The sequence below is a fragment of the Mustelus asterias genome, chromosome 10, assembly GCF_964213995.1.
Source record: "Mustelus asterias chromosome 10, sMusAst1.hap1.1, whole genome shotgun sequence".
NCBI classification, from domain to species: Eukaryota; Metazoa; Chordata; class Chondrichthyes; order Carcharhiniformes; family Triakidae; genus Mustelus; species Mustelus asterias.
The window spans coordinates 114,869,094-115,157,451 of NC_135810.1; the positions used below are offsets into that span (position 1 = coordinate 114,869,094).

At 46.4% G+C, this 288,358-nt stretch overlaps 2 protein-coding genes and 1 non-coding gene across 15 annotated transcripts; 2 read left to right on the forward strand and 1 right to left on the reverse strand.

Moving 5' to 3' along the window:
• Positions 1-5,465: 5,465 nt before the first annotated feature.
• gyg2 (glycogenin 2) lies at positions 5,466-126,994 on the forward strand. 9 transcript variants are annotated; one of them, XM_078222494.1, is made up of 14 exons: positions 5,523-5,778; positions 49,861-50,005; positions 51,818-51,992; positions 56,751-56,913; positions 61,141-61,267; positions 65,371-65,593; positions 73,450-73,641; positions 81,134-81,241; positions 98,244-98,315; positions 106,182-106,226; positions 116,544-116,588; positions 120,798-120,884; positions 124,031-124,078; positions 126,622-126,988. In XM_078222494.1, the coding sequence occupies exons 1-14, from the start codon at positions 5,769-5,771 to the stop codon at positions 126,781-126,783; spliced, it is 1,602 nt and encodes a 533-aa protein (XP_078078620.1). In that variant the 5' UTR covers positions 5,523-5,768; the 3' UTR covers positions 126,784-126,988. The 9 variants fall into 9 exon arrangements, with proteins under 9 accessions (XP_078078629.1, XP_078078628.1, XP_078078620.1 ...); XM_078222496.1 differs by lacking the exons at positions 106,182-106,226; positions 120,798-120,884 and adding an exon at positions 96,074-96,187 and having other exon boundaries at positions 98,244-98,321; XM_078222497.1 differs by lacking the exons at positions 98,244-98,315; positions 106,182-106,226; positions 120,798-120,884 and adding an exon at positions 96,074-96,187.
• Positions 86,344-86,532, reverse strand: LOC144500133 (U2 spliceosomal RNA). The gene has a single exon (XR_013498928.1). It is a non-coding gene; the product is annotated as a U2 spliceosomal RNA (small nuclear RNA).
• An 8,828-nt stretch (positions 126,995-135,822) lies between the features above and the next one.
• On the forward strand, positions 135,823-176,566 carry LOC144499882 (arylsulfatase H-like). Of its 5 annotated transcripts, none has more exons than XM_078222509.1 (11): positions 135,823-135,842; positions 148,736-148,807; positions 149,968-150,117; positions 154,619-154,740; positions 161,597-161,719; positions 163,214-163,637; positions 165,664-165,800; positions 168,615-168,752; positions 171,937-172,099; positions 173,756-173,877; positions 175,974-176,566. In XM_078222509.1, exons 2-11 carry the CDS (start codon positions 148,785-148,787, stop codon positions 176,354-176,356), a joined length of 1,785 nt encoding a protein of 594 aa, XP_078078635.1. In that variant the 5' UTR covers positions 135,823-135,842; positions 148,736-148,784; the 3' UTR covers positions 176,357-176,566. The 5 variants fall into 5 exon arrangements, with proteins under 5 accessions (XP_078078635.1, XP_078078636.1, XP_078078634.1 ...); XM_078222508.1 differs by lacking the exon at positions 135,823-135,842 and adding an exon at positions 135,892-135,934; XM_078222506.1 differs by lacking the exon at positions 135,823-135,842 and adding an exon at positions 135,947-136,134.
• Positions 176,567-288,358: the final 111,792 nt, after the last annotated feature.

Here is a 288,358-nt window from a genome sequence, read left to right on the forward strand (position 1 = left end):
GGAGGCGATGGCCTGGTGGTATTATTAATCCAGAAACTCGGCTAATGTTCTGGGGACCCGGGTTCGAATCCCGCCATGGCAGATGGTGGAATTTGAATTCAATTTTAAAAATATCTAGAATTAAGAATTTATTGATGACCATGAAAGCATTGCCGATTGTGGGAAAAAACCCAGCTGGTTCACTAATGTCTTTTAGGGAAAGAAATCTGCCGTCCTTACCTGGTCTGGCCTCCATGTGACTCCAGTGCCACAGCAATGTGGTTGACTCTCAACTGCCCTCTGAAAGACCGAGCAAGCCACTCAGTCCAAGGGCAACTAGGGATGGGCAATAAATGCTGGCCCATGTCTCACAAATGAATTTTAAAAATTACTTTTCAATGATATTAATAGAAAATCTGAGATGACAGCACATACAAAATACTGCAGCAAAATCTTTTTGTGATTAAGCATAACTACGTTGGGTGAATGTATTTGTTTGTGACTGGCCAGTATCTAGAGAAACCCTTTGTATTTAATCACTGCCAATTGGTGACAACAGGAGGCTTGTCTTTGATTGCGATATTCCTCCCACTTTTGGCTCAAATGAGGATTCAGCAAACACTCCCTCCTCACCATTTTACTAGTTTCAACTATTAGTTTTCCATTCACAGATAAATCTGGTAAATATTTACTCTGCATCTTGGAACGGAAAGATAATTGGATCTAGGCTGTCTTTTTCTAAGGCCACTATCCCTACTAAGATGGCATTATGCTTTCAAAGAACTCAAACATAACTATTCTTTTGAACACTTTATTTTACTTTTTCCTCCATTTTTCTACTAATGAGAAAAGTTTACTCACGTGAAGTATGTACCTTGTGTCATTAAATAATGATAACAAGGTATACTTTACTACTTGTCCAGAAACAGGAGTTAACCTTTCAGCCCCTCACATCAGTTCAGTTTGGTTATTGGTGTTCTGCATCTTGATTCCATTTGCCATCTTGGTTCCTTGTCTCTTAATTGCCTTGTCCAATCTTTTGATCTCAGTTTCAATTGACCTGGCCACAACAACATTCTGCTGTCTAGATTTCCGCTAGTTCCAGATAATACCTAGTCATAGAGTCATAGGGACAATCTTATCCAATCAAATTCTAAGTGCTGAATGAGTGTGAAAATGGAAGAGAATCACACTCATTTTTTGCGCAAACTCCCAGATGCAATTGTACGGCACTTAGAAAAAAAATGAGGCTAAATGTGATTCTTGCCAGCAGGGGAAGTGGGCAGAGCATATTCATGCCGGGAAGCTGGCTGCTGAGCTGTAGAGGCTCCATTGCGCAGGTGCCCTGATTTCCCAGTGCACTGTGTACAATGTGGACATCACTCCCCACTGATGGCCCCTGGATATCACGCACCCCCCCTTCACTGGGCCTGATCCTCCCCGCCCCCATTCCCCCCCCCCCCCCCCCCGCCGATTTCTGGCCCTGATCTCCCCCCAACATTTCAACACCCTGTGGGGATCCCCGATGCTGAATACTCGCCCCCCTCCATCTAATCTCTGCCCCAGTCGGTCCCCAATGCAGGGTATCCCCCTGCCCACCTTGGAGAGGACCTTGACCGATGAGGTCGTTCGGGCAAGTGAGCCTCAACAACTGCATCTGGGACTTGTTAGTCGTATTAAAATTACCTCATAAATATTTAAATCAGCCTTGCCTGCTTCCCAGGTGTGAGGCTGATTACGCCGGCAGAATGAGGCCGGTAACATCGCGAGAGGCGAGTTTTTCGCCACTTGCCCGGTTGACTGGCATGATGAGCCCGTAGGATTGCCCCCATAGAGTCACACAGCATAGAAAAGGCTCTTTGGCCCATTGAGTCTGTACCGATAATATCTACTAAAGGGTGTGCTAATCCCATTTTCCTGCACTTCTCCCATATCCTTGAATGTTATGATGTTTCAAGAGCTCATCCAAATATTTTTTACTGAGGGGAAAAGTTTCTTCCTATCAACGTCCTTCATAACTTTGTACAACTAAATCAGGTCCCCCCTCAGCCTTCTTATTCATTATTAATGTCAGCAGTAGGCTTACATTAACACTGCAATGAAGTTACTGTGATAATCCCCCAGTCGCCATACTCTGGTGCCTGTTTGGGTACACTGAGGGAGAATTTAGCATGGCCCATCCACCTAACCTGCACATCTTTGGACTGTGGGAGGAAACCAGAGAACACCCACGCAGATACGGGGAGAACATGCAGACTCCGCACGGACAGCGACCCAAGCCGGGAATGAAACCCAGGTCCCTAGTGTTGTGAGGCAGCAGTGCTAACAACTGTACCACCGTGCCGCCCACTCTGCTCCAAGGGGAAACGACCCCCCAGCCTAACCAGCCTCTCTTCATAGTTGAAACGCTGCAGCCCAGGCAACATGTTGGTGAATCTCCTCTGCACCCTGCCTAGTGCAATCACTTCCCTCCTATAGTGTCAGCTTTTGGCGTTGGGCTCAAACCCAGGGTCTTCTCACTCAGATACAAGAGTCATGAGTGGTGATCTAACCTTCTTTACGATGCAGAGTGTATGGTTAAAAGCTCAACTCGAGATTGAATAAGATTAAAGTCTGACTTAACCTGAACTGTTTGAGGCTAGTTGTAACTTAACCCCAGGAATGTGAGGCTAGTTGTAATTTAACCCCAGGAACGTGAGGGTTTGTGTATGTATTTAACACAAGGCATGGTTCTACATTCGGATGATATTAATGCAGATTAATATTGGGCATGGTATAAAATGTGAGGGTCACCCAAAATGCCAATTTCCTGCCCAGGTGGCTACATTGAAATGAATCCTTTCGCAACAGGAATGCAGTCGGCTGTGTGCGTTCGAGTGACTCCATTCCATTGACTATCTCTTCACACATCATGCACTGTCCTGGTGCAGTATATCCAACATGCAGTCCCTGGCTTAAACATTAACCACAACAATTCTCTGGTGCTTTGCTAACTTTATCGGCCATTTTGCTACGATCCTGAATCCTTCTCACCCCATGAGGGTGCTGGGGAGGGGACAGTGAGAGGGAAGATTCAAATAACACAAACAATCCGAGTCACGTTTCCCCCTCACTCATTAAAGGCCAGACTCTGGCAGTACTGAATGAGGGTGATAATGTTTGATTCATTTAGCACAAGAAACCTGAGATTGGGTTAACATAGAGTCAGAGAATCGTAGAACTTTACAGCACAGAAAGAGGCCCTTCGGCCCTTCACGTCTGTGCTGGCCATCGAGCACCTATCTATTCTAATCCCATTTTTCAGCATATGGTCCATATCCTTATGTGCCATGGTGTTTCAAGTGCTCATCTAAATACTTCTTAAACATTGTGAGGGTTTAATTTGATTTATTATTGTCACATGCATTAGTATACAGTGAAACGTATTGTTTCTTATGCGCTATACAGACAAAGCATACCGTTCATAGAGAAGGAGACGAGAGAGTGCAGAATGTAGTGTTACAGTCATAGCTAGAAAAATCAACTTAATGCAAGGTAGATCCATTCAAAAATCTGATGGCAGCAGGGAAGAAGCTGTTCTTGAGTCAGTTGGAATGTGACTTCAGACTTTTGTAACTTTTTCCTGATGGAAGAAGGTGGAAGAGAGTATGGCCGGAGTGCGTGGGGTCCTTAATTATGCTGAGTGCTTTACCAAGGCAGGGGGAAGTGTAGACAGAGTCAATGGATAGGAGGCTGGTTTGCATGATAGATTGGGTTACATTCACGACCTTTTGTAGTTTCTTGCAGTCTTGGGCAGAGCAAGAGCCATTCCAAGCTGTGATACAACCCGAAAGAATGCTTTCCATGGTGCGTCTGTAAAAATTGATGAGAATCGTCGCAGACATGCCAAATTTCCTTAGTCTCCTGAGAAAGTAGCGGCATTGGTGGACTTTCTTAACCTCTATCACCCTTTCAGGCAGTGAGTTCCAGACTCCTACCACCCTCTGGGTGAAAAAGTTTCCCCTCAAATCCCCTCTAAATCCTCCCCCCCCCATCCCCCACTCCTTACCTTAAATCTATGCCCCCTGATTATTGACGCCTCGACTAAGGGAAAAAGCTCCTTCCTATCTAACCTATCTATGTCCTTCATAATTTTGTACACCTCTATCAGGTCCCCTTCAGCTTCTCTGCTCTAAGGATAACTATCCCAGCCTATCCAGCCTCTCTTCATAGCTGAAATGCTCCAGCCCAGGTAACATCCCGGTGAACCTGGAACTCTGACGGAGAGTCATCCAGACTCGAAATGTTGGCTCTCTCCTCTCTCCACAGATGCTGTCAGACCTGCTGGAGATTTTCTACTCTTTTCTGCTTCCGTTTCAGATTCCAGCATCTGCAGTAATTATCTTCTACCCTGGTGAATCTCCACTGCTTCCTCTCTCACGTCACAGCACGGTGGCACATGGTTAGCACTGCTGCCTCACAGCGCAAGGGACCTGGGTTCGATTCCTGGCTTGGGTCACTGTCTGTGCAGAGTCTGCACATTCTCCCCATGTGGGCTTCCTCCGGGTGCTCCAGTTTCCTCAGACCGAAGGACGCGCAGGTTAGGTGCAATTCTCCCTCAGTGTACTTGAACAGGTGTTGGAGTGTGGCGACTAGGAGGTTTTCACAGTAACTTCATTGCAATGTTAATGTAAGCCTTTGTGAAACTGAATAAATAAACTTTAAATATCCTTCCCATGCCCTACGACTTTGTATATGCACTGTGATGAAGATACAAAGTCTGAGGTCATGTACCAACTGACTCAAGAACAGCTTCATCAGACTTTTGAATGGACTTACCTCGCATTAAGTTGATCTTTCTCTACACCCTAGCTATGACTGTAACACTACATTCTGCATTCTCTCGTTTCCTTCTCTATGAACGGTATGTTTTGACTGTATAGCGCGCAAGAAACAATACTTTTCACTGTATGTTAATACATGTGGCAATAATAAATCAAATCAAACTGTTAACTGGATATTTTGATTAATATTGTGCCTGTGATTTTGTTTTCTTGTTGTGCGATCAGGAGTTGTGACTTTGGTCTGGCAGCATGGGCAGAGAGAGGGAGGCTTGCTTAAAAATAAATTAACCTTCTCTTCCAGCCAGACAAATGCCCTTTAACACCTCGACAAGGAAATCTGAGGTGACTCTTTCACTGCCCCTGTCTGACAAATGGCAGCGAAACAACTGTTGCAGCAGTCACAAGACACTATTGGTGAAACTGACGGCAGGTGGGGCTGGTCAGTTTCAGCACTCCGGGTGACATCGTCCAATGTCAGATTGCCGGAGGGGGGAATGGTAAGACAGCAGTGCAGAGTGTATCAGTGTGGACTTAGCTTCCTCCCCGCCCCACAAAACAGAGTGGTTTAGTTAAATCAGTTTGGGGGGGTGAGAGATTGGGAGTGTGTGTGCTTTTAAAATATTTAAATATATTACTGAGTTGCGCTGGAGTTCAGACTGCCCCGGGAGCCTGATTGGATGTTAAGAGGTGTGTGTGTGTGTGAGAGAGAGAGACACACACACACACACAGAGACAGAGACTGGGAGCAGAGGGCTGGGGATGTTGAGCTGGAATTGGCTGTCTCTTTCTCCCCCCTCCAGCCCCAGTCAGACCCCAACAGGGGGGTAAAAGAGCAGAAGAATATCAGCACTGTTTCCAGCCCCCAACCCTTCTGTTCCGGATCAAGCAAAGCCCAGGATATTTATATTGTGAATATATCCTCTTCTCATTCTAAAAGAAGTTTCACCTTCCCAGCACGACTTATTGATGATGTCGGGTGAGTTTTTATCTATTTTTTGACCTATTGCATTAAAGATAGTTCCAGTATCTATGGTGCAGTGGCCAGGGGTTGTACTGACCTGCCCACTGTCCACTCACCCTGTCACAGCCGGCAGTCTCCACAAGACAGTCTCTGCTTCCCCCCGTGTGTCCCCTTGTCCCCAGAGATGCAACAGGTCAGCCCAGGGAGGATAGCAGGAGGGAGTGATGGCAGAGGGAGGGGGTGTGGAAGGGATACAGGTACCAGGAGGGGGTGAGGACAGAGGGAGAGGGTGTGGAGGGGATACAGGTACCAGGAGGGAGTGAGGGCAGAGGGAGGGGGTGTGGAGGGGATACAGGTACCAGGAGGGGGTGAGGACAGAGGGAGAGGGTGTAGAGGGGATACAGGTACCAGGAGGGAGTGAGGGCAGAGGGAGGGGGTGTGGAGGGGATACAGGTACCAGGAGGGAGTGAGGGCAGAGGGAGGGGGTGTGGAGGGGATACAGGTACCAGGAGGGGGTGAGGACAGAGGGAGAGGGTGTGGAGGGGATACAGGTACCAGGAGGGAGTGAGGGCAGAGGGAGGGGGTGTGGAGGGGATACAGGTACCAGGAGGGGGTGAGGACAGAGGGAGAGGGTGTGGAGGGTACCATGAGGGAGAGTAACCCCCGTCCTGGATAGTCCTTTGAACAAACCCCGCAATTGATCTGAGGGATATTCACTTGTGCTTGTGTGTGTTTTTAAACTCTTTATGTTCTATTGGGCTAAGTGTTTGTTACAGTGTTGTGAGTGATTGAATGTCACTCGCTGATAAATCTAGGCAAGGCTTTAAAACATTGCTTATCTTTTGGAGACTCGGTTTTTTTGAAATTGGTCTGGAGTCTCCAGGAATCAAAAATCAATCTCCAGGAACTGCTGAGTGAAACTCTGGAGAAAAATTATTGGGACATTAAAAAAACACAATCCTCTATCTAAAGGATTGTGGGTTATATTTTGTCCTTTTTATTTGAACACACTGAAAATGGAAAAGGGAAGCTATTTGGCTGATAGTCCAGCATCATCCCATTGGGCACGGAGTCTTTTTGCTTTCCAAATGGAGTTTGTCATGATAGACTTCACGGGGACTGGAGGCACAGTTGAGGACTCCTTGGGTCTTTCCTTGCTGATTTTTCAACCAGGAGGCAGCATGTCCCTTTGTCTAGCGCCTAAAAGTTGATGCCAGGTGATCAATCTAGTTTTACTCTTGTTAATATTTGAAGCAACTGCAGTATGGTGGCACAGTGGTTAGCACTGCTGTCTCACAGTACCAGGGACCTGGGTTCAATTCCTGGCTTGGATCACTGTCTGTGCGGCGTCTGCACGTTCTCCCTGTGTCTGCGTGGGTTTCCTCAGGGTGCTCCAGTTTCCTTCCACAGTCCAAAAGACGTGCTGGTTAGGTGCAATGGCCATGCTCAATTCTCCCTCAGTGTACCCCAATAGAGGCCGGAGTGTGGCGACTAGGGGAATTTCACAGTAACTTCATTGCAATGTTAATGTAAGCCTACTTGTGGCGCTAATAAATAAACTTAAACTGAGCCTATGTGGCTTGGTATGCCATTTCAGAGAATAGCTAAGAATCGACTACACTGCTAAGCAGATAGAATCAAAGAATCCCTACAGTGCAGTCGGAAGCCATTTGGCCCATCGAGTCTGCACCGACCACAATCCCATGTATGCCCGATTCCCATAACGCCTCATATTTACCCTGCGAATCCCCCTGATGGGAGGGTCAATTTACCATGGTCAATCAACCTAACCCACATGTCTTTGGACTGTGGGAGGCACCCCACACAGACATGGGGAGAGCGTGCAGACTCTGCACAGGCAGTGACCCGAGGCCGGAATCGAACCCTGGTCCCTGGTGCTGTGAGGCAGCAGTGCTAACCATTGTGCCACCGTGCTGCCCCATCTGGAATCTCGTACATGACCTTACCCTGTCTAGTTTATATTTCCTTCCTCAAAGGACAAAAGTGAAGCAAATATGTTTTATATGACTAGTCAGTAGTTTCTGCTTCACTGTGATTAAGGCACTTTTTTTATTCCTGGTTTTAAATTGATTGAATTTAAATTTCCCAGCTGTCACTGTGCAATTTGAACTAGTCTCTCTGTATTGATGGTTCTGTAACATAACCACTGAGTTACTGTGCCCTTTTTAATACAGGAAAATGTCCTGAGGCTTTTGATGGTTATGAGCAGTGTGACACCATGTCCCATAACCATATGAGGGCAGGCAACACAAAAGCTTAGTCAAAGACTGGGGTTGTATGGATGGAATGTCTTTGACGGTAGAGAGCTCTGGCGAGGGAATTTAAGAGCTCAGGACCTAAGCAGCTGAAGACAGCAATGCTAACAGTGGAGTGATGAAAATGGAATGAGGGCTGTAGGATTAGCACAGTTAACAGAGATGGAGAAGAGTCCATCACTCAAACCTGCCTACCATCCATTGACTCTGTCTACACTTTTTTAAAAAAAAGGGCAGCATGGACAAGTTGGGTCGAGGGGCCTGTTTCGATGCCGTAAACCTCTGTGACTCTATGACTTCCTGTTGCCTTGGAAAAGCAGCCAGCATAATTATGGACCCCACGCACCCTGGACATATTCTCTTCCGCTTTCTTCCGTCGGGAAAAAGATACAGAAGTCTGAGATTACGTACCAACTGACTCAAGAACAGCTTCTTCCCTGCTGCTATCAGATTTTTGAATAGACCTACCTCGCCTTAAGTTGATCTTTCTTGAAACCCTAGCTCTGACTGTAACACGACATTCTGCACTCTCTCCTCTCCTTCTCTATGAACGGTATGCTTTGTCTGTATAGTGCACAAGAAACAATACTTTTCACTATTCTAATACATGTGACAATAATTCAAATCAAAAGATTACAGAGACATTTTAAAACTGGCATGGGAACCTTTCACTCATTTTTGGAAGTCCATTCACCCTCCCCTCTCCTGACTTTCATCTCTGCTCCTCTTCCTTTACCATTCCTTGTGGTTTCATACTTAAGCTTACAGAAGGGACAACAACATTGTTTCTTTATGGATTAAAAAATCGTCTTCCATCTATTACCCATCTCAATGTAATAAGAACAGTCAAGGCTATTCATAGAACCATACAGCGCAGAAGAGGCCTTTGGTCCATCGAGTCCACACCGACACATTAGAAATGCCTGAACTCCCAACTAATCCCATCTGCCAGCACTTGGCCCATAGCCCTGAATGTCACTACCAGAAGGATGTGGAGGCTTTGGAGAGAGTATAGAAAAGGTTTACCAGGATGTTGCCTAGTCTTAGCTATGAGGAGAGATTGAATAAACTGGAATTGTTCTCGCTGGAAAGATGGAGGCTGAGGGGTGACCTGATAGAAGTTTATAAAATTATGAGGGGCATAAATGGGTGAACAGTTGGAAGCTTTTTCCCAGGGTGGAAATGACAATTACAAGGGGGTTCAAGGGAAGGGTTCAGTGGAGATGTGCGGGGGAAATTTTTTACGCAGAGGGTGGTGGGGGCCTGGAATGCACTGCCAAGTGAGGTGGTTGAGGAAGATACGTTAACGACATTGAAGACTTGCCTGGATAGACACATGAACAGGTGGGGAATAGAGGGCGAAAGGTGGTTGGTCTAGACACGACATGATCGGTGCAGGCTTGAAGGGCCGAAGAGCCTGTTGCTGTGCTTTGTTCTTGTTCTTTGTTATGATCTGCATCATCCAGATACTTTTTAAAGGATGTGGGAAAGTACTTTGGAAATTTGGAAGATAAGGAGGACAAGATGATTTTCCATTGTGTGGGGAAAACAGAACCAAATTCACCTAATTGTTAAATTGTGTCATTACACTGGGCGATGACCTGCATTTGTATGAAGTATCTAAGGAATTAAAGAGATAGAAATTTGTTTTGGATTTGGGTGCAGAATGGGTATTTTTTGGATTGGCTGCCTGTTATATGCAGCACCTGGTGTTCAGCTCCATTGTAGTCAGTGAACTTAAATATCGGTGCTGTGTACAATGGGGGCCATTCTGATGTTGCACGTTTTGCACCACCGCCTGCAATGAACTTCTATTTGAAAAGGTCTTCAGAGCACAGGAAAAGTAATAAGTCATTTCTGGCCCTTCACATCTGCTCTGCCATCCAATAAGATCATGGCTGACTTAGTCTTGGCCTCAATTCCACTTGTCTGCTTGACCTGAAGAATCTTTTTGTCTTTATCTGGAATGTATTCAATGACTCCGCTTTGTCACCTCTCTGGGACAGAGAATTCTAGAGATTTGTGACCCTTTTTGGAAGAAGAAATTCCTTCACATTCCATGGATACTAAGTGATCTCTTCATCTGAAACTTTGCCCCTTGGGTCTAGATTCTCCCACAAGGGGAAACATCCTCTCAGCATCTACTGTGTCATATGCCCTTTGAATGTCAATAAATCGCACTTTGTTTAGGACTTGCAGAGTCCATCTGGATCTATTTACTGCAATATCTTTATAAATCATACAGCACGGAAGAGGCCTTCTGGCCATTTGGGTCCATACCAACACATTAGAAACAACTGAACCCCCGTCTAATCCCACCTGCCAGCACTTGGCCCATACTCCTGAATGTTATGATGTGCCAAGTGCCCATCGAGATACTAAATGATCTGGATCTAGGAGCCATGCGCATATTAAGTTTATTTATTAGTGTCACAAGTAGGCTTATATTAACACTGCAATGAAGTTAATGTGAATTTCCCCTAGTCGCCACACTCCGCCGCCTGTTCGAGTACACTGAGGGAGAATTTAGCATGGCCAATGCACCTAACCAGCACGTCTTTCGGACTGTGGGAGGAAACTGGAGCATCCAGGGGGAACCCACGCAGACATGAGGAGAACGTGCAGATTCCGCACAGAGAGTCACCCAAGCCTGGAATCGAACCCGGATCCCTGGTGCTGTGAGGCAGCAGTGCTAACCACTTTGCCACCATGCAGCCTGATTAGTTAAATTTACAGATGATACAAAGCTATTGAAGGTGCTAGACCCCAAATTGAACAATATGAGCTACAGGTTGGTTTGGAAATACTTGGGGATTGGGCAGACAGTTGGTAGGCGAAAGACATCTTTGGCAAACATAAGGATCTTCACCTGGAGCTAGAATCACCAAGGTAACGTTCCTTAAGTGGAAAGTAAATAATATTCATGGAAAATGAATGTAGTTGACAGATTGAAGCTGTCTCGACAGTGTGTGCTTTTGGCAGTGAGTAAAGTAAATTGAATGTTAGGATGTATTATAAGATCAATATTGAGCTGAAATAGTGAGGTTATAGCACCACTTTATAAATCATTAGCACCATTGCACTTAGAATACTGTGTACAGTTCGAGACCCCATTGTACAAAATGAATATTGCATTGGCTGAAAGGATATAGAAGAGCTATATGATTGAGTTAGATGGAGGGGTTTGCATTTATGCGGAACAATGATGTAAACAAGAATATTCTCACTGGGAAAAACATGGACGAGAGATGGTCCGAGTTTTTTTGCTTTAGCTGTATAAAACTTTAGTTAGGCCGCATTTGGAGTGTTGCGTGGAGCTCTGGTCACCACACTACCAGAACAACATGGAAGCTTTGGAGAGAATGCAAAGAAGGTTTACCAGGATGTTGCCTGTTCTGGAGGGTTTGAGATATGAGAGGTTGGATAAACTTGGATTGTTTCACTGGAAAGGCAAAGGCTGAAGGGTGACCCGATAGTTACAGTCACAGCTAGGGTGTAGAGAAAGATCAGCTTAATATCAAGTAAGACCATAAGACATAAGCCGAGTGGCCTAATTCTGCTCCTATTGCGTCTGTTCTGCCATTCAATCATGGCCGATATTTTTCTCATCCCCATTCTCCTGGCTTTTCCCCATTACCCCTGATCCCCTTATTAATCAAGAACCTATCTATCTCTGTCTTAAAGACACTCAATGACCTGGCTTCCACAGCCTTCTGCGGCAATGATTTCCACAGATTCACCACTCTCTGGCTGAAGAAATTCCTCCTCATCTCTGTTTTAAAGGATCGTCCTTTAGCCTGACATTGTGCCCTCTGGTTCTAGTTTTTCCTACTAGTGGAAACATCCTCTCCACGTCCACTCTATCCAGGCCTCACAGTATCCTGTAAGTTTCAATAAGATCCCCCCCTCATCCTTCTAAACTCCAATGAGTACAGACCCAGAGTCCTCAACTGTTCTTCATACGACAAGTTCTTCATCCAGGGATCATTCTTGTGAACCTCCTCTGGACCCTTTCCAAGGCTGCACATCCTTCCTTAGATATGGGGCCCAAAACTGCTCACAATACTCCAAATGGGGTCTGACCAGAGCCTTATACAGCCTCAGAAGTACATCCCTGCTCTTGTATTCTAGCCCTCTCAACATGAATGCTAACATTGCATTTGCCTTCCTAACTGCCGACTGAACCTGCATATTAACCTTAAGAGAACCTTGAACAAGGACTCCCAAGTCCCTTTGTGTTTCTGATTTCTTAAGCATTTTCCCATTTAGAAAGTAGTCTAGGCCTCCATACCTCTTTCCAAAGTGCATAACCTGACACTTTTCCACATTGTATTCCATCTGCCACTTCTTTGTCCACTCTCCTAACCTGTCCCAAGTCCTTCTGCAGCCCCCCTGCTTCCTCAATACTACCTGTAGGTTCATTCAAAAGTCTGATGACAGCAGGGAAGAGGCTGTTCTTGAGTCGGTTGGTACGTGATCCCAGACTTTTGTATCTTTTTCCTGATGGAAAAGGGTGTGTCCGGGATGCGTGGGATCCTTGATTAGATTGATTGCTTTTCCGAGGCAGCAGAAAGTATAGACGGAGTCAATGGATGGGAGGCTGGTTTGCGTGATGGACTGAGCTACGTTCACAACCCTTTGTAGTTTCTTGCAGTCTTGGTCAGAGCAGGAGCCACACCAAGCTGTGATACATCCGGAACGGATGCTTTCTATGGAGCATCTATGGCGGGACCAGGGCAGGTTGTTAGTGATGTGCACACCGTTGGTGTTTTCATTTGAGTAATTCCTATATTGCTATGATGGCAATAGTCTTGGTAAAAGACTGGTACAAAGCAATTGTCTGTAACAAGGGATGGCTCTTCACCACCCCCTCCCCCCACCTTGGTAGCTATTGCTCCCACGTATAGCCTGCAAAATGCCTGCCTACACTGGATTGTCTGGTTCTGCCTGGGCTGTATAAATCAAAGTGCCAGACTGGGTTGAGAGCATGACTGGGTTAGCACTGGAGGAGAATGGGGGAAGGCTGAGAGCAATGCCCAAAGTGGGTGGGGGGGGGGGGGGGGGGGGGGGGTGCACAGAGAGAGAGAGAGAGAGAGACTGAGAATCAGGGCCTGACTGTTGCTTCTGTCCACTTTCACTCTCCACACCCAGGCAAAATGGGGAAATCCAGGGTGGTTGGAGGAGGAGGAATGAATCAGTGAGTGGGATGGGAGGGAATGAGTGAGGGACTGGGATGGGAGCATATACAAGTGTGTGTATGTTAAACTAACCAAGTATGTGTAACGGTTGCCTGTGTTTGCAAGTCTTGCCGGTCTGTTAATTATTGTGTGCAGCTCCAAAGTTCAGAAAGTTTGGCCAGTCCTAGTCTGTAAATACCACAGCGTAGCTACATTAGAAAGAGTTGACTTTTATTTCTGCTATAATTTGTAAACAGTATTACAACCGGGTGATGAGGAGTGAGCTGGCTTCCTTACTCAACCCCCTTGGCTGGTCGAAACAAAGGTTGTTAAAATTTATTTTACCCACCAATGCCTTTTCCAGTCCAATTTATTTACTTTTTAATAAAGGGCCAATCAAACCAGGTTTTCTTGAGACACAGGGTAAGTTTGTTAGTTATAAACCCAAGAAAAAATAGTAATTGGGCGGGGATCCTGGATTCAGGATTCAATCCTGGACCGGGGAGCGGCGCGGGCTTGGAGGGCCGAAGGGCCTGTTCCTGTGCTGTATTGTTCTTTGTTCTTTGTTCTTTGTAAAAGGTGTGACCTTGCACGCACGCACATATCAAGTAAGAAAGTTAGAGCCCAATAAAAAGTAAATTAAGATCATAGAATCCCTACAGTGCAGAAGGAGACTATTCGGCTCATTGAGTCTGCGCCGACCACAATCCCATCCAGGCCCTATCCCCGTCACCTACATATTCACCCCACTAATCCCCCTGACACGAGGGTCAATTTAGCATGGTCAATAAATCTAACCCTCACATCTTTAGACCGTGGGAGGAAACCCGAGCACCCGGAGGAAACCCATGCAGACAAGGGGGAGAACGTGCAAACTCCACACAGACAGTGACCCAAGGCCGGAATTGAACTCTGGTCCCTGGCCCTGTGAGGCAGCAGTGCTAAGCAATGTGCCACCCTGATACAAGTAACTCGATACAATTAAACCTTTGCTCATCTTTGATGCTTGGATCATTGACTATTACGGCCGTTTGAAGTTACTTTATTTCTTGTGGAATTCTGCGGAGTTAACTTGTTTCAGGTCTATACTTTGTTAAAGACTCTTCTAGCTTCAGAAAGAGAGAAATGTTTACTGCTCTGTTCCAGCAGTGTTTGCAGAAGACTGTGGTGTTTCTTCCTCCTCCTCCTCTTGATTCTGCTTGACAGAGCCAGTTTTTAAAACTCCTGTATGTGTATTCCCAGAAAGGAGTCTAACAACACCAGGTTAAAGTCCAACAGGTTTATTTGGTAGCAAACGCCACTAGCTTTCAGAGCGTTGGTCCTTCGTCAGGTGAGTGGGAGATCTGCTCACAAACAGCAAACGGGGCGTATAAAGACACAAACTCAATTTACAGAATAATGATTGGAATGCGAGTCTTTACAGGTAATCAAGTCTTAAAGGTACAGACAATGTGAGTGGAGAGAGCATTAAGCACAGGTTAAAGAGATGTGTATTGTCTCCAGACAGGACAGCCAGTGAGATTTTGCAAGTCCAGGCAACTTGTGGGGGTTACAGATAGTGTGACATGAACCCAATATCCCGGTTGAGGCCGTCCTGATGTGTGCGGAACCTGGCTATCAGTCTCTGCTCAGCGATTCTGCGCTGTCGTGTGTTGTGAAGGCCGCCTTGGAGAACGCTTACCCGAATATCAGAGGCCGAATGCACTTTTCTGTTTTCCAAATGCTATGGGTCTCTGTATCAATTATCAGCCTTTTCTGCCACACAGTGCAAATCCAACATGCAACGCAGGCGAAACTGAAAGTTTCCTTACCTTAGTTTGACGTGATGAGATCCAGCCTCGTCACCAGTTTATTACATTTTTGTTCCTGGTGCCTTTTCAGGATCAGTCAGTACACGAGGAGATGCAGGAGAGGATTAACATTGCAAATGTCCATTATTCATAGAAATCATAGAAACCCTACAGTGCAGAAGGAGGCCATTCGGCCCATCGAGTCCGCACCGACCACAATCCCACCCAGGCCCTACCCCCACATATTTACCCGCTAATCCCACTAACCTACGCATCTCAGGACTCTAAGGGGCAATTTTTAACCTGGCCAATCAACCTAACCCGCACATCTTTGGAATGTGGGAGGAAACCGGAGCACCCGGAGGAAACCCACGCAGACACGAGGAGAATGTGCAAACTCCACACAGACAGTGACCCGAGCCGGGAATAGAACCCGGGACCCTGGAGCTGTGAAGCAGCAGTGCTAACCACTGTGCCACCGTGCCGCAGCAGTCGAACTGATAGGAAAACATGGATCCTGCGATCACGCACGCAATGGGCAGTACGCTGGCATAGTGGTTAGCATTGCTGCCTCACAGAATCAGGGACCTGGGATCAATTCTGGCCTTGGGTGACTGTGTGGAGTTTGCATGTTCTCCCCGTGTCTGCGTGGGTTTCCACTGAGTGCTCCGGTTTCATCCCACACTCCAAAAGCGTTAGGTTGATTGGCCATGTTAAATTGCCCTTTAGTGTCCCAGGATGTGAAGGTTAGGGGGATTAGCAGGGTAAATATTTGGGGTTGCGGGGGTGGGTTGGGTGGGCTGCACTATCAGAGAGTCCGTGCAGACTTGATAGCCGCCTCCTGCACTGTAGGGATTTTATGAATGCAAAGCGTACAATACTTAATAGCAGTGTTCCCATACATCCAACAAAGGGTCATCAACATTGGCTCCATTCTCTCTCCACAGATGCTGTCAGACCTGCTAAGAATTTCCAGCATTTCTCTTTTTTTGTTACAGCATGGCACAGTGGTTAGCACTGCTGTCTCACAGCGCCAGGGACCCGGGTTCAATTCCGGCCTCGGGTGACTGTCTGTGTGGAGTTTGCACGTTCTCCCTGTTGTCTGCGTGGGTTTCCTCCGGGTGCTCCGGTTTCCTCCCACAGTCCAAAAATATGTGGGTTAGGTTAATTGCCCATGTTAAATTGATTCTAATGTCAGGGAGATTAGCAGGGTAAATATGTGGGGTTATGGAAATGGGGCCTGGGTGGGATTATGGTCAGTGCAGACTCGAAGGGCCGAATGGCCTCCTTCTGCACTGTCGGGATTCGATGAGATTCCAGCATCCACAGTATCTTGCTTTTATCTTATACACCCTGTTACTTTTGTACTTTTAGACAGAGAAAGTTGGGTGATTGGGAGATGCTGCTAACAAAGCCTTAGTGAGTTGCTGCAGTGCATCCACAATTGCATAAACATTGCAGCCACAATGCGCCAAAGGTTGAGGGGGTGGAGTGTTTAGGTTTGGTGGAGTACTCACTGCTTTATCCTGGATTGTGTTGGATTGTGAATGAAATTCAGTCGAGGCCTGACCAGTATCTGAAATGATACCGTGACCGTTTTAGCACGGCATAGTTAAGTAGCAAATGTTGACACAAAACTACAACCAAAGCTTGAGAGGAGCAAGTGCGTGCATTGTGTGAGACTTTTAATAATGTGCGTTTTCGAGTATAGCACATCTGTCACACTTTGTATATAACACCAACAAATCACTTCAGAACACCGTTTAGAAATGTGTACACAAAGGGGAGAGCCCCTTATTCTTTTCCGACCTTGAGATAATTCATTGAGGATGCAGCCATTCATCGAACATAGAAGATACAGCACAGTACAGGCCCTTCGGCCCACGATGTTGTGCCGAAGGGCCTGTACTGTGCTGTACTGTTCTATGAATGGCTACATCCTCAATGAATTATCTCAAGGTCGCAACTAATGAATAGCAATGAATAATGAATAGGCTAATGAATAGACCTTTAGATGCTGGTTTGGTTACCGTGGAGAGAATATAGTATATCTATCTAATGTATGTGTGTATGTATGTATTCCATTTCACACGTGTATATTTGTATATAAAATGTGTGAATGTTATACATGTAATGCATGTCCATCTCCATATCTATCTAATGTATGTGTGGGTGTCACAGTGGTTAGCCCTGCTGCCTCACAACAGCAGGGACCCGGGTTCAATTCCCATCTTGGGTCACTGTCTGTGCGGAGTTCTCCCGCTGGGTTTCCTCCCATAGTCCGAAAGACGTGTTGGTTAGGTGCATTGGCCTTGCTAAATTCTCCCTCAGTGTACCCGAACAGGTGCTGGAGTGGTGGCGACGAGGGGATTTTCACAGTAACTTCATTGCAGTGTTAATGTAAGCCTACTTGTGACACTAATAAATAAACCTAACTGCCAAGCTTTTGTTTAAATTCAAACCAGGCAAGTCGATGTTGACCAAAGCATTTTGCAATAAATTTGCAATTGTTGCAAAAGGACTGGATTCTAAATGTAATGATGTGGAGATGCCGGCGTTGGACTGGGGTAAACACAGTAAGAAGTTTAACAACACCAGGTTAAAGTCCAACAGGTTTATTTGGTAGGTTTATTTTGCTACCAAATAAACCTGTTGGACTTTAACCTGGTGTTGTTAAACTTCTTACTGTTCTAAATGTAAAGCAGTGTTGTTACAATTGTATAAAGCGTTGGTGAAACTACACCTGGAGTATTGTGTTCAGTTTTGTTCTCTTTGCTTGAGGAAGGATGTGATGGCACTGAAGGTAATTCAAAGGAGGTTCACCAGATTGATGGAGGGATGAAAGGGTTGACGTACAAGGAGCAGTCAAATAGCTTGGTCTTGGACTTTCTGAAGTTCAGAAGAATGAGGGAGGATCTGATCGAGGTATATAAAATACTAAAGGGGATTGATGAAGTGGATGTTGAACAGATGTTCCCCCTTGTGGGACAGTCTAGAGCAAGAGGTGAGAGATATAGGGGTGGGATTTACGACCCCGCTTGTCCTGAAACTGTAAAGTCCCGCCCGAGGACAACGGACCTTCCCATGTTCCACCTCTCGCCCGTTCGGATTCCTGTGGCGGACAGGGTGGTAAGATTCCGGCCATAGACTGAGAGAAGGTAGGTTCAAAAATAAGATGAGGCAAAATTACTTCCCCGAGGGTTTTGAATCTGTGGAACTCTCTGCCCCAGAGTGCAGTGGAGGCAGAATCAATCAACAGATTCAAGAAAGAGATAGATATGTTTCCAATGGAAAGCAGGATAAAGGGCTATGGGGAGCAGGCAGGAAAGTGGAGTTCAGACCAGGATAAAATCAGCCATGACCATGTTAAATGGTGGAGCGGGTTCGAAGGGCAGAATTGCCGACTCCCGCTCTTAATTCCTATGTTCCACGGGGAATGAATCAGCGAATAGCTGTCCCCCAAGTGTTTATTTAGTAGGAAAAGGTGCAACGTGTGGATGTGTTCCTTCTGCCTGCAAAGGACAAGTATTGTGAATATATGTGGCTTCTAGCACATGCAAGTGTGCCACACTTTGGGCCTGATAATCTTAAATTGATTTTATTATGACTGTCATTCTGACCGTGCGTCTGACACAATACCCAGGGGAGATCAGTGTGAGTCTGAATTCCATTGTATGACTTTATATGGAATGTACAGCACAGAAACAGGTTTGTGTTGATGGTTATGCTCTACGTCTGCCTCCTCCCCCACTTTTCATTTAACCCCATCAGCATTAGCTGTTTAAAAACCATAGAAACCTTCCAGTGCAGAAGGAGACCATTCAGCCCATCGAGTCTGCACCGACAACCATCCCACCTCGGCCCTATCCCCGTAACCCCACAAATTTACCTCGCTAATCCCTCTAACATGTCCCGAGATACTAAGTGGCAATTTAGCATGGCCAATGCACCTAACCCGCACACCTTTGGACTGTGGGAGGAATCCAGAGCACTCGGCGGAAACCTACACAGACATGGAGAGAACATGCAAATTCCACACAGACAGTGGCACATGCTGGGAATCGAACCCAAGTCCCTGGTGCTGTGAGGCAGCAGTGCTAACCACTGTGCCATCCTTGTATCTCGTTCATGTGTTCATCCAGTTCCATTTAAATCGATGCTATTTGACTCCACTACCCCCTCAATACTTGGTAAATGGGTTTATGCTGAATTTCCAATAGGGGTAATGCTAAATCTAAGTTCCAGTGCAATGGTATTGAAGGTGTATGATTCTTAAAGGGACTATTGCTTCACTCAGCCAAAAATGTCACCAGATTAGTGAGCCTCAAGAACCGCTTGTCCTATTGAATATTTATTCTAATTCGTTTAATGGGATGTGGGAGGCAATCGCCTACTGATATTATCATTAGCTGAGTTTCTGGATTAATAGTCTAATGTTCTGGGGACCGCGGTTCAAATCCCGCCATGGCAGATGGTGGAATTTGAATTCAATAAAAATATCTGGAATTAAGAATCTACTGATGACCATGAAACCATTGTCAATTGTCGGAAAAACCCATCTGGTTCACTCATGTCCTTTAGGGAAGGAAATCTGCCATTCTTATCTGGTCTGGCCGACATGTGACTCCAGAGCCACAGCAATGTGGTTGACTCTCAACTGCCCCCTGAAATGGTCCAGCAAGCCACCCAGTTCAAGGGCAACTAGGGATGGGCAATAAATGCTGACCAGCCAGCGATGCCCATGTTCCACGAATGAATAAAGAAAATGTGGGCATCGTTGCCTAGGCTAGCATTTATTACTGATTACCTAACTGCCCTTGAGAAGATGGTGGTGGGCTGCCACCTTCAACCGCTGCAGTGGGCATAGGTACACTCAATGCTGTTAGGGAGGAAGTTCCAGGATCTTGACCTAGTGATAGTGAAGGAAATTGGGATGGTGAGTGGCTTCGGATCATAGAGCCGTACAGCACGGAAACAGACCCTTTGGCCCAACTGGTCCATGCTGACCATGGTGCCCTCCCAGCTAGTCCCAATTGCCCACATTTGGCCCATATCCCACTTATCCTTTCCCATCCATGTACTTATTCCAATGCTTTTTAAATGTTGCTGTTGAACCTTCCTCAACCTCGTTCGCTGGCAGCTCATTCCATATAAACACCATCCTCTGCGTGAAGAAGTTGTCCCTCAGGTCCCTTTTAAATCTTACCCCTCTCACCTTAAACCTATGCCCTCTAGTGTTCAATTCCCTTACCCTGGGAAAAAGATTATGTGCGTTCATCCTATCAATGCCCCTTATGATTTTATACACCCCAATAAGGTCACCCCTCATTCTTCTACGTTCCAAGGAATAAAGTCCTAGCCTGGCCAACCTCTCCCTATAACTCAGGCCCACTAATCCTGGCAACATCCTTGTAAATCATCTTTGCCCTCTTTCCAGTTCATGTCCTTCTAATAACAGGGTGACCAAAATTGTACAGAATACTCCAAGTGCAGCCTCACCAACGACTTATACAACTGTAACATAATGTCTCAACTCCTATACTCAATGTCCAATGTCCTGACTGATGAAGGCCAGTGTGCTAAACACCTTCTTCACCACTCTGTCTACCTCTGATGCTGCTTTAAAGGAACCATGTACTTGTACTCCTAGCTCCCTCTGTTCCTCAACACTCCCCAGGGCCCTACCATTCACTGTATAAGTCCTACCCTGGTTTGACTTTCCAAAATGCAACATCTCACACTTACTTGTACTGAAATCCATTTGCCAATCCTTGGCCCACCTCTCTAACTGATCAAGATCCCCCCTGTAATTTTTGATCGCCTTCTTCACTATCAGCGATATCTCCTAATTTAGTATCATCCGCAAACTTACTAACCATACCTTGTACATTCACATCCAGATCATTTATATAAATAATGAATAACAAGGATCCCAGCACCGACCCCTGAGGCACACCACTAGTCACAGGTCTTCAGTCCAAGAAATAACCTTCGACCATCACCCTCTGCTTCCTGCCATCGAGCCAATTTTGAATCCAATTTGTTAGCTCTCCCTGGATCCCATGCAACCTAATCTTCCAGATAGCCTGCCATGTTAAAGACATTGCTGAAGTCCATATAACAACAACATCTGCCCCAACTCGCATCCATCCTCTTGGTTACCTCTTCGAAAATCTCTAAAAAGAAATTAATCAGACATAACTTTCCATGCACAAAGTCGTGCTGACTATCCCTAATCAAACCTTGACTATCCGAATGTTGATAGATCCTGCCCCTCAGAATCCCCTCTAGTAACTTACCCATCATTGATGTCAGGCTCACTGGCCTGTAATTCCCTGGCTTGTCTTTGCTACCCTTCTTCAACAACGGAACAACATTAGCCACCCTCCAGTCTTCCGGAACTTCACCAGTGGAAAGAGATGAAACAAATGGGTGGGATTTTACATGATGTGGAGATGCCGGCGTTGGACTGGGGTAAACACAGTAAGAAGTTTAACAACATCAGGTTAAAGTCCAACAGGTTTATTTGGTAGCAAGTGCTACCAGTGCTACCAAATAAACCTGTTGGACTTTAACCTGGTGTTGTTAAACTTCTTACTGGGATTTTACAGCCACGCTTGTCCCGAAACTATAAAACCCCACACCAGGTCAACGGGCCTGTTCTCGTTCAGGATCTGTTGTAGAAGTGGCAATAATTTGCTTCTAATTAAGCAACTTTGGGGAGTGGTGCAGAGAAAGGTTACTAGAATGGTTGTAGGGATGAGAGACATAGAGAGAGGAGTTGGGGATGTTAAAGGTAGATGTAACAGAGGTGCTCAAGATGATGGGGGATTTTTGATAGTCAATGGCAAGAAACTATTTCCAATGGCTGAAGTGTCAGTAAGCAGAGGATTAAGGTGATTTATTAAGGAACCAGCGGCAGAGGAGAATTTTACTTCATGCAGTGCATTGCGGTGAGCTGTGTGGCTGTACTGTGCCAATGTATTTGAGCCATGTTCTTGTGCAGGATCTGTCGTAGTGGTTCTATGCACTCTGAGCCGTTCTGTCTACTGGCATCCTGTACTGTTACTGCAGCAGCATAATTGCTTCTAATGTCCAGAAAATTGGTTTTAATCTGAACTAATGCTGCTCTGCTGTTTTCTCCTGGGATTTTGCAGAGTGGGGCTTGATTGGGTTGATTTGCAGGTATGGCCATGTGATGGGGAAAGCTAGGCTTATGCTGAATATTCAAGCTTAAATGCTGCTTTTGGAGTTGAGAGAAAGTAGTGTCTCTTTTTTCCCCCTCTCTGAAGTTGGAGACGTGAATCTGCCAGTTTCTTTCTTGGGGATTCTGCTGTATGAGAGTGGATCTTTCTCTGAGATTTGCTGCTTTGCAAGCTGCAGAGAGAGAGAGGTATTATTTTCTGTCTCGGGTGTCTGGAGACTGGGAGCTGCCGGAGGCTGGGTTTGCTTCTGAGGTTTTGCTGCTTTGAGGGTATATCCTTCTCTGAAGATTGCTGTTGGGATCTCTGCCCAAAAGTGTTGAGGAGCTGAGGGTCTAGCATCATATGGGCACCTTTTGGTTGCTGTGCTGACTGGTTCTACAGAAGGAATTCATGTCTATGGGGATATTGCTTAAATTGGGACAACAGAGATAGCTAGCTGTTAAGGTTTGTATTTTGCCATGTCCAAGAATTTTAATTGGTAAAAGTTATGCTAATTCTTTTTGTCATATTCTAACTGTGTTCTTAAATAAAGTTTATTTCGATAAAAGCTTCCTAGTGAGTCATTGGAATCATACCTGGAGTGAAACACCTTTTGCTCACCAATGCCAAAATCAAATGTAGAGGTTGAGGTCTAAACTAGCTGCATAATATACCTTGAAGTTTCTGGATGGGCCTTATCATCTGAAATTCATTGCCTAAAGGGGCGGTTGAAGCAGTTTCAATGGCAACTTTCAGAAACACAATTGAATATGTACATGAAAAAATTTGCCGGGCTACCAGGGAAGAGCTGGTGTGTAGCACTGATATGGATAGATCTTTCGAAGAGCCAGCAAGATGGCCGAGCAGTCTCCTCACTCAGTGAATATGTAAGCTGTTGACACTTGACGCTGTGATGCAGGCTTGGAGGGCCGAAGGGCCTGATCCTGTGCTGTTTTGCTCTTTGTGCAGGGTCATGCATCTCGAGAGTAGTGTAAATGACCTTGAAGGACTCCTGTGATTAAATGTGATCTGTTAAACAGTTTCACGTAACTTGGGAGTGATGTGAGAGTTGGGCCACCTCCCAAGGATAATGGTAGCAAACTATCCCTGGCCATCGAGGTGCCCATGAAATAAACTGCACCTCCGAATTGTGCTGCAGTATGTGTAGCAGATTAGACACCGCTATCTGTGTGTCCTCTGCAGCCTGCAAAGGGGCCTCAACCTTTAGTGTACCGTGACCAGCCAGCAAGACTCTGATAAATCATTTGTCGTGAGCAGAATTGATTCAAGACGGGGTGTTCATTTCCCGCGCTATTGTACATCATCCAGAAAAGCAAAGTCTCTATTATTTTTGAATGTCTGAAATCTTGGATTGGGGTGAGAATAAAATGCTGTGTTTATTATAACACAGATCATGCCTATTGTGGAAGTCGGATCATAAGACCATTAGACATAGCAGCAGAATTAGGCCATTCAGCCCATTGAGTCTGCTCCGCCATTCAATCATGACGGATATTTTTCTCATCCCCATTCTCCTGCCTTTTACCCATAACCCCTGATCCCCTTATTAATCAAGAACCTATCTATCTCTGTCTTAAAGACACTCAATGACCTGGCCTCCACAGACTTCTGCAGCAAAGGGTTCCACAGATTCACCACACTCTGGCTGAAGAAATTCCTCCTCATCGTTGTTTTAAAGAATCGTCCCTTTAGCCTGAGGTTGTGCTCTCTGGTTCCAGTTTTTCCTACTAGTGGAAACATCCTCTGCACATCCACTCTATCCGGGCCTCACACTATCTTGTAAGTTTCAATAAGATTCCCCCCTCATCCTTCTAAACTCCAATGAGTGCAGAGCCAGAGTCCTCATACGATAAGCTCTTCATTCCAGGGATCATTCTTGTGAACCTCCTCTGGACCCCTTCCAAGGCCAGCACGTTCTTCCGTAGATACGGGGCCCCAAAACTGTTCGCAATACTCCAAGTGGGGTCTGACCAGAGCCTTATACAGCCTCAAAAGTACATCCCTGCTCTTGGAAACCCCTCTCGACATGAATGCGAACATTGCATTTGCCTTCCTAATTATCGACTCAACCTGCACGTTAGATCAGAGTTAGTTACTGCAGTCTCTCTTTGGGCCAGCAGCATGAATTGTGTGAATTTTGCTTGCCGCACCATGGCAACGCTTGACAGCGTAAGAGCAGACTGAGCAACAAGATTAATTTCTTCTGTCAGAGTAATGAGAAATGTCGACACTTCCACCTTTTAGATTGTTATCGTCGGGCATTTTTTTAATTGAGTACATAAAAAAAGGAAAAATTCGTCCTGAGTCTTTCATTGATAGGAAAGGGGAGGCGATGGCCTAGTGATATTGCCACCAGACGATTAATCCAGAGACTCAGCTAATGTTCTGGAGACCTGGGTTCGAATCCTGTCATGGATGTGGTTGACTCTCACCTGCCCTCTGAGCAAAGGCAATTAGGGATGGGCAATAAATGCTGGCCAGCCAGCGACGCCCGTGCCCCATGAATGAATTTTTAAAAAGCACTTTACGATGTCCTGAGATCATAAAAGGTGCTATGTAACCCCTCTAGCCTCTTCCATCATTTAGAATGCTGATTTGATTTGATTTGTTGTTGTCACATGTATTAACATACAGTGAAAAGTATTGTTTCTTGCGCGATAGACAAAGTATACCGTTCATAGAGAAGGAAAGGAGAGAGTGCAGAATGTAGTATTACGTCATAGCTAGTATGTAGAGAAAGGTCAACTTAATGCAAGGTAGGTCCATTCAAAAGTCTGATGGCAGCAGGGAAGAAGCTGTTCTTGAGTCAGTTGGTACGTGACCTCAGACTTTTGCATCTTTTTCCTGATGGAAGAAGGTGGAAGAGAGAATGTCCGGGGTGTGTGGGGTCCGTGATTGTGCTGGCTGCTTTTCCGAGGCAGCAGGAAGTGTAGACAGAGTCGATGGATGGGAGGCTGGTTTGCGTGATGGACTGGGCTTCATTCACAACCCTTTGTAGTTCTTTGCAGTCTTGGGCAGAGCAGGACCAATACTAAGCTGTGATACAACCAGAAAGAATGCTTTCTATGGTGCATCTGTAAAAGCTGGTGAGAGTCGTAACGGACATGCCAAATTTCCTTAGTCTTCTGAGAAAGTAGAGCATTTGAATTCAAATTTGATTCAAATTGTGGCTGATTTGTGAGCGAGCCTCAGGAGCCTTTGTCCCAGATACCTTCTGACTGTTGGTACACATAATCTATCTCAAATTGAAAAAGTTACAATTGATTTGCATCATTGTGGAAGAGAGTTGCAAATTTTTGCCACTCTTTGCATGTTGAGCCTGGTGGTAATTTCACTCTTGAAATGTCTGGCTCTAATTTGTGGACACTGGCCTACTGGTTCTAGACTTCCCCGTCATGTTTCCCCCTCTCTATCCTCTCTGCTCCTGTTGAGATCTTTGAATCATTTCTCTAAACTTCAAAATTTCAGGGAATACAACTTGGCTTGTATAATTTCTCCTAATTTAACCCTTTCATTTTTCAAATGTAGTCATTGTTTGTTTGTTTTGTTTATTTATTAGTCGCAAGTTAAGCTTACATTAACACTGCAATGAAATTACTGTGAAATTTCCCCAGCCGCCACACTCTGGCACCTGTTCGGGTCAATGCACCTAACCAGCACGTCTTTCAGACTGCGGGAGGAAACCGGAGCACCCGGAGGAAACCCACGCAGACACAGAGAGAACGTGCAGACTCTGCAGACGGTGACCCAAGCCGGGAATTGAACCCGGGTCCCCGGCGCTGTGAGGCAGCAATGCTAACCACTGTGCCACCGTAATGTAGGAAACAAGGCAACCAATTTGCGCACAACAAGCTCCCACAATTTTTGCTTAATGTGACCATTGACTACACTTACGGTTGTACATCCTGTGAAAATTCTCTGGTGTGTGCCCACTGAGGGAAACCTTACCAAATAACAGCGATGATGTAATCACCAGATGATCTATTGGTTAAGAGATAAACATTGTCCAAAATGGGACTGAATGGACCTCTGTTTAACACTGCATCTGAAAGATGCCGGGATACTTATTTTAAGTTATTTTCCCTTTCTTGATGTTCCAAAATGGAACAGGCCATCTTGGACTGGGTGTTGTGCAATGAGAGAGGATTAGTTGGCAATCTAGTTGTGAGAGAACCCTTGGGGATGAGTGACCATAATGTGGTAGAATTCTTCTAGGATAAAATAATGATTCCATTATTTGAATGGGTGTAAATGGAGAGAGGTGGATACTCAAGTGAGACCTTGATGTCCTCATACATCAGTGTCTGAAAGTATGAGTAAAGAAAGCAAATTAAATGTTGGCCTTTATAGCGAGAGGATTTGAGTTTAGGAATAGAGATGTTATGTATTCTTGCATTACCTTGCAAGGTTTGTAGTACTTGCAGCTGATTTGTGGAATTTAGCTTGTTTAATAATCACGCAATTGTCATGGACTCTAATTCAATGGAATTCAAACTGATAGAAACATAGAAGAAACATAGAAAAACTACAGCACAAAACAGGCCCTTCGGCCCCACAAGTTGTGCCGAACATATCCCTACCTTTTAAGCCTACCTATAACCCTCCATCCTATTAAGTCCCATGTACTCATCCAGGAGTCTCTTAAAAGACCCTATTGAGTTTGCCTCCACCACCACTGACGGCAGCCGATTCCACTCGTCCACCACCCTCTGTGTGAAAAACTTCCCCCTAACATTTCCCCTGTACCTACCCTCCACAGCACCTTAAACCTGTGTCCTCTCGTAGCAGCCATTTCCACCCTGGGAAAAAGCCTCTGAGAGTCCACCCGATCTATGCCTCTCAACATCTTGTATACCTCTATTAGGTCTCCTCTCATCTTACTTCTCTCCAAGGAGAAAAGACCAAGCTCCCTCAGCCTATCCTCATAAGGCATGCCACTCAATCCAGGCAACATCCTTGTAAATCTCCTCTGCACCCTTTCAATCTTTTCCACATCCTTTCTGTAATGAGGCGACCAGAACTGAGCACAGTTGATGAAGCAATACAATTTGGCGACAGCAAATAAAGTAAGGGAGTACATAATAATTGTAGAATATCAAGGTGTGTAGAGGAGGGAGGCCCTTCCCATTCACTCTGTTTCCTTTAGCAGTGATGTCAATAACCAAGGAGGCATAATTGGCAGAAAGATTAGAGGGGAGTTGAGATTTTCCCCCTTCCCCCAGAACCCTCTACCTGAAAGAATGGTAGAGGCAGAAACCCTCATCACACTTATTAAAAAAACACACTTGGATTGACACTTGAACTGTCCTAACAGACAGGACTATGGAGCTGTAAAGTGGGATGAAGCTCTATATATCTTGCCAGCTTGGATGTGGTACTATGGCCCCTTTAAGGACGATCCTTCATGGGATCAGCTGTTGAAAGCCCGCAGTGCAGAGTTAGAGGGGAGAAGAGAGAGAGTCCAAAGGAGAAAAGACACAGACTCTGTTAACGATGTTGCTGTTTGAGAAATTCAATCCTGAAGTTGAGATTTGTGGGAAGCACGTTGAGAAACTGCATTTTTTTTCTTTGTTTTTGCACAAAAACAGAATAACAGCCAAGGGGAAACAGATGGTGAGATAGAATCATAGAATCACTACAGTGCAGAAGGAGGCCGTTTGGCCCATCAAGTCTGCACCGACCACAATCCCACCCAGGCCCTATCCCCATAACCCCACATATTTACCCCGCTAGTCCCCCTGACACTAATGGTCAATTTAGGATGGCCAATCAACCTAACCCGCACATCTTTGGACTGTGGGAGGAAACCCGAGCACCCGGAGGAAGCCCACGCAGGCACGGGGAGAATGTGCAAACTCCACACACACAGTCACCTGAGGCCGGAATTGAACCCGGGTCCCTGGCACTGTGAAGCAGCAGTGCTAACCACTGTGCCACCGTGCCATAAGTTTGTGACCCATAGACTTACAATCTAGTGAGGAGCTAGATGTCACCCAAAGCTCCAGACACACAAACCTTCGACCAGTTAGTCAACTTAGTTCAGGATCACTCTAACCCCCGATCTTTTGTTATCATGCAGTGGTACAAATTCCACTCTGCTTTTCGGGATCCAGGAGAGATGGTCTCCAGCTTCATGGCCAGATGTCAACATCTGGCAGGGCACTGTGACTGTGGGCCTTCGTTAGGAGACGCGTTGGGGGATCGTTTGGTTTGTGGGGTCAACAGCCTCAAAGTCCAAAACAAACTGCTTGCTGAAACCAAGATTTCACTCGAAAAGCAGTAGAGATGGTCCAAGCTTGAGTTATAAGGAGAGGCTGGATAGACTAGGACTTTTTTCCCCTGGAGCATGGGAGACTTGGGGGTGATCTTATGGAGGTCTATAAAATAATGAGGGGCATAGATCAGCTAGATAGTCAACATCTTTTCCCAAAGGTAGGGGAGTCTAAAACTAGAGGGCATAGGTTTAAGGTGAGAGGGGAGAGATACAAAAAGGGTCCAGAGAGGCAATTTTTCACAGAGTGGTGAGTATCTGGAACAAGCTGTCAGAGGTAGTAGTAGATTTTGTCTTTTAAAAAGCATTTAGACAGTTACATGGGTAAGATTGGTATCGAGGGATATGGGCCAAATGCGGGCAATTGGGACTAGCTTAGTGGTTAAAAAAGGGGTGGCATGGACAAGTTGGGCCGAAGGGCCTGTTTCCATGCTGTAAACCTCTATGACTCTATGCGACATGCGTGCTGAGCAAGGTGTTTGCAAAGTATGCAGAGTGAGGTGAACCAGTTGTGATGGGAAACAGCTCCTGCTGAGAACAGCCTGAGTGAGGGTGCAGCGGGGCCTGAGAGGAGTCATTCAGCACCAGGGTCTGAGGCATATTTTCGGTGTGGAGGAGACCATTCCCAAGAGACATGCCAGTGCAAGAATTTTGCCTGTTTCCGATGAAGAAAGAAAGGTCACCTGCAAGCTAGATCTAGAGTGAAGCAGGCTGCACAGAACGTTCCAGAAAAAACAATGATGAAAACAACCCCTGTGAAAAAGCTGGTGGTGGGACCAAAGGAGAGATCCGAGGCACTCACACACTCAGTAATGTCCAGCATAGCAAATCACCTCCCATTGAGATTGTTTCAATGGCCGCCCCCTGAAAATGGAGGCTGGCACTGCACCCACAGTCAAAAGAGAAAACATGCACAGACATCTCCAGAAGGGACTGCAACCCTCAAGTCTTAGCTAATCTGTGGCTGCTCTGACACTGGAGAGACACTGAAAAATAATGGGGACAATGTCCGTGCCTGTATCCTATGGGAACCAGTCATCTCAGCTCGCCATCATGGTGATTGAAGGACAGGAGCCAGTCTCATGGGATAGGACTGGTTAAAACAAATAAAACCAATCTGTCTGGAAATATTTCATGTCCAGGATGGGGGATTTCAAAAACTCATGTGCAAATATCAGGAGGTATTCCAGAGAGAACTGGATCAGATAAAAAGGGGTTAAAACTAAAATTTACCGAACCCCCTAAGGTTGCACAAAGACAAAGAACAAAGAAGGGTACAGCACAGGAACAGGCTCTTCGGCCCTCCAAGCCTGTGCCGATCACGTTGTCCTATCCAGACCAACCGCTTATATCCCTCTAATCCCGTCGGTGTTTCTGAGCTGGTCCAATGCATTACACCAGAAAGTAGAGGTTGGAAGACCTGGGATCGTCAAGCCTGTGCAGTTTTCCGAATGGGCAACACCCATTGTCCCTGTCCTGAAACCAGACCGCGTTGTGAGGATCTAAGGGGACTAGAAACTACCAATAAACAAAGGAAATATCCATTCCAAGAATATGGGCGGCACGATACACAGTGGTTAGCACTGCTGCTTCACAGCTCCAGGGACCTGGGTTCGATTCCCAGCTTGGATCACTGTCTGTGTGGAGTTCGCACATTCTCCCCGTGTCTGCTCCGGTTTCCTTCCCCACAGTCCAAAGATGTGAGGGTTAGGTTGATTGGCCATGCTAAATTGCCCCTTAGTGTCCTGGGATGTGTAGGTTAGAGGGATTAGCAGGTAAATATGTAGGGATACTGGGATAGGTCCTGGGTGGGATTGTGGTCGGTGCAGACTCGATGGGCCGAATGGCCGCCTCCTGCACTGTAGGGTTTCGATGATTCTATGATAGAGGACTTGATGCTAAGTTAGCAGGGGGCCTCAGATACAACAAGCTAGACCCAAGTTATGCTTACCAATAGCTAGAAGGGGCAAGGAAGTTAGTTATAAATACCACAAGGTGTTGTATCAATAGACCCCCATTGTCGTTTGGAGTTTCTTTAGCCTGCACCATATCTCAGTACACCATGGGGAGCCTGCACCATGGAATCCCCAAAGTAGTGGTACACTTGCACAACCTCTTTGTGACCTCTTCGCATCTCCCAAAGAACATGGTGCCAACCTGGAGGAGGTCCTTGAGGTTAAAAGCAGCTGACGTGCTTAGTGTGTGAAATGTATCTTTCAAGCTGATGAGGTTACATAGCTCAATTTCAAAGTGAATACAAAGGGGTTGCATTCCCTTGAAGATGAGGTGAAAGCTGGTAAAGGAGTGCCTGTGTGTAGGAATGTGACCGAACTGAATTTCTTGCTAGGAATGGTCAATTGTGATGGAAGGTTCCTGCCTAATGTATCAACAATTCTGGCCCCCCTGCACCAGCATTGGAAGTGGGGAGACGTGCAGAAAGAAGCTTTTGCCCAAGTAAAACAGGTTTTACAGTCATCAGTATTGCTCATTCACTTTGACCTGAACAAGTTGTTAGTAGTCACTTGTGACCCCTCACCACTGGAGCAGTGCTATCCCATAGAATGGCAGATGAGGCGTTTGCTTTGAGAGCTTTGTCAGATGCTGAGAAAAGATTCTCACAAATTGACAAAGCCTAGCAGTCATCTACGCTGTGAAGTAATGTCACCAGTGCATCCTTGGGCACCACTTCACCGTCGTGTCAGACCATAAGCCATTGTTGGGGCTTTTTCGTGAGGATATGCCAGAGTCGCCCATTACCTCAGCAGGGTGCGGAGATGGACCTTTCCAGCGTAATACTGACCAGAGGTTACATCCGGTGCCCTGACATTGACCGAGAAATTGGGCAAATGGTTGGGCAGTGTGAAAGTTACCCGAACCAGCAAACATCACTGCCAACAGCAAACGTCACTGCCAACAGTGAACCTGCAGCCCTGGAAGCAGCCGGGCATCTGTGGTCTCGGCTTCACGTAGCTTTTGCTGGGCCTTCTTTGGGCTACATGTTCCTAATCTTGTAGACGCCCATTTCAAGTGGCTGGATGTTTTTAGCGCATGCAATCTACCACAGCCACATCTATTGATAAACGGAGGCAGATCTTCATGATCCACAGTCTTTCCGAATTGTTGGTGTCATACAATGGAATGGTATTCACGGCTGATGAATTTCAGATACTCGTCAAGTCTAATGACATTCGTCATGCCAGGATGGCCCCTACCATCCTGCCTCAAATGAGCTGGCAGAGCGAGCCGTGCAGGCAAAAAAGTGGGCTCATGGGCCATTGCCATTGCAATAGGCAGGTTTTGTGCTGTCCTTCAACACTGCATCACGAGGCTCACACCTGCAGAATTGCGTACCCGTTTAGACTTAATGTTCCTAAATTTGTTGGGGAGGTTAGAGGCTAGGCAAGCCTCTCAGGAAGAGAACCGTGACTCTCAGAAAGGTAGTAGGTCACTTAATGTTGACAACCTCATTTGGCAAGGAGGTTTGGTGGTGGACCTGCCTGGGTGCCAGGGGACGATTGTAGAGAAGACCAGACTGGTCTCGCATGTGGTGAAGGCACAGGACACTCGAGTGAAGAAATATATCGACCACTTGTGTAAGAGGTAGAGGCAGTTCCGTGAGACAAGCAAGTGGTCCCTATATTGGTTTTAATTTTAGTTATAGTCTGCAATAAACGTATTGATGCTTATCTTGTCTTATATCCTTCAGAATCTCTCATTAAAGCTTGAGCTTTCTCTTTCCAAACTTTTCATTATGAGATAATAATGGAGAGGAACTCCGATATGCCTATTTGTTTAGTTGTTCCTGGGACATGAGCGTCTCTGGCTGGCCAGCATTTATTGCCCATCCCTAGTTGCCCTTGAGAAGGTGGTGGTGAGCTGCCTTCTTGAATCACTGCAGTCCAGGAGCTGTGGGTTGACCCACAATGCCGTTAGGGAGGGATCTCCAGGATTTTGACCCAGCGACTGCGAAGCAACGACAATATATTTCCAAGTCAAGATGGTGAGTGGCTTGGAGGGGAACTTGCAGGTGGTGGTGTTCCCATGTATCTGCTGCCCTTGTCCTTCTAGATGGAAGTGGTCATGGGTTTGGGAGGTGCTGTCGAAGGTCCTTTGGTGAATTGCTGCAGTGCATCTTGTAGATAGTACACACTGCTGCTACTGAGCATCGGTGGTGGAGGGAGTGGATGTTTGTGGATGTGGTGTCATTCAAGCGGGCTTCTTTGTCCTGAATGGTGTCAACCGTCTTGAGTGTTGTTGGAGCTGCACCCATCCAGGCAAGTGGGGAGTATTCCATCACACTCCTGATTGTGCCTTGTAGATGATGGCTCCTTCTGCACTGTAGGGATTCTATGTCAGTTATTCACTCATAGAAGCAAGCCTAAACCAAGCCACAGATACTATCAACAGAAGTCCCTGGATACCAGTAGAATTAGGAATATTTGTGAATGCGTATAACCAAGTGGATAAAGTTATCAGTTAAATTAATCATTAAAAAAAATTATTATTCATTCAGAGTATGTAAGCCTTGCTGGCTGGATGAATATTTATTGGCCTTGAGAAGGTGGTGATGAGCAACCACATTGAATTCCGCAGTCCATGTGGTGAAGGTACACACACAGGGAGGGAGTTCCAGGATTTTGACTGAACAACAATAAAAGGTCAGGGATATATTCCCAAGTCAGAATGGTGAGTGGCTTGGAAGGGAACTGTTCCCATGCATCTGGGTCGCAGATTTAGAAAGTGTCACCAAGACCGCCTTGGTGAGTTGCTGCAGTGCATCTTGTTTTAAAACTTAAAGTTTATTTATTAGTGTCATAAGTAGGTTTACATTAACACTGCAATGAAGTTACTGTGAAAATCCCCGAGTCGCCACACTCCGGCGCCTGTTCGGGTTACACTAAGGGAGAATTTAGCATGGCCAATGCACCCTAACCTACGGTCTTTCGGACTGTGGGAGGAAACCGGAGCACCCGGAGGAAACCCACACAGACACAGGGAGAACGTGCAGACTCCGCACAGGCAGTGACCCGAGGCCAGAATTGAACCCGGGTCCCTGCCGCTGTGAGGCAGCAGTGCTAACTTGCTGCTGTGCATTGTTGGTGGAGGGAGCGAACATTTGTGAATGAGGTGTCAGTCAAGCTTTGCCCTGGATGGTGTTTGAGCTTCTTGAGTGTTGTTGGAGCTGTACCCATCCAGGCAAGTGATGAGTATTCCATCACACTCCTGACATGCACCTTGTAGATGGTGGACAGGCTTTTGGGCATCAGTGAGTTACTCGCTGCAAAATTCCTCGCCTCTGACCTCTTGCAGCTAAACAGGAATGGAATCTGGAACTTCCCAATGATACATAATTTCAGATTTATTATTGAAACCACTACTTTTCTATCTTTTCGTTTCCCATCTCACCTCCCATAATCCCACCAGAAGCGATTATTAGCTGAGTTCCTGGGGATTCAAATCCAGCACTGCCCATTTTGCTGGATCGCAGGTGCCTTCAAGCCAACTGATTTGATTTGATTTATTATTAGTATACAGTGAAAAGTATTGTTTCTTGCGCACTATACAGACGAAGCATACCGTTCATAGAGAAGGAAAGGAGAGAGTGCAGAATGCAGTGTTACAGTCATAGCTAGGGTGTAGAGAAAGATCAACTTAATGCGAGGTAGGTCCATTCAAAAGTCTGACAGCAGCAGGGAAGAAGCTGTCCTTGAGTCGGTTGGTACGTGACCTCAGACTTTTGTATCTTTTTCCAGATGGAAGAAGGTGGAAGAGAGAATGTCCAGGAAGTGTGGGTTCTTTAATTATGCTGGCTGCTTTGCCGAGGCAGCAGGAAGTGTAGACAGATCAATGATGGGAGGCTGGTTTGCGTGAGGGACTACATTCAGGACCCTTTTTAGTTCCTTGCAGTTTTGGGCAGAGCAGGAGCCATACCAAGCTGTGATACAACCAGAAAGAATGCTTTCTATGGTGCACCTGGTGAAAGCTGTTGCTTGGGAAAGCAACATTGGCAAGTGTTCCTGCACCCCCCCCCCCCCCAGACTCTGTTCTTGGGAGATGTCTGCCCTTGATACTGCATTCTCTGAGATAAGCAGCGGTGACAGCAGGAGGTGTGATGCCCTGCAGTGTCGCAGACATGCTCAACTCTCTCTCTAAATGCAGCTCAACAGCACTAATGCATAATGAGGCACCCCACAAGCTGTGCAACATTCTGTTTGGTACAAATAGCTAGCAATATATTTGCATCCACAAGAGACCCTGTGTGAATCTCTTTTAATAGATTACCCACTTCCACATCTGACATGGGAGTTTTTAACCTGGTATTTAAAATTCCTGTCCCTTGTGCCTAGATTTTATGTTGGTAAGTTAGTTGCGCTGCGTCCCGCACTGGGTCGTATATTGACAATTTAATTTTTTTTTTGCTGAGGTGTGAACCTTAATTTACTCAGTAAGCCATTGACAGAATTACGTCTTGTACAAGCCATGTAGAATGCGTGATTGTTTGCTGCCCTTGGCAATGGCAACACTTGGTTTGAAATTTCCCAGGATAAGTAAATCCAAAGTTACAAAATTTTCCACATCCTCGGATCATCATGTAGCTCTGAGATCCAGGGCGGAACTTTCCCGTCCCACTCACCATGGGAATCATAGCATGCAGGGGGTGGCACGGTAGCACAGTGGTTAGCACTGCTGCTTCACAGCTCCAGTGACCTGGGTTCGATTCCCCGGCTTGGGTCACTGTCTGTGTGGAGTTTGCACATTCTCCCCACGTCTGCACCGGTTTCCTTCCCCACAGTCCAAAGATGTGAGGGTTAGGTTGATTGGCCATGCTAAATTGCCCTAGTGTCCCGGGATGCGTAGGTTAGAGGGATTAGCAGGTAAATATGTGGGATACAGGGATAGGTCCTGGGTGGGATTGTGGTTGGTGCAGACTCGATGGGCCAAATGGCCTCTTTCTGCACTGTCGGGTTTCAATGATACTATGGAGCGGACCATGCAAAGATCCGTTGATCTCCAGTGGGATATTCCGGTCTTGGCGAGTGCGGCTGACAAATCCTGCCCCAGCCCTGCCAACGAGACTCCAACGATGTACAGGTTAGAGGAGTTAGTGGGGCAAATACGTGGGGTTATGAAGTTGGGGCCTGGGTAAGATTCTGTATTGAAAAGTCAGTGCAGAATCAATGGCCGAATGGCCTGCTTCTGCACTCTTGATTTGATTTATTATTGTCACATGTATTAACAAACAGTGAAAAGTATTGTTTCTTGCGCGCTATACAGACAAAGCATACCGTTCATAGAGAAGGAAACGAGAGAGTGCAGAATGTAGTGTTACAGTCATAGCTAGCTTGTAGAGAAAGATCAACTTAATGTCCATTCAAAAGCCTGATGGCAGCAGGGAAGAAGCTGTTCTTGAGTCGGTTGGTACGTGACTTCAGACTTTTGCATCTTTTTCCCGACAGAAGAAGGTGGAAGAGAGAATGTCCGGGGCGAGTGGGGTCCTTGATTATGCTGGCTGCTTTGCCGACACAGCGGGAAGTGTCAATGGGTGGGAGGCTGGTTTGTATGATGGATTGGGCGACATTCACGACCTTTTGTAGTTCCTTGCAGTCTTGGGCAGAGCAAGGAGCCAGACCAAGCTGTGATACAACCAGAAAGAATGCTTTCTATGGTGCATCTGTAAAAGTTGGTGAGAGTCGTCGCTGACATGCCAAATTTCCTTAGTCTTCAGAGAACGTAGAGGCGTTGGTGGACTTTCTTAACTATAGTGTCAGCATGGGGGGACCAGGACAGGTTGTTGGTGATCTCAGGATTCTATTTGAAGATTTCTTCACGTCAGAGCTTGTGTTCTGTGCATCGCGATGCAATTCCAATTTGTTTGAAACGAAAAGATGGTGTTGCTGGATCGAATTTGTCAATCCAAAGACATTTCTCAAAGCATAACTTTATTTATCCGTGGGATGTGGTTGTCACTGGCTAGGCCAGCATTTATTGCCCATCCCTAACTGCATTTGAGAAGGTGGTGACTGGTTGCCTTCTTGAACCGCTGCACTCCATCAACTGTAGGTACACCCACAGTGGTCTTGAGAAGAGAGTTCTAGGATTTTGACACAGCGGCAATGAAGGAGTGACAATATATTTCCAAGTCAGGATAGTGAGGAACTTCCAGGTGGTGATGTTCCCAGGTATCTGCTGCCCTTGTATTGCAGAGGGGGAGAGAATCATGGGTTTGGAATGTGCTGCCTAAGGAGCCTTGGTGAGTTCCTGCAGTGCATCTTGTAGATGGCACGCACAGCTGCCACTGTGCATTGGTGGTGGAGGGAGTGAATATTTCTGGAAGGGGTGCTAATCAAATGGGTTGCTTTGTCCTGGATGGTGTCTGGATTCATGAGTGTTGTTGGAGCTGCACTCATTCAGGCAAGTGGGGAGTGTTCCATCACACTCCTAACTTGCGCTGTGTTTTGTCGAACCAGGACATGAGTTACGCACCACAGAATTCACAGTCTCTCCTGCTGTTGTAACCACAGTATTTATGTGGCTAGTCCAGTTCTGTTTCTGGTTAATGGTTAACCCCCTCCCCCCACTCCTAGGATGCTAACTAACGTATGAGCTTTGCAGTCGCTTGTTAGTACAGCATGAATACTGCTTGGAAAAAAGTAGAGCTATTGCTGTCAAACCTTTTCAGCGTGCACTCATCAGGTCAGATGCAAGAATGTTGGCCTGAATTCTCCCAAAAAAATTCTAAGTGCTGAATTTGCATAAAAACTGGAGTAACCCCTGCTGGGTTTTTAGTGTGACTTTCAAAATGGATCTTCCCACACACACTCTGCACTGGAGAGTGGGACCTATTCCTGCTGGCAGGATAGCTCTGAGCAGGCTACCGCGCATGTGCCAATCTGTCAGAGGGAAATCGGTGCATGCGCAGTATCCCCGCACTGCTGACCTCCCGATCGCTGGCACAGATACCCCTCCAATCTCCACACCCCCTGATCGCTGGCCTTCCAGACACCCCAGGTATCACAGTCTGAGGATTCGGGGTAGACCATTTAGGACGGAGGTGAGGAGACATTTCTTCACCCAAAGAGTGGTGAGCCTGTGGAATTCATTACCACAGGAAGTAGTTGATGCCAAAACATTGAATGTATTCAAGAGGCGGCTGGATATAGCACTTGCAGTGAATGGGATCAAAGGTTATGGGGGAAAAAGCAGGATTAGGCTATTGAGTTAGATGATCAGCCATGATCATAAGAAATGGTGGAGCAGGCTCGAAGGGCCAAATGGCCTCCTCCTGCACCTATCTTCAATGTTTCTATCTCTGGGCCAGTCCCGATCAGCCCCTTCCCTGATTGACACTGTCTGCACTTCCCACTGCCTCGGAAAAGCAGCCAGCATAATAAGGACCCCGGGCATACTGTCTTCCATTTTCTTCTTTCGGGCAAAAGATACAAATGTCTGAGGTCACACACCAACTTCTTCCCTGCTGCCATCAGACTTTTGAATGGACCTACCATATATTAAGTTCTTGATCTACACCCTAGCTTTGACTGTAACACTACATTTTGCACCCTCTTGTTTCCTTCTCTATGAATGGTATGCTTTGTCTGTATTGCGCGCAAGAAAATACTTTTCACTGTATGTTCATACATGTGACAAGTTTTTAAAAAAGATCACAAATCACTTGCTCTTTCTGGAAGCTGTATATGTTTCTGTGGAACACCTGCCATCTGCATGCAGCCAAAAGGAATATGACCAGGCATTGTACCTTTTTGAATTATGAACTTTGTTCATTTGTATTTATGGTTATTTTTTGTTAATTGGTATCTGGCATTTTTATGGCTTCATATATCCATTTGGTCAGGAACAGCATGGATTTCTCCAGGGAGTGGTTGATGCCAAATACAACTTGAAGTAATGGCTAAATGTTATATTGAGAAGACGGGTTTGGAAAGAGGAGGTCGAATGGGGGTTAATGGCTCTTATGAAGTTGGATAAATATTTAGTTTCTTCAGTCTGTTAAAACTGGTAGACAATTAATATGCAACCACTTCTGAGCAGCATATGCAGTGTTGTACAATGCATCGAATCCAGTAAACTATTCACTGGAGGTAGGGTTCGATGTATTACACTGCAAGGAAAGATGACTTTAAAAGGAGAGTTTTGAATCACGGGATAAGGCCAACTTATTGGATCTGCTGAGAAGTGGTTCCATTGCTGGCCAAAGCTGCAGGATGATTGCTTGACTTTCTCTGTGAAAAGATTACATTTGTGTTTTGGGAATTATAATATTTATTATTATTGGTATGGATACTGTGCTATTTTGATATGTTTAAGGTAGGGCTGCTTTAAGAGGAAGAGTTTTGTTACAGGAATTGATTTTCCTGGTAAACATACAGCAGATGCTAAAAATGCAGGCTAATAATTTTAGCTGGGGATATGTTACTTTGCAGAGTTAATGGACCTTTTGGTTCTCCTGGAATTTTAGACTAAGTATGCAGAGTCATATGAGTTTTGAGTAGGTTGATTGGCAGGAACAGAGTCACTTAATGGGAAGAGCTTAGCTTGAAGGAAAGCCCAGTTTCATTTTCATTTTAAAAATACAAATAGTTACTACCTGGGCTGCCAGAAGAAAACAGTGTCTGTGTGCCTCCTCTCTCTTTCTCCTCAAAGGCTTTCTAAATGCTACAAACCTGGTTACTTAAGTCAAAACAAATATACCTGTGTTTTGCTAACTAATTATAAAGAGAGGTTTGAGTCTACCTCTCTTTAAGGGACACATTGCTTGATTGGAACTGATTGTGATAGGTTAGGATTAAGTATTGTTCAGTTGTTAGAGGTTAAGCCAATTCATGTTGTTAAAGTTTGTTTTGGTGAAAGTTTCCCAGTTTGTCAGGAGAATCGCGCCTGGAGTCCAACAACAAATCCTCTCACTATGTAGAAATAGAAAATTGTTAGGGGTATAGTCTAGCTTCATAATATTCCTTGTGGTTTCTGATCCCGTACCCTCATGATACTAATATTGATAAATGACACTATTACTGTCACTTGTTGCTTCAGAGGGCAATCACTGTTTGGCACATTGAGTGATGATGATAAATCACGGAATATCTAGAGTGCATGTACATAGTCCTGCCCTGACTCCCAGCCTTTGCTTATTCTCACAAGCATATCAGTAATGGTCACCATTGCACCCTCTGCCAGTTTTGTATTTGAACAAGAGCAGATGGAGGTTTTGATACGGTGGTTAACCTGTGGAAACGGCTCTCTGCAATACCCTCTTGTCCATGAGTTTTGTACACCCAATTGCTAACTTCCAATAACTTGATACGATCTATGTCAGCGCAGTCTGTTTGCAGCTTTCAATCCGGTCTAATAGTTTATAGGTGAGATTTGTGATTTACCTTTGGCACCTTTTCAAATACTGCAATAAGCCCATAAGACATAGGAGCAGAATTAGGCCACTCGGCCCATCGAGTCTGCTCCACCATTCAATCATGGCTGATATTTTTCTCATCCTCATTCTGCTGCCTTTTCCCCCTAACCCTTGATCCCCTTATTAATCAAGAACCTATCTATCTCTCTCTCAAAGACACTCAATGACCTGGCCTCCACAGTCTTCTGCGGCAAAGAGTTTCACAGATTCACCACTCTCTGGCTGAAGAAATTCCTCCTCATCTCTGTTTTAAAGGATCGTCTCTTTAGCCTGAGGTTGTGCCCTCTGGTTCTAGTTCAATATTCAAGTCTAACTTCAGGTACAGAATCTAGGCAGGCACTCCAGTGCAGTACTGAGAGAATTCTGCTCTGTCTTTCGAATAACATGCTGACCTAAGGCCTGGTCTGCCCCCTGGGGCAGGATGTAAAAGATTGTGGTACTGTATCGAAGAGGAGGCAGGTATTCTCTGTGTCCTGGCTAAGATGCATCCCTCAACCTGCATCAGACGAACAGATGATCTGGTCATCTTCGTGTTGTTGTGTGTATGCAGAAGCTTGCTTTGTGTAAATTGGCGGATGCATTCCCTACAAGTTCCAAAGTGCTTCATTGGTGCTTTGGACTGCCTGGTGGGCATGAAGACACCAGTCTTCTTTCGATGCTTCCTTTCCATCCATCGTGGTCCTTAGTTTCTTGGCAATTTGTTCACATGTTCTTCTCTTTAATATTTGGGGGCGTTTTACAGCTTAAAATAATGGCTGGAATTCTCTGATGCTGTTTGCCCCGCTGCCGACGAGAATGGAGGATTTGGCGCCTAGCGAGACTGGAGAATCCCAGCCTCCGGGGAGTTCAGAGAATCCCAGCCGATGTTTTGTACAGTACTGAGTCAGTCAATCAGAATTCCCTTTTTGATGTTGAGCCATTCTGTACCTAATTGCCTATTCCACAGGGAGATTAGTTACCTTTCTCTTGTTTTAAACCAGTTCATTTGCTAGTCCGTGCGTGAACAAACAAAGAACAATACAGCACAGCAACAGGCCCTTCGGCCCTCCAAGCCTGCGCCGCTCATGTGCCCAATAAACTTTAAGCTTAATAAACTTTCAAAGGATTATTATGCAGGTGCGTGATGACGCCTCCTGGCATTCCATTGGGAATGACAAACACGCGTTTCAGAAATAGATTAATTGTGATTAAATTCTGACAAAACTTAATTCCTCAACTTTTTTTAAACAAAAACACAAACTTTGGTGCAAATGATCATCTTCAATCTGAATAATTTCCTCAACAATTCTTTTAGTACTAAAAATTGCCCCTCTTTATGTATAGCAAGGATTTGTTTCCAACAGTTGTTTAAGAAGGGTTAGTGGTTAGCACTGCTGCCTCACAGCGCCAGGGATCCGGGTTCAATTCCCGGCTTGGGTCACTGCCTGTGCGGAGTCTGCACGTTCTCCCCGTGTCTGCGTGGGTTTCCTCCGGTTTCCTCCCACAGTCTGAAAGACGTGCTGGTTAGGGTGCATTGAACCAAACCAGCGCCGGAATGTGGCAACTAGGGGAATTTCACAGTAACTTCATTGCTGCGTTAATGTAAAGCTTACTTGTGACTAATAAATAAACTTTAACTTTTAATTTTAAGAAGGCCCGGGATTCTGGATTCTGCAACCATAGAAAAGTTACAATGAAGAAATAGACCACTCAGCCCATTGTGTCTGCGCCGTCTGAAAGAGAGAAAACGAGAAACTTAATCACTCGTTTTAATCGCATTTTCCAGCACCTGGTCTGTAACCTTGGTGATCATAGGACTTCAGAGGCAGATCCAGGTGCCTTTTAAATGAGTTCAGTATTTCACCGTCAACCACTGATTCCGGCAGTGAATTCCATGTGTCCACCACCCTCTGGGAGAAAATGTTTTTCCTCATGTCCCCCTCTAATCCTTCTACTAGTCACGTTGAATCGATGCCTATTGACCACTCAGCGAGGGGGAAACCAGCCTTTCCTGTCTGTCCTCCCTTCCCCCAGATTAATGACTACAAAGCAGCAACTGGACTTGTGCCAAACTAGGGCTGCCGTGTGCGCTGGGTGTTGCTATAGTTCCTTGCACTGTTTGACAACATTTGGCCTCCTGAATGTAAGCTGTATCCACTCGCAACAGTCAGGGACACTCTGGGCTCTGCCCTTCGATGTAGGCCTACAGCTGATTTTTTTCCCCCTCATCCACCCACACACACACACACACACAGGCAGGAAAGGTCCCACACATGATGACTGCGTCTGAGCCTCTCTGATGTTTCTCTAGCATGTTCAAGAAATACTAGCTGTCATGGATTTGACTGGATTCTACGTCACTTATTCAGACTGATTTTTAAAAAAAAAAACAGCAGTCTGTAACTGGCACATTTGTACATCTTGCACAGTGGGGATTTATTAGTGTTGCCAGGGGTGACTGAACTCGGTTACACAGGGAGGCTAGTGAAATTCGGATTGTCCCCGTCAGAGCAGTAAAGGAAACAGGTTAAGGTGACCAACATTGTGAGGGGAGAGTAAATAATGAGGAGCAGGAAGTGACATGGTGGTTCGCACTCCTACCTCACAGCACCAGGGGACCTGGGTTCAATTCCAGTCTTGGTCACTGTCTGTGTGGAGTTTGCACATTGTCCCTGTGTCTGCGTGGGTTTCCTCCGGGTGCTCTGGTTTCCTCCCAAGCGCCAAAGGTGTATGGGTTAGGTTGATTGGCCATGCTAAAATTGACCCTAGTGTCAAGGGGATTAGCGGGGTACATACGTGGGGTTATGGGGATAGGGTCTGGGTGGGATTGTGGTCAGTAGAGACTCGATGGGCTGAATGGCCGTCTCCGGCAATGTAGGGATTCTATTCTAAAGTCTGTAACCCTGTGATCAGAGACTTAATTTGGACATTGCTGAAAAGAAAGACGTTGCTGAAACCTTTTGTCTTGCACGGAGGACTTTGAAGCACCCGGGTAATCCCAAAAAAAAAGGTGCAACTCTTGATCATATTATTTTGTTCGCGGGAGAACAAGTCTCAGCTGTGTGTCACTTCCAGCAAGCATAAAGAAGCAACGATGGCTTGCATGAATTGGCCGAATGGCCTCATTCCTGCAAATGTCAAAGAACAAAGAAAATTACAGCACAGGAACAGGCCCTTCGGCCCTCCAAGCCTGCACCAACCATGCTGCCCGACTGAACGAAAACCCCCTACCCTTCCGGGGACCATATCCCTCTATTCCCATCCTATTCATGTACTTGTCAAGACGCCCCTTAAAAGTCACTACCGTATTCGCTTCCACTACCTCCCCCGGCAACGAGTTCCAGGCACCCACCACTCTCTGTGTAAAAAATCTGCCTCCTACATCTCCTTTAAACCTTGCCCCTCGCATCTTAAACCTATGCCCCCTAGTAATTGACTCTTCCACCCTGGGGGGATAAAGCTTCTGACTATCCACTCTGTCCATGCCTCTCATAATCTTGTAGACTTCTATCAGGTCTCCCCTCAACCTCCGTCGCTCCAGTGAGAACAAACCACGTTTCTTCAACCTCTCCTCATAGCTAATGCCCTCCATACCAGGCAACATCCTGGAAAACCTTTTCTGTGTCAAAGATTCTCAGTAGACCACTTCCTGATGCAGCATTTTAAAAAAAGTTTCTTCTGGGCATCACTGCCTTGGCAGCATTTATTGCCCATCCCTAATTGTTCTTCAAGGGGCATTTAAGAGTCAACCACATTGCTGTGACTCTGGAGTCACATGTAGGCCAGACCGGGTAAGGATGGCAGATTTCCTTCCCCAAAGGACACTAGTGAACCAGGAGGGTTTTTAAAAAAAATTGACAATGCTTTCATTGTTATCATTAGCCTTTTAATTCCAGATTTCTATTCAATTCAGATTTTACCATCTGCCATGGGATTTGAATTTAGGTCCCCAGAGCATTACCCTGGGTCTCTGGATTACTAGTCCAGTGACAGTACCATTACGCCACTGCCTTAGGTTAAAGTTTATATATTAGTCACAGGTAGGCTCACACTAACACTGTAATGAGGTTACTGTGAAAATCCCCCAGTCGTCTCTCGCTGTCTGAGAATTTAGCATAGCCACTGCACCTAACCAGCATGTCTTTCAGACTGTGGGAGGAAACCGGAGCACCCGGAGGAAACCCACGCAGACATGGGGAGAATGTGCCAATTTCACACAGACGGTGACCCAAGCCAGGAATCAAACTTGGGTCCCTGACGCTGTGAAGCAGCAGTGCTAACCACTGTGCCACCGTGATGAGTGTGGAGGATAGTTTTGTGCAGTGGACCCGTGACCAACTCTGAACTGGAGTAAGATTGCACAATCTTTCTTCACAAGGACGCTTACAGTCAACACCACTTGACCACGTGACTATTCCTTGCCAAGCTCCATTGATACCATCTCCCACTACACAAAAGCTTGAAAAAATCCTCTTTAAATCCCTCACTTTTATCCCACCCTTTCAAAAGAAACTTTCAATTACACATTCTTCCGTGTACCTGTTAATCCTATGATTCTAATCTCTTGTAACTTCTCCATCATTGGCATGGTCTTCAGCTGCTCTCTCTCAAACATGTGTATCCATCCATACCAGGATGTGTGCATATGATCTAGGCTAACACTTTGTCGCAGTGTTGTGAAAGAGCTGCACCATCTGAAGTGCCATCATTTGGATGAGACATTATGTAGCTTCTATCTGCCCTCTTGGGTGTATTAAGAGCAAGAAAGCTTTCCTCATGACTTGGTCAACACCACTAAGCTGTTTACCTGGTCATTTATCTCATTGCTCTTTGTCAATCACATCTTGTAAGCAAGTTGGCTTCACTCAGGAGGGTTGTGGGATTCTGGAATGCACATTCTCGGAAGGTCGTGGAGGCTGGAAATATTACAACCTTTGAAAATTTTTTGGATGAGCTTGAAATATCATAATCAATTTGATTTGATTATTGTCCCATGTATTAGTATACAGTGAAAAATATTGATTCTTGGGCGCTATACAGACAAGGCATACCGTTCACAGAGGTAATGGAGAGAGTGCAGAATGTAGTGTTACAGTCATAGCTAAGATGTAGAGAAAGATCAACTTATTGCGAGATAGGTACCATTCTTAGCAGTGTAGAGGATCAGAAGGACCTTGGGGTCCGGGTCCATAGGACTCTTAAATCGGCCTCGCAGGTGGAGGATGCGGTCAAGAAGGCGTACGGCGTACTGGCCTTCATTAATCGAGGGATTGAGTTTAGGAGTCGGGAGATAATGCTGCAGCTTTATAGGACCCTGGTTAGACCCCACTTGGAGTACTGCGCGTAGTTCTGGTCACCTCATTACAGGAAAGATGTTGAAGCCATTGAAAGGGTGCAGAGGAGATTTACAAGGATGTTGCCTGGATTGGGGGGCATGCCTTATGAGGATAGGTTGAGGGAGCTTGGTCTCTTCTCCCTGGAGAGACGAAGGATGAGAGGTGACCTGATAGAGGTTTACAAGATGTTGAGAGGTCTGGATAGGGTAGACTCTCAGAGGCTATTTCCAAGGGCTGAAATGGTTGCTACGAGAGGACACAGGTTTAAGGTGCTGGGGGGTAGGTACAGAGGAGATGTCAGGGGTAAGTTTTTCACTCAGAGGGTGGTGGGTGAGTGGAATCGGCTGACGTCGGTGGTGGTGGAGGCAAACTCGTTGGGGTCTTTTAAGAGACTTCTGGATGAGTACATGGGATTTAATGGGATTGAGGGCTATAGATAGGCCTAGAGGTGGGGATGTGATCGGCGCAACCTGTGGGCCGAAGGGCCTGTTTGTGCTGTGGCTTTCTATGTTCTATGTTCTATGATGGCAGCAGGGAAGAAGCTGTTCTTGAGTCAGTTGTTACGTGACGTCAGATTTTTGTATCTTTTCCCGATGGAAGAGAGAATGTCCGGGGTGCGTGGGGTGCTTAATTATGCTAGCTGCTTTGCCGAGGCAGTGGGAAATGTAGACAGAGTCAACGGATGGGAGGCTGGTTTGCGTGATGGACTGGGCTTCATTCACGACCCTTTGTAGCTTTTTAATTTTTCAATTCAAGGATATGGGACAAGTGCAGGAAAATAGGGTTAGTGTGCCTTTAGTGGTAGGCATTGTTGGTACACACTCAATGGGCTGAAGGACCTTTTCTGCACTGTATAACTCTGCCTCCACTTGGAGATAAGCTAATTTATTGGGTTGTGAAGTATTGTGGGATATGGTGAGGTGATGAAAGATGGTGTAATAACGTTCTTTATCACATTTCGTTTCATCTACAGTTCTACTGCAATAAAACATTCCAAAGTACTTAAAATGTAGTTTGTGGCATTTATATTTGAGAATTTAATCTTTCAAATTTGACTGCCTTCCACCCGAACATAATCTGCACTCAAGGGTTTAGTTATTGAGGACATCAATCCCTCTGTTTGAAGGCATCAGCGGAATGCTCCAGAATTTAAAAGAAGTCTCTGGACTTTAAAGGAATAAAACCTTCAGCCAGCCCAGGAACATTTTTGACTGAGATTGAATTGCTAAGTGTTTGTGATCTTCTGAACCGATTGTATTATCCGTTCTCTTTTATGGCAGTGTGTAGTGGCTTCTACCTCCTGATGCAGCTCTCAATGTTAATCAACATTAATGCAGGATTTAAAATGTGTTAAGCGCTTCTTTGCCAAGCCCAACATTTGTTCCCCATCTCTAGTTGCCTGGAGAAGATGGTGGGAGGTTGCTTCCCTGAACTGCAGATGGCACATTGATGACCATTTCCGAGGACATTCGTTCATGGGATGTGGGTGTCGCTGGCTGGGCCAGCATTTGTTGCCCATCCATGAGGGCATTAAAGAGTCAACCACATTGCTGTGGATCTGGAGTCACAAATATGCCAGACCAGGTCAGGGCAACAGTGAGGTTATGTTGCACTTACAGGTTTGCCATCTGCATGTGTTCAAATGCCAAAACATAGAAATCATAGAAACCCTGCAGTGCAGAAGGAGGCCATTCAAGTCTGCACCGACAACAATCCTACCCAGGCCCTATCCCCAAACCCTACATATTTACCCTGCTGATCCCTCTAACATATACATCCTGGGACACTAAGGGGCAATTTAGCATGGCCAATCAACTTAAACATTAAGTAGCCCAATGAATTTACAGGGAAGCTAGATACATACATGGAGGAATCAAAGGATAAAGGAATGAGTTTCATAGATATAGATTAGTGCACCATAGAAGGAGGCCATTTGGCCCATTGAGTCTGCTGATCTGGCTGTTTCAAAGTGAAAACCAGCCTTTTCTGTTGTTCATTCACCTGGCTATGTATGTTGCTGGCTAGGACAGCATTTATTGCTCTTGCGAAGGTCATGATGAGACATCTTCTTGACCCACTGGAGTCCATGTGGTGTAATGATGTGGAGGTGCCAGCATTGGACTAGGGTAGGCACAGTAAGAAGTCTCACAACACCAGGTTAAAGTCCAACAGGTTTATTTGGTAGCACGAGCTTTCGGAGCGCCGCTCCTTCATCAGGTGAGTGTAAGGTACATGTGGTGTAAGGTACATCCAGAGTCATAGAGTCTTACAGCAGAGAAAGAGGCCCTTCGGCCCATCATGTGGTTGACTCCAGTTTCCTCCCACAGTTCAAAGATGCGCGGGTTCGGTTGATCGGCCATGCTAAATTGATCATTAGAGTCGGGGGGATTAGGAGGATAAATATGTGGGGTTATGGGGATAGGACCTGGGTGGGATTGTTGTTGGCGCAGGCTCGATGGGCCAAATGGCCTCCTTCTGTACTGTAAATTCTATGACTTTTAAATGCCCTCTGAAATGGGAGGGCAGTTAGGAATGAGAAATAAAATCTGACCCAGCCAGTGATGCTCACGTCTCGTAGAATGAATGAATAAAAAGAACATTGGTGTGGAAATGTCTGATGAAGATGAGATAAGAAGCCACAATCATTTGTGTTAGAACCTGGTCATAATCTGAGGAGTTGTTTTATGAGCAATTGTAAGGATGTTACACTTCTGTTGTAAGAAGTTTAACAACACCAGGTTAAAGTCCAACAGGTTTATTTGGTAGTAAAAGCCACACGTGGCTTTTGTGGCTTTTGCTACCAAATAAACCTGTTGGACTTTAACCTGGTGTTGTTAAACTTCTTACTGTGTTTACCCCAGTCCAACGCCGGCATCTCCACATCACACTTCTGTTGTGCAGGGCATTGGTGAGACTGGTCTACTTATTTAAGGAAGGATGTAAATAAATTGGCGATGGTTCAGAGGACGTTTACTAGATTGATATCTGGAATGAGTAGGTTGTCTGATCGAGGCATGTTGGACAGCTCGGGTTGTTGCCGCTGGAGTTTCAAAGAGTGAGGCGTGACTTGATTGAAGAATATAAGATCTTGAATTGACAATGTGGGTATGGAAAAGCATCTTCCCTCCAGTGGGTGAATCCAGAACTAAAGGGAACTGTTTTCAAATTAGGGGTCACTTTATAGGACAGAGATGAGGAGAATTCCACTCTGAGGTTTGTGCAACTTTAGAACTCTCTGTCTCAGAAGGTGGTGGAGACGGGGGCGGGGGGTGGGGGTGGGTCGGGTCACTGAATATTTTTATTGCGGAGGTGAATAGATTCTTGTTGGGCAAGGGAATCCAAGGTTATCGGGATGGGAATGTCAAACTCAAACAAACAGATCAGTCATGATCTTGGTTGAATGGCAGAGCAGACTTGAGAGGCTAAATGGTCTACTTCTCCTGTTGCATATGTTCGTGTGCAGAATTTTTGCATAGTTTCTATCGTAGATGTTAGTAAGTGGTGGCACAGTGGTTAACACTGCTGCGTCACAGCGCCAGGGACCTGGGTTCAATTCCAGCCTTGGGTGATTCTCTCTATGGGTTTCCTCTGGGTGCTCTGGTTTCCTCCCTCAGTCCAAAGATGCGCCGATTAGATGGATTGGCCATGCTAAATTGTCCCTTAGTGTCAGGGGAATTAGCAGGGTAATTATGTGGGGTTACAGGATTGGACCTGGGTGGGATTGTTGTCCTGCAGGCTCAATGGGCCAAATGGCCTCCTTCTGCCCTGTAGGGATTCTATGATTCTAAGTGGTGGAACTGTATTAAAAATGAAAAGAAATGTGGAAAATCCTGGAAATGCTCATCAGCTTTGTCGATGTTTGGGAGGAAAAAAAGGACAGCGGGTTCTTGCGTTAACCTCCCGCTCTGTTTGATAACACAACACTTCATCAGAACTTGAAGTTGGAGTTTCTGTTCCCTCACCACTCATTTCCAACCCTAGACACCGTTATTAAGAACATAAGAACTAGGAGCAGGAGTAGGCCATCTGGCCCCTCGAGCCTGCTCCGCAATTCAATAAGATCATGGCTGATCTTTTCGTGGACTCGGCTCCACTTACCCACCCACTCACCATAACCCTTAATTCCTTTACTATTCAAAAATTTATCCATCCTTGCCTTAAAAACATTTAATGAGGTAGCCTCAACTGCTTCACTGGACAGGGAATTCCACAGATTCACAACCCTTTGGATGGAGAAGTTCCTCCTCAACTCAGTCCTAAATTTGCTTTCCCTTATTTTGAGGCTATGTCCCCTAGTTCTAGTTTCACCTGCCAGTGGAAACAACTTCCCTGCTTCTATCTTATCTATTCCCTTCATAAGCTTATATGTTTCTATAAGATCTCCCCTCATTCTTCTAAATTCCAATGAGTATAGCCCCAGTCTACTCAGTCTCTCTTCATAAGCCAACCCTCTCAACTCCGGAATCAACTTCGTGAATCTCCTCTACACCCCGTCCAGTGCCAGTATATCCTTTCCCAGGTAAGGAGACCAAAACTGTACCCAGTATTCCAGGTGTGGCCTCACCAGCACCTTGTATTAGATGCATCTTGTGAAGGAAAGGTTATTTAACTTTTGTCTTTAAATTGTCTCTATTATAGTTGTAACAGACCAGGCATTTGTGACTCTGGCTACCAATGATGTTTACTGCCGGGGTGCCCTGGTGCTCTGCCAGTCTCTGAGACGTCACAAGACCACCAGACGGATAGTTGCTCTATTTACGCCGCAGGTCTCCATCAATATGAGGTAAGGCTCTGCGTTCATTAGTGTTTAAATATTTGAAAATGCGAACCATTTTCACTCCTCAATCATTTCACCAATGTTGGGTTCAGCGCCCTTGTTGGAGGGTTTGTTTCCTTCCAGGTCAAACTTGTCTTTGTTTTTTGACAGCAGAGTGCCCCCTTGAACTGTTCCTCGTTTCTTTTGCTTGGGTGCGCACAATTGTTTTTTTTAACGTTAAATCTGGTTAGCCAAGAAGGAATTAGTTGGGGACTCTCTCTCTTTAGAAAATGGACTATGACTAAAAACAACTGGAGAACAGTGACCTCTTCTGAAAAATAATTTGTATGCTCTGCTACCACAGAGTGCTCTTGATTTTAATTAATTCTTGGTTCATCATCTTGTTCCAATGATGTCACCAACTCCTACTCTGAAGTTTCTCGCGTGAAACTCAAAAATGAGCAGAAGCTGAAGATTTTGTAAAAGTATAATATCGAAGGCAGATTTTCAGAGGGCACAAGAGGTTATTTGGCCCATCTTCAGTTTGAAGAAAGACGGAGCAACCCCAGAGCAGATTGTTCGGTCTTCACATTGGCTGTATGTTCTAATCTTTATATTTCCTGAAATATTCTCTCAGTGAATCAACATGCTTTCTGACTCATCAAGCGGAGGCAGAGGGGTAGTGGTATTGTCACTGGACGAGTAATCCAGAGACCCAGGGAAATGCTCTGGGGACCCAGGTTCGAATCCCACTGTGGTGAAAAATGAGTTCAATAACAATTAAAAGTCTAAAGATAACCATGAAATATTTGTTGATTGTCTTAAAAACCCATCTGGTTCACTAATGTCCTTTTGGGGAAGGAAATCTTACCTGGTCTGGCCTACATGTGACTCCAGAGCCACAGCAATGTGGTTGACCCTTAAATACCCTCAGGGATGGGCAGTAAATGATGGTCCAGCCAGAGATATCCACATCCCATGAACAAATAGTTAAAAAAAAGTTATGATGAGTAGTAGTTCTGGTATCCAATCCCTTCTATGAAACTGTGGAGACTGATCATGAAAAACTTGAAGGGGAAGAACGGACTGGGCATTTTTAAGCATAGTAAGAAGTCTCTCAAACCAGGTTAAAGTCCAGCGGGTTTATTTGGAATCACGAGCTTTCAGAGCGCTGCTCCTTCATCAGGTGAGCACTTTCATCACTTGATGAAGGAGCAGCGCTCCGAAAGCTCATGATTCCAAATAAACCTGTTGGACTTTAACCTGGTGTTGTGAGATTTCATACTATGCCCCCCCCTCCCCCACCCAGTCCAACGCTGGCATCTCCACATTTTTAAGCATGTCAAGCATGAAAAGAAAATTGAAGTGGACCTGGCAACAGATGCCCCGGGCTGACCCTGATGCTGCTCCAGAGCTGCCAAGAGTTGGCAGCAGCTGAGTAACATTTGTACAATAGATTCACAACACTTCACATTACACACCTCTGATTGGGGGTCCAACCCAGGTTGAAGTGCTTGCTTCCAATGGCATCAAGGTCACTAGAGCAATTCTACTGGTACGAGGAATCCCGTATCACTGGGCCTCTGCGATAGGGCAGACATTCTCTACCACCCAGTCGGAGGGCTCACATTCCCATGGAGATGAAAGAAGGCAGCACTCCATTCTCAACACTCTATCGAAACAATCTACCAAACCTGAATATTAACAAACTGCTTTTAAAGTTATTATCTTTGCGGCCCACCTGCCCCTCTCGTTTGCCCATCCCAATTCCAAATCAATATTTACTTCTGTTGATCCATTGAAATACCTACGTCGACTGACTCCCTTTACTTTTTCCAGGCGTGTCCTTGAATGTCTCTTTGACGAGGCCATCGAAGTTGATGTCCTGGACAGCGGTGACTCTGCCCACCTGGCCCTGTTGACCAGACCAGAACTCGGTGTAACGTTTACCAAAATTCACTGCTGGTGCCTCATTCAGTATTCAAAGTGTGTGTTCATGGATGCTGACACTTTGGTGAGTTCCGGCTTTCTCTTTGTGCGGAGTGAAGCAGCGTGGGGAGAGATGAACTAATGGCGGGGGGGGCGGGGCGGGGGGGGGGGGGGGTTACGGAGTAAAAGAAGTTCAAATTTGCACGATGTGTACTCTGTTGGGGTTGGGGTTAAAAAGCTGGGGGTCAAAGGTAAAGGCCTACATGCAGGATGTTGGCAATGTTAGGGGGAGGTGATGTCCTAGTGGTATCATCGCTAGACTATTATTCCAGAAACTCAGTGAATGTTTTGGGGACCCGGGTTCAAATCCCACCATGGTGGAATTTGAATTCCATTAAAAATAAAGTCTGGAATTAAGAATCTACTGATGACCATGAAACCATTGTCAATTGTCGGAAAAACCCATCTGGTTCACTAATGTCCTTCTAAGGAATGAAATCTGCCGTCCTTGCCTGGTCTGGCCTACATGTGACTCCAGAACCACAGCAATGTGGTTGACTCTCAACTACCCTCAGGCAATGAGGGATGGGCAATAAATGCTGGCCAGCCAGCGACGCCCATGTCTCACGAATGAATATAAAAAACTGTTGATGAGAAGTGGCATCCCAACCACTGCAGTGAGTAGTTGGGTGATAGCAGGCTGAGATTTAGAGCAATGTGGATCATTGAGATAAGCATTAATCCTCTTGTGTTCCTTCCTCTTCCCCATTCCCTCAGGTGCCGTACACTTGAGGTTAGACTCTTGCCGCAGCTCTGGGGGAAATCTATTTATCCGCCAGGTCTATGGGGAATTGAGACTCCAGCACAGCTGCAGCTCTCTGAGATCAGGGCCCTTTGGCAGCTGCTCGAGATTTTTAGCCCTGGTTATTTTGCAAACGTTCTGGAAAGTAAAGTTTATTTATTATTGTCACAAGTAAGGCTTACATTAACACTGCAGTGAAGTTCCCCTAGTCGCCACACTCCGGCGCCTGTTCGGGTCAATACACCTAACCAGCACGTCTTTCAGAATGTGGGAGGAAACTGGAGAACCCGGAGGAAACCCACGCAGACACTGGGAGAATGTGCAAACTCCGCACAGACCCAAGCCGGGAATCGAACCCGGGTCCCTGGCGCTGTGAGGCAGTGGTGCTAACCACTGTGCCACCCAGGTTGCAGAATTTGAGTCGAGGATCTCACTTGGGTCTAATCATAGAATCTCTGCAGTGCACAGACCAATTGGCCCATCGAGTTTGCACCAATAACAATCTCACCCAGGCCCTATCCCCATAATCCCACGTATTTACCCCGCTAATCTCCTAACCTACACATCTGGGAAACCAAGGGGTAATTTACCATGGACAATCCATCTAACCTGTGTATCTTTGGACTGTGGGAGAGGAACAAGAACACCCGGAGGAAACCCACGCAAACCCATGTGCAAACTCCAAGACCCGAATGAACCTGGGTCCCTGGTGCTGTGGGACAGCACAGTGCTGCTGTGCCACCCATATATCTTTGGTGTATCTCAGTCATGGCGCATGTCCCATGGACATACCATAGCTCCCAGATTTGGCTGAAGCATCAAGCAAGCGTCGCTGAAGGAAGTTGGGATGAGGTGGAGGAGTGTCCGGAATGCCCCCCCTCATCTCACTGGAATAGCTATGCTGGGCCAACAGGCACAGGCCCGGCCACGTCCCTTGGGAGAAATCGTAGAAAATGCTGGCAGGATACAATGGGACAGATTCCTGAGGTAGCGGGCTCTGTCCCTTTTTCCTGTATGTGGGAGCCATCAATTTATATTACCGTAGACATGGAACTGTCTGCTTTGGCAAGTTTGACGGGAATGAAGGTCTAAGTAGTAAAATCCTGGGAAAAACAGCAGTGAAGCAGTGTCACCTGACTGTTTATCCAATGTACAGCTAACTTTTCTTAAGCTCTCAAGGGATGAGTTTTAATTGGTTTCATATACACTGTAACCTCTTCCGTGTTCAGAAACATCCATTGTCCGGATATTTTTTGGGCAGACTTGGGTCATTTAAGTAACGGTGCTTTGGGAGCAGTAACATGGAAGATCCAATATTTGGATAAGTGACATGATTTTTAGTGTTGCTTTATATTGTTATCATTCTTTGATGCAGTCTTTTCCAGTTCTCACACTTGTGGTTAGATAGTCTAATGTTTATTTTATAATCCAGAAAATTCCAAAATCCCAAAATGATTTGATTTATTAAGAACAAAGAACAGTACAGCACAGGAACAGGCCTTTTGGCCCTCCAAGCTTGTACTGTTAACGTTTACTTATCTAAACCAAGCGCTTTTATCTATCTGTTCCCCATTTGTTCATATGCCTATCAAGATGAGTCTTAAATGTGGCTAATGTAACTGCCTCAACCACCTCACTTGGCAGTGCATTCCAGACCCCCACCATTCCCTGTTTAAAAAAAAAACTTTCCCCGCACATCTCCACTGAACCTTTCCCCCCTTATCTTGAACTTGTGTCCCCTTGTAATTGTCATTTCTGTCCTGGGAAAAAGCTTCCAACTGTTCACCCTATCTACACCCCTCATAATTTTATAAACTTCTATCAGGTCGCCCCTCAGCCTCTGCCTTCCCAGGGAGAACAATCCCAATTTATTCAATCTCTCCTCATAGCTAATACCCTCCACACCAGGCAACATCCTGGTAAACCTTTTCTGCACTCTCTCCAAAGCCTCCACATCCTTCTGGTGGTGTGGTGACCAGAATTGGACACAGTATTCCAAAAGTGCCCTAACCAACGTTTTACTCAATTGTGACATAATTTGCCAACTTTTATACTCGATGCCCTGTCCAATGAAGGCACGCACGCCATATGCTTTCTTCACCACCTTTTCCACCTGTGCTGCCACTTTTAAGAATCTGTTGACCTGTACTCCCAGATCTCTCTGTGTGTCGATGCTCCTGATGGTTCTGCCATTTATTTTATAGCTCCCACCTGAATTGGATCTACCAAAATGCATCACCTCGCATTTGTCCGGATTAAATTCCATCTGCCATTTCTCCACCCAATTTTCCAGTCTATCTATATCCTGCTGTATTCTCTGCCAATCTTCATCACTATCCGCAACTCCGCCAATCTTAGTATCATCCGCAAACTTGCTAATCAGACCAGCTACGTTTTCTTCCAAGTCATTTTTATATATATATCACAAACAGCAGAGGTCCCAGCACTGATTCCTGCGGAACACCACTAGTTACAGACCTCTATTCAGAAAAACACCATTCCACCACTACCCTCTGTCTTCTATGGCCGAGTAAGAAGTTTAACAACACCAGTTTAAAGTCCCAACAGGTTTATTTGGTAGCAAATGCCACTAGCTTTCGGAGCGCTGCCCCTTTGTCAGGTGAAGTGGAGAAATGCTCACAACCAGGGCATACAGAGACACAAACTCAATTTACAGAATAATGATTGGAATGCAGTCTTTACAGATAATCAAGTCTTAAAGGTACAAACAATGTGAGTGGAGAGAGCATTAAGCACAGGTTAAAGAGATGTGTATTGTCTCCAGACAGGATAGCCAGTGACATTCTGCAAGTCCAGGCAAGCTGTGGGGGTTACAGATAGTGTGACATGGCTGTCCTGTCTGGAGACAATACACATCTCTTTAACCTGGGCTTAATGCTCTCTCCACTCACATTGTTTGTACCTTTAAGACTTGATTATCTGTAAAGACTGCATTCCAATCATTATTCTGTAAATTGAGTTTGTGTCTCTGTATGCCCTGTTTGTGAGCATTTCTCCACTCCACCTGACGAAGGGGCAGTGCTCTGAAAGCTAGTGGCATTTGCTACCAAATAAACCTGTTGGACTTTAACCTGGTGTTGTTAAACTTCGGACTGTGCTTACCCCAGTCCATTGCCGGCATCTCCACATCACTTCTATGGCCAAGCCAGTTCTGAATCCATCTAGCTAGTTCACCCCTGATCCCGTGGGGATTTAATCTTTTGAGCCAGCCTGCCATGGGGGACCTTGTCAAATGCCTTACTGAAGTCCATGTAGACAACATCCACATCCCTTCCCTTGTCGATCATTTATGTCACCTCCTGAAAAAACTCAGTTAAGTTAGTGAGACATGATCTCTCACGTACAAAACCATGCATATTGTCACATGTATTGCGATACAGTGAAAAGTATTGTTTCTTGTGCTCTATACAGACAAAACATACCATTCATAAAGTACATAGGAGAGAATGCAGAATGTAGTGTTACAGCCATAGCTAGGGTGTAGAGAAAGATCAACTTAGTGTGAGGTAGGTCCATTCAAAAGCCTGACAGCAGCAGGGAAGAAGCTGTTCTTGAGTCGGTTGGTACGTGACTTCAGACTTTTGTATCTTTTTCCTGACCGAAGAAGATGGAAGAGAGAATGTCCGGGGTGCGTGAGGTCCTTTAATTATGCTGGCTGCTTTGCCGAGGCAGCGGGAAGTGTGGACAGAGTCAATGGATGGGAGGCTGGTTTGCGTGATGGATTGGGTTACATTCACAACCCTTTGTAGTTTCTTGCGGTCTTGGTCAGAGCAGGAACCATACCAAGCTGTGACACATCTGGAAAGGGTGCTTTCTATGGTGCGTCTGTAGCATAGCGAACATGCCAAATTCCCAAGTATTCTGGACTGGCGAAGTTAGTGTACTTTACTGGGAAGTTTTTAAACCATCAGAGGAATGGCACTGTACGGTTACAAGTTGGGTATTTTTTAAGCATTTAAACTGGAATCTTTACCTCCAAGCCCCTCACTCACTCTCTCTCTTTTTAATGTCACTTTACAGGTATGTAATAACATTGATGACCTCTTTGACAGAGAAGAGTTGTCTGCTGCCCCAGATCCCGGCTGGCCAGACTGCTTTAATACTGGGGTGTTCGTATACAGGCCTTCCATTGAAACCTACAATCAGTTGCTGCAGTTTGCCACAGAGAATGGTAGTTTTGATGGTAGGTCTAATTCCCAACTCATTCAGTCTCGTACATCTGGACTTTAGCACTGTTACAAGGGCATGACATGAAGGGATGACTCTAATCTGGATGATCCAAAGCACTCTTTAAAGTACAGGGTTTAATTTTATCATGAGGATAACAACCAGGCTAATTGCACTTGCTGTTATAACATGGTAAATCGGGCAGTGACCATTGATGTCCATGGAGGTCTGTACTTTGCTGCCAGTGTTGTCTTGTTTGGAGGTTGCAATCCTTGCTTAGAAGATTTGTCCACAAACTAATGCCTCAGTATGAACTTGCTGTACTTGCCTGTTGGTTCCGAACCATGTCTCGTCTCCTCTCTGAGTTGATTGTGGGTTCAAGTCCCATTAGAATCATTAGAATCCCTACAGTTGGAAGCTATTCGGCCCATCAAGCCTGCACCAGCAACAGTCCCACTTGAGCCCTATCCCCATAACCCGGCAAATTTACCCTGCTAATCCCTCTAACCAGCGCATCCTGGAACTCTATGGGACAATTTAGCATGGCCGATCCACCGAACCCGCACATCTTTGAACAATGGGAGGAAACCGGAGCACCCAGAGGAAACCCATGCAGACACGGGGAGAACGTGCAGACTCCGCACAGACAGTGACCCAAGCCGAGAATTGAACCCAGGTCCCTGGTGCTGTGAGGCAGCAGTCCTTATCACTGTGCCACCATGCCACCCATTCCAGGACTTGAGAGCGTCGAGGCCAAGGTTGACACTCCCAGTGCTGCACTGTGGGAGTACTGCACTGCCAGAGGGGTCATCTTTTGGCCCCCTGTTGGCCTCTTAGGTTGACAGAAAAGTATTCACGCCATTATTTTGAAGAAGGGCAGGGGAGTCGATACTGAAGTTCTGGCCAACATTTATCCTTCAGTCAGTACCACACACATCCGATTGTCTGGCCATTATCACATTACTGTTTGCTTTGTGGGAATGAGCTTCTGTTTCTCCTCGTTTTCTGCATATTTAAAAGCACTTCATTGGTTGCCAAGCACTTTGTGAAATCCGGTGGTTCTGAAAGGTGATATTCAAATGCAAATCTGTCTTTCAAGCGATGGCTTGAGAAGATGATGCAGTGCATTCTGGAGCACTGCCAAACACCTGAAAAAATAATTTTACCAATATGGAGCCTGATCCCTGAAAAAAGATAGTGTTGGCGAAAGATTAAACTTTTTTTTACATCTTTCGCTCTCTCGCTCTCTTGCTTTCTCGCCCGTCCCCGTCCCCTCTCCCGTCCCCCCCTCCCCCACCCCCCTCCCGTCCCGCCCCCTCTCCCGTTCTCCCCCCCCCCCCCTCCTTCATTTATCTTTCCCAATCTTTATCACTGTCTGCATATTATTGAAATCTAATTGTTTCCTGCTTTATGTTTCCTGTTTAGACTCGGTGAGGATCTCTGGTTGAAGAGCCTTGCTGTTTCTTTCCCGGTTTTTAGATATTTTGTGCGGAGTGCTGTGCTGAATCTGATACTGATTCGGGCAAAGATTCGCTCCAAAGCTCAGAAAGACACAGTTTAAGTTTTTGATTTATTTTGGCAACAAGTATTGGATGCCGGATGCAGAATAAACTCCCCTTTGTCTGAAAGTGATCATCAGGGGAGATGGTGGTATTTTCACTGGACTAGTAACCCAGAGACTCAGGGTAGAGCTCTGGGGACACATCTTTGTTGCTTCATTCCTGTAGTTGGTGTGTGAATTGTGTGTGGGAGTTCCAATACAGTGGCATTTTATAGCACGTCATTGGTTGTTGAGTGCTTTAGAATGCCTTGAGGCTGCGAAAGATGCTATATAGCTGCAGAACCTCCTTCATTATGTTGTCCTTACGCCGATTTTGTTGTTGTGTACTGGTGGTTTATCATTGTATTGTCTGTTGTAAGTGTTATATCACCAGGGCCTCAACTGTTTACTATTTACATAGATGATCTGGAGGAGGGGACTGAGTGTAGGGTAACAAAGTTTGCTGACGACACGAAAATAAGTGGGAAAGTGAACTGCGTGGGGGAAGCGGAAGGTCTGCAGAGAGATTTGAATAGGATGAGTGAGTGGGCGAGGATCTGGCAGATGGAGTATAACGTTAGCAAATGCGAGGTTATTCACTTTGGAAGAAATAATAGCAAATTGGATTATTATTTAAATGGGAAAAAATTACAACATGCTACTGTGCAAAAGGGACCTGGGGGTCCTTATGCATGAGTTGTAAAAACTCAGTCTGTAAGTACAACAGGTGATCGAGAAGGCAAATGGGATGTTGGCATTTATCGCGAGGGGGATAGAATATAAAAGCAGAGAAGTCTTGCTGCATCTGTACAAGGCATTGGTGAGGCCGCAGCTGGAATACTGTGTGCAGTTTTGGTCCCCTTACTTGCAAAAGGATATATTGGCCTTGGAGGGAGTGCAGAGAAGGTTCTCCAGGTTGATACCGGAGATGAGGGGTGTAGATTATGAGGAGAGATTGAGCAGATTAGGTTTGTACTTGTTGGAGTTTAGAAGGCTGAGGGGTGATCTTATAAAGGCATTTAAGATAATGAAGGGGCTGGATAGGGTAGAAGTGGAGAGATTCTTTCCACTTAGAAAAGAAACCAGAACTAGAGGGCACAGCCTCAAAGTAAAGGGGGGTCAGTTTAGGACAGAGTTGAGGAGGAACTTCTCTCAGAGGGTGGTGAATCTCTGGAATTCTCTGCTCACTGAAGTGGTGGAGGCTACCTCGTTGAATATGTTTAAGTCACGGATAGATGGATTTCTGATCGGTAGGGGAATTAAGGGTTATGGGGAGCAGGCGGGTAAGTGGAACTGATCCACTTCAGATCAGCCATGATCTTATTGAATGGTGGGGCAGGCTCGAGGGGCTAGATAGAACATAGAACATAGAACGTAGAACAGTACAGCACAGAACAGGCCCTTCGGCCCACGATGTTGTGCCGAGCTTTATCTGAAACCAAGATCAAGCTATCCCACTCCCTATCATCCTGGTGTGCTCCATGTGCCTATCCAATAACCGCTTAAATGTTTCTAAAGTGTCTGACTCCACTATCACTGCAGGCAGTCCATTCCACACCCCAACCACTCTCTGCGTAAAGAACCTACCTCTGATATCCGTCCTGTATCTCCCACCACGAACCCTATAGTTATGCCCCCTTGTAATAGCTCCATCCACCCGAGGAAATAGTCTTTGAATGTTCACTCTATCTATCCCCTTCATCATTTTATACACCTCTATTAAGTCTCCCCTCAGCCTCCTCCGCTCCAGAGAGAACAGCCCTAGCTCCCTCAACCTTTCCTCATATGACCTACCCTCCAAACCAGGCAGCATCCTGGTAAATCTCCTCTGCACTCCTTCCAGCGCTTCCACATCCTTCCTATAGTGAGGTGACCAGAACTGCACACAATATTCCAAATGTGGTCTCACCAAGGTCCTGTACAGTTGCAGCATAACCGCACGGCTCTTAAACTCCAACCCCCTGTTAATAAAAGCTAACACACTATAGGCCTTCTTCACAGCTCTATCCACTTGACTGGCAACCTTTAGAGATCTGTGGATATGGACCCCAAGATGGCCTACTCCTGCTCCTATTTCTTATGTTCTTATGTCCTGCCTTGCTCCTGAAATGCACGGTGTGGTATCTTGTCAAGATACCCATGTACACCACATCCAATGCATTTTCCTCCATCCATTCTATTGGTTATTGCTTTACTTGTGATTTGGAACTAGGACAGGTACATGGAATTATGAGATATCGGCTGTGAACTAATTGAATGGCAGAGCTGGGCTGAATGGTGGGACGGAATGTCCGAATATTTCTGAAATGGTGTTGTCTGTAGGTTTAATTCCATTTTTCATCTAACTATTTTAAAAATTGCTTCTTTTAATGATTCCAATTCTTTGATAAGGGAACAGTATAAAAGGGAGGAAAGAAATTCTACCACTGGTCCAATATTGTTCTATTGTTAATAGAGATTCCAGAAATTCATTTGTTTTCAATAGAATCCCTACAGTGCAGAAGGAGGCCATTTCACCCATCGAGTTTGCACCGACCACAATCCCACCCAGGCCCCATTGCTGTAACCCCACACATTTACCCTGCTAATCCCCCTGACACTAGGGTCAATTTAACATGGCCAATCAACTTAACCGGCACATCTTTGGATGATCATTTGCCTGTCTGTTGTTTTCACGTCTTTTTCCTTGTTCTATACATTTAGGTGGAGACCAAGGCTTGTTGAATAGTTTCTTCAGTAACTGGTCTACAAAGGATATCCAGAAACACTTACCGTTCATCTACAACCTCAGTGGCATTGCCATATATAGCTACCTCCCTGCCTTCAAGCAGTGAGTATGGTCTTGTCTATCATTATGTTGAGCAAGGCAAAATCTTTAGCATGGAACCTTTATTTGTCAGCTTAATATGTAATGAACAATCAGGCCTTGGTATCGAACGATATGATCGCTTAAGCTGGCGCTGAAGCAGTAATAGTAAAGTCACCATAGTCCCAGATGACCATAGGGGGAGAGCTGACTGGCGGTGATTTAACCCAAGGATCACCACACCTCAGGCAAGGGGCAAACGTTGAGAAGGTGTGAACTTCACGAATAACCTCAGCCAGTATGGGAAGTGAACCCACACTGTTGGCACCACTCCGCATCACAAACAAACCATCCAGCCAACTGAGCTAACCGATTTTTGATTTATTATTGTCACATGTAGTAGTATACAGTGAGAAGTATTGCTTCGTGCGTGCTATACAGACAAAGCATACCATTCATAGAGAAGGAAAGGAGAGGGTGCAGAATGCAGTGTTACAGTCATAGCTAATGTGCAGAGAAAGATCAACTTAATGCGAGGTAGAACCATTCAAAAGCCTGACAGCAGCATGAAAGAAGCTGTTCTTGAGTCGGTTGGTACCTCACCTCAGACTTTTGTATCTTTCTCCTGATGGAAGGAGATGGAAGAGAGAATGTGTGGCGTCCTTAATTATGCTGGTTGCTTTTCCGAAGCAGCGGGAAGTGTAGACAGAGTCAATGGATCGGAGGCTGGTTTGCGTGATGGACTGGGCTTCGTTCACGACCCTTTGTAGTTTCTTGTGGTCTTGCTTAGTGCAGGAGCCATTCCAAGCTGTGATACAACCAGAAAGAATGCTTTCTATGGTGCATCTGTAGAGGTTGGTGAGCAACTCTTTGTTTTGCTGACTGTACAGATGGAATGAGTAAGGTGAGTCCAGAAATGGGTCTTAAACTGCTTGATTTTACAGAGAGCAAATAGATATAGAGTGAGCTGTTTATATTCTTAATACAACTAGGTTCAAATCTCTAACGCAGAAACTCGAAACAGGAGTAGCTTCGACCATTCATTATGATCATGGCTGATCATCAAATTCAATATCCTGATCCTGCCCTCCTCCACAATATCCCTTCATCCCTTTAGCCCCAAGAGTTTGAAATCCGACAACAATTTGGCCTCAACTACTTTCTGTGGGAGTGAATTCCACACGTTCACCACTCTCTGGATGAAGAAAGAAACAGATAACGTTCTCTGCTCCAGTCCCCCTCAAACAGTATAAAATCCATCACATTGCTCCCTCTCAGAAGAGTCATGTGGACTCAACATCAACTCTGTTTCTCTCTCCACGGACGCTGCCAGACATGATGAGTTTATCCAGCGTTTTCTGTTTTTGTTTCAGATTTCCAGTATCTGTAGTATGAGCATTTTCCAGTCCTTTGACAGTCACCTAACTCCTGTCTGTTGTAGCTTGCTGAGCTGCATTGACTCCCAGCCTGGTTGTCCTTGTTTACAAGTCCCCTCTCTCTGACTCTGCAACCTCCTTCAAAATCTCAGCGCATCTCTGGGCGGTACGGTGGCACAGTGGTTAGCACAGCTGCCTCACAGCTCCAGGGACCCTGGTTCGATTCCGGTTTCGATTGGCTGTCTGTGTGGAGTTTGCACGTTCTCCCAGTGTCTGCGTGGGTTTCCTCCGGGTGCTCCGGTTTCCTCCCACAGTTCAAAGATGCGTGGGTTAGGTTGATTGGCCATGCTAAAATTGACCCTTAGTGTCAGGAAGATTAACGGGGTAAATATGTAGGGATACAGGGATGGGTCTGAGTGGGACTGTTGTCAGTGCAGGCTTGATGGGCTGAATGTCTCCCTTCTGCACTGTAGAGATTCTATGATCTTCATCTTTGGGGTCCAGACCTTAAAGGAGGAAAGCGAGAAGCAGAAAAATGTAAGGAAGGAATTTCAGTGTTTAAGGCAGAGGCAACTTAAAACCTATCTCCCGACCAAGCTTGTCTCTGAAACTTTATTTATATTCCTATGAAGCACCTTGGGACTTTTCATTACCTTTTGAAGGTGCTATATAAATGCAGGCTGTTGCTGCTATAGCCAGTAATTTCTAGTTGCCAGACACATATACTTATATAAAAGGGGGAGGTGATGGCCTCGTGGCCTTATCGCTAGACTATTAATCCAAAAACTCAGCTAATGTTTTGGGAACCCAGGTTCGAATCCCGCCACGGCAGATGGTGGAATTTGAATTCAATAAAAAAAAATCTGCAATTAAGAATCTACTGATGACCATGAAAGCATTGTTTGCTTGTTGGAAAAACCCATCTGGTTCACTAATGTCCTTTTAGGGAAGGAAATCTGCCGTCCTTACCTGGTCTGACCTACGTGTGACTCCAGAGCCACAGCAATGAGGTTGACACTAAAATGCCCTTGGGCAATGAGTAATGGACAATAAATTCTGGCCAGCCAGCGATGCCCATGTCCCACGAATGAATAAAAAAAAGCAGGAAAATATTTTGTAGGATTCTTCTCCACTACTTCCCATCAGCTCATGGTTTTATATTACATTTAAAGACTTGCTTTCTGACCAATGTTTAAATACTGGTACAATGTTTGATTTTATGATGTTTGAGTTAAGGTGAGCAGCATTTCTGATGTTTAAAAGTTGATGCCCTCTCTCATAGAATCATAGAATCCCTACAGTGCAGGAGGAGACCGTTCGGCCCATCGAGCCAGCACTGACAACAATCCCACCCAGGCCTTATTCCTTGTGAAGCTACGTATTTACCCCATTAATTCCCCGACACTAAGAGGCAATTTAGCATGGCCAATCCACATAACCCACTTTTTTTTTTCAAATTTACAACATTGGTTTTGACTTTACAACACCATCTTTGATATTTCTATAAATATGGTCGATAGATTTGATGTTGTGAATGAGCACGAGGAAGTTGTGAAACTTCCCATGCAAACACCGGGCCCCCTACATCCTTCGGTGACCCAGGTTGCTATGGAGAACGGTCGCTGTGAGCCGCTGTCTGACTGAGCTGTCGCCTGGAAACCTGAAAATTGGTCTTGGAAACGGAAATGAGGCTACAACCTGCCAGTTGAAAATCCTGCCTTGGCCTCATTGGCTGATCTCATTAATTTCACTGGGATATTTTGCGCCGGTGATCTAAAACCTTTTGTGCAGCCACTCCAGAGAGCGATAGCTGTATCCCGCTGGCAGATATCTGAGTGCATCAGAACAAGTATCCAAAGCCCATGGGAAACGAGCTTGCAGTTTCCTGGTAAACGTGTTGCCTCGCCCCGCTGACGAAACCAATCCCCATTTTTAACATTGTTCCGACAGGGAAATTGATTCCAACTTAAGGCATTTTTACTTGCATGGTGGTTAGCACTACTACCTCACAGCACCAGGGACCCGGTTCGATTCCCGGCTTGGGTCACTGTCTGTGCGGAGTTTGCACGTTCGCCCCGTGTCTGCGTGGGTTTCCACCGGGTGCTCCGGTTTCCTCCCACAGTGCGACAGACGTGCTGGTTAGGTGCATTGGCCATGCTAAATTCTCCCTCAGTGTACCCAAACAGGTGCCGGGGTGTGGCGACTGGGGGATTTTCACAGCAAATTCATTGCGGCGTTAATAAAGAACAAAGAAAATTACAGCGCAGGAAATGACTCTTCGGCCTTCCAAGCCTGCACCGACCATGCTGCCCGACTGAACTAAAACCCCCTACCCTTCCGGGGACCATATCCCTCTATTCCCATCCTATTCATGTATTTGTCAAGATGACCCTTAAAAGTCACTATCGTATCTGCTTCCACTACCTCATCCGGCAGCGAGTTCCAGGCGCCCACCGCCCTCTGTGTAAAAAAACTGCTCTACTTGTGACACTAATAAACCAACTTCAAAAACTTTGCGATTGGTTCCTGAAAACCGTGTTGTGTCGTAGGTCCCAGGACTGTCTTGATTTGATTATCTACCATTGCAAATATAATCATCCCTTTGGTCACAGATAGCCGCAGTCCTCTGATGCGCTTGTATTTTATCAATTGGAGGTCACTAACTATTTGTGCTTGATGTAAGATGTTTGTTCTTTTTCTAATGGCTGGAACCTCTGTTCACTGTGTTATCATCTCCTCCTCCCCTGGCAGATTTGGTTCGACGGTGAAAGTGGTTCATTTCCTGGGACCAACTAAGCCCTGGCATCACAAGTACGACGCTCAGACAAAGAGTGTTATACAAGAGAACATGTCCCCCTCCGACTCGATGTTCATAGACTTTCTGAACTTGTGGTGGGACATATACACCATGTCCATCTTGCCTTTGCTGGTAGAGCACGAAGTTGTGGGCAAGACGACTGTTGAACAGCAGATGGTAAGCTTGATCCGCAACCATGATCTATCCCAAGGTGCTTTACGACCAGTTACAGCTACAGAACTTTGCACTGTTAGGTACTTTCTGAGGCGTAAGTCAGAGATACCAGTTAGCTCAGGCAACTTGAGCATGTTGTAATGATGGGGCGGCATGGTGGCACAGTGGTTAGCACTGCTGCCTCACAGCGCCAGGGACCTGGGTTCGATTCTAGCCTCGGGTCACTGCCTGTGTAGAGTTTGCACGTTCTCTCCATGTCTGTGTGGGTTTCCTCCGGGTGCTCCGGTTTCCTCCCAAAGATGTGCGGATTAGGGTGGTTGGCCATGCTAAATTGACCCCAGTGTCAGGGGGATTAGCAGGGTAAATATGTGGGGTTACGGGAACAGGGCTTGGGTGGGATTGTGGTCGGTGCCGTCCAGATGGGCCGAATGGCCTCTATGGATTCTATGAGGGATTTGAGCCTGCTTTCCAGTATTTAATTCTGAATGTATCCCAGGATCTTCCACGGCGCTTTACAATGGATTGATGCCCTTCATTCACACTCGTTCTCAATCTTCGTCGCCTCTGCATTTCTATTTTCAAACTTGGCTAAAGCACACATGTAATGATGGGGCGGCACGGTAGCACAGTAGTTAGCACTGCTGCTTCACAGCTCCAGGGACCTGGGTTCGATTCCCGGCTTGGGTCACTGTCTGTGTGGAGTTTGCACATTCTCCTCGTGTCTGCGTGGGTTTCCTCCGGGTGCTCCGGTTTCCTCCCACAGTCCAAAGATGTGCGGGTTAGGTTGGTTGGCCATGCTAAAATTGCCCCTTAGTGTCCTGGGATGCGTAGATTAGAGGGATTAGTGGGTAAAATATGTAGGGATATGAGGGTAGGACCTGGGTGGGATTGTGGTCAGTGCAGACTCGATGGGCCGAATGGCCTCTTTCTGTACTGTAGGGTTTCTATGATTTCACACCATGCTTTCAAACCAAATCTATTCTGTCGGAGCAGTGCACCCAAAAGACAGCAAACACGACAGCTCTGTGCTCCCTCAGATCCGTTGGCAAATGTCACTCTGGATAATGCATGGGGCATGAAGGCTCTAAGCTTCTGACTCCGCTAAAGTGCTTCCATCTGACGCAAGCAGTCACTGGGTTCCTTAATTATTTTATTCCAATGTTATGAGCAAACTATTTATTTCACTTTGACCAACACAATCACATGCTTTTGTACTAATGGGAAGTTTTTTATTCATTCATGGGACATGGGCGGCACTGGCTGGCCAGCATTTATCCCCCATCCCTCGTTGCCCAAGGGCAACGAGAGTCAACCACATCATTGTGGTTCTGGAGTCACATGTAGGCCAGACCAGGTAAGGACGGAGATTTCCTTCTCTGAAGGACATTAGTGAACCAGATGGATTTTTCCGACAATCGACAATGGTTTCACGGTCATCAGTAGATTCTTCATTCCAGATTTTTGTTGAATTCAAATTCCACCATCTGCCGCAGCGGGATTCGAACCCGAGTCCCCAGAACTTTAGCTGACTTTCTAGATTAATAATCGAATGATAAGAACAGTGTTATACCATCACAGTGGATGTTATAAAATAGAGAAATGGGCTACTCTGCCCATCTTGTCTATGTTGGCATGCACCTTCCAGGCAAGCAAATAGCTCTAATCATCATTACCCATCTTGTTTCCATATTTTAAGCTGGGAGTGGGGCAGTGACCTCATGAAATCCAGCCCAGAGCTTCTGCCTCAGTCATTAACTTTGGAACTGAGTTTCATTACAGATTTATTCCAGAGCTCCTACCTTTATGGAACCCCTACAGTGCAGAGGGAGGCCATTCAGCCCATCGAGTCTGCACCAACCACAATCCCACCCAGGCCCTATTCCCGTAACCCTACATAGTTACCCTGCTAATCCCCCTGACGTTAGGGTTAATTTAGCATGGCCAGTCAACCTAATCCGCACATCTTTGGACTGTGAGAGGAAACGGGAGCACCCGGAGGAAACCCACGCAGATATGGGGAGAATGTGCAAAGTCCACACGGACAGTGGAGTGACCCAAGGCTGGAATTGAACCCAGGTCGCTGGCGCTGAGAGGCAGCAGTGCTAACCACAGTGCCACTCCTCCTAACTTGGTGACGATGCTGCTGTTGTGATGGGTTTGAAATTATTGCACTTTGTCTGGCATTTGTGGCGCTTCATTCGGGAACCAAGTTTGGAAATGGTTTGCTTCTACTTATGGCCTCTCATACTATTTAACAAAACAAAAGGAATCCTTATTCTGGGTTGAATCCTAGGAATTCTGTGTTGCATCCTGTTAGAAACTCGATATGCTTCCTATAATATGAGACCGTGCCCAGTATTCTAACTGAGGTTTGTTATACATCTTTAAACACCTTCCAAGCATCCTAGTTTAATGAGATAAACAAGGACAATAATTCAATTATTTCTTTCTTTAACACTTCTAGTACCAACTCAAACATAAACAGTTGCAACTCATTGACTCTTTACTGAACTTTAACGTTTAAACTGCACTTTAACTGAACATCAACTTTAACTATTTAACTGAAAATAGATACTGCCGAGTTTAGGAAAACCTTGGCCAAGAAATATTCTCACTGTAGAATCAATCTTCTTCTCCCTGAAGCATTCTTCAAGTTACAAGCTTTGTTGCGATGGTTGGTCTCTTCCGAGTTATTGCTGTCAAACAAAGGACTTGCGTGTCTTTTATCCACAATTCTCCACTTGCATCCAGAAGATTCTCTGTCATTCAGCCAATTGTGTTACCAGAAACCGATCACATGACTCGACCATCCAGTGAAACTACTTTTAAACGAAGCCATGATGCTTAGTTCATTTTACATGTCCCATACATAGCAGCCATAAAAATCAGGGCCACACACTCTCTCAGTTAATGTAAACAACTTCCCTGATCTGACCAACACAGGGAGCTTCAGATCACAGCTCCCAGAACAGAGCCTCTTACGACCTGCATCTGGTTTTAATCTATAAGTTGACCAAAATTCCCAGCATGCTTAGCTCTCAGTCAGAATAGCCATTTTAAAGCCACCATTGTTGTTAAATCATTGCTGTAGCCGATCTTTCTCTGTCCACATTCCCTCCTCTTGATCCTGGAGCATAGAGTGAAATGGATCACAGACCATGACCAAACTCTTTCCCAATCAGGTGGTATCAAAATCCAGTCAAACTAACTATTAACATGTTACAAATTTTATATTTACGATTAACAAAATTTTTGTTTCATAACATTTCCATATGCAACTGTCGCGTTATTTTTCCCGTTCCCATCTTACAAATTGAACAGTAAGCAGCATCTACTTTAGTAATGTCAGTATCTGGATGCCTAGCTTCCATTGAACAATTCAAATTGCCTTAACCCACAAGGTTAATGTTTGAATGTTAATGTCATGATTTGTAAAATCAACAGTGTTAACCGTGAACACTATACTGCACTATAGCAGTTGCTAAATCATTAATTAACTCCTTCCTCTGGCAATCTTAAACCAGCAAACCATTCTTACTCCCCATTGTCTTGATTTAATAGCTCTGTGTTGAATAAAAAAATATAACTCTCTAAGGTGAGAGAGACACCGATCTGGTAAATGTACTTTCGTGAAATCCAATAAAACTGGTACCCATTCATAGGAAACATTGTCATACAAAACCTTGTTCAAATTTGTTATGACTACACCATTTTAGGTTCAGAGTTAGGCACAGGACAATAATAAATCATTGGTACAGATGAAAAAGAAATAAAGTTTAAATTTAGATTTAGGAGGGTTATGTACCAAAAGTACTGAAGAGATAAGTTTCACTCTCCAACTTATTGGACAGTTAAAAATTATCCAAATTTGCATAATCACTTTTTGTCACAATTACCATTTATAAATTTAACCTTCCACAGTCACAGCTCCAAACCTGTCTCCTACTAGCATACACAATACAGGGCGGCACGGTGGCACAGTGGTTAGCACTGCTGCTTCACAGCTCCAGGGACCTGGGTTCGATTCCCGGCTTGGGTCACTGTCTGTGTGGAGTTTGCACATTCTCCTCGTGTCTGCGTGGGTTTCTTCCGGGTGCTCCGCTTTCCTCCCACAGTCCAAAGATGTGCGGGTTAGGTTGATTGGCCATGCTAAAATTGGCCTTAGTGTCCTGAGATGCGTAGGTTAGAGGGATTAGTGGGTAAAATATCAAGGGGTATGGGGGTAGGGCCTGGGTGGGATTATGGTCGGTGCAGACTCGATGGGCCGAATGGCCTCTTTCTGTGCTGTAGGGTTTCTATGATGCTATGAATAACATTATTGTGTTCTTTTATGACTCAATTAACACAATGTACCCAAAGTCCAAGTAAGAAGTACTGTAATTCAAATGATTTTCTACTGGTTTAACAAATTGTGGAGGAAACGCCTCCATTGTTTCATCTACTTTACCAGTTTTATTTATGAATAACATGATTTGCACAAATGGCTTATTGTTCCTTTTTTTAAAGCATTTTCCACTCCTGCAACCCCAAATAATTAAAATACTAGGGAAAAATCCAGTCATCTGCTGGAATGTTGACAATCTGCAAAGTCCTTAACTTTTCACAGAAAATTGACTCCCAACTTATTAGCATTTAGGTACGTTGAATCAAACACTTTACATGCTCACAATTGCATTACTGTAAATATCATTTGCTCGATATTGGAAACTCACAAAACAGACAGATATTACTTTGTAAAATTAGCCCAGATTCAAATGATAACATCATAAACTGAGAATATGTTTCAATGTATCCCTCTTTGAAACGCAAAACCCATACAGGATCTCTTTCCATTACCCTTTATTTGTCAAAATTAAAACTTCTTTAGCCCTTCAGAATTTAGGTAACTTCCCATTGATATGAGTTGGCTATTTTATGCACTCAATTTATTCAATCAATTAAATATCAGAAACCATAACACTTAATGTATAACCAATCACTTTAATTCAAAAGGCAACAACAGGAGAATCTGAAGAGTTAATCTCTTCAGGTCTCAACTATCACTCGGTTGTGATGAACAGTCTTGAAGCTGCTTGGGTGGCACAGTGGTACGGTGGCACTGTTGCCTCACAGCTCCAGGGACTCGGATTCAATTCCCAGCTTGAATCACTGTGGAGTTTGCACATTCTCCCCGTGTCTGCATGGGTTTTGTCCGGCTGCTCCGGTTTCGTCCCACAGTCCAAAGATGTGCAGGTTAGGTTGACTGGCCATGCTAAATTAACCCTTAGTGTCCCGGGATGTGATGGGTTAGCGGGATTAGCAGGGTAACTAAGCGGGGATAGGGCCTGGAGTGTGATTGGCGTCAGTGCAGACCCGATGGGCCGAATGGCCTCCTTCTGCACTGTAGGAATTCTATGCTAGACTTGTTACTCACGAGCCGTCTATTTAAAGCAAAACACAAAAAGTACATTCGGCTTGGAGCCAAAAGAATTAATTTCGTCTCGAAATCTGTGTCAAATTGAAAACAAAAATAAAATCCAGAATCTCCAATGTATATCAATTCTTAATCACCAAATTAGGAACAGAAGATGGTGAAATCTCTGCCAGTTAAGAAAACACCGAAATAAAACACATTCCAAGGTGATGATGTCACAATCCCTTCCAGACAAAGAGCACATGGTTCCCTCCAAGCTCGACATCCTTTCTTATCACAATTTGAACCCAGGATTATTCAAAATTCAAATTGGTCCTTTCAAACTCCAATTTATGTACTTTGCTTTTAAAATTTCAATTTACTTTCCAAAAAAATTATTTTCAAAGTAACTTCCCATATATATTCTATATGTATTTATATCCTCTCTCTCCTAAGCACAGCCATGGCCAATGATTAGACTCAAGAAGTTAAGGATATCCAAAAGTTTATTTCAGTTTAATCCAATCCAATTTTTATTTAAACTTTGTATCAAACCCGTTATCACAATTAGGAGAAGAACATTAAAACATTAAAGCAAGCAACAACAAAAACATCCACGCAAATACTTTATTACACACACACACACACACACACACACACACACACACACACACACACACACACCCGGGCACACATGGAAGCTTCCAACATTCATTCCATAGCATTGTTGGATCATGGTCTTCTGATTTGCCTGTTCCGCTGTGACCCTAGTGGTTCTTGTACCAGGCACCATATTTAAGCTGCACCTGTGCGCAGTCTTTGCAACATCTCTTGTCCACGACCATCTGAAAGGGCAGCTTGCTGTCACAAAATTTGGTGTCAGCACCTGCTGGGCACTGGAGGCCCCACTGTAATGTCCTCTAAACCTCCCTCATCGTGGCTGGAGGAGGCCCCACTGTAATGTCCTCTAAACCTCCCTCATCGTGGCTGGAGGAGGCCCCACTGTAATGTCCTCTAAACCTCCCTCATCGTGGCTGGAGGAGGCCCTACTGTAATGTCCTCTAAACCTCCCTCATCGTGGCTGGAGGAGGCCCCACTGTAATGTCCTCTAAACCTCCCTCATCGTGGCTGGAGGAGGCCCCACTGTAATGTCCTCTAAACCTCCCTCATCGTGGCTGGAGGAGGCCCCACTGTAATGTCCTCTAAACCTCCCTCATCATGATTGAACGAGGCCCACCAATGCTACCATTCTGGCTTGGGAGGCGGTGCCAGCAGTAGTCAGTATTAACGCAGCACAAAAGTGGTCAGCCATCCAGTGCAGGAGGAAGATGATTTTGATTTGATTTATCATTGTCACATGTATTAACATGCAGTGAAAAGTATTGTTTCTTGCGCGCTGTACAGACAAAACATACCATACATAGAGAAGGAAAGGAGAGAGTGCAGAATGTAGTGTTAACAGTCATAGTGGAGAGAAGGATCAACTTAATTCAAGGTAAGTCCATTCAAAAGTCTGATGGCAGCAGGGAAGAAGCTGTTCTTGAGTCAGTTGGTACGCGATCTCAGACTTTTGTATCTTTTTCCCGGTGGAAGAAGGTGGAAGAGAGAATGTCCGGGGTGCGTGGGGTCCTTAATTATGCTGGCTGCTTTCCGAGGCAGCGGGAAGTGTAGACAGAGTCAATGGATGGGAGGCTGGTTTGTGTGATGGATTGGGCTACATTCACGACTTTTTGTAGCTTCTTGTGATCTTGGGAAGAGCAGGAGCCATACCAAGCTGTGATACAACCAGAAAGAATGCTTTCTATGGTGTATCTGTAAAATTTGGTGAGAGTTGTAGTGGACATGCCAAATTTCCTTAGTCTTTGAAGAAAGTCGAGGTGTTGGTGGACTTTCTTAACTATAGTGTCGGCATGGGGGGATCAGGACAGGCTGTTGGAGATCTAGACACCAAAACACTTGAAGCTCTCGACTCTTTCTACTTCGTCCCCATTGATGTAGACGGGCCTGATCTCCACTACGCTTCTTGAAGTCAATGACTGTCTCCTTTGTTTTGTTGACATTGAGGGAGAGATTATTGTCGCCACACCAGATTCTCTATCTCATTCCTGTACTCTGTCTCGTCATTGGTTGAGATCCGACCCGCTACGGTGATGTCATCAGCAAACTTGGATGTCAATCATGTCCTGGCTCTCGACTCTCTCATTCACATATCCGTCAGGCATTTGCGGGATGACACTCCACAGGAATTTCGCACCATGCCAACTCAAGCGACGTCACCACTATCACTCTCTCACACTCTCTCTTTCTATCTCACGCACTCCTTCACATCTCTATCCAGGCGCCTATCTTGTGTAGCTCATGTCCTCCTCCCGTGCATGCTGCACTCTCCACCCTCGCAAGGCAGGAATCCTTATCCTCAGCCTTGCTATGTGTCCTGTTCACACGCTCTCCATTTGTCTTCTTGCAGGTTCAGCACAAGAAGGCGAGGTCCCCGACCAGGGATGGGGTGGCCGAAATCCAAACCTTCACTCCCTATGAACAGTATGCTGTTGCGCTGGCCAGTGAGGACCAAGGCCGTGGCAATGGCGATGGTGAGGTCAGCAATGCCACACACCCAATGGAAGACCCTGCCCCAGCTCACCCCTCAGGAGACCGCACCGTGAGTCCTCATTGTGGTATCTTCGAGTTGCCTGACATGCACTAATCTACCTTCTTTCGTAGGCCCCTCTGGAAGGCACCTATGAAAGCAGCAAGTCAGGCCCTCGCCTCCAGTCCCAAGGACAGCTCAGATGAGAAAGCAGAAGGTAGCATCATAGAAGACCCATCACAGCGCTCACCCCATGCCCTCCGCCAGTGCAGCTGCATGCACTCTGCTGGGACCTGGTTCCAAAGCAGTCTCAGGGTCACGATCGGATGAGCAGAGCACAGTCCCATGCACAGCAGATGGAGGCAGGGACGTCCGAGGAACATTGTTGGCACTCAGAGGACTGCGGAGTCCGAGTCTGATAACGAGCCTCCGGACTGGACCCTAACTCGGTTTATGGAGCTTCAGCGAAAGTCTGCGGAATATCAAAAAGGGATGGTAGCTACTTCCACAGATTGCAATGGCGGATCCGTCTGCGTTCAGCGTGAAGGTCTTGGCCATGGCATGCCATCGCGCTGAAGTCAACATGGAGACCTTGGTCTAGGATAAATGTATTGGTGCGGGGGCCACATTCCATCACTGCAACCCTTGATGGTCTTAATCAGTGTCAACGTGAGAGGAGGGCAGGGCGACCCGACCTCACTCCAGCTGCGCCTTTTCCTCAAGGAGTCAGCCAGGCATCCGCAGGGAAGAAGACCAGCAGCTGGACACCCCAGGGCCATCTGACCCGGTGACTCTGGGCATGCCCCGCTGACCCCAGTGACCCTCTTCCTGTGACCCCATCACCTCCAGGTCCACAGGCTGAGGAGGGCGAAACTGCTCCACAGCAGGAGACTTGAAGCAGGCCAGGGCCCTCCAGGTCTCTGCCCTCCAAAGGACACCCCCCAAATTTGTCATAGACAGCAGGGCGTGGCAGTCAGAAGTCTACCTCCACCTCTGCTGTGAATGCTGGACGAGCACCAAGAAATGGCAGGAGTGATAAAAATATTCTGGAATGTTAGGGACACGACGGAGGCACGGGTGTTGACAACTTGTATATAATTTTCACCAATGTAAATAGAATCACACCCATTTCATGTGTCTTGTGAATATGTTCTCTTTAGCGGTGTTGTCAATCAATGTGACACCACCAACCCTCCTACCATATTGGTCTATCTTGTCTGCTTCCCATGCCACCACAGTGATGCAGCATCTAAAATAGAAAGTGTGCTGGTGGAAGGCACCTCATTCAGAGGACTGGGTGATCTCCAAATGAATTAAGATGTATGGAATGCCCCATGTTGCCTTGGCCCGGATGGTGACTTTTCCGGATCACCTTTAAGGTGACACAGGATGGGTTGTCCCATTGATGGAGATGGATATCTGAGGAGCTTGGTCAGGCTGAAAGCAGCCAGTCTGCTGAGGATTCTAGAGCAGCTCCTGCCTCTGCTAGGCTGCTGTAGTGAGCGGGACGCTGGCGACGTGCTAGAAGAGGTAGCGCCTTCTAAGCTCCGAGGCCAGGACACCCTTCTCCAAGTAGCACCTCACCTGAGCAAGGACACTCGCTGCTGAGGCTTCTTCATCTTTCATAGGATCAGGACATTGCTTCACCGAATGTGCCAGTATTGAGTCTCAGGCTGAAATGCGAGGTCGCAATGAGTGGGATGGCAGCGCGCATAACCGACAGGATACAAGGTACAAGTCGTATCTTCCTCCTGATACCTGAGCACCAGGAGGGCCTCAGATGTATACCTGCACCATCTGGCTCATGCCAAGGCCCCTTCCCTTGCAGCCTTGGCGTCCTAGACTTTGTTGTCCTCAATCCTTTGAATGTCCTCCTCTTTGGAGGAGTTGTGCAGCTCCTCCATGTCAACATCTGGCAAGCTCGCGCTGCCCCCACTCCGTTCCCCCCTCCGGCAGCGCCAGGTTATGCAGCGCGCAGCAAGCCATGATGATGTGTGAGACCCTTGAGGGAGTATACCGGAGTACTCCGCCAGACCTATCGCGGCATTGGAATTGCATCTTCAAAACCCCAGTGGCGTGTTAGAGTAGTTGGAATGATCATTATATCTTCACTCAGCAGGACCTTATGGACCACTGCACCGGTGTCATCAGCGGGTACCTTTGTCACTGAGGAGGGGAGAGGGGTGGGCCTGGACGGGATGCTCTTTTCGGTGAGTCGGCGCAGACTCGATGGGCTGGATGGCCTCCTCCAGCACTGCGGGGATTTTAGGAGACAACCCTGGACTCGAAACGTCAGCTCTTTTCTCTCCTTACAGATGCTGCCAGACCTGTTGAGATTTTACAGCATTTTCTCGTTTGGTTCCTGGATTCTGTATGGTTCCTCAAAGAAATCCGGGATCTGCAATCTATTCGAGATGTGGGAGTTGTGGGAGCTTCCTGGGAATCTCGCGTACGACTTGTTTCTTGTGGTCACAGAGTGGAAGGAAGTCTGTCCACCTGATGTGGGAGTGCCTGTGGCCAGGGAGCTTTTATAGACAGAAAGGGCCCCAACCTTGAAATTTTAATAGCCATTTCCGACCACGCTGATAAAATTTACTGGCGTCGTTTTGCACGTGACTCACTTGAGCTGCTTATGGGGAGGGAGGGCCAGAAAAATCAGGAAGAAACATGCGCGCTGCGCTGTTAAGAACCACATAGAAACTAGAAGCAGGAGGCTGCCACTTGGCCCTTCGAGCCTGCTCCCCCAAGTCAGGGATTTCTGTCGTTTTGCTGGTTACTATTATCTCTCCTTCAAAATGAATGGTTATTTCATCCTTTAAAGAACAGGATATCCTGCTCCACTGATAATCTATGGACTGCAGCGATTCAAGAAGGCAGCTCCCCACCACCACCTCAAGGGCAACTATGGATGGGCAATAAATGCTGGCCGGCCAGCGATGCCCATGTCCCATGAATGAATAAAAAAAACACCCATCACTAAAAAGTAGTGACACGGGTCAGAAATAGTATTTTTTTTAAAATGCAGACCAAGCACTGGCATTTGTGTCGGGAGGGAAGGAATCGAAACGCAGGAAATGACCGTGTATTAGATTAGTTCATTTATTAAGTGTCACAAGTAGGCTTGCGTTAACACTGCAATGAAGTTACTGTGAAAGTCCCCTAGACATTGCGGCGCCTGTTCAGGTACATTGAGGGAGAATTTTGGGTACACTGAGGGAGAATTTAGCATGGCCAATGCACCTAACCAGCATGTCTTTCGGACTGTGGGAGGAAACTCACGCAGACACTGGGAGAACGTGCAAACTCCACACAGGCAGTGACCCACGCTGGGTATTGAACCCGGGTCCCTGGCGCTGTGAGGCAGCAGTGCTGACCACTGTGCCACTGCATATTAAATTTGAGAGGTTACGCGATGCCGGGTTCTCGTCATATAATCCTTACAGGGCAGAAGGATGCCATTCGGCCCATTGAGTCCGCGCCGATAATCCCACCCAGGCCCCATCCCCGCAACCCCACATATTTACCCTACTAATCCCTTTTATCTACGCATCGCGGGACACACTAAGGGGCAATTTAGCATGGCCAATGCACCTAACCCGCACATCATTGGACTGTGGGAGGAAACCGGAGCGCCCCGAGGAAACCCACGCAGACACTGGGAGAACGTGCAAACTCCACACAGACAGTGACCCAAACCAGGAATCAAGCCCAGGTCCCTCCCTGGCGCTGTGAGGCAGCAGTGCTAACCACTGTGCCACCCTAAAAGTCCAACAGGTTTATTTGAAATCACAAGCTTTCAGAGCGCTGCTCCTTTATCGGGTGAAGTCACCTGTTGGACTATAACCTGGTGTCGTGTGACCCCTCATCTTGCCCACCCCAATCCAACACCGGCATCTCCACATCATGTATATTAAATTTGTATTCGAACGCAATTGGGATACTGAGCAGAGCGCTGGTCTCTAAATTATGGAAATAATAATAGATATATTTTATTTGATTATTCGTCACAAATGCTCTCGGGGTGAGGTGCGGGAGAGGGTTGCTTGGCTTGCTTTAAACAAAATCTCCCTTTTTGTAATCTGTTTGCAAGTTAGCTTGTTGCCGAGATGTCTCCGTGCAGTCAGGATGATGGATACATTGGGAATGGGAGGGACCAGCTGTTCCTCCGGAGGACCAACCTCATTCCTCCGGAGGACCAGCTGCACTCCTCCTGTGCCAAAGAGCGGAGCCCGGAGGAGTTGGTGGAAAACCGCAGTCCGTGATTGTGGGATTTCGTCTGTCCCTCCCTGCTTTCCCCACCCCCCCCCCCCCCCCCCCCCACCCGCCCCAACACCATCCACTGCCGGTTACACGGTCTGCCGCATGCCCCAAGACATCGCCAAGGTAAAGCCGTCTGCCGGTGGGGGCCCCGCTGTAAGGCCGGCTATAAAACCACGGTGCTGGGGGAGGGGAGGTTTAATTTCGAGTTACCCGCGGTTATGAGACAGCCCGGGGTCTCCCAGAGTGGAATTGGGGGGGGGGGGTGCTGGAGGTTTGCTGCGGGTACTAGTAACCAACGCCAGGGCGGAATTGTCCTGTTTTGCCCGTTATCAGAATCCTAGCAGGTGGGACGGAAAGTCCGGCGGACCATGCAAAGGTCCGTTGACCTCGGGTGAGAATTTAGGGGCTTTGGGGCCGTGCTTGGCCGGAAAATCCCGCCCCTAAAGTTCAGAGCAGGTTGGGCAGCGTTTGTAGAGAGGGAAGATGCGGTCCAAAGATGTGTAGGTGAGGTGGATTGGCCGCAGTAAATACGCGGGGTTACGGGGATGGGGCTGGGATAGGGCCAAGGTAAGATGCTCTGTCGGAAAGTCGGTGCAAACTCGATGGGCTGAATGGCCGCCTTCTCCACTGTGGGGATTCTATGAAGAACAGGGTCAAGTTTCCCCAGCTGAGCAGGACTTTTCTTCACAGGCTGCCACGTCTGTAAGGTTTCCCAGTTCCAGCAAATGGTCACCAACCAGGATTTACAATCGTATAATCGCTACAGTGCAAGAGAGGCCATTCAGCCCATCACGCCTGTACTGACCCTCTGAGTAAATATCTTACCAAGGTAAGTATCCTACCCAGGCCCTCTTCTCCCACACCACCCCCCGCCCCATCCCCCCCATCCCCTCCTCATCCCCCCCCTCATCCCCCCCCATCCCTGTAACCCCACACATTTACCATGGCTAATCCACCAAACCTTTTTTAAAGTTTAAAGTTTATTTCTTAGTGTCACAGGCAAGCTGACATTAACACCGCATTGAAGTCACTGTGAAAATCCCCTAGTTGCCACACTCCGGAGCCTGTTTGGGTACACTGAGGGAGAATGTAGCATGGCCAATGCATGTCTTTTGGACTGTGGGAGGAAACCGGAGCACGCGGAGGAAAACCTACGCAGACACGGGGAAAATATGCAGACTCTGCACAGACAGTGACCCAAGCCGGGAATCGAACCCCGGAACATGGTGCTGTGAAGTAGCAGTGCTAGCCACTGTCCCACTGTGCCACTTTACACATCTATGGACACTAAGGGGCAGTTCAGCACGACCAATCCACCTAACCCACACATCTTTGGACTGTAGGAGGAAACTGGAGCACCCGCAGGAAACCCATGTCGACATGGGGAGAATATGCAGACTCTGCTCAGACAGTGACCTGAGGCCGGAATTGAACCCGGGTCCCTGGCGCTGTGAGGCAGCAGTGCTGACCACTGTGCCACCGTACCACACCTTGGCCCAGACCGTCCAGTCAGTGGCAATGCTGAGGATCTCGCCACTGACTGTGGAGGTAACTGCATCCCTGGAGCTGGGCCTGGTGCAGTTGCAGCAGCGCTGATTCAGGGCCGCTAGAGCAGTGAGTGAGTGTGGGGTGGCGGCAGTGCAGAAGGACACGCTCCCTCCCCTCTTACCACATCAGCTGCCCAATTCAGGCAAGTGTTGAAAGCTCTTGGAGGGTTTCTGATGAGTGGGTGAATGAGTGAGTCAGTCGGTTAGTGAGTGGGCTTTGATTGCATGTTTAAGTTTCATTTGAGATTTGCTTTTTGTTTCGGGCAGTATCCCTTTATGGGGCTGCCCCTTTAATTGGTCCGTCTGTTTATTTGATTCAGTTTAATTGATTATTTGATTTATTCAAAATAGGAGTAAGTGGGTGAGCGAGAGGAGAGTGAATGGTTGGGGCTGGGTGGTCAGGCCATGGTGGGGGGTGGGTAGCAGTGGTCTTGTATTCAGGGCAGAAGAGAGCAACTGGATCCTGCAATCCCTACGGTGCAGAAGGAGGCCATTCAGCCCATCGAGTCTACACCAGCAACAATCCCACCCAGGTCCTATCCCTGCAACCCCATGTATTTACCCTAGCTAGTCCCCCGACACTAAGGGACAATAGTATGTCCAATCCACCGAACCCACACATCTTTGGACTGTGGTGAACAATCAGGTTGGGCAGAGTCTGGTCGTGGGGATATCAGGCAGACAGGTCTGTGGACAGGGGGTGAAGGGAATGGGCAGTCAAAGAGAGGTTGGGTAGTCATAAAAGGTGGGGGAGGATGGGGTGAGCTATGCAGTGTCAGCTAGAGAAGAATGCTGTGACGGGGGGGCGGGGGGCGGGCAGGCAGTCGAATTGAGAGTGGCCGTACACTTAGGCGGGTGGGTTGTTGGTTTGGGGGGATGTCAGTGTAGATCAGGCACTTGGATAGGGAAGTTAGTTCAGGGTGGGGGAGAATCCAGTGAGAGGTCAGGTATTTGGCTCAGGCTGGCGGAGTTGTTGTGTGGGTTGGCAGTCGGATTGATGTTCGAGGGGTGTCAAATCGGAGTGTTGGCCCAAACGGGGTTGGTGTGGGGTGGGGGGGTGGGGAGGGGAGAGAAGTGGGATGGTGTTCAGGTCGTGGGAGGAGTGGGCAGTCGGGTCAGGGAGTTTGGATCGTTGAGTCCAGGGCATCAGGTAGTCAGGACGAGGGTGTGATTGGGAGTGGTTGGAGTGGTGGGTTGTGCACTGTAGTTAAACACTGAGTCACACCGGTAAATAAACAGTGGGACAATACTGAGGTAAGTATACAGTAAGGATTGTGTATCTAGCACAAGTTCTCCAGCATGTCTCCGTGGTGAAGACATTTCTGTAGTGTCCTCGGCAACACGAATCAGCCCAGCTTCAGCCCTGGGATGGCATGGTGGCACAGTGGTTAGCACTGCTGTCTCACAACGCCAGGGATTCGGGTTCAATTCCAGCCTTGGGTCACTGTGTGTGTGGAGTTTGCACATTCTCCCCGTGTCTGCGTGGGTTTCCTCCAGGTGCTCCGGTTTCCTCCCACAGTCTGAAAGACATGCTGGTTAGATGCATTGGCCATGCTAAATTCTCCCTCAGTGTACCCGAACAGGCCCTAAAATGCATCAGTGATGGATGTTTTTTATCCTCTTGTCAGTGGAGGCTGTTACCTTCCACTCGAGGGGAGCAGACGCTAGGAACCAGCTGCTGTAAATATATTTGTCCCCTTTTCTTTCTCTTTGCAAATTGAACCATTGACTGATATTTCTTCTCTCTCTCTGTGCAGCATCAAGCAGGAGATCTCCAGGTCAGCATGAGGCGCCAGGAAGAAGCTGTTGCGCATGAGAAACCCATCAAGAGCCTGGAGCCAGAGGTCCCTCCCCCGAGTGTTGAAGTAAGCACATTTATTTATTTTGTTCCATGAACTTTCCCCTCCCACTCGATGAATGAGCTTTACAGGAAAATCAACCAGGCATGACTCTGCGGAGGGTGTGTGGTGATGGAGGAACGGTGGTGAAAGAGTGAGAGAGGGAAGTTGATGATGGTTAAGGCTTTCTTTATGGTCTTCTTTCCCCATGATGTGGAGATGCCGGCGTTGGACTGGGGTGGGCACAGTAAGAAGTCTCACAACACCAGGTTAAAGTCCAACAGGTTTATTTGGTAGCACACGCCACAAGCATTCAAGCTTGTTGAAGGAGCAGCGCTCTGAAAGCTAGTGGCTTGTGCTACCAAATAAACCTGTTGGACTTTAACCTGGTGTTGTGAGACTTCTCACTCTTCTTTCCCCATGCAGGCGCTGTGAAAGTAAAACCGGGCCTTGTCAAAATTGCACATTCTCTTCATTGCCATTCCGATGGAAAGCACTCAAGATTTGAGAGGCCACAGGCTTTGGGATAGAAGTTGAGTGGGTTTATTCAGCCAGTTGGACGAGGGGTGTATGAAGCGAGGCCCTGGTGGGGAACACTCAGCTATGTTTACCTCATGCCACAGTGAGAAACTGGGTAAATCAGCTGGAGTGGCCCCTTTACCATGGGGAGACATGTTGCCGTGAGGATAGGATTGGCTCGCTCTGATATTTGTTGTCCCCCCTGTGTTCGGGCAGCGTGTTAACATACACCACCTCTGCTCAGGTACACACGTTGACCACCTGCTGAGATACTGGAGTATCCTGGCACTGTGGCCATGCCCTTCCCGGTCTTTGTAATCTCCTCGAGCCCCGACACACCTCCAATCTTCCATTGACCACTCCATTCCTGACCACCATGTTTTCAATTGCCTAGGCCCTGAACTCTGGAATTCCCCCCAAAAGTCCCCTCCACTTCGCTACCTCGCTCTGTTCTCTTTTTAAAATGCTCCTTCAACTCTACCTCCTTGACCAAGCTTTTGGTTGTCTACCGTAACATCATTGCAAGGCCCGTTGTAGAGTTCTTTGTTTGAAGTACCTTTTTTGAGATGCTTTATTATGAGAAAGGTGCTATATAAATGCAATTTGCTGCTGTTGTTTGCTCTGGTGTTGGGGTGGGGGGGCAGGGGGAGGAGGAGGAGGAGGAATGTTCTTTTGTTTCGGAAAGTGAAATAATCAATCAAACATCCACTTGAAAAGCTTCAAGAGAAACTCGAATGTGTTTTCAGGGGAGTGTGGGGTTAGGGATCTGGTGAGACATTGATCAGGTGGGATTTGTTAGGGTACAGATTTGTTCTGATCTTGAGACATTTTGAGGTTCAGTTAACAAGCCTTCTGAGTATCGTTTTAAAGTTGCAATAAAGAAAGCCAATGATTGGTCAGTTTATGAATCAATGGGGCGGCACGGTAGCACAGTGGTTAGCACTGCTGCTTCACAGCTCCAGGGACCTGGGTTCGATTCCCGGCTTGGGTCACTGTCTGTGTGGAGTTTGCACATTCTTCCTGTGTCTGCGTGGGTTTCCTCCGGGTGCTCCGGTTTCCTCCCACAGTCCAAAGATGTGCGGGTTAGGTTGATTGGCCATGCTAAATTGCCCCTTAGTGTTCCAGGATCCGTAGGTTAGAGGGATTAGCGGGTAAATATGTGGGGATAGGGCCTGGGTGGGATTGTGGTCGGTGCAGACTCGATGGGCCGAATGGCCTCTTTCTGGACTGTAGGGTTTCTATGAATATTTGGCTTCGTCTGTTGCTGATTTTTTTGTTTATATCCAATTTAATCCAATCAAAGTCCAATTCAAAGTCTCAGCAAGCGAGAGACATTCCAGATCCAAGCTGACAAGCCAGGCTCACCACTTACCTGTCTTGGGTTTGATCGTCATGATGTGGAGATGCCGGCGTTGGACTGGGGTAAACACAGTAAGAAGTTTAACAACACCAGGTTAAAGTCCAACAGGTTTATTTGGTAGCAAAAGCCACACAAGCTTTCGAGGCTCTGAGCCCCTTCTTCAGGTGAGTGGGAATTCTGTTCACAAACAGAACTTATAAGACACAGACTCAATTTACATGAATAATGGTTGGAATGCGAATACTTACAACTAATCCAGTCTTTAAGAAACAAAACAATGGGAGTGGAGAGAGCATCAAGACAGGATAAAAAGATGTGTATTGTCTCCAGACAAGACAGCCAGTGAAACTCTGCAGGTCCACGCAACTGTGGGAGTTACAAATAGTGTGACATAAATTCTGATTCTAGGATCGCATGATAAAGACTCAGGAGGAAAAAAGCAGAAATATTTATGTGAAATAGTGTGACATAAACCCAATATCCCGGTTGAGGCCGTCCTTGTGTGTGCGGAACCTGGCTATCAGTTTCTGCTCCGCGACTCTGCGCTGTCGTGTGTCGCGAAGGCCGCCTTGGAGAACGCTTACCCGAATATCAGAGGCCGAATGCCCGTGACCGCTGAAGTGCTCCCCAACAGGAAGAGAACAGTCTTGCCTGGTGATTGTCGAGCGGTGTTCATTCATCCGTTGTCGCAGCGTCTGCATAGTTTCCCCAATGTACCATGCCTCGGGACATCCTTTCTTGCAGCGTATCAGGTAGACAACGTTGGCCGAGTTGCAAGAGTATGTACCGTGTACCTGGTGGATGGTGTTCTCACGTGAGATGATGGCATCTGTGTCGATGATCCGGCACGTCTTGCAGAGGTTGCTGTGGCAGGGTTGTGTGGTGTCTTGGTCACTGTTCTCCTGAAGGCTGGGTAGTTTGCTGCGGACAATGGTCTGTTTGAGGTTGTGCGGTTGTTTGAAGGCAAGAAGTGGGGGTGTGGGGATGGCCTTGGCGAGATGTTCGTCTTCATCAATGACATGTTGAAGGCTCCGGAGGAGATGCCGTAGCTTCTCCGCTCCGGGGAAGTACTGGACAACGAAGGGTACTCTGTCCACTGTGTCCCGTGTTTGTCTTCTGAGGAGGTCGGTGCGGTTTTTCGCTGTGGCGCGTTGGAACTGTTGATCAATGAGTCTAGCGCCATATCCTGTTCTTATGAGGGCATCTTTCAGCGTCTGGAGGTGTCTGTTGCGATCCTCCTCATCCGAGCAGATCCTGTGTATACGGAGGGCTTGTCCGTAGGGGATGGCTTCTTTAACGTGTTTAGGGTGGAAGCTGGAGAAGTGGAGCATCGTGAGGTTATCCGTGGGCTTGCGGTACAGTGAGGTGCTGAGGTGACCGTCCTTAATGGAGATGCGCGTGTCCAAGAATGCAACCGATTCCGGAGAGTAGTCTATGGTGAGCCTGATGCACACATGGAGCAGTTGAACCAGGAGCGCTCCTCGTCACAATGGATGTCTCAGCACTCTACACCAGCATCCCCCATGACGATGGCATTGCTGCAACGGCCTCAGTGCTCAGCGCCAACAACTGCCAGTTTCCAGATGCAATTTTACATCTCATCCGCTTCATCCTGGACCACAATATCTTCACCTTCAACAACCAGTTCTTCATCCAGACACACGGAACAGCCATGGGGACCAAATTTGCACCTCAATATGCCAACATCTTCATGCACAGGTTCGAACAAGACTTCTTCACCGCACGGGACCTTCAACCGGTGCTATACACTAGATACATCGATGACATTTTCTTCCTTTGGACTCATGGTGAACAATCACTGAAACAACTCTATGATGACATCAACAAGTTCCATCCCACCATCAGGCTCACCATAGACTACTCTCCGGAATCGGTTGCATTCTTGGACACGCGCATCTCCATTAAGGACGGTCACCTCAGCACCTCACTGTACCGCAAGCCCACGGATAACCTCACGATGCTCCACTTCTCCAGCTTCCACCCTAAACACGTTAAAGAAGCCATCCCCTACGGACAAGCCCTCCGTATACACAGGATCTGCTCGGATGAGGAGGATCGCAACAGACACCTCCAGACGCTGAAAGATGCCCTCATAAGAACAGGATATGGCGCTAGACTCATTGATCAACAGTTCCAACGCGCCACAGCGAAAAACCGCACCGACCTCCTCAGAAGACAAACACGGGACACAGTGGACAGAGTACCCTTCGTTGTCCAGTACTTCCCCGGAGCGGAGAAGCTACGGCATCTCCTCCGGAGCCTTCAACATGTCATTGATGAAGACGAACATCTCGCCAAGGCCATCCCCACACCCCCACTTCTTGCCTTCAAACAACCGCACAACCTCAAACAGACCATTGTCCGCAGCAAACTACCCAGCCTTCAGGAGAACAGTGACCAAGACACCACACAACCCTGCCACAGCAACCTCTGCAAGACGTGCCGGATCATCGACACAGATGCCATCATCTCACGTGAGAACACCATCCACCAGGTACACGGTACATACTCTTGCAACTCGGCCAACGTTGTCTACCTGATACGCTGCAAGAAAGGATGTCCCGAGGCATGGTACATTGGGGAAACTATGCAGACGCTGCGACAACGGATGAATGAACACCGCTCGACAATCACCAGGCAAGACTGTTCTCTTCCTGTTGGGGAGCACTTCAGCGGTCACGGGCATTCGGCCTCTGATATTCGGGTAAGCGTTCTCCAAGGCGGCCTTCGCGACACACGACAGCGCAGAGTCGCGGAGCAGAAACTGATAGCCAGGTTCCGCACACACAAGGACGGCCTCAACCGGGATATTGGGTTTATGTCACACTATTTCACATAAATATTTCTGCTTTTTTCCTCCTGAGTCTTTATCATGCGATCCTAGAATCAGAATTTATGTCACACTATTTGTAACTCCCACAGTTGCGTGGACCTGCAGAGTTTCACTGGCTGTCTTGTCTGGAGACAATACACATCTTTTTATCCTGTCTTGATGCTCTCTCCACTCCCATTGTTTTGTTTCTTAAAGACTGGATTAGTTGTAAGTATTCGCATTCCAACCATTATTCATGTAAATTGAGTCTGTGTCTTATAAGTTCTGTTTGTGAACAGAATTCCCACTCACCTGAAGAAGGGGCTCAGAGCCTCGAAAGCTTGTGTGGCTTTTGCTACCAAATAAACCTGTTGGACTTTAACCTGGTGTTGTTAAACTTCTTATTGGGTTTGATCTACATGACCCAAGCTGATTGGAGGCATTGCACCTCCAAGGCTTGATCTCATTTGCATCTTTGCCAAAAGGCCTCGATGCTGCTTTTAAAAAAAATAGCTTCAAATGAAGCCTCCGTGTAACCTCATGATTTCAACCAAGTGCAGGATGCCAAAACTACACTTGATCTTAGCCAAAAGGCCGTGAAGAAACAGTCTTCAACTGTTGCTGTTCCTTTAAGAAAGGTTACTCATGGATGTTTGCTACGACATAGCTTTGAGCTCCGTGGGAGGACGCTGAGCTCTGTGCTCTTCTACACTAGTCTAGGCAATGAAACCACTCCAAAGCTCAGACAAGCACCCAACTCTGTTGCTCGAATCAGCAGCTTGCCTGAGGGTCTCCAGTTGTGCCCCTGCCTTTGGTAGAATGTGGATAAGCATCAGCTGGCACTCCAAGCAGAGCACTGGGGTCCTCTTCGAGACCTAAACAACGCAGTGTCTCTCAATGACGAATTGACAGCAGAGCCAGATATTCCCCGAGTATTCGGTTTGTGCTAAATACACCCAATCCAGTCTCATCCTGATAAATATTTCGGAGAATAATTAGGACAGTCAATACAATGTTAGCTTTCATTGCAAGGAGGATGGAGTATAGAATTAGGATAGCTTAAAGCAAAATACTGCGGATGCTGGAATCTGAAACAAAAACAGAAAATGCTGGAAAATCTCACCATCTGTGGGCAGGGAATAGAGCCAGTGTTTCGAGTCTGGGTGACCCCCTCATTGACACCCAGAAATACACCTGACTTTGGGATGGCTGTCCGCGGCCTGTTGTGTTCCACTGGACTCTAACACAAGCAGATCAGCTGTTAAGTAGAAATGATGTGGTGATGCCAGTGCTGGACTGGGTTGGGCACAGTAAGTAGTCTCACACCAGGTAAAGTCCCAACAGGTTTATTTGGAATGACGAGCTTTCGGAGCGCCACTCACCTGATGAAGGAGCAGCGCTCCAAAAGCTCGTGATTCACCAACTTTTACAGATGAACCATGGAAAGCATTCTTTCTGGTTGTATCACAGCTTGGTATGGCTCCTGCTCTGCCCAGGACCGCAAGGAACTGCAAAATGTCATGAATGTAGCCCAATCCATCACACAAACCAGCCTCCCATCCATTGACTCTGTCTACACTTCCCGCTGCCTCGGCAAAGCAGCCAGCATAATTAAGGACCCCATGCACCCCGGACATTCTCTCTTCCACCTTCTTCCGTCGGGAAAAAGATACAAAAGTCTGAGGTCACGTACCAACCGACTCAAGAACAGCTTCTTCCCTGCTGCTGTCAGACTTTTGAATGGACCTACCTTGCATTAAGTTGATCTTTCTCTACACCCTAGCTATAACTGTAACATTACATTCTGCACTCTCTCCTTTCCTTCTCTACGAACGGTATGCTTTTGTCTGTATAGTGCGCAAGAAACAATACTTACTGTAAATACATGTGACAATAAATCAAATCAACCTGTTGGACTTTAGCCTGGCGTTGTGAGACTTCTTACTTAAGTAGAAAGACAGGCTTTGTCTCTGTATATTGGGTCTAAAATGTGTAAAAGCACAGAGCTGCAAAGTTGAACGTTTGCTGTGCTCCAGGCTGCGATTGCGGGATTCTGAAGTCATTTTTGCCTCTTTTCCTGCAGGAAGTTTTTTGTAGCTGGAACAGAAATGTATAGCAAGGGCTCCCTCTACTGGAGTAATTTATCAGGCAGTAGGAATTGCTCCCCATGCACTTCCCTCGTAACTGAAACTTTGTGGAAACCTTAGTGCCATGTAGGAACTTTCTTTTCCTGTTTGCCAGTCAGAAAGCCTAACATTAAGTTGATTTACGCTGAAACAAGGTTTATTTCTTAAAGTCATAGACTCTGCTTCCGTTACCCTGGTCTTGTGGGCAGACTCCCAGGTCGTTGCTGCTCACTGCTAATATAAAAATCTTCCTCAGAGGGCAGTAGAAAACTGGGAACCGCCTGGAGGTTCCCCTCCAAGTCACTCATCACCCTGACTTGGAAATATGTCGCCGTTCCTTCACTGTCACTGGGTCAAAATCCTGGAATTCCCTCCCTAATAGCACATAGAGTCATAGAGGTTTACAGCATGGAACCAGGCCCTTCGGCCCAACTTGTCCGTGCCGTCCATTTTTTTTAAACCACTAAGTCCCAATTGCCCGCATTTGGCCCATATCCCTCTATACCCATCGTACCCATGTAACTATCTAAATGCTTTTTAAAAGCAAGATTGTACCCGCCTCTGCTACTACCTCTGGCAGCTTGTTCCAGACACTCACCACCCTCTGTGTGAAAGAATTGCCCCTCTGGATCCTTTTGTATCTCTCCCCTCTCAACTTCAACCTATGCCCTCTAGTTATAGACTCCCAGCAACTGCAGCCTGAAGCACAGCAAATGTTTAGACACAGTTTTAGCGCTGTGGGTGTGCCTACACCACATGGCAACTCACCACCACCTTCTGAAATGCAATTGGGGATGGGTAGTAAATGCTGGCCTAGCCAGCGATGCCCACATCCCATAAAATACATCCTCCTGCATCTCTTGCCTAAAACCTCACATCTGTGTTACTTGGTGCTTTTACCATCAGTTAATGGGAAGAGGTTGGAATCTACCTATCAAATCTTCCCTCAATCTCCTTTGCTCCAACTTTATTAGTGTCACAAGTAGGCTGACATTAACACTACAACGAAGTTATTATGAAAATCCCCCAGTCGCCACACTCCGGCGCCTGTTCGGGTACACTGAGGGAGAATATAGCATGGCCAATGCATCTAACCAGCATGTCTTTCGGGCTGTGGGAGGAAACCGGAGCACCCGGGGGAAACTCACGCAGACACGGGGAGAACGTGCAAACTTCACACAGTCAGAGACCCTAGCTGGGAATCAAACACAGGTCTCTGATGCTGTGAGGTAGCAGTGCTAACCACTGTGCCACCCACGTGGCACATCCAAGGAGGACAACCCTAGCTTCTCCAGCCTGTAATCTTGCCACTGACATCCCTCATCCCTGGAACCATTCTGGTAAATCTCCATTTCACACACTCTCAAGGACTCTCACATCTTTTCGAAAGTACGGCGACCAGATGAATACGGGCCGAACCATAGTTTTATAAAGGCTCAGCGTTACTTTCCCTGCTTATGTACTCGATGTCTCTACTTAAGAACTCAAAGATCCCATTTGTTTTGCTAACCGCGCTGTCATAGAAACATAGAAGATAGGAGCAGGAGGAGGCCATTTGGCCCTTCGAGCCTGCTCCGCCATTCATCACGATCATGGCTGATCGTCCAACTCAATAGCCTAATCCTGCTTTCTCCCCATAATCTTTGATCCCATTTGCCCCAAGTGCTATATCCAGCTGCCTCTTGAATACATTCAATGTTTTGGCATCAACTACTTCCTGTGGTAATGAATTCCACAGGCTCACCACTCTTTGGGTGAAGAAATGTCTCCTCATCTCTGTCCTAAATGGGCTACCCCGAATCCTCAGACTGTGACCCCTGGTTCTGGACTCTCCCACCATTGGAAACACCCTCTCAATATATCCTGCTGCCTTCAAGGATCAATGCACAAGCACGCTCAGATCCCTCTGCCCCTGTCCAGCCTCTGGAACAGCACCATTTAAATCTGTATAGGTTCTCCCTACCCCTTCTGCCGAAAGACATCACCTCACACTTCTCTGTATTAAATTCTATCTGCCCATTCTGGCTAGCTTATATCATAGAAATCATAGAAACCCTACAGTGCAGAAGGAGGCCATTCGGCCCATCGAGTCTGCACCGACCACAATCCCACCCAGGCTCTACCCCCACATATTTACCCGCTAATCCCTCTAACCTACGCATCCCGAGACTCTAAGGGGCAATTTTTAACCTGGCCAATCAACCTAACCCGCACGTCTTTGGACTGTGGGAGGAAACCGGAGCACCCGGAGGAAACCCACGCAGACACGAGGAGAATGTGCAAACTCTACACAGACAGTGACCCGAGCCGGGAATCGAACCCGGGACCCTGGAGCTGTGAAGCAGCAGTGCTAACCACTGTGCTACCGTGCCGCCCCTGTGTCCTGTTACCCTTGATTCTGTACATCCTCTCCGTTTGCCACACCCAAGTCTGCTATGATCGGAAAATATTGAAATGCAGCCCTGGGGAACGGGATAGGACTGGGCACAGCCTGAAAAGTAGCCATTGTCCACAACTTGCTGTTTCCTGTCCTTAAGCCAATTATTTTATCCGGATTGACACCTGAGTTGGAATTTTAATTGAGGAAGATCAGAACTCTGAAGGATTTTGGGTGGAATTTAGCCCTGGTGCCACAGAGGAAGACCTGTAACCAGTTTTCTCACATGGCACAACAGAGTGCTGACATCGAGGGTTAGGTGAGGTTTTCCTTTCCCTGCCTTATGTCACCCTCCACTGCCACTGGCATTTACCACAAATAAATTTGTCTCCTTTCTGGAACTTTATCCTCCTTCCCATTGTAGAGTTTCATACAATCTCTACAGCGCAGAAGGAGGCCATTTGGCCCATCGAGCCTGCACTGACCACAATCACACCCGGGTACTATCCCCATAACCCCATGTATTTACCCTACTAATCCCCTGACACTAAGGGGTAATTTAGCGCGACCAATCAACGTAACCCGCACATCTTTGGAGTAGGCCAGACCAGGGAAGGACGGCAGATTTCCTTCCCTAAAGGACATTAGTGAACCAGATGGGTTTTTCCCGACAGTCCAAAATGGTTTAATGGTTATCAGTAGATTCTTAATTTTTTACCGAATTCTAATTCCACCATCTGCCGTGGTGGGATTTGAACCCAGGTCCCCAGAACATTAGTCGGGATTCTGGCGATAATACCATTAGGTGGCTCAAACCTGAGCTGAGCTTATCTTCGTCAGAGGGCGGCACGGTAGCACAGTGGTTAGCACTGCTGCTTCACAGCTCCAGGGTCCCAGGTTCGATTCCCAGCTCGGGTCACTGTCTGTGTGGAGTTTGCACATTCTCCTTGTGTCTGCGTGGGTTTCCTCCGGGTGCTCCGGTTTCCTCCCACAGTCCAAAGATGTGTGGGTTAGGTTGATTGGCCAGGTTAAAAATTGCCCCTTAGAGTCCTGGGATGTGTAGGTTAGAGGGATTAGCGGGTAAATATGTGGGTGTAGGGCCTGGGTGGGATTGTGGTCGGTGCAGACTCGATGGGCCGAATGGCCTCCTTCTGCACTGTAGGGTTTCTATGAGTTCTATGGGCGGAAACCGGAGCTCCCGGAGGAAACCCACGCAGACACGGGGAGAATATGCAAACTCCACCCAAGCCAGGGTTCGAACCCGGGTCACTGGCGCTGTGAGGCAGCAGCGCTGCCCCAGCTGTACCACTTTGCCACCCCCACTGTGCCGTCATGATCTGCCTTTTCTTATCAGGGTTTTGCTGTGTGTCATTTTACCTAATGTGGAGGTGCCGGCGTTGGACTGGGGTGAACACAGTAAGAGTTTTAATAACACCAGGTTAAAGTCCAACAGGTTTATTTGGTAGCAAATACCATTAGCTTTCGGAGCACTGCTCCTTCGTCAGATGGTGTGGATATCCACTCCATCTGATGAAGGAGCAGCGCTCTGAAAGCTAATGGCATTTGCTACCAAATAAACCTGTTGGACTTTAACCTGGTGTTGTTAAAACTCTCATGAGACACAGGCAGAGTCTCCTTGGGCACTGCGTCTCAAAGCCGATGATGTACTTCTGAGCTGCCACCTGAAGAAGTGGACGTCTGATCCTCCCTTGAGCACGTTTACAAGGACCTGGCCTTCTGATTAATGAAGAACAGCTTCCTGTGGGACTGCACACCCACCCACACCTTGGGTCAGTCCCTTAAACCAACCAGTTCATTCTGCCTGGAGTCAACTCTAATGCAGCTCTGTGCTATAGTCCCAGCAGCTCAGGTTTGAGCCGCCTAATGGTATTATCGCTGGGCTATTAATCCAGAATCTCGACTAATGTTCTGGGGACCTGGGTTCAAATCCCACCACGGCAGATGGTGGAATTAGAATTCGGTAAAAAATTAAGAATCTACTGATGACCATGAAACCATTGTGGATTGTCGGAAAAAACCCATCTGGTTCACTAATGTCCTTCAGGGAAGGAAATCTGCCGTCCTTCCCTGGTCTGGCCTACATGTGACTCCAGAGCCACAGCAATGTGGTTGACTCTCAACTGCCCTCCAAGGGTAACTAGGGATGGACAATAAATGTTGGACAATAAACACCCATGTCCCATGAATGAATTAAAAAAGCCACGGTGAGCGGTGGGATATAAAGTGCATTTCAAAGGCAGCACTAAGCTGTGCTGGAATCGGAGGGGTTTCAATTTGTTGAACAGACTTTTTAATGAGCCTGGTTACCTCCCTGCCACAAGCAGGCTGTGTGAGCCCATTGCCCCCTTCCTACCCTCCAATTAATTGTGAGAGAGTTCGTTTAGCTGCTGGCGGACTGATGTGCATCTTCTCCTGTGACTTATACCGCCTGGCTGCCACAGTTAAATACTTTTGATTTGATTTATTATTGTCACATGTATTAGTATACAGTGAAAAGTATTGTTTCTGGCGCGCTACACAGACAAAACATACCGTTCATAGAGAAGGAAACGAGAGAGTGTAGAATGTAGTGTTACAGTCATAGCTAGGGTGTAGAGAAAGATCAACTTAATGCAAGGTAAGTCCATTCAAAAGTCTGATAGCAGCAGGGAAGAAGCTGTTCTTGAGTCGGTTGGTACGTGACCTCAGACTTTTGTATCTTTTTCCCGATGGAAGAAAGTGGAAGAGGGAATGTGGGGTCCTTGATTATGCTGGCTGCTTTGCCGAGACAGCGGGAAGTGTAGACGGAGTCAATGGATGGAAGACTGGTTTGCGTGATGGATTGGGCTACATTCACGACCTTTTGTAGTTTTTTGCGGTCTTGGGCAGAATGGAATTTAATCAAATCCTTGACTAAGTTCCATTCTTTTGTGGCTGCAATTGGTGCCATATACGGTCAACTGCCCAGTAAACCCGTGAGCTCTATCTTTATGCTATCTGCTCCTTAATCTAATTTTTAACCCTAAACAGGCTTGGGAGAGGAGCGAAGGAGTTCCTACTGCTTTACTGGCAGCTTTCCCAGATCCACCTATCTTGCATATTGTTTTGGATGAGATTTCAAAATGGCAACTCCAGTAACCTGACCTCTCCTCTCCACGATGATTTCAGAAAGTATTTGTTTTTGATGCCTGAGTCAGTGCCAGAACATTGGGGGTGGTGGCAGGGCTGTGTGTGGGGGGTCGGGGTTGAGTTGATTCTGCAATGTTCCAGCCATTAACCCCCTGAATGACTCATTCTCCATCTTGATGAGATAGGAAGACATATCTCCATGCCACCACTGTTCTAGCAGACTTTCTATCTCCACTGGAGAGGCGGCCTGATAGAAATGTACATGTCACGGCCAGGAGAACCCTTCAAAGTTGCTATCAATATTGTCAGGTGTGCAAGGCCAGACAGCGACATGGCTGAGATGTATTACACATTGACCAGTTTTTAGGAAGTTCCAGTTGCAATGCCACACACCAGGTCTCGCCGTCCATCATCGACTGGCTTCCAAAATGATTATCCTATTTATAGATGAGCACCTGGAGAAATCTCGCTGCTAAACCACGTTCAGCACTACATCTAGTGGTATTCCTACCATTCTGATTTACAGCTTTTTCGACTTAGCAACGACCAGGTCAAACTGCTCACATGGACTCTGGGTCTGCAGACGTTCCTGTGATGTGTGAGATACAAAGCACCTCGACATTACAACATTGAATGTATTCAAGAGGCGGCTGGATATAGCGCTTGGGGTGAATGGGATCAAAGGTTATGGGGAGAAAGCAGGATTAGGCTAATGAGTTGGATGATCGGCCATGATCGTAATGAATGGTGGAGCAGGCTCGAAGGGCCGAATGACCTCCTCCTGCTCCTATTTTCTATGTTTCTATATTACAGCCCTCCAACATGTTTGAAGGTGGGGTGCTTGTAAAATGCAGCACATTACCTGTTAGCTGCCTACCCGTCAGCCCCGTCTCTGGGGACGATGAAAGCATCAATTGGTCCACTTACCTTAGGCCTTTTGGGGCCCTTAAGTAGCTAGCTAATGGTTACTGAAATATCTCATCCCACCACTACCATTATATTACCCACACCAGGTGGGCAACCAGCAGCTTTTCCTGCCAAGCCAGGGGTAATTTGGAACTACCTTATGCCCAAGGCACCCCCGGTCCGTACAATGTTATATCTCCCCTTTTACCACCCTCCACTCCTGGCCTCTCAAACTGGCACCCCCATCTCCCTAACCCCCTTAGCTAGGGCCTGCTAGCCAGGATTACCGTGGATGCTGGAACCTGAAACCAAAAGAGAAAATACTGGAAAATCTCAGCAGGTCTGGCAGCATCTGTAAGGAGAGAAAAGAGCTGACGTTTCGAGTCCAGGTGACCCTTTGTCAAAGCTAAAAGGCATAGAAAGTGGGAGATATTTATACTGCAGGGTGAGGGAATGAAAGATGAGTCTTAGCCACAGAAACCAGGGGAAAGGCTGCTAATGGCAGCCCATAGAGAGAATAGAAGGTGTGAATGGCCAAACGGCAGAGAAGCTGAAATCAGAGGGTAAGCTGTGACAGATGTAGATGTGGGGGGAGAGAGGTAAAATTTAGAAAAAGGGGGAAAGGGAAGCGAAAGGGGAGATAAAGTGGGGGAGGGGGAAGAAAAATGAAGAAAGACAATAAAGAAATAAAACGTAGAGAATAGTAAAATATTGAATAAAATGTAAACAAAGGGGTCGAGGTGGGGTAGAGCTAATCATCTGAAGTTGTTAAGCCAGGCCTCGCCGATACCCTGGACTTACCTGAAGTCCAGCTTCCATCACCTCTTCCGGGGCTGCCTGTGGTCCCAACAGGGGCCAACACTCAAGATTGGCACTGCTGAGACTACAGAGCTGCTCATCCCACTGTCTCAGAGGGTGGCACGGTGGCGCAGTGGTTAGCACTGCTGCCTCACAGCGCCAGGGACCCGGGTTCGATTCTGACCTCGGGTCACTGTCTGTGTGGAGTTTGCACTTTCTCCCCGTGTCTGCGTGGGTTTCCTCCGGGTGCTCCGGTTTCCTCCCACAGTCCAGAAATGTGCGGGTTAGGTTGATTGACCACGCTAAATTGACCCTAGTGTCAGGGGATTAGCTGGGGTAAATGAGAGTTACGGGAATCGGGCCCGGGTGGGATTGTGGTCGGTGCAGACTCGATGGGTTGAATGGCCTCCTTCTGCACGAGGGAATCTATGATCTTTGGAGTGTGGGAGGAAACCGGAACACCCGGAGGAAACCCACGCAGACACGGAGGGGGGGGGGGGGGGGGGAAACGTGCAGACTGCACACAGTCACCTGAGGCCAGAATTGAATCCAGGTCCCTGGTGCTGAGAGGCAGCAGTGCTAACCACTGCGCCACCGTGCGCTGTTATTTGATGCTTTATACTACAAGGCAAAAGAGAATTTTATTTAACTGCAAAACATTAGCCGAGGTTCCAGCGCCTCGGGAGACCCTATGTCTTTGTTGAACACTGTAGCATCGGTACGGGATGTCTTTATATATTGAGATATTTAGAATTGGCGGTCAGTGTGAATTGGGCTCATACCTGATGTTGTTTTTCCATTTTTCTAACAGCAAGTAACTGTGCGCCGGCACGGATACTTCTATGTGCCTCGACCTGGGCAAATTGCAGAGCCAGTTCCCAAAATATTTATTCAGCTGCCTGACTCGAATCTACCTGTTGAACTGGTATATCACCTTTGTATCAGAGTAGATAAAATCTTAACTATACAACAGTCACTTGGTTTAACTCGATCAGCGTGGTAATTTTAAGGTACAGGTACGGTAGAATAATGGCTGCCTAGCTGGCCTAGTAATTCACAGACTTGGACTGGATTGTCCAGCGAAGGTGAGTTCGAATCCCGCCGTGCTCCCTTTACGGCTTGTGTTCCGTTAATTTAAAAGAGGAAAAAAAAACATTGGTTATCGATAGAAGCGACGAGGAAGCTGTCAGGATTGTTGGGGGAAAATCCGATGGGAATGAGACATGCCAACCCGTCGGTGACGCCGGTGTGGTTAATTCTTTAAAGTAAAGTTTTATTTGTCACAAGTAACGCTTACATTAACACTGCAATGAAGTTACTGTGAAATTCCCCTGGTCGCCACACTCCGGCGCCTGTTCGGGTCAATGCACCTAACCAGCACGTCTTTCAGACTGTGGAGGGACTCTTGTTACCTGGTCGTGTTACAAGGGTGGCTCAGTGGTTAGCACTGCTGCCTCACAGCTCCAGGACCCGGGTTTGATTCCCGGCTTGGGTTACTGTCTGTGTGGAGTTTGCACGTTCTCCCTGTGTCTGCGTGGGTTTCTTCCGGATGCTCCGGTTTCCTCCCACAGCCCAAAGATGTGCGGATTAGGTGCATTGGCCATGCTAAATTGCCCCTTACTGTCCCAGGATGTGTAGGTTAGAGGGATTAGTGCCTCCCCCTCTCCCAATCCCGAGAGCAAAATATTCAAATGATCTTGTGGAGCAGGTTGACGTGCCCCAGTTTGATTTTTGGATAAGGTGTTTTTTTTAAATGTGCTGTTTGGGTGCCTTCAGTCGCAGAAAAGTTAAGCTGATGGGACTGATGTTCTTTGTGTAAAAGACAGTTTTAATCCATGCTTTAATGACTCATTACTCGGTCTAGTGGTTTTATTTGAATCCTGCCAGTTTAGACAGGCAGCAGGAGTACTTGCCCCAGAGAAGAACATCTCTGCTTCCTTTCCATGTGCCGGTAAGACAAAATCCCATCGCGCTAGGGAAACTTTCAATGATCGAGGTGTGTACCATAACTGCAGGACACTTGTAAAGAGTGTTAGAGGAGGGGAGAGAAATTCAAGGAGGTAGGTGTGCCATGAGGCTTCCTAAAAACATAGATTGCCTGAAGCATTATGGAATGGTGTGGGCACAGCAGGAGGCCATTTGGCCCATAAGGCCTGTGCATTTCTGAGCCCCTGAAGAAGGGGCTCAGAGCCTCGAAAGCTTGTGTGGCTTATGCTACCAAATAAACCTGTTGGACTTTAACCTGGTGTTGTTAAACTTCTTACTGCATTTCAGTAGAGCCATCCAGTTAATCCCACTCCCCCCGCTCATTGCCTTGTCAACTTTAACTCATAACTCATCACAGTTGGTGTTGTGGGGCTGCCTTGCACACCAAACTGTCCATCCAGTCTAAACTGTCCCTCCCACTCCCGATCGGGGGAAGGGGGCAGGGCAGGAAAGGAAATCTGCCATCCTTACCTGGTCTGGCCTATATGTGAATCCAGAGCCACAGCCATATGGTTGACTCTCAGCTGCCCTCTGAAATGGAGAGTAGTTAGGAAAGGGCAATAATGCTGACCCAGCCAGTGACACTGTCAACCTGTGAATGAATTTTTAAAAAATGTTTTGAAGTCTTAAGAGCTAAGTTGAAGAACGTCGCTTAGATATTCCCTTCCTCAAGATTAAAAGCCTTACCTTTGGTGTGCTTTTTCTTCCACCCCCACCAAGTTCAGACTCTCTTTGACAAACTGCCAGAACTTCCCCTTGTTGACTCAATTGGTAACATGGTGTTGCACTCGAGTGTAAGTCTGTTCCCTCGCCGATGTCCGAGAAACCATCTGTAGGCCATGGCTTTGCACAAAGTTTGAATGAAACCCAAGTTCTTAGTTTGGCTTTATTAATTATTTAAGAGGAAAATTAGCAATTGTTATTTAACGTAGTCGAGACAAAGGTCGAGTGTGAAGAATTGAGGCTTACGGACCGTTTTTCCTTCTTTTCCACAGCACGAAAGTAAATACATAAAATATCCGCATCTGCCATTATTGGCCAGATCCAGTTTGTCGTCCGTGAAGATGGTACATGTGAATATCAGACTGCAACTAACCTCGTAAATCAATTCTCTCAAATACCCAACCACTTTTTTTTTTAAAGTACTAATTTCCAATTGAATTCTTGGGAATGTTAACCAGCAATGTCTCACTTGGACTGCAATGAATCCTTTTGGGTATTCTCACTTTTTAAAAGGACACAATTGTCTGCAAAAAAGATTGCCCAGTGAACTTTATGTGTACGTTTTAAGATGCCATTGTATCGGTTAAGTATGAGGCATCGTGACGTAGTGTGATCCATGATTTGCTGCCTCCTGTCTCAGCAATCTTCCCATCCACATCTTCAACCTTTGATTCTGATTCTTCCATGGCTTCTCACCTCTTATCTTGATAACATCCTCCAGTCCCATAGCTCTCCTTGAGATATCTGCACTTCTCCCAATTCTGACCTCTTTCCATCTTTAATCCTCCCAACAATTGATGGCTATGCCTTTAGGGCGCTCTGCAATTCACTTTCCTCCTGCTCTCTCTGTTCTCTACCTCTCTTTACTCATTTTAAGATATTTCTTAAAACCTCTGTGGTAAACCACTGTTAGCTTATTGTCTGTGTGTGTGTGACATGCCTGGACACGTCCCTGCCGGGCCTGCCCGGGACTCCTCCTCCCCCCCCCCCCCCCCCCCCGGTCCAATTATAAAGGTGACTGCTCCCCACCCTCCTGCCTCAGTCTCTGGACCAGTTCATTGGCATGGGTGTGCTCCAAGCCTTTGGCTAATAAAAGCCTATTTGTTTTTGCATACAAACTAGTCTTTGCTTGCTTGATAGTGCATCAATCTCCCCCTTTGGCCTGGTTTTCGGTCACCTGCCCAAATATCCCTTTATGTCCACCTTGGGTGACTGTCCATGTCGAGTTGGCGAGCTCTCCCCATGTTTGCGTGGGTTTCCTCCAGGTGCTCCGGTTTCCTCCCACAGTCCAAGGGTGTGTAGGTTAGGTGGATTGGCCATGCTAAATTGTCTCTTAGCATCCAAAGGTCATAGAATCAGAGAATCCCTACAGTTCAGAAGGAGGCCATTCGGCCCATTGAGTCTGCACCAACTACAATCCTACCCAGGCTCTATTCCCGTAACCCCTCATATTTACCCTAGCTAATCCCCCTGACACTAGGGTCAATTTAGCATGGCCAATCAAGCTAACCCGCACATCTTTGGACTGGTGTGTACGTTGGGTGGATTAGCCATGTAAATGTGCAGGGAAACACGGATGAGGTGTAAGGGCGTTATGGGCCTGGGTAAGATACTCTTTTAGAGAGTCGGCACAGACTTGATGGGCCAAATGGCCGCCTTCTGCACTGTAGGGATTCTATTCTACATGCTTGGTGTCAGGTTTTTGTATGATAGCACTCTGACTTGGGATGCTTTAGAACATTAAAGGTTTTTCCCTTTATTCCCAACATGACAGTTTGAGAGCTCAGAAATAGACCACTTGGCTCATTGTCTCTCTGCAGGCTCTTTGGCTGAGGAGGAGCTGAGAAGGATGCTTCATTTGAAGCTTATGGGTTAACTGATTGGGAAAGATGGATTCAGCACTGACCACTGTCAACTGATGGGAAGGGGCTTTCTTTGTCTGCATTATCTAAGCTAGCAGAATTGCGTACACCTCAATCAGATCATCCCTCATTTGCTGCCACAAAAATAATCTTCGCTTCTCCAATCTAACCTCATGGCCAAATTTCCTCACCCCTGGAAACTCTTCGGTAAATCACCCTCTCGAAGACTTCCCCATTCTTCCTAAAGTATACATCATATAATGATAAAACAGTGCAGAAGGAGATCATTTAGCATCATAGAACCATAGAATCTCTACAGTGCAGAAGGAGGCCATTCGGCCCATCGAACCTGCACCGACAACGCTCCCACCCAGGCCCTATCCCCGTAACCCCACCTATTTACCCTGCTAATTGCCCTGACACCAAGGGGCAGTTTAACTTGGCCAGTCAACCTAACTTGCACATCTTTGGAGTGTGGGAGGAAACTGGAGCACCCGGAGGAAACCCACGCAGACACGGGGGCAAACTCTACACAAACAGTCGCCCGAATTGAACTTGGGTCCCTGGCACTGTGAGGCAGCAGTGCTAACCACTGTGTTTCCATGCTGCCCTTAGTCTATCTAAACGAGCAATCTAGTTAGTTCCACTTCCAGTCTCTTCCCAATCACTCTAAATTTTTTTTTAATCCAAGTATTTATCTTCCAAGGTTTATTATTGAATCTGTCTCCAGCAGCCTATCAGCAAGTGCCTTTCAAATGTCACTCGTTGCAGAACTATTTTTCCATGTTATTTACTCTATCTAATTTCATAATTTGTAATACTTCACTCAAACCTCCTCCTGCCCTTCTCTGATCCAGGGAGTATGGCTCCAGTGTACCCGTCATGCTTAACATTTCAAATAATGAGTTTTCAAAAAGACTGTTGCCACTTTCCATTTCCTCTGACACTCCCTCCCTGGGAGGAGGTACGTCCTGAGCTGGAAGGTCCCCGCGAGTGACGGCCTCCGACCATTGCAGATTTTCTGTTCCTGCGGAATCGGAGCGACTTGCTTTTATCTGTAGCTATTCCGGTCTGGGACCCACCCTGGTGCCAAGTTGGGGAAATCTCCCTCCATTCAATGGTATGCCTTCATAAAGGGTTACCATCTTCCCTGTGTCTACCCGTCCAATGCCCACAGTGGCACCGCTCTGTGCCAGTGAGACACTTTTCCATGCTTTACTCAGGAGAAACAATGTGATGATTAGTTCGGGATTTAAGGCAAGTATGGCGAACCTTTTTTTTTTAATGAAGCCAGTTTGGCCTCAACTGTAATATTGTGTCCAGTTTTACAAATGATGTTAAAGCATTAGACACTGATAGCCTTCCGTCATGCAAGACAAATGTTTTGCGCCGTGATGCACATCTGTATGATGGGCGTTGCCAGGTGCAGCTCATTCAGCATGGCAGTGTAAGCTGGCAGTGGCCGGAGAAGATGCAGGAAAGATTCATGGGAATGGGTCCAGGGATGAGCAACCTCAGTTACAAGTATTGGAGAAGCTGGGGTTGTTCTCCTGTAGAGCAGAGAAGACTGAGGGGGGACTGAACATAGAACATTACAGCGCAGTACAGGCCCTTCGGCCCTCGATGTTGCGCCGACCTGTGAAACCAATCTAAAGCCCATCTAACCTACACTATTCCAAAATCATCCATATGTTTATCCAATGACCATTTAAATGCCCTTAATGTTGGCGAGTCCACTACTGTTGCAGGCAGGGCATTCCACGCCCTTACTACTCTCTGAGTAAAGAACCTACCTCTGACATCTGTCCTATATCTATCACCCCTCAATTTAAAGCTATGTCCCCTCGTGCCCGCCATCACCATCTGAGGAAAAAGGCTCTCACCGTCCACCCTATCTAATCCTCTGATCATCTTATATGCCTCTAAAAAGTCACCTCTTAACCTTCTTCTCTCTAACGAAAACAGCCTCCAGTCCCTCAGCCTTTCCTCATAAGACCGTCCCACCATACCAGGCAACATCCTGGTAAATCTCCTCTGCACCCTTTCCAATGCTTCCATATCCTTCCTATAATGCGGCGACCAGAACTGTACGCCATACTCCAAGTGCGGCCGCACCAGAGTTTTGTACAGCTGCAACATGACCTCATGGCTCCGAAACTAAATCCCTCTACCAATACAAGCTAACATACCATACGCCTTCTTAGCAATCCTATCAACCTGGGTGCCAACTTTCAGGCATCTATGCACATGGACACCGAGATCTCTCTGCTCATCCACACTACCAAGTATCTTACCATTAGCCCAGTACTCTGTATTCCTGTTACTCCTTCCAAAGTGAATCACCTCACACTTTCCTGCATTAAACTCCATTTGCCACCTCTCAGCCCAGCTCTGCAACTTATCTATGTCCCTCTGTAACCTGCAACAGCCTCCCGCACTGTCCACAACTCCACCGACTTCCGTGTCATCTGCAAATTTACAAACCCATCCTTCTACTGATCGAGGTGTATCAAATTATCAGGGGCATAGATAGGTTAGATAAGCTTTACCCCTTGGTAGAGGGGTCAGTAACCAGCGGGCACAGATTTAAGATCGGGGCAGACGATTTACAAGTGATTTGAGGAGAATCCTTTTCACCCAGAGGGAATCTGGAACTCACTGCCTGAAAGGGGGGGTAGAGGCAGGAACCCTCCCATCGTCTAAGTATTTAGATGAACATTTGAAACGCCATAGCATACAAGGCTATGGACCAAGTGCTGGAAAATGAAATTAGAAATAGATGGGTGCTTGATGGCCGACGTGGACAGGATGGGCCGAAGGGCCTCCTGTTGTGCTGTAAAATTCTATGGGCGGAATGTTACGGCCGCTCACGCCAGCAGGATTTTCCCATCCTGCTGCAGTGAGCGGAGATTTGACTGGGTGCCAGAATCTCCAATCTCGCTGCAGCAGGAGCATGCCGTGAATGGCCAGTAAGCTTTTGCCCAATGACTTTATGAATTGTAATTGGTCTGGACAGAGTTGACAGATGTTGGCAGATGGGTCATAAGCCAAAGGACACCGATTTTGAGGTGAATGGCGAAAGAACCAATGGATGCTTGAGGAAAGACATTTTTACGTAGTGGCTGGTTAGGGTGGCACAGTGGTTAGCACTGCTGCCTCACAGCTCCAGAGACATGGGTTCAATTCTGGCCTCGGGTCTCTGTGCAAAATCTGCACGTTCTCCCCGTGTCTGCGTGGGTTTTCTCTGGGTGCTCCGGCTTCCTCCCACTCTCCAAAGATGTGCGGGTTAGGTGGATTAGCCATGCTAAATTGCCCCTTAGTGCTAGGGGCATTAGCAGGGTAAATGTGTGGGGTTACGGGGATAGGGCCTGGGTGGTAGCTGCCAGAGGTGGTAGTAGAGGCGGATACAATTTTATCTTTTAAAAAGCATTTAGATAGTTACATAGGTACGATGGGTATAGAGGGATATGGGCCAAATGCGGACAATTGGGATTAGCTTAGGGGTTTAAAAAAATAATAATAATAAGGGTGGCATGGACAAGTTGGGCCGAAGGACCTGTTTCCATGCTGTAAACCTCTATGACTCTATGATATCATGGTCGGTGCAGACTCGATGGGCTGAATGGCCTCCTTCTGCACTATAGGGATTCTATGATCTGGAGTGCGCTGTCTGAGCGTGTGAAGGAGGCAGATTCAATTGTGGCTTCCCAAAAAGGATTGGATCATTATCTGAAAAGAAAATACTTGTAGCAGGAAGGGGAAAGGTGGGAGTGGCTGAACTGCTTTCGCTCAGGGCCAGCAGGGATATGACGGACCGAACAGCCTCATTCTGTGCTGTAACCATTCTGCAATGAGAATTAGGATTAACTTCGTTCCTGTCCAAGTTGTGAGTTGACGCTGCGTTTGAGTAGCGCCCAATAGAAATCTGTTGTGCTTGTGGATGAGAAGAGGGCAAATTGCAATTTCTGCCCTTTGGTGATTAATTGCTAATTCTGTCTTGTGGATGTATTTTGTTAGGCCAGAATCCGACCATATCCCAGATATATTCCCATTCTCCACCATCAGCTGTTTTGATGAGGAGCGGGCAAGGGATTCTTACTGATGGTTGAATGATCATTGTACTGCACGTAAGGGGGGAGGGATTGGCCTAGTGGTATTATCGCTAGACTATTAATCCAACAACTCAGCTAATATTCTGGGGAGCTGGGTTCGAATCCTGCCACGGCAGATGGAATTTGAAGTCGATAAAAAATATCTGGAATTAAGAATCTACTGATGACCATGAAACCAATATCCGGGAATATATCTGGGATATGGTCGGATTCTGGCCTAAAAAAATACATCCACAAGACAGAATTAGCAATTAATCACCAAAGGGCAAAAATTGCAATTTGCCCTCTTCCCATCCACAAGCACAACAGATTTCTATTGGGTGCTACTCAAATGCAGCGTCAACTCCCAACTTGGGCAGGAAAAACTATCTGGTTCACTAATGTCCTTAAGGGAAGGAAATCTACTGTCCTTACCTGGTCTGGCCTTCATGTGACTGCAGAACCACAGCAATGTGGTTGATTCTCAACTGCCCTTGGGCAACTAGGGATGGGCAATAAATGCTGGCCAGCCAGCGATGCCCATGTCCCATGAATTAATAAAAAAAATTAACATTAATTTGAAACAGGGCATGGCGGCCAAAGTCTGGGGAAGATGCATTACGGAAAGCCTGATAACTCCCTGGTGGTTGTACGTACAGAACCCCAGCTTTCTGTAGTGGTTATACTCCTAGACTAATGATCCAGTAGACGGGCGCTATTCAGTTGCCATCATGGCAGTTTGACCATGTCCGTTCCGTTCACGTTAGAAAAAGGAGCCGGAATATAGGAAACCAAAGCCGGAAAAGGGAGGGTGAAACCACCATATTGTCATCAACACTTAACTGGGTGACCTGCAGAACCTGAGTGGCAGTCAGTGAAATGTGTCTTTAATGGACAACACGCGATTAACACTGTTGCCTCACAGCGCCAGGGACCAGGGTTCAATTCCGGCCTCGGGTGACTGTGCGGAGTTTGTACGTTTCCCCCATGTCTGCGTTGGTTTTCTCTGGTTTCCTCCCACAGTCCAAAGGTGTGCGGGTTAGGGTTGATTGGCCATGTTAAATTGCTCCTTAGTGTCACTAATAATAATACATAACTGTTGAGCTGTACATTCATTGTAAAATGATCCTTTAATATACATGATTTGTTAATGCTTGGTCCAAGTCTTATTACAGACGCAGGGCTGACTTGCATTTCCCCATAAGCACACGATTCGGCTGCCTTGTTCTTGTACAGCAAGATGGTGATTAGTTTGATTCACAAACATATTCCAACAAACTCCACCAAATAATACAAGGGAAGCTCAAGATCCAGTAACCCTGGACGGTAGGCTGTTCATTGGTGCACAGTGACATGGGGTTCTGGGGATAGGGCCTGGGTGGGATTGTAGTTGGTGCAGATTCGATGGACCGAATGGCACTGTAGGGATTTTATGATAACTGAACATAGAACAGTACAGCACAGAACAGGCCCTTCGGCCCACGATGTTGCGCTGAGCTTTATCTGAAACCAAGATCAAGCTATCCCACTCCCTATCATCCTGGTGTGCTCCATGTGCCTATCCAATAACCGCTTAAATGTTCCTAAAGTGTCTGACTCCACTATCACTGCAGGCAGTCCATTCCACACCCCAACCACTCTCTGCGTAAAGAACCTACCTCTGATATCCTTCCTGTATCCCCCACCACGAACCCTATAGTTATGCCCCCTTGTAATAGCTCCATCCACCCGAGGAAATAGTCTTTGAATGTTCACTCTATCTATCCCCTTCATCATTTTATAAACCTCTATTAAGTCTCCCCTCAGCCTCCTCCGCTCCAGAGAGAACAGCCCTAGCTCCCTCAACCTTTCCTCATAAGACCTACCCTCCAAACCAGGCAGCATCCTGGTAAATCTCCTCTGCACTCTTTCCAGTGCTTCCACATCCTTCTTATAGTGAGGTGACCAGAACTGCACACAATATTCCAAATGTGGTCTCACCAAGGTCCTGTACAGTTGCAGCATAACCCCACGGCTCTTAAACTCCAACCCCCTGTTAATAAAAGCTAACACACTATAGGCCTGGGTTTTCGATATTAAAGGGGATGGCGTGGAGGGTGGTGGAAGGGAATCTCTCTTGCGGTCCCCGGTTCAGATTCAGAAACCCTACACATTTCCAAATGGATATTGCCTCATTCAATTAGTGTAAAGTTGTGCGCTGCTTTGAAAGCTGGGCCATTAATTGATTTTCATATTTTTGCACTTGTCTTTTATTTAGAGAAAGCAAAAGCTGTTCACCGATCCAATTTTGTCGTTTAAAAAAGTAAGCATACGTCTGGTAGCGAGAAACTGAGCTGCTTTTAGTTTTGAGATGATGGAGATCTGGACGAACTCTGCTGTCCAGTGCTCCTAGCAGGGAGCCAGCCTCCGGCGGGGGGCGGACAGAGAGGTGGGGGGGGGGGGCGGAGGGTGGACAGAGAGGGGGGGGAGGGCGGGGGGGGCAGACAGAGGGGGGTGGGGTGGGGGAGAGAGAGGGAAAGTTGGTTGATTCTGGCCCACTCTACCTTCAGGCCTTCCTGTGAATGCAGAGTAATGGAGCTGTCCCTGCTATGTGGCTAGAATTCTTTAATATTTTCTCGTTTATCTTGTGTATAAATAAGAAAATTCTGAAGCATGTAGATAAATGATGACTGATATTCTCTATTGGCGATGCAAAAGTGAGTTTGCGCTGATGGGGGTCAAGATTAGGAGTTGGGACACTTTTTTAAATTTTTATCTACCTTGTCGCCAAGGACTTGATTTGAAAGGAGGAGGTGGGCATGGATCACTCGAGTTCCATGATCTGTGGGGGGAGGCCCAGGGACTTGGAGATACCCATCTGCTTGAGCTTTCTGGCTGGGCCTTGTTGCATTCAATGTTCCCAAAGTCCTGACCAGAGCCAGGCAGATCTATTGCCCAACTCTCGGGCAGCAATTCAACAGTGGGAGGCTGCAGTCGGAGTCTTTGGGAGCGGTTACCATCAATTAGTAGGGGTGGAGGAGATTGGGGGAGTGTCCAGTATGTGAGGGGTCCAAGGATTCATTGCAAGACCTTTGGCAGAGAGTGGGCGGGGTTATCCTTGGAGCTCTTGCACAAGTCTTTTTTTCAGCACCTGTCCAAGGCTCTGCAAGCCAATCCTCTTCCTCCTCGCTAACGAGTATGATTGTCCAGCTAAGAAACTCTACTGGTCATGGGTTGTGTGGGTCCTTGCCTGGCTGATGAGCCAGATGCTAGAGACATAACTTTGTCCGCACGCTTGGCAGGTGTTTCTGGGAGGTGGGTTCAATCCTTGGACTCTAGCTCACTGGTATTCCTTTCTCAGGCTCCTCTTCCGGGCTGCCGTTGGGTGTCGTTGAAGAATTGTGTCCCTTCAATCAGGAGGTTCCTCCAAGTAGGTCTCTGTTGAGCAGGGGTCTCCCAGATTTTGATGTATAGATGCATCACGTGGTGGTTTGGTTGCTGTGCAGATCTCCCGCTGACATTATAGCACCCAAGGTATCACTGGCTCGTGCCCCTTGCATTTGACCTTGACCCCCCCACCCCCGCCTGCCTGAAGTGCCTTGGCTGACTTCTAAGGAAACAGAAATGAAAGGTCACCAAGCGGGAATGGAGAGACATGAGTCCAGTCTATCGATGGAGCCTAATCTTAACCTCTTTCGCAACTGGTTGTGGGATGGTGGTGGGGGTTGGGCGTGGAGATGTGGTAGTTGGAGCAGCGGGTGGAGGAAGGTTCAAAGGGCTTCAGGTGTCCTTTGCTCGATCCTAGCTCAGATGAGGTTCTACGATACCAATGGAATTCCACTCCCCTCAAACTTTCAAATGCCTCTGTGTCTTCCCCAATTAAAACAGTCTAATAGGTTTGGCTCTCTGATAACCCTTCAGGAACGCAAACAGACGAGTTTGGATTTTAAAAAAAAACCCAGAACCTGGATTCAATTCTGGCCTTGGGTGACTGTGTGGAGATTGCACTCTGTCCCTGTGTCTGCGTGGGTTTCCTCCGAGGGCTCTGGTTTCCTCCCGCAGTCCAAAGGTGTGCAGGCTTAGCCATGCTAAATTGTCCTTTAGTGTGCCCAAAGATGTGTAGGTTAGATGGGTTAGCCATGCTAAACGTGTGGGGTTGCAGGGAAGAGGGCCTGGGTAAGATGCTGTCAGAGAGTCAGTGCAGACTCGATGGGCCAAATAGCCTGCTTCTGCACTTGGTGGTTCCGTGAAATCAGTAACTCCCTGAAAGAGCAAAAATGGATAGAATTTTTGTCAATTCAGATTTAATTCAACCAAAACATTAGCAGAAAATCAATTCTCCCCCCGCTCCCCGCCAATTTGTCAATGTCAAAACAGCAGATTCCAATTGCCAAACTTGCACTATGTAAAGCAGTAAATGTGTGAAAAGGTCAGTTCCATTTGTTCACGCCTTGCCATGACCTCGCCTTGTTAAAGGGCAGAGATTTGCATTAAAAAGTATCAAGAGTTAGCTCCAGAAAAATGGGTGCGACTTATTGTCCATTAAATTTTTCTCAATGTAAAATAGCCCTTGCCATTAATGTGTGATTAACCTGGGAGATACTGGAATTAATTCAGTGTTCCTTAAATAAAGTATGAAATTGTTTGTTTAAAAACAAAAGGCAGGGAATCTCCATTCAAATAGAACCATAGAACCATAGAAACCCTACAGTGCAGAAAGAGGCCATTCGGCCCATCGAGTCTGCACCGACAACAATCCCACCCAGGCCCTATCCCCACATCCCTACATATTTACCCGCTAATCCCTCTAACCCTCATATTTATCCGCTAATCCCTCTAATCTACGCATCCCGGGACACTAAGGGGCAATTGAGTTTGGCCAATCAACCTAACCCGCACATCTTTGGACTGTGGGAGGAAACCGGAGCACCCGGAGGAAACCCACGCAGACACGGGGAGAATGTGCAAACTCCGCACAGACAGTGACCCGAGCCGGGAATCGAACCCAGGTCCCTGGAGCTGTGAAGCAGCAGTGCTAACCACTGTGCTACCGTGCCGCCGCTTTTAAAATCTTTTAGAACGGATGTGAGGAGAAATGTCTTCACCCAGAGGGTGGTGAATGTGTGGAATTCACTGCCACAGAATGTAGTTGAGGCCAAAAAGTTGTCTGATTTCAAGATTTGTCTGTTTTCAAGATTTGTCTGATTTCTGCTTCACAGCTCCAGGGTCCCGGGTTCGTTCCCCGGCTCAGGTCACTGTCTGTGTGGAGTTTGCACATTCTCCTCGTGTCTGCGTGGGTTTCCTCCGGGTGCTCCGGTTTCCTCCCACAGTCCAAAGATGTGCGGGTTAGGTTGATTGGCCAGGTTAAAAATTGTCCCTTAGAGTCCTGAGAAGTGTAGGTTAGAGGGATTAGTGGGTAAATATGTGGGGGTAGGGCCTGGGTGGGATTGTGGTCGGTGCAGACTCGATGGGCCGAATGGCCTCCTTCTGCACTGTAGGGTTTCTATGATTCTATGATTCTAAGAAGAAATTAGATGTAGTTCTAGGGGCTAAAGGGATTAAGGGATATGGGGGCGGGAATTAGGATATTGAATTCAATGATGAGCCATGATCAAAATGAATGGTGGAGCAGGTTCAAAGGGCCGAATGGCCCACTCCTCCTTCTAGTTTCTATGTTTCTATTCAAGCATTGAGGCATAGAGGGGAGTTTCACTGAGTGTTTCTCACGAGCTATAATTCTAAGGAGTCTCCAGGGTTATAGTTGCAGCGAACCCCAGGATTGTGTCAGCATTAGTGGGGGTGGGGGGGCTGTGAGTGTGTCCATGTTGGTAGGGAAGAGGGGGAACCCTGTGGGTGTGTCCATTTGGTAGGGAAGGGGGGTACCCTGCAGGTGTGTCCATGTTGATAGGGGAGGGGGGGGTACCCTGCAGGTGTGTCCATATTGGTAGGGGAGCAGGGGGGGGGGAACCTTGCGAGTGTGTCCATGTTGGTAGAGGAGAGGGGGGGGGATCCCTGTAGGTGTGTCCATGTTGGTAGGGGAGGGGGAGAACGCTGCGAGTGTGTCCATGTTGGTAGGGGAATGGGGGGAGCCCTGCAGGTGTGTCCATTTGATAGGGAAGGGGGGGATTCCTGCGGGTGTGTCCATGTTGGTAGGGGAGGGGGGGGGGAGGGAACCCTGCAAGTGTGTCCATGTTGGTAGGGGAGGGTGGGGGTGCTGGGGGTGTGTCCATGTTGGTAGGGGAGGGGGAACCCTGCGAATGTGTCCATATTGTAAATGTGCACTATTTGTGTTACTTGCCTTGAACAGACAAGTTGCCAATCAGATGTTGCTGGTTATAAATTGTTTTTATTTAGTGAACATTGAACTGTATACAGGGTTACAAGAGAGCTCTGCATACACATGCTATCAGTGGATCGCCACTGCTCCAGTTGCTGTGTCACATGTTCGTCACTTCCTGTGGACGATGTTTTCTAACTATTTACATATTCAGTGATATGCTGATCAGAATCAAGTGGAACATAGCTTGAAGCAGTTTCCCAGTATGCAGCTATGCATACATCATTTGCACATGGTTCCCTGGGATGGCACCAGTGTTTTCAGCAGAGTCCTGGGTTGCATTCCTGTGTTTACATGGGATTCCTGGGAGTGTGTCAATGTTGGCTCAAGTTCCTTGCAATAGCGTACCACCTGGGAATGTGTAGGTCTTTGATGAGTGGTGTATTTGTGAGTGCCGTTACTCACCAGCTCGAGCTTCAGAGTATGAGGCCACCCACTTTGGACCTGAGAGAGACGGATGATTTTCAGTTCAAGAATGTTGCCCACAACAAGGGACTACACAGCTCAGACAGTGGGAAAGGGTATTCCCCCCCCCCTTTGCCCCCAAAAGCTTGGTTCTGCTTTATTGTTTGCCAAATGAGATGTGTACATTTGCTTGGTTAATTGAAAATTTAGTAGTTTGAAAGATGGCATTTATGATCATTTCATGTCGATTTTGGAACTTTCTGCCCAAACATTTTCAATGGTATAAGAAATGGGGCAAGAGAGTGAATGCTATGGCCCCTCAAGCCACCTTCGTCGTTTAGTATGATGGCAGCTGACCTTCTGCCTCAAAGTCACTTTCCCATCCACTCTCCATATCCATTGATTCCCTGAAGCACCGTCTATCCATCTCAGCATCCAAATACTGAGGTAGAGGTAGAGAGTTCCAAAGATTCCCAAGACCATATGACATAGGAGCAGAATTAGGCCCCTCGGCCCATTGGTCTGCTCCACCATTCAATCATGGCTGATATTTTTCTCATCCCCATTCTCCTGCCTTTTCCCCGTAACCCCTGATCCCCTTCATCAAGAACCTAACTATCTCTGTCTTAAAGACACTCAATGACCTGGCCTCCACAGCCTTCTGCGGCAAAGAGTTCCACAAATTCATTACACTCTGGCTGAAGAAATTCCTCCTCATCTCTGTTTTAAAGGATCATCCCTTTAGCCTGAGGTTGTGCCCTCTGGTTCTAGTTTTTCCTACTAGTGGAAACATCCTCTCCACGTCCAGTCTATTCGGGTCTCGCAGTATCCTGTAAGTTTCAATAAGATCCCCCTCATCCTTCTAAACTCCAACGAGTACAGACCCAGAGTCCTCAGCCATTCCTCATACGACAATACCCTCCAAGCGAAGACATTTCTCCTCAACTGATCGATCTTTGTGTGGACACCATGCTGCAATAGTGTGCTAGATTCCCCAACCAGGGGACAATGATCTCTGTTTCTACCCTGTTGAGCCCATTCAGAATCTTTGTCTTTACGCCATGAGGCCTCTCATCCACACTGGCAGTTTGCACCAGGGTGGCAAATTGCTAACACTACCCCTAAGTTGAGCCCTACTTTACTTTGTTCTTAGAGGGGAGGCAATGGTCTAGTAGTATTGTCACTTGACTATTAATTGAGAAACCCAGCTAACATTGGGGACCCGGGTTCAAATCCCACTATGGCAGATGGTGGAATTTGAATTCAATTAAAAAAAAATCGGGAATTAGAAATCTACTGGACGGCACAGTGGTGGTTAGTACTGTTGCCTCTCAGCGCCAGGGATCCAGGTTCGATTCCCAGCCTTGGGTCACTGTCTGTGTGGAGTTTGCACGTTCTCCCCGTGACTGCGTGGGTTTCCTCCGGATGCTCCAGTTTCCTCCCACAGTCCAAAGATGTGCTGGTTAGGTTGATTGGCCATGCTAAATTGACCCTACTGTTAGAGGGATTAGCAAGGTAAATGTGTGGGTTTATGGGGATGGGGTCTGGGTAGGATTGTTGTTGGTGCAGACCCGGTGGACCGAATGGCCTCTTTCTGCACTGTAGGGATTCTGTGATACTGATAACCATGAAACCATTGTTGGAAAAATCCATCTGGTTCACTAACGTCCTTTAGGGAAGGAAATCTGCCGTCCTTACCTGATCTGGCCTACATGTGACTCCAGAGCCACAGCAATGTGGTCAACTCTCAACTGCCCTCGACCAACTAGAGAGGGACAATAAATGCTGGCCAGCCAGCGACACCCTTGTCCCACGAATGAATAAAAAAAACATTGAATTTGGATTACATGGAAAGTTTAGCAGGAATTGTGCTCGAATGAATCTATTATCTTAATTGGGTTTGATTAGTTTCTCAAATATATGACCTTTTGTTGTTATGTACGGTAGCAATAATTATCTGTCAAAGTAATAATAAGTCCAGTGCGAAGAATTGAGGCTGACGGATCATCTTCTCTATTTTCAACAGCATTTATTTGCATATAAACCCAGTGCTAAAGTAACCGCAGTAACTGTTCAACCCCGAAAGTCGGCTCGGAAGACGGTACATGTGACTCTCAGACTACAGCTAGCCTCGTAAATCAATCCTCTCAATTACCCAGCCACGTTTCTCCAAATACAATTAGCTAGCAGCTTCACAGTTCATGAAAGCAAAATACCACGGATGCTGGAAACCTTCGAAATGGAAACAGAAAACGCTGGGAAAACTCGGCGGGCCTGTGGTGAAAGGAACAGAGTTAATGTTTGTCTGTGCGGCTCTTGGGTCGTTCGCACTCAAAACATTAACTCTTCTCTCCCCACAGATGCTGCCAGACATGCTGCGTTTTCTAACACTTTCTGTTTTTGTATCGCACTAGTCCATTTGGGTATATATATTTTTTCAAAATGACACTTTGTATGTTCCTATAAATGGTTGGTTTGTGAAACCTGTGTCTCAATCATGTCATGTCACTGTGCCAGGTAAGAGTGGGTTAACATAACGGAGCAATCCATGACTTGGCCAGATCTGCCTTTACCATCTATCCACCGCCTGTATGTTTCTGACTGATGTCCTGCCTGTTTTGAGAGTGTAACCTCAATGCAACCGGACTGATGATCTTAGTTCTACTAATATCCACAGGCGAAGGCTAGCATCGTTGCTACGTTAATAGGCTGGTAGTCCAGGGCCTTGGCCATAATCCAGACAACGTGAGTTTAAAATGGCACTCTGAGAATTTGAACACCATTTACAGCAATATATATATAAAGATTTTTTTTTTCTCACTGTTATCAGTATTGTTTTTTTTCCTTACAAGAGCTAGTATTAGTAAGTTGGCCATCAAGCAGTTTAATTTGGGGGAGAGGCAGTGGCATAGTGGTATTGTCACTGGGCTTGTAATCCAGAGACCCAGATTAAGATCCGGGGACGTGGGTTCAAATCCCGCCACGGCAGATGGTGAGTTCAATAAAAATCTGGAATTTGGAATTAAGAATTTACCGATGACCATGAAACCATTGTCGATCGTCATAAAAACCCATCTGGTTCACTAATGCCCTTCAGGGAAGGAAATCTGCTATCCTTACCTGGTCTGGCCTACATGTGACTCCAGAGCCACAGCAATGTGGTTGACTCTCAGATGCCCCCTGGAATGGAGGGCAGTTAGGGATGGGCAATAAATGCTGGGCCCAGCCAGCGACACTCCCATCCTGTGAAATGGATAAAAGAAAAGTTGTAACAATCTGACTGGCTCACTGAATATCTTGGGGAATGAAATCTTGGACTAGTCTTTTTGTGACTCCAGTTATTTACCCCGGTCAGGCTGACTGCAACCTGTGGCACTGGAGATACATGTGATTCTTTAGCATCTATTTTTTTTTTCCCCAGTTAGATCAAGTTTGAGCCACTAAATCAAGAAAACAAGAGCAGCGTCTTTTATTGTGGGGATAAAGTGCTAATATAAGCACCTGACTATGTTTATACTGGAACAATTGAGAAAATGATATAAAATAAAATGTTTGAAAAAATAGTTGGGATTAACTTAACTTCATTTTGTTTTTTTTCCATTGATATATAATTCAATACAGGTAGTCTAGTCTATTTAGATGTGCAAATTATACCTTGTACCAGAGAGACGTGGTAATTTGCCTTGTATTTGGTATAGAAATGTCTCATTTTCACCTTGCAGTCCCCAGTAGTTTTGACTGGAGGCAATTTTTTTCTCAAAGGCTCTTCAGGTTAAAATAAAAGGTTTATTTTTCCAGGTGGTTGACTCACAACTCACGTCTGAAGTGGCCTACCAAGCCACTCTAGAATGCTGGAGTTGGTAATAAATGCAGTGTGAAGCTACAATTACTGTGCATGAGGTGTTTGATTGCAAAGGGCTTCAAAGCCATTCCATACCCCAGCCCCCAGAACTTCCTGCTCGATGTCCTTCCAGGGTAGTGAAGAGATTATGTCACTGGACCAGCCTGGAGGCTTGGACTAACGATCCCAAGAATGTGAACGGAAATCTTACTGTGGCTGTTTGTGAATTTAGTTGACGAGAGGGGAGGTGGTGGCACAGTGGTATTGTCACTGGACTTGTAATCCGTAGACCCAGGGTAACGCTCTGGGGATCCAGGTTCAAATCCCATCATGAGTTGAAAGTCTAATAGCATTGTCAATTGTCGGAAAAATCCATCTGGTTTATCAGTGTCCTTTAGGGAAGGAAATCTTGTGTCTTTGCTCAGTCTGACTTACGTGTGGCTGCAGACTCTTAATTGTTCTTGAACTGAGGAGCATCAGGGATGGGCAATAAATGCTGGCCTAACAAAAAATTGGCAAGTCATGTTGCAACTTTATAGAGCGTTAGTTAGACCGCACGTGGAATATAGCGTTCAATTTTGCTTGCCACACTACCAGAAGGATGTAGAAGCTTTGGAGAGGGTACAGAAAATATTTACCAGGATGTTGCTGGCATGGAGGGCATTAGCTATGAGGAGAGGTTGGAGAAACTTGATTTGTTCTCACTGGAATGGCGGAGATTGAGGGGCGACCTAATAAAAGTGTACAAGATTATAAGGGGCAAGGATAGAGTGGATAGTCAGAAGCTTTTTCCCAGGGTGGAAGAGTCAATAACTAGGGGGCCAGAGGTTTAAGGTGCAAGGGGTAAGGTTTAAAGGAGATGTACGAGGCAAGTTTTTTACACAGACGGTGGTGGGTGCCTGGAACTTGCTGCCGGGGGAGGTAGTGGAAGCAGATACGATAGTGACTATTAAGGGACATCTTGACAAATACATGGATAGGATGCGAATAGAGGATCCGAATCAGACCAAAATGACATGGGTTGTGCAGGCTGGCGCTATGGTCCCCGGAAGGGTAGGGGGTTTTGGTTCAGACGGGCAGCATGGTCGGTGCAGGCTTCGAGGGCCGAAGGGCCTGTTCCTGTGCTGTAATTTTCTTTGTTTTAACGAATGACGCCTACGTCCCATGAAAGAAAGAGTAAGAAAAAGTTGGTAACAGTAAAAAGTGACCTGAAGCTATTGGGTAGTTCTACAAAAATTCCAATTTAAACACTAACATCTTTTAGGCTGTGACACTGCTTGCTTAACTGGTCTGACCTACCTGTGATCCCAGTCCCAGACTAACTATGGTGTGCAAGGGTAGGTCAACTCATAAGTCCTCAGGTTAACTAGGAACCCCCAAATCTCTCAATGTTTCTAATGGGAGAAGTTAGATCTGGCATGATGATTGAAGCTGAATGACTTGAGGTTTTAGTGAATTAGGTCAGTATTGACAATATTCTCCATCCTGCCCTCTAGTTACATATGGACAACTTGAGGTTTGGTGGGAAGGCGGTAAACGCATTTTGATATATCCCTTGAAGGATGTGTTTTTGCTTGTGGCTTGATGGTGAATGTAGACGGACTGTTCGGTCTTGGGAAGGAGCACAAATAAGTTAACCTTGTGAAACATTCGCCTGCGGGCTTGCTGGATTAGGATCGGCAACCCTAGAACCCACAATATATATATTTGCCCCTCTCTTGACAGAGGGATGTTCCTTTGCAGCAGCTGAACTTGCAGCAATCAGACCAAAATGACATGGGTTGTGCAGGCTGGCGCTACACAGGCCCAGTGTCTTTACCCACTCGGCCTTTGGTTCTGGGTTAGATTTAGGCCACTCTGCCTGGCGAGCTAGACTGGCGGTAGGTGGAACTTCCCTTCGCTGAGATTTTCGGTTTTCAAGGGGGAAAATGAAGAATGGCGGAAAGTTATGAACCAGTTAAGAATTTGTTTAATTCATTTATTGCAAGTCGTAAGTTACTTTGAAAGCAGGGATATTAATTGAGCTTTTATTGTTGTTTGTACAATTTTCCATTTAGAGAACAGAAAGTATAGAACCTGGCCCGTCTGTGCCGGAAAAACAAGTAAGTATCTGTTTACCAGTGAGAAACTGTACTACTTTTAAAATTCTGTCGTGACTATAAGAGATGGTGCCTTGGGTTAACTCCTGATCCAGTACTGCCCAGTGAGGGGGCTTTGCCCCAAGGATTGTTTCTTATCCACTGTGCCTGCAAGTGTGGGTGATCTGCATTGACTAGCTCTGGCTGGGTGTCCTTTTAAAGCTTAATTATTAGTCACGAGTAAGGCTTACATTAACACTGCAATGAAGTGACTGTGAAATTCCCCTAGTCGCCACAATCCGGCGCCTGTTCGGGCCAATCCACCTAACCAGCACAGTCTTTCAGACTGTGGGAGGAAAACTGAGCACCCAGAGGAAACCCACGCAGACACGGGGAGAACGTGCAAACTCCACACAGACAGTGACCCAAGCTGGGAATCGAACCCGGGTCCCTGGTGCTGTGAGGCAGCAGTGCTAACCACTGTGCCACCGTGCCTCCTGGATGTACCACGTTACCTGGTCTCCTGCCTTGAGCTACCCACCCCCACACGCTGCCTCAATTGGTCCATACTCTTCGCACGGCCTTCCCCACAGCCAATGAGAGAGCGTGCAACTGTTTTGATGCCTGGTTGGATTAACCTGCAGTTTGTGAAACAGCCTGTTCCCCTCCTCCCCGCCCCCCCCACCCCCACACCTTACCTCCAATAGTTTCATAATAAATGATGAAAGAAATTTTTTTTAAAGTTGGCCAAACGCATCGAAGCTTGTTCTCCTGGGTTGCTTAAAGCTGTATCCTGGAGGTTAATCCTCAAGTCTTGAAGACTCCAGGATCCTGAAGGGTTGGCGATCCGCTTGACTGGGAGGACTGAATTGTGGAGTTAACCCTTGCATATTTGTGCCAGTGAGCCGTGACTACCTGAGTGCTGTGTACTAATCCATATTTAAAAATAAATTCTGAAACTGTTTCTCGCAAATATCCTCTGTCGACTGTATAAAAGCCCGGATTTGTGCCGCTTTTAAGATGAAATGTCACACAATTGGAGAACTTATTGTCCACCTTTTATCACAACGTTGCTTGAAGTGTTCTTTGGTCCCACAACCTCAGACCGGCACTCCTGTATGAGACCTACATGATTATGCCCTTCCTGTCGTTTGCCACTTCAGCACACCGCCCTGCTCTCCTGCCCACATGTCCGTCCTTGGCCTGTTGCAATGTTCCAGTGAAGCCCAATGCAAACTGGAGGAACAGCACCTCATCTTCTGATTAGGCACTTTGCAGCCTTCTGGACTGAACATTGAATTCAACAACTTCAGAGCATGAACTCTCCCCTCCACCTCTGCCTCCACCCCATCTCCATTTATTTTATTTTATTTCATTTCTTCTCTTTATCCCATTGCTCCATTTTTTTATTGCTTTACATTCTTATTTTTCCACTTCTAAAATCTCTCTTTCAATTTTGTTCCCCCCCTCCCACCCCCAACTAGGGCCATCTGCCACTTTCCTACACTCCAGGGTGGCACAGTGGTTAGTACTACTGCCTCACAGCGCCAGGGACACGGGTTCGATTCCTGGCTTGGTTCACTGTCTGTGTGGAGTTTGCACATTCTCCCTGTATTTGCGTGGGTTTCCTCCGGGTGCTCCAGTTTCCCACTGTCCAAAAATGTGCAGGTTAGGTGCATTGGCCATGCTAAATTGTCCCTTAGTGTCAGGGGGACTAGCTAGGGTGAATGCATGGGGTTATGGGGATAGGGCCTGGGTGGGATTGTGGTCGGTGCAGACCCGATGGGCCGAATGGCCTCCTTCTGCACTGTATGATTCCATGACTCTGCACTTTTGCTGTTTACACATTCTGATCTCTCAATTGACGCTATTAGCACCATTCCTGGGCTTCATCATCACCATTTACGCTCTCTTTGTTTTTTTGTTTATGCCATCCCTCTCAATCCCCTCACCCTCACAGTATAAATCACATCCTATTTCCCTCGTCTTTAGCTCTGATGAAGGGTCATCCGGACTTGAAAGGTTGACTCTATTCTCTCTCCACAGATGCTTCAGACCTGCTGAGATTTTCCAGCATTTCCTGTTTTTGTTTCAGGTTCCAGAATCCCCAGTATTTTGCCTATATGATTATATCCCTTCTCCTTTGATCCAACTCATGGATATTCCTGCGGCCCCTCGGGTTCAGCGGGTAGATTAATAGGTTTAATGTTGTTGATGTAGAGCTTTGTAGGCAAGAAAATAGAGAGAGCTCTGGTAATACGCTGCAGTGACAACAACAAAGGACAGCATGGTGGCACAGTGGTTAGCACTGCTGCCTCACAGCTCAAGAGAAGTGGGTTCGATTCCTGGCTTGGAGTTTGCACATTCTCCCCTTGTCTGCGTGGGTTTCCTCGGGTGCTCTGGTTTCCTCCCATGGTCCAAAGATGTGCGGGTTAGGTTGATTGGCCATACTAAATTGCCCCTTAGTGTCCCCAGATGCGTACGTGAGAGGGATTAGTAGGGTAAATGTTTTGGGTTGCAGGGATAGGACCTGGATGGGATTGTTGTCAGTGCAGACTCGATGGGCCAAATGGCCTCCTCCTACACTGTGGGGATTCTATGAATGGAAGCCTTGCTGTCCTGTGAGATAATGGTTTGTGCTGCAGTGGTTAAGCATCACCTGCTGTGGCTCAGGAACCCCACTCTGTCCTGGCAGTGTCTGCTGCACTTGCTGCAGAGGACAGTAGACTGAGGAGGTGCAGGATTCGCTGGCCTCTGTTTTCTCGGGGCCCTCTTCTCCACCAGCTGAACTATCTGTTTCTGCTCACCCCTTCTGATGCCCCTCCAAATGGGCAGCCTCCAGGAACCACAGCATCAGCAACTCCTGCCCCCCTCCCGTTGCCAATATCTGCCATCTTCATATCCCAGTTTTCTTGGGACTGGAGGCATGGATGCCCAAGAGGTTGTGACCTAGTGGTCAGTTCACCGTGATTTATTCTGGTTAAAGTGCGAGTTATGCTTTGGAGTTTTGATGGTGTGTTGATTTAGATGTTTCAAGGTACATTGGTGAAGGGCATTGTTTAATTACATGCTTGGAGCATTTATAAAGAGAGACTGCTGGGGCACTGGGTTGAGTTTTTAAGTTTATTTATTAGTGTCACAAGTAGATTTATATTAACAACTGCAACGAAGTTACTGTGAAAGTCCTCTAGTCCCCACACTCCGACGCCTGTTCAGGTACAACTGAGGGAGAATTTAGGCATGGCCAATGCACCTAACTGGCACATCTTTTGGACTGTGGGAGGAAACTGGAGTACCCAGAGGAAACCCACGCAGACAAGGGGAGAACGTGCAGACTCATAGAATCGTAAAAGCCCTGCAGTGCAGAAGGAGGCCATTTGGCCCATCGAGTCTACACCGACCACAAACCCACCTGGGCCCTATTCCCGTAACCTCAACTATATACTCTGCTAATCCCCCTGACACTAGAATCAAGTTACCATGGCTAATGCACCTAACCAGCACATCTTTTAGACTGTGGGAGGAAACCGGAGCACCCGGAGGAAATCCATGCAGAGACAAGGAGAACGTGCAGACTCCACACAGACAGTGACCCAAACCGGAAATCAAACCTGGGTCCCTGGGGTGTTGCGGGTCAGTAGTGCTAACCAATGTGCCACGGTATCGCCCCTATATGCTGAAGGTACCTCACTGCCCCTGTATGTTTAAGGTACATTGGTGAAGGGCATTGTTTAATTACATACTTAGAGCATTTATAAAGAGAGACTGCTGGGGCATAGATTAGGTTAGGAGGCAGACATGTAATGTTGCACTGTACCAATCAAAAAAAGGATTTGCACCAAGGTTCATCCAGCTTGGGGTCCATTTATCATGGAGAAGTTTGAAAGTAGCATTTATTATGACCTTGGGGTAAATTTTTAATTGCCTGCCCAGGCATGGAACTACCAGCTTTTAAGATGGGAAGTTGAGATGCAATGCCAGTTTGGCCCCCAGCTGGTTGATAAACTATCCCTAGGTCAAGACTTGGCATTTTTCTTGTTCCCATCATTGAATTTGGATTGCACAGAAGATTTAGCAGCATCATTGCATCAATCTGTGATAATTGGAGTTCATCCATTGCCTTTTAAGAGGAATATATGCCTTATTGTATACGCCGTAGCAATTAATTTTCACAGAGATTAAGCCGAGTGTGATGAATTGATGTTTACAGATGATTCTCCTTATTTCCAACAGCATTATTTTTCACACAAACGTACAGATAATGTAAGGCATCAGAATGTGTCGTTAGCTGCCGAACCCAGTACGTCGTCTGTGGAGATGGTACATATGAATATCAGACTGCAAATAGCCTCGTAAATCAATCCTCTCAACTATCCAGCCATTTTTTCCAAATAAACTAACTTGCAATCTAACACTTGGGCACGCTAATTAGGGGAGGCGATGGCCTCAAAGAACAAAGAAAATTGCAGCACAGGAACAGGCCCTTCGGCCCTCTAAGCCTACACCGACCATGCTGCCCATCTTAACTAAAAACCCCTATGCTTCCGGGGACCATATCCCTCTATTCCCATCTCATTCATGTACTTGTCAAGATGCCCCTTAAAAGTCACTACCGTATCCGCTTCCACCAACTCCCCCGGCAACGAGTTCCAGGCACCACCAGTCTCTGTGTAAAAAATCTGCCTCGTACATCTCTTTTAAAACTTACCCCTCGCACGTTAAACCTATACCCCCTAGTAATTGACTCTTCCACCCTGGGAAAAAGCTTCTGACTATCCACTCTGTCCATGCCTCTCATAATCTTGTCGACTTCTATCAGGTCTCCCCTCAACCTCCGTCGCTCCAGTGAGAACAGACCAAGTTTTTCCAACCTCTCCTCATAGCTAATGCCCTCCATACTAGGCAACATCCTGGTAAATCTTTTCTGTACCCTCTCCAGAGCCTCCACATCCTTCTGGTAGTGTGGCGACCAGAATTGAACACTATATTCCAAGTGCGGCCTAACTAAGGTTCTATAAAGTGGCAACATGACTTGCCAATTTTTTAACTCGATACCCCGGCCGATGAAGGCAAGCATGCCGTATGCCTTCTTGACTACCTTCTCCACCTGCATTGCCACTTTCAGTGACCTGTGTACCTGTGCACCCAGATCCCTTTGCCTACCAATACTCCTAAGGGTTCTGCCATTTACTGTATATTTCCTATCTGTATTAGACCTTCCAAAATGCATTACCTCACATTTGTCCGGATTAAACTCCATCTGCCATCTCTCCGCCCAAGTCTCCAACCGATCTATATCCTGCTGTATCCTCTGATGGTCCTCATTGCTATCCGCAAATCCACCAACCTTTGTGTCGTCAATATACTTACTAATCAATCCAGTTACATTTTCCTCCAAGTCATTTATATATATATATATTACAAACAGCCATATATGTGTAAAAAGCCTTGGGATTTTCCTTAATCCTGCTGGCCAATGCTTTTTCGTGACTCCTTTTAGCTCCTCTTACTCCTTGCTTAAGTTTCTTTCTACTTTCCTTGTATTCCACACTTGCTTCGTGTGTTCCCAGCCTCCTAGTTTTGACAAATGCTTCCTTTTTCTCTTTGACTAGGCTCACAATATCTCTCGTTATCCAAGGTTCCCAAAACTTGCCAAACTTATCCTTCATCCTTGCAGGAATGTGTCGGTCCTGAATCCCTATCAACTTACACTTGAAAGCCTCCCACATGCCAGATGTTGATTTGCCCTCAAACATCTGCCCCCAATCTACATTCTTCAGTTCCTGTCGAATATTGTTGTAATTAACCTTCCCCCAATAAGGCCTCGTAGTATTATTGCTAGACTGTTAATCCAGACTGTACTGGGTATCCAGGCTGGAATCCTGCCATGTCAGATGGTGGAATTTGAATTCAATAAAAAAAAATCATCTGGAATGAAGAATCTACTGATGACCATGAAACCTTTGTCGACTGTCAAAAAAACCCACCTGGTTCATTAATGTCCTTTAGGGAAGGAAATCTGCCGTTCTTACCTGGTCTGGCCTACATGTGACTCCAGAGCCACCGCAATGTGGTTGGCTCTCAACTGCCCTCTGAAATGGCTCAGCAAGCCACTCAGTTCAAAGACAACTAGGGATGGTCAATAAATGCTGACCCAGCCAGCAACAACCATGAACTATGAATTATTTTTGTTTTGAAAGTCATACTGAAGAGTTTAATAAGAAATCTTTTCAGGTATAATTGCTCTTTCTCTTATAAAAGATGGCTTGGCCAACCTTTGTTTGTGTGAAGTGTGCCACATCCTGCGGATTATCTTGTGCCATGATGACTTGGTCCATCCTGTCTCTGCCCCTTTTGCCACTGCATGTCTGATTCTGACGCAGCATGTGTTTGGCGTGCGGTGAGGAGGGCTAACCGGGCAGCAACTGCTCCTGATGGTCCAAGTCCCACAATGCGGAGTCACAGTCATTGCGTGAATCTGGTGTGGAAGCTGCTGCCTCTTGTCTCTGATGTGTTACTCAAAGCGAGTTGAACAGCTCACAGCATCTCCAGAACCCAGTCCTTTCTTATTTATTTATTTTTTTCCTTGCTCAACTTTTGAATTTCTTTGCCACTTCATTCCTTTGATGGGATGCACCTTGCCGCTAAATCAATGACGCTGAACGACTTAAGAATTTTAGGAAAACGAATCGCGGTTTAGGTTTTCTTTTGTCTTAGAATCCATCGAATCCTGCAGTACAGATGGAGGCCATTTGGCCCATCGAGTCTGCACCGACCACAATCCCACCCAGGCCCTATTCCCGTAGCCCCACATGTTTACCCTGCTGTAATACCCTGACACTAGAGTCAATTTAGAATGGCCAATCAACCTAACCCACACGTCTTTCGGACTGTGGGAGGTAACCGGAGCACCCGGAGGAAACCCACGCAGACACAGGGAGAATGTGCAAACTCCACACACAACAGTGACCCAAGCCGTGAATCAAACCCGGGTCCCTGGCGTTGTGAGGCAGCAGTGCTAACTACTGTGCCGCCCTAAGTTTCTTCCTGTGTTCCTTCTGTCCCCACTCGCCAACCCTCGGCCAAGCCCCTAGGGAATTGTTAACTACTTGCTGAGTTGTATTTCAAGAAATGGGATAGGATGACTCATGGTACATGGTCTTATTAAATGACAGAGCTGGCTTGAGGGGCTGAATGGCCTACTCCTGTTCTGAGATGTCACTGTGCTCCTGCTTAGTAGACCTTCTGTCCTTGAGTAGTTTTTGGACAGTGTGCGTGCTAAGGCCAGATTTTCACTGGGCAGAATGTACTTGCAGCATTCACTGAGCATTAAAGGGAGAAATGAACAGAATGTGATTTCTGTAACTTGATGGAACCTATTGTAATAAAATTTGAGTCACTATGTATCAGAAGTTAGTTTGAAAACCGAGTTATTAATAGGTTTGTTTGTACGCTTTTTCGTTTAGGATGTGGGAATGATACCTCCTCCTGCCAGAGATGAACCGGGTACAGAAGTAAGTGTGCGAATTGAGGCCCTTTTTATTCTTGGGTTACATTTGTATCTTCACTGTTCGCTAAGGAAAGAATGGGAGGAATAAGACCATAAGATGTAGGGGCAGAATTAGGCCATTCGGCCCATCGGGTCTGCTCTGCCATTCAATCATGGCTGATTTAATTCTCATCCCCATTCTCCTGCCCTCTCCCCGTAACCCTTGATCCTCTTATTGGTCAAGAACATATCTCTGTCTTAAAGACACTCAATGACCTGGCCTCCACAGCTCTCTGTGGCAATGAATTCCACAGATTCACCACCCTCTGACTGAACAAATTCCTTCTCATCTCCAGTTTTAAAGGAGTGTCCCTTCCCTCCGAGGTTGTGGCCTCAAGTTCTCGTCTCTCCCACTAGTGGAAACATCTTCTCCATATCCATTCACAATCTGGCATTAATGGGCCAAATGGCCATGTTCTGTATGGCGCAAAAGCTTTTTCCATAGCTATAACCAACTTGTTTACCAGCGGATGAGATCAAAGGTTTATAGGCTCCTGTGACTGATGTGACTCGGTGGGAGGAAGCATTTTGAGACCCCCCCCCCCCCCCGTCCACCAGGCACAAGTTTTGGGCAGAATGCTAGAGGGCTGGGGGTGCCTTCTGACCCTTGAGGTGGGCAAGGCCTTCCTTTTTGAGGTGTAGGTGATCAGAAGTAATGGTGCTTCAGGTGATCGGGGACATCTAACAGTGAGCTGAGCCCAGAGGGAATGCAGATTTGAAGGGCAGCCCATCAATGTTGTGAGGCTAGATGTTCTCAAATGGCGGTCGACAGGCATCTGGGCAGAGAGTTTCGAAGGAGGTTGTGGAATAATCTAAATAGCACCCACGGCTGCAATGCCAAGGGTTGGGCACACTCCGATCATCACATTTATTGGCGGTGTCTTGACGGCAGAGGGGCCACACACCAGGCGGCATGTGTCAATGGCAGTCAGGCCAGTAAACAGCAGAGTGGAGGGACAGGGCAAATACATGAACACTGAGCATCTGTGCAGATATGATGGGCCAAATCATCAATAAGAGATCTAGGGGTACATGTTCATAGCTCCTTGAAAGTGGAGTCACAGGTGGATAGAGTGGTGAAAGCGGCATTCAGCATGCTTGGTTTCATTGGTCAGAACATTGAATACAGGAATTGGGACATCTTGTTGAAGTTGTACAAGACATTGGTAAGGCCACACTTGGAGTACTGTGTACAGTTCTGGTCACCTTATTATAGAAAGGATATTATTAAACTAGAAAGAGTGCAGAAAAGATTTACTAGGATGCTACTGGGACTTGATGGTTTGAGTTATAAGGAGAGGCTGGATAGACTGGGACGTTTTTCTCTGGAGTTGAGGGGTGATCTTATAGAAGTCTACAAAATAATGAGGGGCACAGATTAGCTAGTCAATATCTTTTCCCAAAAGTAGGGGAGTCTAAAACTAGAGGGCATAGGTTTAAGGGGAGAGATACAAAAGTGTCCAGAGGGGCAATTTTTTCATACAGAGGGTGGTGACTGTCTGGAACAAGCTGCCAGAGGTAGTAGTAGAGGCGGGTACAATGTTGTCTTTTAAAAAGCAGTTAGACAGTTACATGGATAAGATGGGTATAGAGGGATATGGGCCAAATGCAGGCAATTGGGATTAGTTTAGGGGTTTAAAAGAAAAGGGGGCAGCATGGACAAGTTGGGCCGAAGGGTCTGTTTCCATGCTGCAAACCTCTATGACTCTAAATGACCTCCTCCTACACTGTAACAATTCTGAGAGTTGGAAGTGGGGGGGGGGGGGGGGGGAGAGTTACACCTGAGATGGTGTCAACATGAGTGACTGAATGCCAGGTTGGAGAGCCACCTTTAAGGGTGAGCCCCCAGGTATCACACCACTGTGGCTCTGTCCTCCTCCTCACTGAATACGATCATATTTATATGGTTTCCGAATTCAATTGGTGCTCATAATGCATTAAAGGATATTCTAAGACTCTGACCAGGCTACCTTTTGAGGAAGATTAATTCCAAAGTCTCTCAACCCTCGAAATAAAATTCCACCCCTGTCCGCAATGTTTCTTCTTGTTTTCAAATGGTGGTGTCTAGTTCCAGATTCTCCCACCAGAGTAAACATCATTTCCACATCCACCCTGTCAGGGTCCCTCCCCCTCAGCCAGTCTCTGTCTCTCACTTTCTCTGTCTCTCGGCCGGTCTCTCTCTCTCTCTACCCCACCCAGGGCCGTTTGCGTTCTCCCTTCCCTTCCCCAGGCCGCCCTCTCTCTCTCTCTCTCTCCCACTGTGGGCACTCTCTCTCTCTTCCCCCGGGCCCTACTGTCTCCCCCTGGGTCCTACTCTCTCCCCCTGGACCCTTCTCTCTCTCTCTCTCTCTCCCCCGGGCAACCTCTTTCGCTCCCGCCCCCCAGGGCTCCTCTTTCTCTCTCTCTTCTGCCTCTCTCTTTCTCTCTCTCTCTTTTATCTTGCTTTTTTTAAGCTTTCTAAAATGCTGAGTCCTCTTGTATTTTGTTCCCCACCCCTTCCCCCTTCAGGAGGACGTAGCTGCCTCTTTTGCAGACCTGTCCTTGGAGAGGGATGCAAAGCAGCAGGTGCAAACAGAGGAAAGGCGTCGATGGGAAGAAGGCAATGCGGACTATCTGGGAAGGGATGCATTTGCAAATATTCAGAAGAAGTTGGATCGGTTTCTGAAGTAGTGATCATGCGCCCTTGGGCCAAAATACTTTTTTGCTTATATATAATAATATGGATGGCAGCTCAATCCTGAGGCAAAGAACAATATTGACTGTCCATTTAATATTGCATTGTATATAGATTTTGATTTTGGATGAAATGTGTGTATTTTTTTTTACATTCATTCGTGCTATTAAAAAGCATTTGCTGATTAGAGTGGTTGCATTTAACTACAGACAATGATGTCACCTTTTTATAGCTTGGAGCATTGAATGAAATTTTGAGGGCTTTTCACTGCAAACTGTCAATGTTCACACCATCATTGTCCCCTGAAACTGACTGCAACTTCAGGTTTTAACACATGCTGATTTGTGGATGGCACAGTGGTTAGCACTGCTACCTCGCAGCGCCAGGGACCCGCGTTTGATTCCATCCTTGGGTGGCTGGCTGTGTGGAGTCTGCACATTCTTCCCATGTCTGCGTGGGTTTCCTCCGGGTGCTCCGGCTTCCTCCCACAGTCCAAAGATGCGCAGGTTAGGTGGATTGGCCATGCTAAAAATGCATGGGGTTATGGGGATGGGGGAGAGGGGAGAGCCTGGGTGGGATGCTGTTCCAAAGAATCCGTGCAGATTCGATGGGCCCGAATGGCCTCTTTCTACACTGAAAGGATTCTACAGTAATTGCGATCTGTCATTCAGCGCTGCACAAAAGGAAAAGCAGAAACGTGTTAGGGATGTCCTCAAAGCACCGCTGTAAGTGGCAAATGTAGCCGCTGACTCGTGGGTTGTGACTGACCCGAAGGTTCATCGAGGATGGCACCAAATGCATTGAGAGACTTTGTCGGGAACATGGCGAGGTGAAATCAAGGCGTCGGAGGGAGTGGTCAAACCTTCAAACCACCCAGCTAACCAACTCTTCCAGCAACGCATACCCTGCATGTGGCAGAGTCTGCAGACTGCGCATTGGACTTAGCAACCATCCCAAAACCCATCAAACTGGACTGGAAGCAAGACATCCTCAATCCCACACATCTGCCCAAAGGGGGGAAGTCAAGTTGCACAGTGGGTCCCCCCCCGCCCCACCCCTCACGCCCACAAGAGTTGACATTCCGTGGACGTGACAAAAACTTTCAATTTTCCACTGTCTCCTTGCATAGCGTCATGGAGATTTACAGCATGGAAACAGGCCTTTAGGGCCAACTCCGTATTTGAAACTAATAACTTGAGGGTGACTCGTGACTAAAGTTAAGAAGGTTTATTACCAGCAATATAAATATGTATCTACAGTCAATGGTGAAGTGACAGAACTAAAGACATGATGCCACTCTGCATTATAAACCCCACGTAAAAAGTTACCTCATGTTCAACCAATTGGGCTTTTAACTCCAACCTGCATAATTACTATTGCTGAACAAAAGATCTGACCTGGGAAAATAATTTTATGTTCTTGGATTGTCTCAGTTATAATTAACCACTAGATTATTTAAACTATTTATCTGGAAGAAAGTGATACACAGCTTCTATCTTTACCCCACATGTATGTCCCAATTTCTAATTTGCTCCTAAAAAGTGGTTTGGCTTTAGTGCTCTTCATTTGGAAGGATTCCTTCTCCTGCCGCTTACCTGGGCATTACAGTGGCACAATGCTTAATACTGCTGCCTCACAGCGTCAGAGACCCGGGTTTGATTCCTGGCTTGGGTCACTGTCTGTGCGGAGTCTGCACGTTCTCCCTGTGTCTGCGTGGGATTCCTCCGGGTGCTCCGGTTTCCTCCCACAGTCCGAAAGACATGCTGGTTAGATGGATTGGCCACGTTTAACTCTCCCTCAGTGTACCTGAACAAACACCGGAGTGTGGCAACTAGGGGATTTTTCAGAGTAACTTCATTGCAGTGTTAATGTGAGCCTACTTATGACACTAATAAATAAACTTAACTTACCTGTGCATCCTGTTAAGCAATTAACCCATCCAACATGAAAAGGGAGGTGTACGTTAAGTCCAGGCAACAGAAAACAGATGGAGCTCTGGAGGAATACAGAGAGAGTAGGAAAGAACTCAAACGGGGAATTAGAAGGGCAAAAAGAGGTCACGAGATGTTCTTGGCAAGCAGGATTAAGGAGAATCCTAAGGCATTCTATTCATACGTTAGGAACAAAAGAGTTGTCAGGGAGAAAATCGTACCTCTCAGGGACAAAGGAGGGGAATTATGCTTAGAACCCAAGGGAATAGGGGAGATCCTAAATGAATACTTTGCATCGGTATTCACGAAGGAGAGGGGCGTGTTAACCGGGAGTGTCTCGGAGGGAGGTGTTGACCCGTTAGAGAAAATCTCCATTACAAGAGAGGAAGTGTTAGGTTTTTTAGGGAACATTAAAACTGACGAAGCCCCAGAGCCTGATGGCATCTATCCTCGACTGCTCAGGGAGACAAGAGGTGAAATTGCTGGGCCTCTGACGGAAATCTTTGTCGCTTCTTTGGACACGGGTGAGGTCCCTGAGGATTGGAGGATAGCGAATGTGGTCCCGTTGTTTAAGAAGGGTAGCAGGGATAACCCAGGAAATTATAGGCCGGTGAGCTTGACGTCCATGGTAGGGAAGTTGTTAGAGAGGATTCTTAGAGACAGGATGTATGTGCATTTAGAATGGAACAATCTCATTAGTGACAGACAGCATGGTTTTGTAAGAGGGAGGTCATGCCTTACAAATTTGGTGGAGTTTTTTGAGGAAGTGACAAAAACAGTTGATGAAGGAAGGGCCGTGGATGTCGTCTATATGGATTTCAGTAAGGCATTTGACAAAGTCCCACATGGCAGGTTGGTTAAGAAGGTTAAGGCTCATGGGATACAAGGAGAAGTGGCTAGATGGGTGAAGAACTGGCTTGGCCATAGGAGACAGAGGGTAGTGGTCGAAGGGTCTTTTTCCGGCTGGAGGTCTGTGACCAGTGGTGTTCCGCGGGGCTCTGTACTGGGACCTCTGCCATTTGTGATATATATAAATGATTTGGAAGAAGGTGTAACTGGTGTAATCAGCAAGTTTGCGGGATGACACGAAGATGGCTGGACTTGCGGATAGCGAAGAGCATTGTCGGGCAATACAGCAGGATATAGATAGGCTGGAAAATTGGGCGGAGAGGTGGCAGATGGAGTTTAATCCGGATAAATGCGAAGTGATGCATTTTGGAAGAAATAATGTAGGGAAGAGTTATACAATAAATGGCAGAGTCATCAGGAGTATAGAAACACAGAGGGACCTAGGTGTGCAAGTCCACAAATCCTTGAAGGTGGCAACACAGGTGGAGAAGGTGGTGAAGAAGGCATATGGTATGCTTGCCTTTGTAGGACGGGGTATAGAGTATAAAAGCTGGAGTCTGATGATGCAGCTGTATAGAACGCTGGTTAGGCCACATTTGGAGTACTGCGTCCAGTTCTGGTCGCCGCACTACCAGAAGGACGTGGAGGCTTTAGAGAGAGTGCAGAGGAGGTTTACCAGGATGTTGCCTGGTATGGAGGGTCTTAGCTATGAGGAGAGATTGGGTAGACTGGGGTTGTTCTCCCTGGAAAGACAGAGAATGAGGGGAGATCTAATAGAGGTGTACAAGATTATGAAGGGGATAGATAGGGTGAACGGTGGGAAGCTTTTTCCCAGATCAGAAGTGACGTTCACGAGGGGTCACGGGCTCAAGGTGAGAGGGGCGAAGTATAACTCAGATATCAGAGGGATGTTTTTTACACAGAGGGTGGTGGGGGCCTGGAATGCGCTGCCAAGTAGGGTGGTGGAGGCAGGCACGCTGACATCGTTTAAGACTTACCTGGATAGTCACATGAGCAGCCTGGTAATGGAGGGATACAAACGATTGGTCTAGTTGGACCAAGGAGCGGCACAGGCTTGGAGGGCCGAAGGGCCTGTTTCCTGTGCTGTACTGTTCTTTGTTCTTTCTGGGAACTGCTAAAGAAACTCCGAGCACAATATTGGAATTGGGAGGACTTGCGACGCAGGGGGTGGTATCCTGCCTCTGAATCAGAAGTTCTGGGTTCAAGTCCCATCCCAGGACCCGATGGTCACAGATGGGGAGTTTATAACTTGACCAAATAAGTTGAGTGTTAACTTGTAAATCGTTCCAACAGACACACTGATGACAGCTGGCTACAACGTGCATGTAAAAATATGTTGCTACGGTGACTTGGGCAGGACTGCTATCATGCTTCAGATTGGTGTCAACTGCGTAGGGTTCAATCCCTGTCCTGGTTTGAGTGGATCCGTCTGGATGGGGATTGTCCTGCCTTTGGGCAGAGAACTGGAGAAGGAGAAATAGGAATTACATGGATCGCAAGTCTTTATCCAATCTTATGTGTGTTCTGGAAAGGTCACACTTTCACTTTTAACACTCCATCAAACTTGTGCCAGATACATATTGTATCCAAAAAAAAAGTCCATATTTGAAACTATAATAACTTGAGGGTGACTTGTTGTGACTTCAAGTTAAGAAGGGTTTATTGCCAACAATATAGATAGCATACGAGCAATGGTCAGACAGAACTAAAGACACGAATATGCTCGGTGCTCCCCAGCTCCGACTGAGATTCAGCCCCAGACCCGCGTCCTTGTGCTCGATTGCCTCGGCTTCCCATACTCGCTCTCCATAGGGTCCGGCCCAATCACATGGCTCTCCGAGATCACCCCTTAGATTGGCCACAGTACCTTAGCGCCCCTTTAGTGGTCATTATTGTCGGTGCAGATTCGATGGGCTGAAGGGCCTTTTCTGCGCTGTATGACTTTATGACCACAGAAGGAAGCTCAGCAAAATTAGCATGGATACTACTTCATATTGGCAGGTACTTGCAAAGAAAGGCTGATACCAAGGTGGCAAACATGTTTCGTGACATCAGCTGGAATTTTACCCCCCCATGAGAATTGGCGCGGGCGTGGGGTGGATCAGGGAAAGGTCCATTGACCTCGGGTGGGGTTTTATGCTTTCCAGGCAAGCGAGGCCATAAAATCCGGCCCATCATGTTCACATCATGACATACATTACTTGCCCCTTTATTAAAAGACAACTTTTCTAAGTTGATTATGTGTCTCACTAACTATACAACAACAGTTGAAAGCAAACAAACAAGTTTCTGTCAATATGCACACTTGGCATAATCTAAATTACATTTACATATCGAATTCAGTAATTGGTTAATGAAGCCCCCTTATCTCCTTGCAAGTTTCGGTGTAGGGTCAAACTTTGGACTGCTTGACTTTGGTTTGGAACTCCCAGAAGCCTCTGTTTCTTAGAAACTGGAACTCCAGCTGAATTCTGAAATGATTCGCACTCTGCCAAGAGCTCGTGATCCAGTAGATCAGTGATGAGCAATCTAGGCTCATGAGTGGGCCACATAACAAAGAACAAAGAACAGTACAGCACAGGAAACAGGCCCTTCGGCCCTCCAAGCCTGTGTCGCTCCATGGTCCAACTAGACCAATCGTTTGTATCCCTCCATTCCCAGGCTGCTCATGTGACTATCCAGGTAAGTCTTAAACGATGTCAGCGTGCCTGCCTCCACCACCCTACTTGGCAGCACATTCCAGGCCCCCACCACCCTCTGTGTAAAAAACGTCCCTCTGATATCTGAGTTATACTTCGCCCCTCTCACCTTGAGCCCGTGACCCCTCGTGATCGTCACCTCCGACCTGGGAAAAAGCTTCCCACTGTTCACCCTATCTATACCCTTCATAATCTTGTACACCTCTATTAGATCTCCCCTCATTCTCCGTTTTTCCAGGGAGAACAACCCCAGTTTACCCAATCTCTCCTCATAGCTAAGACCCTCCATACCAGGCAACATCCTGGTAAACCTCCTCTGCACTCTCTCCAACGTCTCCACGTCCTTCTGGCAGTGCGGCGACCAGAACTGGACGCAGCACTCCAAATGTGGCCTAACCAGCGTTCTATACAGCTGCATCATCAGACTCCAGCTTTTATACTCTATACCCCGTCCTATAAAGGCAAGCATACCATATGCCTTCTTCACCACCTTCTCCATCTGTGTTGCCACCTTCAAGGATTTGTGGACTTGCACACCTAGGTCCCTCTGTGTTTCTATACTCCTGATGACTCTGCCATTTATTGTATAACTCCTCCCTACATTATTTCTTCCAAAATGCATCACTTCGCATTTATCCGGATTAAACTCCATCTGCCACCTCTCCGCCCAATTTTCCAGCCTATCTATATCCTGCTGTATTGCCCGACAATGCTCTTCGCTATCCACAAGTCCAGCCATCTTCGTGTCATCCACAAACTTGCTGATTACACCAGTTACACCTTCTTCCAAATCATTTATATATATCACAAATAGCAGAGGTCCCAGTACAGAGCCCTGCGGAACACCACTGGTCACAGACCTCCAGCCGGAAAAAGACCCTTCGACCACTACCCTCTGTCTCCTATGGCCAAGCCAGTTCTTCACCCATCTAGCCACTTCTCCTTGTATCCCATGAGCCTTAACCTTCTTAACCAACCTGCCATGTGGGACTTTGTCAAATGCCTTACTGAAATCCATATAGACGACATCCACGGACCTTCCTTCATCAACCGTTTTTGTCACTTCCTCAAAAAACTCCACCAAATTTGTAAGGCATGACCTCCCTCTTACAAAACCATGCTGTCTGTCACTAATGAGATTGTTCCGTTCTAAATGCACATACATCCTGTCTCTAAGAATCCTCTCCAACAACTTCCCTACCACATGGTGGCCTCTTTCATCTCAGTAAGCTGTAAGATTGAAATGGGGCATATGCACCAACCATGACCGTATGAATAAGATTAAATACATTTAATTCATGCCAAATACTTCATAATGAGTTACAGAAAATGCTTAATCATTCATATATTAGAATAAAGGGCAGTACAGCACAGGAACAGGCCGTTTGGCCCACCAAGCCTGGATGATCGTTGATGCCTTTCTAGACTAAAAACCTTTTGCCTCTATGTGGTCCGTATCCCTCTATTCACTGCCTATTCATGTATCTGCTTCCACCACCTCCTCTGGCAGGGCATTCCAGACACATGCCATCTTCTGTGTAAAAAAACTTGCCTCTTACATCTCCTTTAAATTAAACTAATCCCCTTTCACCTTAAACCTCTGTCTCCTAGTAATTGACATTTCCACCCTGGGAAAAAGACTCCGACTATCCATTCTATCCGTGCCTCTCATAATTTTGTAAACTGCTATCAGGTCATCCCTCAGCTTCCGATGTTCAAACGACTGACCTAATAGTCTCGAGGCCCAGGCTAATGTTCTGAGGGACATGGGTTCAAATCCCACCATGGCAGACCCGCCATGTCTGCTTGGGTTTCGTCCAGGTGCTCTGGTTTCCTCCCACAATCCAAAGATGTGCGGGTTAGGTGGATTGACCATGCTAAATTGCCCCTTCAGTATCCAAAGATGTGTAGGTTAGGTGGATTAGCGACGGTAAAATGCCACCACAGATGGCAGATGGTGGAATTTGAATTGAATTTAGAAAAATCTGGAATTTAGAATCTAATGAAACCATTGTCGATTGTCGGAAAAACCCATCTGGTTCACTAATGTCCTTTCCTTGAGAAGGAAATCTGCCATCCTTACCTACATGTGACTCCAGAGCCACAGCAATGTGGTTGACTCTCAACTGCCTTCGGGCAACTAGGGATGGGCAATAAATGATGGCCAGCCAGTGACGCCCATGTCCCACAAATGAATTTTTTAAAAAGTGCAGGGTTATGGGGCTCCGTTTCGGGGAAGGTCTGTGTGATACTCTTTCGGAGAGTCGGTGCAGACTTGAATGGCCTCTGTCTGCACTGTGGGGATTGTATAAAATGTCATAACATTCAAGGCTATGGGTCAAGTGCCGGAAATTGGGATTAGTGTAGATTTAGTATAATTTTGTTGGTGCAGACTCAATGGGCCGAAGGGCCTCTTCTGTTTTGGATGGTAGGGTGAAGTGAGGGCATGTTTGATCTCATTTTGCTTGACAAAGATTTGGAACAAGACAGAGTGAAAGGGTGGCCCATTATCTGAGACAAGGCAATAGGGACAGTGAATTGTCTGTTGCTCGTTCAACTGTCCTGAGCTTCCATAAGGTGCACTTCTTGTTCCTGTTTCGTTCTGGAACAATTTTGGCTAGAACTTAGAAAAATCTAATCTTGCGATCCTAAGGTTCCTTTTTGAAAGAAGTAAAAATGCCTCACTCACATTTAATTTGTTAATGCTTTTACAACTGTTAACAGAATTTCAATATTCTTTTTCATCACAGTAAGTTCAAATATCACCTTATCATGCCAGGAATGTGGCAGAAGGTGGTGTGACTGACTGATAAATTGCATCTAAAACTAAATGTTGGACGATTAACACCGTTGCATTAAAAAACATTAAATTTGCTATAACCTCATAACATTAATATTTTACTGCAGTGTATGATGAGTATAAGTGAGCACTCAGTTACCAATTATTCATTCCAATTGCTCCTCTGAGCTGCAGGTAAGAGGTGCCAACCTGTCTGGGGCACTGCCCACTTGCGTTACAGGTAGGAGATACCAGCCTGTCTGGGGCATTGCCTACTTGAGTTACAGCTCGGAGGGTTCAGCCTGTCTGAGTTACAGGTAGAATTGCCAGCCTGTCTCAGGCATTGCCCACCTGAGTGACAGGTAGAACAGACCAGTCTTGTCTGGGACATTCCCCACCTGAACTACAGGTAGGAGGTACCAGCCTGTCTGGAGCATTTCCCACCTGAGTTACAGGTAGGAGGTACCAGCCTGTCTGGGGCATTTCCCACCTGTACTACAGGTAGGAGGTACCAGCTTGTCTGGGCACTGCCCACCTGAGTGACAGGTAGAACAGACCAGTCTTGTCTGGGACATTCCCCACCTGAAGTACAGGTAGGAGGTACCAGCCTGTCTGGGCACTGCCCAGCTGAGTTACAGGTAGGAGATACAAGCCTGTCTGGAGCATTGTCCACCTGAGTTACAGGTAGGAGGTACTAGCCTGTCTGAGACATTTCCCACCTGAACGACAGGTAGCAGGTGCCAGCCTGTCTGGGGCACTGCCCACCTGAATTACAGGTAGGAGGTACCAGCCTGTCTGAGACATTTCCCACCTGAACTACAGGTAACAGGTGCCAGCCTGTCTGGGGCATTGCCCACCTGAGCTGCAGGTAGGAGGTAGACAGGAGGTAAATCCGAAATGTTTTAATCTCCTGTTCCAGCGTCGCTCCAAACTCTATTTAAAGTTTGACGCATTCACGTTTTGAAACTATCCAACTGCCAAGTGTTTCATTCACTCCTCTCTCTCCTCCCCTTTGCCTTTTTTCCGCTGCTGATTTCCGGATCCCGGATCCACGGAATGCTCCGGGAGGTAAGTTTCTAAAAAGTCATTTAGCGTCTGAAATCGCGCCAGGGGGAAGGGAAGTGGAGAATGTTAAACATTGAGTGTATGAACTAGTCCATTATTCAGCAACAACTGTTCGGGATATGGGCTCAGCACTTTCCAAAGTTATTTTGTTGAGATCGGTTTGGCTGCAAATTCTCCGAAGGTTCAATTATTACATTTGGACTAAAGTTTAATGTGGACGTCTCCAGGAGTCATGGGTGTCCCGGCCGGAGAACTACACCAAAACATTCATCATACTGTATCTGAGCTACACCATAATCATCATACTGTATCTGAGCAACACCATAACAATCATCATACTGTATCTGAACTACACCAGATCATTCATCATACTGTATCTGAGCTACACCAGAACATCATCATACTGTATCTGAGCTACACCAGAATCATCATACTGTATCTGAGCTACACCATAATCATCATACTGTATCTGAGCTACACCATAATCATCATACTGTATCTGAGCTACACCATAACAATCATCATACTGTATCTGAGCTACACCAAAACAATCGCCATACTGTATCTGAGCTACACCATAATCATCATACTGTATCTGAGCTACACCATAATCATCATACTGTATCTGAGCTGCACCAGAACAATCATCATACTGTATCTGAGCTACACCATAATCATCATACTGTATCTGAGCTACACCATAACAATCATCATACTGTATCTGAACTACACCAGAACAATCATCATACTGTATCTGAGCTACACCATAACAATCATCATACTGTATCTGAGCTACACCATAATCATCATGCTGTATCTGAGCTACACCAAAACAATCGCCATACTGTATCTGAGCTACACCATAATAATCATACTGTATCTGAGCTACACCATAACAATCATCATACTGTATCTGAGCTACACCAGAACAATCATCATACTGTATCTGAGCTACACCATAACAATCATCATACTGTATCTGAGCTACACCATAACAATCATCATACTGTATCTGAGCTACACCAAAACAATCGCCATACTGTATCTGAGCTACACCATAATAATCATACTGTATCTGAGCTACACCATAACAATCATCATACTGTATCTGAGCTACACCAGTTCATTCATCATGCTGTATCTGAGCTACACCATAACAATCATCATACTGTATCTGAGCTACACCATAATCATCATACTGTATCTGAGCTGCACCAGAACAATCATCATACTGTATCTGAGCTACACCATAATCATCATACTGTATCTGAACTACACCAGAACAATCATCATACTGTATCTGAGCTACACCATAACAATCATCATACTGTATCTGAGCTACACCATGATCATCATACTGTATCTGAGCTACACCATAACAATCATCATACTGTATCTGAGCTACACCATAACAATCATCATACTGTATCTGAGCTACACCAAAACAATCGCCATACTGTATCTGAGCTACACCATAATAATCATACTGTATCTGAGCTACACCATAATCATCATGCTGTATCTGAGCTACACCATAACAATCATCATACTGTATCTGAGCTACACCATAACAATCATCATACTGTATCTGAGCTACACCAAAACAATCGCCATACTGTATCTGAGCTACACCATAATAATCATACTGTATCTGAGCTACACCAGTTCATTCATCATGCTGTATCTGAGCTCCACCATAACAATCATCATACTGTATCTGAGCTACACCAGTTCATTCATCATACTGTATCTGAGCTACAACATAACAATCATCATACTCTATCTGAGCTACACCATAACAATCAGCAGCCAGCATAATTAAGGACCCCACACATCCCGGACATTCTCTCTTCCACCTTCTTCCGTCGGGAAAAAGATACAAAAGTTTGAGGACGCGTACCTACCGAGTCAAGAACAGCTTCTTCCCTGCTGCTGTCAGACTTTTGAGTGGACCTACCTTGTCTTACACCCTAGCAATGACTGTAACACTATATTCTCCACACTCTCCTTTACTTCTCTATGAACAGTATGCTTTGTCTGTACAGCGCTCAAGAAACAATACTTTTCACTGTTTCCAATACATGTGACAATAATAAATCAAATCAAAAGAAAGCATGAAGAGCAGTGCTGGAAGTGCATTTAGCATCTGACTCTTTTATTTACATTTTCAGTATCTTTAAATTTTAAAATCTCTCATAAGAGGAATTTTTTTTAATGAGAAGTGCAATGCTATTCACCAAAATGGGTAAAACGTTTTGACCAGAACTCTTTTCCTGTGTGTGATTCTTCAGAGCTGCACTAACTAACCAGCACATTCTATTAAACTGGCTTCCTCCATCATAACTTTTCCTTTTTAACCTTTTAATTATGGATGAGTCAAACTGCCTGATGGAATGTCCCGACGTGAAACCTTAGGTTTTCTCAGTACTATTGCCAAGGTTGCCCTGATTAAAGGGAAGCAAAGCTCAACGGCTGGGATACAGAAGCTGTTTTTCTGAAGTCAGACTTTCTGCTGTCAGAAGGAGCATAACTGCACAGTTGCTGCTGTCCCACCTCCTTGGTGGCCTTCTCATTGCCTGTACAGTTCCTGTTCTCCCTGCTTCGCTTCCTCTCTGTTGACTGCAGGCTGCAGGTGGGGGATTCCCTGTCTCCTAACGGAGAATAAGTCAGCCAGATTCTCGCTGTGGTCGGTAAGGATAATTTAAAAGAACAATTATTTGCATATATTAATTACCAATTCAGCTATGACATTATATTGTGAATCATATCCCTCAAGAGAATGACATAACTACTGTGAATATATATGTGCACTGTTTAAATAAATTTATGTCGCCATTGAAGCACTATTTTTCGCCACTTTTGAAGATGATATTGGAACCTTTTGGAACAGATAGAAAGGGTTCTCTACATCCCAGACTCCAAAAGCTGCCTAGATAGCAGAGTGTAGTGGGCCGTTGGAATTAAGGGGAGCCCTGTGACTATTTTAATGTACAGTAGCTAGAATACCGTAGATCATAGAGTCATGCAGCACAGAAAGAGGCCCTTTGGCCCATCACAGTGTATGGGCTGGATTTTACGGCCTTGCTCGGGCGAGACCGGAAATTCTCGCCTGAGGTCAACAGAGATTTACGTTGTCGGATCCGATTCCATGGCGGACGAGGTAAAGTTAAAAGTTAAAGTTTATTTATTAGCCACAAGTAAGGCTTACATTAACACTGCAATGAAGTTACTGTGAAATTCCCCTAGTTGCCACACTCCAGCGTCTGTTCTGGTCAATGCACCTAACCAGCACGTCTTTCAGAATGTGGGAGGAAACCGGAGCAGCCGGAGGAAACCCATGCAAACACGGGGAGAATGTGCAGACTTCACTCAGACAGTGGCCCAAGCCGGGAATCGAACTCGTGTCCCTGGCACTGTGAGGCAGTAATGCTCTCCACTGTGCCACCGAGGTGGTAGAGTTTCAGCCTCTGAGTCAACTTGGTGCATAAGACAACCCTATTTTTTTCCAGTTGCATGTTTCTGGATCAACTTGGCATACAACAGTAACTTCATTGCAGTGGTACTTGTGACACTAATAAATAAACTTTGAACTTTGACCCTGACTTTTCCACCATGGCCTGCTATACCCACATTAATTTACCTGCTCTGACAAAGGGTCATCTAGATTCGAAGCAGTGGCTCGATTCTCTCCCCTCAGATGCTGCCAGACCTGCTGAGTTTTTCCAGCATTTTCTGATTTGGTTTCAGATTCCAGCATCCGTAGTATTTTGCTTTTATCTTAGTTGCCAGTCTCAGTTTTTTGTGCCACAAGTGGATGGCCCATAACCCCTGATCTCTAGGAGTGTTGTAGCCCTGAGGTGCCCCAGAGGATGCGCCGGGACCCCTTCCGGAGGTCCTCATGCAATGGCTGCATAGGGGTTGGCTGGAGAGTTCAAACTTCAAATGTACAATCGAAGACTTTGGGTGATTTTGACCTTTTCAGCAGAATCGTTGCCCAGGAAAGGTTAGAAGGATTGAAACCATTTCTAACACCTGGTTAACTATGGCATCCGCCCGACTCTCGACTGCCCCCCCACCCCCACCCTACCATCCACCTGTGACTACCCTCCTAACCCAGTGGCTGTCCCTCCACCCCTCACATCTATACCCCGACTCCCCTCCCAACTACTCTCCCACAGCCCCAACAACCCCCTCACCCCAACTACCCCGTCTAATGATCCTCCTGTCCTCTACTGACCTCCCGACCTCCAACCCATCCCACCTTCCTCTTGAGCCTCCTTCTCCTCAGCCCAGCCTATCTATCCCCTCCTGCAATGCCAAAAGGGGCAAAAACAGGGCAAGAAACATTGTGAATTTTTAAAAATTCATTCATGGGATGTGGGCATCGCTGGCTGATCCTGTCCCTAATTGCCCTGGAACTGTGGCTTTCTTGGCCATTTTGGGGGCATTTAAGAGTCAACCACATTGCTGTGGATCTGGAGTCACTTTTTAAAAAATCTTTATTAAAACATGGGCATTGCTGGCTGGCCAGCACTTATTGCCCATCCCTAGTTGCCCGAGGGCAGTTGAGAGTCAACCACATTGCTGTGGCTCGGGAGTCACATGTAGGCCAGACCTGGTAAGGATGACAGATTTCCTTCCCTAAAGGACATTAGTGAACCTGATGGTTTTTTCCGACAATCAACAATGGTTCCATGGTCATCAGTAGATCCTTAATTCTAGATATTTTTTATTGAGTTCAAGTTCCACCATCTGCCGTGGCGGGATTCGAACCCGGGTCCCCAGAACATTAGCTGAGTTTCTGGATTAATAGCCTGGCAATAACACCACTAGGCCATCACCTCCTTGTAGGCCAGACTGGGTAAGAACAGCAGATTTCCTTCCCTAAAGGACATCACTGAAGCAGATGGATTTTTGTGACGGTTGATTCATGGTGAATTTTAATTCAAGATTTTTATGGAATTTGAATTTCACCATCTGGTGGTACCTGGGACCCAAGAGCATTACCCTGGGTCTCTGGAATACTAGTCCAGTAACAACACCACTACACCACTGTCACTCCTGTGACTACAGTAAGAAGTCTCACAACACCAGGTTAAAGTCCAACAGGTTTATTTGGTAGCAAATACCATAAGCTTTCGGAGCGTGCTGCCCCTTCGTCAGATGGAGTGGATATCCACTCCATCTGACGAAGGGGCAGCGCTCCGAAAGCTTATGGTATTTGCTACCAAATAAACCTGTTGGACTTTAACCTGGTGTTGTGAGACTTCTTACTGTGCTTACCCCAGTCCAACGCCGGCATCTCCACACCACTCCTGTGACTATCAGAGTAGATGCAGTTTGTTATGAGTCTATTATTTATCTTGCAGTCTGGTTGTAGTAAAAGTTTTCTAATTTATGCCTTGCGTGCCCCGTCCCTCCGAGTTCACAATATTGTGCCATTCAGGTCATTTTCAGTTTTTAATGAAGATCTCAGATGCCGACACCCCATGGTGACCAGATGCTGTCCAAGGAATTTTACTGTTTATTGTAAAGCCGACACGTGTGTTCAGTTTGTTTTACGAGGCTCCATTTTTCTGCACAGCTGCTAACAAACCGTGTCAAAGGTGGATTCGGGCAGCACGGCTGCACAGTGGTTAGCACTGCTGCCTCACAGCTCCAGGGACCCAGGTTCGATTCCTGCCTTGGGTCGTTGTCTGTGCAGAGTCTGCACATTCTCCCCGTGGTTGCGTGGGTTTCCTCCGGGTGTTCCAGTTTCCTCTCACAGTCCAAAGATGTGCTGGTTAGGTGCATTGGCCATGCTAAATTCTCCCTCAGTGTACCCGAACAGGGGCTGGAGTAGGGTTTTTACAGTAACTTCATTGCTCCGGTTTCCTCCCACAGTCCAAGGATCTGTAGGTTAGGCGAATTTTCCATGCTAAATTGACCCTTAGTGTCCCAGGATGTGTAGGTTAGGTGGATTAACCATTGTAAATGTGTGGAGTTATGGGGATAGGGCAGGGGAGAGAGCTCAGTCAAGATGCTCTGTCAGAGAGTCAGTACAGTCTCGATGGGCCGAATGGCCTCTTCTGCACTGTAGGGATTGCATGATTTTGCATTTAACTCCATGTAATTTTAACAGGATATCCATTTGATGGTGAGAATACCCTGTTTTAAACCTGCCCAATGGAAGGAATGGGATGCAGTCCCCTTGATTTACTTGTGCGTCACGATTGTGCTTGCTATGTATCGTCTGTCACTCAGGAGGTCGTGCCCTGACCTCTAAGTTGGAGGTTGGGGGTTCAAGCCCCACACCAGGAACTTGAGCGCAGCCCCCATGCTGACTCTCCAGTGCAGTACTGAGGAAGTGCTGCATTGGTGGAGGTGCTGTTTTTTCTGACGAGGGGCTGGATTTTACATGTCCCCGCTGGGTACGTTTTCAGCAGCTGGGGCACCACGCCCGATCCCATCTCTTCACTTCCCCATCCACCTCCCAGTTCACCCCCATAACAAGGTGGGCTGCCCACCATATTTAAATAAATAATCACGGGTCAAATGAGCTTGTAAACAAGTTGATAATACGCTGTCCATCCTTATGATCTGGTTGGCATGGAAAGTCAAGTGAGAGTGGGCAGGCCGTCTTTGCTAAACACTTTTATTAGGGTGGGAAGGAAAGGGTGGGTCCTATCATCGGGAGGTGCCCTTTGCTCATCCGGTGGCAGTGCTCTAAGATTATAACCCACCCACCCCCTTTCTTCCTACCTTCCTGCTTTCACTAGCCCACTACTCCCACCCCCCCAACCCATCGCTAAGCTGCCTAAACCCTCCCTGCCCATTAGCCCAAATTTACCAGATTATGGTCCAGTACAGTTCTGTTAATGCTGAAGACCCACGGCGCCTTGTTGATGATCAATCTTGAGTTTAAAGTTTATTCATTAGCGTCACAATTAAGCTTACATCAACACTGCAATCTTGTCCCGGATATGGCTGACACTCAACTGCCCTCCGAGCAAGTTTCCTCCCACATTCTGAAAGACGTGTTTGTTAGGTGCATTGACCCGAACAGGCGCCGAAGTGTGGCGACTGGGGGAATTTCACAGTAACATCATTGCAATGTTAATGTAAGCCTTACTTGTGACGAATAAATAAACTTTACTTTACTTTACAAAGGCAACTAGGGATGGGCAATAAATGCTAGCCAGCCAGTGACGCTCATCTCCCATGAATGAATAAAAAAGTCAAGTTACTGTGAAAATCCCCTAGTCACCACACTCTGTTTCCTGTACTACACTGAGGGAGAATTTAGCACGGCCAATGCACCTAACCAACACGTCTTTCGGACTGTGGGAGGAAAGCTTTGTTGGATCTTTGTGAAATCCAACCCAAGTTGGTTAATTTGCGACTGATGTTTTTAACCAATAGCGGTGGGGAGTGGCGAGGGGGGGGGGGGGGGGGGGAGCGCGGGAGGAAGGGGCTGGCAGAGACAACATGCTCCTTCCCGTAAACGTCACTGTGAAGATTTTTACAAAGAAAATTGCAAGTTTCCTGGTCAGAGGAGGAAAGTTTGGACTTTTTTTGCCTTTCAAAGTCATAGAACCATAAAATCCCTGCAGTTCAGAAAGAGGCCATTCAACCCATCAAGCCTGCACTGACAACAATCCCACCCAAGCCCCATCCCCATAACTCCATGTATTTACCCTGCTAATCCTCCTGATACTAAGGAGCAATTTAGCATGGCCAATCAACCTAACCCGCACATCTTTGGACAGTGGGAGGAAACCGGAGCACCCGGAGGAAACCCACACAGACATGGGGAGAATGCGCAAAATCCACACACACACTGACCCAAGGCGAACCCGAGTCCCTGGCGTTGTGAGGCAGCAGTGCTAACCACTGTGCCACCACGCCGCCATGAAATATTGATAATATTGAGAAAAATAAATTTGGTGAAATCATTATTATCCTGCATACAAGGACATGGCTAGGCTGATTGACGCTACTGAGTCTGTACCAGCTCTCTGCACGAGTAATTCAGCCTTCTCCCAGTAACTATGTAAATTTCAATTTTTCAACAGCTTATCTTCCCTTCCCTTCTGAAAGCCACAATTGAACCTTCCTCCACCTCAGGCAGTGCATTCCAGGTCATTCACTGTGTTAGAAAAAAGGCTCTTCCTCATGTCACCTTTCATTCTTTTAGCCAATCATCCTAAATCAGTGTTGTCTAGTTCTTGACCTTGTGCAGTTTCCCTCCATTCGCTCTCTCTAGACCTCGTTAGGTTTTGATGACCTCTTTCACATCCCCTCTTAACTTTCTCTTCTCTAAGGAACCCAATCTCACTCTCTCCAGTCCAAAACTGTAATTGAGATACCTCCTTCCAGGCATCCTTTCTTCATAGAATCATAGAATCCCTACAGTGCAGATAGCCCATCAAGTCTGCACCGACCACAATCCCACCCAGGCCCTATTCCTGCAACCTCTCATATTTACCCTGCTAATCCCCCTGACAGTAAGGTTAATTTAGCATGGTCAATCAACCTAACCCGCACATCTACGGACCGTGGGAGGAAACCGGAGCACCTGGAGGAAACCCACGCAGACACGGGGAGAATGTGCAAACTCCACACAGACAGTGACCCAAGCCGGGAATTGAACCCAGGTCCCTGTAGCTGTGAGGCAGCAGTGCGAACCACTGTGCCGCCGTGCCGCCTTGTAACTACTTTCTGCACCCTCCCTAAAACCTTCACATCCTTTCAAAAGTGCGGTGCCCATAGGATTGGATGCTATTCTCTAGTTGAGGCTAAACTGGTGGCTTATAAAAGTTCACCATAAATCTCTCTGCTTTTGTGTTCTATATCTTGATTTATAACCAAAGATGCTTTGGAGTAAAAGCAAAATACCACAGATGCTGGAAATCTGAAATAAAAAGCAGAAAATGCTGGAAAAACTCAGCAGGTCTGGAGACGTATGTACAGAGAGAGTGAGACAATGTTAATGTTCCAAGTCCATATAACTCTGATTGTGGGTGAATCCACAGCACATGGACTGCAGCGTTTCAGGAAGGCAACCCACTACCACCTGCTCATGTGCAACTAGGGATGGGCAATAAATGCTGTAAGAGTTTTAACAACACCAGGTTAAAGTCCAACAGGTTTAATTGGTAGCAAATACCATTAGCTTTCGGAGCGCTGCTCCTTCGTCAGATGGAGTGGAAATCTGCTCTCAAACAGGGCACAGAGACACAAAATCAAGTTCCAGAATACTGATTAGAATGTAAATCCCTACAGCCAACCAGGTCTTAAAGATACAGACAATCTGAGTGGAGGGAGCATTAAGCACAGTTTAAAGAGATTAAACAGACCATTGTCACAGGTTAAAGAGATTAAACAGACCATTGTCTGCAGCAAACTACCCAGGAGAACAGTGACCACGACACCACACAACCCTGCCACAGCAACCTCTGCAAGACGTGCCGGATCATCGACACGGATGCCATCATCTCACGTGAGAACACCATCTACCAGATACACGGTACCTACTCTTGCAACTCGGCCAACCTTGTCTACCTGATACGCTGCAGGAAAGGATGTCCCGAGGCATGGTACATTGGGGAAACCATGCAGACGCTACGACAACGGATGAATGAACACCGCTCGACAATCACCAGGCAAGACTGTTCTCTTCCTGTGGGGGAGCACTTCAGCGGTCACGGGCATTCAGCCGCTGATCTTCGGGTAAGCGTTCTCCAAGGCGGCCTTCACGACACACGACAGCGCAGAGTCGCTGAGCAGAAACTGATAGCCAAGTTCTGCACACATGAGGACGGCCTAAACTGGGATGTTGGATTTATGTCACATTATCAGTAACCCCCACAGCTTGCCTCCTGGACTTGCTGGCTGTCCTGTCTGGAGACAATACGCATCTCTTTAACCTGTGCTTAATGCTCCCTCCACTCAGATTGTCTGTATCTTTAAGACCTGGTTGGCTGTAGAGATTTGCATTCTAATCAGTATTCTGTAACTTGATTTTGTGTCTCTGTGCCCTGTTTGAGAGCAGATTTCCACTCCATCTGACGAAGGAGCAGCGTTCCGAAAGCTAATGGCATTTGCTACCAAATAAACCTGTTGGACTTTAACCTGGTGTTGTTAAAACTCTTACTGTGTTCACCCCAGTCCAACGCCAGCATCTCCACATCATAAATGCTGGCCAGCCAGTGACAACCATGTCCCACGAATGAATAAAAATAAATATAAGTTTGATATAACTCGGCGTGGAGTTTGCACATTCTTCCTGAGTCTGCATGGGTTTCCTCCAGGTGCTCCAGTTTCCTTCCACAGTCCAAAGATGTGCAGGTTAGGTTGAATGGCCATGCTAAATTGCCCTTAGCCTCAGGGAGACTAGCAGGGTAAATACATGGGGTTACGGGGCCTGGGTGGGATTGTTGTCCGTGTAGGCCCGATGTGCTGAATGGCCTCCTTCTGCACTGGAGGGATTCTATGATTCATCTTCAGAGCATCAGATCCCTAGGAATGTATGCCGATAGATCCTTGAAGGTAGCAGGATGATAGATGAGGTTGTTCAGAGGACATACACAATGCTTTCCTGAATTAGCTGAGGTATGGAGTATAAGAGCAGGTGGGGTATGCTCGATCTGTATAAAACATTAGTTAGACTACAACTCCTGGCTATTGCATTACAAGACGGAAATCGTCTCGCCATGAGAGGTTAGAGAGTGGATTTACGAGACCGCTGCCATCATTGGAGAATTTTAGCATGGATAGAAGATTTTCTTCAGAACAGAGGAGACACGGGGAATGTTTAATTCAGGTTAAAAACATAACAAGGGCCTAAATAAAGTGGAGAGGAATCTCCTATTTTCCTTAGCAGAGAGGTCAATAACCAAACAGTTTAAATTGAAAACTAGAAGGATTAGAGGGAAGTTGAGGAGAAATATTTTAATTCAGAGGGTGTCGATGGTGTGGGGGGGGGGGGGGGGGGGGGGGGGGGGGCGGGGGGGGGGGAGTGGGGGGAGAGGGGTGTCTGAAACTCATTAGCTAAAAGCGGTAGAAATCCTCGTGGTATTTTAAAAAGCACTTGGATAAGCACTTGAAGTGCCCTAAACACCAGAGAGTTGGAAAGCGGATTAGGCCGAGGTTAACTCTTTATTGTGGGAACAGTGGTTGGGGTGTGGAATGGACTGCCTGCAGTGATAGTGGAGTCAGACACTTTAGGAACATTTAAGCGGTTATTGGATAGGCACATGGAGCACACCAGGATGATAGGGAGTGGGATAGCTTGATCTTGGTTTCAGATAAAGCTCGGCACAACATCGTGGGCTGAAGGGCCTGTTCTGTGCTGTACTGTTCTATGTTCTATGTTCTATGAACAGAGGACTTTGCTACAGGAGTGGGCCATTTGGCCCTTCGAGCCTGCTCCACCATTCATTATGATCATGGCTGATCATCCAACTCAATAACCTAATCTTGCTTTTTCCCCATAACCTTTGATTCCATTTGCCCCAAGTGCTATATCCAGCCGCCTCTTGAATACATTTTGCACGATTGAGGCTGATGTGGTTTCCAACTCCACATTTCTGTCTGCTCCACCGCCGCCCGCCCCCCCGCTTCCGCCAAATGTAACACTTGGCTCCATTGTCAATCAAAAAACAAAATCTCTCTCACCCAGCCTTGAATAACTTCAACTGCTTTCTGGGGGAAGAGGATTCCTCAGATGGACAACCCTCTGAGAGAAAATGGACCTCCCCATCTACATCTTTGCTGATGACACAAAGACGGGTGGGAAAGTAAGTTGCGAAGAGGACATAAGTCGTTCACAAAGGGATTGTAGCTCCATAGAATCCTTACAGTGCAGAAGGAGGCCATTTGGCCCATCAAGTCTGTACCACCCAGAATCCCACCCAGGCACTATCCCCGTAACCCCACACATTTACCCTGCTAATCCCCCTGACACTAAGGGGCAATTTATTGTGGCCAATCCACCTAACCTGCACATCTTTGGAGTGTGGGTGAAACCGGAGCACCCGGAGGAAACCCACGCAGACATGGGGAGAATGTGTAGTCTCCGCACAGACAGCGACCCAAGCCGGGAATTGAACCCAGGTCCTTGGCGCTGTGAGGCAGCAGTGCTAACCACTATGCCACCTAAGAGCATAAGCCATAGGAGCAGAATTAGGCCATTTGGCCCATCGAGTCAGCCCCACCATTCAATCATGGCTGGTAAGTTTCTCAAACACATTCCCCTGCCTTTTCCCCATAACCTCAGATCCAATCTTGCCTGCTATTGGCGACATCTTCCCCCATGTCCACTCTATCCAGGCCTTTCAGTATTCTGTAAGTTTCAATGAGATATTCAGTACCGTATCCTGGACTAACTTCAAGACTGGAATCAATGTTCAGGGCACATATAACTATTAAACAGTAATTGGCTCTGCTCCCATAGTTTGTGGCCTGAATGGAAACCCTTGTTAAGGTTACTGGCTTGCAATTGCTCCCGGTTGGTGTTTACTCTCCTTTTTTAAAATCTTATCTGTGGCCATTTGTAGAGTTTGTTGCAATCATTTTATTTCAGTGAGTCCCGATTGCTTCAAATTGTCTGTGTCTCCTTCAGGAAATTTGAATCGAGCTAGTTCAGTCAACGAAGGACCGACGTTAAAATCATGTGCCCGTGCGTAAATCTTCGGTAAGTCTGACAAGAACTGCATGAACTTGTGGTCCAAAGACTGTGTCGTGAGTAACATTTCTCACGAATGCTGCTCACGACACATGCAACCCACCGCCCCCCCTCCCCCCACTTCCCCCCCGCCTGTCATGGGAATTGGAGTGTTCGAGGTGGGAAAATTCCTCACTGGGGTTTCAGAATAAGCCGTTCACTAGTTTAAACTTTCCACACAAATAATGAGCATTAAAAAAGTCTGCACCTCATAATGAGGTGGCACGGTGGTGCAGAGGTTAACACTGCTGCCTCACAGAGCCAGGGACCTGGGTTTGATTCCAGCCTCAGGTCACTGTCTGTGTGGAGTTTGTACATTCTTATCGAATCTGCATGAGTTTCCTCCGGGTGCTCCGGTTTCCTCCCAAAGATGTGCGGGTTAGGTTGATTGGCCCTGCTAAATTGCTCTCGTATCAGGGGATTAGCAGGGAAAATGAGAGTTACAGGAATAAGGCCTGGGTGGGATTGTGATCGGTATAGATTCGATGGGCCCAATGGCCTCCTTCTGCACTGTAGGGATTCTATGATTGCGAGGCTCGGGAATGGACCACGAGTATTAGCAGCATCACCTGGAAATGCACCAAAAGTCCTGGGCTGAGCTCCTGCGATTTTTCCGACCTGCGTTCCCACTGGGCGAGGTGATCCGCTGGGAACACGCAATCAGATAATTCATCCCGATTGCTAATCATGTACCGCTGCCTCACAGCACCAGGGACCCGGGTTCAATTCCGGCCTCGGGTCGCTGCCTGTGTGGAGTTTGCACATTCTCCCCGTGTCTGCGTGGGTTTCCTCCCACAGTCCGAAGATGTGCGGGTTAGGTTGATTGGCCATAATAAATTGCTCCTTCGTGTCCAAAGATGTGGAGGTTGGATGGATTAGCCAAGGAGCGGGGTTACAGGGATAGGGTGGTGGAGAGGGCCTGGGGAAGGTACTCCTCAGAGAGCCAGTGGAGACTCGATGGGCCGAATGGCCTCTTCTGCACTGGGGGTTGATGCTTTTATGACAGAGCTGTGGTAGTTTGAAAGATGCCATTGCTGAAATAGTTACATTTGAAGTTAGGATTTATTTGTGATGAAGTGCATGTCTGCCCTCCCCTTATTTAATTTGTTTTCTCCCCTCGATTTGTGCAGGAATGTTGTGATGACTATACTGAGTTGCAGCTCCACACTGATGATTTGCATAACATGCACAGAGACAACTCTCCGGCCTAACATTGTACTTATTGTTGCTGATGACCTTGGCATTGGAGACATTGGCTGCTATGGAAACGATACTATCAGGTAATGAGCTTGTCAGCTTTGCTTGATTTGTACGAAAAATACTTTATTCATGTGTTAGTTAATAGAATCCCAAGAGGTCATTTGGCCTATCGAGTCTGCTCCAACTCTCCGGAAGAGCATCCCATCCCTCCCCATCAACCCTGTCCCCGCAACCCCCTGGCTAATCCACCTAACCTATACATAGACTCATAGAATCCCTACAGTGCAGAAGGAGGCCATTCGGCCCATCAAGTCTGCACTGACCACAGTCCCACCCAAGCCCTATTCCCGTAGCCCCACGTATGTACCCTGCTAATCTCCCTGACGTGGAGTTGCTGGCATTGGACTGGGGTAGGCACAGTAAGAAGTCTCACAACACCAGGTCAAAGTCCAACAGGTTTATTTGGTAGCACGAGCTTTCAGAGCGCTGCTCCTTCATCAAATGAGTGCAAGATTTGTTTCACAAACAGGTCATATATAAACATATATAAAAAGTTTGTGTCTGTATATGCCATGTTTGTGAAACAAATCCGGCACTCACCTGATGAACGAGCGGCGCTCCGAAAGCTCATGCTACCAAATAAACCTGTTGGACTTTAACCTGGTGTTGTGAGACTACTTACAATCCCCCTGACACCAGGGTCAATTTAGCATGGCGGATCAACCTAACCCACACATCTTTGGACTTTGGGAGGAAACCAGAGCACCCGGAGGAAACCCAACGCTGACACGGGGAGAACATGCAAACTCTACACAGACAGTGACCCGAGGCTGGAATTGAACCCAGGTCCCTGGTGCTGAGAGGCAGCAGTGCTAACCACTATGCCACTGTGCCGCTCATCTTTGGAAATGAAGGGGCAATTTTCCTGTGTCTCAGCAGTGGTTAATTCGAAAGAAATTCAGTGTCCATAAAGCATTTTGCAACATCCATGGTCTTCAAGGTACTATTTAAATGCAAATCTTTCTTTTTTACCAGACAAATTTTGATTTTGAGCCACATGCGGTATTCGGTGACCAGAAGCGTGGTCAAAGAGGTTTATTTTATGTACCAAACTAAATAGAAACATAGAAACATAGAAAAACTACAGCACAAACAGGCCCTTCGGCCCACAAGTTGTGCCGAACACATCCCTACCTTCTAGACCTACCTATAACCCTCCATCCTATTAAGCTCCATGTACTCATCCAGGAGTCTCTTAAAAATAGAAACATAGAAGAAACATGAGAAAATGAGAAAGGAATGAAAGAGGGTGGATTGATTGATTGATTGATTGATTGATTGATTTTATACAGCATGCTTGTCTTCATCGGCTGGGGCATCAAGTATAAAAGTTGGCAAGTTATGTTACAGCTGTATAAAACTTTAGTTAGGCCACAATGTGTGCAATTCTGGTTGTCACACTACCAGAGGACAGGGATGCTTTGGAGAGGGTGCAAAGAAGCTTTACCAGGATGCTGCCTGGTCTGGAGGGTTTTAGGTATGAGGAGAGGTTGGATAAACTTGGATAGTTTTCGCTGGAAAGACGGAGGCTGAGGGGCGACCTGATAGAGGTCTACAAAATTATGAGAGGCGTGGATAAGGTGGATAGTCAGAGGCTTTTTCCCAGGGTGGAAAGGTCAACTCCAAGAGGGCACAGGTTCAAGGTGAGAGGAGGCAATTTTAGGGGAGATGTGCGGGGGACGTTTTTCACACAGAAAGTGGTGGGTGCCTGGAACGTGCTGTCAGTGGAGGTGGTGGAAGCAGGCACGTGAACAACGTTCAAGGTGTATCTTGATAGACAAGTGAACAGGAGGCGAACAGAGGGATAGAAACCGGGATATGGGCAATAATTAGTGGGTTTGAATAAGGATTAGGAATCAGTGAAAACTGGGATGAGAATTTTCAAATCGAGGCGTTGTGTCAATGTGACAAATGGTCATATACCAAGAAAACAAAACTCCCCCTGCAACGCCTGAACAACACATGCATCACAAATAGAAACAGAAAATGCAGGAAGGACTCAGCAGTCCAGGCAGGGATCTGTGGACAGATAAATAGATGTAACGTTTCAGGTTGATAACCTTTCATCTGAACTTCCACAGTCATCGAAACCTGAATAAGTTGTTTTGCTGCACGGGCATGTACTGACCTCAACGAGGCCCATGAGGTGGGCCTCTTGGAGTATGAGCTCCCTGAATGAGGTAATGGTTGCCTGCCCAATCAGGGAATCTCACCTGTATATAGATTGAGGAGTGTCAGGTCTACTGACACTCCGGATTCTGACCTTGTACCTGAAACACTCTTAGGAATGGAATAGTGTTTGTAAATAAGGGGAATCTGGTGAAGGGACACCGGTCTCTGGGTTATTTCAGCTTGTTTTCCTGTTTTTGATTTTCTGTCTTGCCATTCATTCTCCCCCGCCCTTCCAATCGCCATCTTGGCCATGTACAGTCTGCGATAGCAAAGCTAGGGAGGTACCCTACCCCCAGAACAGCATTACTTCTGGTCAGAACTAGCAGCCACGATGTATATCCATGCAGCATGGATAACTCATCCTTCCCACATTTCCCTTTCCTTCTTTTGTAAGAGGAGAGAAAGGAATACCGGAATTGATATTTTGTCTTTCCCAACTTCAGCAGGGCCTCAAGTGCTTTACAACCAATGAGGTACTTTTGAATAGTTTTACTGTAGGAAACACAACAACAAGGCGATATGCACATGGCGAGTTCCCAGCAAAGTGGGGATAAAACCGGAAAATGTGTCTTTAGAGGAATAAATGTTGGCCAACATCCCACCAACCCTGCTAGAGTTTGCCCCCCCCCCCCGTTGGTATCTAGCTGGGTGAGGTAATGTTCTTTGATGCTGTATGTTGCTGCTTTCACTGGACTTCACAATGTGATACACTTCCCCTGCAAGTTGACCTGGTTGCTTTCAGAGTGAGATTACCATTTACAGGTTGAGCTAATTTATATATTTTTTTTACAGAGCGTTGTTGTGGAGATGGGGGTGGGGCAGGGGGGGGTGGGTGTGAGATGAGGGCCGTGGATTTGTATCTATTCAGGACATGGCTTGGTGAGTTCATTTTGATCAGCACTCTTGGAATAAGGTAGATAGGTAGATAATCAACATCTTTTCCCAAAGGTAGGGGTGTCTAAAGCTAGAGGACATAGGTTTAAGGTGAGAGGGGAGAGATACAAAAGTGTCCAGAGGGGCAATTGTTTCACTCAGAGGGTGGTGAGTGTCTGGAACAAGCTGCCAGAGGTAGTAGTAGAGGCAAGTATAATTTTGTCTTTTTCAAAGCGTTTAGACAGTTACATGGGTAAGATGGGTATAGAGGGATATGGGCCAAACGTGGGCAATTGGGACTAGCTTAGTGGTAAAAATTGGGCGGCATGGACAAGTTGGGCCGAAGGGCCTGTTTCCGTGCTGTAAACCTCTATAACAAGACTTCTTAACTGATTGAGTAAGATTGCATGCTGCAGTGATTACGGACATGTTCTGTGCAGTGCTACTGTGCAGTTTGTGACACAGAATCACTGCAGGGAGGCTCACAAAGATTTCACAGTATAATGGATACTTCATGGTACTGATTAAAGGCTTTAAAATGATTTTGGCTCGATGAAAATGCCAATATCCAGCGAATATTTGCTGCGAACAACAGACAATATAAATATACTTATTAGAGGGAATAATGAAGTGTCTGGAACTAGGAAAAGTAAAGGTGTAAGAGATCTAGGAGTAAATATAGTAATATATTATCATGTCTAGCCACTGCAGAATAGCAACTTAGCAAGCAAGAAGATTGCTGAGCTATGTTATCAGATTAACACAATAAAACATAGAGTATAGAACAGCACATCACAGGTACAGGCCCTTCGGCCTACGATGTTGTGCTGAACATGATGCCAAATTAAACTAATCCCTCTGCCTGCTCTTGGCCCATCCCTTGCATATTCATGTGCGTATCTAAAAGCCTCTTATACACCCCTATCGTATCTGCCTCCACCACTGCCCCTGGCAGCACATTCCAGACACCCACCACTCTCTGTGTAAAAAACTTGTCTCTCACATCCCCTCTAAACTCTTCCCCTCTCACCTTAGGTGCATGTCCCCTTGTATTAGACATTTCAACTCTGGGAAAAAGATTCTGACTGTCAACCCTATCTCTGCCTCTCATAATTTGGTAGACTTCTATCAGGTCTCCCCTCAGCCTCCGCCACTCCAGAGAAAACAACCCTAGTTTGTCCAGCCTCCCCTTAAAGCTCATACCGTCTAATCCAGGCAGCATCCTGGGAAACCTCTTCTGCACCTTCTCCAAAGACTTCACATCCTTCTTGTGATGTGGCGACCGGAATTGACTGCAATATTAAGTTTTATAAAGCTGCAACATGATATCCTGACTCTTGTTAACACAGTTATAAATATGATGTTAGGCTCTGTAGAGCTGCATCAGTCAATTCAGTGTTGCCTCTCTGTCTGAGTCCTCGGTTTCTATTATTCAGTTCTGAGCCACTTTACTGTATCACCTTTTCTTTTCTATAGAACTCCGAATGTAGATCGCCTGGCAAAGGAAGGGGTGATGCTGACACATCACATAGCTGCAGCACCACTCTGTACGCCCAGTAGGGCAGCCTTTATGACGGGCAGGTACCCCATTCGTTCAGGTAAGCGAACATTTTCAAAAATACATTTTTAGGCTCCATCACCTTTGTGAGGCCTTGCCTCACTTTTAAACTCAATTCTCAGATGACATCTTCTGTACCTCGTTCAACTTGGTCCACTGTTTATCAAACATAATAGCTACTTTAATGTAAGTAGCAACTGTTTCCTTAGAATAGAATCCCTACAGTGCAGAAGGAGGTCATTCGGCCCAGCGTGCCTGCACTGACAACAATCCCACCCAGGCCCTATCCCCTTAACCCTATATATTTACCCTGCTAACCTCCCTGACGCTAAGGGGCAATTTAGCATGGTCAATCAACCTAACCTGTACATCTTTGGAGTGTGGGAGGAAAGGACTTTTGATGAGGACTCGTTTACTGAGGTAGTTTGGGCTGAGGTTAGAAACAGGAAAGGAGAGGCCACCCTGTTGGAGTTTTTTATAGACCTCCGAAAAGTTCCAGAGATGTAGAGGAAAAGATTGCAAAGATGATTCTGGATAGGAGTGAAAGTAACAGAGTAGTTGTACTGGGGGACTTTAACTTTACAAATATTGACTGGAAAAGCTATAGTTCGAGTGCTTTGGAGGGGTCGGTTTTTGTCCAATGTGTGCAGGAAGGCTTCCTGACACAGTATGTAGATAGACCAACAAGAGGCGAGGCCACATTGGATTTGGTACTGGGTAATGAACCAGGCCAGGTGTTAGATTTGGAGGTAGGTGAGCACTTTGGTGACAGTGACCACAATTCGATTACGTTTACCTTAGCTATGGAAAAGGATAGGTATATACCAAAGGGCAAGAGTTATAGCTGGGGGAAAGGAAATTATGATGCGATTAGGCGAGATTTAGCTGGCATAGGTTGGGGAAGGAAACTGCAGGGGATGGGCACAATTGAAATGTGGAACTTGTTCAAGGAACAGCTACTACGCGTCCTTGATAAATATGTACCTGTCAGGCAGGGAGGAAGCAGACGTGTGAGGGAATCGTGGTTTACTAAAGAGGTTGAATCTCTTGTGAAGAGGAAGAAGGAGACTTATGTAAGGATGAGACGTGAAGGCTCAGTTAGGGAGCTTGAAAGTTACAAGTTAGCCAGGAAGGACCTAAAGAAAGAGTTAAGAAGAGCCAGGAGGGGACATGAGAAGTCTTTGGCAGGTAGGATCAAGGAAAACCCTAAAGCTTTCTATAGGTATGTCAGGAGTTAAAGAATGACCAGGGTAAGATTAGGGCCAGTCAAGGACAGGAGTGGGAAGTTGTGCGTGGAAGAGATAGGAGAGGCACTAAATTAATATTTTTCGTCGGTATTCACACTGGAGAGGGACAGTGTCGAGGAGAGTACTGAGATGCAGGCTGTTGGACTGGATGGGATTGAGGTTCATAGGGAGGAGGTGTTAGCAATTCTGGAAAGGGTAAAAATAGATAAGTCCCCTGGGCCGGATGGGATTTATCCTAGGATTCTCTGGGAGGCTAGAGAGGAGATTGCAGAGCCTGTGGCTTTGATCTTTGTGTCGTCATTGTCTACTGGAACAGTGCCAGAAGACTGGAGGATAGCAAATGTTGTCCCCTTGTTCAAGAAGGGGAGTAGGAACAACCCTGATAATTATAGACCGGTGAGCCTTACTTCTGTTGTGGGCAAAGTATTGGAAAGGATTATAAGAGATAGGATTTATAATCACCTGGAAAGGAATAATTTGATTAGGGATAGTCAGCATGGTTTTGTGAAGGGTAGGTCGTGCCTCACAAACCTTATTGAGTTCTTTGAGAAGGTGACCAAAGAGGTGGATGAGGGTAAAGCGGTTGATGTGGTGTATATGGATTTCAGCAAAGCATTTGATAAGGTTCCCCATGGTAAGCATTTGAAGAAAATACGGACACATGGGATTGAGGGTGATTTAGTGGTTTGAATCAGGAATTGGCTAGCTGTAAGAAAACAGAGGGTGGTGGTTGATGGGAAATATTCATCCTGGAGTTCAGTTACTAGTGGTGTACCGCAAGGATCTGTTTTAGGGCCACTGCTGTTTGTCATTTTTATTAATGACCTGGATGAGGGCGTAGAAGGATGGGTTAGTAAATTTGCTGATGACACTAAAGTCGGTGGAGTTGTAGACAGTGCGGAGGGAAGTGGCAGGTTGCAGAGGGACATAGATAAGCTGCAGAGCTGGGCTGAGAGGTGGCAAATGGAGTTTAATGCGGAAAAGTGCGAAGTGATTCACTTTGGAAGGAGTAACAGGAATACAGAGTACTGGGCAAATGGTAAGATACTTGGTAGTGTGGATGAACAGAGGGATCTGGGTGTCCATGTGCATAGATCCCTGAAAGTTGGCACCCAGGTTGATAGGGTTGTTAAGAAGGCGTACGGTGTGTTAGCTTTTATTGGTAGAGGGATTGAGTTCCGGAGCCAGGAGGTCATGTTGCAACTGTACAAAACTCTGGTGCGGCCGCATTTGGAGTATTGCGTACAGTTCTGGTCGCCGCATTATAGGAAGGATGTGGAAGTGTTGGAAAGGGTGCAGAGGAGATTTACCAGGATGTTGCCTGGTATGGTGGGAAAATCGTATGAGGAAAGGCTGAGGGGCTTGAGGTTGTTTTCGTTAGAGAGAAGAAGGTTAAGAGGTGACTTAATAGAGGCTTACAAGATGATCAGAGGATTAGCTCGGGTGGATAGTGAGAGCCTTTTTCCTCGGATGGTGATGGCTAGCACGAGGGGACATAGCTTTAAATTGAGGGGTGATAGATATAGGACAGATGTTAGAGGTGGGTTCTTTACTCAGAGAGTAGTAAGGGCGTGGAATGCCCTGCCTGCAGCAGTAGTGGACTCGTCAACATTAAGAGCATTCAAATGGTTATTGGATAAACATATGGATGATATTGGAATAGTGTAGGTTAGATGGGCTTTAGATTGGTTTCACTGGTCGGCGCAACATCGAGGGCCGAAGGCCTGTACTGCGCTGTAATGTTCTATGTTCTATGTTCTATGTTCTAAACCGGAGCACCCGGAAGAAATCCACGCAGACACGGGCAGAACATGCAAACTCCACACAGACAGTCACCGAAGGCCACTGTGCCACCCTAATTATAAGTAGAATATATAATATCTGTAATTTTACGAAGCTTAACACATAGAACTGTTTTGAATTTGACAGGGCAGAAACTGGCCATTGGATTCATTTGCTCTATTCTGATATTTATGCTGCTAATGAGGCTCCTCCACCCTTCCCACCCCAATTTCATCTCACCTCCTCAGCAAATCCTTCTGTTCCCTCACATGTTTATCCAACCTCCCTTTATTTTTAAAAAGAATATTCTTTCATGCGATGTGGGCATCGTTGGTTAGGCCAGTCTTCATCGCCAATCCCTAATTGCCCTTGAGTCTTGAACCACTGCAGTCCCTTTGGTGTAGGTACACCCACAGTGCTGTTAGGGAGAGAGTTCCAGGATTTTGACTCAGTGACAGTGAAGGAACAGCGATATATTTCCAGGTCAGGATGGTGTGTGGCTTGGAGTGGAACTTGCAGGTGGTGGTGTTCCCAGGTATCTGCTGCCCCTGTCCTCCCAGGAGGGTTTGGAAAGTGTCATCAAAGCAGCCTTGGCGAGTTGTTGCAGTGCATCTTATAGATGGTACACACTGCTGCCACTGTGCATCAGTGGTGGAGGGAACAAATGTTAAAGGCGGTGGACAGGATGCCAATCAAGTAAGCTGCTTCATCCTTATCTCATTGAATGGCAGGCCATTCGATGGGCTGAATGGCCTACTTCTGCTCCTTTGTCTTATCATGCTGAATGGTGTCAAGCTTTTTGAATGGTGTTGGAGCTGCATTCATCCAGACAAAGTGGAGAGTATTCCATCACACTCCTGACTTGTGGACAGGCTTTGGGGACTCAGGAGATGAGTTACTCACCATAGAATTCCCAACCAATGACCTGCTCTTGTAGCCACAACATAAGATCTATACCATTCACCTCCGTGACTTCATGTGGTCGGAGATTGCACATTCTCACCTTCAGAGTAAAAAAGTTTATTTTGAATTCCTTATTGGATTTATTGGCTACTATTTTATATTAATGGCCCCTAGCTTTGGACTCCTCCACCAATGGAAATATCTCCTTTACATCTGGTAGATCAGTAAGGGAATCAAGAGTTATGGGGATAAGGCGGGAAAGTGGAGTTAAGGATTATCATATCAGATCAGTCATGATCTCATTGAATGGGGAAGCAGACTCGATGGGCCGAATGGTCTACTTCTGCTCCTACATCTTTTAGTCTTTGTATTTCAAAGACCTCTATTAGGTCGCACCCCAGCCCTCTCCATTTAGCCTGTTTAATCTAATTGTGTGTGAAAGTCCAATATCTTAGGAAACATATTCATTTGTTTAATAAACAAAGAGAACAAAGAAAAGTACAGCATAGGAACAGGCCTTTCAGCCCTCCAAGCCTGTGCCGATCATGATGCCCTAACTAAACAAAAAAGTACTGCCTTTATTCGGTCGATATCCCTCTATTCCCTCCCTATTCACGTACCCATCCAGATGCCTCTTAAATGTTGCGAATGTATCTGCTTCCACCACCTTCTCTGGCAGCGTGTTCCAGGCACCCACCACTCTCTGCGTGAAAAACATCCCCCGAACATCTCCCTTAAACTTTCCCCCTCTCATCTTGAACGTGTGCCCCCTTGTAATTGCCACTCCCACCCTGGGGAAAAGCCTCTGACTATCCATCCTGTCTGAGCCTCTCATAACTTTGTAGACCAGGTCTCCCCTCAGCCTCTGTCTTTCCAGTGAAAACAATCCTCGTTTATTTACCTCTCCTCATACCCAACGCCCTCGAGACCCGGCAAAATCCTGGTGAACCTTCTTTGCACTCTCTCCAAAGCGTCTACATCCTTCCGATAGTGTGGCAACCGGAACTGCACGCGATACTCCAAATGCAGCAGCCTAACCAAGGTTTTATATAGACGCAGCGATATAGATTTGGATCCTGTCATACAAGTTGGAGTTTCTGATTGTGAACCCCTCACCTAATGTGACTCTAAAACAGGCTTGTCCAACCTTTAGGGATTTGCGTTTTATCCTCACTCAGGGGGCCGATGGGAAAATTTCAGAAAGATAAGGTTTTGCAGAACAATAAACTGAATTTCTAAAATAAAAAGCTGGAGTTTTAGGGAAGGAAATGGTTTCTGTGGAGAAGTAAGGCAATGTAAGAGCAATAAATTGTTAATTTAAAAAAAGACTGTAAAAAGAGTGTAAGAGTGTGAGAACATCAATGCCTGTGGTTAGGGAACAAGAGTGGGTGCCTGTGTATTTGGTGTATGGTAGTCAGAATATTGAGCCTACCAGCACCAACAGAGGGGTGAGAGGCAGCCTGTGATTGGAACAGCATCCCCTTATACAATCTTTCACTCCAACTTACCGGTTTGACTGCCATTTTCACACCTAGCTCTGGGAACCACGTAGCATGGGCTTCACGGGCTGCATCCAACACCCCCCATGGATTGTACATTAGACAAGCTCACTCTAAAGGTAAGCCAGGATAAATAAATTGGAGTTACGATAGGAAAAGTCTTGTGATTGATGGGCGGTACAGTGGGACAGTGGTTAGCACTGCTGCCTCACAGCACCCAAGTTCGATCCCAGCCTTGTGTAGTTGTTTGCGTGGAGTCTGCACATTCTCCCCGTGTCTGCGTGGGTTTCCTCCGGGTGCTCCGGTTTCCTTCCACAGTTCACAAAGATGTGCGGTTTTAGGTGGATTGGCCATGCTAAATTGCCCCTGATTAGCCGGGTAACTATGTAGAGTTAGGGCCTGGGTGGGATTGTTGTCGGTGCAGATTTGATGGGCCGAATGGCCTCCTTCAGCACTGTAGGGATTCCATGATTCTAAGACACAGTAGTGTAGTGGTCGATTTGAAGGATAAATGTTGGCCAAGTCACCAGGAGAACACTGATAGGACCTTAAGAAACTACACAAACGATGACATGGGCACAAAATCCTGCGGGAATTGGAAAATGAGCAAGATTTTTGATTTTCCATGCCCCTTGTTGGTGATGTAATGAGGGTCCATCTTTTTTCATTTAACTGCATTTAAATAAATTTAAAGATATTTAAAAGGGCTTCCCCACCACATGGTTCCCCCAGGAATTCCCCATTTACAACAGCTTTTGAAAAATGGGAAGCAGTCCAGGGCATCCTTCCAGGGGTGCAATGGTCAGTATAGCCCCCAGGGGAGAGGGGCATGATCCCGGTAGTGCCCTGCCAATGTCCCTTGGCACTGTCCCCTGGCACGACCTGCGCTGGGGATGGGGGGGGGGGGAAGGGGGGGCAGTGCCTGAAACAGGCCCCAGGGGGAGCTTCATTAGCAGGGACTTACCTGCTTGTGGTGGGGGGGGGGTGCATGGGGTGGGGGGTCCAGCAGTGGACACAGAGGGGGTGGGGATGATCGGAGGGGGGTAAATGCCAGGTATGATGAGGAGTGTGGGCGAGTTGCGGGCAGGGGACAAAGCCCTAGATATGTGGTCGGTGGAGTTATTTCTTACTTGTGATCGGGGCACCCTTTAAAGATAAAGAGTTCTGTGGAGCCGGTTCAAGACTCTAAGTGTGCCCTTCCCACCCTGCCAGAGTCAAGGTGCAAACCCCGGGATCTGGAGAGAAAGCAGACCGGTGGGGCTGGAGAGTTTCACACTGGTTTTCTCGCCAGCACTGACACTTTGTCAGATTCTGGTAAGATTCCGCCCCAGAGTGTCTTGAAGGCTTACCGTTACACCGGCAGTGCCTTTACTCAAGAGGCCACGAGGGGAGCCAACCCAACCTTTAATCAAGGAAATAAAACAAAACCTGTGACTAAATGTGATTGCCTGTGTTTCCATTGAAGGTATGGACAATGGCCACAGAGTGCGTGTCCTTTTATTCACCGGCAGCTCTGGGGGTCTTCCCAAGAATGAGACGACCTTTGCAGCGATATTGCAAAAACAAGGATACACCACTGGCCTCATAGGTATGTCCGGGTGGAATTTTAACCATTGCTTTGGAATGCCACAGGTTTTCAAAATGAAGGGGAATTTTCTGTGGTCTTTTTATCACAAAATGTGCACACTACGCAGGTAAAATTATTCTACTAGATTGGTTTTGGTCTGTTTTTTGTGCCCTCAGCAATGTTATATTTAAACAGGATGGGTGAAAGAGAACAGGATGAGTATTTTTCGGACAAAAAACATTTTTTACCCCAAGTCTCAGACTTTTGTATCTTTTTCCCGATGGAGGAAGATGGAAGGGAGCATGTCCGGGGTGTGTGGGGTCTTAATTATGCTGGCTGCTCTTCCGAAACCAGCCTCCAATCCATTGACTCTGTCTACACTTCCCGCTGCCTCGGCAAAGCAGCCAGCATAATTAAGGACCCCACGCACCCTGGACATTCTCTCTTCCGCCTTCTTCCGTTGAGAAAAAGGTACAAAAGTCTGAGGTCACATACCAACCGACTCAAGAACAGCTTCTTCCCTGCTGCTGTCAGACGTTTGAATGGATCTACCATATATTAAGTTGATCTTTCTCTACACCCTAGCTATGACTGTGACACTACATTCTGCACTCTCTCCTTTCCTTCTCTATGAACAGTATGCTTTGTCTGTATAGCGCGCAAGAAACAATACTTTTCACTGTATCCCAATATATGTGACAATAATAAATCAAATCAAATCAAATCAAAGCCACCAATGTGTTGGAAATGGCTCTCGATGGGCAATGAATTCCCGGTTCCTACCCAGCATGGCCAATATGGTTGGCCTCACTCAGTCCTCGTGTATTTAGGATGGTGCAAGTTGGCTTTTCGGATTGGCCCCAGCAGCTGATATCGAGGCACCAAAGCAGGAGATTGTACTGCCAACGTGTGCTGTTGGGCAATGTGTGAGAGGAGATCTGAATTGGCGAGCCTACAGACGAGGCAAGTGTAGGTCACTGAATTAATAATAGCTTCAGTCACCAGGCAGGAGAGCTGGAAACTTCCCATCCCCGGATCAGGCAGGAATGGATGGGAAATGAAATGGCGGCTGACATTGCGACTGGAAATCTCGCCTCCATTTTCGCTGTGCGCCGTTTTCCCCGCGGGCGGGAGAGGAAGTCGATCCCTGACAGTCCCACTCTTATTAATAACCTCTTTTACATCATGGGTGGCATGGTGGTACAGTGGTCAGCACTGCTGCCTCACAGCGCCAGGGAATCGGGTTCAATTCCAGCCTTGGGTGACTGTGTGGAGTATGCACGTTCTCCCCGTGTCTGCGTGGGTTTCCTCCGGGTGCTCCGGTTTGCTTCCAGCAGTGCTAGCCACTGTGCCACCGTGCCGCCCATAACTGGATCCCAACAACCAACATTCCTATCCCCTCATGCGCTACTGAGGAATTTGAATTGTGTGGGTGTTTGAAGTGCACAGGAGGTATTGTTGGAATGGTTTCTCCTTAAACAACTGATTGAATGCTGCGTCTGAATTCTTTTACAGGAAAGTGGCATCTGGGTGTAAATTGTGAATCCCGCAATGATTACTGTCACCATCCACTTAGCCATGGGTTTGACTTCTACTACGGCACACCTTTCACTAATGTCCATGACTGCAAACCAGGTGAAGGAAGTGTCATCTTATTTGAAGTCCAAGTTAAACTGCGTCTGGCCACTGGAGCACTCGTGTTGGGACTTCTGACCCTGCTTGTTTTGAGGTGGACTGGCCCCATCAATATTAGCTGGAAGACCATTGCGTGCCTTGCGGCTTTTTGCTTCCTGTTCTTCGCTGCTTGGTATTCTCTTTTTGGTTTCCTGAGGAATTGGAACTGCCTGGTCATGAGGAACTCCGAAATAGTCCAGCAGCCGTTCAATCCGGAAACCTTCACGACCAGAATGACAGAGGAAGCCCTCGCCTTCATTGAAAGGTATGGAATGTTGCTCCAACGCACAATATGATGGGAGATCATGGGGGGGAGAAAATGGGCCAAATGGCCTCCATCACCAGCACCGCCATTCTGATCTGACGCCAGGCAGTTCGAGGCAGCACATTTGGTCAGAGGGATAGGGAGTTATAGCCTTATGGGCCTCGATGGGACGAAGGGTCTCTTCTGCACCATATGACTCTGGTCAGTATTTTACGATCTCACTTGGGCGAGGCTCGTAAAATCCCGCCCAAGGCCGACGGAGAATCCCATTCTGTGAGCCTCGTCCGCCCCGATTCCTGAGTGGGCGTGCCGGTAAAATTCCAGCCAGTGATTAAACCACATCGTTCTTGGAAAATAAGTGTAAATTGGATAGAATAACATAGAGGGTTACAGATAGGTAAATTACTAAGATGTAGGTTAATAAAGTTAAAGTTTATTTATTAGTCACAAGTAAGGCTTACATTAAGGCTGCAATGAAGTTATTGTGAAATTCCCCTAGTTGCCACACTCCGGCGCCTGTTCAGGTCAATGCACCCAACCAGCACGTCTTTTGGACTGTGGGAGGAAACCAGAGCACCCGGAGGAAACCCATGCAGACATGGGGAGAACTCCACACAGACAGTGACCCAAGCCGGGAATTGAACCCGGGTCTCTGGCACTATGAGGCAGCAGTGCTAACCACTGTGCCACCGTGCCACCCAGGACATTATAACAATAGAGACAAGGACATTTAATAAGGACATTTAACAATGGAGACAAAGCTCTGGGGTTTATTCATGGGGCGAATAAATGAGTAGAGACCTTAAAAATGTTGTAAAGTTTGACAAGGCAAATGCGGAGACGTGTGTTCCCACTTGGAGGAGAACCAAAACTCTCTTCTTCAGTTCTTTGCTCAAAGGCAGGTATTTGGCGATTATTCCTCCAGCCACAGCAAAGTGCCGCGACTATTTTGTTTTACCACAGGTCGAGTGAGGAGACCACAGGTCGAGTGGTCTACCTCAGTTGGAACAACTGTTGTATCAAACTCCACGCCCTTGGTGTTAACCTTATCCACCCACTCGCCGCCGAGCCAAGGGAGCTAACCAACCCTGGCAGGCCAAAACTAGGGACCATGAATTTAAGATAGTCACTATCATATCCAATGGAGTATGCAGGAGATTTTTTTTTTACCCAGAATGTGGTAAGAATGTGGAACTTCGCACAAGAAAGAGTAATTGAGAAAAAAGCCTTTGTGCATCCGAGTAAGGAATTCTGGATGCGGCTGGATGGACTGGGCTGTGAGGACACTTGTGCGGAGTGTAAACACCAGCATAGTAGAGCAAATCTTAGAATCCCTACAGATTAGTGCAGAAGGAGGCCATTCCGTCCATCGGGTCTGTACAAACTCTCTGACAGAGTGTCTTACCCAGGCCCTCTCCACTGCTTATCCCCATAACCCCTCATATTCTCACGGCTAATCCCTCTAACCTACACATCTTGGGGCACTAAGGGGAAATATAGCTTGGCTCGTCCCCCTAACCTACACATCTTTGGACACTAAGGGTTAATTTAGCATGGCTAATCCACCTAACCAGCACATCTTGGGACACTAAGGGAAATTTAGCATGGCCAATCCACCTAACCCGCACATCTTTGCAAGGTGGGAGGAAACTGGAGCATCCGGAGGAAACCTACGCAGACACGGGGAGAATGTGCAAAATCCACACAGACAGTCACCCAAGGCGGGGAATTGAACCCGGGTCTCTGGCATTGTGAAGCTGCCGTGCTAACCGCTGTGCCATGTGGCCTGTTTGGGTGCTGTACATCTTTGGACATTTGTGTTTGGGAAAACAAATGCCAGCCTTGCCCGCATCTGAGAAGGAGCCCGTTTCCAATGTGAGTCACTTCACCTTATCTGAGAAATTAGAAATGCCATTCAGAAGATTTAGCTTCACAATTGTTTCATATTTTAGGGTCAGGTCATTTAAAAAAAAAACGAGTGTATTGCGTAGGTCATCCTAACAAAATGATATCTTTCAAATTTTAGAAACGAGAAGAGACCATTTCTCCTTGTCATGTCGCTGCTCCATGTCCACACTCCCTTCCTGACAACAAAGGCATTTATCGGGAAGAGTAGACATGGCTCTTATGGAGATAATGTGGAGGAGATGGATTGGCATGTAGGTAAGTAGTATTAGGCAATAATGTCCAAGGGGAAAGGCCGAATCAGGAAGGCATCGTTCATTGGCTTGCTTTCACCATAGCTTTAGTTGCAGCCTTGACATCACCTTGGTTCTTCCCCGGCTTTTTTCAAACCTCCCTCAGTCATCGTCTCAAATGTTATCCAGCCATCCGATTTTTCCTTCCTGGTGTTAGTCTCAATTACTCCTCTGCTTAGAAACATAGAACCTAGAAGCTGGAGTAGGCCATTCGGCCCTTCAAGCCTGCTCCACCATTCATTTTGATCATAGAATCACAGAATCACAGAATACTACTGTGCAGAAGAGGCCCTTCGGCCCATTGTGTCTGCATCGACGCATGAAAGGCCCTGACCTGCCCACCTAATCCCACTTGCCAGCACTTGGCCCATAGCCTTGAATGTTATGATGTGCCAAGTACTCATCCAGGTACTTTTTAAAGGATGTGAGGCATCCCGCCTCCACCACCCTCCCAGGGAGCGTATTCCAGACTGTCACTACCCTCTGGGTAAAAAGATTTTTCCTCAAATCCCCCCTAAAGCTCCCACCCCTCACTTTTAACTTATGTCCCCTCGCAACTAACCCTTCAACTAAGGGGAATGATCATGGTTGATCATCAAATTTAATATCCTGATCTCTCTTTCCCCCCCCGCCCCCCCCCATATCCCTTGATTCCTTTAGCTTGTTACCAGGACAAGGTTATTATGTCCTCAGGCACCAGTACAGGTAAATTCAATGGTTGTAAGAAACTTTATATTCATTCATGGGTCATGGGCATCGCTGGCTGGCCAGCATTTATTGCCCATCCATAGTTGCCCGAGGGCAGTTGAGAATCAACCACATTGCTGTGGCTCTGGAGTCACATGTAGGCCAGACCAGATAAGATGGCAAATTTCCTTTCCTAAAGGGCATTAGTGAACCAGATGGGTTTTTTCCACAATCGACAATGGTTTCATGGTCATCAGTAGATTCTTAATTCCAGGTATTTTTTATTGAATTCAAATTCCACCATCTGCCGTGGCGGGATTCAAACCCGGGTCCCCAGAACGTTCGCTGAGTTTCTGGATTAATAGTCTAGTGATAATGCCACTAGGCCATCGCCTGCAATGAGGTTAAAGCTTCCTAAAGAAGAGTCATATTCGACTGGAGACAATAACTCCAGTTGGGATTTGCCAGTCCTGTCAGCAGTGGACAGCATGGCAGGCAGGATGGGAAACTTCGGAGAGTGTCCAAAAGCTAACCGACTTTCCTCCGCTCTCCAAGTTTCCCATCCTGCCCACAACGGTGCCCGCCGTTGTCAGGGCTGGAAAATCTCTGCCCACAAATGCTGCCAGACCTGCTGAACATTTCTGCTTTTTATTTGATGAAAATTTCCACTCAGCTGCACCGGTCATGTTCCTGTTTCAACTTTGCCTTCAGGCTGCAGCCAGAAAGCAAATGCCACCCAGATATCCCAGCCCAGTATCAAGTGGCTAGGCCAGCCTTTGGGCCAGAGTAACAAAGGGCAAGGGTCCAAGCTGTGGACGGGGGGGAATTGGGGTATTAGAGCTCAGAGTTATAGAAACAGTGGTTCATCCTTGCTGTGTGGTGTCCAGAACAACATTCATTTTAAATTATCGTCGAGATCAGATATGAGTTTTATTTAGAATTAAATACTCTGCAGGTATCATAGAATCCCTATTGTGCAGAGGGAGGCCATTTGGCCCATCAAGTCTGCACTGACAATAAACCCACCCAGGCATTATAACTCCACATATCCTACTAATCCACTGACACTAATGGACAATTTATCATCGCCAATCCACCTACCCCGCACATCTTTGGACTGTGGGAGGAAACTAGAGCACCCGGAGGAAACCCGCGCAGACACGGGGAGAATGTGCAAACTCCACACAGACCGTGACACAAACTGGGAATCGAACCCAGGCCCTGGCACTGTGCGGCAGCAGTGTTAGCCACTGTGCCACCGTGCCGCCCACAATAGCTGACAAGTTAACAATATTAGATAACTGGACAATTAGATGAGTTAGAGTCTGTAGTGGTTAGCAATACCTCCAGAACTAATCTGGATTTGTCCTCCTGAGCTGCGTGGCTGAACTGCTTTTAGCCCGCTTCTGGACCAATGGCTTTAGCTTCTGGGACACAGGATTAATTAGCCTTCTTCGGTATGGTGGCATAGTGGTTAGCACTGCTGCCTCACAGCGTCAGGAACCCGGGTTTAATTCCGGCCTCGGGTGACTGTGTGGAGTTTGCACATTCCCCCTGTGTCTGTGTGGATTTCCTCCGGGTGCTCCGGTTTCCTCCCACAGTCCAAAGATGTGTGGGTTAGGCTGATTGGCCGTGCTAAATTACCCCTTAATTTCAAATGGATTAGCAGGGAAAATACAGGGAAAAGCTTGGGTGCGATTGTTGTCGGTGCAGGCTTGATGGGCCAAATGGCTTCCTTCTGCACAGTAGGGATTCTATGATTCTATGATTCCATGGTAGTTTTAGCAGATCCTCTGCTCCATGCTGCCCTACCCTAGTTTAATAGTCAATTTCCAGGTCAGATCCTCTTCCATTTACTTTATCCGAAAAAAATGCCTTCCAATTTTCCTTTCAGTGCATAATTCCACGTTCATCAACTTTCTCCATATTAATCTCAGGAATTTCTTGCTTCTAAAGGCCCCTCAGCTGAGCCAAAAATTCAATCATGGGGTGTAATCTTCCTAAAAAATGGCAAAAATGTCAGGTTCTGACTGAAAACCGGTGTGTTTCTCCCCAGAAACTAATTCTTTGTTTTTTTTAATGCTCATTTTAGGTCAGATTATAAATGGTATCAATAATGTTGGCCTCGCGAATAAAACCCTTATACATTTCACCTCGGATCACGGAGGCAGCTGGGACTCTGTCGGACCAAATGGAGAGCATGATGGAGGCTGGAATGGAATATACAGAGGTAAGTACATTCCAGAAGAAAATAGGTATGCTGAACATCAAACCATTTTTAATATGAATTCTATCAATGACTATTTCTGTAATTCATTTTTCCTGTAAGGAAACAAGGACTGGGTTTTATTTTCCAAAACTGCCATTATTTGAAGACTTTCTGTGGTGGGAAATTATGAGATATACTGTAACGCATGAGAGGTGGCAGCCCAGTGCTCTGCAGACGAGAAGGAGAAGCCTTGGGAGTTCTCAACATTGACTCTGACCCAAGGAACTTTAAAGCTTTCTTTTATTAGTGTCACAAGTAGGCTTACATTAACACTGCGATGAAGTTACTGTGAAAATCCGCTAGTTGCCACACTCCGACACCTATTGAGGTGCACTGAGGGAGAATTTAGCATGGCCAATGCACCTAACCCCCAGCACGTCCTTTGGACTGTGGGAGGAAACCCGAGCACCCGGAGGAAACTCACACAGACACGGGGAGAACGTGCAAACTCCACACAGACAGTCACCCAAGCCAGGAATTGAACCCGGGTCCCTGGTGCTGTGAGGCTAATCACTGTGCCACCGTGCTGAATAAATTCCAGGATTTTGACCTAGTGACTGCTACGGAAATTCGGTATGTCTGCTACAACTCTCACCAATGTTTACAGATGCACCATAGAAAGTCGTTAGATCACAGCTTGGTATGGTCCCTGCTCTGTCCAAGACCGCAAGAAACTACAAAGGGTCATGAATGAAGCCCAGTCCATCACTCAAACCAGCCTCCCATCCATTAGCTCTGTCTACACTTCCCGCTGCCTCGGCAAAGCAGCCAGCATAATTAAGGACCCCACGCACCCCAGACATTCCCTCTTCCACCTTCTTCCTTCGGGAAAAAGATACAAACGTCTGAGGTCACGTTCCGACCGACTCAAGAACAGCTTCTTCCCTGCTGGCAGCAGATTTTTGAATGGACCTACTTCGTATTAAGTTGATCTTTCTCTATACCCTAGCTATGACTGTAACACATAATACATAAAGAGCAAAAGAGTATCAAGGGAGAGAGTAGGGCCTCACCTGAAGAAGGGGCTTGCAGCTCCGAAAGCTTGTGTGGCTTTTGCTACCAAATAAACCTGTTGGACTTTAACCTGGTGTTGTTAAACTTCTTACTGCTCTTAAGGATCAACAAGGTAATCTATGTGCGGATCCACAAGAGATGGGTGAGATCCTAAATAAATATTTCCCATCAGTATTTACTGTTGAGAAAAGCATAGATGTTAGGGAAATTGGGGAAGCAAATAGTGATGTCTTGAGGAGTGTACATATTACAGAGAAGGAGGTGCTGGAAGTCTTAAAGCGCATCAAGGTAGATATATCCCCGGGACCTGATGAAATGTATCCCAGGACATTGTGCGAGGCTAGGGAGGAAATTGCGGGTCCCCTAGCTGAGATATTTGAATCATCGATAGTCACGGGTGAGGTGCCTGAAGATTGGAGACTGGCAAATGTTGTGCCTTTGTTTAAAAAGGGCTGCAGAGAAAAACCTGGGAACTACAGACCAGTGAGCCTCACATCTGTGGTGGGTAAATTGTTGGAAGGTATTTTGAGAGACAGGATCTACAGGCATTTAGAGATGCAAGGACTGATTAGGGACAGTCAGCATGGCTTTGTGAGTGGAAAATCATGTCTCACAAATTTGAGTTTTTTGAAGGGGTAACCAAGAAGGTAGATGAGGGCAGTGCAATTGATGTTGTCTATATGGACTTTAGCAAGACCTTGACAAGGTACCGCATGGTAGGTTGTTGTGTAAAGTTAAATCTCACGGGATCCAGGGTGAGGTATCTAAATGGATACAAAATTGGCTTCTTGACAGAAGCTAGAGGGCGGTTGTAGAGAGTTGTTTTTCAAACCGGAGGCCTGGGACCAGCGGTGTGCCTCAGGAATCAGTGCTGGGCCCACTGTTATTTGTCATTTATATTAATGATTTGGATGAGAATATAGGGGGCATGCTTAGTAAGTTTGCAGATGACACCAAGATTGGTGGCATGGTGGACAGTGAGGAAGGTTATCTCCAATTGCAGCGTGATCTTGATCAATTGGGCCAGTGCGCTGACGAATGGCAGATGGAGTTTAATTTAGACAAATACGAGGTAATGCATTTTGGTAGATTGAACCAGGGCAGGACTTACTCAGTTAATGGTAGGGCGTTGGGGAGAGTAACAGAACAAAGAGATCTAGGGGTACATGTTCATAGCTCCTTGAAAGTGGAGTCACAGGTGGACAGAGTGGTGAAGAAGGCATTCGGCATGCTTGGTTTCATCGGTCAGAACATTGAATACAGGAGTTGGGACGTCTTGTTGAAGTTGTACAAGACATTGGTAAGGCCACACTTGGAATACTGTGTGCAATTCTGGTCACCCTTTTATAGAAAGGATATTATTAAACTCGAAAGAGTGCAGAAAAGATTTACTAGGATGCTACCAGGACTTGATGGATTGAGTTATAAGGAGAGGCTGAATAGACTGGGACTTTTTTCTCTGGAGCGTAGGAGGCTGAGGGGTGACCTTATAGAGGTCTATAAAATAATGAGGGGCGTAGACAAGGTAGATAGTCAATATCTTTTCCCAAAGGTTGGGGAATCTAAAACTAGAGGGCATAGGATTAAGGTGAGAGGGGAGAGATACAAAAGTGTCCAGAGGGGTATTTTTTTCACACAGAGGGTGGTGAGTGTCTGGAACAAGCTGCCAGAGGTAGTAGTAAAGGCGGGTACAATTTTATCTTTTAAAAAGCATTTAGATAGTTACATGGGTACGATGGGTATAGAGGGATATGGGCCAAATGCGGGCAATTGGGATTAGTTTAGGGATTTTTTAAAAAAAGGCGTCATGGACAAGTTGGGCTGAAGGGCCTGTTTCCATGCTGTAAACCTCTATGACTCTATGACTACATTCTGCACTCTCTCCTTTCCTTCTCTGTGAATGGTATGCTTTGCCTGTACAGCGTGCAAGAAACAATACTTTTCACTGTATGTTAATACATGTGACAATAATAAATCAAATCAAATCAAACCTTATCAGTGTTTACTCTCAGTAGGGGAGGGGTTAGGAATGGGGAGGAAATGCGGGAGAATTAAACTGAATGACTCTGATCATTGATACTTTTAACTTTAATAAGCAAGTGAAAGATCCCTTATTGTGGTGCTTTTGTAGGCAAGAAGGGATTGGCTGGTTGGGAAGGTGGTATCCGTGTTCCCGGGATTTTCAGCTGGCCAGGGCAGTTGCCTTCCAACAAGAAAATTGATGAGCCTACCAGCCTTATGGACATTTATCCAACTGTCGTCAAGCTCGCTGGTGCCTCTCTACCGCAAGATAGGTAAAGAATGTACGATGTTTAGTACACTGATTACATCTACGTGCACTACCGGTCTAGAACACTTGGCTTTTTCTTGTCACAGTCACTTTAATCAACTTTTTCTGAAGTTCTGATGTCAACATGTCTAATGAAAACTGCCAATGTAAACTTGTTAAACTGAGATTACACTCTCCTAAAGTAAAGTTTATTTATTAGTCACAAGTAAGACTTACATTAACGCTGCAATGAAGTTACTGTGAAATTCCCCTAGTCGCCACATGTCTTTCAGACGGTGGGATGAAACCGGAGCACCTGGAGGAAACCCATGCAGACACGGGGAGAACGTGCAGACTCCACACAGACAGTGACCCAAGCTGGGAATCGAACCCGGGTCCCTGGTGCTGTAAGGCAGCAGTGCTAACCACTGTGACACCGTGCCACCCCAAAATATTAGCGCTCAACATGGGGCTTGAGCCCTCAACCCTGAGATTAAAGGTCTCATGTTCTATCGACTGAGCTAGCCGGGCACATAGGCACGGCAGAGCTGAATTTTGAGTCTTCCAGTTATTCAATCTGTGCCGCAGAGAAGCTCCAACCAAGACTGAGGTCACCTTCCTAACACAAAGCAAGTGGCATTGGCGTTCTGCAGCTGAGCTATTGATGTGCGGTTAAATTGATTGAGTTTCACCTGTTAACAATAACAAAAAGGAAGGGGATTCAGTTATAAAATATTGTCGTTTTTCATTTGATCTGCAAGGTAAATTGTGGAAAGATTGGTTTGAAAGTAGTTGGGAAAAGATTTATCTGGATAGGTGCTTCGGAGGTTGAAAATTGCCTTATAGATGCTTAGTCAGAGCACTCTGAAAACGGCATACTTTTTGAGGGCTTTAAGTCAGCGCCACAATTTGTACATGGAATCATAGAACCCCTACAGTGCAGAAGGAGGCCCTTCGGCCCATTGAGTCTGCTTCAACACTCAGGCCCTATCCCCGTAATGCCACATATTTACCCTGCTAATCCCGCTAACCTACGCACTCCAGGACTCTAAGGAACAATTTGGCATGGCCGATGCACCTAACCCACATATCTTTGGAATGTGGGAGGAAACCGGAGCACCCGGGGGCAACCCACGCAGACACGGGGAGAGTGTGCAAACTCCACACAGGCCATGTGGAGTTTGACCCAAGCCGGGGATTGAACCCGGGTCCCTGGAGTTGTGAGGCAGCAGTGCTAACCACTGTGCCACCGTGCTGCATACATTTCTCCAGTGCATGTATGATTTAGTCAGAGAGGGAATCCCAATTATTGGCCGGAGCTCTACCACCTCACCTGCCAGGGAATCGGCGTGGGCGAGGGTGTGACAACGGAAATCTCCGTTGACCTCGGACGGGAATTTCCGGTCTCGCCCGAGCAAGGCCATAAAATCCCGCCCATTGACATAAAAGCAAAATATGGCGGATACTGGAACCTGAAACAAAAACAGAAAATGTTGGAAAATCTCAGCAGGTCTGACAGCATCTGTGGAGAGAGAATAGAGCCAACGTTTCGAGTCTGGATGACCCTTCATCAGAGCTGATTATTGGCATTGTGAGTCCATGAGAGAAATGTGATTTCAGTGGTTGGAGAATGATACCATTTGCTATATTGAACCGCTGCTTGTTACTTTTGCTTTACTAGGGTCATAGATGGACGAGATTTGATGCCACTGTTAGAAGGTGATACACAGCGTTCGGAGCACGAGTTCCTATTTCATTACTGTGGAAATGCTTTGAATGCAGTGCGATGGCATCCAAGAGACAGTAAGTGTTCAGTATCTGTTATAATATTGAAATGGAATCATGTAGCCAACTTGTGCCAATGCCTGCAGGGGCCACTAGCTATATGTTTCATAGAAACTAGAAACAGGAGTAGGCCATTCGGCCCTTCGAGCCTGCTCCGCCATCCATTTTGATCATGGCTAATCATCAAATTCAATATCCTGATCCCCTCTTCCTTCCATATCCCTTGATCCCTTTAGCCCCAAGAGTTATATCTAATTTCTTCTTGAAATCACAAAACGTTTTGGCCTCAATTGCTTTCCGTGGTAGTGAAGTCCACACATTCACCACCCTTTGGGTGAAGAAATTTCTCCTCATCTCAGTTCTAAAAGGTTTACCCCTTATCCTCAAACTATGACCCCAAATTCTGGACTTCCCCACCATTGGGAATATTCTTTCTGAATCTATCCTGCCTAACCCTGTTAGAATGTTATAAGTTTCTATGAGATCCCCTCTCACTCTTCTAAACTCCAGTGAATATAATACTGACTGACTTAGTCTCTCCTCATATGGCAGACCTGCCATCCCAGGAATCAGCCTGGTAAACCTTCGCTGTATTCCCTCTATAGCAAGGGCATCCTTCCTCAGATAAGGACAGCAAAACTGCACACAATACTCTAGGTGTGGCCTCACCAACGCCCTACACAATTGCAGCAAAGCATCCCTATCCCTATACTCAAATCCTCTTGCTATGAGGCCAATATACCATTTGCCTTCTTCACAGCCTGCTGTGCCTGCGTGCTTACTTTCAGCGACTGATGCACTAGGACTCCAAGGTCTCATTGAGTATCCGCCTCTCTCAATTTACACCCATTCAAGTGATAATCTGTCTTCCTATTATTGCTATCAAACCTTCCTTGATTGGTGGAACTATTCATGGCATTTAAACTTACTCTCACCATGTTGAAGGGGTACAGTAGAATGATCATAACATTGCTGGATGATAGTTGAGTTTGGGGGATGGGAGTTATCGGGGTGCACAGACCAGAGGGGGTCAGAGCGCAGGCCTTAGGGATGCCTCTGATTGGAAAAGGGGGTCAGTGAAGGAGGCATCTCCCACCTTCCCTGCCCAAAAATACTAGCCTGTTGAGCTTTGCACCCATCACCAACATTCTCCATTAGCTGACCATTTACGGGTCTCAATTGTCGCAAGGGCAGAGGGGCGGCCAACCGAGGTCTCATGCATTGTCCATTAAATTGCAGACAGGTTAGAGGCATGAGGTTAGGAAGCTGGAGAGGCAGCCAGGGAATTTAACTGCCTCCCCGCCCACAAACCCACCCCTCTGGAATTGTAAAATACTACCCGTGAATTCACAATCCCACCAGCTGGGGAAATGTCAAATTCTGATGAATGAAAGAAAGAAATCTTGAATAAAAAAGCTGGCATTAATAACGGTGTCCATGAAACTGGTGGATTGCCATGAAAACCCATCTGGTTCTCTGATGTCATTTTGGAAAGGAAATCAGCCAGTCTTCCCCCGTCTGGCTTACATTTGGAATCTCGACCCACAGCAATGTGGTAGACTTTTAACTGCTCTCTGAGATGGCTTAGCAAGTCGCTCAGTGGTGCTCAAGGAATTGTAAACACCTCCACTTTCTCAAGGGCAACTTGGGATAGACAATAAATGCTGGCCTTATTAGTGACACCACATCCCACGAATGAATTAACGAAAATTACCAGTTTCAAGGATTTGTCATAGAATCCCTACAGTGCAGAAGCGGCCATTCGGCCCATCAAGTTTGCGCCAACTCTCTGACAGAGTACCTTACCCAGGCCCTCTCCCCCACCCTATTCCCGTAACCCCACGCATTTCCCATGGCTAATCCACCTAACCTACACATTCTGGTCACTAAGAGACGATTTAGCATGGCCAGACCACCTAACCTGTACACCTTTGGACTGTGGGAGGAAACCGGAACATCCGGAGGAAACCCACGCAGACACGGGAAGAACATGCAAACTCCACACAGACAGTCACCCAAGGCTGGGATTGAACCCGGGTCCCCGGCGCTGTGAGGCAGCAGTGTTAACCACCGTGCCGCCAACTCTTCAATTTTTTTTTCTGTTTTCTTTTCAGGTGACTCCGTGTGGAAGGCTCATTTTTTCACTCCCAAATTTGAAATGGGCAGTTGCTACCAAAGCGAGTTCTGCGGCTGTCACGGGCATTTCATCTCCAACCACGATCCACCTTTACTCTTTGACCTTTCAAAGGACCCCTCAGAAGCAAACCCCTTATCGCCTGACACCGAGCCACTTTTCCACAAAATCCAAAACCAGATTCGGTTGGGAGTGGAAGAACATAGGAAGACCTTGACTCCAGTCCCGCTTCAGCTTTCTTGGAATAACATCCTCTGGAAACCTTGGCTTCAGCCCTGCTGTGGCACATTCCCATTCTGTTGGTGTGACAAAGACTCCAGTGATTCAGATAGCAGGCTAGGGTCCAGCCAACAGCCCATGTGACTTATTGTTTAGCTGGCATTATCTTTTTGTTGTAGAAATGATGGAGACCACAAGCGTTACGAACTGTCCTGTTCTGATTTACGCCTGGAAAATAATCGTCATCGAGTCTCTGGGGAACGCTTCCTGTTGCCAAGCAGCAACCAGATTTTGTACTTGTTTTAACCTGACCCTTTCGTTTTTAATCCTATTAAAATTGACATTTTCACAGCCGCTCACTATTCTGTTCCTTGTTTATGCTTTGGGAAAGAGAGAAAGGAATTCGTGAGAACTGGAAGACAAGCATTCTGTTGCATACACATCCCAGATTTGATGATGAGTAATCGTCTTGTGAATGGGCAGTTCAGTTTAATGACTTAGTATTTGAATCAATAGAGACAATCAGTTCAAAGATATAGGAGCAGAATCAGGCTATTCGGTCCATGGAGTCTGCTCTGCCATTCGATCATGGCTGATATGAGAGGGGGGGGAGTGGCACTGTTGATCAGGGATAGTGTCACGGCTGTAGAGAAGGTGGACGCCGTGGAGGGACTGACTACGGAATCTCTGTGGGTGGAGGTTAGGAATAGGAAGGGGTCGGTAACTTTGCTGGGTGTTTTCTATAGGCCGCCCAATAGTAACAGAGATGTTGAGGAGCAGATGGGGAAACAGATCCTGGAGAGATGTAGGAATAACAGAGTTGTCGTGATGGGAGATTTTAATTTCCCAAACATAGATTGGAATATCCCTAGGGCTAGGGGTTTGGATGGAGAGGAGTTTGTTAGGTGTGTCCAGGAGAGTTTCCTGACACAGTATGTGGATAAGCCTACTAGAGGAGAGGCTGTTCTTGATCTGGTGCTGGCTAATGAACCTGGACAGGTGGAGGATCTCTCGGTGGGTGAACATCTTGGGGATAGCGATCATAATTCTATCTCCTTCACGATAGCATTGGAAAGAGATAGGGTCAGGCAGGCTAGGAAAGTGTTTCTCTGGAGTAAAGGGAAATACAGTGTCATCAGGGAGGAAATTAGACGGGTAAATTGGAAGGAGGCATTCTTGGGGAAAAGTACCGAAGGAAAGTGGAGGATTTTCAAGGAATGTTTGTCTGGAGCTCTGCATGACAACGTTCCGATGAGACAGGGGGGTGTTGGTAGGGTACGGGAACCGTGGTGCACGAAGGTTGTGATGAACCTGGTAAATAAGAAAAGAGAGGCGTACAGAAGGTTCAGAGAGCTAGGAGGTGTTAAGGATTTAGAGGAGTATACGCGATGTAGGAAGGAGCTTAAGAAGGAAATTAGGAGAGCGAGAAGGGGTCATGAGAAGACCTTGGCGGGTAAGATTAAGGAGAATCCCAAGGCTTTCTACAAATATGTCAAGAGTAAAAGGATGAGATGTGAAGGCATAGGACCCTTAAAAGGTGAAGGGGGAAAAGTTTGTGCGGAACCGTTAGAAATGGCGGAGGTGCTTAATGAATACTTTACCTCGGTATTCACGGTGGAAAGGGATCTGGGTGGTTGTACTGCTGGATTGCGGAGGACAGAAAGGATCGAGCATGTGGACATAAAGAAAGAGGATGTGTTGGAACTATTGAATGGCATCAAGGTTGGTAAGTCGCCGGGACCGGATGGGATGTACCCCAGGTTACTGTGGGAGGCGAGGGAGGAGATTGCGGAGCCTTTGGCGATGATCTTTGCATCGTCGATGGAGACGGGAGAGGTTCCGGAGGATTGGAGGATTGCGGATGTGGTCCCTATATTCAAGAAAGGGAACAGGGACAGCCCGGGAAATTACCGACCGGTGAGTCTAACCTCAGTGGTTGGTAAGTTGATGGAGAGGATCCTGAGAGACAGGATTTATGATCATCTAGAGAAGTTTAGTATGATCAAAAGTAGTCAGCACGGCTTTGTCAGGGGCAGGTCGTGCCTTACGAGCCTGGTTGAGTTCTTTGAAAATGTGACCAAGCACATTGACGAAGGAAGAGCGGTGGACGTGGTCTATATGGACTTCAGCAAAGCGTTCGATAAGGTCCCCCATGCAAGACTTCTTGAGAAAGTGAGAGGGCATGGGATCCAAGGGGCTGTTGCCTTGTGGATCCAGAACTGGCTTGCCTGCAGAAGGCAGAGAGTGGCTGTGGAGGGGTCTTTCTCTGCATGGAGGTCAGTGACCAGTGGAGTGCCCCAGGGATCTGTTCTGGGACCCTTGCTGTTTGTCATTTTCATAAATGACCTGGATGAGGAAGTGGAGGGATGGGTTGGTAAGTTTGCTGACGACACCAAGGTAGGTGGTGTTGTGGATAGTTTGGAGGGATGTCAGAAGTTGCAGCGAGACATAGATAGAATGCAAGACTGGGCGGAGAAGTGGCAGATGGACTTCAACCCGGATAAGTGTGTAGTGATCCATTTTGGCAGATCCAATGGGATGGAGCAGCAGTATAAAATGAAGGGTACCATTCTTAGCAGTGTAGAGGATCAGAAGGACCTTGGGGTCCGGGTCCATAGGACTCTTAAATCGGCCTCGCAGGTGGAGGATGCGGTCAAGAAGGCGTATGGCGTACTAGCCTTCATTAATCGAGGGATTGAGTTTAGGAGTCGGGAGATAATGCTGCAGCTTTATAGGACCCTGGTTAGACCCCACTTGGAGTACTGCGCGCAGTTCTGGTCACCTCATTACAGGAAAGATGTTGAAGCCATTGAAAGGGTGCAGAGGAGATTTACAAGGATGTTGCCTGGATTGGGGGGCATGCCTTATGAGGATAGGTTGAGGGAGCTTGGTCTCTTCTCCCTGGAGAGACGAAGGATGAGAGGTGACCTGATAGAGGTTTACAAGATGTTGAGGGGTCTGGATAGGGTGGACTCTCAGAGGCTATTTCCAAGGGCTGAAATGGTTGCTACGAGAGGACACAGGTTTAAGGTGCTGGGGGGTAGGTACAGGGGGGATGTCAGGGGTAAGTTTTTCACTCAGAGGGTGGTGGGTGAGTGGAATCGGCTGACGTCGGTGGTGGTGGAGGCAAACTCGTTGGGGTCTTTTAAGAGACTTCTGGATGAGTACATGGGATTTAATGGGATTGAGGGCTATAGATAGGCCTAGAGGTGGGGATGTGATCGGCGCAACTTGTGGGCCGAAGGGCCTGTTTGTGCTGTGACTTTCTATGTTCTATGTTCTATATGCTTCTCATCCCCATTTTCCTGCCTTCTCCCCATAACCCTTCAACCCATTACCAATTAAAAATCTGTCTAACTCCTCCTTAAATTTACTCACTGTCCCAGCATCCACTGCACTTTGGGGTAACGAATTCCACAGATTCACAACCCCTTTGAGAGAAATAGATTCTCCTCAACTCTGTTTTAAATTTGCTACCCCTTATCCTAAGACTATAATCTCTCGTCCCAGAATGCCCCATAAGAGGAAGCCTCCACTCCACGTCTACTTTATCCATACCTTTTATCATCTTGTATACCTCAATTTGATCTCCCCTCATTCTTCTAAAGTCCAGAGAGTGTCGGCCTAAACTGTTCAATCTCTCTCCATACGACAAACCCCTCATCTCTGGAATCAATCTCGTGAACCTCCTCCGAACTGCTTCCAATGCCACTACATCTTTCCCCAAATACGGGGACCAAAACTCGGTACAATACTCCAGGTTGAATGTTGCAACTAGGTTTTTTTTGGGTTACTGATGTTCATCTGGTTTTGGCATTTGTTTGTGTGGTTTCCAAGTATTAACGCGTGCACCAGTGAGAGTTTAGTAGGAGTCAAGTAATATAAAAAGTCAGATTTCCATCCCTTCAATTTAGTGGGTGACTGTAAGTTTTAAGAGATTGCACAGTGAGATTCAATAAGTTACATCTGTGTCCTCTGGTTTAACATGAAGCAAGGGGATGGTGGTGCAGGGGTAATGTCACTGAACATTGCTCTGGGGACACGCGTTCAAATGTTGGGGCAGCACGGTGGCACAGTGGTTAGCACTGCTGCCTCACAGCGCCAGGGATCCGGGTTCAATTCCTGCCTCAGTGACTGTGTGGAGTTTGCACGTTCTCCCCGTGTCTGTGTGGGTTTCCCCCGGGTGCTCCGGTTTCCTCCCACAGTCCAAAGATATGCGGGGTAGGTTGATTGCCCGTAGTAAATTGCCCCTTAGTATCAGGGGGATGAGCACAATAAATAAGTGGGGTTGTGGGGTTAAGGTCTGGATGGGATTGTGGTCTGTGCAGACTCAATGGGCCAAATGGCCTCCTTCTGCGCTGTAATAAGAACAAAGAACAAAGAAAATTACAGCACAGGAACAGGCCCTTCGGCCCTCCAAGCCGGCACTGACCATGCTGCCCAACTTAACTAAAACCCCCTACCCTTTTGGGTCCATATCCCTCTATTCCCATCCTATTCATGTATTTGTCAAGACGCTCCTTAAAAGTCACTACCGTATCCGCTTCCACTACCACCCCTGGCAACATGTTTCAGGCACCCACCATCCCATGTGTAAAAAATCTGCCTCGTACATCTCCTTTAAACCTTTCCCCTTGCACCTTAAACCTGTGCCCCCTAGTAATTGACTCCTCCACCCTGGGAAAAAGCTTCTGTCTATCCACTCTGTCCATGCCCCTCATAATCTTGTAGACTCCTATCAGGTCACCCCTCAACCTCTGTCGTTCCAGTGAGAACAAATCAAGTTTCTCCAACCTCTCCTCATAGCTGATGCCCTCCATACCAGGCAACATCCTGGTAAATCTTTTCTATACTCTCTCCAAAGCCTCCACATCCTTCTGGTAGTGTGACAACCAGAATTGAACACTATATTCCAAGTGCGACCTAACTAAGGTTCTACAAAGCTGCAACATGACTTGCCAATTTTTAAACTCAATGCCCTGGCTGATGAAGGCAAGCATGCCATATGCCTTCTTGACTACCTTCTCCACCTGCATTGCCACTTTCAGTGACCTATGTACCTGTACACCCAGATCCCTTTGCCTACCAATACTCTTAAGGGTTCTGCCATTTACTGTATATTTCCTCTCTGTATTGGACCTTCCAAAATGCACATTTGTCCGGATTAAACTCCATCTGCCACCTCTCCGCCCAAGTCTCCAACTGATCTATATCTTGCTGTATGATGGTCCTCATCGCTATCCGCAAATCCACCAACCTTTGTGTCGTCCGCAAACTTACTAATCAATCCAGTTACATTTTCCTCCAAATCATTTATATATATTACAAACAGAATGATTCTATGATTCTATAAACCCCAACATGGTGGTTGTTGTCAGAGTGGTTAGCATTGGTGCCTCACAGCACCAGGGAATGGGGTTTGATTCCGACCTTGGGTGACTGTGTGTAGTTTGCACATTCTCCTCGTGTCTGCGTGGGTTTCCTCCAGGTGCTCTGGTTTCCTCCTACAGTCCAAAGATGTACAGTTAAGATGGACTGGCCATGCTAAATTGGCCCTTGCATCGGGATTTTAGGACCTTGATCAGGCGAGGCTCGTAAAATCCCACCCAAAGCCAATGAAGAATTCCGTTCTGCGTGCCTCCCCGGAATTGGGGCGGACGAGGTGGTAAAAGTCTGGCATTAGTGTTCAAAGATGTGTAGGTTAGGTGGAATTAGTGTGGGCTTACTGAGGGGGGAGGTGGTGGGGAGGGCCAGGTAGGAAGTTGTTTTGGAGAGCCAGTATAGAATTGATAGGTTGAATGGCCTCTTTCTGCACTGTAGGGTTTCTATGAATTCTAATAAAATGTCGAATATAAACCTAGTGTTAGTAATGGTGACTGTGAAACAATCGTCAATTGTTGTAAAAACCCATCTGGTTCACCAATGTCCTTTAGGGAAGGAAATCTGCCATCCTTACCCGGTCTGGCCTACATGTGACTCCAGACCCACAGCAATGTGGATGAATCTTAACTGTTCTCTGAAATGGCCACTCAGTTCAAGGGCAGTTACGGATAGACAGCAAATGTCATGAAAGAATACATATTTTAAAAATGCTCTGGGTGGGATTTTCCGGCCGCGCTCGTTCCGAGACCGGAAAATCCTGCCTGAGGTCAATGGACCTTTGTATGCTCCTGTCTCACCCGCTACGATCCCCACGGCGGTTGGGATGGAAAAATTCTGCCCTCTGTGTTTGTTTATCTGTGCCACCGGAATTCTCCGGTTTCACACTCCGCACCATCACTGCCAGTGAGACCGGGGAATTTATCGCTCATCTAAATCCCATTTACTGCAGTGGGACTGGAAAATCCCAGCCACGTGGGCGAGGTCAGAGAGCTCCGGCCATTATGTCTGTGAGATTTCCCCTTATCACTGCCTTTTCCTTTGTGCTTGACCTCTCTTCAATTTTTAAGTCTTGGGTTGGGACCCGTACGAATTGGCCAACTCAGGACAGTGGGCACTGGATATGCTCTCAAAGCTGACAGGCCAATAGGGGGAGGCCTTCCAGGATAGAAGGGGCTGCAGCCTGCCATGGCAGGTAAGGGAAAGAGAGGGCCCTTCCATCTTTATGTACCCTCTGAGGAAGGTTTAAAACTTTCAATTTAAAAAATGGCCACGGGCTGGCCTGTGACCAGGTAGGCCGGAAGGATCCCAAAATGTATCTGGAGTTCTAGCCCTTAGTCTGCTGCCTTGAGGAGGCCTTCAGGCAGATGATCTGCTATCAAAACTGCAGTGGGCTGCAGTGTAACTGGAAAATTCTCATCAAACACTGATAATTGATCGTAACTTTAAAAACATTTTTATTCATTTGTGGGACATGGATGTCACTGGCTGACTAGCATTTATTGCTCATTCCTTGTTGCCCTTGGAGAGCAGTTGAGAGTCAACCACATTGCTGTGATCTGGAGTAACATGTAGGCCAGACCAGGAAAGGACAACAAATTTCCTTCCCTAAAGGGCATTAGTGAACCGGATGGGTTTTTCTGACAACCGACAATGGTTGCATGGTCATCAGTAGATTCTTATTCCAGATTTGTTTTTAAAATTGAATTCAAATTCCACCATCTGCCCTGGTGGAATTTGAACTCAGGTCCCCAGAACATTATCTGAGTTTCTGGATTAATTGTCTAGCGAGAATACCACTAGGCCATCACCTCCTTTGCCTTCAATTAAATTTAATTGGCTACCTGCCTCTGACCTCGCCTCTGGGGAAAATGACCTGGAGGTGGGATGGTTCGGGTTAGGTTGATTGACCATGCTAAATTGTCCGTTAGTGTCAGGGGGATTAGCAGAGTAAATACGTGGAGTTACTAGGATAGGGCCTGTCAGTGCAGGCTCGATGGGCCGAATGGCTTCCTTCTGCACTCTAGGGATTCTGGGATTCTGTGACATTGAGGGATATGGTGATAGTGCAGATGGATGACTTTAAGGAAGATCAGCCATGATCTACTTCAATGGTGGAGCAGGCTCAAAGGGCCGAATGGCCTACTTCTGTTCCTATATTCATATGTTCGGGCAGCAGCGCCTGGTAATGTTTCGGAGCAAAAGAACTGCCAGTGTCCGATTGGTCTGCAGCTCCTGATAAGCAGGGTTCCTGTCCCGGGGTCCTTCACCCTGGGGAAGGCCTGTTGCTGGCCACTTTAGTGCCTGAGAGGAACTTAATGTTGGCAGACTCTCCCAGAGGAGGCAATGTGGGTCTCTCGCTGGCTCTCCAGTTAACAGGGAGGTGACGCCCGAAGCCTCCATAAAATCCTTCCCCATTGTTTCCCCATCACTGAAGTTAAACTGACTGCCCTGAAGTTGTTTCGCATGGTGGTACGGTGGCAGAGCGGTTAGCATTGCTGCTTCACCAGGGACCTGGGTTCGATTCCTGGATTGGATCACCGTGTGGAGTTTGCACTTTCTCCCCGTGTCTGCGTGGGTTTCCTCCGGGTGCTCCGGTTTCCTCCCACAGTCCAAATGACGTGCTGGTTAGGTGCATTGGCCGTGCTAAATTCTCTCTCAGTGTACCCGAACAGGTGCTGGAGTGTGGCAACTGGGGAATTTTCACAGTTACTTCATTGCATTGTTAATTTAAACCTACTTGTGACAAAAATTAATAAACATTCCGACACCTCCACTGCAACAAAGGATTCATTACTCTAGCAGTCTCGGAACATTATCATTCGAGAAAGATCAACTTACTGCAAGGTAGGTCCATTCAAAAGTCTGATGGCAGCAGGGAAGAAGCTGTTCTTGAGTCGGTTGGTACGTGACCTCAGACTTTTGTGTCTTTTTCCCGACGGAGGAAAGTGGAAAAGAGAATGTCCGGGGTTCGTGGGGTCCTTAATTACGTTGGCTGCTTTTCCGAGGCAGCGGGAATGAATCTTGCGTACCAACCGACTCAAGAACAGCCTCTTGCCTGCTGCCATCAGGCTTTTGAAAGGACTTACCTTATATTATGCTGATCTTTCTCTATACCCTAGCTGTGACAGGAACACTATATTCTGCACCCTCTCCTTTCCTTCCCCCCTATGTTCTCTATGAACGGTATGATTTGTATAGCGTGCCAGAAACAATAATTTTTGCTGTTTCCTAATACATGTGACAATAATAAATCAAATCAAAATTTAGCTTCTCTATCAATGATTTGCACATTTAATATTTAAGTGCAACTAACTATGATAATAAATTTAATAAATTATGACTAAATGGGTGGGACTTTATGGCCTTGCTCGACCCGAAACCGTAAAATCCGGCCCAAAGTCAACTGACCTTTCCATGGTCCCCTGCTCCGATTCCTGTGGGGACGGGACGCTAAATTTCCGGCAAATAAGTTCAATTCTGACTCCTTTAACAATTGCAAATGAGAACGGCTGATTGGAAGTGTTTTCCAAACTAAATTTAAGTTTATTTATTATTGTCACAAGTAGGCTTACATTTAACACTGCAATGAAGTTACTGTGAAAATCCCCTAGTCGCCACACTCCGGCACCTGTTTGGGTACACTGAGGGAGAATTTAGCATGGCCAATGCGCCTAACCAGCATGTCTTTCGGACTGTGTGAGGAAACCGGAGGAAACCCACACAGACACGGGAAGAATGTGTAGACTCTGCATAGACCCCAAGCTGGGTGTCGAACCTTGGTTCCTGGTACTGTGAGGCAGCAGTGCTAACCACCGTGCCACCCTAACTTCTTTGACAATTGGCTTCTTTAACAATTGGCAGATAACAAAGGCTGATGGGAAGTGTGTTCCAAACTGGTGCATGTAAGATAGGGTTGACAAGCCAAATTAATGCATTATTAGCTTCCTGATGCAGATTGGAAACTTTCTCAGTTTCTCTATGGGGTGCAGCAGCTAATGGTCTGTCCAATGCCCATGATGGATATTCTTGTAAGAGTATCAATATAAATGTTCTTACAACATCCGTTAGCGAACAAGGACTGACTGTTTCCCTGAGTGTTTGCACATGTTAGATTCACTACAATCACAACTGCTTTCAGCACCCCCCCTCGTAGTTGATGGAAACACAAAGTAGATAGTCTGTTTATGAAAGAATTGATGTATTTATAAGCCCAGCGACAGTTACCTGACAATGATTGAGGAGGACTGTCGCTGGAAGATTAGGTTTCAGAGGGAGGGGATTTCCAGATGGTGTCAATCGCTTCAGGAAGGCCTGCAGACACCCTCACACTCAGGAACGGCGCTGAGACCAACTGCTAAGGTGGGCGCAGCACTTCACTTTAAAATGATGTCTGAATAAATCTGCACCTGGCTGATGTGGAGAGACAGTGTTTGACCACTTGGTGGTGGTATCATACTGTAACTGGACAATTCCTAATCTAATTCCACCCCGACAGCACATTTATCATGGATTGAGTTACTGAGTCCCGGACATTGCATTAAAAGGGGTGTTTTCTCACTATTGGGAATTTGGATAAAATGAAAGTCCCTCGTATGATCACTTATCAACAGTAGTAAAGGTGGTAGTTTAAAAGTGCTGGTTGCAAACTTCATTTTGTTCTGTCAAATGATCAGGCAGGGGACGAGGCTCGCCATTGCGCTGGGGGTGTGCTGATACCTGCGATGGTGGTTTGCCCAGGCAAGGGCAGAGTAAGTTAGCCAGTGAGGTAAAACCGAGGCTTTACCTGATGCAACTTTTCAAAGCCATCTCGACTGCTTGGTAAGATGAAGCGTCAGATCAAGCCCAGGAGGGGGTGAAATGCCTCATCCTGACAGCTTGGATCTTGTTTGATCGAGCCCAAGATGGGATGCAATGTCTTGTCAGCTTGGATCTGGTTTGTCCCTCATGTGGGGGCGGCATGTTGGCACAGTGGTTAGCACTGCTGCCTCACAGTGCCAGGGACCTAGGTTCGATTCTGCCCTCGGGTCACTGTGTGGCGTTTACATGTTCTCACTGTGTTTGTGTGGGCTTCTTCTGGGCGCTCCGGTTTCCTCCCACAATCTGAAAGACGTGCTGGTTAGGAGCATTGGCCATACTAAATTCTCCCTCAGTGTACCCGAACAGGCGCTGGAGTGTGGGGATTAAGGGATTTTCACAATAACTTCATTGCAGTGTTAATGTAAGCCTACTTGTGACACTAATACTTAAACTTTCAAAAATGATTGGACTTAATCTGAATTGGCTTTTTCGATTAGAAATAAAGTACAGGAAGTTACCAAAAAAACCCAGAAAACAGATTTTTGAGATAACTCGTAAGCTCTTTGTTGGCTTGAGGGGTTAAAGACAGAGGTGCTTTGCGGTGCTCAAATGAGGAGAGGGTGCAAAGTAAGCATGTGGGAGGGCACTGTGTGCCTGGTGGAAGAGGATGACACCCTAGCCTGGATTTTTGGCTCTTGCTGGGGCTGGGGGGCAGAGCCAGGCAGGAGTCAGTATGCCAGTTCCCCAGTGCCATTCCGCCTCTGGATAATTTTTATGGAGGCAGGATTGGAGGCTGGCAGGGTTATCTGCCCATAGGCAGTGGGTCATCCATATGGCTCACTAACAGCCTGATTGTTGTCAATTAAAAGTGGCCAATTGGAAGTTTCCAGGTTGGCGCAGATGGCGTGGGGGGGATGGGGGAGGGTGGGGGGAGAGCCGTTTAGGTGTCTTGGGCCAGCAATGGAGGCAGGTATGGAGACCCTCTCTACCTCTCTGGCAGCAGAAGTAACCAGAGATCGCCCTCTAGAGAGTCTTGGCTCCTTCCCCCTACACAGTGGCAGGCTGGCTGCAAAAAAAACATTTTTTTACAGAGAAATATATAAGATAGGAACAGGAGGAGGCCATTTGGCCCTTCGAGCCTGCTCCACCATTCATCACGATCATGGCTGATCGCCCAACTCAATAGCCTAATCCTGCTTTCTCCCCATAACCTTGGATCCCATTTGCCCCAAGTGCTATATCGAGCCGCCTCTTGAATGCATTCAATGTTTTGGCATCAACTACTTCCTGTGGTAATGAATTCCACAGGCTCACCACTCTTTGGGTGAAGAAATGTCTCCTCACCTCCATCCTAAATGGTCTACCCTGAATCCTCAGACTGTGATCCCTTGGTTCTGGACTCCCCCACTATTGGGACCATCCTCCCTGCATCTACCCTGTCTAGTCCTGTTAGAATTTTATAAGTCTTTTATAAGTATTTTGTTTCAATTCAAGATTTAAAATTGCTGGAGAGAGAGGTCACCTCCATCTTGCTGCACCTCTAATTGTTCAGCAAGTTTCAGGCGCCCGGCAATAGCAGAACCACTGTCTTCCAACACAACTGTCAGGGCAGGTCCATGAAAACCCCTGTGAACGCCTGCGTCCCTCTGACACTGGGTTCAGGACCAGCAAACAGTCCCAACCTCTGTCTTCTGCCTCTGAGAGGATATCCTGCCCCATGTCAGGTTGCGTTGACTGAAGTATATAAGAAATGGGCTTTTGATTTCAAGAAGAAATTAGCTCTTGGGGCTAAAGGGATCAAGGGATATTTGATTTAATTTGATTTATTATCATCACGTGTTGGGATACAGTGAAAGTATTGTTTCTTGCGTGCTACACAGACAAAACATACCGTTCATAGAATCTCAACAATGCAGAAGGAGGCCATTCAGCCCATCGAGCCTGCACCGACAACAATCCTACCGAGGCCCTATCCTCGTAACTCCACGCATTTACCCTGCTAATCTCCTTGACATTAAGGGGCAATTTAGCACGGCCAATCAATTTAATAGTAAGAGTTTTAACAACACCAGGTTAAAGTCCAATAGGTTTATTTGGTAGCAAATGCCATGGCATTTGCTACCAAATAAACCTGTTGGACTTTAACCTGGTGTTGTTAAAACTCTTACTGTGTTTACCCCAATCCAACGCCGGCATCTCCACATCAATCAATTTAACCCACACATATCTTTGGGAGGAAACCGGAGCACCCGGAGGAAACACACACAGACACGGGGAGAACATGCAAACTCCACACAGACAGTGACACGAGGTCAGAATTGAACGCAGGTCCCTGGTGTTGTGAGGCAGCAGTGCTAACCACTGTGGCACCGTGCCACCCTACATAGGGGAGAAGGAAAGGAAAGGGTGCAGAATCTAATATTACGGTTACAGCTGGGGTGTAGAGAAAGAGAAAGATCAACTTAATATGCGGGGTAGGTGGGATCAGGATATTGAATTTGATGATCAGCCATGGTCAAAATAAATGGCGGAGCAGGCTCGAAGGGCCGAATGGCCTCCTCCTGCTTCTATTTTTGTTCTGTTAAGTGGATAGAAGTGAAATGATATCATGTCACTCATTTAAAAATCATCAGATAGATTCGAGCAATGGTTTTACAGAGAACCTCATTTTTTACTGACGTGTTCTTACTTTTATTTCACACCCAGCAGTGAATCAATTATAGTCTAATTTCCTATTTTTTTTAAACTTACAATGACATTTACTTTATATTCAATTATATTAAGTAATTTTCAAACACGGTTGTAATCGACTGACTTGAGTTAAATTTAATTTCCTTCTCTGCAGGCACTGTTCATACATATTGGTGGTTAATGGTGGGTAGTTTTTCGAGTACATACTGGAAGAGTAAGACACAGTCATTGCCAGAAAACCACAACAGGTTCCACCCCGGTGCACATCTCCGCCCCCCCCCCCCCCCCCCGCCACCCCCCTGCCGCTGAGCAAGAACCGATCAAGCTCTGCCTTAAAAGTAGTCAAAAAACGGGTTTTGCGGCCTCGCTCGAGCGAGACCGGAAATTCCCCCCCGAGATCAACGGAAATTTCCATTGTCCGCCCCTCGCCCGCTCCCATTCCACGGTGGGCGGGGCGATAGAATTCCGGCAAAAGACTCTGGACAGAATTTCCCCGAATATCGGCAAGGTGTGACAGCGGCCAGGAAAAATGGTACTGAAGCCATCGGCATTAATGGCGGCTTTCGCTGCTATATAACTTGGTTAAAACAAGTGGCAAGGGGCGGGTTCCACAATGTGACACTGGCAATCGGGGCGCTATTTGTAAAGGCTGCTCCAGTGTACAGACATTAAACAGAACTCTCCGCTATGCCAACATTTATTGCCTTTCCCTAATTGCCCTTGAACTGAGTGGCTTGCTGGGCCATTCCAGACGGCAGTTAAGAATTAATCACATTGCTGTGGGTCTGGAGTCACATGTAGGCCAGACCAGGGAAGGATGGAAAATTTCCTTCCCTACAGGACATTACTGAACCAGATGGGTTTTTCCAACAATCACCAATGGTTTCATAGTCATCATTAGACTTCTAATTCCAGATTTTTATCGAATTCAAATCCAAAAGCAGCAAGGTGGCACAGTGGTTAGCACTACTGCCTCACAGCGCCAGGGACCAGGGTTCGATTCCCATTAGGTCACTGTCTGTGTGGAGTTTGCATGTTCTCCCTGTGTCTGCGTGGGTTTCCTCCGGGTGCTCCGGTTTCCTCCCACAGTCTGAAAGATGTGCTGGTTAGGTGCATTGACCCGAACAGGCACCGGAGTGTGGCGACGAGGGGAATTACACAGTAACTTCATTGCAGTGTTAATGTAAGCTTTACTTGTGACTAATAGATGAACACACAGAGTACTTTGTCCATCCCTGCCTCGACCTACTCCTGCTCCTATTTTCTGTTTCTAATTAGCTCTAATTCATGTGTGGCTCCTGACTCAGTGACTGTCAGTAATATATTTGACTGCGCTACGGGGGGTACAACATAGCAAAGTGCAATATTTCCCTCACCTTCCATGTTAATTGCATGTTAATTGTATCTAGGTGGTGGGCATTAACTGGGGATTTACTTGAACCCTTGCAAATAGGAGCAGCCTGAAACTAAGGGTAAGGAGACGCATGCTTATAACTTGTGTCACTATTACTAAATGATTATATGGAGGATTGGCTCCAGTTCTATTCTTTACCACAAGGTTTTCTGGACTGAGATACTGAACAAAGAACAAAGAACAGTATGGTACAGGAACAGGCCCTTCGGCCCACCAAATCTGTGCTGACACATGAGGACTTTCTAAACTAAAGGCCTTTTGTCTCTACGTGGTCCGTATCTCTCTATTCACTGCCTATTCATGTATCTGTCAAGATGCCTCTTAAACATTGCCATTCTATCTGCTTCTACCACCTCCTCTGGCAGCGCATTCCAGGCGCTTACCACCCTCTGTGTAAAAAAAGTTGCCTTTCACATCTTCTTTAAACTTAAACTAGGGCGGCACGGTGGCAGAGTGGTTAGCACTGCTGCCTCACGGTGCCAGTGACCAGGGCTTGATTCCCGGCTTCGGTCACTGTCTGTGCGGAGTCTGCACATTCTCCCCATGTCTGTGTGGGTTTTCTCCAGGTTGGCTCCTGTTTCCTTCCACAGTCTGAAGGACGTGCTGGTTAGGTGCACTGGCCATGCTAAATTCTCCCTCAGTGTACCCAACCTGGTGCTGGAGTGTGGCGCCTAGGGGATTTTCACAGTAACTTCATTGCAGTGTTAATGTAAGCCTACTTGTGACACTAATAATAAATAAACTTAAACTATTCCCCTTCTATCTTAAACCTATGTCTCCTAGTAATTGACATTTCTACCCTGGGAAAAAGACTCCGACTATCCATTCTGTCCGTGCCTCTCATAATTTTGTAAACTGTATTCGCATATTTGCCCTTTGAGCAGGAGAGTGATAACAAATGGAAACCTTGGGTGGCTTTTACTGTCCCTAGTTTGAGGATGCTGTTTCCAATTGCTGCACTCCGACCCTTCTCCTGACTGGAATCAGCTGACTCTCAGCAGGCCAAGAATCAAGCCTGGGACTTGCTTACTTTGTGTGGCCCGGTCTAATATCCATGGGAAATAAGGCTGGCAACTTCCAGCCCACTTACTTCCATAAAATTCAGACACCTCTAAATCTGTCACTGAAAATTTTAAGATTTGAAACTTGACAGTTTTAACTTCAGCTGCCAGATGAATAGTCTTGTAACTTGCTGTCTAAATCATGGCAAGGAATTGGTTTAGCTCAGTTGGCTGGATGACTGGTTTATGATGCACAGATGTGCCAACAGCGTGGGTTCAATTCTTGTACTAGCTGAGATTATTCATGAAGACCCCTTGCCTAAGGTGTGGTGATTCTCAGGTTAAAATCACCACCAGTCAGCTCACGGCCTCAAAGGGGAGAGCAGCCTATGATCATTTGGGACTATGGCGACTTTACCTAATGGTGAGGTTGTATTGGCCATTGTCTAAGTGGGAATGTTAGAGGCACAGAAACACAGGTAAACCGGAAAATCCTTAGGTTTCTACCTGGGATGTGTCTCTTTGTCTACCTCCTTGCTGAAGTGCAGTGAACAGTATGAAGTTGTTGTATTTGTACAATGGACACAAACTAATCTTGCTCACAGGAAGTTATGTTTTGTTCATTTCTGTAATAAATTCACGGAGACAGAAGTCCCTTCACCAAAATCCCTTTATTTACAATTCCAGCAGCAGTACACAGAGTGCTATCAGTCAGCAGTCTACCTTTGGGAGTGCCAGAGAAACTGACACTCCCAGTTAAATACAAAGTAAAATCTCTCTAATTGGCCCATCAATTGATCACTTAATCAGGGAGTTTTGTATTCTAATAGGCCAACTTCAATGGCCTGATTGAAGCCATTACAATTTCCATGGGAGTCACCTTTTAAAGAGTCCGTTATTACTGCCAACCAACCTGCCCGACATTAAAAATGTACCATTGCAAGCATGGGATTGCATTCCTTCACGGTTTAATTGCTGAAGATTTTTTAAAAATTGTATAATGACCTTCTCTTTTACATTTCAGCACCGTCAGCATTTTAGAAAACTTTCCAGATGAAATAATTAAAAATCTAAACACACAGAGAGCAAGTTTAACAAATGGCAGGTGCTTTTCAATTTGCCACTGCGACCTTCAGATGTAAAATGTTGCACTTAATGATGCAATGAGCTGAACAAAGCCAAAGTTTATTTGTCACAAGTAAGGCTTACATTAACACTGCAATGACGTTACTGTGAAATTCCCCTAGTCGCCACAGTCTGGGTCAGCACCTCTTTCAGAATGTGAGAGGAAACCGGAGCACTCGGAGGAAACCCACGCAGGCACGGGGAGAACGTGCAAACTCCACACTGACAGTGACCCAAGCTGGGAATCGAATCCTGGCACCATGAGGCAGCAGTGCTAACCACTGTGCTACCGTGCAGCACCAGGGACCTGGGTTCGATTCCCGGCTTGGGTGACTGTGTGGAGTTTGCACGTTCCCCCCGCGTCTGCGTGGGTTTCCTCCGGGTGCTCTGATTTCCTCCCATACATAAGAATGATGAATGTGGCAGAGGCTCAGAACACGATATCCACTGCAGAGTTACAGAGATCAGTGGGAATAATTCGACAGCTCTTTCAAAGAGGCTTGGTGGGCCAGATTACTGTATGATTCAGGATCAGACTGAAAGAGCAGCAGTCTAAAACTGCTCTTATATTTACACCTTCCACGGGCAACACGGTGGCACAGTGGTTAGCGCTGCTGCCTCACAGCGCCAGAGACCCGGGTTCAATTCCCGGCTTGGGTCACTGTCTGTGTGCAGTCTGCACCTACTCCCCGTATCTGCGTGGGTTTCCTCAGGGTGCTCCGGTTTCCTTCCACACTCTAAAGATGTGCAAATTAAGTGGATTGGCCATACTAAATTGCCCCTTAGTGTCCCAAGATGTGTAGGTTAGGGGGATTAGCGAGGTTAATACTTGGGATTACGGGGAACAGGTCTGAGTGGGATTTCCCCTTCGTGTCAGGGGGATTACGTGGGGTTACAAGGATAGGGCCTGAGAGGGGTTGTTATCAGTGCAGAGTCGATGGGTCGAATGGCCTCTTTCTGCACTGTCGGGATTCTATGTTTCTACGATTCTAAATTCTCTTTCAGTGTACCCGAACAGGCGCCGGAGTGTGGCAACTAGGGATTTTCACAGTAACTTAATTGCAGTGTTAATGTAAGCCTTACTTGTGACACTAATGAATAAACTTTAATAAACATTCCGACACCTCCACTGCTACAAAGGATACATTACTCTCGCAGTCTTGGAACATTATCATTAGTGAATGACGTCTGAATTTAATTTCACGGTCCCATTTCCTTTCTAACTTGCTTATTATATATTGCAAATCAACATATAATCCTCTGGCTCCTGCTTTTTAAAACATTCTCAATCCCATGACAAAAAGCCAGTACTTTTTTGTATTCTTTCATGGGATATGTATCCCTAATTACCCTTGAACTGAGTGGCTTGCTAAGCCATTTCAGAGTCAACCACATTGCTGTGGGTCTGGAGCCATTTGTATGGTGGACCAGGTAAGGATGGCATATTTCCTTCCCGATGGGTGAACTAGATGGGTTTTATGACAATCGACAATGGTTTCATGATCATCATTAGACTTTTAATTCCAGATTGTTATTGAATTCAAATTCCACCATCTGCCATGTTGGGATTCGAACCTGGACCCCAGAGTAATAACCTGGGTCCCTAGATTACTAGTCCATTGACAATACCACCACGCCACTGCCTTCCCCTAACCCCTATTTGATTTACTCTTCCCTCCATTTCCTATCCATCCAGTCTATACCCCTCATAATTCACTTCAATCAGGACCCCCCACCCCCATTCAACCTTCTCTAAAGAAAACAACCCAAGTCCATCCAGACTCTCTTAATAGGTCAAATGTTCCATCCCAGGCAACATCCTGGTGAATCTCCTCTGCACCCTCTGCAGCACATTCATAGAATCATGGAATTCCTACAGTGCAGAAGGAGGCCATTCAGTCCATCGAGTCTGCACTGACCACAATCCTACCCAGGTCCTGTTCCCGTAACCCCACACATTTACCCTGCTAATCCCCCTGACACTCGGGTCAATTTTATCATGGCCAGTCAACCTAACCCGCACATCTTTGGACATCATTACACGATTGTTGTCTGAGTAATAAATTTGTCTTTGGTGAACCCACCCGGGTCTGAATCTCGGGGAATTATTTAACAGCGTTTAAAACATTTCCTCACATTTATCAGTGTTAATTGAATCATTCCCGGCCAGGGTGGTGGTGGGAGTGTGCGATGGTCCTGAGGTGAGGTAGGGTGAAGATCAGCCAAGGCTCTCACTCCAATATTGGGAGCTTCCTGCATATTTCTGTCCTGCCGCAAACATGCTTCAGGCTGAAGAGCAGCATTGTGCCTTTCACATCTGTTTTGCTCTTCGCAGTGCGGCTGTGTGCATGTCAGCTCTACACTGTGTTGAAAATGACTTGGCCATTTTCCACTGGGCTGCTCTTCAGAATGTGACTCCGGTGTTTGGAAAGATACTGGAATGATGCGCCGTTCTTTACAATGTCACTGTGTTCTTCACAGTGTAAGAACGTCTTGGCTCTCCCCCGGCGCATTGGATGGCTTGGTGTTTTTTTTTTAACACAGTGTTGTAATGGTCCGCCGTTCTTTACAATGCTCCTGTGTTCTTCACAGTGCTTTGGACGATCTTCAGAGTGAGTGGAGGGCCTGGCTGTTCCTAATTGTTCTCAATCACCCGAAGAATGATTCCATTGTTCAAAGATACACCAGACCCATATCTGAAATTGGAAAGTCATAGAGTTCTACAGCACAGAAACAGGCCCTTTGGCCCATCAAGCGCACACCACCCAACTATTCTAATCCCATGAAAGGGATAACCAAAGAGATAACTACATAATTTGTTTATCATTTTACATTGAGTTATATTACATTCCCAGCCCTTCCACTCTATTGGTTTATGATGACATTTATGCACTTTGTTAGGGTTTCTACCTACCCCTTCCTGATCAACCGCTGTCTCACAAAAGCAGCCAGCTCAATTAAGGACCCCACGCACCTGGACATACTGTCTTCCATCTTCTTCCGTCAGGAAAAAGATACAAAAGTCTGAGGTCACGTACCAACTGACTCAAGGACAGCTTCTTCCCTGCTGCTGTCAGACTTTTGAGTGGACCTATCTTGCACTAAGCTGATCTTTCCCTACACCTTAGCTATGACTGTAACACTACATTCTGCACTCTCTCTTCTCTTTCTCTATGAACGGTATGCTTTGTCTGTATAGCGTGCAAGAAACAATACTTTTCATTGTATACTAATACATGTGACAATAATAAATCAAATCAAATCAACCTTCCCAACATTGTTATTACAATGTGTTTCCTCAGAGTGATTTGTGAGCAAAGAACCTGTGTGTGTATGTAGTCTCTATTTACATTTGCAAGTGTTTCAACTTAAAAATAGCCAACAACAAAGTTTCAGTCTTAAGGAAGATAAAGGTTGATTTATTATAAAACTACCACGGGAAGTTACTGAAGTAAAAGTTGTAAAGTTACTAACTGAACATCAGCAAAGATTAAATGCAGATAAGGATAACATATACTTACAAAGTTAAATTCTGATCAGCCCTTTAAAATATTACTGCAGCCCTATAGCTTGCAGTTGAAGTGTTGGTTGCCTGGAGTGAAGGGTTGCAGTTAAAGAATTGCGTTCAGCAGCTGTGATGTCTCCTGTAGTCAATTAGTCAGTGTTTCCCTCTGCAGGTGGACTCAACAGGTCAAGTAAATTTTGAGGCAGAGGGAGAGAGGGAAAAGGGCCGGAATCCTTCAGCCGTTCACGCTGGTGGGATTCTCTGGTCCCGCCGTCAGCACAACCCCACCCACGGGTTTCCCGCCAGCGTGGTGTTACATCAATGGGAATTCCCATTGACAGCGGCAGGACCAGAGAATCCCGCCGCTAGCAAACAACGCGCCACCACCCTCCGGTGGGAAACACGCAGCTGGGAGGCCGGAGAATCTCATGCAAGGTTCCTTGTCCCTCACCTGGGACAAGTCCCTCTGTTATAATGAGAGTTGAAGTTTGCTTGGATTCCCTTCAGTTGAATAACAAGTTGATTTTCTGGATATCTCCCGCTCCATCCTCCCTTGGCCAAGAACCCTCTCTGATGATGTGACTCAGAGTTCTTTCTGGGGGGTTTGGCACACATGGCTTTCACAACTTGTCTTTATCAAAACCAAAGCAAAATGGTGGTCACGTCAATTTCAAATGAGCCATTGTTCCACTAGGCGGAAAAGGCTAACCATGCTGGAGTTGCGTTAAAGTATTTTCCTGGCAACGGGCTCTTTCAGAAGCTAAGGAGTCCTCACACAGACAGAAGGTTCAAGGCACAACCCTGGAGGAGTCTTGCAGTGTAATGACTCTATGATAAGTTCTGGAGATAACAGAGTCTGCTTAGCTATGAGGAGAAATTGAATAAACTGGGATTGTTTTCCCTGGAAAGACAGAGGCTGAAAGGCGACCTGATCGAAATTTATAAAATTATGAGAGGTATCGATAGGGTGAACAGTTGGAAGTTTTTTACCCAGGGCAGGAATGACAACTACGAGGGGGCACAAGTTCAAGATAAGGGGGGAAAGGTTCAGTGGAGATGTGCGGGGGAAGGTTTTTACACAGAGGGTGGTGGGGGCCTGGAATGCACTGCCAAGTGAGGTGGTTGAGGCAGATAGATTAGCGACAATTAAGGCTTATCTGGATAGACACATGAACAGACGGGGAATAAAGAGATATAAGTGGTAGGTCTAGATAGGACAACATGATCGGAGCAGACTTGAAGCGCCGAAGGACTTGTTCTGTGCTGTACTCTTCATTGTTCTTTGTTCTTGATAGGGACCCAACAAACAAAGAAAGGTGCCAAGGTCTGTCCATAACGCCATTTTGAAAAGAACTTTTAAACACAATTTAAGGATTTGAAAGCTAAAAGGTATCTTTGAAAACACTTGTCCCTAAAATCCATCATTTCATAATTAAACACTTGAGACAAACATTTGGTTTCCTTCTCCCTCATGCACGTACTTAGCTTTCCCTTAAATACATCGATGCTATTAGCCTCAATTTCTCCATGTGACAGTGAGATCCAACTTCTAAGCACTCTGCATGGGTAAAGAGGTTTCTCCTGAATTCCTTATTGGATTTATTTGTGACCACCTTATATGTATTCCCTGCTTCTGGTCTCAATAGCAAGTGAAAAAATGTCTTCTATCTATGTTATCCCCTTTCATAATCATGTCATTTCTTGGTCTTCTGTTTTCAGAAAAAAGAGCTCCAGTCTGTTCAATCTTTCCTGATAGGTATAAACTTTCACTATCCCCTTCCCCAATGCCTATGTATCCTTGTATAAAATTGCAGACCACAACTCTTCACATTACACCAAGCTTCCAGTTTAACGTAACTTGTGTTTTTTGTGTGAGCAGCATAGAACATAGAACATTACAACGCAGTACAGGCCCTTCAGCCCTCGATGTTGCGCCGACCTGTGAAACCAATCTAAAGCCCATCTAACCTACACTATTCCAATATCATCCATATGTTTATCCAATGACCATTTAAATGCCCTTAATGTTGGCGAGTCCACTACTGGACAATGTTCCGAGCAGACAGGGAGGAGTTGGTAGGTTAAAGGAACCGTGGTGCACGAAAGCTGTGCGGGACCGATTCGAGAAGAAAAGGAAAGCGTACAAAAGGTTCAGAGAGCTTGGCGAAGATAGGGATCTAGATGAGTGTACGGCTTGTAGGAAGGGACTAAAGAAGGAAATTAGGTGAGCCAGAAGGGGTCACGAGAAGGCCTTGGCAAGTAGGATTAAGGAAAACCCTAAGGCATTCTATAAATAGGTGAAGAGTAAAAGGATGAGACGTGAAGGAATAGGGCCTATAAAAGGTGAAGGCGGGAAAATCAGTACGGAACCAGTAGAAATGGCAGAGGTGCTTAATGAGTATTTTGCCTCGGTTTTCACAGAGGAGAAGGACATGGGTGGATGTACTGTGGGCTTGCGGTGGTCTGAAAAGATTGAGTATGTGGACTTTAACAAAGAGGTTGTGCTGGAATCTTTGAATGGCATCAAGATAGATAAGTCGCCGGGTCCGGATGGGATGTACCCCAGGTTACTGTGGGAGACGAGGGAAGAGATTGCAGAGCCTCTGGCGATGATCTTTGCGTCGTTGATGGAGACAGGAGAGGTGCCGGAGGATTGGAGGATTGCGGATGTGGTTCCTATTTTCAAGAAGGGGAATAGGGATAGCCCAGGAAATTACCGACCGGTGAGTCTAACCTCAGTGGTTGGTAAGCTGATGGAGAAGATCCTGAGGGACAAGATTTATGAGCATTTAGAAAGGTTTAGTATGCTCAAGAATACTCAGCATGGCTTTGTCAAAGGCAGATCGTGCCTTACAAGCCTGGTGGAGTTCTTCGAAAATGTGACTAAACACATTGACGAAGGGAAAGCGGTAGATGTGGTTTATATGGATTTTAGCAAGGCGTTCGATAAGGTCCCCCATGCAAGGCTTCTAGAAAAAGTGAGAGGGCATGGGATCCAAGGATCTGCTGCCCTGTGGATCCAGAACTGGCTTGCCCAAAGGAGGCAGAGAGTGTGTATAGATGGGTCTTTTTCTAATTGGAGGTCAGTCACCAGTGGTGTGCCCCAGGGATCTGTTCTGGGACCCTTGCTGTTTGTCATTTTCATAAATGACCTGGATGAGGAAATGGAGGGATGGGTTGGTAAGTTTGCCGACGACACAAAGGTTCGTGGGGTTGTGGATAGTCTGGAGGGATGTCAGAAGTTACAGAGGGACATAGATAGGATGCAAGACTGGGCGGAGAAGTGGCAGATGGACTTCAACCCTGATAAATGCGTAGTGGTCCATTTTGGCAGGTCAAATGGGATGAAGGAGTACAATATAAAGGAAAAGACTCTTAGTACTGTAGAGGATCAGAAGGACCTTGGGGTCCGGGTCCATAGGACCCTAAAATCAGCCCCGCAGGTGGAGGAGGTGGTTAAGAAGGCGTATGGTGTGCTGGCCTTTATCAATCGAGGGATTGAGTTTAGGAGTCCGGGGATAATGATGCAGCTATATAAGACTCTCGTCAGACCCCACTTGGAGTACTGTGCTCAGTTCTGGTCGTCTCATTACAGGAAGGATGTGGAAAAGATTGAAAGGGTGCAGAGGAGATTTACAAGGATGTTGCCTGGATTGAGTGGCATGCCTTATGAGGATAGGCTGTGGGAGCTCAGTCTTTTCTCCTTGGAGAGACGTAGGATGAGAGGAGACCTAATAGAGGCATATAAGATGTTGAGAGGCATAGATCGGGTGGGCTCTCAGAGGCTTTTTCCCAGGGTGGAAATGGCTGCTACGAGAGGACACAGGTTTAAGGTGCTGGGGTGTAGGTACAGGGGAAATGTTAGGGGGAAGTTTTTCACACAGAGGGTGGTGGGCGAGTGGAATCGGCTGCCGTCAGTGGTGGTGGAGGCAAACTCAATAGGGTCTTTTAAGAGACTCCTGGATGGGTACATGGGACTTAATAGGATGGAGGGTTATAGGTAGGCCTAAAAGGTAGGGATATGTTTGGCACAACTTGTGGGGCCGAAGGGCCTGTTTTGTGCTCTAGTTTTCTATGTTTCTATGTTGCAGGCAAGGCATTCCATGCCCTTACTACTTTCTGAGTGAAGAACCTACCTATATCTATCACCCCTCAATTTAAAGCTATGTTCCCTCATGCTAGCCATCACCATCCGAGGAAAAAGGCTCTCACTGTCCACCTTATCTAATCCTCTGATCATCTTGTATGCCTCTATTAAGTCACCTCTTAATCTTCTTCTCTCTAACGAAAACAGCCTCAAGTCCCTCAGCCTTTCCTCATAAGACCTTCCCACCATACCAGGCAACATCCTGGTAAATCTCCCCTGCACTCTTTCCAATGCTTCCACATCCTTCCTATAATGCGGCAACCAGAACTGTACGCAATACTCCAAGTGCGGCCGCACCAGAGTTTTACAGTGGTTAGCACTGCTCCCTTACAACGCCAGGGAACCAGGTTCAATTCCCAGCTTGGGTGACTGTCTGTGTGGAGTTCGCACGTTCTCCCCATGTCTGCGTGGGTTTCCTCCAGGTGCTCCGGTTTCCTCCCACAGTCCAAAGATCTGCAGGTTAGATGGATTGGCCATTCTAAATTGCCCCTTAGTGTCCAAAGATGTGTGGGTTAGGTGGATTAGCCATGCTAAATTGCCCCTCAGTGCTCAAAGATCTGTGGGTTAGGGGGATTAGTGGGATAAATGTGTGCGGTTACGGGAATAGGGCAAGGGAGTTGGCCTGGATGCGATGCTCTCTCTGAGAGTCAGTGAAGATTCGATGGGCCAAATGGCCTCCTTCTGCACTGTAGGGATTCTATGATATAATTCTCTCTCCCTAGAAATGACCTGGTGTCTGTTTTTTTTTTAATGGCCACATTAGCCCACTTTGCTTCTTTTTGAGATTAGTACTGGAATTTCACCATGGAATGGAATTCTCCGTTGGCCTTGGGCTGGATTTTATGAGCCTCACCCGAGTGAGGTTGTAAAATCCTGGCCTATGTATCTCTTGCCCATTACTGCATTTAGACTGAATTAGCCAAGCAAAACAATTGACTCACATGGGATTTGAACCCAGGTTGCCAAGACCAACACACTTAAAGTCCATTGTCTTAAACACCTTGTGCCAAGCAGATTTTATTACTCTGCTTTACAATGTGGTCTTTTCTCACTAGGGAAGGTGTGTCACCTTTACTTGAATCTCCTCCCTCCAATGGTGTAGGTCAGGGCTTCCCAAACTGTGGGTCGCGACAATCCGTGGGGTCACGAGACAGGATCCTGGGGTCTTGAGCTCTGAGGAACAAATGGCTGCCGTGGGGCTATGGCTGAACGCTAATAGGCGACAAGGTCCCTATTAAATCCTCGTGTATTTATCTATTGGTGGGTGTGACCTAATATACAGAATATAGAGCCCAGATTGCTGTTGCAAAAAAAGTCTATGAACAGGTAGGCTCTTGCTTAATAAACCTGGTCGTTGAAACAATTCTTGCCAGAATACACTGTCCCCTCCAACCACCCCATAAATGCCCGTTCAGGAGCTCTTACCTTTATTCACTGAGAGCATTTACAGAGAGCCTTTACCCAGAGTCTTTACTGAGAGTCTTTCCCGAGAGTCTTCACTCGGGCATGCAGCAGCAGCATTGGATATTGTCCTTGAAAGAGTAGCATTAAATTCTAAACCATATGGGTGTGTCCTGTCAAAATGTGCTTTTTGATTTATAAGTGTAACGCATCGGTAAGATATTGATTTACAAAACAGCCAAAGTCAGAGTGACTTACACACGGTATATGATCATAAACAGGACCCAGGAATGAGTAAAGACCATCTGGGTAATTGGAGACCTTTCAAGTTGCGAAAAAAAAACCCTCTAATCTGTGGAATCTGAAATCAAAGCTATTTTGTACTGCCCCCGCCCCCTTATTGAATCCTTCACCCACTGCAGTTCTAGAGGTGGCCACAAACTGCACTCAGGGTAATAAATGAAAGAATGTTTGACTAACCGGCGTCAATTTTAGTTTAAGCATGCATTGGGTGGTTGGGTCGTGCAGTCTGTTTGAGGCCTTTAGCCTTTGGGACCTCAGGTTTAAATCCCGTCTAGACTGCTGATATGAACGTCTGCTGGTTGCAAGAATGTTTTTTTGTGAGCTGAATTCAGTGAAATAAGAGTACAAAACTGACATTGTCAGGAATATAAAAATAGTTCTAAGGGATTAATATTTTAATTGGTGAACATTGGAAATAAGGTCTGGTTTGAAGCGGTTTTAACTTAATGTTTCTATGCCTGGAGGGGTAAAACCTATACAAAAAAAGAAAATGCTGGAAAATCTCAGCCGGTCTGACAGCATCTGTGGGGAGAGAAAAGAGTCGGTGTTTTGAGTCAGGATGACCCTTTGTCAGGGTGATCCAGACTCAAAATGTTGGGGGGAATTTTACCGGCACGTCCGCCTGAGGTTCGTACGATCCCGCCCGAGAATTCCAGCCATTGCCTCTATTCCCTCCCCACAGATGCTGTCAGACCTGCTGAGATTTTCCAGCATTTTCTGGGGGGTTTTTCCAATTCCAGCATTCGCAGTATTTTGTGTTTATCTTTGGGTAAAACCTATGGTTAGATTCATGCTGGAAAAAGGTGTTTGAATGCATGGGGGTTGGTTAAGTTCGACCTGTGTTCCTGCTGCACTTAGAGAGGGTTATGGCATGATGAGTAAATAGAAGTAAGTCAGTGTTTAGCTAAAAGAAGCCACTTTCCAGAAGATGGGTAATTCCTTTATCCTTAGTTTTAACTGGAAGCCAGAGCAGTTGGAGACAGGACACTGAAGAGTGGACAGTTCTCAACTCTGCCACAAGAAGCTGGACAGGGAAAGGGAGTTGCAGAGATGCAGGCATCCTAAGAATAAGATATGATCCTGATAACCAAGGAATTGGGACAGAAATAACACTTAAGAGACCTGAAGTTAAGAGAACAGAAACCAAGGTATTGTTCGGAAGAATTCAAGGAAGAGTAAACAACGTGTCCTGAGTTAAAGAGACAATTGCAGTAACTTGATTTAAAGTTTGGTGTCATTTTAATGGGAATTGGTGTCATTGGGAATTGAGAGCTAAAGCAATTGTGAGCAGTTTTTACAGCAATCAAGGCAAAGAAATCCTAAATAGGTTGGTGTAAAATCCTGGACTGGATTCACTATTAAAAGTGGAGTGGAAGCTTTGTTTCAAAGTGTCATTTGGATAACCTGGTCTGGATTATGGAATACAAACCGCTAAGGGAAATCTTACTTATGAGAGAAGATTTTAAAGCGTGTTCTTGGGATTGGAAATTGGAAACTCTCATGTAAAATCCACAGACACTAATTTGGGTTCAGAGAGGAGTGTGTATTTGACCACAGTCATCTTGTCTGCTTAAAAGGGACTTTGTGTGTTAATGAGACCGTTGTAGTTTAAGATGTACTTTGTAATCCAGATTAGGTCACAGCTAGAGTATTGGATGCAAATATGGAATCCACATTGTCGGAGGAATGTGATAGCCCAGGAAAGGTGCAAAGGAGATTTACCAGGACGTTGCCCGGGCTGGAGAGTTTTAGTTATGAAGAGAGATTGGATAGAGATTGGAGCAGAGGAGACTAAAGGATGACATGATTGAGATGTATAAAATTACGAGGGTCATAGATAGAGTGGACAGGAAGAAACTTTTCCCCTTGGTGGAGGGATCAATGACTAGGGGGCATAGATTTACAGTAAGGGGCAGGAGGTTTAGAGGGGATGTGAGGAAAACGTTTTCACCCAGTGGGTGATGGGAATCTGGAACTCACTGCCTGGAAGGGTGATGGATGCAGAGACCCTCATAACATTTGAAAAGTACTTACATGTGCACTTGTGGTGCCAAGGCATACAAGGGTAGGGGCCAAGTGTTGGAAAATGGGATTAAAATAGTTGGGAAGTTTGTCTTTGACTGGCGCAGACACAATGGGCTGAAGGGCCATTTCATACTGTAGACCTCTATGACTCTATAATCCATGTCAATCTATAAATATGTGTTGATTTGTTAAGCTAAAGAGGGTCAGTTAGCTCAGTTGGCTGGATGACTGGTTTGTAATGTGAAGCAACGCCAACAGTGTGGGTTCAATTCCTGTTCCAGCTGAGGTTTGATGGAATTTCTCTGTTGTAATTTCATATACCATCCTATTGAAGTGTTGAAACCCAGTAGTAAAATTCCACTCTTTGTCATTCCGAACTTGTCCACTGACTGAATGGAGCATTGTGATGTCAATAACCTCCCAGGGGGTTGAAGCTCGATTATATCATTTCTGCGTATGTGGGGGTTTATATACTGGCACTCCAACCTCACACTCATTCTGCAATTTCAAAGCCGGTTCTGCTCACAATCAAATCTTCTGGATTTCAGGGGGCACTGTGTTGAGCTTGGTTGTGGCAGCTTGTCAGGGTTAAATACTAGAGTTGTAGTAGGGTTGCCAACCCTCCAGGGTTGGCATGGAGTCTCCAAGAATCAAGGTCTAGGCCACTGCTGTGTGCAACTCCGGGGAAAAATCATTGGGACATTGAACCTTTTCCTTTCGGTCTTTTTCTTTTAAAAATTCTCTTTACTTGATATCAAAATATTGAAAATGGGAAATAAAGGATTGTTTGGTTGACAGTCAAGCATCACCCAATTGGGTAATAAATCTTAGGGTGCCACAGCGGTTCAGTGGTTAGCACTGCAGCCTCACGGTGCCAGGGACCTGGCTTCGATTCCGGCCTCGGGTCATTGTCTTTGTGGAGTTTGCACGTTCTCCCTGTGTCTGCGTGGGTTTTCTCCGGGTGCTCCGGTTTCCACCCACAGATGTGCGGATTAGGTTGATTGGCCATGGTAAATTGTCCCTTAGTGTCAGGGGGATTCGCAAGCTAAATGTATGGGGTTGCGGGAATAGGATGGGATTGTGGTTGGTACAGACTCGATGGGCCGAATGGCCTCCTTCTGTACTATAGGGATTCTGTGATTCTTTTTGCTTTCCATTGGTTTAGGAAGACAGTGGGTGGGACTTTATGGCCTCTATCGACCCGAAACCGTAAAATCCTACCCAAGGTTAACGGACCTTTCCATGGTCTGCCCCTCGCCCGGTCCGATTCCTGTGGCGGGCAGAGAAGTAAAATGTGCCCCCGTGTGTCACAGGATGGGATGTATTGGTAAACTAAAGGCTGGAGGATGGGGGCAAGCCATGTGATGGAACCTCCAGGATTTAAAAAAAAATCCATTTGTGGTGCAGTCTGGCCTGAATTTATTGCCCATCCCTAATTGAGAGTCAACCACATTGCTGTGGCTCTGGAGTCACATGTAGACCAGGCCAGGTACGTTCGGCAGATTTCCTTCCTCAAAGGACACTAGTGAACCAGATGAGTTTTTTCGACAATCAACAATGGTCGCAGGGTCATCAATAGATTCTTAATTCCAGATATGTTTCATTGAATTCAAACTCCACCATCTACCATAGCGGGATTCGAACCCAGGTCCCCAGAACATTAGATAAAAGCAAATTACTGCAGATGCTGGAAACTGAAACCAAAAGAGAAAACGCTGGAAAATCTCAGCAGGTCTGGCAGCATCTGCAAGGAGAGAAAAGAGCTGACGTTTCGAGGTCCAGATGACCCTTTGTCAAAGCTAAAAGGCATAGAAAGTGGGAGATATTTATACTGCAGATGATTTGCTCTTTCCCGCCTTGACCCCTTTGTTTTCGTTCTATTTTATTTAATTTTTTACTCTTCTTGACCTTTTATTTCTTTATTGTCTTTCTTCATTTTTCTTCCCCCCCCCGACCCTTTTCCACTACTTTACGCCCCTTCCCTTACCTTTTCTCCCCCTTTGCTTCTCCTTTTCTAAATCTTACCTCTGTCCCACCCATTTTCCGACCCCCACCCCCCCCCCCCCCCCGACCCCCCCTCCTCCCCCAACATCTTCATTTTAGCTTCTCTGCTGTTTGGCCAGTCACACCCTTTATTCTCTCTGTGGACAGCTATTAACTGGTTTCCTTGGTTTCTGTGGCTATGACTCATCTTCCATTCCCTCACCCTGCAGTTTAAATATCTCCCACTTTCTATGCCTTTCAGCTTTGACAAAGGGTCGTCTGGACTCGAAACGTCAGCTCTTTTCTCACCTTGCAGATGCTGCCAGACCTGCTGAGATTTTCCAGCGTTTTTTCTTTTGGCTCCCAGAACATTAGCTGAGTTTCTGGGCTAATAGTCTAGCAATAATACCACTCGGCCATCGCCTCCCCCAGTCACCTCAGGGGCTGAAGACATGTAGGGGACTAAATACTTCCCCAGGTTAAAAAGGAAACAAAACAATAAAAATGGGAAAATGAGAATTCTGGTCTGAATTAGCCTTGTATACCTTAAAATGGAATATCAGTAAAAACTGGGAATTCAGAATATTGGTCTGAACTGTTTTTTTCCTTCTGGGTTACCTCTTGTCAGAGGAACGCTATTCTGGCACATGAAATTTGGAAGCATTCTAAACAAATCCTAAGCACCGAGTGACAAGTAATTTTCAAAGCACTCTTTTTTTTGTTGTTGTTCAAGGACTGGCTGGAATCCAGTAAGTTATTTTCAGTATCAGGCTGCTCATGCTGTGGGGAGGCCTCTCTGACCTGCTTCAGTCAGACAGCTGGGAAACAGAGTTTAACCTCCCATTGATGAGGGGTTAGTTATCTTCATCGACAATTAATTTGGGCAGCGCCAGTTGAAAGCAGATGCAGAGGTCTTCTTACAAAGCCTTGCAAAGTAGAGTGCTGGAAAAGGCCATTCGGCCACCCGAGGCTGGAATTGAACCCGGGTCCCTGGCACTGTGAGGCAGCAGCGCTAACCACTGTGCCACCTTTCTGCCCGGTCAGTAAGCCTTTGTAACACACTGTCATTCACTCATTCGTGGTCAATCACTCATTCATCAGTGTAATCTGAACTAAAGCTGTATACCAGACCTAATGCAGAAGCTATGACTCACATGGAGGAGGTTGCATTTGGTAATGTCCTTTGCTCAACGGACCGCTTCATTGTTTACCGTCCCAACACATGCTCTTCAGTTAAGCAGCATCCTGCAGTTCTATTGACAGAAAGATAATCAGCAAATGCTTAAAGTGGCAAAGTCAACAGGGAACGGTGACTGATGCTGATCTTCCCACAGGGAGTCACGCTCATTGGGACTCCAGGACCGGGATAGGGCGACATTCTTTCAAGGATCCACCCACCGGGAGGGCAGGAGCGGAGAGTTTTTCTTAATAAACCTCAGAACAATTGCTCAGAATGTACAGCTTAGACGGGCATGACCTGAAGCGGTTGACGAATGGACCTTTGGAATTTACATTTTCGTAGTGAGTTTTTGGGGGAAATGGGGTTTGAAAAAAGAACATGGCTGGAATTTTACTGGCACGCCCATCCCAATTCTGGGGCAGGCGGGGCTCGCAGAATGGAATTCTCCGTTGGTCTTGGGTGGGATTTTACGAGCCTTTCCACAGTGGTTAACACTGCTGCCTCACAGCGCCAGAGACCCAGGTTCAGCGAGATTGTAAAATACCAGCGAATATCTGGAATTTATTAGAGCTTCTTCTTTATTCTCTTCACGGAATGTGGACGTCACTGGCTGAGCCAGCATTTGTTGCCCATCCCTATCCACCCTTGGACTGAGTGAGTTGCTAGGCCATTTCAGAGGAGCAGCTAAGAGTCAATCACATTGCAATGGGACTGGAGGCACATGTAGGCCAGACCAGGTAAGGACACCAGATTTCCTTCCCGATAGGAAATGAGTAAAACAGAATGATCAATGGCAGTTTCATGATCACTATTACTGGAATCAATTTTCAATACCAGATTTTGTCAGTTTAATTTGAATTTCATCAACTGCTGTGGTGGGATTTGAACCCGCGTCCCCAGAGCATTAGTCCAGTGACATTACCACAATAACACTGGGGGCGATTTTACCATTTTTTTCGAAGTTCTGGGTGGACATGAAATTGGGAGAGTTTCAGATCCATCTTCTGGGCGTGTTTTCAGGCCCCCTCACACACAATCTGCCTGCAAAATTCTGTGAGAGCCTGTTGTTTGCTGCAGAAGCCAGTGGGTGGGGCTTACGTGCCCGAAACCCTGCAGAGGGAGGTGGTGCGCATGTGCAGGCCTCTGATGCTGCACATGCGCATTAGCAGGAGCAGGGGTCTGACAGAAAAGCTGTCAGGTCCCTGGGAGTGCAGGCTGCCTGAAGCAGCTCCCCACTCCCCTGCAATCACGGGGGCCCGCGCCCCAAGATACAGCCCCCAGCAGGTGGGCATTGCCCAGGTGCCAGGGTGACCCCCCCCACCGACAACCGATGCCCAGACCGATCACGGATTCCCTCTCCCCCGGTGATCTTGGATCCGCCGCCCTCCTCCCATGGTTCCTACAGAGTGGCTGGAGCCCCTTCTCCCTCCCTCCCCCCCCACCGATCCCTGCAGAGTGGCAGTGGGCCCCCTTTGCCCATTAGCCCTCCTCCACTGGCACCATCCCACTCTCCCCCCCCCCCCCATCCCCGCTGGCCCCTCTCCTTGGCACTGCCCAGTGGGCATTGCCCAGGTGCCAGGTGGCCATTGCCCAGGTGCCAGGGTGACACTGTCAGTCTGGCACTGCCCAAGGAGAACCCCCCCCTTACCGCCGGCCTCCCCGGGGGGTCTCAGTGGCCTCTGCTTCCACCAGCGAGGCGAAGTCGACTGTTTCCCATTCATGGGGAGCATGTCTATTCCTCGCTGGTGTGAACCTTTCCCGGCGAGGTCATAAAGGGGGGTGGGCTCGTGTGATTGAGCGCCAGGCTCGTTAAGCAGATGTAAAATAGCATAATAATAAATTTCCATATATTAACCTGCTTCCCACCCATTTCCGGTGAGAGGCTGACCACGCCGGAAACCCGGCGCTCGTAAAATGGCGCCGGTCACGAAAACCGGCGCCAATCTTGCTAAGCGATTTACGCCCGATTTTACCACCACGTTGTGCCCGAAAAAGGGTGCAATGTGATGATAAAATAACCCCCACTGTCTCCCCAAGAGAAAATCAGGTTTCAATGAGAGCAATAAATTGCTTCAAACAAATAATCAACTTTGGTGACATTATTCACAACGTGAGTGGTGCGGGTGACTGAAGGCGTGTCCGCTGTTATCTGGAAGCACCTCTTGTGAAGTGCTTTGGAAAGGTACTGTTTTGTTGTTGTTCTTGGTTGTTAGGGGGAGAGCATGAGAAGTATTTCCTGCAACGAAATAGGAAAAGCAGTTGTACAAAACAAGCTGTTTGCTGACAGCTTGCTTTTCAGCAGGGCCTATCTGATATAACGACTGTTCCACGGGATGTCACAAATAGATGGGGAGAGAACAGTGAAAGGTGGTACGGTGGCGCAGTGGGTTAGCACTGCTGCCTCACAGCGCCAGGGACCCAGGTTCAATTCCAGCCTTGGATGACTGTCTGTGTGGAGTTTGCATGATCCTCCCATGTTTCCTTTGGGTGCTCCGGTGTCCTCCAGAGATGTGCGGGTTCGGTGGATTGGCCATGCTGAATTGCTCTTTAGTGTCCAAATTTGTGTCGGTTCTGGGGATTAGTGGGGTAAATATGTGGGCTTACAGGGTTAGGGCAGAGGGCCTGGGGAAGACTGCCTTAAGTTCATAACTTCATAAGATATAGGAGCAGCATTCGGCCATTCGGCCCATCGAGTCCGCTCCGCCATTCGATCGTGGCTGATATGCTCCTCATCCCCATTTTCCTGCCTTCTCCCCATCACCCTTCAACCCATTACCAATTAAAAATCTGTCTAACTCCTCCTTAAAATTACTCACTGTCCCAGCATCCACCGCACTTTGGGGTAGCGAATTCCACAGATTCACAACCCTTTGGTAGAAGTCTGTCAAGAATCAGACTTGATGGACCAAATGGCCTCCTTCTGCACTGTAGGGATTCCTCGAGTCTATGAATCAAGGATGGATATTTCCAAGTTTATTCTGGGTTCAGCCCCAACTTTGGAATTCATGTTTTCGGGGTCTTTATTTGAAGAGGTGTTAGGGGAATCATGAACCACAGCAAAGCTCGCCTATTTTCAAATCGAGGTGTGTCCAGATTGTGGCAGTAAAGTGAGTAGCAGAATGGCCATTATTTTCCATCACTGCCCCCCCACCAACACACCCCCCACCCCACACGCCAAGCGCCCACCCCCCCCCCCCCCCCCCACCCCACCCCCACTGAGTGTTTTCCAGTGGCGGAACCAGCTCGCCAATGGCTGCCTGAGAGATCTTCTGGAGTCTACGGAGTTTTGTGTGGCTTGCCGGGGAACCTGCCACAGCTGGGCAGGGGGGTGGGGGGGGGTGGGGGGGCTGGTCACCTTCAGTAGACTACAAGATCTGACTGAATTGGGCCAAAAAGCCCCACCCAATGTTACTTTCTTACTCAATTTGTGGGGCTGGGTTGAGCTTGAAATTGTTATTGGCAATGTATTTCCAGATGGCAGTGAGAGGCAGGTAGCAAAGTCATTCTGAATGTTAATACAGCCAGAATCACAATGGGATAGCGAGTGTAACTGGAGTGCAGGTAACCTTGTGATGCAACATGACAATAACACAATGGATGGCAATGGGGTGGTGAGGCATCATCACCACTGGAAGGATGGTTGTTCATCTATCATTTACAAACCTGATAGAATATAAAGGAAAGACTTAGGGACAGAGGATCACAGGACCAGTAGGGGGGGCAGTGGCGTAGTGGTATTGTCACTGGACTAATAATACGGAGACACAGGGTAATACTCTGGGGACCCAGGGTAGAATCCTACCAAGACAGATGGTGAAATTTCACCACTGTGTGCAGCTTACTGTTTGATTCACTTTGTCATTTTCACGTTATGATCGTAAAAATATCATGGAAAGACATGGCAGCTGTGATTAGAAATGCACTGCAATTCCTTATCTGGCCTTTAGGACATTGATTGTGATGAGATTTGGAGTCTGGAATTTAAAAAAGGAGCCTAATGAAACCATTGTTGTAAAAGCCCATCTGGTTCACTAATGTCCTTTAGGGAAGGAAATCTGCCGTCCTTACCCTGTCAGGTGTACATGTGACACCAGACACACAGAAATGTGGATGGCTCTTAAAATGTTCTTTGACAAGCCACTCAGTTCAAGGGCACTTGGGGATGGGCAATAAATGTTTGCCCAATTGGCGTTGCTCAGGTCTCATGAACAAATAAAATAAAAGGTATAGGCCGTTTGGTCCCTTGAGCCTGCTTGGCAACTTCAACAGCGCAGCACCCACTCAGTGCCACACTGGAGTGACAGTCTAGATTTTGATGCTTAGTTCTGGAGTGGGACTGAACCCGCAACCTTCTGACTGATAGTGCGACGCTACTGTGCCTTTAAGAAATGTATTTTCGTCATGTTTCTCTGCAGCTTTTTCAAGCAGGCCTGGCATTTTTGGTTTTGATGCTGTGCTGTCTGTATCTTTTACTGTTGCTGAAGCCATATAATGGGCCTTTTAATTTGGACTAATGCAGCATCCTGGAGTTTCATGACCCTTTGGGAATTGTTGATTTGTGACTGTTTAGCAGATCAGGAGCCTTTGGATTGTTTTTTTTTGACAGGAGAAATCCAAAAGGTCTTTACTTTCACTTTGGCTGAAGCTGTTGGGACTGCGGACTGAAAGCAGTGTTCTCCATCTGTCTCTGGAGTGAACATTCTGCTGTCGGTGACTGGCTAGTTAGAAGCAGTGTCTCTATCTTTCAAAGTGTGCTGAAAGTTCCAGGGCAGGAAAGCCTCAGCATTTCAATTCCGTTTCCAAAGGACTATGCATTGGCCATGTTGAATTCACCCTCAGTGTACCCGAACAGGTGCCAGAGTGTGGCGACTAGGGGATTTTCACAGTAATTTCATCGCAGTGTTAATGTAAGCCTACTTGTGGCATTAATAAATAATAAATAATTAAATCTATCTCATTGAGTGTCTTTAAGACAGAGATTCTTGATCAATAAGGGGATCAAGGGTTACGGGGAATGGCAAGAGAATGGGAATGAGAATCATATCAGCCATGGTTGAATGGTGGAGCAGACTTGATGGCCTAATTCTGCTCCTATAACTTATGGTCTTACGGTCTTATGGACTAATTCACAGCTGGTGTTGCAGAGCTGCAAGATCCAGCATCTCGTGAGTGTATTTGTCTCCTGTGCTAAGCCTAGAATGGGGTGTATGCTTGTGGGATTTGTTTAGCTTGGTACAGTATATTAAGCTGTTAAGATTTATACAATATCATGGCTTTTTAAAAATAATTGTTAAAAGTCATACTAATTTTCTTACTATATGTTAACTATATTCTTAAATAAACTTTGATAAAAGCTCCCTAGTGTGTCACTTAGATCATACCTAGAGTGAAACATCTTATGCTTACCCCTGGCAAATTCAAAGTGCAAAACCTATGGTGTAGGCTGACTTCATAAAAAACCTTGGAGTTTCTGACCTGGATTATAACAACAGGTATGAGTCACAGTATGAGACACTAAAGGGCCGGTGGTCACCATTATCGTACCTTTGATCTGGAAATAAAACCCTCCTTAATACTTTCCAATTAAAGTTCCATCATTTTCCATCATTATCTCTTTACTCTATCCTGCCTAACCTTCTTCTACTCCTCTGCCATCCTGCACCTTGGGTCTTCATCTACCACATTGGTTGGTCAAAGAGAAAAGCAATGCCCTCAAAGTATAAAGTGCCCGAAGTGCACAGACGTGCGTGAGATTTAATAACACACATGTTCCATCCGTGTGAAAGCTGAGACCCAGAAAAAAATCACTTCCACTGACTGGCCATCATGAAAACAGCTTTAAACAAAAAAACTCCACAATGAAGATCAACTACATGTGTGAAATTGAGTGGCATGGTGGCACAGTTGTTAGCATTGCTGCCTCACAGCGACCAGGGTTTGATTCCTGGCTTGGGTCACTGCCTGTGTGGAGTTTGCACGTTCTCCCCATGTCTGCATGGGTTTCCTCCGAGTGCTCCGGTTTCCTCCCACAGTTCAAAGATGCACGGGTTAGGTGGATTGGCCATGCTAAATTGCCCCTTAAAGTTAAAGTTTATTTATTATTGTCACAAGTAAGGCTTACATTAACACCAATGAAGTTATTGTGAAATTCCCCCAGGGTCGCCACACTCTGGCGTCTGTTCGGGTCAATGCATCTAACCAGCACGCCTTTCAGACTGAGGAAGGAAATCGAAGCACCCAGAGGACACCCACGCAGACACGGGGAGAACTCCACACAGACAGTGACCCAAATCGGGAATCGAAACCAGGTCCCTGGCGCTGTGAGGCAGCAGTGCTGACCACTATGCCATTGTGCCGTCTTTCCCCCTTAGTGTCAGGGGGAAACAGCTAGGCTAAATGCATGAGGCTATGGGGATAGGGCCTGGGTGGGATTGTGGTCGGTGCAGACTCAATGGGCCAGATGGCCTCCTTCTGCACTGTCGGACACTATGGACTCTATGGTAGACACAGAAACATTGGAGACCACTGGCGTTCCACCCATTGCCTGTACGGGGGTGTCCAAATAAAAAGATGCTTGTTAAAACTGCTACTGAATCACAGAATGTGGACAATCAATATGTCAAAATGTTTCCAATGAATTATTTACAAATACCATGGGGATGATATGAGGAAAAAAGTGGACGATTAGACATTATCGTATTGAATGGCGGAGCAGGCCTCGATGGGTTGAATGGCCTACTCCTGCTCCTGTGTTCCTAAGTGCTGTTCTCAACAGTTGCTAACTTCACTGATCGAAGCACATGGAATTTAGTGCTGGGTTGGAAGATAGAAGGGTCATTGTAACCAGAGGAATGCCTTTTCTTGGTTAGGAGGCTAAGTTTAGTCGCTTAGCTGTTTGTCTTTTGAATCAAATGCGCTGGTCTTGAGACCAAGCCGCCCGACTTCCTGAAGCCAAATTCCTTACTGCCGACAAGGTCTGTGGTAGTTCCTTTCCCCCCTGCGCACTTAAAGCCATTATCTGGACCACAGTAAATTGCTTCCACTAAATCATCCACTTCACCCATGTAAGAGAGCTCTCGTCAACATCTGCTTTATCTCCTTGCAGATTCCTGTGACACCATCAGATATTGAGGAGATTTGGTATTTTTTAATCGCTCCCTATCAAGGATAGAACCAGGTTAATTTTGCTACTGAACAGATGTCATCTAGATTTAACAGACTGATGCACCATGGAGAAGTTTGTGGGTGGGTTTTCAAACCAAAGCAAGCTTCATTCCAATTTCACGGGGTCATGGTGAGGTTAAAAATGCATTATCGTTTAAACAGTTTTATAGAGTTTGTCGCAGCTGATGAAGCTGACAAAGTTTCTTCCTGATCTTGGAGATTTTTACTGTGACGGAACTGAATTTAATATGTTTTAATGAATTTTTAAATTTCTGACGATCAGAATTCGCGAATCGATCAGTATGAGAATGGAGAAGGAATGAAAGCAAGGACATCAGGGGTGAATTAGCCCCTTAGTGTCCCAAGATGTGTAGGTTAGATGGATTAGCCATGGGAAATGCGTGGGGTTACGTGGATAGGGTGGGGGAGAGGACCTGGATAAGATACTCTGTAAGAGAGTCGGCGCAAACTCAATGGGCTGAACGACCTCCTTCTGCACTGTAGGGATTCTATGGTAGTTACTAGGAAATTAAACAGGGAATTCAAAAGAAGCTGCTTTTCTCAGAGTGATGGGAATGTGGAGCTGGCTACCACAGGGCTAGCGAATAATAATACATAGGGACAAACATAGGGAGAAGGGAATAGAGTTATAGGCTAATAAAACTAAATGAGGAAAAGTGAGAGGACGTTTGAATGGAGCATGAAAGCTTGTACTGGCTGGTTGGGCCAAATGGCCTGTTTTAGTGCTGTGCATTTTACGTAATCCTACGTGATTTATTATTGGCAGCCATGGCACCATTGACAGAGGTCTTGTGGCACAATGGGTAATGTCCCTGTTGCTGAGCCAGAAGCTCTGGGTTCGAGTCCCACCCCAGGACTTATTGGCCCAGGAAATGCAGCCAACCGGTTGAGTACACACCAATGAATGGTAGTAGGAGAGGGAGAGACTCCTGGCCAGCCACGCTTGATGTGAAGTGACACTCCTCAAGCTACAAGACTCTGGCGACAGACTCGTAACCTGTTCCAGGAGAAACGCCACTCTGGGAGCAGATGAAAGTTTGCCTTGTGCACCAGCAGGTGCGGGAAGAGAAACAACAACAGAGGCTTAGTTGATACGCTCTCTCTCACCTCTGATTTACAGGGGGTGTGTGCTCAAGTTATGCATTTTACCATGCTAAATTGCCCCTTAGTGTCAGGGGGACTAGCTAGGGTAAATGCATGGGGTTATGGGGCTAGGGCCTGGGTGGGATTGTGTTCAGTACTGACTTGATGGGTTGAATGGCCTCCTTCTGCACTGTATGATTCTATGATTTTTCACTTCAGTGACTAGGCTGACACTCTAGGACAGTACGGAGGGAGTGCTGCACTAGAGAGGCTGTCTTTCAGATGCGATGGTAAACCGAGCTCCAGCTGGCCCTCTCGAGGGGACGGGTAAAGTACTGGGGTACTATTCCTGGTGTCCTGGTTATTATTTATCCCTCAACCAACATGACTGTAAACAGACCGGCTGATCATTATCACATTGCTGTTTCTACGATTTTGCGCCATTCAACTTGGCTGCGACACTTCCTACATTCCTCCACTTCCAAAAGCATGGAATTGACTGTGAAGCACTTTGGGCTTCCCTGAGGTGGTTATTAGTCTTCCTTTTTCTCATTGGCATCCTCAAGCAATTCCATTATAATGTGTGATGCAAAGGCAAGGCCTTTGACAAGGTCCCTCATGGGAGGTTAGTTAGGAAGGTTCAGTCGCTAGGTATACATGGGAAGGTAGTAAATTGGATAAGACACTGGCTCAATGGAAGAAGCCAGAGAGTGGTTGTGGAGGATTGCTTCTCTGAGTGGAGGCCTGTGACTAGTGGTGTGCCGCAGGGATCGGTGTTGGGTCCATTGTTGTTTGTCATCTATATCAATGATCTGGATGATAATGTGGTCAATTGGATCAGCAAGTTTGCTGATGACACAAAGATTGGAGGTGTAGTGGACAGTGAGGAAGGTTTTCAAAGCTTGCAGAGGGATTTGGACCAACTAGAAAAATGGGCTGAAAAATGGCAAATGGAATTTAACGCAGACAAGTGTGAGATATTGCACTTTGGAAGGACAAATCAAAGTAGAACGTACAGGGTAAATGGTAAGACTCTGAAGAGTGCAGTTGAACAGAGGGATCTGGGAATACAGGTACAGAATTCCCTAAAAGTGACGTCACAGGTGGATAGGGTCGTAAAGAGTGCCTTTGGTACATTGGCCTTTATAAATCGGAGTATCGAGTATAAAAGTTGGAGTGTTATGGTAAGGTTATATAAGGCATTGGTGAGGCCGAATTTGGAGTATTGTGTACAGTTTTGGTCACCTAGTTACAGGAAGGATGTAAATAAGATTGAAAGAGTGCAGAGAAGGTTCACAAGGATGTTGCCGGGACTTGAGAAGCTGAGTTACAGAGAGAGATTGAATAGGTTGGGACTTTATTCCCTGGAGCGTAGAAGATTGAGGGGAGATTTGATAGAGGTGTATAAGATTTTGATGGGTATAGATAGAGTGAATGCAAGCAGGCTTTTTCCGCTGAGGCTAGGGGGGAAAAAAACCAGAGGGCATGGGTTAAGGGTGAAAGGAGAAAAGTTTAAAGGGAATATTAGGGGGGGCTTTTTCACGCAGAGAGTGGTGGGAGTGTGGAATGAGCTGCCGGATAAAGTGGTAAATGCAGGGTCACTTTTAACATTTAAGAAAAACTTGGACGGGTTCATGGATGAGAGGGGTGTGGAGGGATATGGTCCAAGTGCAGGTCAGTGGGACTAGGCATAAAATGGTTCGGCACAGACAAGAAGGGCCAAAAGGCCTGTTTCTGAGCTGTAATTTTCTATGGTTCTATGGTTCTAAAACTCCCTGCAACAAGGTGCAGGAATCACCAACTAAGAAAACGATGAATTGCAATGACAGATTTCTCTTCCACTGCTCTCATAGCCTCCATAAGGTGGATTGACCATACTAAGTTGCCTCTTAGTGTCCAAAGATGTATAGGTTGGGGGGGATTAGTGGGGTAAATATGTGGGGTTATGGCGAGAGGCGGGGGATGGACCCTTTTGATTTGATTTGATTTGATTTATTATTGTCACATGTATTAGCATACAGTGAAAAGTATTGTTTCTTGCACACTCTACAGACTAAGCATACCATTCATAGAGAAGGAAACGAGAGAATGCAGAATGTAGTGCTACAGGCACAGCTAGAGTATAGAGAAAGATCAACTTAATGTGAGGTGGGTCCATTCAAAAGTCTGATGGCAGCAGGGAAGAAGCTGTTCTTGAGTCGGTTGGTACATGAACTCAGACATTTGTATCTTTATCCCAACAGAAGAAGGTGGAAGAGAGCATGTCCGGGGGTGCGTGGGGTCCTTGATTATGCTGGCTGCTTTTCCGAGGCAGCAGGAAGAGTAGACAGTCAATGGATGGGAGGCTGGTTTGCGTGATGGATTGGGGACTACATTCACAACCTTTTGTAGTTCACTGCGGTCTTGGGCAGAGCAGGAGCCATACCAAGCTATGATACAACCAGAAGAATGCTTTCTATGGTGCATCTGTAAAAGTTGGTGAGAATCGTAGCTGACATACCAAATTTCCTTCGTCTTCTGAGAAAGCAGAGGCGATGGTGGGCTTTCTTAACTATAGTATCGGCATGAGGGGACCAGGCCAGGTTGTTGTGATCTGGACACCTAAAAACGTGAAGCTCTCGACCCTTTCTACTTTGTCCCTGTTGATGTAGACAAGGGCATATTCTCCTCATGTTTCCTGAAGTCGATGACAAACTCCTTCGTTTTGTTGACATTGAGGGAGAGATTATTGTTGCCGCACCAGTTCACCAAATTCTCTATCTCAACTTGGGAAAAGTTGAAGTTAAAGCTTACTTATTAGTGTCACAAGTCAGCTTACATTAACACTGCAATGAAGTTACTGTGAAAATCTCATAGCCGCCACATTCCGGCGCCTGTTCGGGTACACTGAGGGAGAATTTAGCATGGCCAATGCACCGAAACAGGACGTCTTTCGGACTGTGGGAGGAAACCGGAGCACCAGGAGGAAGCCCACGCAGACAGGGGAGAATGTGCAGACTCCACACAGACAGTGACCCAATCCAGGAATCGAACCCGGGTCCCTATCACTGTCAAGCAGCTGTGCTAACCATTGTACCACCATCCCCTCTGCACTGCTCTGTCAGAAAGTCAGTGCAGGCTCAATGGGCTAAGTGGCTTCCTTTTGCACCGAGGCATTCTATGATTCTTTGATAATGAGATTGAGAGTTTAGAGCAGCGAGGTCGGAGAATCTGGCACCCGGCCAAATCTCTGTTCACTGCAGCGGGATGGGAAAGTCCCACCTGTGTGAGCAGCCATAATGTTCTGGCCGTAGTCACTATTATAATATCGAAACCCAGCAGCCAATTTGAACACAGTAAGCTCCTCCAAAGAGGGATGTGATAATTACTGTGTCTGCCATGATGATTGAAGAATAAATATTGGCCAGGAGGCTGTGAATAATCCCACTGCTCCTTTTCAAAATAGCACCAAAGGATGATTTATGTTCACCTGAGATGCAGGCCGGGCCTTGATTTAATGTCCCATTTGAAAGTCAGCACCGTCAACTCTGCAGCACTCCCTCTGTCCTATACCATGCGCAGCAGCCTTGATTTGGGGCCTGGGTTCAATACCGGCCTTGGGTGACTGTGTGAAGTTTGTACGTTCTCCCCGTGTCTGCGTGGGTTTCCTTCAGATGCTCCGGTTTCCTCCCACACTCCAAAAATGTGCGGGTCCGGTTGATTGGCCGTGCTACATTGACCCTAGCGTCAGGGGATTAGGAGGGTAAATGCGTGGGGTTACGGGGATCGGGCCTGGGTGGGATTGTGGTCGCTGCAGACTCGATGGGCCGAATGGCCTCCTTCTGCACTGTAGGAATTCTACGATTTGTGCAATTCAGTCCCACAGTGGCACTTGAGTCCACAACCTTCCGACCCAGAGGTCACAGCATGACCATCTGAACCACACCAATCACTGCCGTACATCGTAAAAACTGGGTTGAATTTCTCCCTATTCAATTGACTTGAGGAATCCCCATCAGCAGAGCAAGAGCTGGAATTTTAGACTGTAAATTCAGGCACGCGCCTGACTGAACCGTGAGTGAAATCACAGGAGGAACATTGGGAGCGTGTACTGCAATGTTACGGTGCGCATGGGAATCAGCAGTGCGCCCACTGACAATTGAACAAACCAGTAAAGTCAATTAAGTGAAACTGTGCGACGCTTGTGTGATTTCGCGCTCGGCGCACGGGCAAAACAGGTAGGTAGGCAATATATTGTTTTCATGCCATCCAAGGGCAGGGTAAAATGGGTCTGGAGCAGTGAGGGGATTAGGAGATAGTTTGCTGGTGGTAAATATAAATCATAGAGTCATAGAATCCCTACAGTGCAGAAGGAGGCCATTCTTCCCATTGAGTCTGCACCGACCACAATCCCACCTAGGCCCTATCCCCGTAACCCCGCACATTTACCCTGCTAATCCCCTAAGGGTCAATTTCCCGTAGCGAATCCACCGAACCCGCACATCTTTGGACTGTGGGAAGACTGTGGCAAGCCATGTTGCAACTTTATAGAACCTTAGTTAGGCCGCGCTTCGAATATAATGTTCAATTCTGGGCGCCACACTACCAGAAGGATGTGGAGGCTTTGGAGGGGGTACAGAAAAGATTTACCAGGATGTTGCCTGGTATGGAGGGAATTAGCTATGAGGAGAGGTTGGAGAAACTTGGTTCGTTCTCACTGGAGCGACGGAGGTTGAGGGGCGACCTGATAGAAGTCAATAAGATTATGAGAGGCATGGACAGAGTGGATAGTCAGAAGCTTTTTCCCAGGGTGGAAGAGTCAATTACTAGGGGGCAAAAGTTTAAGGTGTGAGGGGCAAGGTTTAAAGGAGATGTACGAGGCAGATTTTTTACACAGAGAGTAGTGGGTGCCTGGAACGGATTGCTGGGGGAGGTAGTGGAAGCGGTGCGGTAGTGACTTTTGAGGAACGTCTTGACAAATACATGAATAGGATGGGAATAGAGGGATACGGTCCCCAGAAGGGTAGGGGGTTTTAGTTCAGTCGGGCAGCATGATCGGTGCAGGCTTGGAGGGCTGAAGGGTCTGTTCCTGTGCTGTAATTTTCTTTGCTCTTTGTTCTTTGTTCTTTGAAACCAGAGCACCCGGAGGAAACCCACACAGACACTGGGAGAACGTGCAAACTCCACACAGACAGTGATCCAAGGCCGGAATGAACCTGGGTGCCTGGCGCTGTGAGGCAGCAGTGCTAACCACTGTGCCACCGTGCCGCCCCTAAAGGTGACAGATAGCTTGACTTACAATGGACTCCATTTCACTGGGAGGCTGTTTGCTGCCGCATTAAGGAAGGTATATTAATAATTTATCATTGTGAAATTATAATGCATTTGGATTGTAATGTATTTGGGTGAATTGTTTAAATAAAAAGAAAGTTGAATGAATAAGAACATATGGGCAAGTATTTAACCTCCCCGCCCGCCTCGGGAATCGGAGCGGGCGAGGGGTGGACAATGGGAAGGTCCGTTGACCTCAGGCCAGATTTTACAGTTTCGGGATGAGCGAGGCGGTGAAATCCTGGCCAAGGAGAGGGATTCTCCGATCCCATCCCCGCTGCAAGTGAGAACGCAGAAATTGGCGTTCCAACCAAAACTCCATTCACTTCCAGCGGCACTGGGGAATCCCAGCCACGAACAGGGATGGAGGTTTTCAGCGGAGATCACAAAATAGGAGCAGAAGTGGACCACTCGGCCCATCGAGACTGTTCCGCCATTCAATACAATCATGGCTGATCTCAGACTTTGTTTCCATTTTCCCGCCGGCTCCTCGATTGTTCGGCAGATCTAAAATCTCTCTGTTTCAGCCTGAAGTATATTCACCGAAGAAACATCCACAACCCTGTGGGGTAGAGAATCTCAAAGATTTGCAACCCTCTGGGTGAAATAAGCTCTCCTTATCTCAGTCCTAAACAATCGGCCCCTTATCCTGAGACTGTGACCCATGAATGTAAAGAAAGGCTTGTGCTATACCTCTGATTGGCTAATTTACTAACACTCTTGCCTCGTAATCTGGCGTTTTTGGGCCCAGGTTCCAATCCAGGACTAAAGCACAATAGCTCGGACCATGCTTCATGGCAGTGCTGAAGGAAGTTTAAAAGTTTATTTATTAGTTTCACAAGTAAGCTTACATTAACACTGCAATGAAGTTCCTGTGAAAATCCCCCAGTCGTCACACTCCGGCACCTGTTCGGGTACACTGAGGGAGAATTTAGCATGGCCAATGCACCTAACCAGCACGTCCTTCTGGACTGTGGGGGGAAACCGGAGCACCCGGAGGAAACCCACGCAGACATGGGGAGAACGTGGGTGGCACAATGGTTAGCACTGCTGCCTCACAGCGCCAGGAACCTGGGTTTGATTCCCGGCTTGGGTCACTGCCTGTGCGGAGCCTGCACGTTCTCCCTGTGTCTGCGTGGGTTTCCTTCGGGTGCTCTGATTTCCTCCCACATTCCGAAAGACGTGCTGGTTAGGTGCATTGACCATGCTAGATTCTCCCTCAGTGTACCCGAACAGGCGCCAGAGTGTGGCGACTTGGGGATTTTCACAGTAACTTCATTGCGGTGTTAATGTGAGCCGACTTGTGACTAATAAATAAACTTTCAAAAAAATGTACAAACTCTGCATGGACAGCAACCCAAACCGGGAATTAAACCTGGGTCCGTGGCACTGTGAGGCAGGAGAGCTATCCACTGTGCCACTGGGAGTACTGTGTTTTTGCCATTATGCAATCCATCCCAACCATGCCCTATTCTTTGCCTATTTCTCCATTTCGCTGTTCTCTTCTTTTTCTTTCGCTCCACTTTCCAGCTGCCTTCTGATCGTGGCTTTTTTTTTTCAGGAGAACCCTTGTCACTGGCTAACTGATGCTCCTGTGCTACATGAGGACACGGCACACACTCCAAACCAAACAGCTTATTCCCCTGACTAGACTGAGAGCTCATACATTTTCCCGACCGCTGTGAGTTGATTGTGCCTTTCCTGCAGTGTCAGTGCTGTCTTTGTTTGCGGACACACAGGGGCTGTGTTGAAAAGTCATTATATCTGAGCACCAAATGCTCTTAGCTTCACATTCTCAAAAAATGTAAACTCCTTCCAACAAAGCGGTTGACTGAGAAAGTGAGACAGTTTATTTTTCAGGCTCTGTCGTGCTAATTTAGATTTAACCCATTGTTTTGTATCTTTTTTGAATAGTTTTTTAAAAGTCACAAACATTCGGATGTACCCCAAGCTGGCTTTGAACAGTTGATGAATTGACCATGGTTGGGATTTTCCAGCCCCTGCCAGGATTGGCACCCATCATGGGGGATGCAACGAGCCACCCAAAAGCCCGTTGACTTTCGGCGAGACCGGAAGTAAAGTAAAGTAAGGGAACACTTAGGAAGCAGTGATCATAATATGGTAGAATTCAGTCTGCAATTTGAAAGAAGGAAGGCAGAATCAGATGTGAAGGTTCTACAGTTAAATAAAGGTAATTACAGGCGCATGAGGGAGGAACTGACAAAAATCGACTGGAAGCAGAGCCTAATGGGAAAGACAGTAGAACAGCAATGGCAGGAGTTTCTGGGAGTAATTGAGGACACAGTGCAGAGGTTCATCCCAAACAAAAGAAAGGTTATCAGAGGGGGGATTAGGCAGCCATGGCTGACAAAGGAAGTCAGGGAATGCATCAAGGCAAAAGAGAGAGCCTATAATGTGGCAAAGAGTAGTGGGAAGTCAGAAGATTGGGAAGGCTATAAAAACAAACAGAGGATAACAAAGAGAGAAATAAGGAAGGAGAGGATCAAATATGAAGGTAGGCTAGCCAGTAACATTAGGAATGATAGTAAAAGTTTCTTTAAATACATTAAAAACAAACGGGAGGCAAAAGTAGACATTGGGCCGCTCCAAAATGACGCTGGTAATCTAGTGATGGGAGACAAGGAAATAGCTGAGGAACTTAATAAGTACTTTGCGTCAGTCTTCACAGTAGAAGACATGAGTAATATCCCAACAATTCAGGAAAGTCAGGGGGCAGAGTTGAATATGGTTGCCATCACAAAGGAGAAAGTGCTAGAGAAACTAAAAGGTCTGAAAATTGATAAATCTCCGGGCCCAGATGGGCTACATCCTAGAGTTCTAAAGGAGATAGCTGAAGAAATAGTGGAGGCGTTAGTTATGATCTTTCAAAAGTCACTGGAGTCAGGGAAAGTCCCAGAGGATTGGAAAATCGCTGTTGTAACCCCACTGTTCAAGAAGGGAACAAGAAAAAAGATGGAAAATTATAGGCCAATTAGCCTAACCTCAGTTGTTGGCAAAATTCTAGAATCCATCGTTAAGGATGAGATTTCTAAATTCTTGGAAGTGCAGGGTCGGATTAAGACAAGTCAGCATGGATTTAGTAAGGGGAGGTCGTGCCTGACAAACCTGTTAGAGTTCTTTGAAGAGATAACAAATAGGTTAGACCAAGGAGAGCCAATGGATGTTATCTATCTTGACTTCCAAAAGGCCTTTGACAAGGTGCCTCACGGGAGACTGCTGAGTAAAATAAGGGCCCATGGTATTCGAGGCAAGGTACTAACATGGATTGACGATTGGCTGTCAGACAGAAGGCAGAGAGTTGGGATAAAAGGTTCTTTCTCAGAATGGCAACCGGTGACAAGTGGTGTCCCGCAGGGTTCAGTGTTGGGGCCACAGCTGTTCTCTTTATATATTAACGATCTAGATGACGGGACTGGGAGCATTCTGGCCAAGTTTGCCGATGATACAAAGATAGGTGGAGGGGCAGGTAGTATTGAGGAGGTGGGGAGGCTGCAGAAAGATTTAGACAGTTTAGGAGAGTGGTCCAAGAAGTGGCTGATGAAATTCAACGTGGGCAAGTGCGAGGTTGTACACTTTGGAAAAAAGAATAGAGGCATGGACTATTTTCTAAACGGTGACAAAATTCATAATGCTAAAGTGCAAAGGGACTTGGGAGTCCTAGTCCAGGATTCTCTAAAGGTAAACTTGCAGGTTGAGTCCGTAATTAAGAAAGCAAATGTAATGTTGTCATTTATCTCAAGAGGCTTGGAATACAAAAGCAGGGATGTACTTCTGAGGCTTTATAAAGCACTGGTTAGGCCCCATTTGGAGTACTGTGAGCAATTTTGGGCCCCACACCTCAGGAAGGACATACTGGCACTGGAGCGGGTCCAGCGGAGATTCACACGGATGATCCCAGGAATGGTAGGCCTGACATACGATGAACGTCTGAGGATCGTGGGATTATATTCATTGGAGTTTAGGAGGTTGAGGGGAGATCTGATAGAAACTTACAAGATAATGAACGGCTTAGATAGGATGGACGTAGGGAAGTTGTTTCCATTAACAGGGGAGACTAGGACGCGGGGGCACAGCCTTAGAATAAAAGGGAGTCACTTTAGAACAGAGATGAGGAGAAATTTCTTCAGCCAGAGAGTGGTGGGTCTGTGGAATTCATTGCCACAGAGGGCTGTGGAGGCCGAGACGTTGAGCGTCTTCAAGACAGAAATTGATAAATTCTTGATTTCTCGAGGAATTAAGGGCTATGGGGAGAGAGCGGGTAAATGGAGTTGAAATCAACCATGATTGAATGGTGGAGTGGACTCGATGGGCCGAATGGCCTTACTTCCGCTCCTATGTCTTATGGTCTTATGGTCTTAAGATCCCGATGACCAGGGTTTCCAGAAAATCCTGGCCTGTGGCAGCCGCCACAACTAGGCTGAATAGAAGGTTCTCGGACTATAATGCATAGAATTATTCATAGAATATGTATAGAATGGGAAGCAGTGAACACCGGTTGGGATTGTCAGGTAGAACCAGAGAAACGTTACGGTGCAGAATGAGGCTATTCAGCCCATCATGTCTACAAAAAGAAAAAAGAAATTAGCTACTCATTCTAATCCCACTCTCCAGCACCTTTTCTGTTGCTTACATTGAAATCCATCTGCCACAGTTTTGCCCAGTCACCTAGTCTAACAATATCCCTTCATAATTTTATGCTATCATCTGCACTGCCCACAATGCCCCCTAACTCTATGTCAAATGGGGGTATGCAACTTGACACCACATTCGCCATTGCTACAGGAAGCCACAACCTTCCCTCGTGCCAAGATGCTGCCTCAACCTTACACAAGGTTGTCCAATGGAAATGCATCATTGCAACAAAGGGTTTTTATAGATTCCTTTGAAAGGGTGAGATAAGTAAGAGGGGAGGATGATCGTGGAGATTGTAAATCCCAGTATAGACCTGTTAAGCTGAATGACCTGCTTCAATGTTGTAAAATTCAATGTAATTTAGGGAATAGGCAAATGGCCCTGAAAATAAAGCTTCACAGATATTTTAGTGTGTGTCAGAATCAGTTTTAGCAAATAAGCTGAACAATGTCGAATGGCTCCATAAGCTACCCTGATAACTTCCTGGGTAAATGCAATGAATTACTCTGCATTTACTCATCTCAGCCTAGAGGCAGCTGCAAGGCATCACAACTTACTTCATCTTCTCAGGTTAACGCCATGAGGAGAGATTGGATTGGCTGGAGTTGTCTTCCTTGGAACAGAGGAGGCTAAGGGGTGACCTAATGGAGGTGTACAAAACAATGAGAGTCCTGGACAGGGTAGACAGGAAAGACTTGTTTCCCCGAGGGCAGGGGACTTAGATTTAAAGTTTAAAGTTTATTTATTAGTGTCACAAGTAGGCTTACATTAACACTGCAATGAAGTTACTGTGAAAATCCCTTCGTCGCCACACTTCAGCGCCTGTTTGGGTACAGTGAGGGAGAATTTAGCATGGCCAATGCACCTAACTAGCATGTCTTTCAGACTGCGGGAGGAAACCGGAGCACCCGGAGGAAACCCATGCAAACACGGGGAGAACGCGCAGACTCCACACAGACAGGGACCCAAACCAGGAATTGAGCCCAGGTCCCTGGCGCTGTGAAGCAGCAGTGCGAACCACAGGACCACTGTGCCGACCCCTTGATCACAAGTGATCTGCAAGAATTTGCTATCAGTTATGTTTTTAATGTTATGTGCTTAAGCCAAAAATAAATGAATTTCATGTACCAAATCAACCAGGCCTGGATTTTGCACCCATTTCATTCACTTCTTCCAGGCCTTGCACTTAAGATGAGAGGGGGAAAGTTCAAAGGAGATGTGAGGGGCACGTATTTTACACAGACGGTGGTAGGTGTCTTTTGATTTGATTTGATTTGATTTATTATTGTCACATGTATTAACATACAGTGAAAAGTATTGTTTCTTGCGTGCTATACAGACAAAGCATACCGTTCATAGAGAAGGAAACAAGAGAGTGCAGAATGTGGCGTTACAGTCATAACTAGGGTGTAGAGAAAGATCAACTTAATGCAAAGTAAGTCCATTCAAAAGTCTGACAGCAGTAGGGAAGAAGCTGTTCTTGAGACGGTTGGTACGTGACCTCAGACTTTTGTATCTTTTTCCTGAAGGAAGAAGATGGAACAGAGAATGTCTGGGGTGCATGGGGTCCTTGATTATGCTGGCTGCTTTGCCGAGGCAGCGGGAAGTGTAGACAGAGTCAATGGATGGGAAGCTGGTTTGCGTGATGGATTGGGCTACATTCACAATCTTTTGTAGTTACTTGCGGTCTTGGGCAGAGCTGGAGCCATACCAAGCTGTGATACAACCAGAAAGAATGCTTTCTATGGTGCATCTGTAAAGGTTGGAGAGAGTCGTAGCGGACATGTCAAATTTCCTTAGTCTTTTGAGAAAGCAGAGGCATTGGTGGGCTTTCTTAACGATAGTGTTGGCATGGGGGACCGGGACAGGTTGTTGGTGATCTGTACACCTAAAAACTTGAAGCTCTCGACCCTTTCTACTTTGTCCCTGTTGATGTAGACAGGGGCATGTTCTCCTTTATGTTTCCTGAAGTCAATGACAATCTCCTTCATTTTGTTGACATTGAGGGAGAGATTATTGTTGCCGCACCAGTTCACCAGATTCTCTACCTCATTCCTGTACTCTGTCTCATCATTGTTTGAGATCCGACCCACTACGATAGTGCCGTCAGCAAACTTGAAAATCGAATTGGAGGGGAATTTAGCCACACAGTTGTAGGTGTATAAGGAGTATAGCAGGGGGCACCGGTGTTGAGGATGATCGTGGAGGAGGTGTTGTTGCCTATCCTTACTGATTGTTGTCTGTGAGTTAGGAAGTTCAGGATCCAGCCGCAGAGGGAGGTGCCGAGGCCCAGGCCACGGAGTTTGGAGGTTTGTTTTGTGGGAATAATAGTGTTGAAGGCTGAGTTGTAGTCAATAAATAAGAGTCTGACATAGGTGTCCTTGTTATCTAGGTGTCCCAGGGTTGAGTGCAGGGCCTGTGAAATGGCGTCTGCTGTGGACATGTGCAGCGGTAGGCAAACTGTAGTGGATCCAGGCAGTCCGGGAGGCTGGAATTGATTCGTGCCATGACTGACCTTTCGAAGCACTTCATGATGATGGATGTCAGAGCCACCGGCCGGTAGTCATTAAGGCACGCTGCTTGGTTTTTCTTAGGTACCAGGATGATGGTCGTCTTCTTGAAGCAGCTAGGGACCTCAGATTGTTGTAAACAGAGGTTGAAGATGTCTGCGAATACGCCCGCCAGCTGATCCGTGCAGGATCTGAGTGCTCGTCCTGGTACGCCATCCGGGCCAGTTGCTTTCCGTGGGTTGACCTTCAAGAAAGCTGCTCTGGCATCTGCAATGGTGACCCCAGATACAGGTTCATCCAGGATTTCCAGGGTGGAGGGTACGCTCTCGCTGACCTCTTGCTCAAAACAGGCATAGGATGCATTGAGCTCATCAGGGAGGGGTGCGTTGGAGCCGGCGATTTTACATGCCTTCATCTTGTAGCCTGTTATGTCTTGCAGACCTTGCCATAGTCGACGGGGGTCGGTATGGCTAGCTTGGGACTCTAGCTTGGTCCGGTATTGTCTTTTGGCATCTTTGATGGATCTCCTTAGATCTTAAGTTTTTCACACAGAGGGTGGTGGGTGAGTGGAATCGGCTGCCGTCAGTGGTGGTGGAGGCAAACTCAATAGGGTCTTTTAAGAGACTCCTGGATGAGTACATGGAGCGTAATAGGATGGAGGGTTATAGGTAGGTCTAGAAGGTAGGGATGTGTTCGGCACAATTTGTGGGCTGAAGGGCCTGTTTGTGCTGTAGTTTTTCTATGTTTCTATGTTTCTATATCTGGCTTTCTTGTATAGTCGATGGTAGCCATGATGTGGAGATGCCGGCGTTCGACTGGGGTAAGCACAGTAAGAAGTCTCACAACGCCAGGTTAAAGTCCAACAGGTTTATTTGGTAGCACAAGCTTTCAGAGTGTTGCTCCTTCTTCAGGTGAGTGAGGAGTTGTGTTCATAAACAGGGCATATCTAGACACAAACTCAATTTACAAGATAATGGTTGGAATGCGAGTCTTTACAGGTAATCAAGTCTTAAAGGTACAGACAATGTGAGTGGAAAGAGGGTTAAGTACAGGTTAAAGAGGTGTGAATTGTCTCCGGCCAGGACAGTTAGTGAGATTTTGCAAGCCAAAGCAAGTCATGGGGGTTACAAATAGTGTGACATGAACCCAAGATCCCGGTTGGAGCCGTCCTCATGTGTGCAGAACTTGGCTATCAGTTTTTTGTATAGGTCAGTGTTGCCTGGCTTGAATGCCTCAGACCTGGACTTCAGCAGGCAGTGGATATCGCTGCTCATCCATGTTTTCCAGTTGGGGAACACACGGATTTCCTTCTTTGACACACAGAGAAGAGTCTGGAATGCGCTGCCAGTGATGGGGTGGTGCAGGCAGATAGGGGTGTTTAAGGGGCTTTTAGATAAGCACATGAATATGCAAGAGATAGAGGGATGTGGACCAAGGGCAGGCAGAAGGGATTAATTTAATTTGGTGTCATGGCTTCCTCAGGAATAGTCAGCATGGCTTCGTCAGAGGGAGGTCATGCCTAACAAGTTTGGTCCAATTTTTTGAGGAGGTGACCAGGTGTGTAGACAAGGGGAATGCAGTCGATGTAGTTTATATGGATTTCGGCAAAGCCTCTGACAAGGTCCCACATGGGTTACAGGACAATTTGATAAGGTGGATTCAAAATTGGCTCAACTGTAGGAGGCAGAGGGTGATGGCAGACGGCTGCTTTAGTGACTGGAAGCCAGTGACGTACCACATTTATATAAACGACATAGATGACTATATTGGGGGTAGGATTAGTAAGTTTGTGGATGACACAAAGATTGGCCAAGTGGTTAACAGTGAGGCTGAGTGTCTTGGGCTACAAGAAGATATAGACGGGATGGTCAAATGGGCAGATAGTAGCAGATGGAATTTAATCCTGAAAAGTGTGGGGTGATGCACTTTGGAAGGAGTAATTTGACAAGGAAGTATTCAATGAATGGTACAACACTAGGAAGTTCTGAGGAATAAAGGGACCTTGGTATGATTGCACTGGAGGAGGTACAAAGGAGATTCACCAGGATGTTGCCTGGGATGGAACATTTAAGTTATGAAGAGAGGTTGGGTAGGCCTGGGCTGTTTTCGTTGGAGCAGAGAAGACTGAAGGGTGACATGATCGAGGTGTACAAGGTTATGAGGGACACGGATAGGGAGCAGCTGTTCCCCTTATTTGAAGTCAGTCATGAGGGGATATAGGTTCAAAATGAGGGCCACGAGGTTTAGGGGGGATGTGAGGAAAAACTATTTTACCTAGAGGATGATGACGGTCTGGAATGCGCTGCTTGGGAGGGTGGTAGAAGCGGGTTGCCTCACATCCCTTAATAAGTACCTGGATAAGCACTTGCACATCATAACATCCAGGTCTATGGGCCAAGTGCTGGCAGATGGGGTTAGGTGGGAGATCAAGTGTGTCTAATGTATCGCACAGACTTGATAGGCTGAAGGGCCTCTTCTGCACTGTATGATTCAATGATTCGGCACAACACCGTGGGCCGAAGGGCCTGTCCCTGTGCTGTACTCTTCTATGTTTAACAAGGTGACATTGAGCACCCATTATTTATTATGTAGGCAAGATTGAGAAAACTGAGTGATGGATGTCTTCGCAGTGTCGTGTACCTCCTGCTCCAAGCTTCCTATTCAGTCCCAAGACCCAGGATTTCCAAACCCGCCCACCCCCCACCCCACGCCCTCATCCCGCCGTGTAATAGTTAACACCTTGATTAGCAATTTTGCAGCTCTCGAGCGACGCCTCCCCATAGCTTGATTTTGTTTGAAAAGAAAACAGTGTGAGACCTCAAGGCCATTTGCAGAACTCATTTATTCTGCAAATGGTTCCGGCAGATGTCTTGCCGTTGCAACTCGCTTTTAAATCTCAGGCCTGCGGAGGGTCACAGGGGAGCTTTCACTGAGTGCGGGTAGAGTGCAGAAGAAACAATTATTTTCTAAGCTGTTTTGATTCCCTTCCTTTCCACCCCCCCAGTCACCAACCACAGCAGCCCTCCAATTTGCGATACTTCCTCACCGCAACAATCAGGATCACCTGACCAAGCTGGCGAACAGCTGTTTATAGACCAAGGGCTCTTTCTTGTGAGTGTAACCACACCTGAGGCCTATAAATGTAAGAGCGTCCCTAATAAATTCAGTAGCCAATTCAGGGGCAGCCTCATTACTCGGTTGTTAGAATGTGGAACCCACCAGCAAATGGAAGCAGAGTTAGACGCCGGAGGTCCATTAAAGGGGAGAGCGGATAAGTGCACGAGGGAGAAATAGGGAATTAAAGGCATGGCGATCGGATTAGATGAAGTAAAGTGGGAGGAGGCTTTTGTGGAGCTTGAACAACTGAATAGGCGGGAATATCTGCACTCCCCCGCCTGCCCCCGCCGTATGGTTTGCGTTAGTGGAGGCACTCCGCCATTGGCCAGCCAGATCACCAACAACATGTCCTGGCCCCCCCCATGCCGACACTATAGTTAAGAAAGCCCACCAACTTTCCCAGAAGACTAAGGAAATTCAGCATGTCCGTGACAACTCTCACCAACTATTACAGATGCACCGGAGCATCCGGAGGAAACCCACACAGATATAGGGAGAATGTGCAAACTCCACACAGTCATGGAACCATAGAATCCCTACAGTGCAGAAGGAGGCCATTTGGCCCATCGAACTTGCACTGACCTCAATCCATCCAGGCCCTATCCCCCTAACCCCACGTATTCACCCTGCTAATCCCCCTGACAATAAGGGTCAATTTACCATGGCCAATAACCTTAACCCGCACATTTTTGGAGCGTGGGAGGAAACCAGAGCACCCGGAGGAAACCCACGCAGGCACGGGGAGAATGTGCAAACTTCACAGAGACAGTCACTGGAGGCTGGAATTGAACCTGGGTCCCTGGTGCTGTGAGGCAGCAGTGCTAACCACCGTGCTGCCCCATGTCCTGTTTCTGGCTATAAAATCTATGTAATTCCGTGAAAAGAACTTCTTTTGTTTTTTACTAAACACTATAATGTTTCGCATTTAATTCCATTTAGCATGGGGAAGGAAATCTTTTAAAGATCTACTTCTTCAGTAAGCGTGACATTGGCGTAGCAAATGTAATCTTTCTGTTCCCCATTATCCAGCAACTTCACTACTGGGTGTTTGGTTTATTGGGGAAAAACCATACACTAAATACTGCACTGTGTTTGAAATAAAACATCTGTGTGTGGTGTCAATTGCATCAACCATTCGTCACTGGAAGCCCATTCAGCATATTTGTCAAACGAACATTCATTCCTCATTATGTGGACTGTGGACAGGTGGTGGATGTCCAAGGGAGAACAATAGAAAAACTTTTGGAGGTTGCCTGGCAGAATCAGAGAGGGACGGAAAGAAACGGGCTGCCAAACCGTAGATTTGAATTGAAGACCAGAACTTGAAATGGTCAGGCTGATCAGAACCACAGCAAAGACCTCAAACAGTCTCTGGTCTTAACTGAGTTACCTTAATATCAAGCTGCAATGCCCCTGAAATGAACTTGAGGGAGTGGGAGAGAGGTGGCAGTGGATCATTGAGAAGGGAGGCGAGGATAATTATTTTGAGGCTGCAACTTATCATGATCTGGAGTGCACTGCCTGTGTGTCAGGGCACAGTAAGAAGTCTCACAACACCAGGTTAAAGTCCAACAGGTCTATTTGGTATCACGAGCTTTCGGAGCACTGCTCTTTCATCAGGTGAGTCCTGATGAAGGAGCAACACTCCGAAAGCTCGTGATTCCAAATAAATAGAGTCATAGAGGTTTACAGCATGGAAATAGGCCCTTCGGCCCAACTTGTCCATGCCACCCTTTTTTTTTAAACCCCTAAGCTAATCCCAATTGCCCACATTTGGCCCATATCCCTCTAAACCCATCGTACCCATGTAACTATCTAAATGCTTTTTAAAAGACAAAATTATACCTGCCTCTACTACTACCTCTGGCGACACTCACCACTCTCTGTGTGAAAAAATTGCCCCTCTGGACACTTTTGTATCTCTCCCCTCTCACCTTAAACCTATGCCCTCTAGTTTTAGATTCCCCTACCTTTGGGAAAAGATATTGACTATCTAGTTGATCTGTGCCCCTCATTATTTTATAGACCTCTATAAGATTACCCTTCAGCCTCCTACGCTCCAGAGAAAAAAGTCCCAGTCTATCCAGCCTCTCCTTATAACCCAATCCATCAAGTCCCGGTAGCATCCTGGTAAATCTTTTCTGCACTCTTTCTAGTTTAATAATATCCTTTCTATAATAGGGTGACCAGAATTGCACACAGTATTCCAAGTGTGGCCTCACCAATGTCTTGTACAACTTCAGCAAGACGTCCCAACTCCTGTATTCAATGTTCTGACCGATGAAACCAAGCATGCCGAATGCCTTCTTCACCACTCTGTCCACCTGTGACTCCACTTTCAAGGAGCTATGAACATGTACTCTTGGATCTCTTTGTTCTGTAACTCTCCCCAATGCCCTACCATTAACTGAGCAAGTCCTGCCCTGGTTCAATCTACCAAAATGCATGACCTCGCATTTGTCTAAATTAAACTCCATCTGCCATTCATCAGCCCACTGGCCCAAATGATCAAGATCCCGTTGCAATTGGAGATAACTTTTCACTGTCCACTATGCCACAAATCTTAGTGTCATCTGCAAACTTACTAACCATGCCTCCTACATTCTCATCCAAATCATTAATATAAATAACAGTGGACCCAGCACTGATCCCTGAGGCACACTGCTGGTCACAGGCCTCCAGTTTGAAAAATCTGTTGGACTTTAACCTGGTGTTGTGAGGTTTCTTACTGTGCCCATCCCAGTCCATTGCCGGCATCTCCACAGCATGTGTGTCTAGGGCAAGGGGAGAGTGCTGGAGTATGGTGCTGAGAGTGAAGATTATCCATGATCATGTTGAAGACACTTGAAGGGCTCTTGCCCCCATTTCCTATGTTTCTATAAAAGGATGGTTTAAGCAGCAATTGTCAAAAGGTAATTGGATGAATGCTTGTAGGGCTATGTAGAAAGAACAGGGGTAGGAGTGGGGTTAATTAGACATCTTCTTCAAAGATCTAGCATGGACATAGACAGGCTGAATGGCCTGCGCTGTTTGATTGAATGATTCCTTGTTTTGTTCTCATTTTCTCCCTTTCTTGGCATGTTAACTCCCAGACAAGGAACCATGTCCAACATGTTAAAGAAGTTAAGAAGAAATTACCTTCTGTCACATATGACAGAAAAAGTTATTTCCCCTATAGTTCCCCTGAGGAAGACAAAATGGTGTATTCCTTTGGACATGAAAAAAGGAAACATTTGTAATGGCAAAAAAGTACATGTTGTTTTATGGTATGTTGCTATTTTTACTGTCCCAAGTATAGTCGTGTGTTGCTAAAACATATAATGGATGTAACTGTTCTATACTAGTTAATGCAAAATTGACTCATAGTGAGCTAACCATGCCCAGTGAAAATCATGCATGGTAAAATAAGCAAAATACTGCGGATGCTGGAATCTGAAACAGGAACAATGGTTACTGATTCATTTCCCGTCACTGATGTGACCCCCATTTCATCTCCATGGAATATCTATGTGGACCAAACAAAGTCTGTTATTTTGTTTTCACTTATTCATTCATGGGACGTGGGCATCACTAGCTGACCAGCATTCATTGTCCATCCTGAGTGCCCTTGATTCACACAACTGAGTGGCTTGCTTAGGCTATTTCAGAGGGCAGTTGGGAGTCAACCACATTGCTGTGGATCTGGAGTCACATGTAGGCCAGACCAGGTAAGGACGGCAGATTTCCTTCCCTAAAGGCCATGAGTGAACCAGATGGGTTTTTCCAACAATCGACAATGGTTTCATGGTCATCAGTAGATTCTTAATTCCAGATTTCTTTTATTGAATTCAAATTGCACTATGTGCTGTAGTGAGATTCGAACCCAGGTCCCCAGAACATTAGCTGAGTTTCTGCATTAATAGTCAAACAATAAAACCACTAGGCCATTGCCTCCCCGCTATGCTCAGCACGCTTTTAAATGCTGCATTAAAAAGATCTTGCACCAAGGTATCATCCATGTCTCAAATTGGGACTGTGCAGGAGGCAGGCGGATTATCCCTCCTTAACCAAACAGCACTGAGGTCATTTATAGCAGTCCCCACAATGCTCTTCTCCACGTGTGACTAGTTGTCTCATTTCATTGTATGATGTTGCTGAAAAGAGAGACATGTCGCTGAAGCTTTTTGTCTGACACTCAACAGGGCATGTGCAAGAATACCAAATTTCAAACAAATACACCAATTTATACAACAGGAGAAAGGGTATAGCTCTCCAGAAAGCATTGGGGAACTATAGACTCCCCAGGTGCCCAGGTAATTCAAAAAAGGCATAAGGTTTGAAGACATTGCTCTTGTTTGCAGAGAATGGATGCCGATGTATGAATGTATGTTGCTCCTTTCAAGCTTTGTTGATTATCTGAAACCCGGTTTTTAGTGTAACTATCAGCACACACAGGATTGTTGAGCAAGTGCTGCCCACTTGTAGAATCACACCTAACAGTGGACATTTTGTTTTGGGTCTTGAAAGTGCGGGCTGGTTAAATACAGTCTGTACTCTGCCCAGTATGAACAACTGAAGGAACACAGTGTTTGATTCAATCAGCCAATCAATGGGGTGCATGGCCTACATACCTGGCATCAAACCAGCATTGAAATTCTAACACAGCGTTGCTCAACTGTGAGATAGGCCAGACATCTCTTTGGGCTGATGGCAAATACCACTTGCGTAGCCACTGCGCAGGAGTAGTGGTTGCTTAACTTTGTTTTTTTGAGGAACTCTGCTTTTCCAGGGTAATTTACAGTAAACCAGATACTTTTCAGGTCTGAAGGTGGCAGTCTTTGGCCTATTTGATACTTTACGTGGTACATAATGAACAGTGATCCATTCAGGATAGCCATTATCCCGCAGGAAAACTTTGATGTGCTCTATTACTGCATCAAGCTTTCAAGGTGAGCAAATGGCTAGGGTCTTCTTTATAAGATTTCTTTGTCTTTATAAGTTAAGTTTGAACCCGCGTCTGCAGAGCATTAACCTGGGTTTCTGGATTACTAGTCCAGTGACAATACCACTACATTACTGTCTCCCAAAGATTGCAAATAAGTGCGTGCAGCTAAGTGAATCTCAACATGTTTATTGACCAATATATGTAAGGAAACCTTTATATGCATCTGCACATTCAAAGATCATGTATGTAACATCTATACATATTAGAAATATGCATGAGGTAGGAGGTCAGTGCATCAAAAATGAATCTCTTATGGAAACTGGTGGAAATGTTAGCAAGCACCTAGAGAGGATCCCATGGCTACACTAAATACTTAGGCATGCATCGTGTCATAAAAACTGATTATTAAGTTCACAAGTTCAATAAGTACGGATTCAGAAAATAAATGGCCGTGCATCTACATTGCCGTGTTCTTAAAATATGGTGCAATGTCGGTGGCTTCCTTCAGTGATACATTCATAAATAAGCTTGCAGTGTTGCAGTATACTGACAAGGCTTTGATATCAAAGAAAAGAACAAAGAACAGTATAGCACAGGAACAGGCCTTTTGGACCTCCAAGCCTGCACCAATCATGATGCCTGCCAAAACTAAAACCGTATGTACTTGCGGAGTCCGTATCCTTCCATTCCCATCCTATTCATGTATTTATCTAGATGCCCCTTAAATGCTGCTATCGTACCTGCTCCCACCACCTCCCTGGACAGCCCGTTCCAGACATTCACCATTCTCTGTGTAAAAAACTTGCCTCGGTATCGAAATTGCTTTAATATGAAGAAGCATCATATGGACTTGAAACGTAAACTCTACTTTCTCTCTCCACAGATGCTGCCAGACCTGCTGAGTTTATCCAGCATTTTCTGTTTTTGTTTCAGATTCCAGCATCCATGGTATTTTGCTATTGATCTTGATCTGTAGGTCACGGACAGTCTTCGTAAAGGTGAAGGAATCCTACGTGAAAATTCACCAGAAGTTGGCTGTAGTAATTCACTCAACTGTTTGCCAATTTCTGCTGTGCGGAACCAATCGTTGATAAAATAGGGTGCATTGGGACATAGAACCATAGAAAAGTTACAGCACAGTAGGAGGCTATTTGGCCCATCTTGTCCATGCCAGCCTGAGGACACCCAGATGCCCTTTCTAATCCCACCTTCCAGCACTTGGCCCCTAACCCTGTAGCTTACTACACTAAAAGTACAGCTCGAGGTACTTTTTAAAAGAGTTTCGAGTCTCTGCCTCTGCCACCAACTTGGGCAGCGAATTCCAGACACCCACCACCCTCTGTGTTAGAAAATTCTTCTGCATATCCCCTCTACGCCTTCTGTCACTTCACAATAAAAGAGTATCTGTTCACACTTTGTGCCTTTTTTGAATTTGGTGAGCCTGTAGTTCCCTGTTGCTTTCTCTACGCAATGTTTCGGCCAGTCAGAGTTGACTTGTCAACCGATCAGCACTCCTTTTTCTCCTGTACCGTAAATTGTTGTGATCGTTTGAAATTTGGCATTCTTGCAGTTGTCCTGATGAGTGCAACACGAAAAGCTTCGACAGCATGTCTCTCTTTCCAGCAATATTCAGGAGCTGCACTATCAAGTGATAACTTTAATGATAGGTATGTAAAGTTTAAACATTAATTTTGAGTTACAGTGCAAAACTATGACACAGCAGTATAAACACTGATCCTTCCAAACCTGATTCCCAGAGACTTGAATTTATAATTGCATTAATGATGGAACTCAATCCTATTGCTATTTCTCTTTGAACACTTGTGCACATTTTTCAATTTGCCTAACCAAACTTTTTGATTTGATCTTTGATTTGATTTGATTTATTATTGTCACGTGTATTAGTATACAGTGAAAAGTATTGTTTCTTGCGTGCTATACAGACAAAGCATACCATTCATTGAGAAGGAAAGGAGAGAGTGCAGAATGCAGTGTTACAGTCATAGCTAGGGTGTAGAGAAAGATCAACATAATGCAAGATAAATCCATTCAAAAGTCTGACAGCAGCAGGGAAGAAGCTGTTCTTGAATCTGTTGGTACGTGACCTCAGACTTTTGTATCTTTCCCGACGGAGAAAGGTGGAAGAGAGAATATCCGGGGTGCGTGGGGTTCTTAATTATGCTGGCTGCTTTGCCGAGGCAGCGGAAAGTGTAGTCAGAGTCAATGGATGGGAGGCTGGTTTGCATGATGGATTGGGCTACATTCACAACACTTCGTAGTTTCCTGCAAAGCTAGATTCAATATTCTGAGAAACTGGGATTCCTACATTTTAATAACCTGCAAATTACAAATGCATTTTTCATGGTTGCAAGATGAAAGTAAGTAAACAGTTCCATAAGATGAAGATGATTAAATCTATCGAGAAGCCTCCTTTAATAACTGGGGGACCCAAATTTCGCTGCACCTGTTGAAAATTGTTGCTGATATGCCACATTTGCAATGTTGCCAATGGAGATCTTGACCTCTCATTTAACCTTTGATATCTAATATCTTCTCAATATGTGCGCTGGTGTAAGTTTACTTCAACTATCATCAAACGTGAACTCTGATTGATCTTTGGAAAATGCTTGAAAAAGAAGGAAACTTACTTAGTAATAGAGGCGGGTATAATTTTGCCTTTTGAAAAGCATTCAGACAGTTACATGGGTAAGATTGGTGTAGAGGGATATGGGCCAAACACGGGCATTTAGGACTAGCTTAATGGTAAAAACTGGGCGGCATGGACAAGTTGGGCTGAAGTGCCTGTTTCCATGTTGTAAACCTCTATGACTCTATGACTTACAACAGATCCTGCCTCAAAGTGCATCAGTGTGCCGAAATAGCGACTCCACCCACCAACATGCCCAAGAAATTTCCATATTCTGGTCTTGGTCATTAAATACAATAAGCAGAAAATCAGGAATATCGGAATTCACTGACCTCCCACATCTGACACACCTAGCTGGGCCTGGAAATCCATCATTACAGGTCGTAGAGCCCAAAGATCCTGATGTGATTTAGACTCGATAGACTGAGTGTCCTCCTTCTGCACTGTAGGATTCTATGACTCTATCCTGCCCAGATTTCTTGCTTCCATCTCTGACTCAAGGGATTTTTAAAAATTCATTTTTACAGGATGTGGGCATCGCTGGCTTGGCCAGCATTTATTGCCCATCCCTAACTGCCCGCCATTTCAGAGGGCATTTGAGAATCAACCACATTTTGATTTGATTTGAGTTGATTTATTATTGTCACATGTATTAACATACAGTGAAAAGTATTGTTTCTTGTGTGCTATACAGACAAAACATACTGTTCATAGAGAAGGAAATGAGAGAGTGCAGAATGTAGTGTTACAGTCATAGCTAGGGTGTAGAGAAAGATCAACTTAATGCAAGGTAGGTCCATTCAAAAGTCTGATGGCAGCAGGGAAGAAGCTGTTCTTGAGTCGGTTGATACGTGACCTCAGACTTTTGTATCTATTTCCTGATGGAATAAGGTGGAAGAGAAAATGTCCGGGGTGCGTGGGGTTCTTAATTATGCTGGCTGCTTTGCCGAGGCAGCGGGAAGTAGACAGAGTCAATGGATGGGAGGTTGGTTTGCTTAATGAATTGCGCTACATTCATGACCTTTTGTAGTTCCTTGCGGTCTTGGGCAGAGAAGGAGCCATACCAAGCTGTGATACAACCAGAAAGAATGCTTCCAAGGTGCATCTGTAAATTTGGTGAGAGTCGTAGCTGACATACCAAATCTCCTTAGCCTTCTGAGAAAGTAGAGATGTTGGTGGGCTTTCTTAACCACAGTATTGGCATGGGGGGACCAGGACAGGTTGTTGGTGATCTGGACACCTAAAAACTTGAAGCTCTCGACGCTTTCTACTTCATCCCCATTGATGTAGACAGGGACATGTTCTCCTTTACGCTTCCTGAAGTCGATGACAATCTCCTTCGTTTTGTTGTCATTGAGGGAGAGATTATTGTTGCCACACCAGTTCACCAGATTCTCTATCTCATTCCTGTATTCTCTCCTGTCTGTAGCTCTGGAATCACATGTAGGCCTGACCAGGTAAGGATGGCAGATTTCCTTCCCTAAAGGACATTAGTGAACCAGATGGGTTTTTATGACCATCGGCAATGGTTTCATGGTCGTCATTAGACTTTTAATTCCAGATTCTTATTGAATACAAATTTCACCATCTGCCGTGCTGGGACCATTTAATTGCAAGTTTTTTTTATTGATTTCCAACTTCACTATCTGCTGTGGTGGGATTTGAATCCAGCTCCCCCAGAGCATTACTCTGGGTCCCTGGATTGCTAGTCCAGTGATAATTCCACTGTGCCATGCCTTCTCTGATCCAGATAATCGGGAGGAAACGATATCTATAGTGTAATCGTGGGTGGGGGGAGGGGAGGAGGGGTAAGATTAGGGTCTGGGTCATAATGCCCGAGGAAATAAGAGGAGTTGGCGGTTTAACCCCTCAAGTCTGGTCCAACATTCAATAAGATCATAGGTGATCCCTGGATCTCAATTCCAAAATCCCCCTATCCTTTGATTCGATTAAAAATCCAACAATCCATCAATCTCAACCATGACTATCCTCAGAGATTAAGGGTGAGGTCGGGTGAGGACGTAAAATCCCAGCCGAGGCTAACGGAGTATTCCGTTCTGGGAACCTCCCCCGCCCTGGAATCGGGGCTGGCAAGGTGGTAGAATTTCGGCCTAAGTCTCCACAACTCTCTCTCTGAGCTGGAGAATGCCAAATATCCACAGCCCTCTGACTGAAGAAATTTATTTTCATCTCAGTTGCTTGGGTTGGTTACATGAAGTGATACGGCTATGTTAAACAAAGAGCATTCCTTCAAATTAAGTCAGAGAAGTAGGAACAGAGGATATCAATTTAATTTAGTGAAAGGTAGATCGGAACCATATGTTAAAAATGGGCATCATTACTCTCGGAGAAACAGATATTTTCAATAATATGCCAGGGTGGGCACAGGTTAATGTGGAGGCACTGGGGGCACTCAGAGGGCAGCTGATATTAAGAAAATGAAGGTAGAACAAAAATACAAGAATGTCTAACAGAAACAACACACTTTACCTCAATCCTCTCCTTTTAAATAGAAATGATGATTTAAATGTCACATTTCTCTTTCCTTTTAGTATTTCTTTTCACGCTCTTCCCTTTTTGTATTCTGACTCTTTCTCTCTCTCTCTCTCTCTCGCTCTCTAGGGCAGCACAATTGATCCTGAGGAAGTTTCTGTGGCAAACAATCCACTAAAACAAAGAACTCTGATTTTCTGTTTAACAAGACAACAATCCATATCGTTGTTCCAACCACTCTCCTGATGGAATGATGAGCGAGGTGTTAAAGGCCACCTTAATCTTAAACTTCAAGGGCCTGAAGTGAGAAGATAGGGTAGCGAGAATGTTGTGAATGTTAAGATTGTAATAGTAATAATGCTTGAGCAGCATTAAGGTTGTAACAATAAGGTAAATGCACAAGACTTATATCAATGTAAGACTTGAAAATAAGCTAATATAATTATATGGGGCTGTTGCCTTGTGGATCCAGAACTGGCTTGCCTGCAGAAGGCAGAGAGTGGCTGTGGAGGGGTCTTTCTCTGCATGGAGGTCAGTGACCAGTGGAGTGCCCCAGGGATCTGTTCTGGGACCCTTGCTGTTTGTCATTTTCATAAATGACCTGGATGAGGAAGTGGAGGGATGGGTTGGTAAGTTTGCTGACGACACCAAGGTAGGTGGTGTTGTGGATAGTTTGGAGGGATGTCAGAAGTTGCAGCGAGACATAGATAGAATGCAAGACTGGGCGGAGAAGTGGCAGATGGACTTCAACCCGGATAAGTGTGTAGTGATCCATTTTGGCAGATCCAATGGGATGGAGCAGCAGTATAAAATGAAGGGTACCATTCTTAGCAGTGTAGAGGATCAGAAGGACCTTGGGGTCCGGGTCCATAGGACTCTTAAATCGGCCTCGCAGGTGGAGGATGCGGTCAAGAAGGCGTATGGCGTACTAGCCTTCATTAATCGAGGGATTGAGTTTAGGAGTCGGGAGATAATGCTGCAGCTTTATAGGACCCTGGTTAGACCCCACTTGGAGTACTGCGCGCAGTTCTGGTCACCTCATTACAGGAAAGATGTTGAAGCCATTGAAAGGGTGCAGAGGAGATTTACAAGGATGTTGCCTGGATTGGGGGGCATGCCTTATGAGGATAGGTTGAGGGAGCTTGGTCTCTTCTCCCTGGAGAGACGAAGGATGAGAGGTGACCTGATAGAGGTTTACAAGATGTTGAGGGGTCTGGATAGGGTGGACTCTCAGAGGCTATTTCCAAGGGCTGAAATGGTTGCTACGAGAGGACACAGGTTTAAGGTGCTGGGGGGTAGGTACAGGGGGGATGTCAGGGGTAAGTTTTTCACTCAGAGGGTGGTGGGTGAGTGGAATCGGCTGACGTCGGTGGTGGTGGAGGCAAACTCGTTGGGGTCTTTTAAGAGACTTCTGGATGAGTACATGGGATTTAATGGGATTGAGGGCTATAGATAGGCCTAGAGGTGGGGATGTGATCGGCGCAACTTGTGGGCCGAAGGGCCTGTTTGTGCTGTGACTTTCTATGTTCTATGTTCTATGTTCTATGTCCATTGGATAAAGACTTGGGAGAGGGTGTAGTAGTAGGGTCCAGTACACATGGGGTTAATATATGATGATGTAAGAAGACACATGACCTCGACCAAGGCCGGGAATTCTCAGCACCCCCGCGGTGAGTTTTCTCGTGACAGATGCAACTCGCCATTTGCCGCCAATGGGATCTTCCGATCCTGTCAACGTTGACCCCCAGCACGGTGGGTCACATTACTTGCCCACCCTACTGCCATGGAACCTGCTGTGCGAATGGTTGACTTTGGCAGAACCAGAAGATATGGCCGGCGGAAAGGGTCAGGAAATTCCATCCCTGGATTCAGAATGGACAGGAATGTGTAAATCACTGAGATGGAGTCAGCTCCAAGGGTGTACCCACTATTGTATATATGTGTGTCATGATGAGTTGTTAATAAAGATTTGTTAATATACTCAAAACTATGAAGCCCATTTCATGGTGTCCAAAACAGATTCTTCACCCGTGAAGTCCCATGTTATTTGTTCAACAATGAAGAAATATTGTTCATAGACTCCCTACAGTGCAAAAGGAGGCCACTTGGCCCATCAGGTCTGCACCGACTTTCCCACATGCATCCCACCCATGCCTTATACCCGTCACCCCACATGTTTACCCTGTTAATCCCCCTAACCTACACATCATGGTACACTTAGGAGCAATTTAGCATGGCCGATCCACCTAACCTGCATATCTTTGGATTGTGGGAGGAAACCCATGCAGACACGGGGAGTATGTGCAAACCCCACATTATGTGATGTTGGTAAACCAACATTTGTTAATCTTTGCTAGTTAGTGCGAGAGCATTAAGTCTGTAGTTTGTGATCACATCTCTGTTGAAGAACTGGTTTTCTGTCTGTGCAGGGCATCTGTTGGGTTCTGAAGGTGTCCTGGCAACATTTGTAGATTTTCTTTCTGACCAAGTGATCACATTTATTGAATTCAACACAGCCTGACACACAGGGATTTAAACTCACGAACCCCTGGGTTGCTGCTTTAACCACAAGAACAACACTGGCACATTCCCCATGACCCCACGGAATATGATTTCATATATTAACGTGACAAGTCTGGAAGGACCTTCAAACACAAACTTCGCACACTTTAGGAGTTCACGCGCAATGCCAGAGACAAGCGTGATGAATGAAATCATACCTTCGAAATGATTTAGACTAATTTAAACATTGGTGACACGGGGGGAAAATAAACATCTCCTTTTAATGATGTCAACGATGACCTTTGAACCGCAGTCTCATTATTCACAGGCAAGTGATGATGACTTTTGACAATTTGCTCATTGTGATTACGCAGGCAAGGCATCAGTAATTGTCAGAACACATTTCATTCTGCTGTTTGCCAAGAAAGCCTTCTCTGCCAATCCAATTGGACAACTGTTCAGTTCCTGAGAAGCGCGACTCTATTTTGCTATTTTGTCAGGGCATTTTTGTATTTATCTAGCAGATTTTCAGTTACAATTTTCATCTCATGGCAAATTAAATGAACTCAGTTGATTGTGCATCAAATGAATTCAGGAATTTTAGTTTTACTATTCATTTATGGACTGCAGGGTTCACTGACAAGGCCAGCATTTATTGCCTATTCCGAGCTTCCCCTGAGAAAATGGTGGTGAAACCTTTTGGAAATCAACTGAGTGGCTCGCTGGACCATTTCAGAGGGCAGTTAAGTGTCAAGCCTATGTGTTGTGGGTCTGGAGTCACATATGGGCGAGAACAGTTAAAGCCAGCAGGTTTCCGTCCCAAAAGGACGTTAGTGAGCCTTCAGCTCAACACTGGCTTATTACTCATACCGGCTTCCGATTTCAGATTCCTTTAATTAACATTAAATTCCCCAGCTTCCATATAGGGATCTGACCTCACTTCTCTTGGATCATTACTCCAGGATGCTGTGTTACCCACAATGCTTACGGTACCAGGCATGTTCTTCATTTCACAAACCCTGTGGGACCTGTGCCGTTTTAGTTACTTCATTTGAGATTTTGGGAGGAATTCATAGAATCATAGAATCCCTACAGTGCAGAAGGAGGCCATTCAATCCATCGAGTCTGTACCGACCACAATCCCACCCAGCCCCCATCCCCATAACCCCATATATTTACCCTACTAATCCCTCTGACACTAACAGGCAATTTAGCATGGCCAATGCACCTAACCCGCACATCTTTGGACTGTGGGAGGAAACCGGAGCACCCGGTGGAAACCCACACAGACACGGGGAGCAAACTCCACACAGACTGATCCAAGCCGGGAATCGAACCCAGGTCTCTGGCACTGTGAGGCAGCAGTGCTAACCACTGTGCCGTCCCAATTAAATAAGCACGGGAGTGGGCCCGTCCTGATAACCTTGCTGGGGTCATTCTAGCCCCTCTCTGGCCTGATTTACTGCCAGTCAGACAATTGCTTGGTCAGGTCTTCAGGGTGGATGTTCCACCTTTTAGAATTGTCAGCCAATCCAGGACTGGCAGCTTTCTACTAGGCCTGGAAGCCCTGGATGAAAAGTGGGTGAGGCAGGGGAGGGAGGGAGGAAGGGAGGGAGGGAGGGGGGGAGTGAGGGGAGTCAGTTTGAAGGGTGGACACATGTGGGGTCTTTGCTGTTGGAAAGCCTCTCTGTTGGTCATGGGAACAGTAAGAAGTCTCACACCAGGTGAAAGTCCAGCAGGTTTATTTGGTAGCATAAGCTTTCGGAGCGCTGCTCCTTCCTCAGGTGAGTCATCTGATGAAGGAGCAGTGCTCCGAAAGCTTGTGCTACCAAATAAACCTGTTGAACTTTCACCTGGTGTTGTGAGACTTCTTACTGTGCCAACCCCAGTCCAACGCCGACATCTCCACATCAGGGGCAATTAGGGAGTAAGCAATAAAGCTTTCCCAGCCAGCAACAACCACATTCTAAGTTAAAGTTTATGTTTATTTATTAGTGTCACAAGTAGGCTTACATTAACACTGCAATGAAGTGTTAATGCAATGGCCTAGTGGTATCATCATTACATTATTAATCCAGAAACTCAGGTAATGTTCTGAGAACCTAGGGTTCGAATCCCACCACAGCAGATGGTGGAATTTGAATTCAATTAAAAAAAATCTGGAATTAATGATCTACCAATGGCCATGCAACAATCATCGATTGTTGCGGAAAAACCCATCTGGTTCACTAATGTCCTTTAGGGAAGGAAATCTGCCGTCCTTACCCGGTCTGGCCTACATGTGACTCCAGAGCCACAGCAATGTGGTTGACACTCAATTGCCCTCTGAAATGGCCTCGCAAAGCACTCAGTTCAAGGGCAACTAGGGATGGACAATAAATGCTGACCAGCCAGCGATGCCCATGTCCCACCAATGAATAAAAAAAATGTTACTGTGAAAATCCGCTCGGCGCCACACTCCGGCGCCTGCTCCCGACACTGAGGGAGAATTTAACATGGCCAATGCACCTAACCAGCATGTCTTTCAGACTGTGGGAGGAAGCCGGAGCACCCGGAGGAAACCCATGCAGACATGAGGAGAACACGCAGACTCCGTACAGTGACCCAAGCTGGGAATCGAACACAGGTCCCTGGCACTGTCTTGAATGACTTTAAAAAAAACACTGCCTCAATTAGTATGGGAAATGTCCATCTCTCTTATAAATATACGTATAAATTGTCCTGAGGAGGAGCTGAAAATAGGCTTAATACAGTGATCTAACCTGAAGGTACACTTGACAGGTACAAAGCTATTCCCATTTTATGTCTACAGGTTTACGTATCCCCTGGGGCGGCACGGTGGCACAGCAGTGAGAACTGCTGCCTCACAGCGCCAGGGACCCGGGTTCAATTTTGGCTTGGGTCACTGTCTGTGTGGAGTTTGCACGTTCTCCCCGTATCTGCGTGCGTTTCCTCCGGGTGCTCCGGTTTCCTCCCACACTCCAAAGATGTGCAGGTTAGGTGCATTGGCCATGCTATATTCTCCCTCAGTGTACCCGAACAGGCGTCAGAATGTGGCGACTAGGGGAATTTCACAGTAACTTCATTGCACTGTGAATGTAAGCCTACTTGTGACTAATAAATAAACTTTACATCATCTTATTGGATCGCTGTTTTCTAATTTAGTTGTCCTTTACCTCAATGCGATACACATGTGTGTTCAAAACTCTTTATTCCGCACATGTATAACATCAATCCACCCTACCTTTTCCTCCTCCTGCTCTTGAGGCACATCAATCAACTCCTTTTCATTAACTTTCCCTCAGCCATCACTCCACTAGATCCAGTTTCAAACTCCCATGGGCTCCAGACAATTACCTATTCATTAAACACTCCTGCTCCAGTTTTCACTGCACCTCATGCATCTGTCACCCTTCACTCTCTGCTCTGCTCTGAAACCTAGTATTGTGAGGCCTGCTGTTCAGGCCTTGAGACTGTCCATATTTATCAAATTCCTTTTCTGAATTCAGTTCATTCAATATTGGAAGTCAAATGATTTTTCTAATCATTCATGGCACACGGGCCTCACTGGCTGGCCAGCATTTATTGCCCATCCCTAGTTGCCCGAGGGCTGTTGAGAGTCAACCACATTGCTGTGGCTCTAGATCACATGTAGGCCAGGCCAGGTAAGGATGGCAGATTTCCTTCCCTCAGGGACATTAATGAACCAGATGGGTGTTTATGACAATCAACAATGGTTTCATGGTCACCAGTAGACTATTTAACTCCAGATTTTTATTGAATTCAAATATCACCATTTGCCATGGTGGGATTTGAACCTGGACCCCCAGATCTTGCCTGGGGTCTCTGGATTACTAATCCAGTGACAATACCACTACGTCACCGCCTCCCCATAATGACCAGATGGTCTGTTCGAGGGATAAATATTGTGGGGGGCTGGGGGAGCGGGGTGTGGAAAATCCCACCCATTGGTTACAGATAATATGAGATAAAAACAAAACATGCTGGATAAATTTGGGGCAGTGCGGTGGCACAATGGTTAGCACGACTGCCTCACCGTGCCTGGGACCTGGGTTTGGTTCATGCCTTGGGTCACTGTCTGCGTGGAGTTTGCACATTTTCTCCAGGTGCTCCGGTTTCCTCCCACAGTCCAAAGACGTGTGGGTTAGGTTGATTGGCCATGCTAAATTGCACCTTAGTGTCTGGGGGACTAGCAGGGTAAATATGTGGGGTTATGGGATTAGGGTCTGGGTGGGATTGTTGTCAGTGCAGACTCGATGGGCCGAATGGTCTCCTTCTGCACAGTAGGGATTCTATGATCTGCAGTACTTTGCTTTTATTTTGGTGAATTTGATTCCTGAATCAACGATTCCCACATTCTAGAAATCAATCAATTTCAGGTTGCCATCCTTGTGTTCAGATCTCTTTATAATCTTTTTCTGTAACCTCCTCCAGCTCTTCAAGATCTCCTCACTCCTCTAATCCTGGCCAATGAATGTTCCTGCTTTAATCATCCCTGCCATTAGTGGCCATGCTGTCAGCTATCTGCGCTCCAAGCTCTGGAATTTGCTCCCTATAAGTTCCTTGCCTCTCTTACCACCATCTCCTCCTACAAGCTGCTCTTCACAACCCACCACTATGATCCAAGCATTTGATCATCTGCCCTCCTTTCTAATTGTGCTTATTAACATTTCCATGAAGCAGCTCGGACGTTTCTATGGCACGAAAGGCTCTATATAAATCCACGTTGTTGCTGTAAACACGATCAAGCTGCCCAGCTGCTGTACCATTCTCCACCTGCGTCTGAAGCTAATGTTTCAGGTTCTTCTCCAGTATCCCATTACCTGAAAGGCTGGGAGGTAGGACCTCGTCCAGGGCTGGGATACTCTGAAGTCGTTCCCCTGCATCATCGCTGCCAGCGAGAATGGATAATTTGGCATTCAGTCAAATCTCCATTCACAGCAGCGGGACCGGAGAATCCCAGCTGTGGGCGAGGTCGGAGAATCCCGGCCTGAGATGTACGAATCCTCAGAAAAGTGCAGGCTGGCCATCATTCAGCCTCTCATCCATTGATTCTGTCTGCACTTCCCGCTACCTCGGAAAAGCAGCCAGCATAATTAAGGACCCCACGCAGCCCAGACACACTCTTTCACCTTCTTCCATCGGGAGAAGGATACAAAAGTCTGAGGTCACGTACTGACCGACTCAAGAACAGCTTCTTCCCTGCTGCCATCAGACTTTTGAATGGATCTACCTCGCACGAAGTTGCTCTTTCTTTAGACAAGAGCTATGACTGTAACACTACATTCTGCACCCTCTCCTTTCCTTCTCTATGAACGGTATGCTTTGTCTGTATAGCGCGCAAGAAACAATACTTTTCACTGTATGCTCATACATGTGACAATAATAAATCAAATCAAATCAAAAGAGTTGGCATGAAGATAGAAGAAGTTAATTCCTTGAGTGTTGAACTACTGAACAGTTGCTAGCATTCTATTGTTCTGGGGCAATGTATCAGTGATTCCTAATGATACCTCTGTGCACAAAATAAATCAGATGATGGCTGAAAATTGAAAGATGTATCAATGAAAGCTTCACTAACTTTATCAGCTTTTACAATTTGCCACTTTTGCTTCTCTTTACATGTATGAACAGCAACTCCCGCGCGCAGGGGGAAGAGGAGATTGATTTTGGAAACTTCCAGTCTGTTACACTTTCTCAGGAGGGGAATGTTTTGAGAACAATATTGCCGCTGACATTTAAAGGGCTTGATTATGATGGATTTGGCCCATACGCAGCTTGTCAAGTGAAAATATGTTGAAAAACGTCAGAATAATTACCACAGATCCCTAAAATGTCTTTCAGCGCACATGGAATGCATGCAGTGTAGGTAGCTGTCACGTTGAACAGTCACTGATCCTGGGTAAACATAGAAACACAGAAACTAGAAGCAGGAGGAGGCCATTCGGCCCTTCGAGCCCCTGCTCCATCATTCATTTTGATCATGTCTGAACACTGAATTCAATATCCTGATTCCCCCCTTCCTCCCATATCCCTTGATCCCTTTAGCCCCAAGAGCTATATCTAATTTCTTCTTGAAATCAGACAACATTTTGGCCTCAACTACATTCTCTGGTAGTGAATTCCACTGGGCTGCACTGCTGTCCGTCAGCTTGGATGAGATGGAAATGGGAACAATATTCAATCATGGCTGGACAATAATGGTGAGAAGGCAGAATTCAGATTATCGATTAAAGGCAGATGGACAAAATCTATTTCTGCTGGTTGGGGGGAGGGCCTGGAAAAGATTAGCCAAAAGATTATCATCAAATCTTCCAGGATTGAAATTTTAGAAAACTTCTTCACATAAAGGTCATTTGAAGTTTGAAACTATTGCAATGCAGGATTAAATTACATGGCGTAAAGGTGCTGGCTCTTACTCCTACCTTCTGAAAGTTTAACTTGTGTCCTTTCAGTATTTGGGCGGGACGGTGGGACAGTGGTTAGCACTGCTACCTTACAGCGCCAGGGACCCGGGTTCAATTCCTGGCTTGGGTGACTGCAGAGTCTGCACGCTTTCCCCATGTTTGCATGGGTTTCCTCTGGGTGCTCCAGTTTCCTCCCAAACTCCAAAAGACCTGCAGGTTATGCGCAGCCTCTGCTGTTACTGCAGCAGAATAATTGGTCTTAATGGCTACAATACTTGTTTTAATCTGGGCGAATGCTATTCTACATTTTAATGTTTTCCCCTGGAGTTTTTTGCAGAGTAAACTTAATTAGGTCAATTGACCTAAGATCAGGTGACTGGGTGGAACTAGGCTTACACAGGCAGTTGCTGCTTGGAATAGTTAGAGAGAAGTGCCTCTCTTTGTCTCCCTAGAACACCCTCCCTAATAGTACTTTGTGTGAACCTACACCATATGCTCTGCAGCAACTCACCAAGGTTTCTTCAACAGCATCTTCCAAACCCACGACCACTTCCACCTAGAAGGACAAAGGCAGCAGATGCACAGGAACACCACCACATGAAAGTTCCACTTCAAGTCACTCACCATCCTGACTTGGAACCATATCATTGTTCCTTCACTGTCACTGGGTCAAGATCTTGGTGCTCCTTCCCTAACAACACTACCTACACCACATGGACTGCAGCGGTTCACAAAGGTAGCTCACTTTCTCAAGGAGAATTAGGAATGGGCCATGAATGTTGTCCTGGTCAACAACACCACCATCCCGTGAAAGATTAAATTTTTTAAAAAGTGCAACAGGGATGAGAAACATTGAGAAATATATAATAAGAGGTGGCAGAGTGGCACAGTGGTTAACACTGCTGCTTCACAGCACCAGGGACCTGGGTTCAATTCCCAGCTTGGGTCATAGAATCATAGAATTGTGCAGAAGGAGGCCATTCGGCCCATTGAGTCTGCACTGACCACAATCCCACCCAGGCCCTGTCCGCATAACCCCATGCATTTATCCTAGTTAGTCCTTCTGACATTAAGGGGCAATTTAGCATGGCCAATCAACCTAACCTCCACATCTTTGGACTCACTGTGCAGAGTCTGCACGTTCTCTCCATGTCTGCGTGGGTTTCCTCTGGGTGCTCCAGTTTCCTCCTACAGTCCGAAAGGCGTGCGGGTTAGGTGACACGCCGGAGTGTGGAGAGTAGGGGATTTTCACAGTAACTTCATTACGGTGTTAATATAAGCCTACTTGTGACACTAATAAAATAAACTTTAACATGGACTGCAGCAGTTCATAAAGATAGCTCACCACAAATTATTCTCCAGGGCAATTAGGGATGGGGAATGAATGTTGGGCCGGCCTGCAATGCTTACATCCTGTGAAAGATTATATTAAGAAAAAGTGCAACAGGGGTGAGATATATTGAGAAATGCATAATAAAATGGAAAGGGGAGTGGGGAGAAGGTTGTTGGGGGGAGGGGGTGGAATATTAACACATAGTTATCAAAGGAAATGTCTATAAAATTCCAGGCCAGGTCTGATCAATCACCATTTATTCTTTGGCACCATGTGGTGATGTGTCGTGTTGGAGCCAAGAGTTGTCAGATGTACAATGTTTTGAATTCCATCTCTCCAGTAAAATGATGGAATTACAGGAAGAGCACGGTGCCAAGTGGAAGGAAGCAGAAGGAAAGAGCCTCCCAAACTTTCAGCTGGAGACGGGGAATCTGCACAGGAGCTTCTGGGTTGCACAGTTAAGTGTGTCGAGCAGGGGAGTTTTGTGGGCGCAGTTCATTCCTGTCATAAGATTATTAGCCACGTAAGTTCAATATCAGTAAGAATAAGACATGCCCAAGGGCAACAGAGAGGATTCTGGTTGCTGAAATTCAAGCCAACTTGAAAATGTGGACCTGTTTTCATTTCTTCGCAATGACTCGCCTTGTAGGCTTGTGATTTTGATGAAATTGATTAGAGCAAATTTTGTCCCCATTCACCTGCCAGTAATCATCCCACGTTAAATAAATTCAGGCAGCGACCCCCTTTGTTTCACCGTGTAAACCGGGCCATGATGTAGTTCAACTCAATAAACACTCTTCATCAAAGCCTCTCCTATTTTTTTAAAAATCTAAGATTTAGAGTGAGTTTCATAGAATCCCTACAGTGCAGAAGGAGGCCATTCGGCCATTGCGTTTGCACTGACTCTCTGAAAAAAACATCCCACCCAGGCCCATCCCTCTGTCCTATCCCTGTAACCCCACACATTTCATTGAATCCCTACGGAGCAAAAGGAGGCCATTCGGCCCATCGAGTCTGCACTGACTGTCTGAAAGAGCATCCCACCCAGGCCCTCCCCTCTGCCCTATCCCCATAACCCCACACATTTCATAGAATCCCTACAGTGCAGAAAAAGGCCATTTAGCTCATCGAGTCTGCACCGATCCTCCAAAAGAGCATTCCTCCCAGGCCCTCCCCTCTGCCCTATCGCTGTAATCCCACACATTTCATAGAATCCCTACAGTGCAGTGGGAAGTCATTGGGCCCATGGAGCCTGCACTGACAACAATCCCACCCAGGCCCTATCTCCGTAACCCCATGTATTTATCCTGTGAATCCCCCTGACACAAAGGGGGAGTTTAGCATGGCCAATCCCACCTAATCCGCACATCTTTGAACTGCGGAAGGAAGCCGGAGCACCCGGAGGAAACCCACGCAGACACGGGGAGAACATGCAACCTTCACACATTCACCCGAGCTGGAACCAAACCTGGGTCTCTGGTGCTGAGAGGCAGCAGTGCTAGCCACTGAGTATGATAATAAATTTACTACTTACTGAATACATTTTTCGAATGTTACAAGAGTGACTATTGGCGGAATGTTCCATTTATGAGACAAAGTGCAGTGACAGGCGGTATTGGCAGTGCCCACCCTGCTGCTCAGAATGGCATGAAGGCATGCTTACTTCTCCACCTGAAGGCTTGTATCAAGCGAGTATCGGACCGAATCCCCATAAGTCCATAAGACACAGGAGCAGAATTCGGCCAATCGGCCATCGAGTCTGCTCCGCCATTCAATCATGGTTGATATTTTTCTCATCCCCATTCTCCTGTCTTTTCCCCATAGCCCCTGCTCCCCTTATTAATCAAGAACCTATCTATCTCTGTCTTAAAGACACTCAATGACCTGGCCTCCACAGCCTCCTGTGGCAAAGAGTTCCACAGATTCACCACTCTCTGGTTGAAGAAATTCCTCCTCATCTCTGTTTTAAAGGATCATCCCTTTAGCCTGAGGTTGTGCCCTCTGGTTCTAGTTTTTCCGACTCGTGGAAACATCCTCTCCCCGTCCACTCTATCCAGGCCTCGCAGTATCCTGTAAGTTTCAATAAGATTTCCCCTCATCCTTCTCACCTCCAATGAGTACAGACCCAGAATCACCTGGTGAATGGTGAGCTGATTCATTTGCCCACTGTCAGCTGGCGGTGTCTAAGATCCGGGCACCATATTTAAATGCCAGTCGAACACATACATCTCTCCAGCCCACCAGTCTCCAGGAGACCATTGGAGATATGTTCCAACCACAAGGAGAAGGCCGTAAGCCTCAAGAAGGCAGCACCTGGCCTCACCCACCAAGCACTCGAGGTCTTGATCAGAGAGGAGTGGGGTTGCACAGGGATGTCCTGTATCTCAGGGATGGCCCAAAATGCCAGCCAATGCAGGAAGAGGATTAATGAGCTCTTCCACTCCCCCAGGGTAATTCATCCTTTAACTCACTCCAATACTGAAACAGCTATTCTGGCAGCACCATCATGATGTAGGTGACATGGGGAGGAAGCACTTTGACCTTCCTCCAGATGCATCATCACTGCCAGAAGTCAGGGCAAGGCCCCCAGGCACGCATAGGGAAAGTGACACCCATAGTGTCCTTCTCTCAGGATGCTCCGAGGGTGTGCAGCCTCTCACATTCTGGCAGCTGGTGGAGTCAGCTGTACAGAACCTTAGTTAGACCTCATTTAGAATACTGTGTACAATTCTGGTCGCCACACTACCAGAAGGATGTGGATGCTTTGGAGAGGGTACAGAAGAGGTTTACCAGGATGTTGCCTGGACTAGAGGGTATTAGTTATGAGGAGATCCTTGAAGGTGACGTCACAGGTGGAGAAGGTAGTGAATAAGGCATATGGCATGCTTGCCTTTATAGGACGGAGCATAGAGTATAAAAGTTGGGGTCTGATGTTGCAGTTGTATAGAACGTTGCTTCGGCTGCATTTGGAATACTGCGCCCAGTTCTGGTCGCCACACTACCAGAAGGACGTGGAGGCTTTAGAGAGAGTGCAGAGGAGGTTTACCAGGATGTTGACTGGTATGGAAGGGCTTAGTTATGAGGAGAGATTGGGTAAACTGGGGTTGTTCTCACTGGAAAGACGGAGGATGAGGGGTGACCTAATAGAGGTGTATAAAATTATGAAAGGCATAGATAGGGTGAACGGTGGGAAGCTTTTTCCCAGGTCGGTGGTGACGTTCATGAGGGGTCATAGGTTCAAGGTGAGGGGGGGGAGGTTTAACACGGATATCAGAAGGACGTATTTTACACAGAGGGTGGTGGGGGCCTGGAATGCGCTGCCGGGCAAGGTGGTGGAGGCGGACACACTGGGAACGTTTAAGACTTATCTAGATAGCCACATGAACGGAGTGGGAATGGAGGGATACAAAAGAATGGTCTAGTTTGGACCAGGGAGCGGCACGGGCTTGGAGGGCTGAAGGGCCTGTTCCTGTGCTGTATTGTTCTTTGTTCTTTGAGATAAACTCGGTTTAGAATGATGGAGGTTGAGGCGTGACCCGATAGAGGTCTACAAGATTATGAATGGCATGGACAGAGTGGATAGTCAGATGCTCTTTCCTAGAGTAGAAAAGTCAAGTACGAGGGGAGATAGGTTTAAAGTGCGTGGGGAAAAGTTTAGAGTGCAAGGTAAATTCTTTACACAGAGGGTGGTGAATGTCTGCAAAGCGCTGCCCGGGGAGGTGGTGGGAGCAGGTGCGATAGCGGCATTTAAGGGGCATCTAGACAAATACATGAATAGGATGGGAATGGAAGGATAAGGACTCCGTAACTGCATATGGTTTTAGTTTAGGCAGGCATCATGATCGGTGCAGGCTTGGAGAGCTGGAGGGCCTGTTGCCGTGCTGTACTGTTCCTTGTTCTTTGTTCTTTATTCCTCTGTGTCTGTCACCACATCCACTCCTGCAGCGCAGGCCAAGAAAGACACATGTGCCTCAGGCAGGAGATCCTTATCAGGTTAGGGCTCTCCAGGCTTTGGACAATGAGAGGATCTCCGCCGAGGTCAGCAGGCTGCTTTCACCTCCGCTGCACCCAGGCACAGTGGTAGTGTTGGGAAAGTGAAGGAATGTTGATGTCACTTTTGGGTCACGGATATGCTGTCACTATAAAGAAAATGCACTTTTTTATAAATATATTTATTGGTGATGTGAATGTTTTGGCCAGCTGAAGGCATTGTGATTTTGTACATTGGAATCCTCTTATGTTGAGGTTTAACCATCCTTCCACTCAGTGATCGTGTCCCATTCTGAGATTAAAACTCATGTGATGCCAACCTCCCTTGAATTAGTTCCCGCGCCCTTGTCGGGGAGATGTGTTCAAGACTTTTCTTGAAGTGAAAAGTCCGCCCTTGTCTGAAACGATCTAAATGATGAGAGATTGCAGGGCTCTGAGTGTGCAGAGGGATCTGGGTGTCCTAAGTGCATGAAACATAAAAGGTGAGTATGCAGGTACATCAAGTAATTAGGAAAGCTAACAGAAAGTTATCATTTATTGTGAAGGGGATTGATTGCAAAAGTAGGGAGGTTATGCTTCAGTTGTACAGGGTCTCGGTGAGATCACATCTGGAGTTTTGTGTACAGTGCTGAGCTCCTTATTAAGGAAAGATGTAAATGTGTTAGAAACAGGTCGGAAAAGGTTTATTAGACTAATACCAGGAATGAGCCGGATGTCTTATGGGGAAAGGATTGGCGAGGATAGGTTTGTATCCACTAGAATTTAGGAGAGTAAGAGGTGGTTTGATTCAAAACTTTAAGATCCAGAGGGGAATTAACAGGGTGGGTGTGGAGAAGATGCTTCCTCTTATCGAAGAATCTAGATCTAGGGGTCACTGTTTAAAAATAAGGAGTCGCTCATTTAAGACAGAGATGAGGAGGAATCTTTTCTCTCAGAGGATCTGAGGGCGGCACGGTAGCACAGTGGTTAACACTGCTACTTCACAGCTCCAGGGACCTGGGTTCGATTCCCGGCTTGGGTCACTGTCTATGTGGAGTTTGCACATTCTCCTCGTGTCTGCATGCGTTTCCTCCGGGTGCTCCGGTTTCCTCCCTCAGTCCAAAGATGTGCGGGGTTAGGTTGATTAGCCATGCTTAAAAATTGCCCCTTAGTATCCTGAGATGCGTAGGTTAGCGGGTAAATATGTAGAGATATGGGGGTATGGCTTGGGTGGGTTGTGGTCGGTGCAGACTCGATGGGCCAAATGGTCTCTTTTTGCACTGTAGGGTTTCTATGATTCTATGAAAATGGAAATTCTGGAATTCTCTTCCTCAAAAGGCGGTGGACATAGAATCTTTAATTTTTTTAAGGTGGAGGTAGATTCTTGATTAACAAGGGGGTGAAAGATTATCGGGGTGTAGGCAGGAATGTGGGGTTGAGGTTACAAGCAGATCAGTCATGGCCTTAATGAATGGCGGAGCAGTTGTCGAGGGGCCGAGTGGCCTACTCCTGCTCCTAATTCGTATGTTTGTATGCAAAAACTGGCACCTCTGATAGTGCAGCACTCCTTTGCTGTTGTACTGTGGGATTGTCAGCCTGGATCACACACTGAAGTGAGATTCGAACCCTAAAACGTCTGGTTCAGTGACGGGAGTGTTACCAGCTGACCCATAACAGAGTCAGCAATGATGGATGTGAATCTATTGAATGAAGCTTAATCAGTAATTGAGTCACATTTGACCCAGCGTAAATAGCAAATATCATATTAATGTGCTCTTATTCATATTGGATTAGCTGCGATGAAAAGGGTTAAGTGGTCCACACATTTCTTTATGTGCATTCTATTACATATGGACTCTGTTAATACTGACACGTGACTAAAACAAGCTCCATAGTAATCCACAGTAGGTCATTGCATTCCTATCGAGACATCAGATAGATCAAACGAGGGCTGCCTTGGATAAAAGTTATGCATACAAGTAGCATTCGCTTGACTGTTCGTCAAACGTGAATGCCAAGTTATGTGAATAACGAGAATGGTTCATGTCATAAATTGCCCTAATGGAGAAGGTCTGGGTCAAGAAAGCACCTGACCCTGCTGCCTTCAGAAACACTTATTCACTGGCTGCAGTGTATCCATGCATTCCAGAGATTCATTTCCGAGCACGTTCCATACTTCTTGGGAGCCTTGTTCAAGCCCAACAGATATCAGGACACATGTTGTATAGAATTTTACGACCTCTTCTGATCAAACCGATTCACAATCCTCGCTCCTGGCAGTTGGAGATCATAGAATCATAGAATCCCTGCAGTGCAGATGGAGGCCACTCGGCCCGTCAAGTCTGCACCAAATCTCGTACAGAGCATCTTACCCAGGCCTTATTCCCGTAACCCCAGGTATTTACCCCGCTGATCCCCCCAACCTGCACATCTTGGGATAATTTATCATGGCCAATCAACCTAACTCGCACATCTTTGGACTATGGGTGGAAACCGGAGCTCCCGGAGGAAACCCACGCAGACACGGGGAGAATGTGCAAACTGCACACACGGACAGGTACCCAGGCTGGAATGGAACCCGGGTCTCTGGCATTGTGAGGCAGTAGTGCTAACCACTGTGCCACTGTGCCGCCCACTTTGATCAAAGTTGGGAAAAGTACGGAGGAGGGCAATTAGTATGATAGAGGACAGAAATCGGCCATTTGAACCCTCGCATCTGTGCTAGTTCTTTCAAAGAGCTTTGAAAATTAGTCCCGGAATCCTGCCTGCTTCCCTTTTCAAGTATATATATATCCAATTCCCTTTTATTGGTTACTATACGATACTGCTCTCACGAGCCAGTCAGGCAGTAAATTCCAAATCGTGACAGCTCACTGTATAAAAGAGTTTCTCCTCATCTTCCTTCGGTTAAATGTACTCTGTGTGAGTAAATGGCTGCTAAGGTGGCCTTGACGCAAGGCATTGGCCGGAATTTTCTGGCCGTTCTCGCTGGTGGGATTTTCCAGTCTCGCCAAATGCCCGCCGTGGTTTTTCCCAGTGGTGGGAAGCGCATTGAATGGGAAACCATGTTGACAGTGACGGGATCAGAAGATTACACCACAGGCCAATGGCAAGCAACCTCCACTACCGCGAAACACACTGCAGGGGGCATGAAAAGTCCCACCCACTTCACTTCACCTTTTGAAGAAAGGAGGACCAGCGTTTATATAACATCTCTAATGACTTTGCGACACGCCTATGTACTTTACAGCCAATTAAGAACTTCTGAATTGTAGTCACTGTTGCAATGCAAGAAATTAAGGATAAGAAGAGATATTTGGAATGCACTGTCAGTGGTGGTGGTTGATGCGCGTTATCACACACGAGGCTTGAGATGCTCAAGGAAATAAAGGCTTTTATTTACTATTACAACGAAACTACCATGTATAATACACGATCCCAGACTGAGGGGTCCCAGACAGAGCAGTGACCTTTATACCTCTCCCAGGAGGCGGAGCCCGACTGGGATGTACCATAATAACTATAATACAGGTGTAACAGCCCAACCCTAACGCCAACAGCAACAAGTAGAACAACCCATCCCTAACCCCAACAGCAACATATATACATACTCGTAGTACTGGCCAGACCCTGGCTCAGTACTACCTAGTGGAAACCAACGATGGTTCACCACATTCACCCCTCCTTTGAAGACAAAGGCCGGCGGGGTACAAAAAAACCCAGAATAATTTGTCATCAGTCTATAAGTTCAGACGGTCAGGGGGACTGCACCGTCGTTGTGACCTCCTCAACACCGGTGATGACACCGGAGTAGGCACTCGCGGTGGCGTTCTCCCCAAGGCGATGTCCAACGGTTCCTCCACAGTCTCACGGGCCGGCTGACCCCGAGGTGATGATAATCCGTTGAATTCCGACACACCCTGAAGTGGTGACCATCTCCTGGACTCAGGCAAGCTGTACACGGGAGTAAAAGGGTTAAGTAATGGTCCCGATGCTGCCCGCGCCGTGTCAGGAGGGGAAACAATAGTTGGGGGGGTCTCTAACAGGAGGAATGGGAGCGACAGGGGTTTCTACGTCCCCTGCTGGCGCCAGGTCTCAAATCGAGACCGTGTCCTCTCGCCCGTCAGGGCATGCCACATAGGCATGCCACATAGGCATACTGAGGGTTGGTGTGGAGGAGATGGACCTGTTCGACCAACGGGTCGGACTTGCGGGCCCTTACATGTCGCCGCAGGAGGACAGGTCCTGAGTACGTCAACCAAGACGGTAATGAGGTCCCAGAGGAAGACTTCCGAGGGAATGAAAACAGCCTCTCATGAGGAGTAGCGTCGGTTGCCGTACACAGGAGTGAGCATATGGAATGGAGCACATCAGGGAGCAACTCTTGCCAACGGGAGACTGGAAGGCTTTTTGACTTCAACGCCAGTAAGACAGCCTTCCAGACTGTAGCATTCTCATGTTCCACCTGTCCGTTACCCCGAGGGTTGTAGCTCGTGGTTCTACTAGAGGCAATCCCGTATGAGAGCAGGTATTGCCTCAAGTCATCGCTCATGAACGACGAGCCCCTATCGCTGTGAATGTAGCAGGGGTACCCGAACAGAGTAAAAAGATCACGGAATGCCTTGATAACCGTGGCAGCGGATGTATCAGAGCAGGGAATAACAAAAGGGAATCTCGAGTACTCATCAATGATGTTGAGGAAGTACACATTCCGATCTGTCGAGGGAAGGGGGCCCTTAAAGTCGACGCTCAGTCTTTCGAAGGGACGAGTGGCCTTGACTAATTGTGCCCAGTCAGGTCGGTAAAAGTGCGGTTTGCATTCCGCGCATACCCGACAACTTCTTGTTATGGACCTGACATCCTCCACCAAGTAGGGCAGATTGCGGGCTTTTACGAAGTGGTAGAGCCGAGTGACCCCAGGATGGCATAGGTCATTATGGAGAGCCTGCAAACGGTCCTCCTGTATACTGGTGCATGTTCCACGCGACAGGGCATCCGAGGGCTCGTTGAGTTTCCCTGGATGATACATGATGTCGTAATTATAGGTGGAGAGTTCGATTCTCCACCTCAAGATCTTGTCGTTCTGGATCTTGCCCCGCAGCGTGTTATTGAACATGAACGCCACGGACCGCTGGTCCGTGATCAGGGTGAACCGTTTTCCTGCCAAGTAAGGGCGCCAATGCCTGACGGCCTCCACAATGGCCTGGGCCTCCTTTTCCACCGCTGAATGTCGAATTTCGGGGCCTTGGAGGGTGCGGGAAAAAAAGGCGACGGGCCTGCCCGCCTGGTTAAGTGTGGCGGCCAGGGCGAAATCAGATGCATCGCTCTCCACCTGAAAGGGGATGGACTCATCAACAGCGTGCATCGTGGCTTTCCCGATGTCGGCTTTTAGTTTATCAAAGGCCAATCGAGCCTCTGGTGTTAGGGGAAAAGAGGTGGACTTGATGAGCGGACGGGCTTTGTCCGCGTAATTGGGAACCCACTGTGCATAGTAAGAGAAGAAGCCTAAGCATCTTCTCAGTGCTTTTGCACTCGTGGGCAGATGAAGTGCAAGGAGGGGACGCATACGGTCTGGATCAGGGCCAATGACCCCGTTTTCCACCACGTATCCAAGGATGGCTAAACGGCACGTACGAAATACACACTTCTCCCTGTTGTAGGTCAGATTCAGGCGAGATGCAGTGCGTAGGAACTTAAGGAGATTTGTGTCGTGGTCCTGCAGGTCATGGCCGCAGATGGTGACGTTATCCAGGTACGGGAAGGTAGCCCGCAGTCCGTTATGGTCCACCATTCGGTCCATAGCACGCTGGAAGACCGAGAGCCCATTGGTGACACCAAAAGGAACCCTGAGAAAGTGATACAAGCGACCATCTGCCTCAAAAGCCGTGTATTGTCGGTCCTCTGGGCGAATGGGGAGTTGGTGGTAGGCAGACTTGAGGTCTATGGTGGAGAACACCCGGTACTGCGCAATCTGGTTGACCATGTCAGATATGCGCGGGAGGGGATACGCATCCAGCTGCGTGTATCTATTAATGGTCTGACTATAGTCAATGACCATCCGGAGTTTGTTCCCACTCTTGACCACCACGACCTGCGCTCTCCAAGGACTAGCGCTAGATTGTATGATCCCTTCCTTGAGGAGCCGCTGAACTTCAGATTGAATGAAGATCCGATCCTCAGCGCTGTAACGCCTACTCTTAGTCGCAATGGGCTTGCAGCCTGGCACAAGATTCTGGAACAGGGAGGGTGTGGTGATCTTCAGCGTCGAGAGGCTACAGGCGGGGCGCGTTGGGCAATTTGGAAGCTGCTGTTCTCCCACTGAAAGCGGAGGGAGTGGCCCACCGTACTGTAGGGTTACACTCTTCAAGTGGACCATGAAATTTAGTCTGAGGAGTATTGGCGCGCAAAGGTGCGGTAACACCAGGAGCTTGAAGCACTCGTAAACCGTGCCCTGCACCGTTAAATTTACCACGCAACTCCCTAGCACGGTGACAGACTGGGACCTTGATGCCATCGAAATCATCTGTTTGACAGGTTTGATCTGGAGGCCACACCGCTTCACAGCGTCTGGGTGAATAAAACTCTCAGTGCTCCCGCTGTCAAACAGACAATATATCAAGTGTTTGCTTACCTGAATGTCCATCATAGACTTGTTGAGTCTGTGAGGCTTGGCCTGGTCCAGGATGATCGACGCCACCGTTGGTTCATGAGCGCCACTGCAGGCAGCTGAGATAGATGAAGATGACCCCTGCTGGTCGTTCGCGGTCGGTGCCGACCAATATGGCTGCTCCCATAGGTCGCACGTGGGTGATGGCGCCAAAATCAGCAACCCCTGGTGGTCGCGCATCTCTTGCGACTCCGTCGACTGTAATGGCGGCGTCCTGGCCTCGCACGTGGATGAAACCCTCGACGATGCCGACGACGAAGAACCGCGCTCCGGGGAGTCGCAGGCCGCACTGCTGTTCCTGGAAGTAAGTTTGGATCGGCATACCTTCGAATAGTGCCCCTTCTTACCGCAGGCGGAGCACAACACAGCTTTAGCGGGACATCGCTGTCGAGTGTGCTTCACTCCCCCACAGAAGTAACACCGCGGGCCGCCCGGAGCTGCTGCCGTCGTCAGGCCCGAGTGTGGGCACGCCATCACGCAGCTTTTCGAACCCGAGGGACGAGGAGGGATCAGCGACTGCTCCTGCCACGTTGTCTCCACGTGGTCTTCGGGATACAATGCTAGGCTTTTGGAGGCCGTCTCCAACATATCCGCTAGTTCTATCGACTTAGTGAGATCAAGATTACCTTGCTCCAACAGTCTGAGTCGGATATAAGATGATCCGATTCCCGCCACAAACGCATCTCGAGCGAGGTCGTTCATGTTCTGGTCTGCCGACACTGCTTTGCAGTTACAGCCCCTGGCTAGCTGTAGGAGCTCGTTCGCGTACTCTTCTGTCGTTTCGCCGGGCTGCCGTCGTCGAGTGGCTAAGAGGTATCGAGCATGCATCTCGTTTGGCGGTTTAATGTAACGCTTCTTAAGAAGCTCGAGGGTGGCCGCACGGATCGCGAGATATACGGTGTCGCTTACCCTCGCGTGGAGGACCCGGAGTCTGTCGTCGTCTGTGGTGACCACTGCGGAGGCTGCAAGGTAGTCCTCAAAACATTTCAACCAGTGGTCGAAGGTGTTAGAGGCGCCCGCCGCACGTGGATCCAGTGTAAGACGTTCGGGTTTTAACATTTGCTCCATACTCTCTGTATCGTTTTCTTTTTTTTAACGACGAGAGTTTAATTAATAGTAAATAAAATTGATGCGCGTTATCACACACGAGGCTTGAGATGCTCAAGGAAATAAAGGCTTTTATTTACTATTACAACGAAGCTACCATGTATAGTACACGATCCCAGACTGAGGAGTCCCAGACAGAGCAGTGACCTTTATACCTCTCCCAGGAGGCGGAGCCCGACTGGGATGTACCATAATAACTATAATACAGGTGTAACAGCCCAACCCTATCCCCAACAGCAACAAGTAGAACAACCCATCCCTAACCCCAACAGCAACATATATACATACTCGTAGTACTGGCCAGACCCTGGCTCAGTACTACCTTGTGGGAACCAACGATGGTTCACCACAGTGGTAGAGTCAGATATGACTGTAACGCTACATTCTGCCTTCTCTTCTTTCCTTCTCTATGAACGGTATGCTTTGTCTGTATAGTGCGTAAGAAACAATACTTTTCACTGTATACCAATACATGTGACAATAATAAATCAAATCAAATCAAAGATAGTGGCATTTAAGAGGTTTTTAGATAACAAACAAAACAAACAAACAAAGAACAAAGAACAGTACAGCACAGGAAACAGGCCCTTCGGCCCTCCAAGCCTGTGCCGCTCCTTGGTCCAACTAGACCAATCGTTTGTATCCCTCCATTCCCAGGCTGCTCATGTGACTATCCAGGTAAGTCTTAAACGATGTCAGCGTGCCTGCCTCCACCACCCTACTTGGCAGCGCATTCCAGGCCCCCACCACCCTCTGTGTAAAAAACATCCCTCTGATGTCTGAGTTATACTTCGCCCCTCTCAGCTTGAGCCCGTGACCCCTCGTGATCGTCACCTCCGACCTGGGAAAAAGCTTCCCACTGTTCACCCTATCTATACCCTTCATAATCTTGTATACCTCTATTAGATCTCCCCTCATTCTCCGTCTTTCCAAGGAGAACAACCCCAGTCTACCCAATCTCTCCTCATAGCTGAGACCCTCCATACCAGGCAACATCCTGGTAAACCTTCTCTGCACTCTCTCCAATGCCTCCACGTCCTTCTGGTAGTGCGGCGACCAGAACTGGACGCAGTACTCCAAATGTGGCCTAACCAGCGTTCTATACAGCTGCATCATCAGACTCCAGCTTTTATACTCTATACCCCGTCCTATAAAGGCAAGCATACCATATGCCTTCTTCACCACCTTCTCCACCTGTGTTGCCACCTTCAAGGATTTGTGGACTTGCACACCTAGGTCCCTCTGTGTTTCTATACTCCTGATGACTCTGCCATTTATTGTATAACTCCTCCCTACATTATTTCTTCCAAAATGCATCACTTCGCATTTATCCGGATTAAACTCCATCTGCCACCTCTCCGCCCAATTTTCCAGCCTATCTACATCCTGCTGTATTGCCCGACAATGCTCTTCGCTATCTGCAATTCCAGCCATCTTCGTGTCATCCGCAAACTTGCTGATTACACCAGTTACACCTTCTTCCAAATCATTTATATATATCACAAATAGTAGAGGTCCCAGTACAGATGGATAGAGGGACATCGACCAAGGGCAGGCAGAAGGGATTAGTTTAATTTGGACACGGATGCCATCATCTCACGTGAGAACACCATCCACCAGGTACATGGTACATTCACTTGCAACTCGACCAACGTTGTCTACCTGATACGCTGCAGGAAAGGATGTTCCGAGGCATGGTACATTGGGGAGACCATGCAGATGCTACGACAACAGATGAATAAACACCGCTCGACAATCACCAGGCAAGAGTGTTCTCTTCCTGTGGGGGAGCACTTCAGCGGTCACGGGCATTCGGCCTCTGATCTTCGGGTAAGCGTTCTCCAAGGCAGCCTTCATGACACACGACAGCGCAGAATCGCTGAACAGAGACTGATAGCCAAGTTCCGCACACATGAGGACGGCCTCAACCGGGATCTTGGGTTCACATCACACTATCTGTAACCCCCACGACTTACCTGGGCTTGCAAAATCTCACTAACTGTCCTGTTTGGAGACAATACACATCTCTTTAACCTGTGCTTAACGCTCTCTCCCCTCACATTGTCTGTACCTTTAAGACTTGATTACCTGTAAAGACTCGCATTCCAACCATTATTTTGTAAATTGAGTTTGTGTCTTTATATGCCCTGTTTGTGAACTGAACTCCCACTCACCTGACGAAGGAGCAGCGCTCCGAAAGCTAGTGGCTTTTGCTACCAAATAAACCTGTTGGACTTTAACTTGGTGTTGTGGGACTTCTTACTAAGGTATTGCTCATTCAGGAGCATTTTATAACATCGTTCAATGTTAGGGATAAATACAGCTCCACAAAGTTTAAATGGATTCGAATTCAGTGTTTTTTTTGATCCACCTTGGTCCTTTTCCTGCATTCCCCCAGCTTTATATTCAGAATCGAAAGAAATGGCAATTTGAGTAAAATGAATAATGGCGGGAGGTTGTAGGCTATCACTCGAGAAAGAGAATAAACACCACAGATAGGCTGATAGAATGAAAAGCAGATGGAGAGCCTATAAAAACATAAGGAGAAATCAGAGCCAGGAAACAGCCATTCAACACATCACTACTCATTGCCTGAGCACTCACTCCCCCAGCCCAGCATCTAAATGCATTGTCAACAGCCACTCCTATCAATGATGCTACTGCAGTGCTTGGCATATCACCCTCAGAGTAGATCTTTCTGTTCAATGGGCCAGGCTTTTCCTGGCGCCTGTTTCAGCAATCAGACTTGTTCGAACACCTCTTAGGTTTTAATGTTTCTATTGCCCACAAAGTTGCTGGAACAGAGAGGTTTTTTAAACAAAAATGTTTATTTAAAAAATAATATACGACATTAACTTTTCCATGATTGGGAAAATGGGAGCACCACCACCTGGCGGTTCCCCTCCAACTCACTCACCATCCTGACTTGAGAATATATTACCATTCCTTCACTGTCTCTGGGTCAAAATCCTGGAACTCCCACCCTAACAGAACTGTGGGTGTACCTAGACCTCAGGGACTGTAGCAGTTCAAGAAGGCAGCTCACTACCACCTTCTCAGGGGCAATTAGGGATAGGAATTAATTTCTTTAACGTTTTTAAAATTTATTTATTATTGTCAGAAGTAGGCTTACATTAACACTGCAATGAAGGTACTGTGAAAACCCTCTAGTCGCCAACTCCGGCACCTGTTCGGGTGCACTGAAGGAGAATTTAGCATGGCCAATGCACCAAACCAGCACATCTTTCAATTGATGGAAATGTCAGGTGACCTACGTTGCCAGAACCCAAGCAGGAGTATTTTAAATAGTTGTCTGAAGTTAAATTGTATTCTACACAGCCAATTTATCAGTGGGGAACTCCTGAAAAGTTACTCACAGTCAGTCAGTTTCTTTCAGTGGGTCATGTAGAACTCACGTGCATTTTGCATTGTCCCAAATGGTGTGTGTGCGTGAGTGTGAGTATGTGTGTGTGAGTATGTGTGTGTGTGCGCGTGTGAGTATGTGTGTGCCTTGTTTCCAGCATTTTTGCCTTGGCAAGTTGATATTTTATTTATTTATTAGCAGGCTTGCATTAACACTGCAATGAAGTTACTGTGAAAATCCCCTAGTCACCACAGTCCCAGTGCCTGTTCGGGTACATTGAGGGAGAATTTAGCATGGCCAATGCACCTAACCGGCACGTCTTTCGGACTGTGGGAGGAAACCCGGAGCATGCAGAGGAAATCCACGCAGACATGAGGAGAATGTGCAGACTCCACACAGAGAGTGACCCAAGCCGGGAATTGAACCCGAGTTCCTGGCGCTGTGAGACAGCAGTGCTAACCACTGCACCAGCGAGCCAGAGGTAAAGGTGCAGTGAGGGAAACTGGGCATTAGGGGTCCTTCGATGAATGACATGGAAAACAGGACATCTCCTCATTCAGTGAGATTTAAGGATTGGGAAATAAACAGACGAAGCACTGAAAAGGGGGACAAATTTAAAGGAGGTCAATTCGGTGTCGGACCAGGGATAGAAGCAGAAATGAAGTGAAGGAAAGGATTAAGAGAGGGGAAAAAAAAGAGAGAAAAAGGAAGAGTTAAAAAAAAAATTAAAATTCACATTGTTAAAATCACCTAATACAATCGACACAGTGAAAGAATGGGATACCACTCTTAAAATTGTTCATTGTCTGGGCAAGAGAGGCTGATGGGCCGTCATTAGCAATTGCCAGGTAGCTAAAAGGATACTTACACTGATAACGGTAGCAGTAATATTTCTGTAATGGGTGTAATGGACAATGATTATGCAAATGCAGTGAGCCCAAAGACGTGCTGGATACGTGCATTGGCCATGCTAAATTCTCCCTCAGTGTACCCGAACAGGTGCCGGAGTGTGACGACTAGGGGATTTTCACAGTAACTTAATTGCAGTGTTAATGTAAGCCTACTTGTGACACTAATAAATAAACTTTACTTTACCTTACTTCATTCTATTCACGGGGGAGGGGGCCTCTTTGGGGCGAGATGCTGATTCTCACGAGGCTAACAGCAGAGTAAATTGTTCGGCAACTTGTGGTTCACGAGGCATCTCTTTGTTGCAATGTTGCTGGCCAATTTGCACGTTAATAATTTTTAAAATTCATTCGTGGGACATAGGCATTGCTGGCTGGTCAGCATTTATTGCCCATTCCCAGTTGCCCTTGATCAGAGGGCAGCTGAGAGTCAACCACATTGCTGTGGCTCTGGATTCAACGTTGTCTACCTGATACGCTGCAGGAAAGGATGTCCCGAGGCATGGTACATTGGGGAAACCATGCAGACGCTACAACAACGGATGAATGAACACCGCTCGACAATCACCAGGCAAGACTGTTCTCTTCCTGTGGGGGAGCACTTCAGCAGTCACGGGCATTCAGCCTTGGATCTTCAGGTAAGCGTTCTCCAAGGCGGCCTTCACGACACACGACAGCGCAGAGTCGCTGAGCAGAAACTGATAGCCAAGTTCCGCACACATGAGGACGGCCTAAACCGGGATGTTGGATTTATGTCACATTATCAGTGACCCCCACAGCTCGCCCCTGGTCTTGCATAATCTCACCAGCTGTTCTGTCTGGAGACAATACACATCTCTTTAACCTGTGTTTAATGTTCCCTCCAACCACATTATCTGTACCTTTTAAGACCTGGCTGGCTGTAGAGATTTGCATTCTAATTAGTATTCTGTAACTTGATTTCTGTGTCTGTGCACTGTTGGAGAACAGAGACCACTCCATCTGACGAAGGAGCAGCAAGCTCCGAAAGCTTATGGTATTTGCTACCAAATAAACCTGTTGGACTTTAACCTGGTGTTGTGAGACTTCTTACTGTTCATATATAGGCCAGACCAGGTAAGGACGGCAGATTTCCTTCCCTAAAGGACATTAGTGAACCAGATGTGCTTTTCCGACAATTGATTCATGGTCATCAGTAGATCCTGAATTCCAGATTTTTAAAGATTGAATCAAATTCTACCATGGTGTGATTCGAACCCGGGTCCCCAAAACATTAGCTGAATTTCTGGATGAATAGTCTAGAGATGATACCACTCGGCCATTGCCGTTTCAGAATAATTGTGTGCATTGTTCAGGAGCTGTCATTTTTGTAAACTCTACTCCAAAGTACAATTTAAATATCATTAGAATTCATCTATATTTATATATTGATGCTGCTCCTGGGATCCACCCTCCCAAAAGTGCTGAATTGGCGAGAAAGCTGGTCCAGATCATGACTATATTTTCAGTGCAGCTTCAGACCTGAATCTCTCCACTCTGTGCACTGCAGAGGTCACAATCGTGAATGTGAACTCTGTACGTGACAGGGTTAAGGACTCACTGTCACCTGAAGACTACATGGACAATGAGACATCAGCACATCACATTGAGAAGCCCTTTACGCATGGGCAGTACAGATGGTGGCCTGGCCACTGAGGCCCATGTCCCAGTCCCCCTTCTGTTAGGTGAGTTTGAGCAGCAAAGGATTCACTCCCCCTGGTGGCATGGATGAGATTGTTCATCCTCTTCCTGAGTTGCTGAATCCATCTTGTGGTGGGTGCTGTTCACACTCACCACCCTGGCCACTGCCGCCTATAGAGGGTTGGTGAACCAGGTGGGGCTCCTCCTTCCATCCCTGGGATAGAGGATCTCCGTCCTTCCCTCCGCTACATTCAGCAGTATTTCCGGGGAATCATTGCTGAGTCTTGGTGCCAGGGCTGCCCGGGTCTCCGAGCGATTTTCCTGGACTGCAGTTCCTAACTGGAAAAAACTGCAGCTCTCTGGACTCCTTTTAAATATGGCGCCCGGAAATGACGGTGCGGTGCGGTCTGTGGCTTCCAGTCCACCCTGCCGCTAAAGAGATTGGGATACCTCTGGTTGCATAATCAATGAACCTAGCCTTGCGCAATTTGGCATGGACTGCACAGAGGAAAATACACCCTCTTCACACCGCCACCATGGGATTTAGTCCTGGAGAACAAAATCCAACCATCGGGGAGGTGATGGCATCATGGTGTTATTGCTAGACTTAATCCAAAAACTCAGCTCATGTTCTGGGGACCCGGGTTTGAATCCCGCCATGGTGGAATTTGAATTCAATAAAATATATCTGGAATTAAGAATTTATTGATGACCATGAAACCGTTGTCGATTGTCGTAAAAACCCATCTGGTTCACTAATGTCCTCATGGGAAGGAAATTTGCCATCCTTACCTGGTCTGGCTTACATGTGACTCCACAGCCACAGCAATGTGGTTGACTCTCAACTACCCTTGGGCAACTACGGATGGGTAATAAATGCTGGCCAGCCAGCAACGCCCATGTTCCATAAATGAATTAAACAAAAATTGATTTGTTTCAGAATGCAAGCTGTATTTTAGGTTACTCCACCAGAACAGTGGAGAATATAAAATCAAACTACTGTGGATGCTGGAATCTGAAACAAAAGAGAAAATGCTGGAAAATCTCAGCTGGTCTGGCAGCATCTGTGAGGGGAGAAAAGAGCTGACGTTTCGAGTCCAGATGACCCTTTGTCAAACCAAAAGGCATATTTATACTGTAGGGCATAGAGAATTCTCTTTAAGGGCTGCCCTTAGTACCTCTTAGCCTTTCCCCTTGTTTTTGTGGCCATGACTCATCTTTCATTCCCTCACCCTGCAGTATAAATATCTCCCACTTTCTATGCCTTTTAAGCTTTGACAAAGGGTCATCTGAACTCGAAATGTCAGCTCTTTTCTCTTACAGATAGTGGAGAATATGTTTTCCGAGGTTTGAATGGGCCTACCTTACATTAAGTTGATCTTTCTCTACACCCTAGCTATGATTGTAACACTACATTCTGCACTCTGTCCTTTCCTTCTCTATGAACGGTATGCTTTGTCTGAATAACATGCAGGAAACAATACTTTTCATTGTATACTAACACATGTGACAATAATAAATCAAATCGATCAAAAGGACCAGGCTAGATCACTCTTGGATGAGGGAAGAAAGTTGAATGATTTTTGTTTTTGGAATGTGGATGACACTGGCAAAGTCGCTGCTTCTCCCCATCCCGTGTCATCCTAGGAAGGTGTAACTTAAAGTTTATTCATTTGTCGCATTAACACTGCAATGAAGTTACTGTGAAAATCCCCTAGTCACCACACTCTGGTGCCTGTTTGGGTCAATGCACCTAACCAGCATGTCTTGCAGACTGTGGGATGAAACTGGAGCACCCGGAGGAAACCCACGCAGACACGGGGAGAATGTGCAAACTCCACACAGACAGTGACTCGAGCCGGGAATCGAACTGAGGTCCCTGGTGCTGTGAAGCAGCAGTGCTAACCACTGTGCCACCGTGCCGTCCCCTCCTTCTTCTTGATCTGCTGCGGTCTTTGCACTCATATTGGCCTCATTGAAGGTGGCAGCCGCCAAATGTCAGCTAACACCACATAAAGTGTTCCCACGATAGCTGCTTGACTTTAGGAACTTTGGGCTTGTTCCTCTGAGCGCCGTGTATCAGGCAGCTAACGCATAGGACTCACTAATGAATGTACCGTGCATCAGTTGATTTGGTTACGTGGCCAATTTGTTGCTTTGACCAATTGCAGCAACATCTGTGCCTTGTTATTTTTACTGTGGCCAAGTGATCTGGCTCGGAATCTAAACAAGCTGCGAGGCACTGTCAAGCATCAATTAGAGATTTGATGTTTTCCCTTGGAGATGACAAGACTCGGAAAAGACGCACTCAGAATATTGAAAAATCGGAAGGAGATTTGACTGGGTGGATGTCTCCTCTGGCGGATGAGTTCAGAACCAGGGGACATAAGTCTAAGATAGCTACTAGCAGGCTAAATAAATAAATTAGAAAATGTGGAGTTCACTGGCACAGGGAACGGGTAACACTGGGGTTAGTCTTGATACACACATGAGAGAGAATGAATTAGAATGGAAAAATGCTTTGAAGTAGAAACATAGGGGCGAATTTTCCCGTTCCACCCGGCACGGGAGTCTTAGCGGGCGAGAGGCGGACCATGGAAAAGTCGGTTGACGGGATTTTCCGGTTTCAGGGCGAACGGGGCCAGAAAATCCAGCCCAGAGGCTTGGATCACCTAGATCAAAGGACCTGTTTCTCCAGATTCCATGTATGTTATTCTTAGTTACTTGAAGGCAGAATGACAGACAGGAGGCACCTTAAAGCACTGGAGTTCTACCATCACTGATGTCCGCTGAAGATCTTGTCTATTAATTGGAAAGACAGACGCACCAACATCAGTTTCCTTGCACAAGCAGACACCTCAAGCATCCAGGCTATGATCATCTGCCATCAACTTACATCAGTCATGTAGTTTGGATATCAGATTCCAGGCTTCCATTTAGGGGAGGCGATGGCCTAGTGGTATTGTTGCAACTATTAATCCAGAAACTCAACTAATGTTCATGGGACCCGGGTTCAAATCCTATTACCGCAATGGTGGAATTTGAATTCAATAATAAAAAATATCTGGAATTAAGAATCTACTGATGACCATGAAACCATTGTTGATTGTCGGAAAAACCCATCTGGTTCACTAGCTTTAAGTTTATTTATTAGTGTCACAAGTAGGCTTACATTAACCCTGCAATGAAGTTACTGTGAAAATCCCCTAGTCGCCACACTTCGGCGCCTGTTCGGGTACACTGAGGGAGAATCTATCACGGCCAATGCACCTAACCAGCACGGCTTTCAGATTGTGGGAGGGAACCCACACAGACACAGGGAGAAACCCACACAGACAGTGACCCAAGCCAGGAATTGAACCTGGGTCCCTGGTGATGTGAAACAGCAGTGCTAATCACTGTGCCACCATCCCTAATGTTCCTTTAGGGAAGAAAATCTGCCGTCCTTACCTGGTCTGGTCTACGTATGACTCCAGAGCCACAGCAACGTGGTTGACTCTCAAATGTCCTCGGACAACTAGGGATGGGTAATAAATGCTGGCCAGCCAGCAATGCCCACATCCCATGAATGATTAAAAAACATTCTCCTCCCAGCTCCGGACACACAAGTGGAAGACGGAAGAAGCGCTTCAAGGATGTGCTGAAAACCAACATGAAGAACCGCAACATGGACCATCTCCCTGAACTGAACCAGAGAGCGGCAGGCTTTGTGGGAAGAATCCAGCATTTTGAACCCCATGATAATAGAATGAGGAGGAAAAGAACATGCCATGACCCAAACTGATGATACACAACCAGACATCCCACATGACAAAAAATGCCCGGCACGCCATAAAGTCTGCGGGTCCGAATTGGCCTCATTAACCATCTTCAGACTAAGAGAAGACAATCATCTTTGTTGCTGAAGGAGAGCTAACAATAATAATATTGAAGGCAAGTAGTTTCTACCATTTTTTATTGGGCACACTCCCTTTACAGCAGCTCCTCACCAATTTGGGATATTTCCATGAGTTCTTTACAAGGGGCGACATTGAGGATTAACCAGACAATGCACGGCGAGTACTCAATTCCTCTAAGCTTTTATTACTTGGTAGCAAGGAGAACAGACACAGTGAATTTCACTCTGATGTTCTGTTGATTCATACAGACAATTAATAGTTATAGTTAATTCCAGCAAATGAGAAACAAGCAAATTTCTAATCCTTCATTTGCATACATAGTCCACCAATCATAGCATAGCTTCTTGCCCTTTCTTATCCAATAGAAAACCATCTCCTTCATTAGCATAATACATCACCATGTCGGTTTTTTTGTATTTGTCATGGTAACTTGTCTTTGTTTCATCCTGTGGCCAAAGCCGGGAATGCAGTCTTTATGAAACTGACTCAAGGTTAGATTAGTTTCTTTCCTGAATGCACAACCACTGACCTTCAACGAGGCCTTGTTTCCATTTTTGCTGACAGAGTTGCCTTGTTGTTGTAACCTATTTTCCACAGTGAAGTTCAACATGGTGGGGTGGGGGAAAATGAGCAGTGGATGATCAATTGCTTGTTGAATGTCTGACATAGATAGAAACAAGGAAAATGTATAACAGGCGGCTAATAAGTCAGCAGCTGTTTTAGAAAGACAAATCTTTCTCATGGGCTGGTTTTCATTCCGTGAAGCCATTACACAGAGGACATTTCCGCATTCTGACGTGTTATGACGAACGCTTCTGAATCCACTTAATCCTCTTTCTACAGTTTGCATCACATCTTTGGGTTTATAACAACAACAAAAAAGAAATCATCACATGCTACGAGAGGACACAGGTTTAAGGTGCTGGGGGGTAGGTACAGGGGGGATGTCAGGGGTAAGTTTTTCACTCAGAGGGTGGTGGGTGAGTGGAATCGGCTGACGTCGGTGGTGGTGGAGGCAAACTCGTTGGGGTCTTTTAAGAGACTTCTGGATGAGTACATGGGATTTAATGAGATTGAGGGCTATAGATAGGCCTAGAGGTGGGGATGTGATCGGCGCAACTTGTGGGCCGAAGGGCCTGTTTGTGCTGTGGCTTTCTATGTTCTATGTTCTATGTTCTATGTGACTCGGAGCGCAGAGTTGGGATTAGAAAGGGACAGGGGAGGGAGATTATCTTTTTTGTCGGAGCTGCCAAAACCTAGTCTCCCGATGGAGGGAGCAAGTTTTAGAATATTTATGAAAACACAGGCAGAGGCTCGGATGCCGGAGGCAGATATTCCCTTTGGGAAGATTGCAGTCCGCTGCTTAATCCAGTGATGCTGAAGTTTCTTCAGAGGGGAGAAGGTCCAGTAAATCATTGCCTGAGGGAGAAAACTCTTGAGTTAAAGGAGGAATTTATCACTTTCAAATCACTCAAAAGATTTTCTCTTGTCTTTTTTGTTTATCTGTTGAATCATAGAATCAAACAAGGCAACATTGTTCTATCCACATACCAGTTTGTTTCATTTGAGTTTAGATTGATGGTAACATTCACGCCACACAAATGCCAGGCAGTGACCATCACCAATAAGAGACACTCTAATCACCGCCCCTTGACATTCAATGGTATTACCATCACTGAATCCCCCACTGTCAACATCCTTGGGGTTACCATTGACCAGAAACTCAACTGGACTCACCACATAAACACAATGGCTACAAGAGCAGGTCAGAGGCTAGGAATACTGTGATGAGTAACTCACCCCCCCCTCCCCAAAGCCTGTCCACCATCTACAAGGCACAGGTCAGGAGTGTGATAAAATACTCCCCACTTGCCTGGATGGGTGCAGCTCCAACAACTCAAGAAGCTTGACACCATCCAGAGCAAAGCAGCCCACTTGATTGGCACCACATCTTCAAACATCCCTCTGCACCGATGTTCAGTAGCAGCAGTGTGTACTATCTACAAGATGCATTGCAGCAATTCACCAAAGATCCTTAGACAGCACCTTTGAAACCCATGACCACTTCCATCTAGAAGGACAAGGGCAGCGGAAACATGGGAACACAACCACCTGCAAGTTCCCCTCCAAGATACTCACTATCCTGATTTGGAAATATATCGCCGTTCCTTCACAGTTGCTGGGTCAAAGTCCCGGGATTTCCTCTCCAGCGGCATTGTGGTCAACCCACAGAACATGGGCTGCAGCGATTCAAGAAAGGAGCTCACCATCACCTTTTCAAGGGCAACTAAGGATAGGCAATAAATGTTGGCCAGCGACGCCCATGTCACCCGAATAAATAAAAAAATTGCAAAGTGTGGTAAAAGGCTATTGACTAAATTAATTTAATTTGCTTTGATATATAATTAATTAACATTAATGTGTAATAGCATAAGGAATTAACAAATGGATCGAGTTTTCCTATTAGTGGCATTATGTTTTGCTCACAGCGACTGTAGATATCTCTTCTCTTTCTTCTCTGGAGATCTTCGATGGCACGCCATTTTCCCTCGAATTCTGAAGTTCACAACTGTACTCCAATTTATCCTCGTCGCCAATGTAATAACGCGAGGAGGCTGCTGTAATCACAAAGTCATATATTTAAACAAACAATGAGATAAAACTATATACAGGCACAGCAACTACAATACAGGTCTTTACTCCTTGACTCCCCAGGCTCACACTGAGGGTCCCTCTCTTCCCAGGACTGGTGCGCATTCTCTCCATTGGCTGAGGTTCACACACCTCCATGCAATAGGCCCCAGGTGGGCTACATGACCCGTGAATGATCACCCCTTAAAGGGGCCACGCCACCACAAAGTACATGTGAATTCTTTGGACAGTTTAGGGATAGCAACCGAAACGTGGACTGGTATAATTTACTTTTTAAATAACAACATTTGGCATAAGCACAGATAACCTGCTTCCATTCAGTACTGTTCTTTAATTCTATAGAAGAATATTTATGAGCCGAACCTACTTCTGACCTAGTAACTGATCGCATAGAAACTTAACAGGATTAGACAGGGTAGATTCAGAAAGAATGTTCCCGATGGTGGGGGAGTCCAGGACGAGGGGTCATAGTTTGAGGATAAGGGGTAAACCTTTTAGAACTGAGGTGAGGAGAAATTTCTTCACCCAGAGGCTGGTGAATGTGTGGAATTCACTACCACAGAAAGTAGTTGAGGCCAAAACGTTGTCTGATTTCAAGAAGGAATTAGATGTAGCTCTTGGGATTAAAGGGATCAAGGGATATGGGGGAAGGGGGGATCAGGGTATTGAATTTGATGATCAGCCATGATTATAATGAATGGCGGGCGGTGCAGGGTCAAAGGGCCGAATGGCTTGCTCCTGCTTCTAGTTTCTATGTTTCTAGGGGGCACAGACATTCATGGCAGTTCGTTGTAGACATCTGGGGGATTTTCACGGTAACTTCATTACAGTGTTAATGCAAGCCTGCTTGTGACACTTGTGACACTTCATGGGTGGCACGGTGGTACACTGCTGCCTCACAGCGTCAGGGACCCGGGTTCAATTCCAGCCTCAGGTCATTGTCTGTGTGGAGTTTGCATATTCCTCCTATGTCTATGTGGGTTTCCTCCGGGTGCTCTAGTTTCCTCCCACAGTCCAAAGATGCGCAGGTTAGGTGGGTTGGCTCTGCTAAATTGCCTCTTACTGTCCCAAGATGTGTAGATTAGGGGGATTAATGCGGTAAATACTTGGGGTTACAGAGAACAGGTCTGGGTGGGATTTCCCCTTAATTTCAGGGATATTAGGTGGGGTTACAAGGATAGGGCCTGGGTGGGATTGTTGTCAGTGCAGACTCAATGGGCCGAATGGCCTCCTTCTGTCCTGTAGGGATTCTATGACCCCTTGAAGCTTGATTAAGTCTGGCCTGGCCTTTTTAAAAATGTCATTGATGGGATGTGGGCATCTTAGCTAGGTCAGAATTTATCACCCATCCCTAATTTCCCTTGAGAAGGTGGTAGTGAGCTGCCTTCTTGAAGCACAGCAGTCTCTGGCGTGAGGGTGCACTCACAGCACCGTTAGGGAGGGAATTCCAGTATTTTAACCCAGCAACAGTGAAGGAATAGCGATAAATTTCCAAGTCAGGATGGCGAGTGGATTGGAGGGGAACCTCCAGGTGGTGGTGTCCCCAGTGGGGGAATGCAAGTTTCATAGAATGGGGGGAAGGTGGGAGGGAAGGAATAAGGTTAACCGGTACAGTGATGTCAACTCATATGTGGACTGCAAATATTAAACCTATAAATAGCGTTTCGAAATTCAAGACTAAAGAGAGAAAATTTTACCAGCTGTGCAAATATTTAACCTCATTAATAATATTTTTTTCAGTTATTGTTTTAATAATGAAGGGAAAGAATTTTTTGGGATTGAAACAGAAAGTGTCATGATGCTTAAAGATGCAGGGCACCTGTTACACCCTCTCCACTTATATTGCCAAATTAATTACTATCAGATCCAACTCATGGTCACACGAAGTGAATAATATACCTCACACCTCACACACACACCCTACTCCGACCTTCTCAGATTTATGGCAGAAAACATGCCAAGAAAGTCGTTAAAGGGATTCTAGCATTCATTTTATGCTTTTATGGCAGCACGGTGGCCCAGTGGTTAGCACTGCTGCCTCACAGCTCCAGGGACTCGGGTTCAATTCCTGGCTTGGGCCACTGTCTGTGTGGAGTTTGCACATTCTCCCCGTGTCTGCCTGGGTTTCCTCCGGGTGCTCCGATTTCCTCCCACAGTCCAAAGATGTGTGGGTTAGGTGGATTGGACACGCTGAATTCTCCCTCAGTGTCAGGGGGACTAGCTAGAGTAAATGCATGGGGTTATGGGGATAGGGACTGGGTGGGATTGCAGTTGGTGCAGACTCGATGGGCCGAATGGTCTCCATATGCACTGTAGGATTCTATAATTCTGAGTCATTGAATATATTCACTTGTGGGACATGGGTGTCGCTGGCTGGGCCAGCATTTATTGCCCATCCCTAGGTGCCTTTGGATGGCAGTTGAGTGTCAACCACATTGCTGTGGCTCTGGAGTCGTGTGCAGGTCAGACCAGGTAAGGACGGAATCTGAAACCAGAACAATGGTCACTGATCCATTCTGAGCTCATTTTCCGTCACTGATGTAAACCAATTTTGCCTCCACGGATTTTCTGCGTGGACCAAATGGTCTGTTTTTTAAAATTTATTCATTCGTGGGACACGGGCATCGTTGGTTGGCCAGCATTTATGCCCATCTCTCGCTGCTCTTGATTCATCCAACTGAGTGGCTTGCTAGGCCATTTCAGAGGGCAGTTGAGAATCAACCACATTGCTATGTCTCTGGAGTCACATGCAGGCCAGACCAGGTAAAGATGGCAGATTTCCTTCCCTAAACGACATTCGTGAACCAGATGGGTTTTTCCGACAATCCACAGTGTTTCATGGTCATCAGTAAATTTTTAATTCCAGATTTTTTTTTACTGAATTCAAATGCCGCCATCTGCCGTAGTGGGATTCGAATCCAGCTCCTCTGAACATTTACTGAATTAATGAGTTTCTGGATCAATAGTTTATTGATGGTACCACCACGCCATCGCCCAGTAATTCTTTGTCCGGCACAAGCACAGCCCTTTAAATTCTAGTTACATTTTGATATGGGCTCAGACTCCGAGGTGCGGCCACCCTCCGGTGTCTGTTTGGTTACACCAAGGGAGAATTTAGCATGGCCAATGCATCGAAGCAGCGCGTCTTTCAGATGGTGGGAGGAAGCCAGCCACCCGGAGGAAACCCACACAGACACGAGGAGAACATGCAGACTCCGCTCAGCCAGTGACCCAAGCCGGGAATCGAACCCGGGTCCCTGGCTCTGTGGAGGCAGCAGTGCTAACCACTGTGCCACCATGCTGCCCCATGAAGTATTAGGTTAAACCCAGGAGGGGGTGCGATGCCTCATCCTGTCAGCTTGGATGTTGTTTGATCGAGCATAAGATGGGATGCAATATCTTGTCTTATCAGCTTGGATCTGGTTTGTTCCGCATGTGGGGACTATTAATTGGCTGCAATTGTATAGGGCGTTGATGAGGCCACACCTGGAGTATTGTGTGCAGTTTTGGTGTCTTTATTTGAGGAAGGATGTCCTTGCTATAGAGGGAGTACAGTGAAAGTTTACCAGGCTGATTCCTGGGATGGCAGGTCCGTCATATGAGGAGAGACGAAATAAGATTATTTTCACTGGAGTTTAGAAGAGTGAGAGAGGATCTCATAGAAACTTATAAAATTCTAACAGGGTTAGACAGGGTAGATTCAGAAAGAATGTTCCTGATGGTGGGGGAGTCCAGAACTAGGGGTCATAGTTTGAGGATAAGGGGTAAATGTTTTAGGACTGAGGTGAGGAGAAATTTCTTCACCCAGATGGTGGTGAATGTGTGGAATTCACTCCCACAGAATGTAATTGAGGCCAAAACATTGTGTGATTTCAAGAAGAAATTAGATATACTCTTGGGGCTGAAGGGATCAAGGGATATGGGGAGAAAGTGGGATCAGGATATTGAATTCGATGATCAGCCATGATCAAAATGAATGGTGGAGCAGGCTCGAAGGGCCAAACTGCTTCTAGTTTCTATGAATTGGCTTTTTATGATTAGAAATAAAGTACTGAAAGATACCAAAAGAAAAGAGGATGGAATTGGCGCCTAGTGGCTTTTCTATTAGTCTAAAAGCTTTTCTTGCATTGTTACTGGAGTTATATACTGCAATGTTGCTGGTATTTCAACAGAAATGTAAAACAGATATAAATATATCATGTAAACCATCCTAATCCAAACATGTCTGGCATATTAAGTGTCTAAAAATAAACCATTTTCATGAAAAACCCTCTGGCTTTGCTTGTTAAATACTCAATGCCATGGTATAAGCTACACCTGAGGCATGTTATTGCTACATCCGATACAACATGCTCAGGAATCACTGGTGCCACTTCAGAACTGACATCGAGTTGTCTGAAGTTCCATTTCACGCTGACAATTTTCCTTTGAACAGACACAACCCAACAAACAGAGCTTGCTTCACCTGCAGGTGCTACCGCTGAATGCCCCTGGAGGGAGAATCATTTTGATTTTTTTGTAATTTAATCCTTTTAAGCTAAGCTATTCAACAGGCTCACGAGCCCAAACAGCGATGTAGAGTGTGTCACTCTCTGGAAGGATAATACAAACAATTATAATAGCCTAGAAATAGCCAGGGTGATATCAACCAAAACACGCTCTTTGTATGGCATTCCTCTGATCATTCTAATCAAGAGATTTAACCATTTAAAAGAATTTGATTTTATTCCAGATGCAGTGCATTTAACATCTACAAGATGCACTGCAGCAACTCACCAAGGCTCTTTCGACAAAACCTTCCAAATCCATGACCTCTATCACCTGGAAGGACAAGGGCAGCAGATACATAGGAACACCACCACCTGCAGATTCCCCTCCAGCCACACCCCATCCTGACTTGGAAATATATCGTCGTTCCTTCACTGTCGCTGGATGAAAATCCTGGAATTCCCTCCCTAACAGCACTGTGGGTGTACCTACACTACATGGACTGCAGCGATTCAAGAAGGCAACTCACCACCACCTTCTCAATGGCAATTAAAAAAAAAATAATTTGTGGGATATGGGCGTTGCTGGCTGGACAGCATTTATTGCCCATCCATAGTTGCCCTTGGAGGGCAGTTGAGAGTCAACCACATTGCTGCGGCTCTAGAGTCACGTGTAGGCCAGACCAGGTGAGGAAGGCAGATTTCCTTCCCCAAAAGGCATTAGTGAACCAGATGGGTATTTCCGACAATGGTTTCATGGTCACCAGTAGACTCTTAATCCCAGACTTTTTTTAAAATTGAATTCAAATTCCACCATCTGCTGCAGTGGGATTCGAACCTGGGTCCCCAGAACATTAGCTGAGTTTCTGGATTAATTGTCTAATGATAATACCACTAGGCTATCACCTCTCCATAATTAGGGAGAGGCAATAAATGCACATTATTCTAGAGATGCCAATATCTCAAGAATTATTTTTTTAAAGATCAACTTGTATTGCTGAATAAGGAAGTTATAGTTCAAACTCTGATTCATGATTTTAAGCAAATAAATTTGAGTGCAGTAGTGCAGGGGTGCTACATCACCTGTGATACTGTTCTTCAGGCACATTAAACTGAAGCCTTAACTGGCTGAATGTTAAAGAATAAGTAGTACTCCCTGAAGAACAGAGCTTGTCCAGTGACCCACCCAGAAATCTTCCTTTACTATTGCTGGAAAAAAAGACATCCTATCAAGGCTTTTCATCTTGCACTCATCAGGATAGCGTGCAAGAAATTACCAATTGTAGTGGGGGAAACTCATCCCCATTTGCCTGCCTTCTCCCCATAACCCTTCACCTCACGACCAATTAAAAATCTGTCTAACTCCTCCTTAAATTTACTCACTGTCCCAGCATCCACCGCGCTTTCTGCTGGAAAATTCAACAGATTCACAACCCTTTGGGAGAAGTAGTTTCTCTTCAACTCTGTTTTAAATTTGCTATCCCTTATGCTAAGACTATGACCACTCATCCTCGAATGTCCCACAAGAGGAAGCACCACTCCACGTCTATTTTATCCATATCTTTTATCATTTTGTATATCTCAATTCGATCTCCCCTCATTCTTCTAAATTCCAGAGAGTGTCGGCCGAAACTGTTCAACCTCTCTTCATACGACAAACCCCTCATCTCTGGAATCAATCTAGTGAACCTCCTCTGAGCTGCCTCCAATGTCACTACATCTTTCCTCAAATAAGGGGACCAAAACTGTGCACAATACTCCAGGTGCTGCCTCACCAAAGCCTTGCATAGTTGCAACAATACTTCCTTACCTTTATATTCTATTCCTTTAGCTATAACTCCTCGCAGATAGTAACTTTCTGAGATTCCTCCCCACCTGCAGGATTTTCTGGGGGTTTTTTATTTCAGATTTCCAGCGTCAGTAATATTCTGCTTTCCAATTATATCCTGTGCATTTTCTGAAGCTGGGATAATAAAAAGTCAGGCAGAAAGGAAGTTGGCAGCAACCATGAGCTATCGATGAGTCGACATCTTCCCCTGCAGGGAATGCCTGAGTGTTGGCCAGGCCGGCACAGGCCAGGTTAGCTGCCCAACATTGTAACTGTGGTCAAAACTACAGACAACTCCTGAGAAACGGCACGGGAGAGGAGCCAACTCCGTCAAATTAAAATGGAGTGAATTTGGCAGTCAGACATTCCAGGCTATTTATTCCCCCATTATAATGAATTTTATCACCTAATACGCACCATACTTTCTAGAGAAGTTTTCATTGCATCTTTTTTTCTCTTAGGATAAAGAGGAAAATGTTACTCATGAGTGGCTCTTTTCCTAACTGAACCACCCCTGGTATAAAGTGTACAGGCAGATGTAATGTGCAGTGTGGAAAATGCTAAAGGGCTCTCCCACTTTCATAAAGCCAGAATGGTCTCCTCCTATGAAAGGAATGTTGGCCAGTCATCTGAGGCTAGTCTTAAATATTCTGTTGTAATTTAAACCCTTCAGTGTTCTACCTTTCACTCAGGAGCGTAACTAAAAGGTTTCTTTGGGTACCCCCAAACTTACTCCTCGAGTTTTTTTTAATTGTAACTGACAGCTGTACTGTCGGGAGAAACAGCGGCTGAGGTTTCCTCTTGGAATCGTTCACTTGAGAACTTTCCAAAGAATTTCTTTCACCAGACGAGGAACATGTCCATTCGTCGCAAGATATCTTTAAAATTAGAGGGCTGGATTCAAACATAGATGCTCCTGGGGGATGGGCTCCAGAAGAGTCCTGGACAGCAGGCAATTTTCAAAGCGAAGGCAGAGAGTGAGGAGGAAACTTGGAACCTGCTCAACTCATATTAAAGGCCCACTAATCTCTTTTAGGAACTTGTTAATGAACTGAGGAGGTTGGAGACTGTAATTTCCAATAATTTTGATTTGATTTGATTTATTATTGTCACATGTATTAACATACAGTGAAAAGTATTGTTTCTTGCGCCCTATAAGAACATAAGAACATAAGGAATAGGAGCAGGAGTAGGCCATCTAGCCCCTCGAGCCTGCCCCGCCATGCAACAAGACCATGGCTGATCTGAAACGAATCAGTTCCACTTACCCGCCTGCTCCCCATATCCCTTAATTCCCTTAGCGATCAGAAATCTATCTACCCGTGATTTAAACATATTCAACGAGGTAGCCTCCACCACTTCAATGTGCAGAGAATTCCAGAGATTCACTACCCTCTGAGAAAAGAAGTTCCCACTCAACTCTGTTCTGAACCAGCCCCCAATTATTTTGAGGCTGTGCCCTCTAGTTCTGGTTTCCCTTCTAAGTGGAAAGCCCCTTCACTATCTTATATGTCTCTATAAGATCACCCCTCAGCCTTCTAAACTCCAACGGAGTACAGACCCAATCTGTTCAATCTCTCCTCATCAGCTACACCCCTCATCTCCGGTATCAACCTGGTGAACCTTCTCTGCACTCCCTCCAAGGCCAATATATCCTTCCGCAAATAAGGGGACCAATACTGCACACAGTACTCCAGTTGCGGCCTCACCAGTGCCTTGTACAGTTGCGGCAAGACCTCCCTGCTTTTATATTCTATCCCCGTCGCGATAAAGGCCAACATTCCATTCGCCTTCTTGATCACCTGCTGCACCTGCAGACTGAGTTTTTGCGATTTGTGCACAAGGTCCCCCAGGTCCCTCTGCACAGTAGCATGATGTAATTTTGCTCCATTTAAATAATATTCCAATTTACTATTATTTCTTCCAAAGTGGATAACCTCACATTTGCTAACGTTATATTCCATCTGCCAGATCCTTGCCCACTCGCTCAGCCTATCCAAATCTCTCTGCAGACTTTCCGCGTCCTCCACGCAATTCGCTCTCCCACTCATCTTCGTGTCATCGGCAAAATTTGATACCCTACACTCAGTCCCCTCCTCCAGATCATCAATGTAAATGGTAAACAGTTGAGGCCCCAGCACCGATCCCTGCGGCACGCCACTGGTCACCAACTGCCAACCAGAAAAGCACCCATTTATTCCAACTCTCTGCTTCCTGTTAGATAGCCAATCCCCAATCCCCGCCAACACCTTACCCCCAACTCCGTGTACCCCAATCTTCTGCAGCAACCTTTTGTGGGGCACGTTATCAAATGCCTTCTGGAAATCTAAAAACACCACATCCACCGGTTCCCCTCTGTCAACCGCACTAGTCACATCTTCATAAAAATCCAGTAAATTCGTCAAACACGACTTTCCCTTCATGAATCCATGCTGCGTCTGCTGGATCGAACCATTCTTATCTAGGTGCTCTGCTATTTCTTCTTTAATGATGGACTCCAGCATCTTCCCAACTATGGACGTTAAGCTAACCGGCCTGTAGTTACCCGCCTTTTGTCTACTTCCTTTTTTAAACAACGGCATAACAGTAGCTGTTTTCCAATCAGCCGGCACTACCCCAGAGTCCAGCAAATTTTGATAAATAACTACTAACGCATCTGCTATTACCTCAGCCATTTCTTTCAGTACCCTGGGATGCATTCCATCCGGGCCCGGGGACTTATCTACCTTCAGTCCAATTAGTCTGCCAAGCACTACCTCTTTAGTAACAGTAATTGTATTAAGGACCTCACCACCCACCAACTCTCGATCTCCAATATTCGGTAAACTATTTGTGTCTTCCACCGTGAAGACCGACACAAAGAACTATACAGACAAAGCATACTGTTCATACAGAAGGAAAGGAGAGAGTGCAGAATGCAGTGTTACAGTCATAGCTAGGGTGTAGAGAATGATCAACTGAATGCAAGGTAAGTCCATTCAAAAGTCTGACAGCAGCAGGGAAGAAGCTGTTCTTGAGTCGGTTGGTACATGACCTCAGGCTTTTGTATCTTTTTCCTGACGGAAGAAGGTGGAAGAGAGAATGTCCGGGGTGTGTGGGATCCTTAATTATGCTGGCTGGTTTGCTGAGGCAGTGGGAAGTGTAGACAGAATCAATGGATGAGAGGCTGGTTTGCGTGATGGGTTGGGCTACATTCATGACCTTTTGTAGTTCCTTGCAGTCATGGGCAGAGCAGGAGCCATATCAAGCTGTGATACAACCAGAAAGAATGCTTTCTATGGTGCATCTGTAAAAGTTGGAGCTTTCAGTGAAACTGGTGCATGGTGGTCAGGTTCACCGTGGGTCATAGAGTCATAGTCATACAACGCAGAAAAGATTTACTAGGTTGCTACTGGGGCTTGATGGTTTGAGTTATAAGGAGAGGCTGGATAGACTGGGTCTCTTTTTCCTGGAGCATAGGAGGCTTAGGGGGTAATCTTATCGAGGTCTACAAAATAATGAGGAGCACAGATCAGCTAGATAGTCAATATCTTTTCCCAAAGGTAGAGGAGCCTAAAACTAGAGGACAGAGGTTTAAGGTGAGAGGGGAGAGATACAAAAGAGTACAGAGGGGCAGTTTTTTTGCACAGAGGGTGGTGAGTGTCTGGAACAAGCTGCCAGAGGTAGTAGTGGAGGCAGTTACAATTTTGTCTTTTAAAAAGCATTTAGACAGCTACATGGGTAGGATGGGTTTAGAGGGATATGGGCCAAATGTGGGCAATTGGGACTAGCTTAGTGGTAAAAAAAAGGGCGGCATGGACAAGTTGGGCCGAAGGGCCTGTTTCCGTGCTGTAAACCTCTATGACTCTATAAAAGACCTTTCAGCCCATCGCGTCTGCACTGACAAAATCTATCACTAAAGGCGCGCTAATCGCATTTCCTTGCACTTGTCCAATACCTTTGAATGCTTTGGCATTCCAACTGCTCATCCAAATATTTTTTAAATGTTAGAACAAAGAACAAAGAACAATACAGGACAGGAACAGGCCCTTTGGCCCTCCAAGCCTGCGCCGCTCATGCGCCCAACTAGACCATTTGTTTGTATCCCTCTATTCCCAGTCTGTTCATGTGGCTATCTAGATAAGTCTTAAACGATCCCAGCGTGTCCGCCTCAATCACCTTGCTTGGGAGTGCATTCCAGGCCCCCACCACCCTCTGTGTAAAATACGTCCCCCTGACATCTGTGTTGAACCTTGCCCTCCTCACCTTGAACCTGTGACCCCTTGTGTTCGTCGCCTCCGACCTGGGGAAAATCTTCCCACTGTTCACCCTATCTATGCCCTTCATAATTTTATACACCTCTATTTGGTCGCCCCTCATCCTCCGTCTTTCCAGGGAGAACATCCCCAGTTTACCCAATCTCTCCTCAGAGCTGAGACTCTCCATACCAGGTAACATCCTGATAAACCTTCTCTGTACTCTCTCCAAAGCCTCCATGTCCTTCTGGTAGTGTGGCGACCAGAACTGGATGCAGTATTCCAAATTGGACGCAGTATTCCAAATGTTGTAAGGTTTCCGGCCTCCACTATCTCCCCATGCAGTGCATTCCAGATTCCCACCACCCTCTGAGTGAAAATGTTTTTCTCAAATCCCCTCTGAATCTCCTGCCCCTCATCCTAAAACTATGCCCCCTCGTGATTGACCCTTCAACCAAGGGGAACAGCTGTTCCCTACTGACCCTATCTATACCCCTCATGGGGGCAAAGGACTTTTTATTACTGGATGTTTAAGATTATTGGGCCTTCGGGTCTCCTGCACCGGATTGCACGCGTTACTTCGGTTTTGCCCATTCACACTCTGCCTCATGTCTTTATGCTACAGGCCCTCTGAAGAGTTGCTTGCTCTTTTTGTCAGGGCAGTGGCAGATCCCACTACAGACAAACCTGCCTTTGCCTCTGAGGTCCAGCAGGTAGCTCCCTCCTCCTGGAGACCTTCCCGTCACTAATTGGGCACTGGAGTTCACCTCCTTCCCAATTAAGGCATTGCTATTTAAAATTGACATCGAGTGAATGGTACAATCTGAGGATCAGGACCCAGAATTAATCTGGATTTTGGCGTTCCGACCACACTTTGAAAATCAGGCTGAGAGAATTTGAGCCATTGGCTTATGGCAGCTGGCTGGTTTCCTCTCTGAACCTCTCTGCCTCATCACCTCTCTCACTCTCCTTAATCCTGGGGGCGGCACAGTGGTTAGCACTGCTGCCTCACAGCGCAAGGGACCCGGGTTGGATTCCCGGCTTGGTTCACTGTCTGTGTGGAGTTCTCCCCGTGATTGTGTGGGTTTCCTCCGGGTGCTCCAATTTCCTCCACAGTCCAAAGATGTGTGGGTTAGGTGGATTGGCCATGCTAAATTGCCCCTTAGTGTCAGGGGGGCTAGCGAGGGTAAATGCATGGGGTTATGGGTATAGGGCCTGGATGGGATTGTGGTCGGCGCAGACCCGATGGGCCAAATGGCCTCCTTCTGCACTGTCGGGATTCTATGATTCTATCATTCTAAAATCTAACTTCTTCACCAAGCTTATCATTATCGTTTTAAAATTCATTTATGGTTGGTGGGCGTCGCTGGCTAGGCCAGCATTTTCATTGCCCGTCCCTGGCTACCCTCCAGAAGGCGGGAGTGAGCTGCCTTCATGAATGTTTGTGGAAGGGGTAGCAATCAAAATCCTTCTTTGGCTTGGCATTGTTCTGCAATCACAAGCAATTTTAAGTCCTTGACAAACTGTATTAAATTTCTTCTGTGCTGTTTCAGCTAATTAAGGAAAATGCTTCAAACTGACTTAACTAATGTTTGCAAATCGATTTTTACAGCAGTAGAGAGTGGCACCGAGGGGGAAAGATCCTTTCCATTGACTTTTAACTCATCTGTCTCAGTTGCACTACTCTGAATGATGTCAGCTTAATCTGTGTTTGATTACCTTCAAATCATGAGGGAAATCCTTCGACATAAGATGCGACATCCAGCTTTGGAAAGATTGAGACTGTAGCTCAGATAATGTTTGAATAAAAAGGTGTGTTGCACATCTTTGTTGGCATGTCTTGCTGACAGGCAATGTTCAAGCTGGACAATAAGTAAATGTTTCATGAATCATAGAATCCATAGAATTCCTCCAGCGCAGAAGGAGGCCATTCGGCCTATCGAGTCTGCACTGACTCTTCAAAAGAGCATCTTTCCCAGGCCCACCCCCCCCACCATATCCCTGTAATCCCATGAATTTATCCCGCTACTCCCCCTAGCCTACGCACCTTGGGACACTAAGGGGCAATTTAGCATGGCCAATCCACCTAACCTGTACCTCTTTGGTCACTAAGGGGCAATTTAGCATGGTCAATCCTGCACATCTTTGGACTTTGCACATGAAGGCATCTCTGTCAGGCTGTGGCAACACCAAGATTCCAGCTTACTGACTGAGGGGATATTGCTTAAATGA

Excerpts from the sequence above, each read along its gene's own strand:
- gyg2 (XM_078222494.1), top strand. Across the intron at positions 65,594-73,449 it reads CGACTGTTGAACAGCAGATG|GTTCAGCACAAGAAGGCGAG; the intron begins GTAAGCTTGATC and ends GTCTTCTTGCAG. Across the intron at positions 81,242-98,243 it reads TCCCTCCCCCGAGTGTTGAA|CACGAAAGTAAATACATAAA; the intron begins GTAAGCACATTT and ends TCTTTTCCACAG.
- LOC144499882 (XM_078222509.1), top strand. The coding sequence starts at position 148,785 with ATGTGCCCGTGCGTAAATCTTCG. Across the intron at positions 163,638-165,663 it reads GCCCTCGCCTTCATTGAAAG|AAACGAGAAGAGACCATTTC; the intron begins GTATGGAATGTT and ends TTCAAATTTTAG. Across the intron at positions 173,878-175,973 it reads GCGATGGCATCCAAGAGACA|GTGACTCCGTGTGGAAGGCT; the intron begins GTAAGTGTTCAG and ends TTTTCTTTTCAG.